The 288,358-nt window shown below is 41.6% G+C and overlaps 13 protein-coding genes across 18 annotated transcripts in view; 9 read left to right on the top strand and 4 right to left on the bottom strand.

The window, feature by feature from the left end:
• Positions 1–11,541: 11,541 nt before the first annotated feature.
• LOC124136115 (sialin-like) lies at positions 11,542–38,175 on the top strand. Its single transcript, XM_046501909.2, has 11 exons — positions 11,542–11,680; positions 27,227–27,432; positions 28,798–29,031; positions 29,641–29,728; positions 30,507–30,599; positions 32,254–32,381; positions 32,882–33,031; positions 33,485–33,617; positions 33,996–34,146; positions 36,153–36,243; positions 37,485–38,175. The coding sequence occupies exons 1-11, from the start codon at positions 11,650–11,652 to the stop codon at positions 37,671–37,673; spliced, it is 1,494 nt and encodes a 497-aa protein (XP_046357865.2). The 5' UTR covers positions 11,542–11,649; the 3' UTR covers positions 37,674–38,175.
• Positions 38,176–41,445: 3,270 nt separating this feature from the next.
• LOC124136077 (deoxyribonuclease-1-like 2) lies at positions 41,446–58,274 on the bottom strand. The gene is made up of 8 exons (XM_046501859.2): positions 58,035–58,274; positions 55,037–55,146; positions 54,450–54,527; positions 53,937–54,040; positions 52,266–52,384; positions 51,645–51,799; positions 43,054–43,144; positions 41,446–42,773 (listed from the first exon to the last, which is right to left on the bottom strand). Exons 1-8 carry the CDS (start codon positions 58,179–58,181, stop codon positions 42,720–42,722), a joined length of 858 nt encoding a protein of 285 aa, XP_046357815.2. The 5' UTR covers positions 58,182–58,274; the 3' UTR covers positions 41,446–42,719.
• Positions 58,275–62,067: 3,793 nt separating this feature from the next.
• Positions 62,068–90,541, top strand: LOC124136076. The gene is made up of 4 exons (XM_046501857.2): positions 62,068–62,183; positions 64,440–64,796; positions 88,048–88,237; positions 90,082–90,541. The coding sequence occupies exons 2-4, from the start codon at positions 64,453–64,455 to the stop codon at positions 90,190–90,192; spliced, it is 645 nt and encodes a 214-aa protein (XP_046357813.1). The 5' UTR covers positions 62,068–62,183; positions 64,440–64,452; the 3' UTR covers positions 90,193–90,541.
• A 13,711-nt stretch (positions 90,542–104,252) lies between these two features.
• LOC124136074 (transmembrane protein 43-like) lies at positions 104,253–117,145 on the bottom strand. 2 transcript variants are annotated; one of them, XM_048383112.1, is made up of 12 exons: positions 117,004–117,145; positions 115,606–115,770; positions 114,705–114,839; positions 113,505–113,599; positions 112,590–112,639; positions 111,892–111,961; positions 110,481–110,551; positions 109,396–109,520; positions 108,926–108,997; positions 107,632–107,733; positions 106,579–106,696; positions 104,253–105,194 (listed from the first exon to the last, which is right to left on the bottom strand). In XM_048383112.1, the coding sequence occupies exons 1-12, from the start codon at positions 117,016–117,018 to the stop codon at positions 104,977–104,979; spliced, it is 1,236 nt and encodes a 411-aa protein (XP_048239069.1). In that variant the 5' UTR covers positions 117,019–117,145; the 3' UTR covers positions 104,253–104,976. The 2 variants fall into 2 exon arrangements, with proteins under 2 accessions (XP_048239069.1, XP_048239070.1); XM_048383113.1 differs by lacking the exon at positions 117,004–117,145 and adding an exon at positions 116,867–116,997.
• A 3,814-nt stretch (positions 117,146–120,959) lies between these two features.
• Positions 120,960–159,058, bottom strand: LOC124136073 (exportin-T-like). Its single transcript, XM_046501852.2, has 26 exons — positions 158,642–159,058; positions 154,615–154,700; positions 151,273–151,329; positions 150,047–150,116; positions 149,226–149,444; positions 148,240–148,323; positions 147,234–147,503; positions 146,196–146,275; positions 145,404–145,599; positions 144,635–144,697; positions 144,083–144,154; positions 141,920–142,048; positions 141,405–141,473; positions 139,877–139,996; positions 139,001–139,095; positions 137,866–138,031; positions 137,138–137,280; positions 136,465–136,750; positions 135,413–135,602; positions 134,706–134,773; positions 129,767–129,815; positions 128,501–128,616; positions 127,705–127,752; positions 126,904–126,975; positions 126,240–126,293; positions 120,960–125,813 (listed from the first exon to the last, which is right to left on the bottom strand). The coding sequence occupies exons 1-26, from the start codon at positions 158,699–158,701 to the stop codon at positions 125,787–125,789; spliced, it is 2,889 nt and encodes a 962-aa protein (XP_046357808.2). The 5' UTR covers positions 158,702–159,058; the 3' UTR covers positions 120,960–125,786.
• Positions 159,059–165,155: 6,097 nt separating this feature from the next.
• LOC124136072 (60S ribosomal protein L18a-like) lies at positions 165,156–170,977 on the top strand. The gene is made up of 5 exons (XM_046501851.2): positions 165,156–165,286; positions 167,131–167,310; positions 169,189–169,318; positions 170,119–170,228; positions 170,836–170,977. Exons 1-5 carry the CDS (start codon positions 165,269–165,271, stop codon positions 170,929–170,931), a joined length of 534 nt encoding a protein of 177 aa, XP_046357807.1. The 5' UTR covers positions 165,156–165,268; the 3' UTR covers positions 170,932–170,977.
• Positions 170,978–172,184: 1,207 nt separating this feature from the next.
• Positions 172,185–198,518, bottom strand: LOC124136071 (complex I assembly factor ACAD9, mitochondrial-like). Its single transcript, XM_046501850.2, has 18 exons — positions 198,202–198,518; positions 196,212–196,305; positions 194,289–194,390; positions 193,642–193,748; positions 192,315–192,415; positions 191,070–191,220; positions 190,233–190,335; positions 189,483–189,556; positions 187,804–187,879; positions 184,832–184,902; positions 183,867–183,986; positions 182,639–182,767; positions 181,984–182,063; positions 180,300–180,423; positions 179,227–179,304; positions 176,099–176,227; positions 174,979–175,051; positions 172,185–173,563 (listed from the first exon to the last, which is right to left on the bottom strand). Exons 1-18 carry the CDS (start codon positions 198,400–198,402, stop codon positions 173,463–173,465), a joined length of 1,914 nt encoding a protein of 637 aa, XP_046357806.2. The 5' UTR covers positions 198,403–198,518; the 3' UTR covers positions 172,185–173,462.
• A 206-nt stretch (positions 198,519–198,724) lies between these two features.
• Positions 198,725–219,611, top strand: LOC124136070. Of its 2 annotated transcripts, XM_046501849.2 has the most exons (4): positions 198,725–198,788; positions 200,691–201,015; positions 214,955–215,292; positions 219,579–219,611. In XM_046501849.2, the coding sequence occupies exons 2-3, from the start codon at positions 200,691–200,693 to the stop codon at positions 215,272–215,274; spliced, it is 645 nt and encodes a 214-aa protein (XP_046357805.2). In that variant the 5' UTR covers positions 198,725–198,788; the 3' UTR covers positions 215,275–215,292; positions 219,579–219,611. The 2 variants fall into 2 exon arrangements, with proteins under 2 accessions (XP_046357805.2, XP_046357804.2); XM_046501848.2 differs by lacking the exon at positions 219,579–219,611 and having other exon boundaries at positions 214,955–218,481.
• A 6,079-nt stretch (positions 219,612–225,690) lies between these two features.
• LOC124136069 (39S ribosomal protein L46, mitochondrial-like) lies at positions 225,691–236,260 on the top strand. Its single transcript, XM_046501846.2, has 6 exons — positions 225,691–225,839; positions 227,276–227,486; positions 230,011–230,144; positions 231,813–231,955; positions 233,931–234,056; positions 235,069–236,260. Exons 1-6 carry the CDS (start codon positions 225,758–225,760, stop codon positions 235,219–235,221), a joined length of 849 nt encoding a protein of 282 aa, XP_046357802.2. The 5' UTR covers positions 225,691–225,757; the 3' UTR covers positions 235,222–236,260.
• Positions 236,261–245,100: 8,840 nt separating this feature from the next.
• LOC124127739 (E3 ubiquitin-protein ligase TRIM56-like) lies at positions 245,101–250,177 on the top strand. 2 transcript variants are annotated; one of them, XM_046491108.2, is made up of 3 exons: positions 245,101–245,382; positions 246,616–246,918; positions 247,943–250,177. In XM_046491108.2, exons 2-3 carry the CDS (start codon positions 246,627–246,629, stop codon positions 249,574–249,576), a joined length of 1,926 nt encoding a protein of 641 aa, XP_046347064.1. In that variant the 5' UTR covers positions 245,101–245,382; positions 246,616–246,626; the 3' UTR covers positions 249,577–250,177. The 2 variants fall into 2 exon arrangements, with proteins under 2 accessions (XP_046347064.1, XP_046347063.1); XM_046491107.2 differs by having other exon boundaries at positions 245,102–245,382; positions 246,627–246,918.
• A 5,458-nt stretch (positions 250,178–255,635) lies between these two features.
• LOC124127738 (RING finger protein 207-like) lies at positions 255,636–261,678 on the top strand. Of its 3 annotated transcripts, XM_048383053.1 has the most exons (4): positions 255,636–255,666; positions 255,944–256,179; positions 258,105–258,396; positions 259,792–261,678. In XM_048383053.1, exons 3-4 carry the CDS (start codon positions 258,105–258,107, stop codon positions 261,423–261,425), a joined length of 1,926 nt encoding a protein of 641 aa, XP_048239010.1. In that variant the 5' UTR covers positions 255,636–255,666; positions 255,944–256,179; the 3' UTR covers positions 261,426–261,678. The 3 variants fall into 3 exon arrangements, with proteins under 3 accessions (XP_048239010.1, XP_048239009.1, XP_048239008.1); XM_048383052.1 differs by lacking the exon at positions 255,636–255,666 and having other exon boundaries at positions 255,769–256,179; XM_048383051.1 differs by lacking the exons at positions 255,636–255,666; positions 255,944–256,179 and adding an exon at positions 256,205–256,301.
• Positions 261,679–273,907: 12,229 nt separating this feature from the next.
• LOC125372625 lies at positions 273,908–277,793 on the top strand. Its single transcript, XM_048383055.1, has 2 exons — positions 273,908–274,268; positions 275,694–277,793. Exons 1-2 carry the CDS (start codon positions 273,977–273,979, stop codon positions 277,370–277,372), a joined length of 1,971 nt encoding a protein of 656 aa, XP_048239012.1. The 5' UTR covers positions 273,908–273,976; the 3' UTR covers positions 277,373–277,793.
• An 8,639-nt stretch (positions 277,794–286,432) lies between these two features.
• The window catches only part of LOC124127737, a 10,131-nt gene continuing 8,205 nt past the window's right edge, over positions 286,433–288,358 (top strand). Inside the window, exon 1 of the mRNA XM_046491104.2 lies at positions 286,433–286,467. The gene's annotated coding sequence lies outside the window, so the exon portion shown is untranslated. The remainder of the gene's footprint in view (positions 286,468–288,358) is intronic.

Below are 288,358 nucleotides of genomic sequence, written 5' to 3'. Positions count from 1 at the left end.
TTTAGTGATAAGATGCATAATGTTATTGATAATGTCTGGGCGTGATTTTGAGTATTTCTTTTTGTTGTATCGAGCCTCAGAAATTATTAAGAAATTATTGTTTTTTATGCTTTGATTTGGTGTAATCCACATTGAATTGCCAAAAGTTCTGCTGTGTTGGAATTGGGGTAGTTTGCATTGTGAACGTTAGTCTTTTTGGTTTTGGTTATGTTACATGGGTACCTAGACTGGTTTCGGGCTTGTTTGGGGTTGTTTTTGAATTGTTTGAGTGTGGCTGGTCTTGTGTTGGGGTATTTCTAACTGTTTATATTTTGGGTTTTGATGTGCCCCAGCCGAGTAGTTGAGGCTAATTTGATCACGCCTAAGGGGGACTGGTGGTATGCCTGATAGTAGTAACATTACATCTAGGGACGTACCATTCCTTGTCCCTTGGGCTATGTTTAGGGCTTTATACTGAATTGAATCTAGTTTATTGGAGTTATTACCGGATAAAGGAGGACAGGAGCTCGAGCAGCGTAGTCCAGTTTTGCTTTTTAAGGGTTTTATAAATGTTGTGTTTGTCTTGTTTGTTAACGTCCCTGTCAGTGCCGCTGATGGCTCTCATAAGATTTATGTCATGTTGACAGGAATTGACCAGGTTAGAAATGCGGGGTGCCCATGTTAGGTGTTGGTCGAAAGTTACTCCTAGAAATTTGCTTCTTTTTGGAATGTGATTGGTTCATTACTAAGTGTTAGTTGTTTTTTTTATAAGCTAATGGTATTTTGTGTGTTGATTTTTAATCCCCACGTTGATGCCCAGTATTTAGTATCTTTAAGTAAAGGTTAGATGCTCTTTTGAGCTTGTATTAGTGATGTAGATAAGGTCCAGAAGGAAAAGTCGTCATTGAAATTTGCAGTAGATATATTTTTAAGTAAGTTTGGGAAAATCATAAAGTTGAAGAGAGTGGGGGAAATAATACTTCCTTGTGGGGTGCCATTTTCTCAATCATAAGGGTCTGATAGTGTGTTGTGTGATTTTACTGTTGTGTTTATGTCGGTTAAGAATGGGTGAATGAAATTTAGTATTCTCTCATACATGGATTTATGTTGTAATTGTTGTATTAGGCTATTGTGCCAAACCATGTCAAAAACCTTACAAAATTCTATGAAAATGGCCAATGTGTATTGTTTCTGGGCTTGAGCTGATCTAAATGTAAAATATGGTCTAAAGTTTGCCGGTTTGGAGTAAAGCTGGACATTTGGAACTTGAGCCTGTTATTAATAATGGTTTCCATGATTATCCATATGTGTGATGTTAATGAAATGGGTCGATATGAGTCAGGCTCGTTAGGGGGTTTCCCTGATTTAAGAATTGGTACCACCATTGCTGATTTCCAGGTTTGGGGGATGGTACCAGAGATCTAAATTGGGTTGTATAATTGTAATAATTTTTTTTTTTAATTTTGACAATGAGATGATTTATCATGTAGCTCGTAGCGTCCATACTTGTTGTTGTGGTTTTATTCTTCTTTTAGTGTTCTTTGTAATTCGTATTGATGGTTTGGTTGTATGGAAGATTTGTGTGTGCTGGTCTGTTCAGGTTAGTTTTTGATTGTGTTATGTAGGTATTGTGTGTGGTTGGTGGAGCTACTAGTAGCCATAAAGAGGGCAGCAATGACATTTGCTTTATCTTTATTTGTGGGTTGGTTCGGAATGCTAGGGGAGAAACTGGTTTTAGAATTTTTCCACACAATTTTGATATTTTCCTTGCAAATTTTTAAAGTACTGGCAAAAGATTCCAAATGTTTCTTTTGGGCTGTCTTTATGTGTACTTTAGGTTTATTTCTTAGATTTTTAGCATATGGGAGTTTTTTCTCGGTCTCTTTTACGTGATTGAGGGTATTTCTCTGTTTTCTTGAATTAATTATTTCTGTGATCCACCAAGGGACAGGGTTGTGTGCTGGGTTTGTTTTTGTTAACGGAATCCATTTGGATGCTGTGTCGTGTGTTGTGTTAGCTAAGTTTGTGTTGAAGGTGTCATTGTTTAGATAAAAGTCGACTAACGGGATCGGGTTGTCAGGGTCGCTGACTTGGTTGATGCATGCCATCGATCCCAATTGCGTGGATTGTCTGGTCCAGATTCGATTATTTTACAGACCGTCGTCATATAGCTGGAATATTACTGTGTTAAACAACAAACAAATAAAACATTGTTTAGATTGTGTATACTGGTTGTGTCAAGTTTATTGCATTATTTGGCGAACAGCTGCCAGTAAGCTTTTCTTAAGTTGTAATTTTCTTCGCTAGGTGTTTGGACTGATTGGATGTATTAGGGAGACTTCGAGTGATTTTGATTGGGCATCTGAATCTTAAGGGTTTAATTTTAGTATGATAAATGCTAACAATTCTGACTTTAGTGTGGGTGATGGTTGTTTTGATAGGATGTATGGGGCAGGTGTTTTGTGTGGCTGTGTGGCCTTCGGAATCCCAATAAACGCAGTATGGAGCCCATGTGCGCTCTATGGCCTCGTGTCTGCGTGATTGTGTTGTGATTGTACGAGTGACACCTGTTACATTGTGTGTGTTTTTCTTAATGGGTGAACTTTGTAGGTGGGTGCTCCTACACTCACCAGTACATCCTGATAGATGTGATCGATGAGGTCGTGAATCTCACATGGCCTATGTATAATCAACAATACAATATATTAGATACAGGAAACGCGTTTCTGAAAAAGGGCATTGGCAGACACACATCGTTGGTATTAGATCATTAAATAAAGCTTCCTTCTACTGACAGGAGGCACAGGGAGGGGGGCGCCGTGAGTCGTTGTGCAGAGTTTCGTCCCTTGGGCACACCAGAAACCTATGATTGTGGGTTTGAATCCCGGCTCGCGCCGATTATGTTTGTCAGTACTATACCCCTGCTGGTGGGTTTCACCGAAGTGGTAAACGTCTGAGACCTGCATCACATCGGGCTTTCCTCCCACATTAAGCTGATACGCCGTGATATAACTGTAATACTGTTAAAAGCGGCGTTAAACCCAACTCACTCTCTCACACTCCTTCTACTGACAATTGTTCCAAGCTTTGCTCCTTTGACGGACTGCGAACTTACTTTTGCCATTCAAAGTTATCTCCCTTCCTCTTTTTGCTCGAGGACGTAGTTTCGAAAAAGCACATTGATGGGCATTTGGAAGTTGAAAGAACATGAATACATGATACTTTATGTGGATAACAACTTCTGATAAAGGGGCAAGAAGTAGCTCTGAACGTCGCTTCACGTTGACAGAGTACAATAATTATTTAGCTGTGCATAAAGGTTGAGAGTGACAAAACGTTCTTCACAAGATTGTATCACAAGATGGGATTTTCCAACAGTCCCTTTCCCTTATACCTAATATACCTTCAAGTTTACAACATTTAAGGCTTTAGTACAGCTTTCAAAAAGGTGGGGGCAGTTGCACATTTGAGGCATCGATCATCTGATATCGTTAAATAACCATCAAATACCAAATTCCCTCCGCTGATTCAGAGTGACAAAACACTCTCCACAAGACTGTATGACAAAAGGGATGACTTCAACTTTCCCTTCATGTCGAGCAATATTCCAGCAGCCCCAGCCTTTCACAACTTTTGAGATACAATCGAGCATGCTCTTTCTACCAAGATTTCAAAGAGCGTCCTACGACTCATGATCAGATTACAATACATCATTTACAATACATTACTTACAATACACTACTTACAATGCATAACTTACAATACATTATTTACAATACATTATTTACAATATATTACTTACAAAACACTACTTACAATGCATAACTTACAATACATTATTTACAATACATTACTTACAAAACACTACTTACAATACACTATTTACAATACACTACTTACAATACAGTATTTACAATACATTACGTACAATACATTACGTACAATACAGTATTTACAATACATTACTTAAAATACATTAGTTACAATACACTTCTTACGATACATCATTTACAATACACTTCTTACAATACATCATTTACAATACACTACTTACAATACATCATTTACAATACACTAATACATTTTTTTAAATGCATTATTTACAATACTGACAATACACTACTTACAATTCATCATTTACAATACACTACTTACAATACATCATTTACAATACACTACTTACAATACATCATTTACAATACACTACTTACCATACATCATTTACAATACATTATTTAAAATGCATTACTTACCATACATCATTTACAATACATTATTTAAAATGCATTACTTACAATAGATCATTTATAGTACATTACTTACAATACATGACTTACAATACATTACTTACAATACATTACTTACAATACATTACTTACAATACGTCATTTACAATACATTACTTACAATACTTTACACACAATGCACTACTTACAATACAGTATTTACAATTCATTACTTGTGCTTGACTCTTTTGCAATCTCAAAATAGAACCTTCTTTCTTTGTTTGAAAATACTTTATTCTTCAACTTTGTACACCACTTTCCCAGATGACAAACTTCATTCCAGCCTTTGGGGTTTACATTTCACTTTTGAGATAATTTTGACTTGTACCACATCTTACCGTGACTTGTCTTTGCATGTGGTGCCACACCTATTCGCGAACACCTGGTATCATCACTGTGTGCTAGTGATTCATAAACAGATGCTCGTGATATAGTCGGAATCGTAGAGCTTTCTATTGAATATGGAAAGGGTTTTGTCGCTTTTGTTTGCAATACTTTATTTACAATACACAACTCACAAAAAAATATTTACAATACATTAGTTACAATATATTATTTGCAATATGTTATTTACAATGCATTATTTACGTTACTTTGAGTAATTCAATGAAAGCATGTGATACGCCACCCCATGAATACACAATGTGTGCAGCAGGGTCCATGTGTCTAGTAGATATATACTCTTCAAAAAAAGAAACGAAAAGCCAGATGAGTGTGAGGTAGGAAATAACATTTATACGAGGAACCGTACAAGGTATTGAGCCAAAACGTTGTGGAGAAAACACTTGGTGATTGTAGTCATCTCAGTTATCGGTACATAGGAAAAGTCCAAGGTGAAGGTCAGCTACCATCAATAACACGTATGCCCCCGTGGAATCGATAGTGGCCTGACATCTGCCCATGGAAGAGACGAGTATGCGAATCACATCCTGGGGAATGGTAGCCCACTCGGCCTGCAACGCAAAGGCCAACTGCTGCAACGTCTGGGGTTGTGGTTGACGTCGGCGTAGCCGTCTATCCAATTCATCCGACAGGTGCTTTAATGTGTTCAAATCCGGGGATCTGGAGGGGAGAACATCAACGTTGTTGTTGTGTAGACATGCTCTTGTGATCCGTTCTGTATTCGGTCGAGCGTTGTCCTGTCGGAATACACCGTTGCCGTTGGCTGCAACAAGGAGGACGTGTGGTAGGAGAATTTCGTTGATGTATCATAAGATAGCGTGACGTTCTCCCCGATGTCTGGAGACCCGTGCTCTTCCATCCCCTCGACGGAGGTGAAATCTTGATTCGTCGCTGAACCAGACATTTCTCCATCGCAGTTGAGGCCATACCCTCTGTTGACTACACCAATGCAATCGTTGTTGACGATGTTTTCGACTCAATATGACGCGTCGAACAGGACGTCTTGCTTGTAGATCTGCTGCTTTTAAACGGTTCGTATGGTCTGGTCGGAGATTCTGCGTCATTTCCTTTCTCATGGTAGATCCAGGACACTTAGAGTGTCGAACGAGGCCGAACAGTGTATGACGAGGCCGAACAGTGAATGACGAGGCCGAACAGTGTATGACGAGGCCGAACACTGTATCACGAGGCCGAACACAATATCACGAGGCCGAATACTGTATGACGAGGCCGAACACAGTATCGAGAGGCCGAACACTGTAGCACGATGCCGAACACAGTATCACGAGGCCGAACACTGTATCACGAGGCCGAACATAGTATCACGAGGCCGAACATAGTATCACGAGGCCGAACACTGTAGCACGATGCCGAACACAGTATCACGAGGCCTAACACTGTATCACGAGGCAGAACACTGTATCATGAGGCCGAGCAATGTATCACGAGGCCGAACACAGTATCATTAGGCCGAACATAGTATCACGAGGCTGAACACAGTATTACGAGGCCTAACACAGTATCACGAGGCCTAACACTGTATCACGAGGCCGAGCACTGTATCACGAGGCCGAACACTGTATCACGAGGCCGAACATAGTATCACGAGGCCGAACACAGTATCACGAGGCCGAACACAGTATCACGAGGCCGAGCACTGTATCACGAGGCCGAACATAGTATCACGAGGCCGAACACTGTTTCACGAGGCCGAACACACTATTATGAGGCCAAACACAGTATCACGAGGCCAAGCACTGTATCACGAGGCCGAACACTGTATCACGAGGCCAAGCACTGTATCACGAGGCCGAGCACTGTATCACGAGGCCGAGCACTGTATCACGAGGCCGAACACTGTATCACGAGGGCGAACACTGTATCACGAGGCAGAACACTGTATCACGAGGCCAAACACTGTATCACGAGGCTGAACACTTTATCACGAGGCCAAACACTGTATCACGAGGCAGAACACTGTATCACGAGGCCGAACACTGTATCACGAGGCCGAACACTGTATCACGAGGCCGAACACTGTATCACGAGGCCGAGCACTGTATCACAAGGCAGAACACTGTATCATGAGGCAGAACACTGTATCACGAGGGCGAACACAGTATCACGAGGCCGAACACTGTTTCACGAGGCCGAAACACAGTATCATGAGGCCGAACACTGTATCACGAGGCCGAACACTTTATCACGAGGCCGAACACTGTATCACGAGGGCGAACACTGTATCACGAGGCCAAACACTGTATCACGAGCAGAACACTGTATCACGAGGCCAAACACTGTATCACGAGGCCAAACACTGTATCACGAGGCCAAACACTGTATCACGAGGCAGAACACTGTATCACGAGGCAGAACACTGTATCACGAGGCCGGACGGCGTTGGTCGTTTAGTGTGTTTTAAACCACTTGTCTGTCTTGTCGTGGCTCGATTGTTTACGCCGTTTACGCTGGGATGCTGACTTTGGTGAAGTCCATCCGTGGTACGACCCAGAATATGTAGAGGGCGTCATGGAAAATGATAAATACCAAATTCTTTCGAATAGGCCCGTATCTAGGCCAACAAACCAGATCTTGTCGTTTTTAATAAATCCAATAAAATCCTTTCTATTATTGAATTTTCTGTCCACTTTGACACGAATGTGACAATATTCAGGAAAAACATGGAAAATATGCGGACTTCGCTTTCGAAATGTCACGCTTGTATCCCAAGTACCAAGTTGTCCGACTCCCCATTGTTCTCGGTGGGATACGATGACATGCATCAACCAAGTCAGCGAGCCTGACCACCCGATCCCGTTAGTCGCCTCTTACGACAAGCATAGTCGCCTTTTACGGCAAGCATGGGTTGCTGAAGACCTATTCTACGGCTGCGTCTTTGCTTCATGTTTTATTTTAATCTGTACATAATAATAATATTAATAGAATTATGAGCAATAAGATAAATATTGTACATATGACAGGAAGATGTACTGGTGAATATTAATGACATGACGCATTTATACAGCATTGTTTATATGTAGACTGTACAGGAAATTAGACTGTGGTCTTTTTAAAGGGATGATAAATTTATGTGTAAAAATACCTATTTTAAAGGGATGATAAATTTATGTGTAAAAATACCTATTTTAAAGGGATGATAAATTTATGTGTAAAAATACCTATCCATATTCAAGTGCATTTAAAGCTTCTCTGATAATATCCTTTTCAGTGACTGCGAGACCGCTTCCGTGGTCTTGTAGTAGAGCATCCGCCCGGAGAGCGGAAGGTCCGGGGTTCGATCCCCGGCCGCGTCATACCAAAAGACGTTAAAAGATGGTACTTGTTGTTACCCTGTCTGGCGCTCGGCATTAAGGGGCTAAAACAAGGACCGGTATTCATGTTAAACTGCGGCACGGTATCTTATGAAATACTGTGAGGGACATTCTCGCGATCTCGCATTCTCGCTATCTCGACCTTTGGAAACGAGCTAAATATGCCCAAATATGCTATGTGTTTTTGGTACATAGCACTTTTTGTCAAAAGTCGACAACGCGAGAATGCGACATTTGGACATGGTGCAAAATCTCGATATCTCGCAATCTCGACTTGTTAAATTAGGCCACAAAAACACGAAATCGCGCGAGAACGCGAGAATGCGACATTTCATTTTCTCGCGATCTCGCGTTTTAGACGCTGTCCGTGCGCATGCGTAATATCATAGGTCACGGCGCATGCGCACGTTAGTAGTCCTTTGGTCATGCTTCTTTCATGCTCTTCATTCTCCAAGTAGCATTTAGCAAAATTATGACTTGAGCTTGAAAATGCTATATAATTTACAAACACAAAGTCCTATGTGGAATAGAGTAGAGTCCTCTCCCGTTATGTGACTTTCCTATGTACTTTATATTAAAACCCTCAACACGCTCAATATAATTTAACAAAAGAAATGGTGTACCTGAATGTCCAATGATAATGAAAACATTAATGTGTCCGAAAGCTGGAAGCAAAACTATCACCGTCAGTGAGTGAGTGAGTAATATTGCTTAAAGCCGCATCAACAGTATTGCAGCTATTCGCGGCTACACTGTCAGTTACAGAAATAATCACAAGCCAGTGGGTTTCTCAATGAGGCAATTTTATACACGGCTATAATATTCATTAAAATAAAATTCTCACAGACCAATTTGTACCATTCGGCTAAAATGATATTGTCCGATGTTTGTTTTTTAAACGATACCATATTCGCAACTTTAATTAATAGATTTTCATCCGCTCCCACCTGACAACAAAACATCCTGCCTTACATTATTCTAATGCCCTCAAATTCCTAGAAGTAGAAGTATCGTTAATATGAGTGTTCCTACTTGCTTTACCTGATGAAATACTCCGTACACGTAGCCCTACTGAGCACACATGATGCATGTGAATCGCACCCGTCGACAGCAATTGTACACATATGCCTTAAGTAGGTCGATAAGAACAAAATAAAACGTTAAAAATAAAATGCCTCCCGTCTCCCATGTTTTTGAAATAAACAATCAACTGTAACTATTAATTTTTTGAGGCCTTAACATCCAAATGACAGGCATGCTTATACTGGAAAAGTACCCCCAATATCCAGCCTGAGGGACCGGCATGGCTCTGAATGAGTGACTGAGTTTAGCTTAACACCGCTTTGAACAGTATTTATATTTCAGTTATGTCCCGGCTTGTCGGTTTAAAGGGGCACTAATCTTCTTCTCGGTTGTCTAACACTGCCAGCTGGGGCTCACTATCTGCCGTGAGTCGATTTGCTCGCTGACGCAACTGAGCGTGACAAGAGACTGGGCTTCCGTCTTCATGAACACTGATTGGTTACCTGTAATCTATCAATCTCAGACAAAGGGCGCATGTTAATTAATTTCTTCAGCCTAAACAAACGGACAAAAAGAACGATGGAAGCTCATCGGATGTCGTTATTTTGAATACCCCAGATGGTTATAGTTTAATAGTTAAAAAATGGTATCCCAGCAGTGAAAGCGTTTTCGGATTTTGGATGGCGCGGATAATACGATTGCTTTCTCTTGTTTACGGTGGCCCATACGGGACATGGAGTCTGTTTTTCCATATTTTGATATTTCACTTATTATCGTAACCGTTTGCAAATTAACACGATTTGTCTTACAAATAGGTGATAAATCATGTGTAAAGAAGATATTGAATCGCTGAAAAGTGAAACGAAAATATCAAAAACTAAAATGAAAATGTCAAAAACTAAAATGAAACCACAGAAAACTATTTACACCATGGTGGAAATATTATCACCGCGGTGGAAATTGTTTCTGTGGTTTCATTTTAGTTTTTTAACATTTTCGCTTTTGTTTTGGACATTTTCATTTTAGTTTTTGACCTCTTCGTTTTTGTTTTTGACCTTTCCATGTTAATTTTTGATATTTTCGCTTCACATTTCAGCGACTCAATAGCTACTTGGAAGTACATTTTCCATGTTTCGGTTGTTTTTATACGTGATTTATAACATATTTGTATGAAAAATTGTGTTAATTTGCTGAAGGTTACGATAAAAGTAAGTGAAACATCAAAATATTGAAAAACAGACTCCATGTCCCTTATGGGCCACCGTAATTTTAGCTATAAAATAATGTAAAGCGGGATGTTTTGTAGTCAGGTTGGAGCGGATGAAAATATGATAATTAATTTTGTATTTCAAATTGGTCTGTGAAAATTTTGCTTTCATAAATATTCTAGCCGTGTATAATATTGTCTCATGGAGAAACTCACTGGCCTGTGATTATTTCTGTAACTGACAGTGTAGCCGCGAATAGCTGCAAATACTGCTGATGCGGCTTTAAGCAATATTACTCACTCACTCACTGACGGTGATAGTTTTGTTTCCAGCTTTCGGACACATTAATGTTTTCACTATTATTGGACATTTATGGACACAATTTCTTTTGTTAAATTATATTGAGCATGTTGAGGGTTTTAATATAAAGTACATAGGAAACTGTAACAACAGAGATGACTCAGACTTTGTGTATGTAAATTACAGAGCATTTTCAAGCTCAAGTCATAATTTTGATAAATGCTACTTGGAGAATGAAGAGCATGAAAGAAGCATGACCAAAGGACTACTAACTTGCGCATGCGCCTTGACCTTATGATATTACACATGCGCACGGAAAGCGTCTAAAACGCGAGAACACGAGAACGCGAGATCGCGAGAAAATGAAATGTCGCATTCTCGCGATCTCGCGAGTTCGTGTTTTTGTGGCCTAATTTTGCGAGATTTCGATTGCGAGATTTCGAGATATTGCATCATGTCCAAATGTCGCATTCTCGCGTTGTCGACTTTTAACAAAACGTGCAATGCACCATAAACACGAGAATGCGAGATCGCGAGAACGCGAGATTTCGGCAAAATCTCGCGTTCTCGAGATCTCGTATTCTCGTGTTTTGGGCATATTTAGCTCGTTTCCGAAGGTCGACATCACGAGAATGCGAGATCGCGAGAAGGTCCCTTACAGTATTCCATAGTATCTCACTGACCTAGCACTATAAATCGACCTCAGTCCGGACTGGAATGACTGGTACAAGCAGCGACACACACACACACACACACACACACACACACACACACACACACACAGAGAAACACACACACACACACACACAAACGCACACACACACACACACACACACACGCTATATATAAGTGCAATAATCTTGGACGCGACGTTAAACCCAAATTCACCTCACCTCACCGTGACTACGAAACTGTTGAAATATATTACAAGCAAGTCCTGAAGCTTGTTTATAGAATGTTTTATGGACTAAAGCAATATTGTATTCTGAACATAAACCCGTACAAATCAACAGATACGTGGAAACAATTTGAATGAGACACTCGCGTCATATTGTCTTGTTGGACGTGAGCGGCATGTGCATCCACGCAGTGTCCCGCAGTTGCTGACGACGAATTAATATGGCGGCGGATCTGGTCGAGGAACGAAAATGTGAGTTAGAATGGCTATTTTCAATTCTTTTTCTAACGTTCATTTTCATTTCTTTAATCCCAAATCGTCAGCTTTCTAAAGTGCAATACAGGTACCTGCTCACCTCTTGTTTATCACGCCCCATGTACATTCCAAATTATCATTACTACGATGTACAAAATACATGTGAAGATAATTTATGTGAAAATATTGGTAAACCTGAAATGTGTAATTCACAGATTGTACACAGATTTGATTGTATACACTAATTCTCTGTCGTCTTATGGTAGAGCATCTGCTCTCCTGGCATTGTTCTGTATTCTCACCTTGTCATCACATACAACCATCCCATACTTCACATACGTATTCAAAGTGTGGTCAGAGGCGACTAACGGGATAGCTCGATGACTTCGTTGATTCATGTCATCGTATCAAAATTGCGTAGACCGATACTCATGATGTCAGTCACTGGATTGTCTGGTCCAGACTCGATTATTTACAGACCCCCGTCATATAGCTGGAATATTACATACAGACATACATTGGGAGATTTAACGTGCGCTTTCCGACTGCAGCGTATTTCGCAGACGGGTCGGCCGGGCCATATAGTGTATTTGCCGAATGGGACAAAAATGGGGGGGTTGCAACCAGGATGGGGCTTTATTGGTTGCTTATATATTGTTTTGAAATTTGGAGATTTGGAATTTGGAATTAAGTAGATGCCTAGGGCTTTGAAGTTTTCTGAGTGGTTTGTTGGGTTTAAGATTGAGTCTAGGGTTAGTGTTTTATCTGGGGATATTGAGGGTTTTTTTGGTTCGAGGGGTTATTATATTTGGTTGAAATTTCACATGTGTAATGATACATGTATGTATGGGTTATGTCTGAATTTGCAGCACCGAACTATTAATCTTACCACTTTTACAGGTGTTATGATCGAGTAGGGTGTGACAGTGGAGCCAGTAGAATACCGAGCAGTGATTAGGTTTTTATATTTGAAAGGTCGCACACTAAACTTATGGGGAAGATGCCCCATCATATGACGTTGTTAAACACTGACATCGCCAGTTTAAGTGTGGTCGGACATCTGTGGAAACAGCTGCCATTCCTGGTCGCCCCCATTCAGCCATTGATGAGGACACTATCAATCAAGTGGAGACCGCCATTTTGACAGACCGACGTATAACTGTTCACCAATTAGCACAAGATGTCAAGATCAGTGTGGGGTCTGTGGAAAAAATCTTCCATGACAATTTGAACATGCATAAGGTGTCTGCACGATTGATTCCAAGGCTGCTCACACCTTTCCAAAAGCAGGAACGAGTCAATTGCTCAAAGGATCTTTTGGACATGTGCCAAAAAAACCAGGCAAACTTTTTTTACAGACTTATCACACAGGATGAAACATGGGTCCATCACTATGATCCTGAGACTAAAGTTCAGTCGATGCAATGGAAGCATGTGGAGTCACCACCCCAAAAGAAGGCACGTGTCCAACCCTCTGCAGGCAAGGTCATGCTCACGGTGTTTTGGGACCAGCACGGAGTAGTGATGATGGATTTCTTGGCAAAGGGTACCACAATTACAGGAGCTTACTATGCTTCACTGCTGCGGAAATTGCGGGACGCTATGAAGCTTAAGAGGCGTGGCATACTGACCAATGGTGTCCGTCTCCTGCAAGACAATGCTCCAGTTAACAACTCTCATGTTGCCCAGACAGAAGCGCGGTCCTGTTGCTATGAAATCCTTCCACATCCTCCTTACTCGACTGACCTTGCACCATCTGACTTCCACCTCTTTCCAACCATGAAGTCATTTTTTAAGGGAAAACGTTTCACAGATGATGAAACACTGATTTCTGAAGTCAAGTGCTGGTTTGAGACGCAAAATGAGGGTTTGCGATGGGGTTTGTAGTGTAGGCAATGTAAGAGTTCATATTCTGGGGTTTCTGGATTGGTGCAGTGTGGGCATGTTCCTAGTGTTTGGAGATTGGTTGTTCTTTGGTGGTTATTAAGATATGTGTGTCCTGTTTGGAGTTTAGTGATTATCCTGCCTATTCTCTTGGTTGGGTTGAGAGTTTTGGGTTTAGGTAGGGGTTTGTTGAGGACCTTTCTTAATTGACATTTTCATTTTTGAAACGTAAACGTTGAGCCATTTTTTTTAGATTTTCCTTTTAGTGATGCTTTTGATTTCTGATTTGGAGAGTGGGAGGTTAAGGCTGATTTCTGGTAGCTTAAGGGAAGATTTTGCGGCTTTGTCTGCGTGTTCGTTTCCGAATATACCTACATGGGCTGGGATCCAGATGAATTGTATTTGTTTGCCTGCCCTAGTTAGGTCGTTAGAGCTTTTAAGTATTTTGTTTATGAGTTTGGGTCAGTTTTTGGTGTTTTTATTTTTGAGAGCTTGGAGGCCGCTAAGAGAGTCTGTAAGTATTAGGATTTGTTGGTGATTTTTGGTTTGTTGGTGGTGGAGGGCTGAGGCCACGCCCATTTAGTCGGCAGTGAAGATGGATTGGTTGTTTGGGAGTCTAATTGATTGTGTATGTTTTTTTGGTTGAGATATGTGGACTCCGAAACCTGTGTGATTGGAGATCGGATCGGAAGATCCGTCTGTATATGTGACACCAATTTGGCCAGTTTTCGTGGTTGTATGCTAGTGTAGTGCTTTTAGCTGAGTTGGGGTCGGCGTGTTTGTTTAGAGTGTCGGCCAAGTTGTGTCTATTTTAGGGGTTTGTAGTTGGGGAGTGACGATTTTAGAGTTTTTAGTGTTCTGTATTAGGTTAATTAGGTTATGTTCTTTGAGATAGTTTGTTATCCTTTGGGATATTTTGGTAAGTAGGGGGTGTTTTCTAGTTAAGGCTTTGTTTTTAGGGCTGATATTGTTTTTGATCATGTTATGGATTAGTGGGTTTGATTGGGAAGCGGCCCAGAAGTTTAGTGTGAGTTGTTCCCTTCGGAGTTCTAGAGGGATTTCCCCTGTTAGCGCTTGAAGTGAGGGCCATTTTGATGCTTTTAGTGCGGATCCAGAGTGCTCCGTCGTCTACAAATTTTGATGTGTTGACTTTTTGGGATATTCCCTCAAAGAGGTCGTTAATCATTATGTTGAAGAATGTTGGGCTGAGGATGCTGCCCTGGGGTGTACCATTTTCTAGGGGACCTTGGTCCGATAGCGTCTGGTCTATATCCACTGTTATTTTGCGGTTTGATAGAAAGTCTTGGATAAAGTTGATTATTTGACCTTTTAGACCTATTGTTTTTAGTTTTTGAATTACCCCGAGGTGCCAAACCATGTCAAAAGCTTTTGAGAAATCTAAGAATATACCTGTGGTGCATTGTTTGTTTAGTTTGCCCTGTTCTAGTTGGGCGAGCTTGTCAAGAGTTGAGCGGCCAGGAGTGAAACCGCTTTGGTCAGGATTTATAATGTTATTTTGGTCTAGGTAGTGCTGGAGCCTATTTTTAGTCATTGATGCCATTACTTTGCAGAGGTTGGAGGTTAGGGAGATTGGTCGATATGAGTTGGCCTGATCTGCTGGTTTATTTGGTTTAGGTATTGGTATGACTAGAGCTTCCTTCCAGGTAGTTGGGACCTGTCCGTTTAGGTAGACTAGATTGTAGAGTTTAAGAAGAGTTTGGAGTAGTTTAGCCGGTAAATCTTTGATGATCTGTTGGGAAGTGAGGTTTAGGCCTGGCGCTGTTCCTTTTTTCCTATGGTTTTGTACGTGATTTATTTCTTCTATTGTGAAAGATGGTTTATTTCTAATTTGTCATTTTTATTTAGTTTTTCTTCGAATTTCTTGCTAAAGTTACTGTTACTGCTGACCTCTGAGAAGTGTTTAGGTAGGATGTTTGCCTTTTGGGTGGGATTGGTTGAGTTGTTTATGTGCTGGAATATTGCTGAGTGCGGCGTTAAACATCAAACAAACAATCCGATCGGGATCTAAATTCTAAATTGTCTTCTACGACGTCCGCGCGCCAAATTCCAGCTTAACCATTCACGGTAGATCATTGAGCTCTTTCATCGTGCTCTCTCGCCAAGGCCAAGGTCACCTAACACACGCTCTCACAACCACAACACGGACAACCACATTACTATACTCTCTCGTATTTGTTATTTCAGCCTCTCTCTCCCGTACACCACGCCCAGTAACTACTCTCTATTCAAACGGCTACTTTACAATTTCTATGAACTTTTCATATATCGTTAATAGTATTTCCATGAAGATTTTTGAGAGGTTTCTCGCAAGAGGCTGTGTGAATTGGTTGACTGCTTTTTCCAATCAATAGTAATAATAAGGATATTATTAATAAGTGCATTTGTCAGGCGCTGTTTTCCATCCACCATGTGGTTGCTCAAAGCGCACTTATTACTCTGGTCAATGGATCAGAGTGCACTTAAAAATCATTGTCAGCTCCCTGAGGAGTATCCAACCCAAGATGCCTATGAGACGCTTGGAGGTTAACATCCGTGTCATCCTACCAATTCACTGCTGGGTGAACAGAGGTACATTTCGAACATGTGCTTCAGTGTAGGTCAGGACCGAAGCCCTAGAAACTCACAGGACCCAAGTTGCCGAACACGGTCACCCATCCAAGGACTCTCCGCGACTAACGTGTCTTAACTTCACATAATGTGTGACCTGTGCATGAATGGATGCTCATGATATCAATCACTCGTGCAGAATATATCATTTGCAGATCGCTGACATATAGCTGGAATATTGCTAACTACAGCGTTAAACAACAAACAAACGCGTCTTACGTTTCCCAAAAGGTTCGCTCCTGTGTTGATTTCAAATAAGAGCATCACTGTATTGTCTGGTCCAGACTCGATTATTTACAGACCGCCGTCATATAGCTGGAATATTGCTGAGTGCGGCGTTAAACAATCAATCAAACAAACAAACATCAAATAAGTGCAGCATGGATGATTGCATGTCATTATACCCTAATGGCGGGACCTGTGTACATGCTCTCAGTCACTAGTGTCTCTGGTCTGGACACGATTATTACACTGCCGAGATGTTTCTCCGTTTAAATCGTAATATATCGAGGGGCAATGTCCAACAACTACACCCGATTGTCTCGAACGGAGGGGCCACTGTCTGGTGTTTCCCGCCGTGATATTGCTGGTATATTGCCAAAAGCGACTTAGAACCACACTCACTCACTCGAGCGGAGAGCTGTATTTTCATTGACCTTCCTTGTTGATTATGGAAATAATTACGTTGATACATCGCTGAATACCCGTTAACATTGAACCAAATCTGGGCTTATTCAAATTTTCATGTTTAGAGTAGCGCCCTTCAATAACTTCTATAATACATAGACTAGACTTTATTTGCTCTACCCCCATGTGTAGTCATTTGAAGTTGAAAACCTAGCTTGAAAACACACATTTTTCTTCCTTTGAAAATGTGTTTTGGGCCAACATCACATTTTTTTTCAAATCATCTAGAATGTCCATTGAACGATTTTATTTTTTTTCATTTTTTTCCACAGCATTTTCGCGAACACTTTAAAAAGAGAAAGAATAACCCCTCTCACCACAGAAATTCATTACACAGCACCCTAGCCCGTAAGCCAGCAGGAGTTATCTCCCCTTACCGGAAATGGCAGGAGTCCGCATGCATCCAAGGTGTGTGTATGTGTGTGGGGGGGGTTCTTTGGGGTTGGGTTGTTTGTGTGTGGCAATGATCATAGCGTTTTGGGAGAGTTGGGTGGCCCTGAAAAGGGCCGTTTGGAGAAGAAAGGCGAGAAAGCTTCCTCATTCACGTTGCTCTTATTCGCATTCTCGCACAAATAGTGCAAGAAAGTAGTTGCCACGTTCTTGTGTCTCACTACACCCGTCAGCTTGAAGTAGGCGCAGTGAGGGGACCACTTGAGGTGTTCCACCCAAGGAACCCAAGGCGCCTCCACCGTCGTGGGGCGCCCATCAGCCGCACGACGCAATGAAAGCAGTACACGCTATGGGAACTTTTAGTATACACGAAGCCCGCATGGGCCATCTCTTCAGCGGTCTGGCTCATCTACATCGGCCACGCCTCAAACGATGCTAGTCTTCTTTCAAAATGTTTATGGGGAGACGGTGGCGGCGGTGGCGTCCTACCATCACAAGAATCCGTACTGTCAGTCTCCAGAAGAATCCTGGGTCCACAAGCATCCGTACTATCAGTCACCATGGTCCCCTCACAAGCTTCCGTACAGCTCTTCGTCTCTGCCATTCTCGATGCGATGATATTTTTTCACGAGTAAAACTGAACTCTCTCGAGTGGGACCGGATCGAACATCTCTGCACGCTGATTGGTCCAACACGCTACGCGCTGATTGGTCCAACATGCAGCACTTTGATAGGTCCGTTCAGGGGCCTGGCCCGAGTCTTGGTTTTCCAAATCGGCCTTACCCTTGTGTTTCTTTGCCATAGGAACAGACATGTTCCATGGGAGAGAAAGCTCAACCTGCTGTTTGACCAATCAGAGTCGTGTGCGGGAGGGGGGGGGGGGGAGAGTGTGGCATGACCATCTGTCTCTGCTCTTTTTATACCATCATCGCATTACTGAAACGATCTCTTTCCAGAACATTTTCATATTCCTCATAGCAGATGAGGGTGACCTGGGTCTTGAGAGCTTGCCCAAACTTTATTTCAAACCCAACTTGCAAGTGTGTCGAGGATTGTTGATGCCTTCTTCAGGACCAAGGTCTGGTGTGGGATCCACCACCCACAAGATGTAACCTTGAGCAAAGCACTTGAGTCCCCTCACAGGTCTCAGGCCGCCACAGCTGTCCAGTGTTCTGGAACAGATTCATGTAGACTTGTTTCAAATGGGTGCTGTTGTTGCTGAAGACTCTTTTCATTTCCATGCCATGGACTTCCTTGCCATTGAGTTTAAACTTCATCATGGTGACATGGTTGTGTTTGAAGTTGTACGGATTCTTCTCTTTGCTTCCTACATAGGCACTATTGTCTACCAGCCCCAGGACCACACATTTTGGTAATTGGCCACCGATGAGCTGATCCTTGTAAAAGTCTCTACCTCCGCTCGGGATGTCATGGGCTGTGACTTGCACACGGGAAAGGGTATACTTGGCAGTCACCCCTGCGTTCAGACTGGACACATGTGTTTCTCGGACAGCAGGATCTATGTTGAGTTGATGAACATAAAATTTTGCTTTGGTCATGGCTAATTTGTAGACACCATCAGCAGCGCACATGAAGAAGAAATCATCGGGGCTTCGTTGCAATTCCAATTGCATAGGGACACCATCCAGCAAATAACGGTCTTGAAGAAACAGGTCACAGTGAAGACGCCACTTCTTTGGTGCGCACGATAAGATCATGTTAAGTTCTGACGCCAGTGTTTCTTACATCAGCATTTGCATCAGAATTAAAGTCGTCCATTTTACCAGCACTATCAATAAACCATCCAGGACATTGAAGGTGAGATGTTTTGGCTCATGCACCATAACTCAGAAGGGTTTCCAAGTAGGAAATACCTCCATCAGCGCCAAGTACCCATGGAAGGTGTGATCTCCAATTGATTGTGCCCCACCTGCAGCCGCACTTCACGAAACAGAGAATGCATCAAGTTGTTGACTGTGGATACGGGGTGATCCTCCACAGTAGTATCTGTCCCATCTTCTTGAGTCACGCGAAGACACACTCTCAGGTAACTCTGGCTCAAATCAATGTAAGCATTCATTGGATTGGAAATGTTAAACTGGTGTGGTCCTGCAACAGAGAGTGGCGCCAAGGGACTATAGCAAATCCACTGACCCTCTAGCACAGAGGTGGACACAGGGGGTATAGTGAACAGATCCAAATGGGCCATGGAACATTCGCAAGTATCTCGGCGCATTATGATGATGGATGAATGCTTCCCTTTTCTGTGCTTTATGGACGTCTGGTCAGGTTGAAAGTCTGATGACGACTGACCTTTAAACCATTTTTATTTTTATTTTACACCATTTCTGGTGGTTGGTGGTTGGGACGACTTTAAGTCTTTGAGGTGGTCTAGGCTCTTCACTTTCCCCCTTAGGCATCCATCAGGACACATGTTCCATGATGTTTCAGGCTCTCTAAGCATTTGCGTTTCACTGCAACCACATCACTCACCAACCCTGGTAGGACCTTTTACCCATCTTGAGCACCGATGTTCCAGTAAATTTAAGGAAAGGCAATGCCATATTCAAGAGACCACTGACACATTGACTATTCTGTCCTTTGTATACTTTGATGCCACTCCCACGCTGGCCGAACTGCCCTCGATAAAACTTGCGTGCCAGTGAGTGTCCCAACATGTTTCTTCTGCGTTAGTGTCAGTGTCTGAAGTTAATTGTCACGATGTCTTTCCCCATTTGAAATGGCACTGGATGCCCTGTGTCGTCCATGATATAGAGTTTAATACCATCAAAGGAACCATGATGCAGTCCAAAATAGCGAATGTGCTGAGGGCTTTTAATCACCACACTATCTTGCATCATCTTCTTTGACACAGGCACATGTATCAGCAATGGGGACATCATATTGCCCACAATTTGATCTTCGACCAGGTTGGTGTAAATGTACACGGTATCAAATCCTGACAGTCGATTAGCTTTTGTATCACCTGTGATTTCTACATAGCCACCTGCCATGGGAGTAGCACCCTCTTGCCACTGGGCCAATACACTCAAGGGAACAGTAGTCTCTGTGTAGGTTTTGTAGTCATCCCCAGTGAGGAGCGGTAGTTGAACAAATCCAAGCATTCTCGAGAGTGGACTTGGTATGATCACTTCCATGGAAGAGAGTGGTCCACACGGATGGAGTTCTACTTCTTCAGGGGCTTGGAATCGCACCTTTCCATCTTCAAGCATGTCAAATCGAAGACTATCTTAGGGATACCTGGCAGCAATGACAAATTGTCTGCCATCAGTTTGGATGCTGTCTGAGGACTCTTCTTTCAAGACACCTGTCATATGCTCCTGAATCAAACGGTTGAGGGTTTTACCAAATCTTCAGATGAATAGACTCCTTTCTCAATAGACATCTTCTTGCTTTCAAACGGATGTCACCATACTGTTTGTGGTATAGTGCTCTCCACGCTTTCATACACAAGGGATTGTTTTTCAGTGTGAGGTTCAGAGCAAACCAGTCAAAGGGTGTGGTGACGTTGTACCATGTCATTGGAACATGAATTTCACTGACTCCCACCTCCCACTGTTGACTGTCCAGATGCAGAGGATAAGGCAACTTGATTTCATACGCATTGAATGTGTTGTTTGGATAGATATCCATGGAGGCATCACTGGGCAGGGTCATGCAAAAGTTTCAAAAAAGGGGGAGACGGCAGCCATGATGATGACGTGAGCTAGGGTAGAAAATTCGGGGTGGATGAGGTATCAGGTTGAAGCCTTCTGGCAGGTGTCTTGGGTATGCCTGGTGAGGCGGCCAAGGTTGGTGGTGGAAGTATGAATCCCAAACAACTGGAGAGCAGGGCTGTCCACAACTGTTTCTCTCGGTGATCCAAGGCAAACTGAACCATGCTTATGATGATCACGCCATATATCACCATGATCTGAGCAAAAAACACGATTTCACTGTGGGGTAAAGTCATGCCAAAACATGACCAAGTTGAATGTCGGCACTGGGGATGGTATGGTGCAGCAGCAAGATGAGGTTCATCGGTACCCATAGATGCTGAGAGGCTTCTCTACAGTGGTGGCGGTGGTGGTTCTGTCATTGCTGTGTCCACCCTCTGAATGAGACTGAGTGACAGAATGCTCCTTATTTTATCTGTAAATGATCTGCAGGAATCCACAAATTAAAACTAGCAGGGTAGCCAGTCCCTTTCACCAAGACCATGTTGTTTCCCTTGATGTCTTTTCAGCACTTGATCCACGGCATACACATCATCTGTTTTCTGATGAGTTGTATGTCTTCATGGTAAAAGGTTCCTTTGAGGATTTCACCATGATCATCTTTGATCCAATACATAGGAGGTGGTCCAATGGGGCAGATAGCCTTTCTCAAAGGTGTCTTTGGTTTTGTTCAGACAAATACGAGTGCCTGGCAGTAAAAGAGAGGGGGACATGATGGTTGTACGACTTGACCAGCTTGGGTAAGAGTTTCACATAGTGTCTGGTCCCATGCTGAGTAAAGTATCGCCACATTTTATTTTTCAGAGCCCTTTGAAACCGTTCCTCCACGGCTGCTTTAGTTTCAGCATTTTGACTGGTGTAAAAATAAATGCCGTGCTTTGTCATGAGAGCCTCGAAAGGGTGGTTGAAAATTCTCTGCTTTTGTCTGTTTGCAATTGAGCAAGTAGTCGGCCTTTGGTTTGTTGCATCAGCAAGGTTTGAAAACCTTCCATCTAAGCAGAACTGCTCTTGGCCTTTAGGGGTTGACACATTAATCACGCAGCAGATATCTGAATCCTTTGTTGTCGTCTTGAAAGGCTATCATGTCACTCAAGTCTGCTTGCCACAATTCATTGACACCGCCCACACGATAGTGATCTCTTGGAAAGGAGCGTCTGGCTGGTTTGTGCAAGGTGTAGGTACTTTGGGTTTGCAACCAATGCTTGATTTGACTTTGTGATGGTTTTGGCATGGTTTTCTTCTTGCTTTTACTGGTTCTTGCATCTTGAGTGTGGATGTATGCTGCTTTCCACAAAGGTCTCCAGCCACCAAAACTTGATGGATGTTCAGGATGAAAGTAGGTTTTTTCCAACCAGGCATCCAACTGATGCCACTCGGTACATGGATGGCTTTTTATAAAGAGGGAGAGGTTTTTTTCTTATGTGGTGTTAAAGGGTATCCATAAACCTCACCGGCTGATGAATCTCTCCTGTTTGGTATCAGAGGGAGGTGGGGTCATCAACCATGGGCTTGGCATCTCATCTTCTTTTTCTTCCGCTTGTGGATCCATCTGCCGCCACTGCCTCCTTCTCTTTTTGTGACTGGGGAAAGAACTTGGGGAGGGGGAACTGGGTGTGGGGCATGTCTACCTGTGGTGCCCATCGTTGATGGTGGTGGTGGTGTCACTTTGGGTTGTTGTGGTTTGGTGGTAGTGTTTTTGTTGTTGTTGTTGTTGTTGTTGCGCTGTTTGCCCTGCAACTCTAGCATCTGTTGCAACAGTCAGTTGTATTCTTGTTCCGGCTTGTGAGAATCTGCTGTGACCTCTGCATCAACGTATCCGTCTCTTCCAAATTTTGGAGACGTTTCTTTTCCAAGAGAGGGGTGCAAAGTGACTGACGATGACGTTGTTTGGTGGCCTGTAGACTTTGCCATGTTTCTTCAGGCACTAACACCATCACACTGATCCCAACCTTCCTGGTGTCAGACTATTTATTACTTTCATCCAAACAAAGAGGCAAGGGCAGAACCAATAAGAGGAATGAACCCTCCTAATAATCCTCCTCCATGTTGAAGAATTTTACGTTTCTTGCTCAGAGGTACTTGTTATTTCATGAGCGTATTCAAGACTTTGCCATGCCGTTGCAAGTTTTGACATGGAGTCATGGTCATGGGAATATTGCCTGCATACAAGTTTACCACACATTCACAAAGGGCATGGATGAGATCGGAAGGAGCATGTTTGAGAATGGCTTTGTGCATTGCTGGAGTGGCAGCACACAAATGACACAGAGCGTGTTTCTGTTTCCTGACATCTTTCCTACATGGCGGTGTTAGCCTGAATGAGACACCTGATCTGTGCAGCATCTCTCTTTTATCAGGCAGTGGCAGGAGGGAGTTGCAACTGTTGATCTGCTTTCTTGGAGGACTTTCTTTTGGTGTTCCCATTTGCACCAACCGTATGGGTGCATCAGCTTTATATGCTTTCGTTAGATTTTCATGAGCCTTTACTTTTTGCTTAGTAGTCGTTGTTGTTGTTGTTGTTGTTGTTGTTGTTGTTGTTGTTGTAGGTCGGTGGCACCTGGTGTTACCCCGTTTGAGGAGTGGTGCTTGAAAATAATGCAACAGAATGCATATCAAGACTCCTGCAAGTGTTCCACTACCACTGTGCTGCATTAGGTAGTCAAGATGTTCATCCACAGGAATGCCTGTGGATTGACAATTTTAGGCAGGGTATCTTTATGTTTCTGCAACCACGTCTTATGTTGAGCTTTCAATGGGACTCGTCCTGCTCTCAGGTTCGGCACAACAATCACAAACCACTGCAAAAGCCGATTTCTTCCTTTGACGGCAAGGGCTGTAACATCCCTTGACAGAAAAAGGAGGGTCTCTTGTCTTTTTTTGTCTTTCACGGGGACTTCTGCTGCTGCTGCTGTTGCTTATGCTGGGCGCACTTAACTGCTCATCAGACCTCGCTGTTCTAAAACATAAACGATGTCATACACGTCACCTGGCACGTGTTCCCACGGTGCCTTGGGCCATGGACTTTCCCTCCTAAGGTTGGACATGATGTTGCTGCTTAGACAGCAGCAGGAAAAGACGTTGTGTTTCTTTTCCATAGGAAAAGACATGCTCCATGGGAGAGAAAGCACACCTGCTGCTCGACCAATCAGAGGCCCGCACAGGGCGTGTGCGGCCTCTCATTGGTCGAAAACCCTAGCTTCTCATTGGTTGCATTTCAATCCACTTTCGGATCATTGTTTTTCTTCCATGGCTTCACGGATTGAAGTGAACAGTGCATGGCACTCTCTCCAGACATGAATGTCTTCAAGCTCAAGGTAAAACAACAACAGCCAACACAACGTTAAGAACATCATACAAAATGTCTAGTCTCTGTATCCAAAGGGGACCGTGTCTACAGGCAGACCTGTGCTTGTGCTGTAGAAGATGCGAAGCTTGGTGTAGACGATGCGGTAGTCTTTTGTGGTGGCTTGGGTCAGTAACTCGTTCCCATGGTGAAGTGGCACGCATGATCAAATGAGGGTGACACACCCTGATTTTATCCCCAGACAATTAGGTATTTCATGGTGTCAAAGTTGTGGTGTTGACAGGCTCTGTAATTCAAGATGAAACCACGCAGTTTGCAGGTCGTGTTGCACGTTCCATCGGGTCTTGGGTGCATTAACTCATAGGCATAGTTTTTGGGACCCCCTGACACAAACGTCTTGATGGTGTTTCCAGCCAGCTCATCTGTTAAATCACCCAACGTATCCCCCGGTGGTGGATTGTGAAAAAATCATCAGAGATGCCTCGTACCATGCAGACAACAGGTCAGTCCACCCCGGCTACAATCACTCCGGCTACATTCCCTGGAGGAAAGGCTCATAGTTAGAGTGTCCCGGCTCCATCCCTCAGAGGAGGAAAGGTTCCCCGTCAACAGCGGACCACCAAGGCTGCTCGTCAGAGCACCTCGGCTCCAACCCCTGGAGGAGGAAAGGCTACAGAAGGTGTTATGATACATATTGTGTCGTCACCATTGGAGAAGTGGGGCGAATGGTTGACTCGTGCACCATCGAAGTGGATCGAATCATTGGCTCGTGCTGACAACGAGTTCAAGCCAAAGCCAGAACACCACAAGACACCATGCTGCAACTGTAGCTACTTTGGCCGTTGGCCGCCATGCAGCTACTTCTGAGTCTACCGGCCAAAGTATCTAGGATGAAGTTTCCGTTCTCGTTCCACTTCCCGTTCCAGTGTTGGTAGTTTTTCTTCTCAAAACGGCCATTTTCAGGGCAACCCAACTCTCCCGAAAGAAACCCTTTAATCATTGCCACACTCAAAGAACGCCAAAGAACCCAACACACACACACACACACACAGACACCCTCCTCCCCTCCCCTCCCCCGCCGCCGTCTTGGATGCATGCGCACACACGCCAACTCCCGGAACCGGAAGAGCCGCCATCTTGGAGGTGCACGCCTCCTAGAACCGGACGTTCCCTTCCGGTTGGGGGAGATAACTCCCACTCGACTTAAAGGCAAGGTGCTGTGTTACACAACTTTCTTGTTTCACAGCTGCCTTTGTATTATTTTTCCTGATAATATATGTTTTCATACAGCTAATGCAAATGACAGACTTGTTCTTGAAATATACTCACTCGCAAAAGAAACGCAAGTCGAGTGTGCAGTATACATGTTATTTATTTTCAACAGTAAAGACATGAAATACTAATAGGGCAAGATTGACAAAAATGTGACTGAAGACAGTTTAATGGATTAAAAGGCAGATGACATAATTGTTTTTTTCAAATGTTAAGGGCTTACACAGTTTCGGGTCAATACCCAAAATGTCAGTCAATACCTGGTGTGACCACCATTAGCATTGATCACTGCCACACATCTCCTGTACATTGAGTGGATCAGACGATTTGTGAAGGCCCTAGGGATCCTCCTGCACACATCCAGAGCATCTGAGCGTAGAACATCGGCAGTTTGTAAGGACTGGGCGCACATTGAGCAGACGCCTTTGAACCTCATCCCACAAGTGTTCGATGGGGTTCAGATCAGGGCTGAGGGCTGGCCACGGTAGAACACGGATGTTTTGTTGTTGCAGAAAGGCCATGGTAGCTCTGGCAACATGGGGACGAGCGTTGTCCTGCTGGAAAATGTGTTGTTGATGTTGTGCAAAAAATGGAACAACGCGGGATCTGATCACTTGGTCGATATACCGCTGAGCAGTGACGCCGTGTCCCCGACCTTGACCAACATTCCGAAAGCACATTGGCCCAAGTCTTGCATTAAGTCCAATCCCTGCCCATATCATGACGCTAGGTCCACCCCATGGATCCCTTTCCACAACGTTCCTGTCAGCGAAACGATCACCTCGACGCCGCCAAATTCTGACTCTTCCGTCTGCATGGGAGACACAAAAGCGACTTTTATCAGAGAAGATGACACGCCTCCACTCAAGATGACGCCAATTGCGATGACCCTGTGCCCACAGAAGTCGTGCTTGTCGATGCCGTGGTTGGAGAACAGGACGACGTGCTGGTCGGCGACATCTGAGGTTGTTGGGACGGAGACGTCGGATCACAGTGTCCCGGCTAATGTGTCGATTTTGTGTTCCTATGGTCTGTCGAGCACTTTCACTTGCCGTTAGGAACGGATGTCGCTGGTGTTGACGGGTAATCTGCCGATCTTGTCGAGGTGTGGTGACCCTAGGACGACCGCTCCGAGGAAGGTCATCTGTAGTCTGTGTAGCATTGTATCGATGCAGGGATGGTAAATTGTGGTTATGTTAACGTTGAAATGACGGGCAACTTCTTGGACAGACTCTCCAGCTTCCAAACGTCCGATAGCCTGGTTTCTGAATTTGAGTTAGGCGTGACATTGTTGAGCAAGGAGTGGTAGGTCCAAGAATCGGCCACAGTTTTATACCCACTACAGTTCGCGACAGTTCGTGCATTTTCGATTTCGCGAGAAATGGGTGCATGATACCCACATATTCTTTGAAATGGTTCGTTTTGGCGATTCGTTTTTTTATGTTGCGTTTTTACTCGGGGCTTCCAAAATGCAACCAAAAATATTGATAACACCATCAGGCATCACTACATGCTAAAACTCGTATCAATTTATGGTTCCGTGTTTGTTACCTATTTGCCTAAAACCACTTGTGTTTCTTTTGCGTGTGAGTATAAAATGCATATTTTCATCAATTGTTCAACGTTCTATTTATTTGACAGGTTGTCGATGTGCCATCCCCCGGAGATGGACGCTGGCCATCATGGGTTTCGGCGCCATGTTTTGGGTGTCCGCCATGCGGGACCAGCTTAGCATAGCCATCGTGTGTATGGTCAACGGAGATGTTGGGAGCTCTCCGTGGCTTAACACAACGTCATCTTCTTCAAATTCAACCTTCCCCCATGAAACGGAGGCTGTGTCTAAAGAGGTACCTTACTCTTTCATGTTGAAAACATTGCTCTGTAAAATTATCACTGTTGAGATGCCATAGAACATAATTTAAAAATGTATGTAATTTTTAAAAACCATAAGATCTACAATATCTACTTTGAAATCGTATGATGGTTGTTTTCTTGATGTGCTCTCTTTTCTCATTATTTATTTTTATCATCGAAAATTGCCCCCCAAAGGAGATATCGCTTGGGTGAGATCAAGCGATATCTACATTGTAGATATCAAAAGACACTCAGGTGAGATTCTCTGTGTCCAAATAATCACCCGTCCCTGTTTAGAATAGATCCCCAGCAACCTATGCAGGTCATACGGGGTGACTTAATGGACGGGAAGGTCAGGTCGGGTGATTTGGTTGAGAGCGTGTCATCGCTCCCCGACGGCGTGCATCGTTGCGAATATTGTCAATAATCGGATTGTCCAGTCCAGACTCAATGACGTACAGACCGAGTCCATCATAGCTGACATACTACAAAAAAACCATACTAAGATCCTTGGGACAAAGTGAATGTCCGACTAAGGTCATCGTTGTGAAGTAGACACTGACGTTTCTTATGACATTATCTTACCGATTTTGGGGGTACTATTTGCAATGAGACCACCGGTGGGGCAGGATACGTTCACCTTTTCGCGAACCTCTGGTTTGTTTGTTGTTTATTGTTTAACGCCGCACTCAGCAATATGACCGGCTATATGACGGCGATCTGTAAATAATCGAGTCTGGACCAGACAATCTAGTGACTGACATCATGAGCATCGATCCACGCAATTTGGATCGATGACATGCATCAACCAAGTCAGCGAGTCTGACCACCCGATCCCGTTAGTCGCCTCTTACGACAAGGTTTCCTAGTGATTCATCAACACGTGCTATGATAAAGTCGGAATTGTACAGTCGACTCTGCTTTCAGATCTTATGAAAATAGTTTGTTGCTTTATTTACAATCACCAGACCGAATACTACTTTCCTCAAAACTGGTTACCCGTGAAGATTCCGGGGTAGAATATGTCTTCAGCAACCCATGCAGGCCGTAAAAGGTGACTATGCTTGTCGTAAGAGGCAACTAACGGGATTGGGTGGTCAGGCTCGCTGACTTGGTTGATGCATGTCATCGATCCCAGTTGCATGGATCGATGTTCATGATATTGTCTGGATTGTCTGGTCCAGACTCGATTATTTACAGACCGCCGTCATATAGCTGAAATATTACTGAGTGCGGCGTTAAACAACAAACCAGCAAATCCAAACTGGTAGTACCAGGGACCGGCCTTGTTGCGGCACGCACGCACGTACGCACGTTCTTCCCATCATTTTGAATATCGCTGATTTTTTAAATTCCAGAGTAGCGGCTTTCCCTGGGACAAGACGGAGCAGTCGCTCATTCTCGCCATGTTCTTCGCCGGCATCTGCTCGAGCACGGTCCTGGGTATTTGGTACTTGAAGCATGACGTGATCCGGTACTACATGGGCGGCGGCCTGATGGTCTGTGCCGTGGCCACCATCATCATCCCACACAGTCTGACGCTGGAGCTCCGCCTCATCTACGCCTTGAGGCTCATCACGGGGATGGGCGCCGTACGCATTCAATATTTACTGTGAACTGATGAACGTATCGGTAACTGATTATGAGTATGATAACGTTGAATATGGCTTTCTTGTTTCACAAGAACTTGTCCAGAGATCTTGATACCGTTGTCATGCTTATTGAGTAGTAGTAGTCGTAGTAGTTGTAGTAGTGAGTGAGTCAGTATGGATTTACGCCGCTTTCAGCAATATTCCAGCAATATCACGGCGGACACCAGAAATGGGCTTCACACATTGTACCCGGGTCTTCGGCGTGACGAGCGAACGTTTTAACCATTAGGCTACCCGACCGCCCCTGTTGTAGTAGTAGAAGTAGTAGTAGTAGTAGTATCAGTAATAGTAGTAGCGTTGGTACTAGTAGTGGTAGTAGTAGTAGTAGTAGTAGTAGTAGTAGTAGTAGTAGTAGTAGTAGTAGTAGTAGTTGGACAGAGGATACAAGTGGTACCGAAGTCGACCTAATAATCAACTTTAAAGCAATATTATTGATAGAACTAAGTGCAAACAGCTACAAACAACGTCATAATGAACACCACGATGATGATGATGATGACGATGACGATAATGATGATGATGATGATGATGATGATGCGTGTGTTTCAGGCGACCATGTTTCCAGGATTACAGAGCATGTGGGGCAAGTGGGCGCCACGGAATGAACTCGCCAGGCTGTCCACCATCAGTGCTAGCGGTGAGTCAGCAGTCGCCATGTCACATCACTAGCCTCATCGCACAACTGGAGTATTATATGGAAAGTAATTGATCAAGATCACGTGAACCAATCAGATCTCATCATTCTGACACGGAGGTACGATAAGGACTTATGTATCCCGCCTGGGAGGGAAACAACTTTCTGAACGGGAGAATAAATTCCTTATATCCCGCAATGAAGAGCATAGGCTGCACTTGGATTTCTGAGTGGGAGGGGAAATCCCTTATACCCCGCTTCAAAGCAAAATGATGCACGCTTTTTCCGGGTCATTGGAAGTCACGTGACATAGCACAAGTTAACCTCGGTTAACCGAGTGATACTGCTACAACTTATTGTTTACCTACTCCGTCTGCGGCCGCCCGGAGATGGTACTTGTTGTTTACCTGCCTGGCGCTCGGCATTAAGGGATAATACCAGGACTGGTCGGCTGAGAGTCAGTATACTGTGTCTGAGTGGGGTACTCGTGTTAAACTGCGGCATGGTATCTCAGTGGGCTAGCACTGTTAATCAGCATGACTCCGGGCTAGTACAAGCAGCCACACACACATACACGTGCATGCACGTCGCTATATAAGTTCAATAATCTTGGACGCGACGTTGAACCCCATTTCACCTCACCTCATTTATTGACTTGAACTCCTTTTTGCTCGTCATATAATTTGTAAAGTGATTAACTGACCCCTAACCCTTAATATTACAGTATGGTATAGTTTGCGATAGTTTTCAGGGAGTGTTAACAAACGCAAGCGTGTTTCAGGACGCTTCCTTGGAACAGTCTTGGCTTTTTCCCTCACTGGAGTTTTATGCAACGTCATGGAGGACGGCTGGAAGCTCAGCTTTTATATATCAGGTATTAATGTGCAGTTCTGACTTGGTGTATTCTTCATATACGTTACATGGGGACCCTCATCCCTTCTCCCTTCATATCATATATATCAACGCCAGTCGATTTTAACTTTTCGACGCCGAGGCTTGCCATGGTGTTGAAAACTAAAATCGACGAGTGATGGTGTAGTTGATATCCAAAGACACGACGGTAAGATTCTAACACGCAGGGACGTTTCACTACCTCGTGTAAATGCGACTTTCCGCAATTGTAGTTCCGTATTTGCAAAATCTTAAAATTCCTTGTCAAAAAGATTTATCATACATTTGAGATATGATTATATACAAAATCGACTTCAACAACAAAAATCTTCTCGAAATCTACGAGACTTGTTAAAAGCGAACGATTACACGCTGGTCAATAAACCAAAATGGCGCTTTGCGAAACGAAGAGTCTCGATTTACGAATTAAATGAGAAATTTAAAGTTTATAACGAAATATTTTCAAGAGAATAACAAAGCTCAAGAGACAATATAAACTCGATTAATGACAATCTGTCACTATTTTGTCATGTCAGTGTGGAACTAACGTAAATAGGAAGTTAACAGTTGGTGCACAGGCGAGAAACCTACGATAAAGGGAGATAATTTAATAAAGGGAGATAATTTTAGATGAGGTAACGCTTGTAAGACCACAGTTCCGTCAAAGTGTTATGTTCACTGCAATGAAACTATCACTTTTCTCAACTTTAGAGTCTTTCACACGGAAGTATATAATAACATTGTCATCCTTACCCGCAAGGGAAGCCTGACAGAGGGTATTAAATGTTCTGTAATGCTCCTAAGAATTACAGTTTTCGTATAAATATCTTTTTCATTGGTCGCCGGTACTACTTTTTATCGTTTTCAGTCGTTCACCCAAGTGCTGATGTGCAATGAGACGTCACATATTTTTTGTTTTTGGTTCCGAAAAATTAATTGGATAAATATTCCACGTCCATTTATTCATTCATCATCCGGTTGTGGCATGCATGTTTGTGCATCAACTTGATCATTTTAAAACAATGGCTTACAGAGCCCTTGTAACTTCTCGCACTCGCCATGTTGACTGAACTGGTGTTGGTTCTAACACTACTGGTGGAGTTGAATATTTCCTCGCAATTTCGAGTTCTTTCTTGTTATTTCGATTATTGTTTCTCTTTATTTCTAGTTCATTTTAAAAAATTGAAATTTGGATTTTTTTAAATAAAATTTTGAAATGACGAGAAAATATTCGAAGTAAAGAATCAAAATTCGTAATTTCATGAAAATTATTGAAATATTCGAAGCAGCGAGAGAAAAATCACAATTTCGAGTTTTTTAGATAAACTTAAAATAACGAGAAAACAATCAAGGTAACGAGAGAAAAAAGGAGAAACTAATTGGAAGTACGAAAATGTAATGGAAACAACAGAAAAAAATCTAAACATATAAAATAATCAAATAATTGAAATAAAAAGAAATTTGGATTTAAAAACAAAATGCTACCAAATGGCACCATGGGGCTAATAGATATTTAGTAAAATATCAAATTATGAGATTTTACATTAGCAATTGCGGAAACTCTTATTCTTATAGTAGTTCTTATCCAGTAAGCATAGAGACTCCGATTCCTTGGTTGACGCAACATCCATCTTCAGGTGCGGGAGGCCTCATCTGGTTTGTGCTGTGGCAGTTGTTGACGGCGAATAACCCGGCCACAGATCCCCGTATCTCCAGTCGGGAGCGCGACTACATCGTATCCAACATCGACATCTCGTACAAGGAGGTTCGTTACAGGACAATTATATTCCAACGATCTGGTCCACATTAAAAAAAATCCATACCATCCATACGAAATGATTTAGACCCAAGTGATAACTGCATCGTGTTATAAACGATTAATAATACGAATTAATTCATTGTGAGTTCTCTCCCTTGTTGCTGTCACTTTGGAGTTGTCGCCCTTCTTATTTGCTTGGATTAAATTTGGAGTTATAAAAACGTTTAATGTTCTTAATTATTAGGTTAGGTTTTCATGTTTTTAGGTGATATACCGTTTAGCGAAGTTGGGTAGAACATTATTTAGTATTGTCTTTCAATGTAAATATAAAAAGTAGCTCCAAAGAATAAGCAAGTACTCTCGATTATTCACCGAAGCAGGTTCAACTTGGCTAAAAGGCGAAATAGAGGCGAAACTTATGTTAATGGATCACTGAAATCAATCACGACACCGTGTGTTCGCCAAACCAAACCATAATGCGTGATTCAAGGGGCTTTGCATTTCAGAATGTTGCAACCCCTTGGCGAGCAATCCTGACGTCCAAGCCTGTGATTGGCTGTCTGGTGATTCACATGGTCTCCGATTGGGTGGACTATAGTCTGACCACAAGTGGCCCCACCTACATGCATGAAGTCCTGCACGTCAATATATACGAGGTAGGTGGGTCATCTGGGCGGCAGCTTGTGGATTTGTTTGTTTTGTTTGTTCGTTGTTTAACGCCGCACACAGCAATATTCAAGCTAAAGGACGGCGGTCTGTACATTGTCGAATCTCGACTAGACAATTCAGTGACTGACATCATGCGCATCGATCCACGCCATTGGGGTCGATGACATGCATCAACCAGGTCAGCGAGTCTGACCACCCGATCCCGTGTTAGTCGCTTTTTACGACAAACATAGTCGCCTTTTACGGCAAGCATGGGTTGCTGAAGACCTATTCTACCCCGGATCTTCATGGGTCCCGAGGTATGTATTGTATTGGTAAAACTGTATATTACACATACAATTCATTATGGAAACATTTCCCGGCCTCTCCTGAACTCTCCGGGGAAGACCTGGAGCCATATATTGCATGTCGCTATAGTCGAGGGCTTTGTTGTTGTGCAGAATGGGTTGCTGTCTTCTGTCCCACACTTGGCGAGGGGATTGTCCACGGTGCTGGTCGGTATGCTGGCGGACCTGCTGGTCAAGAGAAAGGTCTTATCTATCAAGTGGACTCGGATCATCTTCCAGACACTGTGTAAGTCATTGTGAAGGACGTACCTGGGCCTGTCTATGTCTCTCCGTATGAACATTCGGGGGTCCAGTGCATAAACATCCTTGGCTGGCCACATGTGACACGCTTCACTTGATTGCCAAGGATGGCTCGAATGTGAACGTCTTATCATTGCATGAGCTCACAACCCTACGAAGCATTGTGTACGAAATGGGGATTTCAGTGCCGTTTTGAAACATAGCAACCACCGACTATTTGAACTGAGTCTAATATTTTACTTTAATAGAAATGTCCGTTGCACGTCCCTCTCACGACCCCCCCCCCCCCCCCCCCCCCCCACACACACACACACACACACTAACTCAACTAGTAAATACTCAACTATTACATGTTGGTCCCCAGCTAATGTTGGTTCCGCCGTGTTCTTGGTGTGGCTGGGGTTCGTGTCTGCCGACCAACGAAGCCTGGCCGTCTTCCTGTTCACTGCAGTACTCTGCATGCAGGCTTTTGCCGAGTCCGCTTATCAGGTCAATGAAGTTGAAATAGCTCCAAGGTAAGTGGATTTTCAAATTTGCTTGTTTGGCAGGCCTTTAAACGACCCACAGTTACCTCGCCTATCGTCCTAAACACCATAGCATAGCATTTGAAATCTCTATCTGAAATTATGAGATCTATATTCTGTGACTGTTCAACTACCGGACATATCTTGGTGAAACGTGATTGGCTTAACAATACCTTGACTGCTTTAAGCAGAGATTTCTTATTATTATGCACCCGTGAAGAACCGGGGTAGAATAGGTCTTCAGCAACCCATGCTTGTCTCCCCGTGAAGATCCGGGTTAGAATAGGTCTTCAGCAACCCATGCTTGTCCCCCGTGAAGATCCGGGGTAGAATAGGTCTGCAGCAACCCATGCTTGTCTTTACTAAACAGATAAAAGAAAATCTGTTGAGATAGTGTCGAGAGTCGTATGAAAGTATTTAAAATATCCAACACGTTGGAACCAAAAGGATACCAACGGCTGGACTCGTGTGACGCTCTTTGAAATCTTCGTGGAAAGTGAGTGAGTCTGGTATTACGCCGCTTTTAGCAACTTCCAGCAATGTCACTCCGGGGGACGCCAGAAATGGGTTTCACAAATTGTACCCATGTAGGGATTCGAACCAGGGCCTTCGGCGTGACGAGCGAACGCTTTAACCACTAGGCTACCCGACCGCCCCTCACAAGTTGTGAAATGTAGACACCAAAAGCTAGGTTTGCTGGAATATTGCTCTAGATCGACATGTAGGGAAGGTTGACTATCGGAAAGTTGAAGTCATCCCGCTTGTTATACACTCTTGTGGATAGTTTTGCATACATCTAAATATGTCACAGGCGAGGCGTCTGTACGGGTCTCTAGTTCAGAGGGGTAAATCAGTGGAAGGACATGGCTATTTGACCGCATTAGCAGATCATCTATATATCTGAAGCTTATAATAAGTTAAACTTCTTGAACAAATGACCTTGTTTTGATTTTGAAAAATTCCGATTCATATCAGATCAGCAAGAAGGTGGCTCAATTGGTGATTCCGACTTCTTGGCTAACTTTTCTATCCCTACATATAACAACGATATCATCAATGAGGAAGTCCTGCATTTCATACTCTGTTTTCTCCAACTTCAGATGACAGATTGCTTTCATTTTTTACAAATTTCCCCGAACCTTTGAAGATGAGATGAATTTATATCTATGGTCACCACGTTCAGTAAATAAAAGCGACAAACCCTCTACATATTCATAAGACATCTGAATGTTGTAACCTTGATTAAACAACTTCTGAGGAAGAGATGTATGACGTTGTTCGAAATCTTGGTAGAAAGAGCATGCTCGATTGTATCTCAAAATTTCGACACAAAGGGAAAGTTAACTCTTCGAAAGTTGAAGTCATCCGTCCACACAATCTTGTGGAGAATCTGAATCTTAAGACATAGATTTAAATATGGGATCGGGTGGTCAGGTTCGCTGACTTGGTTGATGCATGTCTTTGTATCCCAAGTGGGTAGATCGATGCTCATGATGCCAATCACTGGATTGTCTGGTCCAGACTCGATTATTTACAGACCGCCGTGACAGCTGGAATATTGCTGAGTGCGGCGTAAAACAACAAACAAGCACTTATGATTATGAAAAGGGTTTTGTCATCTTTCATTTTCATGAATCTGTGTTATTGGACTACATTTGCCATACATAAGTAGAAAAAAATGCACATTTTTTTTATAGAATTAAGAGGAATTTTGAAAAAAAAGGTAAGAATAGTTCAATGAACCGAAGCTGTTTTTAACGGCGGCTAAATGGACTCGATGATATGGGTGATAGCGTGCCCTTGTCCCCAGACCCCAGAAGATGCTCATAAGATCAATCCCTGGTTTGTCTGGTCAAGACTATTTAAAAGGCTGCCATCTCTAGCTGGAACATCGCTGAGTGCGGCGTTAAACACCAACAACAACAATATCAAGATCATCCTGTAAAAGCAGAAAGCCACAGTTTATTTGATGTCTGCAATGCGTTTGGTGATTTCAGGTACGCGGGAGTGATCACCAGCATGGGCAACAGCCTCAGTGCAGTGGCGGGAGTGCTCGCGCCCATCATAACGGGTGCCATGACGCCAAATGTTGGTAGTTTAACTTATAGAATATTTATATTTTGTGGGGATTCCTGTGAAAGAATAGATACCCAGCACTCTTGTGTGATCCAGGCGCTGACTAATAGGGCTTTGTCATCTGGTCCCGATCTACAAAGCTTCTGTGCTGCGATTGTCGTAATATTGTTTACTTAGGTAGTCGACCCGTGAAGATCCGGGGTGGAATAGGTCTTCAGCGACTAACGGGATCGGGTGGTCAGGCTCGCTGACTTGGTTTATTCATGTCATCGGCCTCAATTGCGTGGATCGATGCTCATGGTATTAATCACTGGATTGTCTGGTCCAGACCGCCGTCATATAGATGGAATATTGCTGAGTGCGGCGTTAAACAACAAACCAACCAACGACTTGGGTAGTCGGAGCCCCAAGATCGCTATATGAAATATAGGCCACTGTAGAATCGCAACCCTAAGACGTGGATCGTTTCTCTTTCTTTCAACTACTTGCGACCCGTGAAGATCCGGGGTAGAACAGGTCTTCAGCAACCCATGCTTGTCCCCCGTGAAGATCCGGGGTAGAATAGGTCTTCAGCAACCCATGCTTGTCCCCCGTGAAGATCCGGGGTAGAATAGGTCCTCAGCAACCCATGCTTGTCCCCCGTGAAGATCCGGGGTAGAAGAGGTCTTCAGCAACCCATGCTTGTCTCCCCGTGAAGATCCGGGGTAGAACAGGTCTTCAGCAACCCATGTTTGTTCCAAATGAAGATCCGGGGTAGAACAGGTCTTCAGCAACCCATGCTTGTTCCCCATGAAGATCCGGGGTAGAATAGGTCTTCAGCAACCCATGCAGGCCGTAAAAGGCGACTATGCTCGTCGAGGAGACTAACGGGATCGAGTGGTCAGGCTCGCTGACTTGGTTGATGCATGTCATTGTATCCCAATTGCGTAGATCGATGATCATGATGTCAATCACTGGATTGTCTGGTCCAGACTATTATTTACATCTGGAATATTGCTGTGTGCGGCGTTAAAAAACAAACAAATTAAATCATTTTACGGATATTAAACCACCATCACTCACTCACCCTCATCATGTTTCTTTAACAAAGTAAACCTCAAGAAACAAAACAAATACTCCCTTTTTCTAAAAGCATGTGCCATTATTATTCGGCAGATTTTTTTAAATATTACGAGTTTTAGCTGAAACAGGCGTTAATAAATCTTGGTAAACTTCCCAAGTTGGTATCCAAATTTGTATTTTGCTGATTGCAGAAAAGCCAGGAGGAGTGGCGGAACAGCTTCATGGTGATAGTGGGTCTCTGTGTGGTCAGCCTCGTGGTGTACCTGGCCTTCCTCAAGGTGACGGTCCAGCCCTGGGCCAGAGAGAAACAAAAGAAGCCCAGCGTTGCTCACGTTGTCCAGTTCGGTACAGAGCCGGACGAGACGAAACAAGACCAATAGCCCATGCCAGCTCAAGGCTTGGCATCCCCATCTCAGTCCCGACAGGTGGCGCTCATGCCTCACTACCTTGACATCTCACCGCCGTCACCGAATTAAACAATATGCATAGCGATATATGAATAATATAAGCTCTGTAGCTTTTGGTTTGCCACTTATGCCACTTATTTATTGGAATTTACTTTTAACACTTTGAACATGCACTGTGTGAATAACGCTTTATGAATAAGTCTGCATGTCGGCAAAAAGCCACTGTAACATAATCTTGCAGACTGGTAAATATATATGTATTATATTGTATGAATTTTATTTATCTATTTTAATAAATTACGTATTTCGGATAAATTATGTTTCGGAAAACATGTTATCAATGATCATAATACTATTGGGTTAATATCATAACGGTTTTTTTCGCGAATGTCATCACATGCCTATGTCAAAAAATGCTTTTCAAAAGCCAGCAGCGAAGAAACCTCGAAATGAATTTAATAAATGCTTGATCTAATGTGTGAAATCACAAAACGGTTTTTCTTATTGTTGATTGTAAGATGTGTAGTTGTGTTTGTAAGATTCGCCTGTTTGTAAATATGTAATATAGTTTAGTTTATGACTCTGTAAAAACCGTTATGTACTTCACAGAATACAGCACCGGCATCTCCAACATGTAAGCTATTGAACTGGTTGCATAACATGTATGCCCTTCGACCCGTGAAGATCCGGGGTAGAATAAGTCTTCAGCAACCCATGCTTGTCCTAAGAGGCGATAATGCTTGCCGAAAGAGGCGACTAACGGGATCGGGTGGTCAGGCTCGCTGACTTGGTTGATGCATATCATCGTATCCCAATAGAGTGGATCGATGCTGATGACATCTATTTACAGACCGCCGTCATATAACTGGGATATTGGTGAGTGCAGCGTTAAACAACATATAAACATGTTGACGGTTGCAGTATTGAGTAATACGGTGGGGGAGTTAAAACCACTTTGAGCAGTACAGTAAAGTACGGTTATAACGATCTCAAAGGGACCACAAATTTTAGTTCGTTACAACCGTAGTTCATCATAAGCATTTAAACAGCATAAATGCAACAAATGGCAGGGACTAAAACATAAGTTCGTTATATCGGTCAGTTCGTTATAAGCATGTTCGTTATTAACGTAGTCTACTGTATGTTAGTTATAGCACGGCGTATCAGACTGATGAGGGATGAAAGCCCGAAGTTGTGCATGCATTCTACCGGAAGTGAGCGAATTGCTTGGATCGATGCGCATGATATCAGTCACTGGATTGTCTGGTTCAGTCTCGATTATTCACAGACTGCTATCATATAGTTGGAATATTTGAGTGCGGCGTTAAACAAAAAAAAAGAAATGAAATTGCATGTATTCACACACGTCTTTCACTTGTGATCTCACATTTTAAGATTTTAAACATCCACAAAACGAATTACATGTGCCATTGTTGTGCTCACTGTGGGAAACTATGTTTTTCTTAAAATAAATGTTTATAATGGTGTTATTATACACAAGAGTATTTGTACCTTTCAGTATCGCTTAGAAACTGACGTGCCTTTGCATGTGTTCATGACGGATGCCGCCGGCGGGGCAGGAAACGCTCACCTTTTCGCGACAATCTGGCCTCGTCACTAGTTGATAGTTATTCATAAACACATATGCTTATGATACTGTTGCTTATACCACGTACTTATCCTAATAATAGTCCAGGATGTAATGGCTAACAAGGTGACAGACTGACCATATAGGAACGAACGTCAGTCTTATTGTATGTAGAGCCTTTAGTACCGGGACCTGTGAAGATCCGGGGTAGGATAGCTCTTCAGCAACCCATGCTTGCCGTAAAAGGCGAATAACACGGAATCGGGTGGTCAGACTCGCTGACCTGGTTGATGCATGTCATCGACCCCAATGGCTTGGATCGATGCGCATGATATCAGCCACTGAATTGTCTGGTAGACGCCGACGAAGAGTGTGACAACTTTTTCAGGTGGACCCGTTGTTATATACATGATAATAATTACATCAACAGAAGTACGATAACCATTGGCTATCGTTTGAATATAAAATGCCGCGTTCCCATTGGCTAATATATGCAATGACTCTTATGCACTTTGATTTGAATGAACATGAATAAATTTACTTTATATTATACATAAATAAATAAATAAATAAATAAATAAATAAATAAATTTGATTGATATTCATGCCTAAATAACCTATAGTGAAGCGGAGACTTGCCCTGCATGAAAGGTGGATGTCGCTGTGGGTGTCAGTCAGCAATCCTTAATTACAAATGACGGACAACGTCACAAAGGACAGACAGGCCAGGAGTGACACTATATTATATAGTAGTCTTCTCTTGTGTGACGTTCTTTATGATTATAAATTATGGAAATATGTATGAACATTGCAAATAAGCCTATTTGTGTATGATTGTTACTCCCTCGACAAAACGTTGCACCGGTAACAAGATGAAGTGAGTGAGTGAGTTATGGTTTTACGCCGCTTTTAGCAATATTCCAGCAATATCACGGCGGGGGACACCAGAAATGGGCTTCACACATTGTACCCATGTCGGGAATCGAACCCGGGTCTTCGGCGTGACGAGCTAACGCTTCAACCACTAGGCTACCCGACCGCCCAACAAGATGAAGGGAAACACACTACAATGCGTCTCTTTTCCAAGCCCTTGTATTTGGGGTTTATTCAAACGTTTAATCAGAATAAATGTTTATGTCGACAAGTTAAAAATTATCACATGAACATGTAACAAACATTTAATGATAATTCTAAGTGCTTCTTAAAAAGATCAAAGGCGCCTACTATACTTTATCCTGCGTTAAAGTGCGCTTTTTGAGTTACGTCATAATGGGCTGACGTCATGTCGCTGTACCTCCCCCGTGATCTAACGTATCCTTGGTAACATCGTTCTTACATTACTAATATTCTACAAGTTTAAAGGAACTATTTCACCGATAACCGACCCCGAGTGGTATATTTCTTATAGGATGTTGATAAAATGTACAAAGTTTTAAAAATATTTACCAAAATTTGAATAATGATGACTCCCTAAATAGAAGCCGACCCGGAAATGTCGGACAAGTCCATTTTACGAACAGGTGGGCTAAGTTTAGTATTTCCCGCATATTCTCACAATCCTAACGTCGATTACCTGTACCTTTTCTCCTAACACCGATTGTCATATCTCTCCTACTTTTGGATGCAATCGTTCGGTCACTGCGTTTGTCTGCGTAGCCTAGCAACATCTTTTGGGTGGAAAGCTTACTGGACACTTTCAACCAGTCGCTGCTTCATTAAACAAAGGCCATTTGAAGAAATATTTTGCACATTTATTCGTGATAGTTTACTACACAATACTATGTAAAAATGTCCTGATGTTTTAAATCACACCAAGACCAAAGTGAACACAAAATTTGTAAATTTTCGTGAACTTGCCTGAATTACGTTATTGAAGGTGGTTTACGTTTCATGTTAGGAACCTTTTTAAATCGTTAAATTTGTGCAAATTGATTTCAATAAATATATCCGATATCTTTATTTTAACTGATTATAGATTTTTTTTTATTGGTAAATAACAGCGCGATTTCAGTAAATTTATTATCCAAACATTCAAAAGAAAAAAAACAGTTTCGAGGTCATCATGTCAGTTGTAGAAATTTGAACATTCGGGTAAATCGAACGTGTCACGTTACAAAATTTGCAGGAATCAATTAATGACTCATAAATATCCACCAATCCTAATTTCAAGTGTTTTTATTTACGATATACGAAAACACAAATATCGTGTCATGATGCCAGAAGACGTTCGAAAATCAAACATGGCGGGCTTCGCCCGACCTCGGCATAACTTATTGCTAGTTTAATATCAACAAAGTTTACATTGCCTTCATATATATGCCTTGGCGAAAGTTGACGATCTTCTCAATCAAAGAATGTTTCATTTGTCATTTTCCGTTTTCAAGATACTAACGAGAAATTTCAAGTTGTTATGTTGTAATATTGGTTATCTCAAACCCTCAGTGAAGAAATATTGGTTATCTCAAATCCTTCCAAAACACTGGAAAGAGAGGAATGTTCGACCTATTAGAACATGAAGCTAAATTAGCCCTGAATGCGGCCAGGTAACATTTGGTAGATGATAAAACCTTGTCCCTCTTGCGCAAGGGAATACTAGCACAATGACTGGCGTGTCTCCTGTACTTTACCACAGAATAGCATGAGCTAAGATGACTTTGTGCGAACGGACCCTGAGGACAGATTTCAGACAACAAAGAGGCGTTATTCACAACTTTGCACATGTTACAATTACGTTAGCTGCCAAACGCATTGAACACTTTAACACGTGATGTTGGTGTGAGTATGTTCACGATAGAAAAATATGACTATCGTTACCTTAGGTAGCAGCATTTTATTATGGAGGATGGAATATGGGTGTGGTCAGGGGTCAAATGGGTTGGGAACCCACCTACCTTTACAATCGTAAACAATACATCGTTTGGGGAGTGATACGAAATGGAAAATCAATTAACGGTTAAATATTGAAATTAGTTACTGACAATCCGTTTGATTTTCATGACAAAAAATCTAAATAAAGCTTTTGTTGCCACGGAAGAATTAATAGAACTTAATGGTGTGAATGTCACCCGAAAATGTCGGAATCGGGAAGGAGTATTGTAACTAAGTCACCGGTTCACTCCCACTTATCATAAATGACTGGTCCCTTGAACATTTTAGACACGTTTCATGATGCACGAATAGTCCCTTGAACCGTTGAAATATATAATTGATCCCTTGTTGCTCTAGAAGAAAGTTTCATGATAAATGACTAGTCTTTTGGTTCGTAGTTGAGATATATGTCGTTAGACAATTATTTCGAAGACTGTACATATGCAGTGATGCATTCGCGAGTTGACAGGTCTTGTTCCTGAATTCTGCCTCTCCATATGTCCCATCCACACGTCCAGTGACGACGGAGTAGGTACAGGAAACTGGACAGGAATGGCGCACGACTATGGGGCACGAAGCTCTACTTCCACGGGATAGTGGTCGCTGACCCTGTTGGTCTGAAAAGTGAAGCCAAGAAATGATTTTGTACTAAGTTTGTGCGTATGGCTATTCCAAGACCTATGGCCTATCTAAAACAAACCTTACTAACAAGCGTTTGCAGTTATATACAAGAAGCAGGCGGATTATCCGCCATGTCTTAAATACAATCTTAACATACAATATGTACATGATCTTCACCTTCAGGCGCCTTAAATCCAACAATGACAAGTCTCAGGGCTGTAAATGTAACACATGCTCCACGATACCCTCAAAGATTAACAATGTTTCGGTACTTACTAATGTCGAATCAAGACCTAAATCCAGATCAAACAGGTAGACTCTTGAAGATTGTACGGCACTGATGACATCACTTCCTGTGGCCACGATCCTGTACAGACAACAATCTGTTTTTCAACGAATGCTAGAAACCATTGCCTGATTATATAGTCGTGGGGCAGTAGTACATGTTCCACTTCACTGAGAACTAGTTGTACCACATCAGTATATACTCCATCTAACCCGGTGAGACCAAGTCGTGCGACAGAAGTACATGTTCCACTACACTAGCTGGGAACTAGTTGTGCGACATCAGTATATACTCCATCACACCCAGTGAGACCAAGTCGTGCGACAGTAGTACATGTTCCACTACACTAACTGGGAACTAGTTGTGCGACATCAGTATATACTCAATCACACCCAGTGAGACCAAGTCGTGCGACAGTAGTACATGTTCCACTACACTAACTGGGAACTAGTTGTGCGACATCAGTATATACTCAATCACACCCAGTGAGACCAAGTCGTGCGACAGTAGTACATGTTCCACTACACTAATTGGGAACTAGTTGTGCGACATCAGTATATACTCCATCATACCCAGTGAGACCAAGTCATGCGACAATAGTACATGTTCCACTACACTAATTGGGAACTAGTTGTGCGACATCAGTATATACTCAATCACACCCAGTGAGACCAAGTCGTGCGACAGTAGTACATGTTCCACTACACTAATTGGGAACTAGTTGTGCGACATCAGTACATACTCTATCACACCCAGTGAGACCAAGTCATGCGACAGAAGTCAATGTTCCACTACATAAAATGAGAACTAAATACTCCTCAGTGTTTTCAATTGATAGTTTTGGTTATTCACCAACTTGCAACTAGTCAATAACTGTTTTCACGATTCGATTACATGCCCATCTTCCCGAGGCAAGAGAGTTAACTGTCTATAATAGTCCAGTTTCCACCCTTGCCGAACTAGGCTGGTATTATGGAGTTACATTTTGGTTGTACTAACGAGTCTATGCATAGTCCAATCATAATCGCGCACCGAAATTGAAATCCGGTTCGTAAACAGTCGTGCAGATTTCGGTCGATTGCAGGATTTGCAAAGCATGTGTACCGCCAACTCGTTGTCAACAGATATTTTCCAAATCTGTTCATGTTTTTAATCAAGGTGCTCACGTGATTTGATGCATTTCGCGATGTAAGACCCGTTTTATCACAAGATAGGTCTTGATTATCGATCAGATCGTCCTGACCGGGCGCCACCATTTTGTTTGAAGCAAACGCAAGTGATACGAGAGGTGGAATCTCAATGGTCCATAGGAGAGGCTCAGAAGGGACATAACTGGTAATAGCCACTGGTGACGCTACGATCGAGCCCAGTTATTCCAGCCTAGTTTGGCAAGGATGGAAACTGGACTTTTGAAGTCAGTTAACTCTCTTGCCTCGGGAAGATGGTACATGCCATACACTAAAACACACGAAATAACTGTGAGACAATATTTAATACACGTGATACAGATTTGGCAACGATGAAACCGAGTTTAATTATGGCTACCGGGGTAACGACGTGGGTGTCACTGGGTGTCACTGGGTCGTAAAACCAGTCTAGTCACGGTCTAGTGACTGGCTTCCTTCTCTCTTAATTCCCCGGCATCGTAACCGCACGGCAACCCCTGGCAAATTCGATAACTGTACACATCTGGTTGTAAATCTATAGTGGTACCACTGGATAGCTTATGTTCAGCGCTTGAATTTGATCCCTACATCTGCCGTAATAGTTAAGTCCTTAGTTTGCTATTCGGGTCTTTCAAATGTTATGAAACCATGGGTTACCCCACCAGGCTATTGCATTCCTCCGACTGACCAGAGCAGATTGTCCTCTCCGAAGTCCGCGCACACGTATGTAACCCTTCGCAACGCCATGTGTCCTTACCCCTAGGTATCGCTAGACCGTTTACGGTTCGTCTTGCTACTGGTTAGGTCAGGTCGAAACCTAGGTATCGCTAGACCGTTTACGGTTCGTCTTGCTACTGGTTAGGTCAGGTCGAAACCTAGGTATCGCTAGACCGTTTACGGTTCGTCTTGCTACTGGTTAGGTCAGGTCGAAACCTAGGTATCGTCAGAAAGAGGTTATGAGGGAGTGTTCTCTCTGGTACTGACTTACCCCTGTGGTATTGAGCTTAAACCTATTGGCTTGACTTTTATATTTCGTACCCGTTTTTCTAGTATTCCGTGGATAACCAACTTTCCAGCGATTGTCTAGTTTAGGTCAAGTACCTTTCTACTGTTGAGAGTCAAGTTACTCTTTTGGTCATGTACCCTTTTTAATGATAGTGAGTCAACACCCACCTCAAGTAGATTGTATTATCGCGAAGTTTAGAATGTCCTGCCCAGTCAAAGAGGCTGAGGCTTTAGTCTATAAAACTAGTTTGCTGTTCAGGCATTTTTCGTATATTTTATTGTTAAAGAGACTTATCTTTAGGATAGGCCCTCTGTGTTTTTCCCCGCTATTTAACCTAGCCGAGGTTATTTACCTATTAGTGTGTTGAGTCTGGCATTCTTACCAGTTTCTTGTCAAAGTGTTGTTACCTACACTCCTTTTTAACAACATCTAGTTTCTGACATGAACATGTTTCGCAGAAACAAAATGTGGATTATCTTAATACAGTGTGATGAAAAAGGAGCCCAGAGATTCCTCCCGAAACTGCAGTAATCTAGATTTGCCCACTATTATAGACTTGCTCTATTGAATATATTTGTTTCAGGGTCTGTATGACAGTCTAAATCGACCCCAAATATAGATGAACCATTAATATTTACTCCTCGGCTTAACACAATTATTAAAGATTATTAATTTGGTTGATCACGTGCAAGACTGTCGTAAACAAAAGCTGACACAGCACAGTTGGCGACACATCTGATCGTATACAATCTGGCCACGCGCGACACGTCATTTGTGTGGTACATGATCAGTGTTATTCCATGACTGGGGAGTATCTACATATAGTTCATATCTAAACTAGTTCAGAACATATTATTAGGCAAATCCAGCCGGCTAGCGGATCGAAGGGGCTGTTTGGGCGTCCAGAGGCTCCCGACCCCCCCCCCCCCCCCCCCCCCCCCCCAAAGAGTACGTGTCATGGCCAGTTGTCTTCACCAGTCACGTGCACGATGGAAATGTGTCTCGTGACCAGTGTTTTTTAGAGAAGTAATTATTGCAAATCTTTGTTTGTTGTTTGTTTGTTGTTTAACGCCACACTCAATAACGCCATACAGCAATATTCCAGCTATATGATGGCGGTCACCCGATACCGCTAGTCGCCTCTTACACACGCATAGTCGCCTTTTAAGGCAAGCATGGGTTGCTGAAGACGTATTCTAACCCGGCTCTTCACGGGTATGTACGAGGTGAGAGAGAGAGAGAGAGAGAGAGAGAGAGAGAGAGAGAGAGAGAGTTTACAATGGAGAATGGTTATAGAGACACTGAGAGTGACGATAAACGCAAGGATGGAAGAGTGAGGGAGTATGGTTTTATGCCTCTTTTATCATTATTCCTACAAAATCGGGGCGGGGTACACAGGAAATTGGCTTCACACATTATACCCTTCGGCCTGACGAGCGACCGCTTTTATCACCAGGCTCCCCGACCCCGGCCAGGATGGATGAGGTGACGGCCGCCAAGATGAGAGACGTGAGCGACAAGGGACGGGGAAAATGAGTTTGGGATGTGGTCAGGGCCTCCTCAGTGATTATACTCCTCATCCAAGGGATTCAACAAATGAGAGAGAAGATTCTAGGGGCAGCTCCATTAACTTGCTAATTTGGCACGTATCGTGCATCAAACATTAGTTATCGGATAATGTAACCCAAAGGGACCACTAGTATAAGTTCGTTATAAAGGTAGTTCGTTATTAGCATATATTTACAGCATACATACAGCAAATGGAGTAGACAAAAACAGTTCGTTATATCCGTCTGTTCGTTACAACCCTGTTCGTTATTAACGCAGTTTGCTGTAACAAGTGGCATGGATACGTAGTTGAATGATATACATGTAGAGGATATAAAAGACGCGCTTTATTGTAAAGGTGCTGTTATATTGTCAAGTGGGAATGGAATAACAGGACTACTGAGGCGATAACTATATAGATATGTGAAATGGTATGAAGTTGAAGTAAGTTGCATATTTAGGCTATTAGATAAATCTCTGAACGGCAGCAATACTGATGTGTATGTGCCTGTGCATACAATGTATATCCACGGTGAGGGATTTAACTGGTACAACATTGTCTCTGTTGAATAGATATGGCATCACTGTGTGAAGTCTGATGGAAATTCTATAAAGAGAAGCACTTGTTTTTTGTGGAGTAGTCTTTAATGCAGGGACTAAGTCCGATTATGAAGAAGACAAAGTATATTATTTAATATGTTTAGGGATAGACATTGGCGCTTGTCCTTTAGTCGTAAAGTCCTTCAAAAACTGCCCAAGAGTAAAGGTATCATAAGGACTAGCAGATATTGGCCATGTTAAGGGTTTTGCTCTGTGGTATCATCATAAGGACTAGTGGACTAATAGTGTTAGTTTCTATCGCTGATGTTGAAGGACTGGGACATGGAACCTCTACCTGGGTTTTAAAGTTGGATTATTTTAGTTCTCTACTGACAACATTGTGAACAAATTTGAAAAATATTTGCTTGGGTTGTGCTCACTATGCAACCTTGATACCATGAACGGAAGATCGGAGACTGACCGTGAATTGGGGATTATGCATTTGCTGGGTTGAATTGGCCCAGCGTAAGGACTCAATTGACTGCGTTTGCACATGCTAGCGATTTTTCTAGCCAGTCAGACGCTGAGTCACCACAACGTCCGCTCACTTTGACGCTAGAAACGTTTAGTGCTTGAGAAAATGTTAAAAGTACTGAAACAAAGCGAAACTTTAGATTTAAATTGGAGTGTATGTAATACGTTACAATAACGTAGATAAACACAGCTATCCGTTAATGTACAAGCGTCACTTAATAGATCTGTGGATTGTTGGCCTTAACGACATTGATAAAATAAAGAACTCATTGCAGAAGCATAATGTACCGCGGCAAATGACATGCACAAGAAGCCAACCGGAAGGAGGAAATACAGCAATGAATGGTTTGATCATGGATGTCAACGGCTGAAGCAAGAACATTGATAGATTCAGAAAATATAAAGATCTTGCTCTTTAAAGAATTACAATCACATTACAATAAAATATAGTACGACATGCAGACAGAAAACAAGAATCTCTTTTCATATGAGAAGCAATCTTTAGTTAGAAACATTAACCATATAAATGCCTGGTTAAATGGTTCAGTTGTACACATTATGGTGAAGATAATATTGATACTGATGGCTGGTTTAAACATGTTAGAGATGTTTCTACAGGAACTAGATATGAAGCGGGCGATTCTCCGGACGTTAGATGATGACTTGAGTAAGTGAGTATGGTTTTACGCCGCTTTTAGCAATATTCAGCAATATCACGGCCGTGGACACAAGAAATGGGCTTAACACATTGTAATTATGTCGGGAATCGAACCCGGATCTTCGGCGTGACGAGCAAACATGATACCGCCCCAAATGATGATTGTACTTATACAATTACAGAAGACATTATCGATGTGCCTGACACAGAAGCTGAAATATTAAAAAACACTGGCCATCTCAAATGCAAGAAATTTCTTGGAGTAGATGACACTGATTCTGAATTCTGTATACGCCTGATCTTGAGCCTAATTTATAATTGTTTTTTAACATGATGTTTGAGAAGGGATACTTCCTGAAAAAATGGTCGATTGGTATTTTTATCCCGCTTCACAAGAAATGCTTAAAAATATAAAATATGTACTTTTATAATTAACAAGCTACTTGTATTTATACAATTTCTGAATCTCAAGCTGGTTGTGGGCAAGGGTTTCAATAGTCGATAACATAGTGTTGTACAGAGTTGTAAACATGAAAGGTGGAAAGTGTTCTGCTATATTTGTTGATTTTGTTCAGTGTACATGGAATTTATAATGTAGTATAGATGAACATGTCAAAACGTGTGTGGGAGTTAAGTGGGTTATGTCTGGCATGTTTCAATTCAAATCTGGAGTGCGCCAAGAGTGCATATTGAATCCATTGATATTCTCTTTTGTCATAAACGATTTAGCGTTAGAACTTTATAACTGTCTCGCATTTTCAATAAAATCCAGGTGATGTACAACTTTTCCTTCAAGTATTTGCAAATGGCGTTATCATATTTTCAAACACGGGTGGGGATTTGCAAACGTAAACTGATGTATAAGAAAGTCATTGTGACAATTGGAAACTCACTGTTAAAAGAGATAAACTTATTGCTTTAATAATAGTGCAAATTGACCAACAGGCGATATGTAAACCGCTGGATCTGTTTGTTTGTTGTTTAACGCCGCACTCAGCAATAGTCCAGCAACATGACGGCGGCCTGTAATAATCGATTCAAGACCAGACGATCCAGTGATTGATATCATGCGCATCGATCCATGCAATTGGGATACGGTGAAAGTAAACACGCACTGTAAATACTGGATGTATCTCAATAATCAGCTCAAGCTGTTTTTTCATGTAAGAGAAGCTTCAGTTCAGACATAGAAGATTGTTTTGTTTTTTTTGTTTTTTTTTATGTGCAGGATATTTATTGAAGGGAAGCCTGAACACACAATTTCATAAAAATATCCTAAACAAAGTTATTAATGATCCTTAACTTTTTTTGTTCAGCATAGTAACAGATTTGGTGCAAAGAGACCTACCTATGACCAAAGTGTGCTGTATTTACAGGATTTAACTTTTTTTTATCAGTATTCTCAAAATCAAAATTGAGTTCATCTCAGTGTCTAATTAACGAATGAAGGGGGTAAACTAGACTAACATCTGGTACATATTATACAGAAAAAAAATATTTGTTAAATTATTTTAATAAAAAATTAATAATAAGGAGCCCAGAGACTCTCTTCATTTTCAGATACTAAAGAAATTAGGACTAGGGGTAAACGTGCATTCTACGGCGCTCATCTTGCTTATTAATAACCACACCAAATTCACAGTTAGCTCATCGGGTTAACAGTTTTGCATAGAAATATTCTTCTTTTTTTTTTCTTTCTTTTTTTATTTTATTGTTTTTTAGAAAGACACACACCTGTTACATAAATGGGCTTCCGCCCAGGGTAGCAGAAAGCCCATGACATAAAGCACAACTTATCAGTACATCTTGCTTTGTTGTTTTTTAGACAGGTAATCAACAGAAATTCTATGGTGCTTGGATGCTTTTCGAAAATGAGGAGCAGCTTTCAATTTAATTTTAGTTTTGTACTTAAGATTTTAATGTTTGAGACCATGTACTTTCCTAAACTGCAATATGATATATAAACAAGAGTGAATGTGTGAGTGAGAAGTATGTTATTTTCTGTATAAAAAAAAGACATAGAAGATTTTACTGGGAGTAATAAAGAACATGCAGTGTATTGGTAATATAAGTTCCAACATATTCTTTTAGATGTTGTTTTTGTAACATTAAAGTAATGTTATTATTTGGTGCTGAAGTATGTGTGTTGCAGTTCTTTGATGTAATATATAGAAAATGTTCACTTGTATGCATGTACGGAATTCCTTGGTGTAAACATTATCACATCTAGTGCAATGGTTTATGAGAAATGTGGTAGATTTCCTCTATTTATATATTCACTGCTAAAAGTAATTAAATATTGCTTGAAACTCCTTAAAATCTTCGACATACCCAAACATTGTTGTCTTATAGTGCTTTTGGAACTGTTTGGAGAGATGTGTTCCATAGGAATGAATCTTCATTTATTCTTTTGTACTGAGACTACAGGATATAAACTTGAAATCGCCGTAATTTTCATTGACTTTTTCAAAGCCATATATAATATTAGAAAATATTAAAATTTCATATATACTCTGATGTACTCTACTCCACATTAAGGAACAAATATACACCTGTGTAAAGATAGGTTAATTATACAAAATATGTCCATAGTCATATAACAAATACTGGTTACACCTTTGTACTATATGTACTGCAACACCAACTCCACAACCAACCCCACACAACAACACCACAAAGAACACCAACACCACAACACACAACAACACAACACAAAACCAACACCAACACCACACAACACCACAACAAACACAACATGACACCACAACAAACACCAACACAAACGCCTACACCACACAACAACAACGCAACCAACACCAGCCCCAACAACACAACCAACAACAACAACACAACCAACACCACACAACATCACACAACCAACACCCACACCACACAACAACATCACCACCAACAACACCACAACCAACACAAAACTTTAACACCAACAACAACGCTAACAGCACACAATACTAAAATATTTTAGCTCCACTTTCGGCGATCAGTCTCATGCTCTGCTGAAGACAAGGGCAGTATTTGATGTAATACTTTGTAACAATTCTAATCTAATAATGCAATTCTACAACATATGTATATCAGTCGGGCCTGTCACACCTGTCCTACTCATCATACCTGTCATAGGAGCAGTGGGACCTGCCGGTTGTGGTGTCTGCGTCCGAGCCAATCAGTGAGCGGTATCCAGGCTGGTGGAACACCCCTGTAACTAACTGGTGTGACACGGGGACGTATCGACAATCAGCGTTCAAGTCCCCCAGGTACAGCAAGTTCTGTGGAATATAGTATGAGTATATCAGCTGCACCCTTGCCTCGGGTTGTGATTAATACAGTTTGTATATAATGCCGACTATGCCATTGTCAGCTCTATTTCAAACGTTCGCTCGTCACGCCGAAGACCCGGGTTCGATTCCCGACATGGGTACAATGTGTGAAGCCCATTTCTGGTGTCCCCCGCCGTGATATTGCTGGAATATTGCTAAAAGCGGCGTTAAACCATACTCACTCACTCACTCACTATTTCAAACGGGACGTTAACATAAGTCGTATTGACTCCCTGAAATTTTCATTTCTTAGTCGTGTCATCTTTTAATATTAAAATATTAAGCGTGGGCTATTAATTATGAGCTTTGGACTCTGGGCGGTGTTCCTTGTAATAAGACTCGTCATTATATGGCTGAAATATTGCCGATGTGACGTTATAAATGACGTCACTGACTCACAAAGAAGATGCCTGACCTGTGTGTTCCATGTGACCTTGACCTCTGCCTCGACCTGGTCAAAGAGGTATTGTATCTCGGCAACGGCTTGTGTGGGTTTTGTGTGCAGGCCAACCAGTGCAAGCCGCCATGGACCCGCTGAAACAATAGTCATCCTTGAAAGCATTAGCTCGTTAAAGCTATTTAACATAAATTACATTTCATACCGCTGTTTGAATTAAGTCACATTAAAATAAGCAGGTCTTTTAATGTTTCAACACTATTGAGTGTGTATCTATGTCATTTTGTTATACGATATAACCACTTTTCACTTTTCATGGCATTTCAAGCACTGGTAGCTCATAACAAAATGTCCCCAACTAACACCAGCAATCATGCTCACACTCACATTCTCAGTTCACATTCATATTACTTTAGAACCAATACCTAAGCTCACATTTAATCTATTCCCAACACTTACAGTCACACATGACCCCTACAGCGATACAAGACCAACAGCTGTACGCACCTGCCCCGGGATGTTGAGCAACAAACAGAACGGCACTCACCTGCCCCGGGATGTTGAGCAACAAACAGAACGGCTCTCACCTGCCCCGGGATGTTGAGCAACAAACAGAACGACACTCACCTTGCCCCGGGATGTTGAGCAACAAACAGAACGGCACTCACCTCGCCCCGGGATGGTGAGCAACAAACAGAACGACACTCACCTTGCCCCGGGATGTTGAGCAACAAACAGAACGGCTCTCACCTCGCCCCGGGATGGTGAGCAACAAACAGAACGGTCTCACCTTGCCCCGGGATGGTGAGCAACAAACAGAACGGTCTCACCTAGCCCCGGGATGTTGAGCAACAAACAGAACGGCACTCACCTTGCCCCGGGATGTTGAGCAACAAACAGAACGGCACTCACCTTGCCCCGGGATGTTGAGCAACAAACAGAACGGCTCTCACCTAGCCCCGGGATGTTGAGCAACAAACAGAACGGCTCTCACCTTGCCCCGGGATGGTGAGCAACAAACAGAACGGCACTCACCTTTCCCCGGAATAATGAGCAACAAACAGAACGGACTCACCTAGCCCCGGGATGTTGAGCAACAAACAGAACGGCTCTCACCTAGCCCCGGAATAATGAGCAACAAACAGAACGGCTCTCACCTTGCCCCGGGATGGTGAGCAACAATCAGAACGGCTCTCACCTTGCCCCGGGATGTTGAGCAACAAACAGAACGGCACTCACCTAGCCCCGGGATGTTGAGCAACAAACAGAACGGCTCTCACCTGACCCGGAATAATGAGCAGCAAACAGAACGGCTCTCACCTTGCCCCGGGATGGTGAGCAACAATCAGAACGGCTCTCACCTTGCCCCGGGATGTTGAGCAACAAACAGAACGGCTCTCACCTTGCCCCGGGATGTTGAGCAACAAACAGAACGGCTCTCACCTTGCCCCGGGTTGTTGAGCAACAAACAGAACGGCTCTCACCTTGCCCCGGGATGTTGAGCAACAAACAGAACGGCTCTCACCTTGCCCCGGGATGTTGAGCAACAAACAGAACGGCTCTCACCTTGCCCCGGGATGTTGAGCAACAAACAGAACGGCACTCACCTTGCCCCGGGATGTTGAGCAACAAACAGAACGGCTCTCACCTTGCCCCGAGATGTTGAGCAACAAACAGAACGGTTCTCACCTAGCCCCGGGATGTTGAGCAACAAACAGAACGGCTCTCGCTCGAACACGTCTCCTCTACTCTCAGTAAACAGGTGGCTGGCCACAACGTCGACCCTGTCAGATCTGATGATCACAAACAATGGATTACGTTTCAAAATTTACAAACAATTCGTAAGTGCTTCATTGATCTATTTCCTCAAAGTAATATTACACGTGTATTCTTTATTATGGTTATTTGTTTTAATTATTCATTATCATTGATATTACAATTAACGGTTCTTTCTGAGCGCCATCTTTATCGATCAATATGCTTGTTTAACTGATATTTAGGGTAGAAACATTATTTTTAAAATTACAGACCCACCTTCCAAAAATACTACAAAAAACCTATCTTACTGATTTCTTGTCCCGACCTGGGTTGAGGAAGCAACATGGGGAAAGAATCATGATATTCTATGTCACATTAATGGTATAAGCTCCGAAAGTTCATTAGATACGAAAAACATATCTGACTTTATCAAAGAACACAAACCTGTAGAAGAAGGCGTACTGTTCTTTATATCTCGATCTCCCCAGCCTTGGACTGATCTTGAAGGAAAAACACGCGGACCTGAGAGGAAACAACCACACGCAACCAATCAGATGACGGAAAAAGTATTTTCGACCAACCAACAACTAGTATATGACGTTCAGTGTGGCGACGGTTATAATAGATACAAAGTGAGAGGCATAAGAAAGTGTACCGAAGTAGTTTTTTATGTAATTGAAAATTGAAAGAATTGTTCTTAAAATTTATTGTGTCTTTTTAACCATTACTCAGTTATGCAACTGTAATCATTTATCTGTGGCTGGGTAATATTGTCTAAAATTAAATTGGTTCAATGAAGACTGGGGTAGAAATGGGTTTGCAACCACAAGTTACCCCCATGTGCAGATAAATGCAAATTTGTTTAGATATTTTAAATTGAAAATCAAATATTTAGATAAAATCAACTGAGACATATAGTTTCTTCTGCCACTCAGGTTAATTACAAAGGTTAAAATTGTGCTTTAACTTATTTCCACTACGAATGTGTTTAAGCAGGGATGTGAACATGATGAATAAAACATGGTACTGACGGATTCGCAGCTTTGACATGTGCAGAGAGGTTACTATGCAGCTCATTGACGGCCGTGTTTGTAATGTCCCGGATTTCCTGTATGAGAATAACATCATAGCGACTGACGATCTGCAAAATATGACGGTGGCTTTTAACAGGGGATGACCTGGAAACACGAACCAGGGCACCAAAACGCGGTAGGAACAGATGCATGTGTGTTCATTGTGACTGGGCAGGAAGCTTTGTGAACTGTTTGTCAAACCTTAGAATCCCCATCTGCCATACCCAAGCTACTCGCCTGCAATTCCCGTGTGTGCGGGCCGCGCCTGTAGCAAGGATAGAACCAGTAGACAAAGTTGTACCAGGATCCGCTGATCATGGGTTCGAATCCTTGATTTCCCCTGATTATGATGTTTGGTCTGTTTCACGACAGTATGTCATGTTAGGTTTCACCAAAATATGTCTTGTTAGGTTTCACCATAGTGTGTCATGTTAGGTTTCACATCAGTTTTTCATGATAGGTTTCACCACGGTGTGTCATGTTAGGTTTCACATCAGTGTGTCATGTTAGGTTTCACCACAGTGTGTCATGTTAGGTTTCACCATAGTGAGTCATGTTAGGTTTCACCACAGTGTGTCATGTTAGGTTTCACCACGGTGTGTCACGTTAGGTTTCACCACAGTGTGTCATGTTAGGTTTCACCACAGTGTGTCATGTTAGGTTTCACCACAGTGTGTCATGTTAGGTTTCACCACGGTGTGTCATGTTAGGTTTCACCACAGTGTGTCATGTTAGGTTTCACCACAGTGTGTCATGTTAGGTTTCACCACAGTATGTCATGTTAGGTTTCACCACGGTGTGTCATGTTAGGTTTCACCACGGTGAGTCATGTTAGGTTTCACATCAGTATGTCATGTTAGGTTTCACCACAGTATGTCATGTTAGGTTTCACCACGGTGTGTCATGTTAGGTTTCACATCAGTGTGTCATGTCAGGTTTCACCACAGTATGTCATGTTAGGTTTCACCACAGTATGTCATGTTAGGTTTCACCACAGTGAGTCATGTCAGGTTTCACCACAGTATGTCATGTTAGGTTTCACCACGGTGAGTCATGTTAGGTTTCACATCAGTGTGTCATGTTAGGTTTCACCACGGTGTGTCATGTTAGGTGTCAGAGAGATGCGTCTGTAGTATAATATGCCTAATGGACTAGCGTACAGTTTAATGATGAAATAGACTGAGGCCTGTAGGGTTAGGACACAGTTGAACACATGTACAACCGGAATATGGATTAAGAAACGTTTTCAATATTATCAGCTTTTAATATATTTACCATTAACTGTTTACATTTAACCATCTTCACAAACATATGACCCGTGAAGATCCTGGGTAGAATAGTTCTTCAGCAACCCATCCTTGCCGTAAAAGACAAGTATGCTTGTCGTAAGAGGCGACTAACGGGATCGGGTGGTCAGGCTCGCTAGCTTGGTTGATACATGTAGTCGCATCCCATTGCGTGGATCGAAGCTCATGACATCAATCACTGGATTGTCTGGTCCAGGCTCGATGATTTACAGACCGCCGTCATGTATATAGCTGGAATATTGCTGAGTGTGGCGTTAAACAAAAACACCTCATAAACTTGAGAACCTTTCACACACAAATAATATTGCCTAAAGATCATCATCAATTTCACGAAATGTTGACACAAATAGCAGTAATATGATGACTATATTTTCCTTTACCAAAAAGTTTTTTTTATTTTAAATTCTCAAAGAAATGCATATACGTGGTTGCATATATTGAGGTAGTTCCATGTTATACTTACCTTGGAATATTGTTTACTAGCTCCTTGAGTTGGAATAAATATCTAGACACTACAAAATGTTGATGTCAAAGTTTCAGTTTCAAAATACGCCCTATAATTTATACTTTCAATAATTATTGTTTGATGCAAAAATAATGCTATTTCACAGCTGTTATCGCTAGCAATGCTTGCAATCGCTGACTCCAATGCCGAATTACGTGTCCTGTATGGCTATACTATGATTAGATACGGATATTGTTCACATGCCGCGGCACGTTTTACACCACCAGTGTAAACTAGGATATGGAAGACAGTCGAACCTTGTTCTCAGATGTTGTCAGGATAAACGAATGTCCGGATATCTGAATCCCTTATCAACCGACCAACTGTATAACCAGGGGATGCCATGACTCCTCATCCGTGACAAACTTATTCCGTGGAAAATATGAATTCCTTGGAAGGAATATCCGATCATCACTCCAGAAACATAACAAAGTAGACACAATCTATGGATAACAGCTTCGTTATTTACTGTAAAGGCGACATTTCGGTATAGATCCTTGTACCGTTATGAACGTATACACCTTTGTCGCCTTTACAGTATATAAAGAAGTTGTTATCTATAAAGTGTGTCTACTTTGTCATCCGTCAACTTCTAGGTAATGTCTAATAAAGAATCTACTTCAGAGATATGTTGTCTTATACATGTGTATTTCCTTATTCATTTATTGCATGGTCATAAGACCCGTGAAGATCCAGGGTAGAATAGATCTTCAGCACCCCATGTTTGCCGTAAAAGGCGACTATGCTTGTCGTAAGGGGCGACTAACTTGATCGGGTGGTCAGGCTCGCTGACTTGGTTGATGCATGTCATCGATCTCAATTGCGTGGATCGATGTGGATCCAGCGTGGATCATGTTTCATGATGTCAATCACTGAATTGCCTGGCCCAGACTCGATTATTTACAGACCGCCGTCATAGAGCTGGAATATTGCTGAGTGCAGCGTTAAACAACAAACAAACAAACAAATAAATAAACAAACAAAGCATACTCAAAAGGAACGAAATATACATGAATATAGTCTCCTTTTCAAAAACATGTAACCTATTGATATTCACGTTCAGTCTGACCTCAGTCTGAACTGATGCGGTTGACACATATTTCAACAATGCTACACCACGCCTCACTCTCCACATTTAGCTTACCTGAGTAATAATCTGGGCCACAATGGGGTCCCCCATCTTCCTTCTACCAAACGACTTAATATTGAAGGCTCCTATCCTGATCGTCCCCACCCACGGGGTGACGAGCCCCACCCCCAGAGCCAGCAAGCTGACAACGAGAAGCCCCATCTCTCAGCTTTGGGTCGTTGTTGGCCTGTCACCAGAGCTCTACATCAATCATCCCATCGCCAAGCGCGCATAAGGCTCTGTTTCTATGTATAGACAACGAAATGCCTAGCTTTCAAGCGGCTTATTTAGAACGCTTTTCATAACCTTCAGTGACGTCATCCTATTGTTTTCCAATCGGGTTAAATCTCATAAACAGGGATGTTATAAAATCCATGGGATTTTATATAAACTTCCATTTAGATTGTAACATATGAATGTTTCTCGCCAGACACATATTTTGCATTTGAACACAATGTAATGAAATGTAAAATCGAATGACAAATGTTTTCTATATATTCCCTAGGATCGAACACGAAACCTTCGAATCTGAAGACAAGTGAGTGCTCCAGCAGGCTTCAAAGGCGCTGATCAAACACAGAGCTTTTAAGAATGTCTTTATCAAGAACCGAACGCCAGCAACAGATATTTTACGCCCGTTTCCTAAGGTTCATGGAAAGAATGTTTGCACCATAAAAATGTTCATAAATGTTGTTTTAAGTTTCTTTTTTCGGTTTATAAGTTAGATACAATACTTCCCCTCGTGTTACATTCTCCCGAGGCAAGGGAGGTAACTGACTATGAAAGTCCAGTTTCCACCCTTGCCGAACTAGGCTGCTAATATGCAGTTTGATTTTGGCTGAACTAACGAGTATATGCATAGTCCAATCAAAAACGCGCAATGAAATCGAAATCCGGTTCGTAAACTGTCGTGCAGATTTCGGTCGATTGCAGGATTTGCAAATCATGTGCACCGCCAACTCGGTGTCAACAGATATATTCTAAATCTTTTCATGTTTTTAATCACGGTGCTCACGTATTCTGATGCACTTCGCGAGGTAGGATCTGTTTTATCACAATATAGATCTTGATTATCGATCAGATCGTCCTGACTCGACGCCGCCATTTTGTTTGAAGCAAATGCAAGTGATACGAGGGGTGGAATCTCATTGGTTCATGGGAGAGACATAGAAGGGACATAACTCGTAATAGCCACTGGTGGTGCTACGATCGACCCAAGGACTTCCAGCTTTGTTCGGTAAGGGTGGAAACTGGACTTTAAAAGTCGGTTAACTCTCTTGCCTCGGGAAGATGCTCGGGTTATTGTGATATTTAAAACCATTATCCCGCGACTGCGGGATTAAAATATCATAAAAACCGTCGGACGTGCTTTATTCCACAGCTAAAACTCCTTAGCTAAGTCAGATTTCAAAAACTCAAGTTTAGACCTGAGAAAAATATTAGTTTTTTATGAATACCGCCCCTGGACCCACTTGCACAAAGCGATCTTAGTGCTAAGATGATCGTAACTCCCATACTTCAACAGAGGCTTACAATAGTGTTACTGCTAAGATCGCTTTGTGCATGTGGGCCCTGGTGCTGAACCTTGATCAGCCCTGATGATTCCAACGCTGATGCGCACGGCACCATGCAACAAGAAGGGCTGCTCTGTGACGTTGAAGAAGTGGGGTGGGGTGAGAGAGGCCGGGGGGGAACGTCTACTACGGATACCAATGGCTCGGATACTGTCCGAATTGTCTGTGCACTGACGTTCACATGTGTGGCATGTCTCAGTAGCAGTCGAAGTGCATTGGCGGTGATGAATCTCTGACGTCAGGCCGGCACAACGATATTAACGATCACCAGCCTACGGTGGCCCCTAAGGGACATTTCACTTTCTGTTATTGAACCTTTTGCAAATTAACACGATTTGTCATACAAATATGTGATAAATCATGTATAAAGTATATATTGAATCGCTGAAAAGTGAAGCAAAAATGTCAAAAACTGAAATGAAAATGTCCAAAACAAAAACGAAAAGGTCAAAAACTAAATTGAAAATGTCAAAAACAAAAACGAAATGTCGAAATATTATCACCGCGGTAGAAATACTTTTCTGTATTTTCATTTTAGTTTTTGACATTTTCAGTTATGTTTTTCACATTTTCGTTTTTGTTTTGACATTGACAACTGCATGTCTGTTTACCTTACCTCTGCAGTGTTCCACATGCACCTCTAGACATCATATACTGTACAGTACATTTTACTTTTCCCAAAATATGTACTAAATGGTGTGTGTTCCTTTACTTTTTTGACGTAGTATATATTAAGTCACTTGAAAACAACCAAGTGCATAAGTTGCTTTATTTAGATTAACATTGTTATGTTCAATGTTTGACATTTCCCTGGGGGTCCCATATTTCAAACCTAGGACTCCTACAAATGAAGGCTATGGAAGCGTATTAGTGTCACAAGTCTAAAAAAAAGCATCATACCAGAGACCATATAATAGATCATACGAAGATGATAAAGAATACTGGGACTGTGGAACTAATACGGTTCCATATTAGGCTGCCAATCCCTGTGAACCCCCGAAATACATAACCCAGCTAGGTAAATCCCATAACAAGCAAACAAACAAACATATTCAATAAGGTTGCAGTGCAGGTGTCGTCATCGCGCCTGTGTGTACTAATACAATTACTTCTGTCAAGAAATCACCCTCGATTATCCAGTGCATTCTATCATATATTACGCTGGATAATCGAGGATGAAACCTAATCGACATTTGACATTATAGGACAAAATAAAAACGCAAATTTTAGTGTTAACTTCTAACTGATTTTTCTCCCTATGGAAAGGACCCGTGAAGATCCGGGGTAGAATATTCCTTCAACAACTCATGCCTGCCATAAAAGGCGACTATGCTTGTAAGAGGCGACTAACAGGATCGGTTTGTCAGGCTCGCTGACTTAGTTGATGCACGTGATTGTATCCCAATTGCGTGGATCGATGCTCATGATGTCAATCACTGGATTGTCTGGTCCAGACTCGATTATTTACTGATTGCCATCATATATCAGGAATATTGCTCAGTTCGACGTTAAACAACAAACAAAATATCTACGGAAAGAGAAGTGGTTGAAGCGTCCAGTCAATCACCATAGAAAACGGCGGTGATCAACTGACTTGTCTTTTTATCATTTTAACATACTTCTCAAAACAAATAAAACAACACCCACAAGTTAAAGGATGTACCCACAGTCATGATAGATTAACTATACTCATGTGAAGAAATGGAGTGTTCTTTAACTTTTTTTTAGTTGTATATATTCCAGCGATGGAAGCCAATATTGGGTTGCACGCGTTGAACCACGGTTAAGATTCGAACCCGTGCCCTAAGCATGACGAGCCAGTGCTCCACCCACTAGGCTACCCTACGGGCCGGTGATCTGTTGCCGATGTCGTTGTCATAGAGGTTATTCTTTTGCATAAAGAAGCTTAAGGGTTCCATTTTATTTTCTTACTTTGATTGTTAACAAAGCTCGTTCACCTATTATTTCTTAATACGTTCATTTAATTTAAAGGACACACTTTTTTCAAAACTTGATTCAATTATAACATATTTAACAAATGGTTTAAAAAGTAATTTAATAATTTAACACTTTATAAACTTAGAAATTTACTTTTCAAATAGTGTATCTCGTGATATTATCATATTAATTAAAGACTCCAAAAATAAAACCAGTTTTTATTTCTTTCCTATAACATTATTTCATTCGAATGCAGTTCGTTATTCTTCAAATTAATCTCCTGCACAAACAACACTGATTTTGATAAGCGATTTATCCTAAAAGATCCCGTTATCGCTTAAAAGGTTTTACGCAACACGCACGACAAGTATCGTTTAATTCAATGCAAAGATTGACATGTTAAATGTAAGTTGAACCGTGTCATTGACACACTGTTAGCCGCAATTAACAGCATTCTGCGCTACACATACGGGAGCGCTGTCGCGAATGTAAACACAACATGCGCTCCACCAGGTAACGTAGCGACGTTTGGTCACGTGACACCTCGACAACCGCATTGAGCGACCCGAATGGTTCTCGCTAGTTTCGCATAGATAAACCGAGCTCAATAACTGTGATTAAATCTTGGACTTGCAAAACACAAAACCTGGACGTGAGTATCCATAATTGTATCATAATTATATTACTTACATGATCAATATAATATAATTATTACTCAAACTTGTCACTGTCTACATACATACTTCCCTTCATATTCGTCTGGAATTAACTTCATATTAAAGGCGCCTTGGTGATAACAGCTTGTTGCTGTCATATATATTGGTATTATTAACTATGAAACAGAAAATGTGTGCTTTAATAAACTTGATGTGCTTCATCTTGAAACTTGGAAAAGTACACGAAAAGCTGATTAAATCACAACCTCATATTGACATTTCTATAGCAGTGGAGTGTGTAAGATTGCTCAGATTAAACCCAAGACATACGAGGAGTTCTCATGTCAGGTAGTCAGTGGTATTGTGTAGAGCGACTCGTGGGGAAAATAGCTGCGTTCTTGTGTAAGAAAGACAGGTTATGTATACAGGATCTAGGAGAGATGACTTCAGTGATAGCTAATTACACTCAAAACTGATCAACCAACAGTGATATATTGTTGACATACATATTTCACATATCCACGATGCAAACTTTCAAGATTTTGAATTTTAGATATTTTGTTAATAAAATTAATAATATCTGAAATATAATAAAACATTGAAGTGTTTTACTTATGTATAGTTTTATCAGATATTGAATGTTTGGCATACTTGATTTGAACTTTTGAATGACTGAAGAACTTTAGGAATGATTGAAAGAAATATTAAATCTGCCATTTATTGTATACCCAATTATATGTACTTTTAGAAAAGAAAAATTCAAACCTGTGAAGTAGTTCTTTATGCAAGTTGACACAATTATGAAAAGAGGTTTGTAAACTCACATACTGAATAGGACTACATGGGAAAAACAGGTTGAGAGACAATTCCTTGAGAGGTAGATCATGATTTATCAATCAAATTCCAACACAGGAGTGAATGGCTTCCACTTTCTGTCCACATGAGACAATATGTTCTTCTACGAAGATCTTCTAATATTTTCTAATATGTCTCCAGTGACAAGGTATATTTCATAATGCTAGATATGTGTAACCTGTGGGATGTTGATGATGCTGATCTGTAGACTCTTTCTATTTCTCCATCACTCAGCAGTTTGTTGGTTTATGTTGAATCAGCAATATACAACAAATATCAGAAGTAGCAATATATAGCAAATATAACAATAACAATATATAGCAAATATAACAATAGCAATATATAGCAAATATAACAATAGCAATATATGGCAAATATAACAATAGCAATATATAGCAAATATAACAGTAGCAATATATAGCAAATATAACAATAGCATTATATATCAAACATTCACTTGTAATATATAAAACATCACAAGTAGCAATATATATCAAAGTATTATCAAAGTGGGAGATTATTAATAATAATGCCCCTCAATATTAACAGTATGATATATTACAAGAAGATGTTGCAGTGTGGAGTGTACATTGTTGTGGAAACAATGTAGTACATTTATATATTAAATATGTGTTAACATCTTTATTGCTATGAAAAACATTCACTCATAGCCAAATAAACATGACAAACTAGAGGTGTGTTTAGGAACTTGCTAACACACAAGCAGCCTTGTGTAACTGAGTTGTGTTATGCCGCCTTCGGTAACGTTCAATATCCAGGCTATATCACAGTGGCCTGTGAATAACTGAGTCTGGGACAGTGAAACTGGCGGTTGACATAATGAACAATGTCCAACACTATCATGGTATTAAATAAACATCAATCAATTCACCTAAACTGGCCAACAGATCTATTTAATGACCTCTTGAGACAAGCAGTCAAGTGCAGGACACTGTCTCAAGTCACAATTGAGTTATTGAAAATACAATTATTCTAAATCATTTTTAGGAAAAAACTTAGTGACTAGATATTTCAAGTTACCTCAAAAAATGTATTATGTTTGCCATTCCTGTCAGTGTTTCTTCTTAATATATATATATCAGAATGTGAATTTCATTCAAATATGAACTTAATATGAAAATCTATTTATCATTATAAAAAGATGAAAGTGTCCTGTTCACCTTTAGGACAGCCCAACTGTTACCTCACTTGAACTGAAGTTTAACTGACTTCCTTGTCTGTCTGTCTGTCTGTCTGTTTCAAACTAATAATAATAATAATAATAATAATACATGTTTGTCTTGCAATTATGTATACATCATCACATGAAATTTAATTGACAGTAAAGTTCTTTTGAATATTTCAAACTATATTGTCAACACTTCTTTATTTTTTAGTTTCCAGGTCTCGATGGCGACCACAACAACCCTACCCCGTATAACCCCCCGGGGGACCCCTGTCTCCACCCCACCCCCCACCCCACTACCGCGGTCCTTCTCCGCCCAGTCCCACTATGGGCCCTACCCACCCCGCCACCTCACCAGCACGTTCGACTATGTGGAATTCCCAAAACGCATCAACCCTCTGTCCCCACCGCCACCGAAGCGTCGCATCAACTCTAGCTGGGAGACGACGGCCCAGCATCACCAGAATGACAAACGGAGGACGTTTATGCAGGCCCGTGAACATGAGCGGTACCACTCCGCGTGGAGCAGGCCGTTCTATGGAGAGCCGGCGGAGAAGGAAGTATACAGGTGAGTAGACTGTTGTTGTGTTGTGATGAGACCAAGTGCTTTCTTGTCTTTGTGAGGTGAGGTGAAATGGGGGCCAAGATTATTGCACTTATATAGAGATGTGATGCATGTGTGTGTGTGGAGGGGGGCTTGTACTAGTCAGGACTGATGCCGATTTATAGTGCTAGCACACTGAGATACCCTGCCGCAGTTCAACATGAATACCCCACTCTGACACATTATACTGACTCCGAGCCGACCAGTCCTTGTTTTAGCCCCTTAATGCTCTCCGCGAGACAGGGTAACAACAAGTACCATCATTTGACGTCTTTTGGTATGGCGCGGCCGGAGATCAAACCCCTGACCTTCCGCTATCCAGGTGGACCCTCTACCACTAGACCACGTAGGCGGTCTTATTTTTGTGAAAAAGAGTGAGTGAGTGAGTGAGTATGATTCTACGCCACTTTTAGCAATATTCCATCAATATCATGGCGGGAAACACCAGAAATGGGTTTCACATTTGGGAATAAGAAAGTGGGGTGGAGTGAAAATAATTCATTTCACGTTTACAAAACCCTGTGTGATTGTGGGACAGAATTGTTCCCCAGCAACCTCCGCTGGTCGTAAGAGCTGAATCACTATGGTCTGTCAATGATCAAGTCTTGGCCACACAAACCAGTGGCTGACAGCATGAGCAGCTATCCCCTCCAGGACTACACGACACTCCAGGTCTCTCATTCAATGTCCTTGACACCCTCTGCCAGTTCATCACATGTCTGTCACTGTGACTTCCAACCACCATGTTAGTTGACTTCAATGACCAGCAAGGGGGATGTGGTACCTAGTCTCACAACATGGAGACAACAATGTGTTTTAGGGACCTAGCTGGCCCCAGAATCCCAACAGGGAGACAAGCTAGTGGTATTGGGGAATGATTATGTTGTTCTTTAAGTCTTTGATCACCCCCATTAAATTAGTGAGTGAGTGAGTGAGTTGGGTTTAACGCCGCTTTTAACAATATCCAAGTTATATTGCGGCGTGTCAGCTTAATGTGGGAGGAAAGCCCGAAGTGATGCAGGTCTCAGACGTTTACCACTTCGGTGAAACCCATGAGCATGGGTATGGTGCTCACAAACCTAGAAACATAATCGGGGCGAACCGGGATTCGAACCCACAATCATAGGTTACTGGCGTGCCCAAGGGACGCAACTCTGCACAGCGAATCGCGGCACCTTAGATGACTGGGACACCCGTGGCCCCCCCATTAATTTAAATAACTACCCCCTTTCATAGGTATTGACAACTCTAAGTATGTTAAAAGTAGTTTCAGATATAAAAAATATGTTATATCAGGAAGAAATTTTAATCATTTGAACACAACAACTAGTTCTGCTATAAATCAATGGATGTCTCGTATCCCGCGGAGACCTGGGTGGTATGGAGCATATTCATTGATTATCCCCGTGCCTGAGTAGGAGCAGTTCCTGTAATGGAGCTGTGATCTCGATATCCGCTCACAGGATATAGACCCTACAGGAATTAGTGCCCTGTATACTGCCCCTACTGATCACCACCGACTCTGACATCAGGTGGCCGACCATTTGATTTTCTTGGGGTGCCGGGAGGAAAATAGTGAAAAATGAAAGGGTTGTTGCTGTGGGAGGGTGGACCTGGGTAGGCTGTCCACCCTGTCAATTGCTGGTCAATGTTTTAGTGTACGACCCTAAATTGCTCATGAATGAAAGCCACACAAATATCTTCACCATCTGTTGTAGGCAACCCACCATATTTCTCTCACGCTGCCCCAAGGCCCACCCACAGCCCACCCACAGCCCACTCACAGTCCACCCACAGCCTACTCACAGTCCACCCACAGTCCACCCACAGCCAACCCACAGTCCACCCACAGCCCACCCACAGCCCACCCACAGTCCACCCACAGCCCACCCACAGCCCACCCTCAGCCCACCCACAGCCCACCCACAGTCCACCCACAGTCCACCCACAGCCCACCAACAGCCCACCCACAGTCCACCCACAGTCCACCCACAGTCCGTCCACCCACAGCCCACCCACAGTCCACCCACAGTCCACCCACAGTCCACCCACAGTCCACCCACAGCCCATCCACAGTCCACCCACAATCCACCCACAGTCCACTCACAGTCCACTCACAGCCCACTCACAGTCCACTCACAGCCCACTCACAGTCCACCCACAGTCCACCCACAGCCCACCCACAGTCCACCCACAGTCCACCCACAGTCCGTCCACCCACAGCCCACCCACAGTCCACCCACAGTCCACCCACAGTCCACCCACAGCCCACCCACAGTCCACCCACAGTCCACCCACAGTCCACTCACAGTCCACTCACAGCCCACTCACAGTCCACTCACAGCCCACTCACAGTCCACCCACAGTCCACCCACAGCCCACTCACAGTCCACCCACAGTCCACCCACAGTCCACCCACAGCCCACCCACAGTCCACCCACAGTCCACCCACAGTCCACCCACAGCCCACCACAGCCCACTCACAGTCCACCCACAGACCACCCACAGCCCAACCACAGCCCACCACAGCCCACCCACAGTCCACCCACAGACCACCCACAGCCCAACCACAGCCCACCACAGCCCACTCACAGTCCACCCACAGACCACCCACAGACCACCCACAGCCCACTCACAGTCCACCCACAGACCACCCACAGTCCACCCACAGTCCACCCACAGCCCACACACAGCCCACCCACAGTCCACCCACAGACCACTCACAGCCCACTCACAGTCCACCCACAGTCCACCCACAGTCCACCCACAGTCCACCCACAGTCCACCCACAGCCCACCCACAGTCCACCCACAGTCCACCCACAGTCCACTCACAGTCCACTCACAGCCCACTCACAGTCCACTCACAGCCCACTCACAGTCCACCCACAGTCCACCCACAGCCCACTCACAGTCCACCCACAGTCCACCCACAGTCCACCCACAGCCCACCCACAGTCCACCCACAGTCCACCCACAGTCCACCCACAGTCCACCCACAGCCCAACCACAGCCCACCACAGCCCACTCACAGTCCACCCACAGACCACCCACAGCCCAACCACAGCCCACCACAGCCCACCCACAGTCCACCCACAGACCACCCACAGTCCACTCACAGTCCACTCACAGCCCACTCACAGTCCACTCACAGCCCACTCACAGTCCACCCACAGTCCACCCACAGCCCACTCACAGTCCACCCACAGTCCACCCACAGTCCACCCACAGCCCACCCACAGTCCACCCACAGTCCACCCACAGTCCACCCACAGTCCACCCACAGCCCAACCACAGCCCACCACAGCCCACTCACAGTCCACCCACAGACCACCCACAGCCCAACCACAGCCCACCACAGCCCACCCACAGTCCACCCACAGACCACCCACAGTCCACTCACAGTCCACTCACAGCCCACTCACAGTCCACTCACAGCCCACTCACAGTCCACCCACAGTCCACCCACAGCCCACTCACAGTCCACCCACAGTCCACCCACAGTCCACCCACAGCCCACCCACAGTCCACCCACAGTCCACCCACAGTCCACCCACAGTCCACCCACAGTCCACCCACAGCCCAACCACAGCCCACCACAGCCCACTCACAGTCCACCCACAGACCACCCACAGCCCAACCACAGCCCACCACAGCCCACCCACAGTCCACCCACAGTCCACCCACAGTCCACTCACAGTCCACTCACAGCCCACTCACAGTCCACTCACAGCCCACTCACAGTCCACCCACAGTCCACCCACAGCCCACTCACAGTCCACCCACAGTCCACCCACAGTCCACCCACAGCCCACCCACAGTCCACCCACAGTCCACCCACAGTCCACCCACAGTCCACCCACAGCCCAACCACAGCCCACCACAGCCCACTCACAGTCCACCCACAGACCACCCACAGCCCAACCACAGCCCACCACAGCCCACCCACAGTCCACCCACAGACCACCCACAGCCCAACCACAGCCCACCACAGCCCACTCACAGTCCACCCACAGACCACCCACAGACCACCCACAGCCCACTCACAGTCCACCCACAGACCACCCACAGTCCACCCACAGTCCACCCACAGCCCACACACAGCCCACCCACAGTCCACCCACAGACCACCCACAGCCCACTCACAGTCCACCCACAGTCCACCCACAGTCCACCCACAGTCCACCCACAGTCCACCCACAGTCCACCCACAGCCCACCCACAGTCCACCCACAGTCCACCCACAGTCCACTCACAGCCCACTCACAGTCCACTCACAGCCCACTCACAGTCCACCCACAGTCCACCCACAGCCCACTCACAGTCCACCCACAGTCCACCCACAGTCCACCCACAGCCCACCCACAGTCCACCCACAGTCCACCCACAGTCCACCCACAGTCCACCCACAGTCCACCCACAGCCCAACCACAGCCCACCACAGCCCACTCACAGTCCACCCACAGACCACCCACAGCCCACCACAGCCCACCACAGCCCACCCAGAGTCCACCCACAGACCACCCACAGACCACCCACAGTCCACCCACAGTCCACCCACAGACCACCCACAGACCACCCACAGCCCACTCACAGTCCACCCACAGACCACCCACAGACCACCCACAGTCCACCCACAGTCCACCCACAGTCCACCCACAGTCCACCCGATTGCCCCTAGTCCACCCGAGTTTGTTCACCAATGTGGAAGACCTCAGTGGCATGCACCATAGTGAAACTCATGAGTGGGGTTCTGGTGTGGACAAACCATGAAAGGGTCATTGTTGTGGGATTCAAACCCATGGTATGACAAAAGGAAGAAAGTCTGCACAGCAAAATGGCAGTGCTGCTACCACTGGGCCTACTGTGCCATCCTTAACATGTCGAAGCTCCTTAAATACTTCCATAACTGGATTATACACCTCTTGTATTTCAACCTATTACTTGAAGGGTTTCCATAAATATGTGAAAAGGACTCATTTCGTTTCATGTCATGAAATTAGGTTGGTTCCGTAATGCTCATCTCCCCTTTTTTAGATACAATAGTGCTATTTTTCATAATATGCAGATATAAATCTTAAGTTAACCTGCTCGTGAAGTAGTTGGTATTAGTGGCTTCATAGTTAGTTAATGCTGTTAGATAACAAGTTTGTAAAAACTACTTATATTCAGTAGTTTGGAAGAGAGTATTTTCATGAAACCGTATTTCTTACAAATTTGCTGATTTATATTTTTAAAAAGAAATATATTCATCATATTGTATTTGCTGTAGTAAGGGCTTGCTCCAGTTAGCTCCCCCTGACCAACCACTATGTATGTAGGTAATCTTTATATAAATCACCCTCTACTTTGAAAGATAATTTGCATGACAGTCCATATTTTCACGTGGATATTACAGATTGTTTTAACGGAAAACAGCAATGTAAAAGGGATGTATAACTGCCTCTTGTAACTATTATCAAAAAAGGTTTAGTTTCATCAATCAGTGTATTAAATTTTGTTCACTACTGCTTGATCTCTAAGAACAAATTTATCTCTTTGTGTAGGATTTTAATTAGATCCCTTTTGTCAATTTTCTAAGCATACGGGGTGCTTTTTATGGTAAATATGGTATTTGATTTATTGATTTATTTATTCAGCTAGTGTAACTCTTGCTTCATTTCTTAAATTTGATTTAAATGGACTTACGACCTTTAACGGTCTATGTCATGACATGTTTATTTCAGAATTTACTCGTTTCCATTAACAGGGAAGAACTTAAACGCCAAGAGAGGTAAAACTATCAATGAATTTAATAGCCTAGTGCAACTAAAGTTTAGTTCAGTATTAGTCATTTTACAATAGTGCAACTAAAATACAGTGAGTGTGATAGGAACTCATACTAGCGTAGCACAACTACCTCAGATGTAGTTACAACAAAAATAGTGTTTCAGAGGGAAACAAATTAGATCAGAATAATTAGGAAACAATATAGAGATGATATATTTTATTTTCTAACAAGCAGACACTTAGGTGAAGTAATATTACATGTGGATCAGCCAAACAGTCAGCCTTCCTCATGACAACGGATCTAAGTTTAACATAAGGCATAATAACATCAAAGTACATGCAACTGACAACAATAGTTTCTGGAGTTTTTCATTGGATGGTGAATTTAACATGCACACAAGGTATCTATTCACTGCAAAATTATTTACATGACTTTCCTGGCTGAAAAATGCAATCAGCAGCAATGTTCTGTAGATCAATGAAGAAACTTGAGTCATCTTGTCATAAGGAGTAATTAGCTGTTTGTTATATATTCTTTTTCATTTTTTATACATGTTATTAACATGAGATTATTAAATAGACATGGTCTTTAATTATCACTACAATGAAATTGCATCACAATGCTTTGCAGACCATTGTGATGTCATCGGTTACCATGACATCACCTATCTCTCTGCTTCTGAAGCTGGTTAGCAGTACTTTTTACACTCAAGACTGGTTATGACTGTTTGCAAACTCATAAAGTTGGAAACAATTGTGGTGATAAATAGAATGTTTCTTTTGATATGAAATATATCAACACCAGTTTTGAACTGTTATCAACTTTGTTGATATCTTTGATATCAAAAGACCATTGAGCGAGATTCTCTGTTATACTTCAGGGTAACTTGATAATCCACAGGTAAGGATTAGCTTCATTAGACCCATTGTGTATGCTCATGTCCTTTAACCCATGTAAGTGCCACCATTTACCATTCATTCCTGTAACACTGAGTATCTCTTTAGAATCCCAGGCTAAACACCGTCTTTGAGATTAACGTTGTCAATAGCATATAGGTTCTTGCACTTGTCTGTTTACCTGGCAGACAGTTCAACACACATATCGTAAATGTACATATATTCTTGCAAAGTATTCCAAATAAAAACCCAAACATGAGGCTGTATGTCCAGTTCAATAAACCTGTGCAAACAGTCTATGAAGAAAGACTCCCCGTGTCGCTAGCGATATTACACGTCTATACAGTATTGAACCATATTGTATAGATTCACTTGGTACAACCTTTGAGATTGAAATTCTAGTGTTAATGGCGACCCATGCTGACTTTGATAGATTTATTGCCTGAAACTGACTTGATAAAAGTGTAGATTTCAATTCAATAACTAATCTGTTGTGGTGAGAGGTCTTGGTGTTCGTGCGGCAACTAGTGTCATTTGTACACAATTTGATATACCTGTCCTGGTACAAAATAGATTATACTGCCTTGAATAGCAGGATAGACGACCGTTCCGAAATGGAAAGCGATTGATAACACTGAATACTTAACTCTTGCTTACACAATACTCAATACTTGCTTGCACAATATTCAATACTTAAAGGTGATATATTTTGTGTTTTTCATAGTTCTATTTTGTATAGGGAAATCAATATCACATATAACAGGAGATGGTATTGTGACAGATAACCTTCTAGTACCTGACAAGGCAGCTTGGTTGTATGATCCCCAGGGAGCTGAGAATGAAAATCGAGTGCATACTGATCCATTGACAAGGGTAGTAATGTCAACATACACCTTGTGTGAGGAGTTTGGCACAATATAAGTACACACATGGTTATTATAGGACATTTGTTGCATAGACGCAGCATAATACCAGCGTAGGAAGAGATTGAAAACATCTTTTACATAGCGTCACAGAGGAAATAGCATGAATAGGGTAGGGCCTGTATGAAAACCAGCTGATTGTTTCAAAATGAAGAAGACAAGGACAACTGAAGCCTGTTTTGTTGTAGCCAGGGTTATAGCACAGATCAGTTATGGTGAGTGAGAGGATGAATGGGATTAAACACCGTCGCGAGCATTATAACAGCTATGTAGTCTAACACAAGGAGTCAGGTTTAATGGTGCTTTGACCAAAGTGTCGCTGATATCACTTCATGTAAGATAAATAACGGAAAACAGTTGGTGAAACTCCATCCTCTATATCTCCAGGGTGCGCATTTTGGTAACCAACACTAACATCTGGATCCATTCCCATAGTTCTCGCGATCTCAAATTACCTGTCCTTGATTTCATTAGTGAATTTGATTTGCTCCGCTACTCAGTCTAACGGACCAATAGAATGCAAGTAACACACCAGACTCAAAGTTGGGTTGGTGATATCAAGAACAACGCAATACAAGATACCTCCCTCAACATTTGATTGGTCGGTCAAAATGTTAATGCAAATCGCAAAAATGGATCCAAGGAAATATAGAGAATGCTGAAGCTCAGAAGCCAAGGATGATAATCAAAGTTTGTTAAGAAATAAACGACAAGTGGGAGTTGTTTATCATGCAATAAAACACTGCACCCCGAGTGGTTTATTCTCTCTGCAGTGTTTTTTTGCACAATAAACAATGTCCATAAGTTGTATATTTCTTATATGAAAATGTGCAGCCTACATCTCTGGGGAACAACACTTCGTTATTAAAAACAATGTCGCCCAGTTTACAACGTCACTAAGTTGCAAGCGCATTTTTTAATCTCCAGAAATGGCGTCATGGTAGACCAATGTTTTACCTTGAGATAAACGACGCTTTGTTCTTCATTGATTTTGCTATTTATAGAGTAGCTACCTTCTGTTTGGGATTCAATACTGTGGCTCCTATCAGCTAAGGGAGGCAACTCTACACAGTACCTAATACTACTGGGCCAGCCGTGCCTCCCTACCAGATTAAAACTATATTTGATGATTGCATTGGAGATATAATTAGCATTTCCAGTGGACTTCGGAACTCTATGGACAGTTTCTTGTTTCTATTTCTACGGAAACTTAATGAAGGATTGACTGTATTTTTTTCGGTTCATTGAGATATGAATCGAAAAACCGATGTGCAAACTTTTGTAAGAATCCGCTAAAGAATACACAGTCAATGCTTATAATAAAATTTGACAACGAAAACATGTTTTATCAACAATAGTTTAATGAAAAATAGTTGTATATATCAAAGCAGACAAAAATTACGGCATTGATAAACATTCCAGGTGTAGGAATACATACTGTGGCGTGACATGAATCAGGTGATTGTTTAATTTATGCACATAACTTGACACGCCTACCAAGTCAGTAGGCAATCAACGGAGAATAGGATCAAAACAAAGTTCATTGGACCTGACTGTCAATCAAGGAAAGAGGCGAGAAGTGCAACAGTCAGACTGTCACGAACCGGAACAAATATGGAGAAGGCAGCTGTTTCAAATGACATGGTCAGTTACCGCCAGATTCAAACATCAGTTCCTGAGAGCGGGAAGACACAGTTTGAAAAATGCGGGTTAGAAATGAAACCCGAAGACATGAAAGTTTTGGCAAAAAGGCGAGCGGGAAAAAACAGCCAGGCGAGCCTGCACGTTTGCTGTTTCATTATTTCTCTGCCTTCGGGCTCAAAGGGTAGTTTGGACAATGAATATGCATGCATTCGTTACATATCCTGTGCATGATGATATCCTTTAGCAGAAAGTGAATTCCCTCAATTGTTATATTGGAATTCCCCAACATTCCGTAGTCACAAAAGTAGTCCGCCTCGTAGGCGTGGCCTAATTTTTTACATTCTTCGATAAATGAATGCAATAACACGTGACCAATTCAGCTTATCAGAATGCAGGAATTCCAATTAATACCAAAAAAAATTAATTATATAGCTATGACCACAGATGTTCAGATATATATTGGGTTACAACCAGTAATTTCCTGACAAAATGGCGTGTCAGTCATGGCTGCAGTGTTCACGTATCTTGACTGACAGTTTACCTGAAACAATCTTATGTTTGACAGGACTGTGGAGATAGTATTATGAATGGGTGTTTACAATGTCAACAGTCAGCTGATAGAAGTTGTCTCAGATAATGTTCCCTTGCTTGGCTTGGGTAACACTTAGTTCTGTCAAGGGCAGAACTGCTGTTTAAAGTGTGTCATATATAAGTTTGTTGTATAATATACGTTTGTGTATACTTTGTAAAAAATTTTTTATGTATATTTTTTAAAATAGCAAAAATGCTCTTCTTTGGCTGAAGAGACTGCCCTACATTTTTCAAAGTTGAAACAATTACTGAATATGTTGTGTTTAATTCAAATTGTGGTGTTTGAATAACTTATTGTTTGTAAAAAACAATTAAGATTAATGTCTAGACTTTTTTTTAAAGACACTTAAATGCATATAAATTCGGATATTTTTAATTCTACATGTTTTTGTACTCTATTGACCAAGAAAATCCCTTTAATTTTTTTATGATACTGTGTGTGAATGTGTATGTGTGAGTGTGTGTGTGTTGGGGGGGGGGGAGATGATATAATGATAACTATACTGGTAATCCCCCCAGCACACATGCACCTGCATGCATGTCGCTCTATGACTGAAATAAACTTGAATGCATCATTAAACCCAGTTTCACCTCACCTCACCCAGGTATGGATATCAGAGTTAATTGACTCCTGTGAGTGTCTTCTAAACATTGAGGGAGGGAGTTGAGAGCACGGGACACCTGTCAGTGTTTACCTGTAGTTATGTCATGATGCAAGGGCAAACCTCCCCGTCAGCCATGTTGCCATGTTGCCATGTTCACCTCAGTAATACTTCAGTAACAGGTGTACATGTAGTATGTTCTGTCCAGGGAGCAGAAGGTCTGTGGTTCTATCCCCGACCGCATCATACCAAAAGATGTTGAAAGATAGTACTTGTTGTTACCCTGCCTGGGCATTAATGGGGTTGAAACAAAGACTGGTCGGCTCGGAGTCAGTATACTGTGTCTGAGTGGGGTATCCATGTTGGACTGGTCGGCTCGGAGTCAGTATACTGTGTCTGAGTTGGGTAGTCATGTTAAACTGCGGCATGGTATCTCAGTGGGCTAGCACTAAAAAATATGTCAATGCATTGTTAAATTAAGATGACATCATCCTTGTTTTATGGCATCACAGCCAGTCACGTGACAATCTTACAACAATTGATTGACTTTGCTGATGTCTCCAACTCTGGTGCAACCCACATTTTTCTAAATGTCAGAGAATATGATACAAATGTTATCAAGGTGTCTCTGAGAGTTCATTTGTAAGGGAAACAATTAATAAATTTGTGACATAAATTGGATTTCATTTTGAAAGTGTCGGCCATATTTGCTTTCCTATGTTGAATTAAGAATAAAACAAGGAGGGAATCAAAATTTAATTTAGGTTTGGCCAATCGATTAAACAAAGGAAATTTGTCCACACCTTGCCAGTATTTATATAGACTGAGATGCTTGTGTATAGGAGCAGCTATTAAGGTCTGTGTAGACATACTGGTTAATCAGTGACAGTCCCAGTAGTCTAAGATACAATATTGTGATAACTTCTCCACAGGGAGTCATGGACGGTCAGTGATGTTAACAGTTGTTGTATGGAATGCATTGATCTATTTCATTGATTGTCTGCCCTTGTCAGGATGTGGGAACTGTCAGCGTGGGGTATATTGAACCTATTGACCCAAGGGGAAGGATATCGTGAAATGATTTTTAGTAAGTGTCACTGACCATAATAATATTTGGTTAATGCTGGTTGAACGGTTCATACTGATTGTTCCATGTAGACAAGTTCATACCAATGTTCTATATAGACTGGTTCATACCGAATGTTCCATGTAGACAAGTTCATACCAATGTTCTATGTAGACAAGTTCATATCAATGTTTCATGTCAACTGGTTCATACTGATTGTTCCATGTAGACTGGTTCATACTGATTGTTTCATGTAGACTGGTTCATACCAATGTTCCATGTAGACTGGTTCATACCAATGTTCTATGTAGACTGGTTCATACCGATTGTTCCATGTGGACTGGTTCATACTGATTGTTCTATGTAGACTGGTTCATACCAATGTTCCATGTAGACTGGTTCATACTGATTGTTCTATGTAGACTGGTTCATACCGATTGTTCCATGTAGACTGGTTCATACTGATTGTTCCATGTAGACTGGTTCATACTGATTGTTCTATGTAGACTGGTTCATACCAATTGTTCTATGTAGACAAGTTCATACCAATGTTCTATGTAGACTGGTTCATACTGATTGTTCCATATAGACTGGTTCATACCAATGTTCCATGTAGACTGGTTCATACCGATTGTTCTATGTAGACAAGTTCATACCAATGTTCTATGTAGACTGGTTCATACCAATTGTTCTATGTAGACAAGTTCATACCAATGTTCTATGTAGATTGGTTCATACTGATTGTTCTATGTAGACAAGTTCATACCAATGTTCCATGTAGACTGGTTCATACCAATTGTTCTATGTAGACAAGTTCATACCAATGTTCTATGTAGACTGGTTCATACCAATTGTTCTATGTAGACAAGTTCATACCAATGTTCTATGTAGACTGGTTCATACCAATTGTTCTATGTAGACAAGTTCATACCAATGTTCTATGTAGACTGGTTCATACTGATTGTTCTATGTAGACTGGTTCATACCAATGTTTCATGTAGACTGGTTCATACTGATTGTTTCATGTGGACTGGTTCATACTGATTGTTTCATGTGGACTGGTTCATACTGATTGTTCCATGTAGACAAGTTCATACTGATTGTTTCATGTGGACTGGTTCATACTGATTGTTCCATGTAGACTGGTTCATACTGATTGTTTCATGTGGACTGGTTCATACTGATTGTTCCATGTAGACAAGTTCATACTGCTTGTTTCATGTGGACTGGTTCATACTGATTGTTCCATGTAGACAAGTTCATACTGATTGTTTCATGTAGACTGGTTCATACTGATTGTTCCATGTGGACAAGTTCATACCAATGTTCTATGTAGACTGGTTCATACTGATTGTTCTATGTAGACTGGTTCATACCAATGTTTCATGTAGACTGGTTCATACTGATTGTTTCATGTGGACTGGTTCATACCAATGTTTCATGTGGACTGGTTCATACTGATTGTTCCATGTGGACAAGTTCATACCGATTGTTCTATGTAGACTGGTTCATACCAATGTTCTATGTAGACTGGTTCATACTGATTGTTCCATGTGGACAAGTTCATACCAATTGTTCTATGTAGACTGGTTCATACTGATTGTTCTATGTAGACTGGTTCATACCAATGTTCTATGTAGACTGGTTCATACTGATTGTTCTATGTAGACTGGTTCATACCAATGTTCTATGTAGACTGGTTCATACTGATTGTTCTATGTAGACTGGTTCATACTGATTGTTCTATGTAGACTGGTTCATACCAATGTTCTATGTAGACTGGTTCATACTGATTGTTCTATGTAGACTGGTTCATACCAATGTTCTATGTAGACTGGTTCATACTGATTGTTCTATGTAGACTGGTTCATACCAATGTTCTATGTAGACTGGTTCATACCAATGTTCTATGTAGACTGGTTCATACTGATTGTTCCATGTAGACTGGTTCATACCAATTGTTCTATGTAGACAAGTTCATACCAATGTTCTATGTAGACTGGTTCATACTGATTGTTCTATGTCGACTGGTTCATACCAATGTTCTATGTAGACTGGTTCATACTGATTGTTCCATGTAGACTGGTTCATACCAATGTTCTATGTAGACTGGTTCATACCGATTGTTCTATGTAGACTGGTTCATACCAATTGTTCTATGTAGACTGGTTCATACTGATTGTTCTATGTAGACTGGTTCATACCGATTGTTCTATGTAGACTGGTTCATACCGATTGTTCTATGTAGACTGGTTCATACCAATTGTTCTATGTAGACTGGTTCATACTGATTGTTCTATGTAGACTGGTTCATACCGATTGTTCTATGTAGACTGGTTCATACCGATTGTTTCATGTGGACTGGTTCATACTGATTGTTTCATGTGGACTGGTTCATACTGATTGTTTCATGTGGACTGGTTCATACCGATTGTTCTATGTAGACTGGTTCATACTGATTGTTCCATGTGGACTGGTTCATACTGATTGTTCTATGTAGACTGGTTCATACCGATTGTTTCATGTGGACTGGTTCATACCGATTGTTCTATGTAGACTGGTTCATACTGATTGTTCTATGTAGACTGGTTCATACCGATTGTTCCATGTAGACAAGTTCATACCGATTGTTCCATGTGGACTGGTTCATACTGATTGTTCCATGTAGACTGGTTCATACCAATGTTCTATGTAGACTGGTTCATACCAATTGTTCTATGTAGACAAGTTCATACTGATTGTTCTATGTAGACAAGTTCATATCAATGTTTCATGTAGACTGGTTCATACTGATTGTTCCATGTAGACTGGTTCATACCAATGTTCCATGTAGACTGGTTCATAGCAATTGTTCTCTGTAGACAAGTTTATACTGATTGTTCTATGTAGACAAGTTCATATCAATGTTTCATGTAGACTGGTTCATACTGATTGTTCTATGTAGACTGGTTCATACCAATGTTCTATGTAGACTGGTTCATACCGATTGTTCTATGTAGACTGGTTCATACCAATTGTTCTATGTAGACTGGTTCATACCAATTGTTCCATGTAGACTGGTTCATACCAATTGTTCCATGTAGACTGGTTCATACCAATGTTTCATGTAGACTGGTTCATACCAATTGTTCTATGTAGACAAGTTCATATCAATGTTTCATGTAGACTGGTTCATACTGATTGTTCTATGTAGACTGGTTCATACCAATGTTTCATGTAGACTGGTTCATACCGATTGTTCCATGTAGACAAGTTCATATCAATGTTTCATGTCAACTGGTTCATACCGATTGTTCTATGTAGACAAGTTCATATCAATGTTCTATGTAGACTGGTTCATACCGATTGTTCCATGTAGACAAGTTCATACTGATTGTTCTATGTAGACTGGTTCATACCAATGTTTCATGTAGACAAGTTCATATCAATGTTCTATGTAGACTGGTTCATACCGATTGTTCTATGTAGACAAGTTCATATCAATGTTCTATGTAGACTGGTTCATACCGATTGTTCTATGTAGACTGGTTCATACCAATTGTTCCATGTAGACTGGTTCATACCAATTGTTCCATGTAGACTGGTTCATACAAATTGTTCCATTGTTTTAATTGTTTAAATTCCATTCAAAGATGGTAGATCCATTGCAGCTGTTGGACTGTCACAAGGTTTATTGAATGACCACTCAATTCTGTCGCTCTGACTGCCCTAGATTTAAGAGTTTAAGTGACAGGAAGGAAAGAGAAATTGAGAAATATATGTACCGGTACATCAACATTGCTTGCTCAAACCTTTTTGTTTTCTTTCACATATCAGTGTACACTGTTAAGATGTATTCGTTGACATTATAAGGTAAACCTGGATTGCAACTAGCATCAAATCAATATCAACAAGTATTTGTCACAGAAGTGACGAAATGTCCCCCGCCTGTATATACACCAAAATACCAAATATGAAGACAATCCAGCGATTAGTTCTTGAGATATCGCGGCAACACCGTTTTCCAACTCCAAAAGCAGATATGCCTGCTGTGACCTTGAAAATAGGGTCAAGGTCACCAAAACCGACTGGTGTCTGCGGTGTCTGTATATACACCATAGTTCCAAATATTAAGACAATCCTGCGATTAGTTCTTGAGATATCGCGGCAACACCGTTTTCCAACTCCAAAAGCAGATTTACCTGCTGTGACCTTGAAAATGGGGTCAAGGTCACCAAAACCGACTGGTGTCTGCGGAGTCTGTATATACACCATAGTTCCAAATATGAAGACAATCCAGTGTTTAGTTCTTGAGATATCGCGGCAACACCGTTTTCCAACTCCAAAAGCAGATTTGCCTGCTGTGACCTTGAAAATAGGGTCAAGGTCACCAAAACCGACTGGTGTCTGCGGTGTCTGTATATACACCATAGTTCCAAACATGAAGACAATCCTGCGATTAGTTCTTGAGATATCGCGGCAACACCGTTTTCCAACTCCAAAAGCAGATTTACCTGCTGTGACCTTGAAAATGGGGTCAAGGTCACCAAAACCGACTGGTGTCTGCGGAGTCCGTATATACACCCTAGTACCAAATAGGAAGACAATCCAGAGATTAGTTCTTGAGATATCGCGGCAACACCGTTTTCCAACTCCAAAAGCAGATATGCCTGCTGTGACCTTGAAAATGGGGTCAAGGTCACCAAAACCGACTGGTGTCTGCGGAGTCTGTATATACACCATAGTTCCAAATATGAAGACAATCCAGTGCTAGTTCTTGAGATATCGCAGCAACAAACAGGTGGGACGTACGGACGGACGGACGGACGGACGGACGGACGGTCGTGAATACTATATCCCCCGCTTCGCGCTTCGCGCGGCGGGGGACAACAATAGAGGCATCTTTCACAATTAACAAAAGTGACATCAATTTGTTTCTAATTTCAAAAATGACATTTTGCAAAAAATTATGAATTTTCACGTGGTATGCCACATCGGCAGATCCTTGCAGAAACCGTTTCTAAATATATCTTTATGTAAGGAACTATCGCCTTGTTTTTATTTTGTATAATGGGAAATTGTCAGAGACCATTTGAGAAACATTTGCTGTTCTGTGTCGGAATAAAGAAGACAACCATTCAGACATGGGAATTTCACATGTATGCTAAAAGGTAGTCCTGCACCATGACCCTGGAATAAATCTATTTTATGAAATAACAAAATCTAGAAATGCATACAAAAGCAAGTCTAGCCAGCTCAAGCTAGCTCTATTCCACAGCATAGGGAATTTTTATTTTGTGTTTAGAGTCAAGAAGGATATTTTGTAATATAAGATTTCAGAGACTGAAATCAGCATAGGGAATTTTTTGGTTATTTTTAGAGTCAAGAAAGATATTGTGTAATATACAGAGACTAAATGTTAGTCTAGCTAAAAGGCAGAGACTAGAGGCATTGACAGGCCCCATGCACAGGCACAGAGCTATGTTCACCCTCCTGGTTCTACCGCCCCGGGGTATAGTGTTACAGAGCTATTGTCAGGGCACCCCACTAGGCCTACACTCACCCTACACATGAGTTGACCCGCTGAATATAATCAGGGCGTTTATATTATGCCCAGGTCGTAATCCTTCCTTTGAAGGACTGGGTGTATGGTTTATTATACCATGGTCTGAGACATCATGAATGGCGGCAGGCCAGTAACGTTCCTTCTGATCTGAATTGATTTCACTGACTTGTGTTTGGCCAGTACAGGAAGGGCTTATGTTTATTTATAACTTGTCTGTCAAATATAATGGAATACATGTACAATAATGGAATATAACGTTAGGAGCTATTTTGGGTTGTGTTGAATTGATTAACAGGGAGAATATGCACTGTTGGGTTGCACTTTAAATCGAGTAGGGTCAGTGACATTTCGAACAGTTATAAAATCTCTTCAAAATAGATATTTGTGAATAGTATAATTATAGCATTTTTAATGAGCTTCCCCTTTCATATCAAGTTTATGTCCCGAGTGAAATAATATTTAACTGTTCCAAACTTTAGTAAGAGAGTCAACATTATTTCACAAGAATAATAATTGATTATTAATCATCGTTGGTAACAAATATGAAACAAAACCCATTCCCATTCCATTTAGCCTAGTGGTTAAAGCGTTCGCTCGTCACACCAAAGACCTGGGTTCAATTCCCGACATGGGTACAATGTGTGAAGCCCATTTCTGGTGTCCCCCGCCTTGATATTGCTAAAAGCGGCGTAAAACCATATTCACTCACTCACTCATGTCATGTCCCAATAAAGACTAGATATTTTGACAACTTCTTTATTCTATTATGATGCTACGTTTAGGTAAAGATCCTTTTGCCATTGTCAAGCAAGAGTTCATTGATAATAGAATTGTTTTTTATTAGTACAGGTAAAAAGAATTTTTTTTTAAGAATGTTTTTACACTACTTTGCCTTCATGAGCAGAGCCTTCAATATGACATTAAAGAAAGATTTAAGTGTTTTTGTTGAAAGTGTAAATCCGGTAAACATTCTATGCCGAGTCTAAGTGACATGAAGGATTTACAACAAAGATAGTCCGGGGTCCTTCAACATTTGACAAACCTCCTTCAGTGTTAAAACATCAAGTGTTGGCTTACCTAGAAATCAACTACTGCCCCTCCAGATGTTACTGTGACAGCATACAGAGTTAAGGGCCCTTACCGAGATCCGGGAAACCAGAAACAATAGATACCCGGCTATGTATAACCTGTGCAGGTAGACAGTGGCAATCCTGCAGGCCTACACAGTACAGGGGCATGGGGAATGTAACGCCCTTGCATTTGCTTCATGAATTATTCTTACATAGCAAATAATGGCAGAGTGGGATTTTGTATTTGTATTGGGTTTTTTTAAATTATTATTTTTTGTCTTGTGGGGGCTTCATTAAATATGTTGTAATGGATCTTACATAGCCAATAATGATAGAGTGTGATTTTGTATTTGTATTGGGTTTTTTAAATTATTATTGTTTAGTTCTATATTTTGCCTTTTTTGGGTGGTGGAGGGGTGGGTGGGGTGTGTGCATGTTAATCTAAGCTTGCTCATGACTGTTTATACCTGTGACATTTCAGACCTGATTTGTCAGAAACAGAAGAGTGAGTGAGTGAGTGAAGTGTAAGGCCACTTTGAACAATATTTCAATTACATCACAGCACGGCAGCTTGATGTTGAAGCAAAGCCTGAAGTGATGCAGGTGTCAGATGTTTACCACTTTGCTGAAACTTAACAAACTTGAACCTTGCTTACAGCAGTCTGCAGAAACTACCAGTAGATGGAGCCTAACATACTGTCAGCTATTAAAGTATTGAGACCAACAATCCGTCATATCTATTCATTGATATTCCATCCACTGGCAAGGTTATGATGAAATCCTTAACAGGAGAACACATCCACAGTCCTAAAACCTTTCCCTTGTATAGAATTTTTAAATTTTGAAAACATGATTTCCTAATGCAAGAACGTTGTGTGTGATTAAACTCAGCGTATTTCAAATACTTGAAAAATTTGAAGTACATGATATACGAGTAGTAGTCCTGGTGTCTGAACACTACGAAGTGCCTTCAGTATTTATAGATATACTACTCAAAAGAACTTACAGAAAACCTGATTCCTTCTTATGACTACAGTAAATTCAATTTTGTTTCTTCTCAGCTGCTGTTGAATCGTTACTGTGTTGTAATGTCTGTTGTGATAGAACGAAGCTATCAGTGTGTGTTGGAGTGTTACTGTGTTGTAATGTCTGTTGTGATCGAACGAAGCTATCAGTGTGTGTTGAATCGTTACTGTGTTGTAATGTCTGTTGTGATAGAACGAAGCTATCAGTGTGTGTTGAATCGTTACTGTGTTGTAATGTCTGTTGTGATAGAACGAAGCTATCAGTGTGTGTTGGAGTGTTACTGTGTTGTAATGTCTGCTGTGATAGAACGAAGCTATCAGTGTGTGTTGGAGTGTTACTGTGTTGTAATGTCTGCTGTGATAGAACGAAGCTATCAGTGTGTGTTGAATCGTTACTGTGTTGTAATGTCTGTTGTGATAGAACGAAGCTATCAGTGTGTGTTGGAGTGTTACTGTGTTGTAATGTCTGCTGTGATAGAACGAAGCTATCAGTGTGTGTTGAATCGTTACTGTGTTGTAATGTCTGCTGTGATAGAACGAAGCTATCAGTGTGTGTTGGAGTGTTACTGTGTTGTAATGTCTGCTGTGATAGAACGAAGCTATCAGTGTGTGTTGAATCGTTACTGTGTTGTAATGTCTGCTGTGATAGAACGAAGCTATCAGTGTGTGTTGGAGTGTTACTGTGTTGTAATGTCTGCTGTGATAGAACGAAGCTATCAGTGTGTGTTGAATCGTTACTGTGTTGTAATGTCTGCTGTGATAGAACGAAGCTATCAGTGTGTGTTGGAGTGTTACTGTGTTGTAATGTCTGCTGTGATAGAACGAAGCTATCAGTGTGTGTTGAATCGTTACTGTGTTGTAATGTCTGCTGTGATAGAACGAAGCTATCAGTGTGTGTTGGAGTGTTACTGTGTTGTAATGTCTGCTGTGATAGAACGAAGCTATCAGTGTGTGTTGAATCGTTACTGTGTTGTAATGTCTGCTGTGATAGAACGAAGCTATCAGTGTGTGTTGGAGTGTTACTGTGTTGTAATGTCTGCTGTGATAGAACGAAGCTATCAGTGTGTGTTGAATCGTTACTGTGTTGTAATGTCTGCTGTGATAGAACGAAGCTATCAGTGTGTGTTGGAGTGTTACTGTGTTGTAATGTCTGCTGTGATAGAACGAAGCTATCAGTGTGTGTTGAATCGTTACTGTGTTGTAATGTCTGCTGTGATAGAACGAAGCTATCAGTGTGTGTTGGAGTGTTACTGTGTTGTAATGTCTGTTGTGATCGAACGAAGCTATCAGTGTGTGTTGAATCGTTACTGTGTTGTAATGTCTGCTGTGATAGAACGAAGCTATCAGTGTGTGTTGGAGTGTTACTGTGTTGTAATGTCTGCTGTGATAGAACGAAGCTATCAGTGTGTGTTGAATCGTTACTGTGTTGTAATGTCTGCTGTGATAGAACGAAGCTATCAGTGTGTGTTGGAGTGTTACTGTGTTGTAATGTCTGCTGTGATAGAACGAAGCTATCAGTGTGTGTTGAATCGTTACTGTGTTGTAATGTCTGCTGTGATAGAACGAAGCTATCAGTGTGTGTTGGAGTGTTACTGTGTTGTAATGTCTGCTGTGATAGAACGAAGCTATCAGTGTGTGTTGAATCGTTACTGTGTTGTAATGTCTGCTGTGATAGCACGAAGCTATCAGTGTGTGTTGGAGTGTTACTGTGTTGTAATGTCTGTTGTGATCGAACGAAGCTATCAGTGTGTGTTGAATCGTTACTGTGTTGTAATGTCTGCTGTGATCGAACGAAGCTATCAGTGTGTGTTGGAGTGCTGTAATGGTGCTGTGAGTTGATCCCGTCAGCGACTATAAGCAGGCGGGATCCCCCTGCTACTTCAGGGACTTAGCAACCAGGTTTCAACAACCACTGGATGTGTAGGTGCAAGTTAATAGCGAACTTTGATCTCGTACCCCAGCACTTCACATACCGGGAATACATTTACAGGTGCGGTCCTACTGAATAAATATGTTTACATATCTGTTATTGTGTTATACTGTGGATGTATATTTGTCTACAGAATAAAATCAATTTCTTTCATTATGGGGATTGTTTAGTAGCCTATTGGTAAAAGTGTTAGATCAGCTAGGTCAAAGATCTGGGTTCAACTCCAACACTGGTACAATGTGTGATACCCAGTTTGGCATCAGCTGAAATATGATAAAAAGAAATAGCCAGCAACTTCTTTGAAAACATATAGTCCCTGATAAAAAGTGAGTGAGTAAGTTTGTGAGTTGGGTTTAGCGCCACTTTGAACAGTATTCCAGTTATATCACGGTGTGTCATCATAAATGTGTGAGGAAACCCCAAAGTGATGCAGGTCTCAGACGTTTACCACTTTGGTGAAACCCACAAGCTCAGATATGGTGCTGACAAAGCTAGCAACAGAAATGGACAAATCGAGATTCGAAACCACGATCATAGGATTCTGGCATGCCCAAGGGACACAACTCTGCACATCAAATTGCAGCACATTAGACGTCTGGGCCATCCACGCCCTTCCGATATGAAGTTATTTCTAAGGTCAAATAGAAATACAGGAATCCTCAAGTCCCTTGGAGCTGAGACAGGGATAATAATGGAACGAGGGAGAATGTTTGATTAAAAATATGCACTTGGGCCTGTAAGAGAGATGACCAAGTCGTCTGAAATCACTTGTGTCAAGTTTAGGATAGACTGGTTCATACAAGCAAATAAATGTCCTAGCTAATACATAAATCATGTTTCAAGGACGTCAGGAACATATTTATGTCCCAATATTGTCGCTGGCCTGAGACTCAAAAGGCAGTGTATTGTGTGCTGTCAATGTAAGTAGGTTTAATCCCCAGCACGACAAGTCTTTGTCACAACTACTTTCAATCTTATCATCAATGGCTGGGTGTAAGTGTACCATAAATCTCCTAATGGCGTTTATCAGTAATATCTGTTCATACATCTACCAGTAATTGCTTGTATATTAATGTTGTTATCAATATTGATGTCCTATTGCTAGGATACTGTGTAATGTATGGGATAATCTATTCAAGATTATATGGTATGGATATTTCTAGAAACTTGTAACGTGACATTAAAAGTAACATAGGATTTTATTCAAATTTATGGGTATTACCTATTATAAAAGAAACATGGTGAGAGATTTGACAAATATTTGCTTTTTGCATGTCTAAATAGACATTCTCTAACATAACAGTAATTGCTATGATTGGAAAAGGAAAAAACTACTCAAACACACTCAAACACCTCAAACTTGAATATGACTTAAAATGATCTTTTTTTCTCATATGTACCTGTTTGAAAGCACACTTGGGTCTTATATTTATCCTGAAAAGTTTGAGCATTGCCTTGAAAGTCCTTAACAAGACTTTATGTATGATGACTAAACAATTCTGACATCTCCCTGAGGCAAGGGAGTTAAAACTAACTGACTATAAAAGTCCAGTTTCCACCTTTGCCGAACTAGGCTGGAATTATGGAGTTACATTTTGGCTGGACTAACAAGTCTATGCATAGTCCACTCAAAATCCTGTAACGAACTAGACGTCCGGTTCGTAAACAACATGGATTGCAACGTGCAGGTTTTGGTTGACTGCAGGATCTGCAAAACATGTGTACCACAACCTGGGTATCAACAGATATTTTCCAAATCTTTTCATGTTTTTGATCATGGTGCTCAAATGATTTGATGCTTTCACGAGGTAAGATCTGTTTTAAATCTTGATTATCAATCAGATTGTCTTGAATGGACGTCGCCATTTGGTTTGAAGCAAATGCATGTGATATGGAATCTGATTGGTCAATAGGAGGGACATAGAAGGGACATAACTCATATTAGCCACTGGTGGTGCTATGATTCAGACACAAAATTCCAACGTAGTTTGGCAAAGGTGGAAAATGGAGTCTTGTAGTCAGTTAACTCCCTTGCCTTGGGTAGACGGTTTTACAAGGGTAGGGTAAACTAGATGTTTGGTTGCAGTCACTCAAGGTGTCTCGTTCAGATGTTTCTTTTGTAATATCAAATTGATTTTGAATATTTGTTTTCAGGAAACATTTCCGTGAAGTGTTGAAGCAGCAAATGTTGGACCAGGACACTGTGAAGAAACAGACATTGGTAGATAAAGTCCGAGAGAGCGAGGCCGCTGTGCAGTACGACCGTCAGTGCCAAGAACAAGACATGGATAAATTCTCGAAGAAATTCTGCTACCTCAAGACCTTCCGAGACGCAAACAAAGATGTGAGTTCATCTTAAATACATGTGGTTATGAATATTATCATATATAATATTGATTTTGCTGTTGTGAGTTATTCCCCTTGGTGGTGCCAGGATACGAATTGTGGATTTGAATCCTAGATTCATTGTGATCATGCACCTTGGTCATGTCTGTAACGTACCTTTGTTCGTGGATTTCACCAAGTGCTACTAGACCAGAATAACTGTATGTTTCTCTTACTGGTAAATTAAGATGACATGCTGTGATATAATTGAAATACTGCTGGAAACTGCGTTACAACACTCACTCACTCACTCACTCACGCACTCACTCACTCACTCACTCACTCACTCACTCACTCACTCACTCACCAACTCACTCAGAACTCACTCAGAACTCACTCAGAACTCACTCAGAACTCAGAACTCACTCACTCAGAAAGAGCTGTTTAAAGAACAGTAAGTTCAAATTATATTTTGCATGGACATTCTGTCCATAAAGAGTAGCCTCCCTTGATGGAATAATCCCAGTGAATGCTCTGCCTGAGTATATTCAGAGAAGCAGACATTTTCATACGCCAAGGAAATTTTTCAACATAATTTGGATATTTGTTTTTATTATGATTATTTTACATGTAATACATTGTACTAATATTTTTCAGTCTATTTCTGTGAGAAAAGACAAATTCTCAATGTACTTAAATGTTTTACTTTCTGAGAAAGAGTGAGTTGGGTTTTTAACGCCATTTTTAACAGTATGCCAGTTATATTGCGGTGCGTCAGCTTAATGTGGGAGGAAAGCTTTCTGGGAAAGAAGTCCAGTTTTATTGTATAATTAGTACTGTGGAAACAAGTACCTTCTTATCCTTCTTTCTTAGTTTATAGGGTTGTAAATGAAAATAAGACAAAGTTATCTCAATTCATTGGATAAAACGGAGAAAGATATAATTCAAGAAATTCAAATAAACAAGCAACTTACATTTACCACTTGACCTTGACCTTATTCCTATAACTCAAGGGGAATACAACAAACGTTGACATTTGTATGTATGGAAAGTTGTGAAAGGCAGCTGTATATATCTGATTGTAACAGCTAGAGGACGTAGGGAGGGGAGACATATTGGTTTTGATTCTTGTCCCGTTGGGTTGCGGCAGCGTTTCCATCCTATTCCGAGCCATAACCTGAAAAATGTTCAGTTTTTTTTAAACTAGAATGGAAACAATTTTGACTTCAAACAGTTTCAAACAAGGTTAGGGTTAAAAAACGTTCAACAATTTTCTCCAAAACTGCACATATGCATTGATTATTTGCTTAACTGTTGTCTTTTGCTATTTTGAAATTTTTCCAAATTTATATTTTTCATGTTTCCATTGAAACAATTTTGACTTTGGAATTTTTCTCAAACAACTCTAGGCTTTGTTTCCGAGCCATAAATGTCAAACTAATGAATATTTTTGCATGAAACTGTACTTATGCAATGAGCAATTGCTCAACTATTGCCCTTTCATATTTTTCAATTTTGAATTATTCTAATTTGTTGTGTTTCCATGGAAACAATCTGGATTAAGAATCAAACAAGTAGTGTTTGTATCCCACCAAAATTTACACTTCATGAAAATTTTGCATGGAACCGTTATCTTTTTATGCTTTTATTTGCTAGTATTGTTTTCAGATTTGCGACACTTTTGCGGTAACAACTTGAACTCATGTGTCAAAGAAAAGGAGGGGGGGGGACTAGTTTTTGAATAAAAACTCATTCTAGTTTTTCTGAACTGTCTAACCAAGGGGGATATTATGTGTCCACCTTGATCCCAAAGAAAATACAGTTTAAACTAAATGTTCTTTCAAATGCTTTTTTACATTACAGTTAATGGAGGACAGATGGAGATCGTCAAGATTCACCCGGCATATGGAAAATCGATACGATCGGGAAGTGATGCGTTACAACCCTATAAATTGGAGTGGCACTCTAAAATGAGTCGTCAAACTTGTTATCTGGAAGCTCATTGGACATTGAACATGAATTTGGATTGGATGAAGTGACATCTGACTTTTATTCTGATGTTATTTTGACATTATTGTGTTAGGGACACTATTCCCAAGACAATGTGATATGTAGAAGTTCACTTAGCTTTGAACTGACGGTTCTGACATTTTGTTTTTCTGCAGCTGTGCCTGGTGTGTAAATTATTGGACTGACATTGTTTCAGTTTTGAAGTTTATTATTTTTCATCAGTATTGCATGAGATATGTCTAACAAATGTATTAAATTACAATCCCATAATATCTTAAGAGGTTTCATCATCCAGAGAACAGGTGGATCCAGAGAGGGGATCCAGGGGGGTTCGGGGGGATCTCCAGGGGGTCCCCGTTTTGGACCCCTCCCTTTTACTAATGCTGGATCAGCCCTTGCCAAGTACAATGATGGGCAGTCTGACCTCAGGTAGAGTTTGTACAACTTGTAGTGTACATGGCTTTGCTATGATACTATAGAGACTTTCTACCAGTACTGAGGAAAGAGTTCCCTCAAGCAAAGGAAGTCAGGCAGAATACAAGTGTGTATAGTGGTTACTATGTATTCTACTCCAAAAGAGTTAAGGAACACCCAATTTTTTTTTTATATTACTATAGTTAATCTATTCTGGCATGACAGATTAGCAGTAGACATATAAAATAAATCAGGTGGTCCTTAACTTCTTTTGAGTAGTATATATTCAAAAGAAACAAAGCAGCGATGATGTTTTTCAAAGAGAATGTACAATTAAACCTCCTTAATCCAGACTAACAAATTAACAAATTAATTCCGGATTAACAAATCATTGGTAAAGAGGAATGTCCTTGTGTGTTCACACCAGCATTCCCGGCAGTAAATGGTCCGGAAGGTGGCGTCCAAGAGGTAAGGGGTCCAGTCTAACAAGGTTGCACTGTAGTAGGGTATTTGCGATGACTAATGTCCGTATCTGTCTCTTGATATATTCATATTCACACTGGAAACCACACACAACAGTACCTTCTACTGGGATGTATATAAGTGTATATTTACTGACTACTTGCTCAATGATGATGTTAAAATAAAACTAATACAAGGGGTTTAATCCGATTATGCATGTATGTTACATTTCATAATCCTATAAATATTGTCATGGCTGATTTAGGCTTACAAAAATACAAGAATTGGTTCTCAGGCAATGACTTTTGAAAATATAGTGCAGGCGGGGTGTGTTTTTTTGGGTTGTTTTTACTTGTTCAAACTAGTATGTGACCAAATAAACAATTGATTGTGTGCCATCAACCTGGGAAAGGGCCTCTCTACATAAACAAGCATACAAACTCCTATTGCCACCATGACAATAACACAAGATGCACTTTAAAGCAGTGAGCATGTAAAGGGAAGTAACTGTGTGTCATATTGGATGGCCTTGTTTTTAAGTATTAATATTTTTTTATTTTTTTTGAAAATGGAAATAAAAATGAAACATGCAGCAGACTTTATGAAGATGAGGGCGGTGCCTGAGAACCAAGACTATTATTTTTTTTTAGCTTTAAGAACAATAAGCCAGTTTATTCCACAACTGTGGATTTAAACAGGTACTCTTACAGGTGTGTCACTATGCACACATCACAGTTAAATGTATATCACATAAAAATGTAGGAGATGCAACCTCTGAGTTTTGTTAATAAATAAATATTATATTGATTACATCAGCGTAAGACATTAGTTAATATTGCAACGTTACTAAGCTGTTTAGTTTCTTAGCGCTAAGATCACTTTTCAAGGTCACTTAATGCCTGAGATCATGGCCACTGTTCAATGAAACAATGTCAGCGCTAAGTTTATCACAACGGCCATATTTCAACATAGATGTATGATTGTTTTAGCACTAAGATCACTTTTTAGAGTTACTTAGTTGCCTCCGACCATGCCCGTTCCACAGAACGATCTTAGTGTTAGGTTTATCATAGCTACCATACTTGAACATAGATGGACAAAGATGTATGATTGTCTTAGCACAGTGATCACTTTGGGTGTATATCGAAGCTTATTAAAGAGAAACAATGGTAAGTAGACTTACGTACCAATAGCACTCTGTGATACCGGTAATTACTGGTACTAACCATATGTCCTGTATACTGGTTCTATGAAGCCTGTGCTCGTCTCCATGGTTATAGTGCCTTTCTCCTGTTTGTCTTTTAACTTGTCAGAAACTGGGTACCTGTCTCATGATATCGTTTTTGCTTGAATAACTGTACAGATTTGCAGAGGAGACACTAGGGATCTGACTGTATGAGTTTAGATGGACTCGAGATGTACGTCATGGACTTGAGGAACTGATAAGGGGGATAACTCTCACTCTTCACTTCTTGAACATGTGTTGCAGACGTGGGAGAGGAACGATACAGTGTTTAGACACGTATGATTTAGATGATGCTGAAAGAAAAAGACAGTGTCAGTTGTGTGGCATATAAGTGTTAAGTGAGGAACACGACTCCAGGTTGGCCTTGAGACACAGGTACTTGAGTCCACGTCCTCTACCAGTCAGACCCTAGGTGTACTATATCTCTGGAGTCATGTATCTCTTAGATTGATGCAGCTTTTTTGTAGAGATGAGTTCCTCATTGTGTGCAAAAAATAAGAGACTTTGTCACTTTGGTTTCGTGGAGGAATAATATATGACATTATTTATGTCTTTGAAAGAAAATCAGAACAGAGGAACTCTCTAAGACTTTCTTTCCCTTTCGACTGTTATTTCGACTTTGTTGTCATGTTAATTAGGCCATACAGAAATGTACCCTAACTGACCACTTCAATGACCCACTGGACACTTAGACATGTCCTTTCAGCAGTACAAAACCAGTTTCGGCTACACTTTAGCCTTGAATAGTTTCTTAAAAAGGAGCGATTTCGGTGTATATGGATATATTACAACGTATGATTCAAGCAGCAAAAGGTTGAAATATCATATTCCAACAAATGTTTTTATCCAGTTTTGCACACCGGATGTCTGAAAGACCCCCATATTCATACCATAGAATGTCCTCGTGCAGAGACTCCTGTGCTATGCAGTATTAGGGTATTTCTGTATAATTCTGTGTCTATGCTTTGGCCAGGGTACATTGTACCAATCATTACTCTTGGCAGGGTCATTAAGAAAGGACCCTGGTGCGGTCTGACTGAACAGAGGCTGCAGGGGTCAGTCCCGAGGGCCCTTGTCATGTTGTAACCTCGCCAAGAGTGACACCATGTTGTTTTCTAGCAGACAATACTGATCATGTGACAGGTCAATAGTGATCATGTGACAGATCACTATTGATCATGTGACAGGTCAATAGTGATCATGTGACAGGTCAATAGTGATAATGTGACAGGTCAATAGTGATCATGTGACAGGTCAATAGTGATCACATGACAGGTCAATAGTGATCATGTGACAGGTCAATAGTGATCACATGACAGATCAATAGTGATCATGTGACAGGTCAATAGTGATCATGTGACGAGTCAGTATTTGAAGTCAGTGTCAGGCAAGATTTGACCAATTGTTTTCAGGTCAGTTTCCTATTGTTAGGTCAGCACTGGATGGATTAACCAATAAATCAAAGATTATCAGTAGAGGTAAAAACAATTCTGTATTTAGAAGTCAGTGAGTGAGTTGGGTCTTAAGCTGCCCTAGCAATATTCATTTAATATTACAGGGGACACCAGAAATGGCTTCACACATTGTGCCTATGAGGTGAATCGAACCCGTGCCTTCGGCGTGAGAAGGGGGCGCATTAACTACTAGGCTACCCCACCTCCCCTGTATATAGGAAGGTACTCGGGTACTACTGTAGCTCTCTACACGCCCCTTCTTGTTAGGCTGCAGGAGAAATAGGAGTATGATCAAATGATCAAATGAGTTTGATCCAGGGTACACAGGTCATAGTCATGGCTGGCATTTATACTGGAATGTTTTAAAGGTGGAAAATATGAATGTTTTCTTAGCATGATCACTTATCTAATAGTTCGTTGTTGTTAAACCAAAGTGTCTTCAACTAAACATGGCATTTTATCTTCTTCACTGATTCAAATGATGTTTAGGCTTTGAATCATACTTGAATACAATCAGTCCTACTGATAGCAGTAGAATTATGTTTCCTTAAATTGTTTTAACTGCAACCCAAGTTGTTCACTGACAGTACCGACAACTAGTTAAGGTCGTGTAGTACTAACTGACTATTGAACTATCTGGGGTTAAAGGTTATCTGTCTTGTCAGATGAGATAATATAGAATGTTTAACTCTAATCAAAAGAATGCCTTGAGTGATTATTTAGATATTCTAAACCTGTTCAACAACCAAGGGAGATAATCAGTTTATCAATTTTGACACAAATTTGTCTTTGAACCTACCAAGGGAGATAATCCAACCAGAAAACGCAATGCAGTATTGACATTATAATCAGGTTCAAATTTTCTGGAATTGATAAGTTTACAAATTGTGGTTTTCTGCACCACAATTCTATTATTTCTCCATTGTAGTAATTTTGATGTTTCATAGACAAATGCTCAATTGCATTTCAGAAAGAATTTATTCCTGCTGCTGTGTCTGTGAAACGTAGATGCTGTAATGGCGCCTAAAGATGTGTCGGGGTTGTGTGTCTTGTTTATAGCCATGCCAGTATTAAGTTAATGGAAGCAGATCGGCTCAAGTACTGGACAATATTTGTTACCACATATTTATGTCAAGTATTAAAGCTTTCCATCACCATGACAGATCTTACTTTTTTAATTTGACCACCTCCGTGGTGTAGTGGATAGAGTGTCTGCCTGGAGAGTGGAGGTCGGTGGTTTGATCTCCTGACCATCTCCGTGGTGTAGTGGATAGAGTGTCTGCCTGGAGAGTGGAGGTCGGTGGTTTGATCTCCTGACCACCTCCGTGGTGTAGTGGATAGAGTGTCTGCCTGGAGAGTGGAGGTCGGTGGTTTGATCTCCTGACCACCTCCATTGTGTAGTGGATAGAGTGTCTGCCTGGAGAGTGGAGGTCGGTGGTGAGACCTACAGCAGCTACCCTGGTAGGGTCAGGTAATAGGGGGGTGGGAACCCGGGTAGTAAATTTGGACTCGTCCCAGCCCTACTTTGCATCCTTGGCGCATCATACCAAAAGACATTATACGATGATACTTCTTGCCTGGTGATCCGCATTAAGTCACTAAATCAAGGACTGGTCGGCTCAGAGTCAGTGCACTGTGTCTGAGTGGGGTACTCATGTTAAACTGGGCCATGGTATCTCAGTAGCACTATAAAACCGGCACAAGAACAGACTAGTACAACCAGACACACATGTTCATTCTCATAGTCCATTTATATACATCCATTTTTATGTAGATGCCTTGGCGCTCTGAGGTCACAGGGTGTATAAATTATCCGCAACATATATACCAGTCTGCATTATTTTCAATGGAGTTTTGGTTTGTTTTTGAGAGAGCGACAGCAAATCAGCTGCTCTGAATGTTTTGCTAACTCAGATTAAGGAATCTCAACACTAATCAACACTACGGCTGCAGATGACGAGGATTACCGCTTTAGGCGGCACGGTTGGATTTCCCGAGGCATGATAGTGTGGACCTCGTGATTTCTTTTGGTAAGTCGAGCATTCTCTGTTCTAGCTTCGAATGGACGCTTCATTTTGATGACCCAACATATACATGATCTGTCTGACTTCAAAGCCTGCATTATTCAAAGCCTAAATTGATGTCTCTCTAAGTTTTCCCTAATTATTTTTAATGTTAGTTTTAGACATTGAGGAATTCCCCTCAAGTAGTTCTGTATGTCTCCGCGCGATTGACAACGTAATCATGTGACATACTGACGTTCATCGGAAAATGAACGACAGTCAGCTTGGTAGTGTACACCTAGGCAAGGTCACCAGCTACTGTCAATATTAAAAATTAAAATCTGTAAGCATGTTTTGACAAATAATAAAACATTATTTAATCAATCAACAATTTATTCCAACAAACCACAGGTGATATAAACATTGCAGCATAACTATATATCAATTACTCACTCACTCAATATTACAATCACTCCAGCAAGATCAGACTCTTGACTCTGAAAGACACATGTACACACATGCACACACCAAACACACACACACACACCTCAAGCCGGAAAGCAGTTATCATAAAATGAAAACAGGGAAATCATTCTGCTGTATGTCATGGACAATTATATTGGGAGAGGGTTGGGATTTCATAATCGATCATTGTTTAAAATCATTACCTTTTTTCCAACCGATCAATCATTTATATTAATTAGTTACAAATATTATTTTTTCCAGATATTACACATCAAACTACTTGTTCTTATCATAATCTAAAAACAGTGTTTGAAATAATGGATAAAAGTTGAGGGATGCTCGTCAAAATTTCAAGTTAATAATTTAGAGTATTCCTTCATTCAAATACCATAGAACACTTCAAGAACACCCCTTTATTTGAACACTGAGAAACTTTCCTGGTTCTATTTCTTCATTTCATAATGCAGCTAAGAGATAAATACAAACATCTATCTTAGAAAAGATTTAATCACTTGTAATACATTCAAGATGGCATCTTTAATGCTGCTTGTGTATGTGCTGAAGATGTATATAGTACAATAATATATACGGTAGGTATGTATGTGCTGGGGATATTTGTACACAGATGTGTCTGTACATGGAGTGCCTTGTACAAGTAGTATGAGTTAGCTGGTGTGTCTGTACATGGAGTGCCTTGTACAAGTAGTATGAGTTAGCTGGTGTGAAACAAAGCAGTCCAGTCAGGAAGAGTCGTCCATACCCCTGGCACCGATGCATGATTTCAGGTATAAATATATATTCTTGGATTTCTGTGAAGACAAGAGGCACCAGTCCTAACTAGCTTAATACAAGTGAAAATAAAGCAGAAATATCGAAACATTTGGCACCAGAAAAAAACAACTACCTTAATATGTGAGCATATTGCCTTGGCAAACTGACAGGGACAAACATGAAAGGACAAGTTCAGCACCTGCCTGATGTGTATGTGTTTTAGAATGAAACAGTTCATAAGTAATGCTCTTGAAATGAAACCTACTCTCATTTGAGCAAACTAAAAAAAATAATTAAAAAAAGACCTAGGGTAATAAAATCTGTAAAATATCAATTGATGGAGGTTTTCAAACTTAATGATGTATCCCAAATGCCATCCATGGTGGTTTCCACGTTGAAAAGACCGTTTATCCATTAATCCGATAAAACAAATTTGTCCCCATCCAACTGAAGATAGATGGAGCCCAGTCCTATATCCCCTGCTCCACTTCTTGGCAGGGGATAATAACGAGGGCTTGATGAAGAATCATCAAGATATCAATAAAATATCAATATCGTCAAGAAAATACATAAAAAACAACACAGTTCAACAATGTTTTTCACTCTCTATGTACCCCTATCTGTGTTGTGGGTATGGTTTGATACCTCTCCTTTGTCTTGCGTGAATAATACACCCACACTTTTCTCATGTTGCTTATTCATGTAAGTGATTTGTTTCCAGGTAATTAATATCACAGTCAAGTGAGAGAGTCTGGTTTACGCCGCTTATAGCAATATTCCAGCAATATCATGGCGGGGGCATCACATATTGCACCCATGTGGAGAATCGAACCCAGGCCTTCGGCATGACAAGCAAATGCTTTAACCACTAGGCTACCCCATTGTCCCAGCAAAGTCAAGAAAGTATATAAACTTTACGGCCTGGGATACACAAACCCCAAGTCAAGTAGTCGAGCCACTGCCCGCTGGGCCACCAGGACTGTCTGAAACAAGGGGCATTGGGAAACTACCGGTATTTAGTTATGTTATGGAAATGATAACTTAAGTTTACATTTGTGATGCATTTCAGAGCTAACTTTGCTGCTTTTGGAATGTTCCTGATGTGACTGGTGACTTTAAATATTCTACTAATCTAAAACAAATTCTAACTGAATCCTCAGCACTGAACAGAATCACACTGCTGAATATTATGCATCAAACAAACAGTCCCAGAAATATCTAAACAAAAATAAAGCTCTGACACAAATACATCTACTACACCTCTAATATATTCAAATGAAGCACTTGAATATTAATAACAATCACTCAAACTAGTTAAAGTTATCTGGCAGCATATAAAAAGGAAAGGTTTTGAACTATCATCAAAAAGTAAACACATTCTATATCTTCCATATCATGTGGTCTCAAGCATTAGACTCAGGTACTGGAATGAGCAGTCCTTGTATAGCTGTAAAACTGCTGACACACTTTTCCACGTATCGTCAAGGCACAGCATGATCAGAGACCCTCTTGAAGTTGAATATATTTTTTTAACTTTACAGTCTTGCCTCTACACAGTAACTGCTCTGTTACAACCATCATGGCAGGATGCTTTTGGAGGTCCGACATTGTCTTCGTAAGCCACTACCTGAAGATTGTGGCCTTGGAAGATGTCGAAGGCGTTCATAGTTTTGGTCGTAGCCAAGCAGGTCACCTTTAAGAAGCTCCTCCTGTTCACAGCCAGACGTATCTGACTCCCGCAGTGTACACACGCCTGACAGGGCATGATACAGAACTCACTCAATAAGGTCACACACAGATGGCGCTACAATCTCTAGACGTGTTTCACACAAAACTTAAACCACCAACAGAAAATCTGAACTGGTATGTTACAATGATTCTGATTGGCTGTACATTTATGGTGACACCACTGATAACTCATCGCTTGTGTCGTCATGTGTGAGTGAGTGAATGCTGTTTCATGCTGCTCACAGCAACATTCTAGTTGTTTCGTGTCCTTTACATGAGTGAGTGAGTGAATATGGTTTTACGCCGCTTTTAGCAATATTCCAGCAATATCACGGCGGGGGACACCAGAAATGGGCTTCACACATTGTACCCATGTCGGGAATCGAACCCGGGTCTTCGGCGCGACAAGCGAACGCTTTAACCACTAGGCTACCCGACCGCCCCCCTTTACATGAGATTACCTTGATCATCACCCAACAGACTACTGTCACAGACCCGCATGCACGTGTACAACCAACAACAAGCCGACAACAGCGGTGGTACCTTAACACTACAACTTGAATGGTTTCCAACACTCGGAACCACAATATGTAAATTTCATCTGATTTAAAATATCCATATACCCGGTATTACAATTAAATTTAAAAAAGCAAATAACAGAATAATGTAAACATGTACAACAGAAACAAATAACATAAAAACTTCAATTACCATCAACAAAAACATAAAACAAACATACACCTGGAAAATTGAGTGAGTGAGTTGTGTTTAACTTCGCTTTAAACAGTATTCCAGTAATATCACGGTTTGTCAGCTTAATGTGGGAGGAAAGCCCAAAGTGATGCAGGTCTCAGATGTTTACCACTTCAGTGAAACCCACGACAAACCTAGAAACATAATCGGGGCAAACCGGGATTCGAACCCACAATCATAGGTTTCTGGCGTGCCCAAGGGATGCAACTCTGCACAGCGAATCGCGTCGCCTTAGACGACTGGGCCACCCATGCCCCCTACACCTGGAAAAAGTTAAGAAACACTTACGACATATTTCCATAATAAATAATCGTTCTTTCAAAAATCATATCCTGTATCAATTTTCTTCTTAAACACATTTAATTTCATTCACAATGTGAGATACTCATATGAGATACAGAAGCCGAAATCAGTTATCCACTGTTTTGTAAGTAAGTTTTCTAAGTGCCCTTTACACTGCTAACAGCTTCTCTATTTCTTTGAGATCAAGGTCCTATGGAGATGTGTCCAGTGGGTACATGGACATTCAGGATACAGGAAAATAGCGGAGTGGTGCGGCGCGTTTTCTAGGTGTATGTCTTGTCACTTTTGTTACACATGGAAATAACTCTCAATCACTCAGTGACAGGAAAAAAACTGCTCCCTCTCTAACTTTACCTCATCAATAAACCAGCCTTGAAAAATCCATTTTATTTCTATTTGAACAATTAAAAAAATTCAACCAAGAATGCACTTTACTTGTATAAAGAAAGAGACTAAGCCGACTGTTCATATGTAATACCAAACAACCTTTTTTTCGGTTTCTGAAAGATATTGGTGTCATGAGATTTTTTTTCTGAAAGTGCATTTATTTAAAAAAATGTCTTACTATGCAATATCATAAAAAAGGAAGTAATATTTAGGGGTTGGATGTTTATCACAGACTTATGATAATGCTCTTTAGGGGACGAATCTCTCTTTGGAATCTTGAAATAGTTCCTTTTTGTCTGTCCCTGCTCCACTGAGATTTCAGCATTGCCATAAGGGAGATAACTCCAAACACACCTCCTACAGGCCTCCATTTTAACATAAAATCAATACATTTGATAAGCATTGCTGCACCACGGTCTCACTGAAATGACATAACCTGTAATGGGATGTCCTCACATCTCTGTGTAGCAGTAGAGGGCACTAAGATCGATTTTAAAGAGATTGTGCTGCAAATTGAAAAAAAATGAAGAAAACATCGTGAAAGTTGTTGTAGGCAGAAATGACAAAGTTGCAAAACTGATGACACATTGATTATAGGCTGAAAGCAGTCTGTTTTGAATAACAGTCGAAGTTGAAGAGACCTACGTAAATACTTTGAGTTATCTGAGGTTTGACACAACAGAAAGTGATAAATAAAGATGGAATACGCAGGGACAAAGATTTTACTTCAAGACAACCATAAGTTCGACACAACGATGTTTAACTGTATATTATATCAGAGTTATATCTTATTTCTCTTCATTTGTCATTCCGAAATTCATATAAAACCTCTGGGGATAAAATATTATTGAAACAATACTTCCATCTTTTCTTTATAATATCTTATTTTAATATCCTGTAGTACTATAGTTAATAAGAGACCGCGCCAATCTATATTGAGCTGTGTAGTCTGTGTGGATAATACTGTAGCGCCGAGCTAAGCAGCCTCTGTACAAACACATCAGTTCCGTATCACAAACTCTCTATATACATGTATCAGACCTATCTAGGCTCCACGTCCCCTTCAACATTCAGATCACTCCAACATATATCACAGACTTTAATACCTGATCTTTTCTATGCAAAACAGTCTTACCAATAGGCCTTTTATTTTATATTTGGATTACAAAATATTTGTCCTGGCCCAAAATATAAAATAGGTGGTCGAAAAAGACAAGCAAAACAATTTCAACTTCCAAATGAACTTCATGTTTACAAAATGAAAAAACACCATGTAGTCAGTACACTACGACTCTTCATCAACACCAGTACTATATGGAAAAGAGAGAAGAGCGTCTACCAGTGTCTCCATAAAGATTTCGATAGCCAATTCCCGAAGTAGTTTTGGGCAACTACCGGTAACAATTTCTAAACTGCAGTGTCCTCAAAACTGCTTAGAATCATGCTGCATGACTTTTCAAACAGTTAGCCTAAAAATGTTTGGAAAAACAAGACATTTTTTTTGTGTAAACTAATGAAATCTAAAAAGCCTTCACAGACACATCACTGAGAGACTCGTGTCCAATCACAGTCCACATTCTGGTTAAAAATACATATATACACACACACACATAAATATTCAATAGGTTTTGATTCTCCCCTTTGCACAGTATGAAGTTTGGGACTAGCAGGGTTTCTGCGTAGATACTGATTTCATAACATAATGCACCCTGATTACAGGTTTTGTACAAATATTTTTTTAAATAACACAATCAAATCAGATTGAGAATGTAAGGGAGAAAGGGTAAATATATAAGCTTATAATTAACCATTCCAACAAACTAAACCAACACTTATGTTGTGTAGCACGTCCAAAACAACCGAAACTGTCCCATCACCTATCATTCTCAGAACCAAAAAGTCAATATGTTGAATATCTACTATTAGAAAGTTCAACATATTCCTAAAGTAACATACCATAGCTAGTCAGTTTTGTCCAATTTGACAATTTGAACAAAACAACATACACACATGAATTAAAAATGATTAAGTAAGCCAAAATGTGGTAAAATCAAGTCAAGTTCACCTACATTTCTAGAAAAGGAACACCGTAAAGCTCCGGGTCTACATCTAAAACAGTATACGCACAAAATAATGAAAATGTCTGTCTGTAAATATCACTGACATTTGCCTGACTAAAAATATTGAAAAATCTATTAAGGCGACATTTTTTTTATTTCTTGGTTTATGGATGAGCCCCTTTTTCAAAGTCCAGATGGTAACAAAAATAAAAATGAAAATTACCCTTTTTTTTATTACCACTGATCTTTTTGTCAAAAGGTTCAAACAAAAAAAGATTCCATTTCCTGGTCGAGCATAGAGCAAAGGGAAGTCACTCTGATATTTCTCGCTGGGATCCTTCTCTGATACCATCAAAGTTTGTCAACGCAAAGCGCAGTGGTGACCAGTTTAACTCTTTCAACACTGCTGGCCAGTACAATGGCCAAGAATCCATAAGTCACCAGACACCGCAGGGTAGACCTACTAGTCATATCATTCATTTATTAAATCTATCACATTCCACAATGTCTGAAATATGTATTCCATTTGATTTTATCATTTTTATCAATAGATTAAATAATTATTCACTAGATTCTATTTCCCGCAATGTTATTGAAAATAAAATTTTCAGACAAACTTTGACAACGTGTCCTCATCGAACATGTCAAACAGCAAAATAAAGACGTTTCAAGCAAATCTTTAAATATACTATACAAAGTAATAAAATCAACAAAAATCTATCTTAAAGTTGCCAAACTTTTTAGGACAAAATTCAAGTAAAATAATCTCTGAGGCTTTTTTTTTTTTAATGGCCTACTTCACTTTTGAAATGAGTTTGAAATCCGTAAACCAAGAAATAAAAAAAATGTCGTCTAAGGTTCATATCCAAAACAATGTAATTGGCATATGTTTCTATCACAATTTCCAAAAATCTATACGGGACCAGTGACCTTGACAAGAAAAATCCTGACCTACATCAAATGTTTCTTTCTTAATTAATGAATGTTAAGCTTTTTCCCATGTTCACATCGATAAGGACAACATATCGATGAGTCAGGGTGTTTTCCTGTTCAAAGATTGGGTCAGACCACACATCATCTTGATCTACCAGTTGTGTTAATGTGTGCCATTTGTGAACATCAGAGTAAAAATGGCGTAATGATGGAGTGGAGTGTAAGCTCTGATGGAGCTTGAAACTGTGGAGTTTAGGACAATATAGTTTGAGTAATTGTCGACTAACAAGAAAATCATATTGTGTAACAAAATATATTTTTGTTGTTGATTCATACAATTCTCTTGAAGGAATGTAAATTCTCACTGACTTACCGTAAATCATGAAAATAATGAAATCACAGAATTACTGCACAACATGCAAGTGTCTAATTTTTGCATTAATAAAGTGACACTGGAAATATTTGAGTGTATTATCATGCCCGGTTCGCTGCACATCCTGGAAACAATTATTATGACATACCATACTTGCCATAATACGTGCTCGGACGCTTAGAAGCAATACATAGGGGGACAGTTATCAAAAACACACCCAAAGAGATAAATAATCTTTGTATTTCTTCCAGGACTGAAAAAACTTAGTTCAAATGTTGATGAGCTTAAAACCCTTCTGATAATTGAATACACAATGCCATTTAGAATGTGGTCAAATGTAACAAATGTTATATTTGGGATAACACTTTCTTAGTAAAGTACAGATTCTCATACTTTTTGGGGGTTGAGTCCCGTCTGGGATTTGAACCCACACTTGCCAGAGTGAGGCACCTAATCGCCAGCACACAAAGTCTGAGTGGGTTAGATCACTGACTTTGTGTGCTGGCGATTAGGTGCCTCACTCTGGCAAGTGTGGGTTCAAATCCCAGACGGAACTCAACCCCCAAAATGTATGAGAATCTGTACTTTACTAAGAAAGAGTTATCCCAAACATAACATTTGCAGGGTTAGAAATTGGCACTGGTCCTATAGTCCTTGCCAAACTGCCCAATAGTTAAGGTATCCTAAGGACTAGTAGATATTTGCCATTTTTAAGGATTTTGCTATATATTATCATTATAAGGACTAGTGGACCAAAAATGTTAGTTTCTACCCCTGCATTTGTTACATTTTCTGATAATTAGTCACCAGGCAATCTATAAAATTTATTATATTCCTCATCGTAATTAAATCCAACTACAAAATGCATATAAAGACTCTCAATTCACACACCCCTTTTACACTTCTTCTGTACACAAATCTGTATTACATACACACAAGTAAATATGCACTGTTAATTCAAGTTTGGTCTTATTAGGGGGCGGAAAAACAGATGAGTTTTAGTCTGATCTAAAGGTTGGTCAGGGGGCAGTTATTGGTGCAGGGTGCTTAATACAGCAAATACAGTACATAGCAAGCACCCTGTTAACAATAAGGATCATCACAAACTGCTACTGCCCCATCCTATACCATGAGGTTCGAAGTCTATTAGTAAATTCTTGTTGAAGTTTTCCTATTATTAACATACAGTAGTATCTTCAAAGGAAGCGCTCCTCGCATTTCTTTCATGGCACATCATAGGCCAGTGTTGGCACTAGCAGTAATTTGGTGATGTATTAGTTTCATGATTTATGGTATTCACAATATAGACCATACTTCCACATGTTTCCAACCTGTTTGCAGTCATCACAAGCCATTAACACTAAAATACTCTTCATGATATACCGTTGCTTCATCTTCAAGCCCTCGTGTCCCGGGAATAGTTCGACCCCCTGGGTGACAGTTTAGACAGAAAGAGCGGCGCCACGGCCAGCGCCAGTATGGTGAGACCCAGCCAGGGTCTGTACGTGATCCAGCCCAGGGCAATCACAGTCAGAGAGAGGCTGATAGAGAGGGCGAGGTTCATCGTCGTTACTCCCATAGCAACCAGTTCTCGGACAATTGGCAACCAGTCAACTGTAAGATACAACATATTATTTACAGAAAACTACATGAATTTGGATATTCATGATATTTGTATACATATCCTTACACATTGTATCCATATAAAGGACTCAGGGCCACCGACGAAGCACTGATGAGAAGATAGTGAAAGTTTCAGGGACAGATAACTCCTGGTAACCAAGGGTAGGGGGCTTCAGGGAGGAAGTGACACGCTTAGGGTTCTGTGTTATAGAATTGCAGTCCAGAAGAAACTTTCAATGTGTTGTGTCAGGGGTGAGTGAGAATTGTTTTACGCCTTTAGCAATATTCTAGCAATATCGGGACGCCAGAAATGGGCTTCACACATCCCCATGTGGGGAATCGAACTCGGGTCTTAGGCGTGACGAGTAAACGCTTTAACCACTAGGCTACACGACCGCCCAAGTAATGAACTGTGAGTGAGTGAGTGAGTGAGTGAGTGAGTGAGTGAGTGAGTACAGTATTCCAGTTGGATAAGTCAGGATAAGAAATAATCAACAATGTCTGGATTGGAAGACATGACATGACAGTCTTGATGCTGTACTGGTCAAACGTAAGGGTCATAGGGTCAACTTGCAAAATCTGGGTTATGACCAGGACTTTGGACTTTGGAACACAGTAAGACACCAAGACTCATGTTGAAGTCAGGACTGAGGTGACATGGTGTTTTGTGTCACACGTTCAGGATTATTTCACTCTTAATACAACATGCTTGCACATTGATATGTGGGTGCGAATGTGTGCGGCTTCGTTTACTAGTTTGGACTAATGCTAGTGTGAGAGCCACTAAGATGACACAGTTTAACATAGCTACCCCACCCAGACTCAGTATACTGACTCCAAGCCGACCAGTCCTTGTTTTAGTCCCTTAATGTTGAGCACCAGAAAGGAAGTACCATCACAGTCTTTTGGTACGATGTGGCTGGGATGCCAACCACCAATGAGGTGGTCTGCTATTTGGGGACACTGTGTTGAAGTGCTAAGAACAAACTGGTTTTGCGATCAGGTTTGGTGTTGGTTTTATGTAACATAAACATAGTATTTAAGTGTTTACCCAAACCAATGGTGTGTTCCGCGTTTGATATGTTCAGTTGAGATATGTTGTAATCACTCGACTTTCAGCCAGGAGAGCTAAAGAAATTCACATTAAAACATTTCCCTTGAATTCTATCACACAACAAGATTCCACTGTGGATACAATTCGTTGCCGTGACAACATTTAATGAGATAACCATTTAGACGTCAGTTTCAAGAACATCACAGCATCACTCCCATTCTCTTTCACATCAGCAACACTCGACCTGACAACACATGCAACTGGACGTATACTTAATGTTTCAAACAGGAAGCCGTATCTGTGATGATTTCCCTGACTCACCTATGGTAGTGATGATACTTGTGATGCAGCCAAACGCTACAAACATGAGCAGCCAACCACCGAATCTTAACGCCCACGTGAATATTGCATTCTGGGCCTGTTCCTTGCCAAATATTTCCTGAAAAAAAACAACATTATCCGTCAAAATATGCTATAAAACTTCTGTCTCCTTCATGGCAGCAAAACTATGAAGAACTGACAAATTTGTAGTTTGACAGCAGAATTAACTACTTGTGTAAAAACTGACTAACACTTTGTCAGCAAGCTTAAGGTACAAGTAAAAGGACAATCACTTCAAAAGTAAACACATTGACTCATTTCATAACCTGTAATCAATGAAATTAATTCTTTACATATCTTCAGTCTTCCAGTTAGCCACTGGACTGATGCCCGAGTCTAGCAAAATCATTTAAGTCTAGTTTGCTGAAAGTAGTTCATATGTTAAAAATAATTTTTACAGAAAAAATCTCTGAAAGACTATGTCAGGCTTGACGACAAACATATTTTTAGCACAGGTTATATGCTGTCAAGTCAATAGGGATGGGTATTGGATGTTTAAAGTGTACCACAATATTTGACAATGCACAAGGCCGTATTGCGATATATATCACAATATATTGCATAATTCAAAATATTGAATTCAGAAGCAATTTGAAACATCAATGCAGGAACTGAAGTTCATCAGTGGAACAAAACAAGATGCTGGAACAGCATAATGTTTACTCATTCAATCAATACGCAAGGATGCACGCTCTGGGGCAGTGAGGACTTGGTGTTACACCACTCCCACAGAAGAACTCCAGAATGCGAACTTGCATTTTGGAATTACGGAAACATTTTGAAGGTACATGTATTTGCCAAGTGTATAACATTAGCACATGACAATAATCGCTATTTGAAATTACCCGATATGCAGAGTATCATTAAAAAATTATATTGTGATAACGTATCATGCAAAGAATGAACCTCAATTTACCGATATACCGGTAATACCGTGCACCCTTACAACTCAATTTACTACATTTCCAGGATAAATCCGATGACGGTTGTTACCTTGGGGCTCATGTCCCCGAAGTACAGCAGCTCAATCTGGTCTCCAGCCTCGGTCTGATACGGCAGCAGCCTCTCGTTGATCTGCCGAGCCACCACACTCACCTGAGATCGATGTAAAAATAAACAACTGTTCAGCATATACTCATGCATATGTTTTGATATAAAATACACCTAGCTTGACGAGACTGGTCGGTGTCTGGTTAGAAAATGTTCCTAGTTATATGTCCAGGAATAATCAGCTTCCCTGACTCCGCAACAACCTCGAAGACTGGGAGATGAGTTACACTGCATGTCAATCAAAACCTGAGAATCTTCCAAGCTACATCAACAATTATTTCTGCTCTCAGGGATCTACCTAGACCTATGTACTTTTGAGACCTGGGCATTCTCAGGCTTATAGTTTTGGGGTCCAAGGAATAAATGTTTTTGTAGTACCAGGATGACAATTGTTTATTTCTTGACATCTACAGACTGGCGACATTCATCTTCCCGAGACAAGGAAGTTAATAGACTGTAATAGTCCAGTTTCAACCTTTGCCGAACTACGCTGCAATTTCGTGGCTCGATTGTAGCACCACCAGTGGCTATTACGAGTTATGTCCCTTCTATGTGCCTCCTATTGACCAATAAGATTCCACCTCTCATATCATTTGCATTTGCTTAAAACAAAATGGAGGTGCCCAGTCAAGAAGATCTGATCGATAGTCAAGATCTATATTGAACTAAAACACTTTGATTAAAAGCATGAAAAGATTTGGAAAATATCTATCAACACACAGTTGCTGGTACACATGCTTTGCAAATCCTGCAGTTGATTGAAATCTGCACACTGAAATCCATGTTGTTTCTGAACCAGATCAATTTCGTTGCACGATTTTGATTGGACTATGCCTAGACTCGTTAGTCCAGCCCAAACTCCGGAGTTCCAGCCAAGTTCAGCTTGGGTGGAACTGGACTTTTACACTCAGTTGACTCCCTTGCCTCGGGAAGATGGGTGACATGTGACACTCTTGACTTTCAGGAACAGCCTCATAACATTGCACACGCAATAAAGCCATGTCATAAGGCATGGTGATTTCCTCATTTGACTGGTTAACGAATATTGAAAACTTTGAGACTTTTGACTAGTTCTTATCAGAATAGAAATGTCAGTTTAATTCAAAGTGCATACTATAATTTGACAGTACACAATAATTTCTGTTGAGTCAAACCCTGCCTATACAATCCTCAGTTAAAAGCTTTTTGTGAAGTGTGTGTGGAACGGAGGACATAACACACTGAGACTGATCCTTACCCTGGCTGCTGGTCCTAGGGCGGAGTCCTGGCTTAAACCTGAATACTCAAACTTCACCCGTATATCGCCCACCTGAAATAATAATAATAATAATAATAATAATAATAATAATAACAACAACAACATTTGTTTTAGCTTACCTGGATATGTAGTCAATAGACAACAAAAGTAACCATCAGGATATATCTGTCCCACCCATCCCGATATATCTGACTCCCCTAGAAGATCTGCCCCCCCCCCCCCCCACAAGTATATCTGCCACCCCAGTATATCTGAATATCTGACCCCCAGTATAACTGACTCTCCCATCTCAGTATATCTGACCCCCCAGTATACCAACCTCCATCCCCTGTATTTCTGCCTCCCCCAGTAGAGTAGTATATCTGACCACACCGGTGATCTGCCCCCCCCCACACACACACACACACCAGTATTCTGCCTCCCCCGATACTCTGTCTCCCAATCTGTACCTGGGGCATGGCGGGGTTGAAGCTGTGGTAGAGTGCCCCCATGTACAACTTGATGCTGGGGTCCTGGGGCTGGCCGATGTAGGTGGGAGTCAGCTGTTTGAAGTCTGTCACCTTCTCTATCAAACCTGCACAGGAAACAAATCTCATTTGTTAAAAGTTGAACTCAAATACAAAGACACCATGTCCTTCCCATACAAGTACAAGTATTGTCCTGTATGACATAAGTGCCTGATACGATAATGTGTCATGGCACTAGTATTCTGAAGCACCAGTTACGCTGTTGAACTGACACAGGACAGCCATACATGTGACCCGCCAGGAGAAAAGGAGTCTTGTGGAAGCTAGGATACAACTGTGCTGGGACATCATAAAGAAAGACGCTTCACGTCAACTTACTTCCGGAAAAATCACCATGTATGAGGACTGTACAATAGTTATTTTTCTCTTCTTAGTTCTCAATGTAATAAAAACATTATTTCAAAACATTAAAGCGTACACGTCTACTTTCGATTAATCAGTCACAATATATAAATTATTACAAGAACAATTATAATTTCAAGACTGAAAATGAGATTTTGCAGAAAATTATCCAAATGTTTGATGTCATGTATCTCTGCAATATGAATTGTTGCTTGTGAATTGTATTTTTATGTTTTTAAAATACTGTTGTTTTAAAATATATGAAGTAATCAAAATGTGATTTTTCACCCTTAGGTCCCTTATTTCATGGTGGGTCACATATATCTCTTAAACAGACACGAAGAAGAAGCTAAAAGCCAAGCGGGTGAATACTGCTGACATATTGGCAATTTTCAGTTATTCATGGCTATAACAGTTATAAAATATGTCATCACTGATGTTTCAATACATATATACATGTATAACTCTATGGTAGCTCAGGGCGGTCGGGTAGTCTAGTAGTTAAAGCGTTCGCTCGTCACGCTGAAAACCTGGGTTCGATTACCGACATGGGTACAATGTGTGAAGCCAATTTCTGGTGTCCTCCGCCGTGATATAGCTGGAATATTGCTAAAAGCAGAGTAAAATCAAACTCCCTCACTCACTCACTCACTATGGTAGCTCACCATTTGAGAGGGAAAAACTTCCAACCAAAACTCTGTCTGCAACATGTGTGACAGACGATACTGAAAGAGACCTAGATGAAAACAAAAAAAAACAAATTTGGGATACAATAACATAATTGCATTTAATATTAAATTATACACGGGATATTATGGATGCTGGAACAAATGTACTGTGAAACCAAAATATATTCTTTGGCTTTAAATATTCTCTCTCAAACACAAGTCCAAGGCACCCCACCCCCTCTGATAATAACCACATATCAGCAATGCCCTGTGGACTAAACAGGTCAAAATTAGAGGATTATCATTTATATAGCTATGCCGATTTAGATTTATTATGTTATATGGCAATGTACTTTATCATCCCAAACTGGCTCCCACAGGAGATATCGCTTTGTTGAGAGCAAGCGATATCTACAATGTAGATATCACTGCAATGAAATAGCATCACAATGCTTTGAAGGACCATTGTGACATCATTGGTTACCATGATGTCACAATTAGATGACATCACTAATGGCTCTGCTACTGAAGCTGTTAGCAGTGCTTTTTACACTTACATACTGCTTATTACCGTATACAAATTGAAAAAGTTGGAAGTATGATGTTGGATAATAAATAGAATCTCACCCTTGTGTCTTTTGATATTAAATATATCAACAATCGTCGATAAAAGTTTAAAACTCCTCGGTAAGCCTCAGTTTTAAAAAGATGAAAACGATGACCTTCACCTTCGTTTAAATTTGACCAACATATTTTCAAAGGAGGAACTCATCCTAGAGATGCATTAACCTTTTCTGAGAAAGTGTAACCACAAATTTCTCAGTGAATTTGTCCACCTATTAACCTTAATATTGACCTTCTCATTGCATGTTCCAAAATAATTCCCAAGTCTACGTGGAAGAAGTCCATTGCTAGATAACCTTTCATGTCAATGATCTTAGCACTATATTTAAGAGAAAATATCATATAACTATCACTGACAATTACCTCAAAGGAAATTAGCAAAATCTAAATATTTTTTACATTTGTATACTTATCCTGCATTAGTCCTTAATGCATTCACTGCTTACCTTACAACAAAAGATGGGACAGCGTAACGGCGATAGTCCTGTGGAAGAAATAAAATACTGTTGTTCTTGGTCCCACTTTTCTTGACTCCCTCTGCTGTCCTGTGACCTTGATGACCTGAGGTCACCTCTTCACATCACTGCCTGTCGTGCTACAGGCAGACGTGTACTAGCGGAGCTCTCGTTTTGGATTAAGTTAGACCTTCAGTTTTTGGTATACAATTCTTTTGGCGTAAGGTAAGCAGTGAATGCATAAAAAAGTAATGCAGGATAAGTAAAAAAATTTTGACCTTTGACACGGGGCTGCTTAAAACCGATATCACCTGGGTTTTTTTACTCACGTTGGATTCTGATGTCCGACTGAACTGTCAAATGATGAGCTCTTAATTAGTTCTGTCCTCCACTCTAAATCTGAAACGATATTTTCACAAACTGATACAACATGCTTGTAGTAAAAGTATTCAAACAGGTCAGGTACTCTCACAACAAGGGGCCCAGTCGTCTAAGGTGCCCCGATTCGCTGTGCAGAGTTGCATCCCTTGGGCACACCAGAAACCTATGATTGTGGGTTCGAATCCTGGTTCGCCCCGATTGTGTTTCTAGGTTTGTCAGCACCATACCCGTGCTCGTGCCTTTCACCGAAGTGGTAATCATCCGAGACCTGCATCACTTCGGGCTTTCCTTCTACATTAAGATGACACTTCGTGATATAACTGGAATACTGTTAAAAACGGTGTTAAACCCAACTCACTCACTCTCACAACATGACATAATCACAAACAGCAAGGAGATGATGTATGTCAGCACTGTATGACTGAAACAATCTAACTGCAGCTGATGCGGAAAGACCTGGCTAGGCACGTCGCCTTCATTCAGTAACCATGGTAACCAGCTGGTCATCAGGGCACGTAGACTTGGCTTGCGATCAAGCTGTCACCATGACAGATACTTGATTATGTGTTTGACAGTAGCCATTAAGCGTGTCCTTCGTCATGTGATCATAGAATGGAGTGGAAAATGCAGTACTGTCGCCACTTACCGTAAGAATATGTTGTTTCCACCCTTGTATCGCCGCCTTCATTGTATTCTCTGAAACAAACATACAGTTGAAATCATTCTGAAATTATATGATCCATAACATAATAATCTGTGGCTGTCAAACAGTAGGTGAGGTGAAAAGGGGTTCAAGATTATTGCACTTACATAGCGACGCGCATGTGTGTGTGTGGCTGCTTGTACTAGTCCAGATACCTGTGAAGATACCTGTGAAGATTCCCGCGTAGAATAGATCTTCAGCAACCCATGCTTGCCGTAAAAGGTGACTATGCTTGTCGTAAAAGGCGACTAACGGGATCGGGTGGTCAGGCTCGCTGACTTGGTTGATGCATGTCATTGATCCCAATTGCGTGGATCGATGCTCATGATATTAATCACTGGATTGTCTGGTCCAGACTTGACTATTTACACACCTCCGTCATATAGATGGAATATTGCTGAGTGTGGCGTTAAACGACAAACCAACCAACCAATCAACTAGTCCAGACTCAGGGTTAGAAACTAACAGTTTTCGTCCACTAGTCCTTATAATGATAACATATGTCAAAACCCTTAAAAAGGGCACATTTCTACTCGTCCTTATGATACCTTTACCACTGGACAGTTTGGCAAGAACTACAGGACAAGTACCAATTTCTAACACTGAGACTAATGTCAGTTTTATAGTGCTAGCCCAGGGAGATACCTACCGTAGTTTAACATGAATACCCCACTCAGATACAGTATACTGACTGAGTCAACCAGTCCTTGTTTTAGCCCCTTAACGTCGTCACACATGTTCCAAATGTAACGAGTGTTGGGTGCTTGAAACATATTCTACTGTTCTACTGTTTTCTACACGAGCGTGTTGTGCTGGAAACCTGTTCTACTCCACACAGGGTCTTGGTTGATGAAATACCTTCTGGACTCATGCTCCACCCACTGGTACATCTCCACACTGCGGCGGAGTTTGACAGCTGGCACCGAGATATGATACACTGGGTCGTACAGCATCTGTAACCATGGCAACAACATTAACAGCTGGGAAGACATGCACAATATAATAGCATGTCAAATATCAACTGTACATCACGCTTGTCGTCGTTCGTAGGAAACAGCATGAATAACGTGATAAGGGCAGAATGGTTACTGTGTTTTAAACTGACGCTTCAGTTGATAATATTTCTTCTCCAGCATCTTTAACTACAAAACAGTGCAGGTTAATCAGGGGTAAAATGTGCTTGTTTCATTAATGGAGGCATGTTGTGTCAACATTTTGGGTGTGTCTTTGGCGAGTCAGTGCCATGTCTGCTGTGTCTTTGGCAAGTCAGTGCCATGTCTGCTGTGTCTTTGGCGAGTCAGTGACGTGTCTGCTGTGTCTTTGGTGAGTCAGTGACATATCTGGTGTGACTTTGGTGAGTCAGTGACGTGTCTGCTGTGTCTTTGGTGAGTCAGTGACATATCTGGTGTGTCTTGGGTGAGTCAGTGACGTGTCTGCTGTGTCTTTGGTGAGTCAGTGACATGTCTGGTGTGTCTTTGGCGAGTCAGTGACGTGTCTGCTGTCTTTGGTGAGTCAGTGACATGTCTGGTGTGACTTTGGTGAGTCAGTGACATGTCTGGTGTGTCTTTGGCGAGTCAGTGACATGTCTGCTGTGTCTTTGGTGAGTCAGTGACGTGTCTGGTGTGTCTTTGGTGAGTCAGTGATGTGTCTGCTGTGTCTTTGGTGAGTCAGTGACATGTCTGGTGTGTCTTTGGCGAGTCAGTGACGTGTCTGCTGTCTTTGGTGAGTCAGTGACATGTCTGGTGTGACTTTGGTGAGTCAGTGACATGTCTGGTGTGTCTTTGGCGAGTCAGTGACATGTCTGCTGTGTCTTTGGTGAGTCAGTGACGTGTCTGGTGTGTCTTTGGTGAGTCAGTGACATGTCTGGTGTGTCTTTGGCGAGTCAGTGACGTGTCTGCTGTGTCTTTGGCGAGTCAGTGACGTGTCTGCTGTGTCTTTGGCGAGTCAGTGACGTGTCTGCTGTGTCTTGGGTGAGTCAGTGACGTGTCTGCTGTGTCTTTGGTGAGTCAGTGATGTGTCTGACGTCTCTGGGTGAGTCTCTGATATGTCTGGACATACCTTGTGTGTCTGTAGATGTCCCTGGAGGTGAACAAGTTTGCCATTGTTGCCCTCAAAAGCCACATCCGTTGTCTGAAGGGGCACAACAATGCTGAGGCCTTCTTCCAGAGATCGGGCCGTCTGCACGGCTCGGCCCTGCAGTAGACATGGAATTAAGTGGACAACAGTTCGAGAGGTACATCCGATTGTGTCATTGACCTTTACTGCAAAGGTCAAATGGACAGACAACCACAGAAGTCTCCACAAGCATTAGAAGTACAGCAGATTGAAGTGTGCACAATGGCACAACTAGCAATTCTTTGAAAACACCCAATGCTAAGAAGCCTGATAACTATGATAAACATGGATGATTACATCACTCTATTGAGTACACATTTTGAGATTTCGACACAAAAAATGAAACGTTTTATATGTATATAACGGTTCTAAATATAGGCTTGACTCTGAAAGTAACTTAGCTCGTAATTTGGTTTCGGAAATTAGCTCCATTGTACACATGCAGAAAAAGCTTCATTGGATATTTACGCATGCTGTATTTATATATTTGAGTTTTTCATTTAATGCATGCTTTTCTGCGCGCAAGTTATTTCAAAGTAATTGGGTTTTGATATTTTTGGTGGGTATTTTATGCAAATATGCAGCTTATCTGTAGCTCTGAACTAAGACCAAAAATGTCCATGGTTTCTTGTATTTAATACACATTTATTCAAACAACAGCAAAGAAGGGGAATATAACCAGTAACTATTATCAGAAGGGTTTGAGTTTCAGCTTTTGGACTAAGGTTGTTCATTACCACTCAATCTCTGAAAGCAAATTTAGCTTGTGTATTGTATTATAAGTACGACAAATACGGTATGTGTCAGATCTACAAGATTTGAGTGATTTTGTATCGATACATACCTCATTCCAGAACAAAAGCCATGATGCTACAAAGATGAGGATGAAACCAACAATAATCCCCACTAAACTATTCCCGATCCTCTCACAGAAGTTGGGATTCCTTCGATACGTTGTTGATGTGTGGCTGTTTCCTGGCATGTTGTGCATCCCTGGAGCATCTGGGTACTGGAAACAACATGAAACAACAGTATAAAACAACATGAAACAACAGTATAAAACAACATGCTTACAGTCACCCCTGTGTGTATTCCAGGGTAGATTTGTTCTAAAACATTATGAGCTACGTAGAGAAGGAGCAGCCTCGATTGAGAAAGTGTTGCTTTAATCTAAGCTGCATCAGCAATATTTGATCAGTATCACAGCGACCTGCAAAATAACAGAGCTAGCTAATTGATCAACAGTTACTGTTGTTGGTACACCATCGGCCAGGTCACACACGATCCTCATTAGTCAAGGGTTTTACCTTGACATACAAAAGTGGGATTCCAGGGGACCCTCAATAATTAATTTTAAGGGTCCTTGCAGCAATATGCATGTCCTGAAATGTAATGAAATGGTGTAGTGTACTGTACATTTTGCAGCGTCCATTCTCCACATTTCTTGTGCATACTGGATGCATATTTGTCCGTTGTATAAAACCCTGTCAGTACAACAGTTGTTTCCTCCTATAAGCCTTGGGAACTCGCCTCTTGGGACTTAATTTGCCTTGTGCACACACCCCTGTGTCTAGATTAATCAATAACACAAAACGGTCAAATATCCACTATCATGTACATCTTTAACGATAAATGGGAGAGTAAATTTTGAATCGTAAGTTTGATAGATCTAGAAATGTCAAAGCAACATCACAAGGGCCAGTGTAGAAATGTCAAAGCAACATCACAAGGGCCAGTGAAGAAATGTCAAAGCAACATCACAAGGGCCAGTGTTGTGCTTAATACATCAATGAGGGACCAGTATCCTAGATGTCGGACAGTAAACTCGATAAAAGCAGAACAGAAGTTATCACTTCCCTGTGATGGAGATCTTATAGGATCTACTGTAACATGTTGCCTACCTCGTAACATCACATAAGAAGACGTCTGCACGTCTATGTGATTGTACTTACAACTACTGACGATCCTCAAACCAAGGGCCCCTGGCTCAAGACGGTAAGAACAATATCAGGACATATAAATTTCCATGGTGACCCCATCCCGTTATAATTCATAAATACTGACACTACGGACTTGTGTCGAACATATTTGTGAACTCTGCCTACCATCTTTTCAGCTTTCGCTTTGCAGTCCCGAGTCCAAATTTGTCAAAACTAAATAGCATCAATTTAAGGTCTGTGAACCGGATGTGAGCTGGGTCGTGAATACCCTCCGGCAGGACACGAGCAGTGTCTAAACTTACATATTGTCTGTACATGCTACGCTGTCCGTCTCACTTCACTTGTCTCCACGTCCAGGAAGCAGTCATCAAAAGTCCTCGGTCAAGGCTTCCCCAGTCGCCGTGAAACGACTTGATGCTTAAAATAGACATTTACCTACCAGGCGAGCTGTGATTGGTTAACATTAGTACCGGAAATGCGCCATAAGGGGAATTCCCTATTTGCGTTTTTTCCCGCAGGAAGAAGGATTTGCGAGGCTCTGCGATGACGTTTGATCATCTCCAAATGACTCAGTTTAACTACAACAAAACTGTCATCCGTAGGAATTGTTTCATGTAATTAGAACAGAATGAAAAAAAATCGAGGTCACAAATGTCCACGTGATAAAGCGATGTCGTTCGTATGCAAGGAAGGTCGGGGTAGAGCGCATCTTTAAACTATTTCTTTTGATTTTTAGGGCCTTGGTTACAAGTATGAATGACATATGTCCTTATGGACTTTCTTTATAAAGGCTCTCTTTATATACAATTTTATCCAGCTAAATTCATGTGGTGACTATGTAATTTAAGAGAAAGAGTAATTGTTCCAAACAAATGACATCAACATCACTTTGGGGAATAACACACCGGCTGCTCACTGTGTCCGTCCATTGTCTAGTCAGTGTCGATTATCAAAGATAGGTTCACCAGTTATATCTTAAAACATTTATAGTATCTATATAACCACCTGGCGTACGACTACATTCTCTCAGAGACCACATAATATGGTCTCTGATTTTCTGAACCACTTTAGTTTAACGTTTGAAAAATGAACGTTGTGCGAAAATTGCGGTCTAACAATGCAATTACGAAGATTAAAATTAATATTAAATGACAGAAAAAAGGCTAAACTGACGGGTAAAAGAAAGTATACACCCATGTTTGACGGTGGCTAACGATGAAACAATAAGGAAATGACTATTCGATGGAGATTTTATGATACGGGTATCGTAGGCTATATTATAAAATTTCAATGAGTATCCCACAATAACAGGTGACGTTCATATGTTTTTACCTTGTTTAGAAGACATTGTCATTCAAAAGCTAGCCGAGCAGACGACACATCAAGGGACGTAACTCCAATTTCTTACCACCAGGCTTATATCGGTCGCCCATTCAAAATTCATTGCCAAGCCATATCAGCCTGTCATGGGAGTGTAATATGGGGGTGGTTATTACATCCCCTGTGATATGACCTCCTCTATGTCGGCTGTAACACATGCAAAGTGGCATATCATTGAAAGGTGTGTGTGTTATAATGCACTGGTAGCGAAAAACTACAGGACCCATGAGTGAGTGAGTAAGTTAAAATTTAACGTCACATCGGCAATTTTTTAGCCATTACAGGACCCATGAGGTCTACAAGGACATATATGGGGTATATATGTCAGTCTGCAGTCACTGAAAACACAACAGATTCAAGTCATTTTGCCAATCTCATTATGATCAAATCTAAGTTCTCGCTGCCGCAAAACAAAGTTTAGCCATAGCGAGACCTAAGATATAATTTTAATGAGATTGGTCATTTTGCATACATGGAATTAACATGATGAAACTCAGTCAATTCCCTATTGGCTTCAAGACACGCTCTTACACTACATTTTGCAGGGTTCGTTAGGCGTCGGAATACGTCATTCTGTATTTGGCGATATTCTCCCCGGACACAACTCAGGACGCAATACATCGTCCATGTAGCCTTGTGCTGTGTGATCAACCGATTTCATTCTGAATGAGAATAGTCGTGTTTGTAACAGGTGTATTAATGTTGATGATTTGATTTGTTCTTTCTGTGGGTTTTGACATATGTCCTGTGTGAAAAATTGACGTTTATTAAAACATTAAATTCAGAAATATTTAGTGAATTTTCTTATGTTTCACATTCCTAAAAAAGAAACGTTTGAATGTTGGGAGTGGGAAGAAACACGTTTACTGCACATACGGACATTTGACGAGTGAGGACATTTTGTGAATAAGAACAGCGAACACGTTTCCTATGTGAAAAACCACAAGGAAAAGAACATAGGTTGAGGTTATGAGAACTCAATGTCTCGTTTGTCCTCCAATGCGTCGACTATTTCCTGGTATCTCCTGCCCAGGACATAATCACAAGTTAGGGAACGTTAGCCCACTCGCACTGTCGTGCATGTACAAGCCGTTGCAGTTTCTGTGGTCTGCGATTCATGTCTTTCCATAAGCCTTCCACTGGGTGAACAGGGGGGACTGTGCATTGTGGTTGGTTCCATATGAATGCTGCTTTTACATGGCTGTGTGCAGTCCAGCACGGTCACGTTGAGACATTACGTTAGCTTGGTTCATAATTGAACGGCTGTAGGACTGAATCACAAAAGCACTGGGCCGTTAAGTTGCAATGCACTTGCATCAGGGTTGTTCTACCAAGAGATCATCACCCACATCATTACACTGCCATCGTCAAATCTGTCAACATCCAGTAAGAAGTTGGCGGGAAAATGTTCATAAACAAATCGGTACACTCTGGCTCTACCACAGCTCGATGCATCATACATGGCTGAACCAACGTTATTCTTGCATTGTTAGACCACCAAGCTCTAAGACTTGCCCTAACGGAGGTGGTTCCATACTGGTATAAGATCTTTAGCAATCCTGAAAGTGCTGCTGTTCTAGAGGATGCTCACCAGTGCCATAAATGATGTGCTCCATGAATCGGTCTCGGCAGCAGTTGTAACCCGGTGCAGTCATGTGACGTATCATGCTCATGGCACCGACACCAAAGTCTAGAGATGGTGCTCCTGGACACATTGAACAACCTGGCTACAGCCAACTGAGATTCTCCTGCTTCTAATCGTCCAACAACGCTCGTCTTCAGCTAGTTCGGCAAGACTTGGCAGTTGAACAGTTGCGAACAGACGTTTTGGAAACCAAGATCCCTCCCCTGGACCTGATGTGGTGTCATCTTTCTGAATTGGTAAGTGTAGGTTATGCATTTGGTCATTTGGAAGGAGCTTTCATTGGCCTCGCATCATGGTGGGGTTACAACTCTCAACAACAGAGCGCATTTTGTGTATTGACCGTTTGGCCACAAACTTTCGAAACTAATTGACCTGTGGTACCACTATCCACCACTGACCACACATTTAAGACACATTGTTTCAGAAACCTCAAGGATCAAGATCCAAACATACCAACCAAAGACTTGGTCAGTCTGCAGTCTGGTGAGCAGGCGGTGGTGAAAGACACTATAATAACCAGCATGTCTGAGTAATGTCAGGGACAACAAACGTTGGTGGTCTGAAAATCCTTTTCTGTAAAGTGTTCCATCCTCAAAAGGCCAAAGGTTTGTATACACCATCTTCTTCCAAGATGGAGTAACAAGGTGTATACAAACTGAAACATTGACAATAGGTTTTAGATTAATGGACTTTCCTTGCATATCTAATCAGATATAAGGTCTTTGAATGGCATTTATAAGTGATACACATGAGGAAGAGAATTTATGGATGTCAAAATCTTTATTATGGGAAAACAAGTTTCAGAGTATATACTTACTTCTTCATCCGGTGAATGAATGTAAAGAGGCAGAGAGCATATATATGTACATGTAAGGACAACAAAAGTAATAAGATAACAAAAGGTGGAAACTAACGCCTCATTGCATTCATTCACCTGATGAAGGACTAAGCATATACTCCGAATGTTGAGTTTCCTCATAATAAAGAAGTTGACATCCAAAATTTCTCTTCCTTAATCTGACATATTCTTGATAATGGGATCATGTGTTCCATTGAGGTATACGGCTACAAGTAAAAATAAGTGACAAAACCCTTTCCATATTTATAAGACATCTTTGCCAACAGCAGAGTAGACTGTACGATTCCGACTACACCATGAGCATGTGTAAATCTAAAGATAGTACAGAGTACTGCACTGGTGGTTACAAGATCACAAACAACAGAAAAATAGGGGATGGTTAGAATGAAATGACTTTATTATTGTGAAAATATACAAAATGGGAATATATGAGTCATGAATACAGAATTTCCATTGATATTCAATTACAAATGTTAGGCATTACATGCTAAGGTGGATCAAGAATGGTTCATAAACCTTGTGGGAACATTTTAAATTTGGAAATTTCAAATTTAATTAGTTTAGATTACAAACTTGTTCAACCACTGATATTCTGCCTATTCGCCCAATGGAGTCAGTTTCAGCAGATAATGGAGACTGGTTATTCTCTGGCTCGTTGACCTTTTAATTTTCAAATATCAAACATTTGAATGACGTATACTGAACATTGTACAACCAGATGACATATATGTTCCTTGTTTTCACAATAGCACCAGCATCGCGAGCATTACCGTTGTAAGGAACCGACCATTTGGTATTCGGTGTGGGGAGAGGAGAAAGAATTTTATATCACCAAAAAACAAATTGTTAAAATAATTACAGTTGCATGATGTTTTTCCCTTCAAATAAATTCAGGCTCATAGTTCAGGCCCCTCCCGAATATCGAACGGTTGGCCCCTGATCAGTTTACACTGTCCGACATGTAGCTGTGTCATTCAACAAACATATCAATCAACGTCAGTATTTACATAATTGTTTGTCATCATATATGAATCGATTTCTCTTCATTCACAAAAACAAAGTGTAACAGTTTATACACATTTTACAAGTTTTCTTTACAGACAGGAGTAATCCTAACCAATTTCATTGGTATCAAAGAATTTGTACAAGTATTTTCAGAACCTCACTAGCCTACCTACAGTCACATTAGTCTTAGCCTTGTTCACGAATATATCGTCCATTTTCTCTCGGAGCACAGGGATCCTGTACATTTGTACAGAGAGTACTGCAGAGATTTAATCAAACAGCAAGCTGTGTTTCTGTTAAATGAAGGTGACTAGTATAAAGTTGCTAAAGCCGAAAGTTTGGCACACGCATAAACAGCAGATGCAGGCAGCTTGAAGAACATTTATGTATATCTAGGTGACGGTGAGCATCTCAATATTGCTATATACAAACAAATGTACAGGGTAAAAAACACTCACTCACTCACTCACACACACACCCACACTTATTGTACATACTTGCTCAGGCCTGACATGCTAAAACATAGTGCCCAGTCCACATATAACTTAAAACTTATCAACAGAACGTAATAGCAAAAATAAATAACATACTCCAGTTTCATTTACAAAGCATTCACACCAATGAAGGAAAGAGTGTCTCAATCTCTTCCTAGAGCCATCAGTTCCTTCAAAGCAGACCGATGCAAAAATATACACTTATATTATGAAATAGATTTGAAGCAATGTTTCAATGTGACTTACAATTGCAACCTAACAACCTCCTTCATAGCTCTACCCATCTCTTCTTATGTGACAAAATACATATTATGAATAGATTTGAAGTAAAGTTTCAATGTGACTTACAATGCAACCTACAACCTTCTTCATAGCTCTACCAATCTCTTCTAATCGCTTCTTATGTCACAAAAATCATATTATGAACAGATTTGAAGCAGTGCAACTACATTTTGGATTGCAACATAACGTTTTTGACAGAATACAAACTTCATGAAAGATTGTTGATTATTTGTTGGATGCATAGTATGGTCAAAAGTGAGAAATGAGTTATTCCTTTAGAAGAGATGAGTGAAAATCAAGGGATTAATTACCGAGTTCGGTCAAACAGTGTCAGGAGGGAGTGTCATAATCTCAATGCCTTGACGTTGTTAAATAATCTTTTTCCAGAGGGAAAATATCAGACAAATTAATTTGTTGGGGAGGAACATGTCCCGAAATGCTGACTCAGGCAATTCTTCCATCGTCATCCCTCACACAGTAGCAGGCACTCTGATATGAACAAGCCCTGAGAGAAGTAACTGCCCTAGTGGACCCTAGTAGACTGATGCATTTACACTGACAGGATGTAGTGTGTGGTGCGACTGACCATTTAATAAATACCCTTGTCCTCTTTACCACCATAACTTGCAAGTCTGGATATTTCAATGCAGTCATATTTTCCAGCAAACAATGAATAAGTATCCTGGTTCCATGAAATACATCAAGAGCTTGCTTTTACACCCTGAACATTTGAATGTGGGTCTATCGCAACCTTACATTTAGAAGAGGCATTTTGATTGGTTGTTGTAGAAAAATCCTTTGCCATGTTGGTGCTAGAGGAGTGAGATAGTGATGTGACCTCCACGAAGCTGTAGTGCACATGGCTTTTAGGGAGCGGTATATCTACTGTTTGTTTGTTGTTTAACGCCACACTCAGCAATATTCCAGCTATATGACGGCGGTCTGTAAATAATCAAGTCTGGACAGACAATCCAGTGATTGACATCATGAGCATCGATCCACACAATTGGGATACGATGACATGCGCCAACCAAGTCAGCGAGCCTGACCACAATCCCGTTAGTCCCTTCTTACGACAAGCATAGTCACCTAGCAGTATATCTAATGGAGATATGACACACTAGACAACATAACAAAGGTTTTGTGCCATTTTCACACCTAAATCCAAAAGCCAAACATTCACCACATTAATAACTCTGTAGATTTAGATAAAGGAAATGTCATATATACCGTGTCCCAAATTTGTGAAAACGTAAGTGACCCATATCGTGTAGCTCAAAGGTTAAACTCAATCAATGTCCACACACAACTAACACGTCTAATTGCAGTATCACTTTACATACAGTCTCCAATCGCCTCTCATTTCTGTGGTTTTAACATGCAATCTGTGTTCAAACTTTTATTGACGTGGTAATTTTCATTACAAGGTCGGTTTCCTTCTGGCCATGAGCACGATAGTGATCACTAACCTCCCCAAGCATTCAGCACCTATTCACTCATTGCACAGCTTAATGAAGAGGTATATGGAGTAACTACCAGTTCAGTATCAGCACACATGTGAAACCTTTCAATGGGTATCGCAGAACACACAGTTGTCATCTAATGTTTCGTTCTTATCACACATCTGTGGTTAGAGAACATACAAATAACAATTAAGCCATAAGCAAATAAGCACAAATGATGAACCAATTAATACTCGAAGCTCAATTTAAAATATTGTTCTTCAGACTGTGTCAAAATGTCAACAGGTGAAACATAAATAACAAATGTAAGGATGGTTAATTTCCTTCAAACTCTATGTTGAACCACTCCCCTCTGATAAGTACACCCTGACCAAGGTCTGGCCCAGTGTTAAGTAATCTTCACAGGCACCCACCCCAAAATAGACCAGACAATTCATCAGTCCATGTTCTCGTGTGCATATTTATAGATGTGTTCACAGTAAACACAGCAGTATGGAAGGGGATGTATCTCCTTCCAACTATTACCAAACACATTTGAGTTTCATAAAAGTTAAACTTAGTTTGTTCACAACTGATTTGTTTCCAACAGCCAATTTCACAGGTGAAAGTTTTTAAAGCCCTTTTGTCAATTTTTGAAGCGCCCGGGGAGGTTTGTTACAGCGAATACGTTATCCATAAAACAAGAAAGTACCGTAACCGTGACAAATGCTCTGAAGAGAGGCTACCTAGGCACCTCCACTTCAGACAGGACAAGACCATGTTGTAACATTCCAAAGAATATATTAATTCTATGGCCCATGGTAGATGTTTCTTGGTCACTTGGATATTCCCAGAGGACAGAAATATTTATTTTTTTCTGGACTGGAAAACAAAGCTAATGATCCATCCTTCAATAAAGCAGTGATTTAATAAAGTGAAGATTAGAAATTTTTAATCATCACAGGTAAAAAGACGGACATCCTGTATCGTACATTACATACCTGAGTGTTCCCATCTTATTAGGTTAACTAGTTTTATGAAGCCATGCACTAGTCTTTTGAATACTTAACAAGTCTGGCGATGAACCTTGATAATCTGGTGATGGCATGTACTAGTCTCTGAAAAGCCTTAATTTGCATTGTCTTGAATATATCCCAGACTGACCATCCAATATCAACCATAATGACCAACTTAAAGAAAGATACAGTGTCAGGAATGTCCTCAACAGAGATCCGCTGCCCATCTGAAGCGGGGTAACGTTAACAATGTAGAATGGTTGACGATTGTCATCTTTGAGAATCTCCGATGCGGGTTTTCGCTTTGACTCTTCATAGCTTCACACATTCATTACATTCATCACGTAACACTAATAAACTGCTTTTCAGAAAGACAATGTGGCATTTCAATTTCCAAAGTAATAGTGTACATGCAATTAGGTCCCTGCCTTGTACCCGCAAAGACTGTTTCAATGTAACAACCAATCAGAAACCTTGTATCACTGTGTAATGGATTATTAAACACTATGTGACTTGAAAGCATGGTTCTTATTGGTTAGCATAGTCTCACTGTAGAATGCCTCATGTCACCGGTGAATCAACAATTTGCTCTACTTCATGTTTTATGCATGTAAATAATTTGTGAAAAAAAGCAGCACAAGAATCGTAATAAGTCAAGAGGACACGCATTTTAGCGTAATTTTGGGCTCAAAATCATAGCTATTATGCCCAAATTGTAATGGTTGGTATCTCTGCCTTCATCAAGGAACAACATGGCCGTCAACGCACCACACAAGCGGGATTTGGTTTTATTCGATCTCTCAGCTCCTCTCTGTCAGTCGCTGGTCAGAAGACCTGCTGTTTTCTGTACACTGAGCAAGGTGTATGGAGCTTGTAGTGTCTCCATCAAGAGTTTAAAGCTTGTATACAATTACAAAGTTTGTCTGCTAGGATGTCCTATCTACGTCAACTCTGTGCAACTGTCAGGACTTTGCCTTGAGGAAGAAAGTCTGAAACAAACAAATTAAACTTGTGAACTGCTGATCGCAGATTTGTCACTGCATTTGGTGTGAAGTAGTTATTGTGACCAGAATGTTTTCTTTGTTTGTTGCTTTCACCGTGCTCAACAATATTCCAGCTACCCCGGTATATGATTATCATTATATATAAATAATTGCATCTGGCCCAAACAATCCAGTGATTGACATCATGAGCATCGATCCATACAATTGGGATGCGATGACATGCATCACCCAAGTCAGCGAGTCTGACCACCAGATCCCGTTAGTCTTGTAACCATTTTATTCTATCATAATCAGACTGTGTGATAAGCATTGGTGCTGGCATCAATTTCGCTCTGGGATACCCGTAGTTAAATTGCATTTTGAAATTAACATATTTATCTCCTAACTTGAGTAATGTGTTTTATTGCTTACTTTTAAATAGTTTCTAAAGGTTTTCTGGTCGGCTCTCAGGGCTTGACAAAATTCCTGCAACAAACAAAATATCAGAAAATATATATATTTTTTTAATATCAATGTCCGGCCTCCCAAAACTAGCAGAGACTCTTCTTATGCCTGCTTCTTAATACTGAAATCTGATAGAACAGTATATACTGTGTCACATAGAGGAATGATCTTCTCTCACCTGGTGGAGATACAACATTTGATAGTTTTCTAGTTGGTTTAAGACGCAGTTTGCAATATTTCAGCTCTATCAAGGCATCTTTAAATATTTGAGTGAGGTACTAAGATAAGCAACCAAGTCACCGTGTCAGACCACCAGAGTGATGTTCAACGTTTACCACTTCGGTGAAACCCACAATATATATATATGGTGCTGACAAGGATCATAATCAGGGTAAATCTGGGATCGTATGATCCTGGCACATCTAAGGAGAGTAACTCTGCACAGCGAACGGAGGCTCAGACAACCGGACCAGATGTGCCCCCCTACTATACTGAGTGAGTGAGTGAGGGGTTTTATGCCGCTTGTAGTAACAATCCAGCAATATAACAGCGGGGGAACCAGAAATGGGAATCACATATTGCAAGCATGTGTGAAGCCTGAAAGTTTTAACCGCTTGACTATTTGCTTTACCTGTGTGAGTTCGGGGCTGACGCTGAGCGTGGGGAAGTACTCCGACTGCAGGTAGTTCAGGGACTCCTCCCCCTGTGCAACAAAACAACATGGCTGTCACTTCATGGGAGTACGACTTCAGTGGACCCAGGCCTAGTTCCACAAATCTTATCTACGATAGTCGTAAGCCTATGTTAAAGTATGGGAGTTACAATCATCTTAGCTCTAAGATCGCTTTGTGGAACGGGGCCCTGGCCATTACAATTTGATTACCTGGCAGGGTTCACAACTAGTCCGAAGCCAGAGTCTACGAAAAGTTGTTCTACTAAGCTCAGCTAAGAAGGGTCCATATAAGAATTCAACAATCCTCAGGAAATGACAAAAAGGCTCAAGAATCTTTAGACAAGCAGATTCAAAGACACAGTCCGTTATAACTTTACTGGGACATATGGAGTATTTTTTATCCCATTCTGAAAATAAATCTATTGTGGTCAACTTTGAAATGATGTCCATTGTATCCTGACAATGATAAATACAGAAACGCAGCGATAGAAACTAACATTTTTAGTCCACTAGTCCTTACAATGATAACATATAGCAAAACACTTAAAAATGGCAAATTTCTACTAGTCCTCATGATACCTTAACTATTTGGCAGTTTGGCAAGCACTACAGGACTCTGGAAACGGTTTTACCAAATAATATTCTAATAATAAACAATATAATCTTCAAAAGTGTTAAAAGATAACATTATGTTTTACAATGAAAAATTGCTAATAAATCCAGTCAGGTGAGAAGGCCGTAGGTTATTACTGAACCTACCCTCTTGTCAAAGATGCTTTTCAAGCACATGGCACATTCCCCCAGAGCCTGAAACAGCAGCAACATGAGTGAGTGAGTGAGTGAGTGAGTGATAGTAACAGGATAACTAACAGGGAGTGATTTGTTTGTTTGTTTTTTGTTTAACGCCGCACTCAGCAATATTCCAGCTACATGACGGCGGTCTGTAAATAATCGAGTCTGGAAAAGACAATCCAGTGATTGATATCATGAGCATCGATCCACGCAATTGAGATGCGATGACATGCATCAACCAAGTCAGCGAGCCTGACTACCCGATCCCATTAGTTGCCTCTTACGACAAGCATAGTTTGTCAGCACCAAACCCTGCATCACTTGGGGCTTTCCTCCCTCTCTAAGCTATAACTGATATATAATTTGGTGCTGACAAACCCAGTAATATATTAAAACAAACTGAGTTTCGAATCTACCATCATACTGTCTACCATGCCTAAGGGACGCAACTCTGCACAATGAATTGCAGCACCTCAGAAGGCCGGGCCTCTGGTACAGCCGGTCAGACACACATACCTTTATCAAACTAAATCAGACACACATACCTTTATCAAACTACATCATGTGTGATCTTTTCACTATTCAATCAGTGGTTTCAATGCTCTGGTTTAACTTTAAATGAACACATATACTAATATCTTGAACACATATACAACTTTCTGCATTAACTAAGGCTTGAAAGTTATCAAGTATTTCTAGTCAGTTTTAAAATACAGATACCACTGACATAAGGTATATATTAAATGGGGTACTGGAAACTCACCAGTGCGGTTTGACCATCTGTGAGGTCAAAGGTTGGTTTAAGAGGCGCCAGGAAACATGCTGGGATAATACTCTTATACAGGAAGTCAAGGAATCCCACAATGCCATTGTTTCCACCTGGAACAGAAGCACATATTTATGATAATGGCTGCATGTTAAGGAGGCAAGGAATTGGCTGGATGAGAAAACCATGGCACCAACAGCTACACCCCTCGCAGGGAACAGTCATAATCAGGATTGTATCCAGGATAATATTGTTCGTTCTTTAATAATGACGCACAAAGCAATATTCCAGTTATATGACAACAGTCTGTAAATAATCCAGTGATCGACATCATGAGCATCAATCTTTGCAACTGGGAACGATGACATGCAGCAACCACAGCCTCCTCTTACGACAGGCATGAGTTGCTTAAAACCAATTCCCGGATCTTCATGGGTCCTAGGATCATTAATTAAGTGCCTATGATTGGTTGGTTGTATTGTGATAACTTGATTTTTTTGTTTGTTGTTTTATGCCGCACTCAGCAATATTCCAGCTATATGAAGGCGGCCTGTAAATAATTGAGTCTGGACCAGACAATCCAGTGATTAATATCATGAGCATCAATCCATGCAATTGGGATCGATGACATGCATCCACTACGTCTGCGATCCTGACCACCCGATCCCATTAGTCGCCTCTTACGACAAGCATAGTCGCCTTTTACGGCAAGCATGGGTTGCTGAAGACCTATTCTACCCCGGATCTTCACGGGTCCCCATGATTGTCACATTGTGAAAAAACATATATTCTTCAAAATTGGGACTTTTTGCAAGGTTGTGTTCTTACATTCAGACATTCTAATAATGAATTCAATGCAATAATGGCAACCAAGTCACTTACAGAACACTGCAAATTAATGATACCCTAAATAGCAATTTATTTAATTCATATTCGGAAGTTTTTACCAACTTTTCCTGCAGGCTTGGGGCCAAACTTTCAGGCTCTGAGAATAGCCAGTGCTTGAGGCACTGTCTTGTTTCAGAGATAAACACATAAGTGTTTGAAGATTTTCGCGGTGAGTAAGAACTGGTGCCCAGCACCATATGCTTGTCAACTTATAGCATCAGGGACTTGGTTGATGGTGTGATCATAATGCCTGCACTGATCGTTGCTCTAATATCAATCGCTGGTTGGCTGGACTTATTACAAGCCATCACTGTACATACAATATTGCTTAATGCAGTGTAAAACAACAAATGAAACTGAAGTATGACCACTCACCCCAGGCATCGATGAGTTTCTTCAAGATGTTGAAGCACAACTTCTGGCTCTGAAATTGAACAGAGGACAAATATGAATGATGATCAACATCCATGTAACACTGTAACATCATTACACGGAGTATCTCCATTACATTAGTGTCGACAATGTCAGTAATGTCAGTAATGTCGGTAATGTCAGTTATGTTGGTAATGTCAGTAATGTCAGTAATGTCAGTAATGTCGGTAATGTCAGTTATGTTGGTAATGTCGGTAATGTCAGTAATGTCAGTAATGTTGGTAATGTTGGTAATGTCGGTATTGTCAGTAATGTCAATAATGTTGGTAATGTTGGTAATGTTAGTAATGTTGGTAATGTCAGTTATGTTGGTAATGTCAGTAATATTGGTAATGTCAGTAATGTCGGTAATGTCAGTTATGTTGGTAATGTCGGTAATGTCAGTAATGTCGGTAATGTCAGTAATGTCGGTAATGTCAGTAACGTCAGTAATGTCAGTTATGGTGGTAATGTCAGTAATGTCGGTATTGTCAGTAATGTCAATAATGTTGGTAATGTTAGTAATGTCGGTAATGTCAGTTATGTTGGTAATGTCAGTAATGTCAGTAATGTCAGTAATGTCGGTAATGTCAGTTATGTTGGTAATGTCGGTAATGTCAGTAATGTCGGTAATGTCAGTAATGTCGGTAATGTCAGTAACGTCAGTTATGTTGGTAATGTCAGTAATGTCGGTATTGTCAGTAATGTCAATAATGTTGGTAATGTTAGTAATGTCGGTAATGTCAGTTATGTTGGTAATGTCAGTAATGTCAGTAATGTCAGTAATGTCGGTAATGTCAGTTATGTTGGTAATGTCGGTAATGTCAGTAATGTCAGTAATGTCGGTAATGTCAGTAACGTCAGTAATGTCAGTTATGTTAGTAATGTCAGTAATGTCGGTATTGTCAGTAATGTCAATAATGTTGGTAATGTCAGTAATGTCGGTAATGTCAGTAATGTCAGTTATGTTGGTAATGTCAGTAATGTTGGTGTTGTCAGTAATGTCAATAATGTTGGTAATGTCAGTAATGTCGGTAATGTCAATAATGTTGGTAATGTCGGTAATGTCAGTAATGTCGGTATTGTCGGTAATGTCAGTAATGTCGGTAATATCGGTAATGTCAGTAATGTCGGTAATGTCAGTAACGTCAGTAATGTCAGTTATGTTGGTAATGTCAGTAATGTCGGTATTGTCAGTAATGTCAATAATGTTGGTAATGTCAGTAATGTCGGTAATGTCAGTAATGTCGGTAATGTCAGTAATGTCAGTTATGTTGGTAATGTCAGTAATGTCGGTGTTGTCAGTAATGTCCATAATGTTGGTAATGTTAGTAATGTCGGTAATGTCAGTAATGTCAGTAATGTCAATAATGGTGGTTAATGTCGGTAATGTCAGTAATGTCGGTATTGTCGGTAATGTCAGTAATGTCAGTAATGTCGGTATTGTCAGTGATGTTGGTAATGTTGGTAATGTCGGTAATGTCGGTATTGTCAGTAATGTCAGTAATGTCAGTAATGTCAGTAATGTCAACATTCAAAGCATTACAGCCCTCATAGTTTCACTCTTGTCACTATTGCTCAACCCCATTGCACAATTATATAATTACAGTAAACTACCTTTATAATCAACACACTTATAACGGACTGATGGATATAACAAACATATTTTTGGTCTCGGCCATTTGCTGTTTATATGCTTGTAACGAACTACTGTTATACTGAACTAAATTCAGTCGTCCCTTTGAGTTCGTTATAACCTTAGTTTACTGTATGTTAAAACTAAAGTTTGATTTCATCCTTGGTAGCCATTTGTTTCACAAAGTGATCATAGCACTATGACTGTCTATATTAACATATACAGCTTTGTCAAACTGAACCTTGTTTACGAATGTTATTATTGTAGTCGACAAAGGAAACATGTAAACCATTGGTAACCATGGTAACAAGGTAACCATTGGTAACTAAGGTTTCAGATTCCTGTCATATGCAATATAATTGTTACTGAACTGAAATTAGCTGAAATATTGTTCCAGTGAGTTGAATCCAACTCACTCACTCACTCACTCACTCACTCACTCACTCACTCATTCACTCACTCTCACTCAGCAATAAAACATGATGAGATGTTGATGTTTATCATTGTTACTAAGCACTGTCATGTGAAAACCTTCAGTTGATCCTCTTTGTACAACTGTCACTGTCATGTGATACTATAAGTCTGGAAGTCTTCAGGAAGTGCTTGATGAAAACCTTCAAATTAAACCTATTTGTACGACTGTCACTGTCTGTTGTTTCAATCACCAGGTACACATCAGTGTAGTCCGGTGAGTGTCAGCCAGTGTTAATATTGCAACAGGCGACACCAACAGAACACACGATTCTAGTGGTAATTTGATGTTGCTTTCTATCAATCCGTGCATGGTGTTTGTAAATCACATCAATAAACTTCACGAACCATATCTCGTCCAAACATATTTGCATGTGTTTAGTATTAGACACTTGCTAGCGTACAGCTCCAACACTCTGTAGTAACACCCTGACCCCTTCTGTATGAAAGCATCACTGTCATGTGATACTATAGGTCTGGAAGTCTTCAGGAAACACTTGATAAAACCCCTCAAATTGATTATCTTTGTACGACTGTCACTGTGTTGTGATACTAAAGGTCAGGATGTCTTCAGGAAACACTTGATGAAAACCTTCAAGTTGATCTCCTTTGTACAACTGCCATGTGATACTATAGGTCTGGAAGTCTTCAGGAAGTGCTTGATGTACAACTTCAAGTAGATCCTCTTTGTACGACTGTCACTGTCTGTTGTTTCAATCACCAGGTACACATCAGTGTAGTCCGGTGAGTGTCAGCCAGTGTTAATATTGCAACAGGCGACACCAACAGAACACATGGTTCTAGTGGTAATTTGATGTTGCTTTCTATCAATCCGTGCATGGTGTTTGTAAATCACATCAATAAACTTCACGAACCATATCTCGTCCAAACATATTTGCATGTGTTTAGTATTAGACACTTGCTAGCGTACGGCTCCAACACTCTGTAGTAACACCCTGACCCCTTCTGTATGAAAGCATCACTGTCATGTGATACTATAGGTCTGGAAGTCTTCAGGAAACACTTGATGAAAACCTTCAAGTTGATCTCCTTTGTACAACTGCCATGTGATACTATAGGTCTGGAAGTCTTCAGGAAGTGCTTGATGTACAACTTCAAGTAGATCCTCTTTGTACGACTGTCACTGTCTGTTGTTTCAATCACCAGGTACACATCAGTGTAGTCCAGTGAGTGTCAGCCAGTGTTAATATTGCAACAGGCGACACCAACAGAACACACGGTTCTAGTGGTAATTTGATGTTGCTTATAATCAAACAATTAAAATGGTGACACACTTCAATACACTGAAGAGGCTAATCTTACTAGTTACAGAACAGTGTTCGGCAATCAGACAGACAATCACTAACACAAACAACACAACTATCAGTGAAGTAAACAATAATGCTATTCAGTATTTTTCAACATCCCAAATCATCAAAAGGCACCAGTTCACTACTAGACTGGACTGCATACCAAGTTTCATCAAGAAATATTCAACGGTTTAGGTTTCTGCTCCTGAGAGGAGCACTAACCTCATTTTCAGCAAACGCCTACTTGTCATCATGAAAACAATTATTTCTTTTTCAAATATACCTCTGAAATCATCAAAAGGCACCAGTTCACCAAAGACTGATCTGTATAGCAAATGTCAACAAGAAATATTCAATGGTTTTGGAGTTCTGCTCTAGAAACGGAAAACAGACAGACAGACATGCTGATCGCAATATCTCCCAATTGTTCCAACAGGGGGTTAAAAAAAGACAGTGAACTACAGTAAAATGTCAATAGAGCAGTGTAATACAAATGTAAATGTGTATTGGGCTGATAATAATTTTTAAACTAAATATTGCTCTTTCTTGCTACAATTTGTGAAAAAAATTAATAATGTATTCGACGTATTTGACATTCTATTTTATTAAGACTCAAAGAAAACCTTCACTTCAGATGAGTTTCTCGGTAAAGAAAGCTGTTTAGCTGTCTGGAATTGTAATAATGCATAATATGTATTTATTATGTTCTGCACATAACTTTCTGTGCTTTTAGATTTGCAGGTGCGGAGTATTAGACACTCGCTAATTTATGGCTCCGATACTTTTAATAACACCCTCATCTCATGTGTAAGAAAGTCATAGTGTCACTGTTATGTGATACAAAAGGTCTGGAAGTCTTCAGGAAGTGCTTGATGTACACCTTCAAGTTGATCCTATTTGTACGAGTGTCACTGTCTGTTGTTTCAATCACCAGGTACACATCAGTGTAGTCCGGTGTGTGTCAGATAGTGTTAATATTGCAACAGGCGACACCAACAGAACACACGGTTCTAGTGGTAATTTGATGCTGCTTTCAATCAATATGTTAACATGGTCACAACTGTCAACATACTGCAAGATCCATCAGAAAAAAAGTTTTGAAATAAATTAATCCTTTCCATACTCATCACCACTAGAGAAACATATACTTCAAGCGACAGAGAGAAGGGGAAGGAGAAGGAAGGAGAGAGAAGGGAGGGAGGGAGGGAGGGAGGTAGGAAAGAACAGTTACAGCAGTGTTTTAGTGGTATCACGGTGTAGGGCGACATGACAGAAAGGTGCTGTAAACCAAGGATCATAATCAGTGTGAAATCTGGTTTTCAAACTGGATCCTGGCATACCCAAGGGAAGTAATGCTGCACAGTGAACTCCAGCCCTTGTGCCTGACCACCCATGCCCCACATATCCTTCAAACAAATGTCAACAGACCACTGTCACACAACTACAGCTGGCCAAGATTGTCTAACTGTGAACCCCGGTCACTCACCTGGGGATCCGGCATCTCCACGGCACCCTGGACGACGGACATCAACACCTGGTTCAGGTTCTGCATGTCTGCAACAACAATGCCACGTTGTTAATTGACTGAAGTCATTGTATCGCTATGAACATATTTAATATGGGCAACGTCATGCATGGGGGCATGACAGTACAGGCTCTGTAAGTCAATCCTTGGAATGTGACAGTAGTATAGGAGATGGGGGCATGACAATCTCATTAAAATCAGATCTTAGTTCTCGCTGCCGCTAAATAAAGATCTGAGGACATCCCCTTGCTGGTGACATCAGAACCGACCTTGCCCAAACTTTGACAGACCAACGGAATGACCAATCAGAAGGCAGCTTTCTCGTGCTTTACGGCACAAATTTCAAATTGGCGACAACGCTTCGAAACATATTTTGACAAATTCTCGATTACAAATTTGAAACCTGAACAAAAAACATTCTGGACTGGCTAATAGATGGTCTAGATTGTAAGGATTCATTCGTTAAACCCGTAACTATCGTTCAGAATACCCCATGTTAAAGTTTTCGAGATTGCATGATTAGAAATCACATTCCGACTGTCACTTTCATAATATGGTAAGCGACGCACTGATTTGTGGGATGAAAGGTCGTTCTGCATGACCCCTAATGGGATGTCTTCAGATCTTTGTTAAGTGGTAGCGGTCCGTGTGGACTGCTGTGATCATACCTTGAGCTTTGAGGACTTCCAGTGCATCATGGGTAACGATGGTGGACAGGAACTGGAAGTAGCCTCGCTGCAGCAGCTTCCTCTCCTCCCTCACCTCCTGGTCTCGCTCGTCAGCCGGCGACGACAGGACCTGGAAGATCGTCGTCACCAACGGCATGAACACCTCGCTCAGGAACGGCCCAATGGCGGACTGGAACAACATCAGTAACTGCATTATAAAGCTGTAATAAATATTTTTATATTTTATTTGTAGTTTAACGCATCTCTCAGCAATACTCCAGCTACACGATGGCGGCCTGTAAACAACCAAGCCTGGACCAATTGATTAGATCAGACATTGATCCATGCCATCGGGAAGGATAACACGCAGTCAACATGCCACCGTATCTGCCCCCCCCGATACATTAAATCACTACTTATGACCAGCATAGGCTGTTGTGGACCTATTCCAAACCATAATACCCACAGGGAGATCCGATTCAAGCAAGAGGTGGACACTTGCCCAAATGTTTCCAAACAATGTAGACAATTGACTACAGCAGGAACACAAGAACACAGGAACATGGGAACATGGGAACACCAATCCCACATCCATAATAGGCCTGTTGGGGTCACAAGAACATTCCACGCCGTCGGGGTATGATGACATGATCTCAACCAAATTACCAAGTCACTCCACTCAATCCATTTGCTCGCATTTTCAGCGATTGAAGCTAACAGTTTTAGTCCACTAGTCCTTATGATGATAACAGAGTGAAACCCTTAATAATGGCAAATTTCTACTTGTCCTTATGATACCTGGGTGCCGTTGTACAAAGCGATCTTAGCGCTAAAGTGATCGTAACTCCCATACCTTAACATAGACTTACGACAGTCGTAGCGCTACGGTTGTTTTGTACAACGACACCCTGAACTATTGGCCAGTTTGACAAGGACTATCGGACTAGTGCAAATTTCTTATGCTGCTTTTACAACTAACATAGGGGACATATTCTAACGTGGGATCCTCACGATAATGTTTCACTGTTTGTCCCCTACTGTTGAAGACCCACCTTGAACTTCATGATGAGCTGGTTCATGAGTGGAATGAAGTCGTACATCTCCTTGGCCTCGGGCTGCTTCAGCAGGTGCTCCAGGGTGACGGGGATGAAGGGGAGGATCTCGTCCTCCAGGCACACCACCATGCGGTGCAGGTACTGCCGCACCCCCATGTGGATCAGCTGTCGGTGCACCGGCGTGTTCAGCGCACTCAGGAACAGCTTCAGCAGCTCTGTGAATGCAGCGACGCACCCGCTCTGCTTCATCGTCTGTTGGCTGGAGAAACCCTTGCTGGCACGACTGGAAGAGAAAGAGTCGGTTGAATAAACGTGTAAAAACCTGCTTTGAACAGTATTTCAGATAAAGAATTTTGTCAGCTTAATGTGGGAGAAAAGTCTGCAATGACATCCTTCATAGATGTTTCCATGGCAACCCATAAGCACAGGTATGGTGCTTACACACATTGAACCATAATCAGAGAGAATCAAGGGACACAACTCTGCACAGCAAATTGTGATAGGGTTTCAACTAGGAAGTGCGGTTGGTCAAATCTATTTATTTAGGCTCATTCTTTTCATGGAAAGAAATTGTATGACTAAAAACATTCTGTCTGTCACAAAAATCCATGCACTACCAAATATTACATGCTCTATCACTAGGTAGCCTGGAGGTGTTTTTCAATCTCACCTTGCCAATGACATGGCGCTGGAGATACACCTGGCGTACAACAGTCGCCGGGGTTCATCCGTCTCAGTGTACAGCTTTGTCAGTAACTCCTCAAATTTGTTCGCAATCGGTGCCAGGAGATTTTTCATCAGCACTTGCTTTTTCTTAAAAAAAAACAAGAAACATGTTTCATTCATCTCTTGTGCAATTCCTTAAGCCCAACATAACCATGAGGCATGTACATAAATATCTGGCGGTATTGCATAAATATCTGGTGGTATTGCATAAATATCTGGCGGTATTGCATAAATATCTGGTGGTATTGCATAAATATCTTGCAGAACTGCATAAATAACTGGCATCATTGCATAAATATCTGGTGGTATTGCATAAATATCTGGAGGTATTGCATAAATATCTGGTGTCATTGCATAAATATCTGGTGGCATTGCATAAATATCTGGTGGCATTGCATAAATATCAGGCGGTATTGCATAATTATCAGTGAGGCATAAAAGAAAGGGCTTCTGACTGTACACAGGGACTTTCCTGACTTTGAGATATATTTTCATTTCCTCAATTTATCATCACACATTCATTAACCATATAAATATAAATGCCAACATTTGGAAACCCCTCTTGACAGTGGCCTAGTTAATGCATTTATCTGAAACCATGATCACACACAAAAACAATTACAAAAACTAGTTCCCACTGGTCATGTGACATGCAAAGCATGTTACACTGACCTCTGGTGGCAGGGTGCTGGAGACGACGAGGATCCCCGCCGACTCATACATGAACAGCTGGTCATCATCTGACAGGAGGTGCAGGTAGCCGTTGTCTGGGGTGTTGAGGACAAGGAGGTCCTGGAGCCTCTTGAGGACGTCCTCCAGGTACGGCTGCATGTGGCTCCTGGAGGACACAAGGCACAACAGTCAACATCTCTGGAGGACACAACAAGGCACAACAGTCAACATCTTGGAAGGCACAACAAGGCACAACAGTCAACATCTCGGAGGACACAACTAGGCACAACAGTCAACATCTCGGAGGACACAAGAAGGCACAACAGTCAACATCTCTGGAGGACACAACAAGGCACAACAGTCAACATCTCTATGGACACAACAAAGCACAACAGTCAACATCTCTGGAGGACACAACAAGGCACAACAGTCAACATCTATGGAGGACACAACAAGGCACAACAGTCAACATCTCTGGAGGACACAAAAAGGCACAACAGTCAACATCTATGGAGGACACAACAAGGCACAACAGTCAACATCTCTGGAGGACACAACAAGGCACAACAGTCAACATCTCTGGAGGACACAACAAGGCACAACAGTCAACATCTCGGAGGACACAACAAGGCACAACAGTCAACATCTCGGAGGACACAACAAGGCACAACAGTCAACATCTCGGAGGACACAACTGATGTGTCGATATGATTCAGTCATGTCAATACTATACAGAGATCATGTCGATATGATTCACTGATGTGTCGATATGATACAGTCATGTCAATATTATTCAAAGATCATGTCAATATGATTCACTGATGTGTCGATATGATTCAGTCATTTCAATATTATTCAAAGATCATGTCGATATGATTTACTGATGTGTTAATACGATTCAGTCATGTCAATATAATTCAGTGATGATGTCAATATGATTTACTGATGTGTCAATATGATTCAGTCATGTCAATATTATTCAGAGATCATGTCAATATGATTCACTGATGTGTTGATGTATCATCAATCCTCTTGAAAATTCTGAATGATATTTCTTGGAATAAGTAGAGTAAACTCCATACAAAAAAGTATCTACAAAAATGTCTGTCATCACATAGATGGATGTCCAACTTACTTCAATCCCTTGATGTATCTTGAAAACAAGTAGGAGGTGCGACTGCGGACTTTCGCCGACTGGTTGCGGAACCCCCGCTCATCTAAAAACGCCATCTGAAATCAACCACCACATGTATGAGACATCTAGGGACGTGTTAGAAAAAAAGGGGTCCTTTGGGTCCCAGATAGTGTTTGAGACCCGTGAAGATCCGGGGTAGAATATGTCTTCAGGAACCCGTGCTTGCCGTAAAAGGTGACTATGCTTGTCGTAAGAGACGATTTACGGGATCGGGTAGTCAGGCTCGCTGACTTGGTTGATACAGCTCATCGTATCCCAATTGCGTGGATCGATGCTCATGATGTCAATCACTGGATTGTCTGGTCCAGACTCAATTATTTACAGACTGCCGTCATATAGCTGGTACATTGCTGAGTGCGGCGTTACACAACAAATAAACAAACAAATAAAAGAAAGGAAGATAGTGTTTGAATCTAGGGCCCCTTTTAATTTAGAAATTTGAATGGTTTTTTCATAAAGAAACACAGAAAGTTTGCATGGGGCATGGGGGACTATATGATTTATGCACATATTATTATGGCAAATATCACAAAAGTGACCCTTGACGTAAGGAAATCCAAGGAAAATTCCTAACTATTAACATTTGAATCATGATAAGGATGCCCTCGACTTGTAACACATGTCAATTGTGTCAAAATTATGCACATACATTGCAGGAGAGAAACACCTAGTGAATCTAGATCAGGGCAACCAAGCAATCGTAGTGCTAAGACAGCTGTTACTCCAACACTTAGTAACTTAGGATAATGTAGCACAAGTCGACTTGTGAAAAGTTCAATGGTAGAATGGATTTCGGCAGTAGATTGCTCAACTCACCAGAACCTCTGGGATCTGATCTGGTTCACAGCTGAAGAACTTGTCGTATCGGACGATGGTCTCAAAGAACTGGAGTTGTACCATGACATGTCCACTGCAGCTCACACGGCTGGTGATCAACTGGGGACACAAATGACAGTAGGCTACAGGAGACACAAATGACAGTAGGCTACTGGAGACACAAATGACAGTAGGCTACTGGAGACACAAATGACAGTAGGCTACAGGAGACACAAAGGACAGTAGGCTACATGAGACACAAATGACAGTAGGCTACTGGAGACACAAATGACAGTAGGCTACTGGAGACACAAATGACAGTAGGCTACATGAGACACAAATGACAGTAGGCTACTGGAGACACAAATGACAGTAGGCTACATGAGACACAAAGGACAGTAGGCTACTGGAGACACAAAGGACAGTAGGCTACTTGAGAAACACAAATTTGACTGATGCTGATTTTATAGTGCTAAGCCCACTGAGATACCATGCCGCAGTTTAACATGAATACCCCACACAGACACAGTATACTGACTCCGAGCCAACCAGTCCTTGTTTTATCCCCTTAATGCCCAGCAACAGGCATGGTAACGACATGTACCAACTTTTAACTTCTTTTGGTATGACGCGACCAGGGATTGAACCCCAGACCTTCCACTCTCTGGGTGGATGTCTACCACAAGACTATAGAGGCGGTCTGATATTAAAGAACTGGGTGTTGTTAACTTCTTTAGAGTAGTTTATAACTAATATAAGGAAGATAGATGTTGACAAGTATTCATTGATGTGCCCAACTATGTAACACACCATCTTTATCTGACATTTCTATAGCAACAGGCGACACCAACACAGCAAAAGGCCATATCAGTAATTTGATGCTGCTTGGCACAATCCAAACAAGAAGACTCTTTAAGTCATGCTAGGGTGTGCATGTTAGGGATTTAACGATTCAACGATACCTATGATATAATTGATACTAAGGTACAGACGATACTTGAATCGTCAGTTTGTGAGATCGTGATACGCTATAAATGGAACAGAAACAGAGTTTCCTCCCGTAATGGCAGAAGTAGCATGGCGCAACTTGATAGGACAGCGGAACACGAGTATGTGGTGATAGAGGACAGGCTTGCTTTTAACTATTACATTTAATAACCATCCCTCCATATAAAACTGTTTTGTTCTTGTTTTATTTGGTTAACAATTTATTTTTTTTGAGATAATAATTAGTACATGAATGAATCCAGAGGTTTTAGATTTAAATTTCAGTGATTTCATCCTTGCTTACTATTTGTTGGTGTATTGTAATACGTATTGTATCACAAGGCACCAGGCGATACTCAGCTCTAGTGCATGTGTGTGTTTATTGTTTAACACTGCAAATGGTAGCCTCTCAAGAGGTTAGTCTTTACCAAACAGGTGCATGTCAGAAGACCCAGCGATCAAAAAGGAGTGAGTGATTGAGTTAAAATTTAACATCACATTGGTAATATTAATTATTTAGAGATCAATAAAGCCAACTTACCAGTCTCATCATTTCCTGCAGGGCAGAAGCTTTGGCGAGGTTGCCACTGAAGTGTTGTCCTTGAGAAGCCTGGAGACAAGATGACATGCGAGAGTTAACATGCAGTGGATCATTCATTGCATTATTTGCATGATACAATGAGAAACAAGCATGAAATACTCATATCCCTCACCATTATGACATCTCCGTTTGTGTGGAGCAATACCACCATTTTCAGTCTAAGTCAAAGTCTTTGCCATGGAAAATTGATAAATAATCTTTTAAAAAATTCCAAATTATCAAAAGTCACCAGTTCACCACTAGACCTATCTATTATCTATGTGCAAGCTTGGTTAAGGTATCTCTCATGGATCGGAGACAATCAAGACGGATGGACAGCACCCATTCCAAGGATAATAATGCCTGAAATTTATGATCTTTCTATCTTCATTTTCACTATCAATCATTAATTGATAATCGATCCTTCTACTGTGTAATCCAGGTAATTGATTCAGGGCCAGGAATCCTCCACTGACCGGCACAGCCTCCCCGAGCATGTAGAGCAAGTTGATGGCCATCTCAACGTCCTTCAACTCCATGGCCTCCCACTGCGGCAGCGTCCGCGTCACGATGTTGTGCACCGTCACAATCACCAGCTCCGAGTCCTGCAGGGAGATAACAGTTGTGTATTCCACACATCGTCCCATGGCAACCGAAGTAGAACAAACTATCAAAGTGAAACTGAGCAAAACACTATTTTTTTATTTATTTGTTTGTTGTTTAATGCCGCAGTCAGCAATATTCCAGCTATATGACGGCGGTCTGTAGATAGTTGAGTCTGGACCAGACAATCCAGTGTTTGATATCATGAGCATCGATCTACAATATTGGGATATGATGACATTCATCAACCAAGTCAGCGAGCCTGACCTGATCCCGTTAGTTATTTACATTTTTTCATCTTTCTGTAAAATGAAATTGGGAGTCTTCAGGAAGTGCTTGATGTACACCTTCAAGTTGATCCTCTTTGTACGACTGTCACTGTCTGTTGTTTCCAGCACCAGGTACACATCAGTGTAGTCCGGTGTGTGTCAGCCAGTGTTAATATTGCAACAGGCGACACCAACAGAACACACGGTTCTAGAGGTAATTTGATGTTGCTTATAATCAAACAATTAAAATGGTGACACACTTCAATACACTGAAGAGGCTAATCTGACGAGTTACAGAACAGTGTTCGGCAATCAGACAATGCAGTAATAACTTCACAGACAATCACTAACACAAACAACACAACTATCAGTGAAGTAAACAATAATGCTATTCAGTATTTTTCAACATCCCAAATCATCAAAAGGCACCAGTTCACTACTAGACCGGACTGCATAGCAAGTTTCATCAAGAAATATTCAACGGTTTAGGTTTCTGTTCCTGAAAGGACCACTACCCTCATTTTCAGTAAACGCCAATTTGTCGTCATGAAAACAATTATTTCTTTTTCAAATATACATCTGATATCATCAAAAGGCACCAGTTCACCAAAGACTGATCTGTATAGCAAATGTCAACAAGAAATATTCAATGGTTTTGGAGTTCTGCTCTAGAAACGGAAAACAGACAGACAGACATGCTGATCGCAATATCTCCCAATTGTTCCAACAGGGGGTTAAAAAAAGACAGTGAACTACAGTAAAATGTCAATAGAGCAGTGTAATACAAATGTAAATGTGTATTGGGCTGATAATAATTTTTAAACTAAATATTGCTCTTTCTTGCTACAATTTGTGAAAAAAATTAATAATGTATTCGACGTATTTGACATTCTATTTTATTAAGACTCAAAGAAAACCTTCACTTCAGATGAGTTTCTCGGTAAAGAAAGCTGTTTAGCTGTCTGGAATTGTAATTGTAATGATTTGCAGGTGCGGAGTATTAGACACTCGCTAATTTATGGCTCCGATACTTTTAATAACACCCTCATCTCATGTGTAAGAAAGTAATAGTGTCATTGTTATGTGATACAAAAGGTCTGGAAGTCTTCAGGAAGTGCTTGATGTACACCTTCAAGTTGATCCTCTTTGTACGAGTGTCACTGTCTGTTGTTTCCAGCACCAGGTACACATCAGTGTAGCCCGGTGTGTGTCAGCCAGTGTTAATATTGCAACAGGCGACACCAACAGAACACACAGTTCTAGTGGTAATTTGATGCTGCTTCTATCAAACAATTTTCTGGGTTTCACTTTTTTTTAGCAACAATGCAATACTCTAAATAAGGGCAGGATCAATGTATGTAAGGCTAAAAACATAACAGATATGAAAGAAATAAAATTAGAAAGTGTCTTCAAAATATACATCCGAATCACACAACACGGGAGGCTAAAATTGATATTTATGGGGATTCACACACTACACATCTTCCCAAGGCAAGGGAGTTCTATTTTTGCTCGACTAACGAGTCTACACATAGTCCAATCAATATCGCGCAACGAAATCAACATCTGGTTCGTAAACTGCCGTACAGATTTCGGTTGATTTGAGGATTTGCAAAACATGTGTACCGACGACTTAGGACCAACAATCGTGTCCAAATCTTTTCATGTTTTTAATCAAGGTGCTCACGTGATTTGCTGCACTTGGCGAAGTAAGACTGATTGATTGCAGCCCTTGACACCTACATGCTTGTTATGGGAAAGACTCACCAGTTGGGCCATGTTGTTGAAGATGACCTTGAGCTGTTTCCGATACTCCTGAAACATGGCCTCATCTTCTCCCTGTGTCACATGACAAACACACAGATTAGACAAACACACAAACTTTAAAGAGATCAAGTTTTAAATTAATGGCTGCCGACAGGGTCAATTACGAGGTACAGCCAATATTCAAGTGGAAAATCTGACAACTCCACAGTTGCCGAACGGTAAAACTGCTATAAATGTGATCACCTCAGGATCAGAAAAAAACTGAGTTATTGTCAACCAATTATCCTCCAAAAAAATGAACTTGAAGAACGAAATATATCCCGAGTGAGATATTTTAGTGTTATCCTGTCTACCCCACAAGGTCGCACTGGTCTACGCATGCGAAGTAGCAATCTCACGGAACCCCTGAATCTTGTGACTGCATGGTAGAATTCAAGACTCGAGTTTCAACGTGTATGTGGAGAACATCCTGAACACTCATGACTCTCCAGGTTAACCTGTGACCTGTAATGATTTCAATGAATGTTCAAAAGAATATTAAATCTCACTTACCTCTTGGTCGAAATTATAAGAATCGTCATACTTCATTTTCTTGACTATTGTGTAAAGGAGACCCTGCGAAATAAATGAAATCAAAGTCAACAACACAACAATGTACAGTACAAAGATGTTAATATTAATAAACAACTATGATATCATTGACAATTAGCAATATTCCTGCAATATCACGGCGGGGGACACCAGAAATGGGCTTCACACATGGTACCCATGTCGGGAATCGAACCCGGGTCTTCGGCGTGACGAGCGAACGCTTTAACCACTAGGCTACCCGACCGCCCGACAATTATCAGACATTTTGTCAGGCCATAATATATGAACTGTTAGCATGATGAGATTGTCATCCCTGACAGCTGAACACCCCGCCCTGCTTCACAACAGTGTATTGTCCCCAAGCATGAACACGACGTACAGACGCAGAAACTCAGGAAATCATAGTGTTTGTTTGTTGTTTAAATCCATACTAACCAATATTCCAGATATATGGTGGCCATCTGTAATAAATCGAGGCTGGACCAGACAATCCAATGATTGACATCATGAGCATCGATCTAAGTAATTGTGTTACGATGACATGCATCAACCAAGTCAGCGAGTCTGACCACCTGATCCTGTTAGTCGCCTTTTGGGCAAGCATGGGTTGCTGAATACCTATTCTACCCCGGATCTTCACGGATCTTAGCACAAGAAAATTTGGTAGCCTATAGTTGATGAAGTACAGATAGATGTGAAGACACAGCAGCGTTGTATACGCTAGTCCTACCTCCATATTCTCCCTCTGTTTTGGCGAGAGGGGAGCTATTTGTTTCAACAAGTTGATGTATTCTTGTGAAAAGTTGGCAACAGCTCCGGACACATCGTCATCTTCATCACCAAGGAAACGCAGCATGTACGGCACTTTGGTCTCCAGAGCTTGTAGTGTGTTATTTGCGTTTTGTGTATCGCCACTCTTAGCTAATCTGCAATAGCAATGGGCATAGTGACAATCAAAGGTTTGTTTTTCGGTAACCATTGATCAAACGAAGTGGTGAAAGCTCAATGAGATTCAGGCTTGCGATATTGCCACTTGGTGAAACCCACAAGTATGGGTATTGTGTTGACAAAACAAGAAACATAATCAGGACATCTTAGATTTGAACCCAAGCTCACTGGAATCTGGCATGCCAAAGGGAAGTAACTCTGGAGCCTCTCAAAACCAGCCAGGAGTCAAGAGACAAGAAGTCAAAAGTAAATGTTGTTTGTTGAGTGAGTGAGTTTGGTTTTAGCAATATTCCAGCAATATCATGGCAGGGAACACCAGAAATAGGCTTCACACATTGTACCCATGTCGGGAATCGAACGCGGGTCTTCGGCGTGACGAACGAATGCTTTAACCACTGGGCTACCGCACTGCCCCATCACAACAGTAAGCACATGACGGCCACACCATTACTGTATCCAGACCAGATGAATCTATGGTAGTAGGAATAACAATCAACGTCATCGGAGTACGATATCTAACAATCATTTCATGAAACTGATGCACGAGATATCATTTGACATAGTGGCTACTTACTTCTGCCATGATGTCAACAGCGCAATGCCGGCACCGTTGATCAACTTGGACAGCTTGGCCAGGAAGTCCCCTTCTTCATCCTGGGAAAAAGACAAAGAGCATTGTGTAATTGGTTTTGTCTAAACTGTTTGTTTCGTTTGTTTGTTTGATGTTTGCCACCGCACTCAGCAATATTACAGTTATATGATGGTAGTTTGTAAATAATCAAGTGTGGACCAGACAATCCAGTGATTCATATAAGCATCGATCCATGCAACTGGCATGCGATGACATGCATCAACCAAGTCAGTCGATTTTTACAGCAAGCATGGGTTGTTGAAGACCTATTCTAACCTGGATCTTCACAGGTCTTGTCTAAACAGAAAAAGTAAGCTACAATATCAAAACATGGGATTGAGAAACCATCATAATACCAAGTATCGCCGACACTGGGGTTGGAACCCACAATAATGTCTTTCTGGGTGCCCAAGGGACACAACTCTGCAAAGCAAATTGCCGCACCTTAGATGACTGGGCCACCCATGCCACCAGTCACCAATATTCCAGGAATATATCACAACAGTCTGTTGAGTCTGGACCAGGCAAACCAGCATCTGAAAGTATGAGCAACGATACACACTATCCTCGTTCGGAAGCCATGTTGCATCCACTGACTTTTGGAAGTGAATTTGTTGTTGTTGTTGTTGTTGTTGTTGTTGTTCAACGCCTCACTCAGAAAACTTAAAGCTATATCACAGCAGCCTGTAAATAATCAAGTCTGGTCCAGACAATCCAATGATTGATACTGTGAGTAATCATCTACAGCATCAATCAAGTTGACGATTCTGACCATCCGATCCTATTTGGTCGACTCTCACAACCAGCTTAGGATTCTGAGGATCTATTCTCACCCGGAATCCTCATGGGGGGGGGATTCTTTCTTGACAGTATGTCTTAACGTGTAAAGCATGGTTATAGCAGCACATACTTAACGTGTAAAGCATGGTTATAGCAGCACATATGTTGTTTGGATCCTGTGACTCTAACTGCAAGCCTTACCTCCGGTGGGTTGAGCACACCAGCGTTGTCTAGAAACGCCATGAAAGACTCCACCAGTTTAGTTTTGCTGACAGGATCCATCCCCTTGCTGATGATCTCGTGAACACAGTCGCACGCGCTCTCCCTCACCAAGGTCAAGGACAGGAACCGCAACAATGCAGATACCACCTTGTCATTGGCTATGAGGCTGATGTCAATCCAAGACACAAATTTCCCCACAACGTCCAGACAGGTACAGGTTATTTCAGGTTTGCTGGTTTCATACCCCGTCTGAAAATAAGACATTTATTATCCTTTAGTATTAGGCCATTATAGATTTTTATCCCCTTCCAATCCCGCTACCCAACACGCTGCCTCATCTCGTCTTATTTCCACAACTACTTACAGACAAAATATATCACCTACAGCCTCATATTTTTAAATTTGGATGAAAATTTAATAAAACAATGAAATGTTCTTAAATCACCAAGCACAGTCCAAGTGTCAAACAGTTGGTTCTGAGTGAGTGAGTGAGTGAGTGAGTGAGTGAGTGAGTGAGTGAGTGAGTGAGTGAGTCTTACGATGCTTTCAGCAATATTCCAGCAATATTCCAGCAATATCACGGCGGGGGACACCAGAAATGGGCTTCATGACCACTTTAACCACTAGGCTACCCTACCGCCCCTGCCAGCTTTGGGAGGAAAGCCAAAATAGGTGCAGGTGTTAGATGTTCTCCTTGTTCGTCAAGTCCTCAAGCACAACAACCTGCTTGTTTCTTCATTGTTTAACACCGCACTGAGCAATATCCCAGCTATATGACAGTGTCCTGTAAATAATCGAATCTGGGCCAGACAATCCAGTTATTGATGGCAAGAGCATCAATCATAATCGCCAAGGTACGATGACATGCATCAACCAAATCACCTAGCATGACCACCCAATCCATCCAGTCACCTCTTATGACAAGGGTAGGTTGCTGTGGACCAATTCTAACCAAGAATCTGTGCAGAGTTGATATTTTCCTCACCATGATCTGGTACCACGACTCAGCCAGCTGTGCCACGCAATGGTCCCGCATCGTGTCTTTAATCACTGTGTTCCGCTGAGTCTCCTGTAAAACAAACATTCATCATGTTACAACTCTAGTCATAGTCGCTATGGAGAAAAATGGAGGTGAAATTGGGTTTAACTTCGCGTCCAAGATTATTGCACTTATATAGCGACGTGCATGCACGTGTGTGTGTGGGGGGGGCTGCTTGTACTAGTCCGGACTGATGCCGATTTATAGTGCTAGCACACTGAGATACCATGCCGCAGTTTAACATGAATACCCCACTCAGACACAGTATACTAACTCCAAGCCGACCAGTCCTTGTTTTAGCCCCTTAATGCCGAGCGCCAGACAGGGTAACAACAGGTTACCTTCCCCTCTCCAGGTGGACGCTCTACAACTAGACCACGGAGGCGGTCCAGAACTAATGTTGTCATCAATGGTCCATTTGTGACTGTGGCTGTCCTACCATCATTTAATTTCCAGACACGACTCGATTATTCTGCTTCAAAGTAGAGCAGAACACTGTAAATCATTTTTTTTAAAACTGAGGTTGATTTCAGTTTGTACAGGAAATGTCCAACAACTTTCAGACCTACCACGACCAGCTTCAAACTTTTGAGTCTCAGTTTAATGAAGTAGATTGTAGTCTCATTATATCAACCATTAAATTAGCAGCTGAGCTTACTTGACCAAGCCAAACTGGATGAGACACAGGCTACTAACAAGTGGCTAAATTCGCAGACTGCTTAAGACTTTAAGCCAAAGATTGGCTGAAATAGAGCCAGGCCAAGCGATGCTAAATAATAGTGACATGATGAGTATTGATCCACACCATCATGACACGACTTACAATCTCACATTATAATCGTCATTTAGTATGCTTTGTCCCTTGTTACAACAAGCAAAAGGTGCTTGGGATCTGTTGTGAGCCCAAAGATACATTTCATGAGTTTTCTCACCTGTGGTGTGTGGACAATCTCCCGGTCCACCACCTCACTGTCGATGGCCAGGAGTATCCTCAGGAACATGTCAACAGCGAGGTGGCCCAGGGACAGAGTGGACAGCAGGTCCGCAAAGAACGTCTGCCACCGGTGGGGATAGTCCACAATGAAAGCAAGGGAGACAATCTGGGCCACTTTGTTGCGCAGAAAGTTCTTGCCCTGGCTTGCTTCATTTCCCTGAAACAAAGCAAAAGAATGTGTGTCATTCCCTGTCCTTGTATGCCACACAACATGGGATATTCACAGTGTCAGACTTGATGTGTGGAGATGTTTTCGAATGAACAAGGGATTGGGCCTGATATTGACACATGTTAAGCTTTATAAGTAATAGAAAACAAAAGTAAACATGAGATCCTCCATGCAAATGTGCAAAGTTTTAAAAGAATTCCGCAATAGGTATTGCATAGTTTAAAAAGCGGTCGTTCATGTTGAGTTTGTTTGTTTGTTGTTTAACGCCGCACTCAGCAATATTCCAGCTATATGACGGCGGTCTGTAAATAACTGAGTCTGGACCAGACAATCCAGTGATTGATATCATGAGCATTGATCTAAGCAATTGGGATACGATGACATGCATCAACCAAGTCAGCGAGTCTGACCACCGATCCTGTTAGTCGCCTCTTACGACAAGCATGGGTTGCTGAAGACCTATTCTACCCCGGATCTTCAAGGGTCGTTTTGTGTTGAGAAACTGATCGAAAGAAGGTCATTTTAGTATCATACAGGCTTCATTTCCCTCCCAAAATGTTCACTTAAATGCATTGGCAATGTTTCCTTACCTCCATTTGCAAACAGGCGTTGATGAAAGACTTGACATTGTTGTGGTCTTCTGGCGTGGACTGTGCATAACTGTAAGTAGAACAAAATGGGCATCAAATTCTAATACTCCATTCTGAAGGTGCTGAAACAATACATATATCAGGGATGCAACTTAACTTGCAACACTTACTAGCCTGAATAGTGGTAGCATAGAAGGAAACACAAAAGGCCCCTTTCTCTGGATATATTAATTTATGGCACCAACTCAGTCTTGCTAAGTATCTCTTTGACAAGCTAAGTTCAGTAGTTTCTGAAAAACCATGTCTCCATTGCAGACACTATGCACTTTGAAAATAACATGGATCAGGGACCGTCACTGTGTATGCTCAAAATCTAAAAACATCTAACAAGGGAAGTAACTCTGGAAAAAATAATTTACGGGACCAATTATCGAACTCTGTCATGACAAGTATCTCATAGATCAGCAGCTAACTGTCGTTCACGTAACTTTAGTAGTTTCTGAGAAAACCATTTCACACAGTATGCAACAAGTTGAAAAAGCACGGAGAAAGGGCCATAACTCTGCAAAAATTAATTTAAGACACCAATTTTCAAACACATTCAAGATCATGACCAGTAAGATCAGTGTGTAAAATTTCAGTTCTCTAACTTAAATAGTTTTTGAAAAAATTTGTCCACTTTGAAAAGCGGATGGAAGGACGGACAGATGGACAAAGTCTGTTCCTGGATATCCCCTGCCCCACTTTTTGTAGGGATAATAACCATACACTTTACATCTGTCAACCATTGACAAAATCACCTCAACCAATGTTTATCATGGTTTCAGCGAAGAATAAAAAAAAAATTAAAACTGCCATGCTTTTGAAAATATCAGTTCTAATAATAAGGTTCATGTGATTTTAACGTCAACTCTGTAAGTCACTGCATGACGCTGTATGTGTGATATTTGTTTGTTGTTTAAATTCTGCACACAGTAATATCCCAGGTATATGACGGCAGCCTGTACATAATCTGGTCTGGACCAGACAATCCAGTGATTGACACCATTAAACAATGATCCATGTCGTAGGAGTACAATGACAGCTGTCAACCAAGTCACCAAGCCTGACCACCCCCATCCATTTGGTCCCCGCTTTCGACCAGCATAGGTTGCTGGGGACCAATTCTAACCGGAATCCCCATGGGATTAATATGTGTGAAGTACACCTAGACCTACAGTACACACCTGTTCTTCAAATAGTGCTCCACAACTTGTAAACAAAAGAACTTCACATGGTCGTTGCTGAAAAGAAAGATTAAAACCATGCAAATGTAAAGTGATTACTACATACATGGACATTGACAAAAAGCAACATATCATAGTCAGTAACTCTCATGAATAACATTATTCATGATAATTCTGCATTATCAGGATTATTTGATGCTTCTTCTACCAAAGTTATTGGCAATAGTTGCCAGTCTCCTGACAATCTACGAATCAAGCAAAACATGTCACACGTGGGTTTCTGTTGGCCAAAGCCAATAGTTACGCTATCTCTACAAGCTGACATACCTGTGGTACCTGCCACTCGTTACACTGTTGTCTCTACAAGCTGCCATACCTGTGGTACCTGCCACTAGTTACACTGTCTCTACAAGCTGACTTACCTGTGGTACCTGCCACTAGTTACACTGTTGTCTCTACAAGCTGACTTACCTGTGGTACCTGCCACTAGTTACACTGTTGTCTCTACAAGCTGACTTACCTGTGGTACCTGCCACTCGTTACACTGTTGTCTCTACAAGCTGACTTACCTGTGGTACCTGCCACTCGTTACACTGTTGTCTCTACAAGCTGACTTACCTGTGGTACCTGCCACTCGTTACACTGTTGTCTCTACAAGCTGACTTACCTGTGGTACTTGCCACTAGTTACACTGTCTCTACAAGCTGACTTACCTGTGGTACCTGCCACTAGTTACACTGTTGTCTCTACAAGCTGACTTACCTGTGGTACCTGCCACACGTTACACTGTTGTATCTACAAGCTGACATACCTGCCACTCGTTACACTGTTGTATCTACAAGCTGACATACCTGTGGTACCTGCCACTAGTTACACTGTTGTCTCTACAAGCTGACTTACCTGTGAAACCTGCCACTCGTTCCACTGCTGTCTCTACAAGCTGACATACCTGTGGTACCTGCCACTAGTTACACTGTCTCTACAAGCTGACATACCTGTGGTACCTGCCACTAGTTACACTGTTGTCTCTACAAGCTGACATACCTGTGGTACCTGCCACTCATTACACTGTCTCTACAAGCTGACTTACCTGTGGTACCTGCCACTAGTTACACTGTTGTCTCTACAAGCTGACTTACCTGTGGTACCTGCCACTAGTTACACTGTTGTCTCTACAAGCTGACTTACCTGTGGTACCTGCCACTCATTACACCGTTGTCTCTACAAGCTGACTTACCTGTGGTACCTGCCACTAGTTACACTGTCTCTACAAGCTGACATACCTGTGGTACCTGCCACTAGTTACACTGTTGTCTCTACAAACTGACATACCTGTGGTACCTGCCACTAGTTACACTGTCTCTACAAGCTGACATACCTGTGGTACCTGCCACTAGTTACACTGTCTCTACAAGCTGACATACCTGTGGTACCTGCCACTAGTTACACTGTCTCTACAAGCTGACATACCTGTGGTACCTGCCACTAGTTACGCTGTCTCTACAAGCTGACTTACCTGTGGTACCTGCCACTAGTTACACTGTTGTCTCTACAAACTGACATACCTGTGGTACCTGCCACTCGTTACACTGTTGTCTCTACAAGCTGACTTACCTGTGGTACCTGCCACTAGTTACACTGTTGTCTCTACAAGCTGACATACCTGTGGTACCTGCCACTAGTTACACTGTTGTCTCTACAAGCTGACATACCTGTGGTACCTGCCACTAGTTACACTGTTGTCTCTACAAGCTGACATACCTGTGGTACCTGCCACTAGTTACGCTGTCTCTACAAGCTGACTTACCTGTGGTACCTGCCACTAGTTACACTGTTGTCTCTACAAACTGACATACCTGTGGTACCTGCCACTCGTTACACTGTTGTCTCTACAAGCTGACTTACCTGTGGTACCTGCCACTAGTTACACTGTTGTCTCTACAAGCTGACTTACCTGTGGTACCTGCCACTAGTTACACTGTTGTCTCTACAAGCTGACTTACCTGTGGTACCTGCCACTCATTACACTGTTGTCTCTACAAGCTGACTTACCTGTGGTACCTGCCACACGTTACACTGTTGTATCTACAAGCTGACATACCTGCCACTCGTTACACTGTTGTATCTACAAGCTGACATACCTGTGGTACCTGCCACTAGTTACACTGTTGTCTCTACAAGCTGACTTACCTGTGAAACCTGCCACTCGTTCCACTGCTGTCTCTACAAGCTGACATACCTGTGGTACCTGCCACTAGTTACACTGTCTCTACAAGCTGACATACCTGTGGTACCTGCCACTAGTTACACTGTTGTCTCTACAAGCTGACATACCTGTGGTACCTGCCACTCATTACACTGTCTCTACAAGCTGACTTACCTGTGGTACCTGCCACTAGTTACACTGTTGTCTCTACAAGCTGACTTACCTGTGGTACCTGCCACTAGTTACACTGTTGTCTCTACAAGCTGACTTACCTGTGGTACCTGCCACTCATTACACCGTTGTCTCTACAAGCTGACTTACCTGTGGTACCTGCCACTAGTTACACTGTCTCTACAAGCTGACATACCTGTGGTACCTGCCACTAGTTACACTGTTGTCTCTACAAACTGACATACCTGTGGTACCTGCCACTAGTTACACTGTCTCTACAAGCTGACATACCTGTGGTACCTGCCACTAGTTACACTGTCTCTACAAGCTGACATACCTGTGGTACCTGCCACTAGTTACACTGTCTCTACAAGCTGACATACCTGTGGTACCTGCCACTAGTTACGCTGTCTCTACAAGCTGACTTACCTGTGGTACCTGCCACTAGTTACACTGTTGTCTCTACAAACTGACATACCTGTGGTACCTGCCACTCGTTACACTGTTGTCTCTACAAGCTGACTTACCTGTGGTACCTGCCACTAGTTACACTGTTGTCTCTACAAGCTGACATACCTGTGGTACCTGCCACTAGTTACACTGTTGTCTCTACAAGCTGACATACCTGTGGTACCTGCCACTAGTTACACTGTTGTCTCTACAAGCTGACATACCTGTGGTACCTGCCACTAGTTACGCTGTCTCTACAAGCTGACTTACCTGTGGTACCTGCCACTAGTTACACTGTTGTCTCTACAAACTGACATACCTGTGGTACCTGCCACTCGTTACACTGTTGTCTCTACAAGCTGACTTACCTGTGGTACCTGCCACTAGTTACACTGTTGTCTCTACAAGCTGACTTACCTGTGGTACCTGCCACTAGTTACACTGTTGTCTCTACAAGCTGACTTACCTGTGGTACCTGCCACTCATTACACTGTTGTCTCTACAAGCTGACTTACCTGTGGTACCTGCCACTCGTCAGGGCTTGTGCACAGATCTTCCATCCATTCGGCTGCTGCTTCAGCTCCTCAAAATACTGCAGGGCCTGATGACACGAGACAGACGAATGTAAATATCACTAGCCTCAGCCAGTTTGTATAAAGATGTACTCAGGGCCTACGAGTAGTGGTGTTCTGATTCATTGAAACAATCGAAGACTGATTGGAAGCAATCTATTTTGTGTATTTTATGCAAATACAGTAAACTATGTTTATAACGAACACGCTTATAATGAGTGAGTGAGTTTGGTTTTACACTGCTTTTAGCAATATTCCAGCAATATCACGGCTGGGGACACCAGAAATGGGCTTCACACATTGTACCCATGTCGGGAATCGAACCCGGGTTTTCAGCTTGATGAGCGAATGCTTTAACCACTAGGCTACCTGACCGCCCCCGCTTATTATGAACTGAGTGATATAAGGAATTGTTTTTTATGTCCCGGCCATTTGCTGTATATATGCTGAAAATATGCTAATGACGAACTTAGGTTATAACGAACTAAAATTAGCAGTCCCTTTGTGTTCGTTATAACTGTAGTACCTGGGTATACTGTATGCACTTATCTGGAAAACAGTTCCTTACAGGCACAAGATAACATCATAAAGTACTCATGGAAATGAAAAAAACCCTGTTTTGCTTGATTTAATAATCGACACAAAGCATTGCGTAGATGTAAATACTAAATAACAAAACAACTGGAAAAAGTACTAGTCTGGATTTGCTAGTTTTATCTCAGTGCTCAATACAGAATGTACTTTACAGGAGGTAATTTGTAGGCACTTTCAACATTCAAAAATAAAACTAAGTCCAAATTGACATGGCAGAAACTGGCTATAGCATTATGCAAATTAGCCTGGAAAAAAGTTATCAAAACAACAATAGAAATAACAGCTATGTTTATGTACATAATAATAATGACATGTAAGTTGTTGTTTGAGAAGGGAATGTGTTACTTTTACGTTCTGATATTTTGACGATGATTCACAATCCCACAATGCCACTGACAAATCACTAACCACTGACAAATAACATGCACGTGGGTTTCCAGCACCTGTTTTCACCTGTCGTCAAGGTGTCATAGGTCATGGACATTCACCTTGATCTACTAACACCTGGTTATGCTCAGTTTCACAACAGTCTGTTTTGTTCATATTTTTACACACTTTTACGTACTAATTGAGCTGTTTGAATATTTTTATATTTTGTATATTAACTGCATTTATTTAAAATCTGAGATAAAAAAAACAGGGTTTTTTTCATTTCCGTGAGTACTTTAGTAATTATGAAAAATACAAATTCCAATTTTACATATTCATGATATTGTCAACAGGTGACTAAATAGATCTGGAAGTCTTAAGGAAACACTTGATGAACACCTTCAAGTTGATCCTCTTTGTACGACTGTCACTGTCTGTTGTTTCAATCACCAGGTACACATCAGTGTAGTCCGGTGTGTGTCAGCCAGTGTTCATATTGCAACAGGCGACACCAACAGAACACACGGTTCTAGTGGTAATTTGATGTTGCTTATAATCAAACAATTTCACACAGGGTCCAATCTGACTTGAGAGTAATTATATAACTCAACAGTGTTCTGCTATCAGACAATCCAATATTAACTTCACAGACTTCATTTCTAATCATGAACACAAACAAAACTGTAATAATTGCAATCTGTGACCATCGTTCAGCACAAAAATGTAACAAGCCCCACCCATCCTATTATCGGCCAATCAGGAAACAGTAAGTTGGCGTGGCTTAATATTTTTCAAACAAACAGAACAAATAATACACTTGGTATGTCAATCAAATGCCACAGAATCACTTGCAATTTACTTCTTTATTTTACAGATAATCACATCTGTACTTCACATGTTAATAAACAAAACTTTATGTGCTAATAGATTTGCATGTGCTGAATATTAGACACCAGCTAGTTTATGGATCCGATACCTGTAGTAACACCCTGACCTCATGTGTAAACATACAGCTTTGGTTATTTGCACACGTCCTGTAGTGCTTGCCAAACTCCCCAATAGTGAGGGTATCATAAGGGCTAGTAGAAATTTGCCATTATTTAAGGTTTTTACTATATGTTATCATTATAAGGACTAGTGGACTACAACTGTTACTTTTTATCACTCAAGTGTCACTGTCATGTGATACAAAAGGTCTGGAAGTCTTCAGGAAGTGCTTGATGAAAACCTTCAAGTTGATCCTCTTTGTACGACTGTCACTGTCTGCTGTTTCAATCACCAGGTACACATCAGTGTAGTCCGGTGTGTGTCAGCCAGTGTTCATATTGCAACAGGCGACACCAACAGAACACACGGTTCTAGTGGTAATTTGATGTTGCTTTCTATCAATCAGTGCATGTTGTTTGCACATCACATCAATAAACTTTACAAACTATATTTAGTTCAAACATATTTTTGTCCATTTTTCCATATGAGAATGATTGAGCTGGAGTTTCTTGCAACTTGTCTTCCTCCCTTGAGCTCTTTTCATAAGCGATATTAGCGCTTATCTAGCATGGTACCACTATCACAAGTCTATGTTAATGCATGGGAGTTTCACAAGTCATCATGGTGATGGCAATCAGTTTTTAAAAGTTCTTAGATTGTACAGAAGTAAAAGGAAGGAAAGTTTCCATTTCTGTACATTGCTCTCTGAATTATTTAAAGAATCTTACTCCAGGAATATATGTATGTGTGTGTGTGTGTGCGTGCGTGTGTGTGTGTGTGTGTGTGAAGGTGAAACATAATCTGATGATGAGTTCAGCAGGCTGAAGGCAGCCAGTTATATTTTACATGTGTAAATATCAGCATTATAGTAACTTAGCGACGTTATCACTATGTACATAGCCTTGATGTTTTCTAGAAGACTGAAAAGGGGTACAAACACATTTTACATAATCACCATGGGGCTGGGGTGAATTCCTAGACACCACCAACTCGTAGACACACTTTACAGTGAACCTATAGACAAACCGAGAGTGAATTCGTACACATGGTTTTTTTCATATTGGAATTCAACAATTAGTGAATTTCTTAAGCAGGTTCTTTTGTGAATAAAGTGTTAAATAAAAAATATGGAATTAATTAGTATTTCTTTAGCAGAATCCTTTATAAATACTATTATAAATTAATAATCTTGTAAGTATATATGCAAGTTAAGAAGGACAAGAGGATCATTCAGTAAGCATGGTAAGTGGGGAGTTTTCTTTTGATAGGAATTGCAGGATCAATTCCCCAATTGTATCTGTTTTGTCTGCAAGTTCACTGTGAATCTTGTCTACGAGTTGGGAGTGTCTACAAATTCTCCATGGCTATGAATTTGTTTGGTTACTAATTCACCTACAGCCTACACCATGTACACCATGTTCAATTTTAAGGGTCTAAATTTATCATAAATCTTATCTAGATAACAGATTGATTTCAAATGAGAACTCAATCGTGAAAGGTTTACGGTAATCCTTGTAGCATTTGATTTGATCTGGGGAAGAATCCATACAGGCCTAGTACTGTGACAGTGTGGTCATTGGTGGTGACAATACTTCTACTATGTTCAGAAGATGGCTTCTGGAATCTTAAAGGTACCTAGAAACATCTCTCAATGCCATGTTAATCATATTGTTTTAAAATTATTGTCTTGGTATGAAATATGTTGAAATAAATACATGGCAGAAGTGCATATGGCATCCTATTGATTTCTATCTAATCCATGTCAAAATGTCTAAAGAACACAAACATCTTTTACTAATTCGTAATCTTGTGTCTACTCTGCAAGTGAAAGTGTAGATTACCATTAAATTTTCAGAGAATTTAAATAAATAAAAAAAACATATGCGTCATATTTTTTTCTCAACAACGTGCCTATAAGAATTGAAAAATGATTTGATGACGACGATCCCGACAACCTGCCACGGATATTGTGGGAGACACACGCACTTCTCAACTTAGTATAGTTCTTCACATAACTTACCCTATTTTGGGCAAGACAGTTGCCTTGAGAGCCCAACCCCTGGAGGGCCAGTTCGTCCATACTTGTCTCTTCCTTAGAGCACGGGTTAAAATTGTGTAATGTTAATATTCACTAAAATAAACGTGGATATACAGACGTTGTTTACATCTTAACTTCGGCTATCTTCTGGATAACCACGCCATAAGCGTGACCCGCTTCCTAAACGATCACATATGCTGTGTTTCCTGGGTTATCTCTTAAAATGATAAAGTCTCAAGTAGACAGTGTGGGTCAGCTGTTAATGTGACGTAAGTGTTCGAAACTACCCATGCTTATTACTGCTCATTGCAATCACTGCATTGCATCGGAACTGATCCACGTTTCATCATTGGCCCATGCGTCAGCCTCCATGTTTTTGGATAGGGGTTTGTGTAAAAACACACGAAAGACCCTACTGCGGAAATGGATTCGTCAGAAGAAATCCCCACATTGTTATCACGTTTTAACCCATTTGATGTGATCACCATTTCCGGTTGTTTCCTGAATATTATATTTTAAAGGGCCTTTCCCGTTTGAAAATAATTTTAAGGTTTATAAAATATAAATTTAACAGGGAACTGAAATGATGAAATATTGAAATCAGTGGTAAAATAAGGCCGTGGAGGGTCTGTTTCATTTGTATTCTCCCTTTCAGCAGTGTGATAGTACCATACAGCTTGAGTGCGGCGTAAAACAACATGTTAACTTGAACACACAATGCCATTTAGAAAGTGGTCAAGTGTAACAAATGTTATATTTGGGATAACACTTTCTTAGTAAAGTACAGATTCTCGTACTATTTTTGGATTGAGTCCGGTCCGGGATTCGAACCCACACTGCCAGAGTCAGAGTGAGGCACCTAATCGCCAGCATACATTATCTTATTATATCAGGGAGTCAATGTATCTTTGTATAGCCTCCCTGCTTATACATAGCCATGTTGGTTAACTTTTGGTGAACTTCAATCGGTCACGGACTCAAAACATTAGACCTAGCCTATGCCACTCCCCTTAGTATGTATTTTACCAAAAGATTAGTGTTTAAGTGTGTCATGGTAGAGTTAGGAGATAAACACAATGTATTTGTAATGCAGAGTTATGCTGCGCTTTGAATGTCATGTGCATTAAACATTTAAACCCAACTTTGCGCACTTGGTTCCAAATTCAATTTAGTACTGCCATGGCAAATATACAGTTAACATACATGAAACCACAGTAGTGTTTTAGCTAAATTAGACCACTGTGAACTTCAAGTTTCTGTATAATTGAAGAATTATTTTAGATCACAGTTACATTACCATTTTTGTTTTGTTCGTTTGTTTGTTTTCTGGTTTAATGGTGCACTCAGCAGTATTCCAGCTCTATGACGGACCTGTACATAACAGGATCTGGCACAGGTAAACCAGTGGTTGATATTGTGAGCAACCGTTCACGCAATCGGGGTACGATGACACACTTTATCAACAAGTCGCCGAGCCGGACCACCTGATCCATTTTGGCGCCTCTCCTGACCAGCATATATAGAGGTGTCCCCGGTTGTTGGGGATCTGCTCTAACCCACAATCACCATGAGTTCCTTCGTGCGTGTGTGTATGTTGTTTATTGATAACAGAAAAGTTATGATTCGATTTTGTGTAGATTTCAAAGATTATTGGTGGACTGCATAACGAACATTATCTGAAATAGGAACGTGATGAAAGTAGCTTGTAGCTGGTATGATATTTGAGCTGTTGGACCTGTCATTGAGAACACACATTGAAAAGAGATTTAGAAAAAAATCTGATTATTATTTAAACGGTTAATATACTATATGTCATTTTACTTTTCGCTAATGACCTAGTACTTCGATCTGATTCATCCGATAAACTACAGAAAGTTTTCTAAAGTTTGCACTGACAAGTATCAATACAGCTTCCCGAGGCAAAGGAGTTAACTGAGTGTAAATGTAAAATTTCTGTTTATAGTCAGTTAACTCCCTTGCCTCGGGAAGATGGTACCAATAATGAAAAGACTGATGCCGTTATTTTGGGGTCTAGAATGTCATTGGTGCAGATTGAAGTGGTCATTGGAGGAACATGACATGCAAGTGTCAGACAGCTATTTTGGAACTGTCTTCTACCAAAAGTCTTGTTTTAAGCATTGTCTGGAATCTCTTGTAAGGAAGTGTCGCAGGGAGCATATCACATTCTTTCTTTTGATCAATTGCATTCAGATATGGCTTCAAATTTCAGCTGCAACACGTTAAGCTATTTTGGAACCAAAAGTCTATATTGTCCGTAATCTCTTGTAAGGAAGGGTCACAGGGAGCATACCATACTCTTTCCTCTAATCTATTACAGTCAGATTTGGCTTCAAATGTCAGGTGCAACGATTTAAGCAATTAAAGAACCAGTCGTTTTATTACATCTCCCCGAGGCAAGGGAGTTAACTGACTGTAAATGTAAAAATCCTGTTTATAGTAAGTTAACTCCCTTGCCTCGAGAAAATGTGTTCTTATAACTGCGAGGTGTATTATAGAGTACAGAATCAATTTTGCTGAAGCAAAATACGGTAGATCTGTTAACACTTGATAAAAATACAGGTGAAACATTGCAAACATATATTAGTTCTGTTTTAGGAAACACAAAACGTGGTGTGCAGAGCTGAGCTGGGATTGTTTCCCTATCTTTACAGTAGGGGGCACGGGTGGCCCAGTCGTCTAGGGCGCCGCGATTCGCTGTGCAGAGTTGCGTCCCTTGGGCACGCCAGAAACCTATGGTTGTGGGTTCGAATCCCGGTTCGCCCCGATTATGTTTCTAGGTTTGTCAGCACCATACCCGTGCTCGTGGGTTTCACCGAAGTGGTAAACGTCTGAGACCTGCATCACTTCGGGCTTTCCTCCCACATTAAGCTGACACGCCGTGATATAACTGGAATACTGTTAAAAAGCGGCGTTTAACCCAGCTCACTCACTATCTTTACAGTCGTTCACAGAAATGTGAAATTTTACTGGCATATTACCATGAATATTGTTTAAAAAATGCTTTCAATTAAAGTGTTAATATGCCCCAAAAACCACATGGGCGGTATCAAACTCTCTCGTTTCTTGGATAAGCTTGAGTTAACTTCCAACTCAGTATTAAATACATCAGCTGAGAAATTAACTCAGATCTTATGATATAAAGAAGATATAAAAATTAGGTTAGATTAGAATAAAGCTATGCTTGTCGTAAGAGGCAACTCAATGGATCGGACTTTGTGACCTGGTTGATGCAAGTCATCATATCCCAACTGCGTAGATTGATGTTCCGGATGGCATTCGTTTGATTGTCTGGTCCAGACTTGATTATTTACAGATCACAGAGTGTGGCGTTAAACAACACACAAACAATCCAAATCATACAGTAACACTGTGACAAACATGCACATACATATGTGTGCCTGTCTCATCTCGGAGTGTCAGTACCTCTCGTCATACCGACTCCGTAGTCTGGTGGATAGAGCGTCTGCCCGTAGAGCGGAAGGTCGGTGGTTCGATCCCCGGCCGCTTGTTGTAACCCTGCAAGGCACTCGGCTTTATTAAAGGGAATAAAACGAGGACTGGTTGGCTCAGAGTCATGAAACTGTGTTGATGGCATAGAATTTCAGTGGGCTAGCACTGTAAACCCGGCATAAGTCTGTACTGGAAAAAGCAAACACACGCACGCACGCACGCACGCACGCACACACGCACACACAGAGGCGTAGCTATATAAGTGCAATAAGTTTAAACGCGATTTAAACCCCATTTCAACTCACCTATATATCGGATCAGACCCGGGTTCCGTCGAGATGAGCGAACTGCTTAACCACTGTGCTACCCGGGAATCTCCAACATACATGTTGAAGCATGTCTCAGTACGGGAATATATGAACTTTGTGTGCACTGCTTTACATCACATGAAATTTCTCTTGACGGAAGTTGACCTCATGTATAGTCAAGAATGAGGCAGAAGTCCCCATGGACCATAGTCTCTCCTAGAAACATTCACCCACATTTCACTCTCACAACCTTCTCGGCTCCGTCAGTATGAATCCGCTTTTCAGCTGTGACATTAAGAGAGACTTGGTCCTTTAATACTCCTGGGTATCTTGTAAAATTATTTGTAGTAACCTTACATATAAGACTATTTCGGGGACATGTTTAAGCCTATATGGACCCCAGTTAAGGTGGTCAAGCTTTAAAGGACTATAGCTCGTACGGTAAGTGAGTGAGTGAGTTGGGTTTAACGCCGCTTTTAACAGTATTCCAGTTATATCACGGCGTGTCAGCTTAATGTGGGAGGAAAGTCCGAAGTGATGCAGGTCTTAGACGTTTACCACTTCGGTGAAACCAACGAGCACGGGTATGGTGCTGACAAACCTAGAAACATAATCGGGGCGAACCGGGATTCGAACACACAATCATAGGTTTCTGGCGTGTCCAAGGGACGCAACTCTGCACAGCGTATTGCGGCGCCTAAGACGACTGGACCACCCGTGCCCCCGCTCGTGTTGTGGAACTCAGTGATCCACTGGTATCATTGTCACCGCTATTTTACTTTTTACACCCTCATATTCCCAAATACTGATTTGTTTTACCTATAGGGTGGAACGCTTTGACTTTTAACGAAGCTGAAAGCTGCTTTTTATACATAGGTTGTACTGTTTAAGACAGACGCATGGCCGCTTTTAATTTTACTGGGCGAGGTGAAATGACGCACGCATTTTCATGCAATCAACATAATTGACTTTCTACAAGGCTTTATTCCAAGCTGAAAGACCCGTGAAGATCCGGGGGTAGACCAGGTCTTCAGCAACCCATGCTTGTCCCCCGTGAAGATCCGGGGGTAGACGGTCTTCAGCAACCCATGCTTGTCCCCCGTGAAGATACGGGATAGAATAGGTCTTCAGCAACCCATGCTTGTCCTCCGTGAAGATACGGGATAGAATAGGTCTTCAGCAACCCATGCTTGTCCTCCGTGAAGAAACGGGATAGAATAGGTCTTGAGCAACCCATGCTTGTCCTCCGTGAAGATACGGGATAGAATAGGTCTTCAGCAACCCATGCTTGTCCCCCGTGAAGGTCCGGGTCCAGTTAAAACGTTACTGTGCTTTTTCTCTATATATATCAATACGTTTTTAGTAACCACCAATTAAGAAATGTACGGAAGTCCTTTTAGGGCCATTTGTTTTTTTTATTTCTTTCGATATTATCTTGAAATTTCAAGATACTAAGTTGAAATTTCAAGATACTAAGTTGAAATTTCATGAAACTAAGGTGACATTTCAAGATACTCAGTTGAAATTTCAAGATACAGAAGTTCAAATTTCAAGATATTAAGTTGATATTTCCAGATTATTCCCTTCAAACGTATTCTTACATCTTAGGTTGTTAACTTATTTTCTTGAAATTTCAACTTAGTATCTTGAAATTTCAACTTCTGTATCTTGAAAATTCAACTTCTGTATCTTGAAATTTCAAGATAGTATCGGGAAAAAAATTAAAAAACAAATTGCCCTAAAGGGCTTCCGTAGAAATGTAAATGTTGCGTCATAATAAGTTATTTGTGAGAAGTCAGGCAATGCTGACAACTTGTTTGTTGTTAACAGTTAAAGTTCGTCAGAAAATGTTTATCTGCTGCTTATCACAACATATCATGCATATAAAACCTCTCACCACTTGCTTGTAGTCACTCCCGCTTTACAGCTCATCGAAACTTCGCTATATCCAAAAGAAGCAGAAGTTCTTATTCACAAAGTTGTACATTTTCTTATTTACTCGCCAACTTCTAAAATGCCAATCATACAGTAAGTTGTTGTTCGACAGAGCAAGTGTGTATTCTGCGTTTGTCGATTGTTTAGATCGTGCATACACTTGGTCTAATAGACTGAAGAATGTTTTTAGGAACAACCAATCAAGAAATGTAAATCTGGATTTTGATAGGTGTGGCAAATATGTTTGTTTCTCTTTTGCTTGCATTCCAAAATGTACCTATATCGAATCTACTATTGACTAGGGCAGTGGGGTAGCCTAGTGGTTAAAGCGTTCGCTCGTCACTCCGAAGACCGGGTTCGATTGCCCACGTGGGTGCAATGTGTGAAGCCCATTTTTGGTGACCCCCTCTGTGATATTGCTGGAATATTCCTAAAAGCGGCGCAAAACCATACTCACTCACTCACTACTATTGACTTTATTGTTCTTGAACAGTCCCCTTGAAAATATTTTGTTATGATGTTTTTCGTTGTTCCAAGTTCACATAAAAAAATGAGGCACAAAAAATCGTCATTGGAATTGAATATCACAAGGGCCCGTTCCATAAAGCGATCATAGCGCTACGATTGTCATAACGCTATCTGACACTAACTGTACGATGTAGAACGAGGTTTCAGTTCGTTAAAAAAGCCTGGTGCACTTTTGGAAAAACCAAGGTATATTCTCAACTACACGAGATGTACGTTATAAATGTGAAAATAATTTGAATTTCTTATTTCTAACATAAAACAAAAGAAATGTAATGATAGATTTCGAACTATATGTGAAAATTACAATGTATCTCATCATTAATTCCGGTGAGTCACGTGACCAACCCTTTTCCTCGTGGTAGCAAACATGAAGGCTCGTGGTGAGGTGCGTGCCTGATTTATACCTTAAAAACAAACTAATTAAGGTCCAAATAAATATTTGAATGTGGTCATAAAGGTTACTACATAGTTATATGCATGTCTAATGTAGGCACACTGTCTTATTCTACGCGTATTTGGTAATATGGAACCTGATTTTGGTATCGGAGAGCAGTGTGTGGGAAAAATAATGGCGGACGGTACACACGTGCTGGCGTCTACCGTAGTCCTACAGGAAAAATGTTTACAAGATGTTTCACTCAACACTGATTATGATAGAGGCAATGGATATGAACTGTCGTGGCAATAAGATCGGTAGCTGGTGGTTAAATTGTTAAATAGTTTTTTCCTCCAGTGTAACCTGTCTAATGCAAATTGAATTGGCAGGGTTGATGCTTGGTTAAAGGTGTTATTAAAGTAGTTATCTTATCCATGTTAACTTCAAGGATAATGCTCAGCCACCAAGTTTAGGTATTCAGTTCAAAGAAAACTATTTGGATTCATAAATAATTAGTAAATTGCAATAATTGAGTGTCAAGTATATTTCCAGTAAGGTTACCTATTAGCACTAACTCGAATTCCAAGTGGACAGGTTCCATATGGAATTAATATTTCAGTGCAAAAGCAACTGCAACCAGTCGCCTTCCCTAACTTAAACCTATTGTTTTGGAAGTGAATCTTGGGTGCGACAGATCATGTCGGCAGTGTGATCATGTTTATTAGGTAGGCCATCATTTTGCCTGTCTGCGACTTGGCCATTAATCTAAAGTCTTACAACGTTTTGTTTGGTCTTATAAGCTCAGCTATTAAAAGTTCACATTATAACACTAAATTGTAAAAAAGTGGAGCTCAGAGCAAAGTCGGGCCAGTTGATATCCAAGATTTAGTTACCACCTGTTTTGCATTTATTTGTACTATGCATACTGTCCATTAAAGGAGTGTATATTGATGAAAAGTCTATGGATTCAAAGGAACTCAAAACAACAATTGAGGATGTCAAATATCGCTTCAAGGATGTGGATGTGGATGTTTCCTGTACTCATTTTTGTCCTTGTTGTGAGATCAGGGTTTACAATGATCAGCCTGCCTTATTATGTACACTGTCCCAAGATATATGGGATTTTAAGTTGCAGTGATGGAATTTCTTCAGATGTTTGCTATGTTTTGTTTTTTTGTCATCTGCAATAAAATGTTTAAGACTACTGCCATCGTTCATTTATAAAAATCAAGAATCTGGAAGTGTTTGATGAACTTAACATGTTCCTACTATAAACTAATAGCACTAACTCGAATTCCAAGTGGACAGGTTCCGTGTGGAATTAATATTTCAGTGCAAAAGCAACTGCAACCAGTCGCCTTCCCTAACTTAAACCTATTGTTTTGGAAGTGAATCTTGGGTGCTACATAAATCATTAAAATGCAGAAGTAGTGTTAGGGAAACTTTTCTAGTAAGTTGTGAAAATTAAATTTTGTGAGGCATGAAGAAAGAAAACTTACAATAAGTGTTACAGACACTATGAATTAAGCATGTTAAGTCACAATTAAGCAATTTATTTTGTAATAGTGACTTGTTTTTTACTAAGCTATAACTATGGAGAAAACATTCACAAGTTGCAGAATTAAATGTAGGATAATTTATGGGTTTGACCAAGGTGGCTGATTTTTGCATCACTTCACAGCTTCACCATGTTCAGGCTTACCTCCTGCATTAACCACAATATGGCTGCAATATGGCCCATGTGATGTTTAACTCACTCCTCCAGCATCATCCTAAAAGTCTGTGGTATAAGGGAAATGCTGTTAAAAGCGGCATTAAGCAAAACTGACTATTTCCTCATTTCTTTTTGACAGCTCAGAGAATTCAAGGTAATGGGGAGGGGAATCCCCAACCCCAAGAACCGGTCCCCTGCAATCTACAAGATGAGGATATTTGCTCCCGATGCAGCTACAGCCAAGTCCCGGTTCTGGTACTTTGTCAGTTTCCTCAAGTCTCTGAAGAAGGCTAATGGAGAAATCATCCTCTGTTCTGAGGTATGTTTTTAGTCTGTTGAATGGGTGGTTGGGCAGCCTAATGGTTCAATCATTGCTCTTTATGCCAGAGCACTGGTTAGGATTTCCCACATTCCCTTCGTCGGGTTCTCCCTTGCTGAGTTATTGCTAGAATTATGATAAAAGTACCATATTTTGCTGAGTGTAGTGCACATTTTACCCCCACAAATAACACAGCTGTGTAAAGGGTGTGCACATTATACGTGACACAATCATGATAATGAGTTTTGATGTCTTCCTAGTTGTTCCATATGTAAAATGTGGAAGGGGGTGTGCATTATACTCAGAAAATATGGTATTGTTGAACCTATTACCATGTCCCGAACCCCCATTATCTTTTGCTTTAGCTGGTTTGTTTTCCTGGATTTACTTTGGAATTATCACTTGTAGTCGCATGACATAGGGCTGTAATAAATTTACGGACTTCTCAGTTTAATTTGCATTGTTTCTGAAACTAGTACAGTGGTATTTAATTCTTGAATAATGATTCTGTTGTGTACATCAGTGCAATCAGTGGGAGAAATTGAATTATCACAAACACTTGAGTTAACCACAGCTTAAGAAGATTGACAAAATAAGTTAAAGAGTTTCACCAGTCCCACACTGGAGGTCAAGTTGAGTGGCCCTGGGGTGACATTGTTTCTGACAAGATAGGAACGGTGAGGTGCCTCGACTCTTTCACTCTAAACATGCACTGTTGTTGTATGGATGGGGAGATGAGGCCAGATAGATAGCACTTGGTCCCTCAGCCTCTTCACATCTGGAGAGGTAGAACAAGTAGAGCTGCTCACATTTGTAGCATTCCGCTACTGGGGTATACACGTATATAGCATTAAAATTATGATGAGTCCTTGAGTCCGAGATAAAAACTGTTATAGTCCTCTAGTCCTTATAACAACAACATAGCAAAACCCTTTAAATCGGCAAATTTCCACAAGTGCTTATGATACCATTACTATTGGGCAGTTCAGGATACTAGAAATAGTTTAAAATTTGTAACTGGCCATTCTTGCACGAGGGTATGTTTGTGAAAACTCTTCCACTGGCGCTGTCTTACCCAAAGACCAGGCGATATCATCTAAAACATGATCGTTTGTAATCGGAAATTTGTATATTATGGAGAAAAAATCCCAAGTTGAATTCAGAACCAACTGCACAGGATAAATCGATGCAGACCAACTTTCTGCAGCTGAATTTGCAATGCTGTGGCTACTTGATGTCAGTTGTACATTAGAAGACTAGATGGCAGTGTTGTATCTGTTTCCCGTTGCCATGGTTACTCGTATTGACCCCCAAGAGGAACCACTGGTGAAAAAGGTCTGTTCTGCGGCCGAACCTGAGGTCACATAGCGACTGAGTTACCCAGGAGAACTCCGAAAATTTTAGAACTCTTCTCACCCCTAAGGGGTCTTTCCTGCACTCTTAGACTAAACCATGGCTTCCATAGGCATTATTTCACAGAATGGTCACCAGTTGTGTCATTCTACTGAGATGATCAGGATATACCTTTCTTTGAGTTAACCATTCACACGCCCTCACACACCCCTCCCCCATATATTTTCTCATCAAAATTACATGATTCACGATCAGTGTTCAATTGAAAAAAATTAAATGTACACTGAAAAGGGGTGAAATTTTGACTAGCCGAACAGGCCATCTACTTTACATTTCAGCAAGCCTTGCATTATTTTAACTAGCCACAGGCCTATGGGCCCAGCAGTTAAATCGACCCTTGTGTCTTGGCTGCTGCTGATTCAGTTATTTAAAGGCTGCCTCGGGAGATGGCAGGAACATGGTTTGCTGTCTCGTTAAGCATTATTCCCACACTCACTATTCATGTTGACCCTTGTTGTTCATCAGGTGTTTGAGAAGAAGCCCACCAGCATCAAGAACTTTGGCATCTGGCTGCGATACACATCCCGTAGTGGCACCCATAACATGTACAGGGAGTACCGGGATCTCACAGCAGCAAAGGCTGTCACCCAGTGTTGTGAGTACTTGCTCATTTGGCACACTATCAACATGAGCTACATACAGTCAAAACTAGGGATGTCATCGTATATCACCATGTCAGTGTATGGTTGGGATTTATCTTGGATTACAAACTAAGTGCCTTTGGAAGACAAATTGGGGGAAAAGTGTTATTGTGCTCAATATTGGGATTTTTTTAGTTTATATTTAACATTGCATTCTGTACATAATGTTAAGTTAAGCCTCTTCTTCCTTTTTGGTCCTGTTATCAGAGAAATAGAAGTCAAGTCGACCAAGTCAACACATTACTTATAAACTATACTTACATTTACATGAAAATGGCCCCGTGAAGATCCGGGGTAGAATAGGTCTTCATCAACCCATGCTTGCCGTAAAAGGCGACTATGCTTGTCGTAAGAGGCGACTAATGGGATCGGGTGTCAGGCTCGCTGACTTGGTGGATGCATGTCATCGTATCCCAATTGTGTGGATCAATGCTCATGTTTTCAATCACTGGATTGTCTGGTCCAGACTCCATTACTTACAGACCGCCGTCATATAGCTGGAATATTGCGTTAAGCGTTACATGAAAACGGAACTTTAATTCACCATTGTTCTAAATAAAGCATGAGTGTGAATGTATCCTTGTCATGGAATGTTAAGAATTAAATATTTAGGGGGTCCCTAGATTCAAACACTGCAGCAGCAGACCCTGAGGGCCCCAGAAACACCCTTTTAACCACTGTTCAGGGAGTCTATTTCTACAATACATGGCAAAGAGGGTGCAGCATCCTGTCAACGTGACACTTTGTTTTTCAGACTGTGACATGGGTGCCCGTCACAGAGCAAGGGCATCGTCCATTCAGATCATCCGTGTGGAGATCATCCCCGCTAACAAGTGCAGGAGGGCGAACATCCAGCAGTTCCATGTACGTGTTACCATGGTGACAGTCGTCAAAGACCATATGTTGCATATACATGCACACTATTTAGTCCAGACTTAATTCTTTACAGACAGCCGTCGTATAGCTGGAATATTGCTGAGTGTGGCATTAAACAACACAATATTTACTCCTTGTTGGGATTCTGGTTAGAATAGTTCCCCAGCAACCTATGCTTGTCATAGGAGACGACCAAATGGATTTGGTAGTAAGGCTCCGTGACTTGGTTCATGCATGTCATTGTAACCGACTGCATGGATCGCTTCTCGCAATAGCAATCACTGGATTGTCTGGTCCAAATTTCGATTATTTCCCGGCAACCAGTTACACCTGGAATATTGCTGAGTGTGGTCTTGAGCAACAAACAAAACTGTAGAAAAGGCGATTTGCTGAAACTGGATTCACAATTAAGTTTGTCTTGGAATGACCTCCAGATTATATATGGAAGCATTATTCACAACCTGGCAACATTTCTAGATGACAACTCTGTCAGGATTACTCAGAAAGGGAATACTACCAGCCTTTTTAACTTCCAGATTATAAGTAAGCTAGAATATGTAATGAGATGTTAATAACTGATTATTTCTGTTTTCAGAACAGTCAGATCTGTTTCCCCCTGCCCCACCGCGTGGACAGGAAGCTGCACGCCCCCCGATTCACCACACGCAGACCTACCACCACTTTCAACTAGGTGGCCCATATTGTGTACAGCGTCAAATAAATAACAAGGGGAAATACCTCAGCTGTTGTCATCTTTGCAAAAAAAATTTCAGGAATATGTGGAAGATATGTTGTGAATGTGTGTGGGAAGTGCACTTTGTATCAGTAATTTGTGTTCATGACTTGAGCATTTACCAGGGGTGATGGGCCCGTGAAGATCTGGGGTAGAATAGGTCTTCAGCATCCCATGCTTCCCGTAAAAGGCGACTGATCAGGCTTGCTGACTTGGTTGATGCATGTCATTGATCCCACTTCTGTGGATCGATGCTCATGATGTCGAACACTGGATTGTCTGGTCCAGACTCGGTTATTTACAGACAGCCGTCGTATAGCTGGAATATTGCTGAGTGCAGCGTTAAAACAAACAAATAAACAACCAGGGTTGATATGCAGATTTGAAGTTTGCGCAGCAAAGTATGCTCTCTGATTAGCTTGAGTCACTGTCAGTTCTCACCCAAACTTGAGGGTATGTGTATGAACCTTGTTTATTTAGCACCATTCCCATGCTTGTAGTTTTCACCAACTAAATTTTTGAAACCAAATTAGGGATCACAGGAGATGTATAATACCTGCTAGGAATTACTCCTGGTTGAGCAAAAGCAAAACTGATGTGGAAAAGAAATACGCAAGCATGTTGTCACCCTTGCATGATGAGAATTGTCACTAATTTCAAGACAATGTGACAGTGAATGAACTAAGATTCCTTCTTGATTTAACAGCATTTGAGACCTGTTCTTGGGTGTATAAATAGCACAACATGACGTGGCTGTGTGATGCTGTCATCATCCTGCCACGACTGGTCCACCTTGCAGGATTAAAGTTAAAGGACTGTCCCAGTACGTTTGGACTGGTCGCCAGTTTGAATTTCAACAGGCAGCTGCCTCTGGACTAGTGGTAGAGGTCCGCCTGAAGAGCGGAAGGTCCTGGGTTCGATCCCCGGCCGTGTGTCCTCACCTCCAACAGGACAGTGCCTGCTCACACATGGAACAACCAGTTACTGTCTTGGCTAGCAAAAGCCTTGAGCTCAAATATCATCTGTGGTATGAGTGGTCATAGTGCTGTGACTATATAGCAATCATAGTCATGACCATAGTTCCTGCGATCCCGTGTTTTTCCCCCCAGATCTTTTGGCAAGATCTATGACCTTTGGCTTTCTTACACGGAGCTTGCCGTGCAACGCTCCTCCAGATGTTGGACTTGTACATCAATACTCCCAATACAACATGTATAGCAATGATTTATTTACATCTTCTTTTTATAAATCCAGCAAATTGTACAATATATTCAATAATATGAATCAATGGCAGCATGTTTTATAGAATTCCTGATTAATACAATGTCTATGTGTTGTCATAGACAAATATTCAGGACATCAAAATTTATCTAATTAGGATATTATATGAAAATACCTAGGCACCCATAATTAAATACACATGCACACAATATACACTCGCCTCTAACAACAGGTACTTGGAATAAATACAATTATTACATACCATTCAAAAGAAAGTTGAACCCCAGATTCTTTAATATGAATACAGTTAGTCTGTCATGAGATGACAAATATGACTAGTCATATGAAATAATTATGTGTTCTTAACTTTTTTTGAGTGGTATGTAATAGTTATAACTGAATGTCATGGCAACACACATTAACAATAGTTATGAAAGAATTGGGTGGATCTTTTTTTACCTTCTTTTGAATAGTATCTTTTCTCCAACATCTATTGATATACAGGACAGAAAAATACTCACAAATTCAAAATAAATACTGAAAGACAACTGATCAACTTGATAATTATGTAAATTGATCACATACTGAATGGAATAGCATTCACGTTTCTGCTCTGGTTCAATGAGTTCTCAAGTAAAGTAAAAATGTATAATGAAAATACGTCTGACATCAAATGGTGAACTGATTCAACCAATGCAACTGTTCACTACAGACACACTATTACAACCAGTGAACCATAGAAACACTGGCGCATTCTTCATTATCCATCAGGTGACCGTACATGATTAGGACAAAGTTAATGCAGTGAAAAACAAAAAATGGCAATATTTTGATCGTGTGGCTGTACTTTTTGTCTTGCTGACAATTATTCCATTTTGCAAACACTTTGCCAACAGTCTCATGGGAGGCGATACCTCAAAAGAAGGTCTAATTTTGTCACGCACATTTACTTGCTCCATTGGCAACAGTTGTGATTGACATAAAATAATTAGCAGAAAGATAGATATCTATCCATGTGTCTGTAGCTCACAGTCGGTGACAACTTCTGTATTTGAATAACCCTGAAATTAGATTCAATTCTAGCCTCAACAACCCATTGACCCTGTGCCTCACTCGAAGGACAAGTAGTTTTGTGTCATTGATGATGATGTACATTACTTTATGTGACAACAGAACCTGAGAAAATTAGATTAAAGAAACTCTTTTTCCAAGTTGAAACAGTGGCAAGGATGGTGTATGACGCTATCCAAGAAGAGTTGTCTCCCTTCCTACCAATTTCTCTGCAGGGGGTGTTCTGCAGCATATCCACCATGCTTGAAGATCGTCTCTGCAATCTGGCGATAGTTGGCATCCATGTTTTCCACAGGACCTGAAACACGTTTGGTTGCAGGGCATACTTTAGTAAGCAGTTGTAAGGAAGACATCTGTAGAAATATTTTGTAACAACCACACTCAGCAATATTCCAGCAATATGATAGAAGTCTGTAAATAATGGAGTCTGGACCAGACAATCCAGTGATAGACAGCATGAGCAACGATCTACAGACTTGGGATACAATGACATGCATCAACCAAGTCAGCGAGCCTCATCCAATCCCGATTCTAACCACAGATCTCCATGATGAACTTTGTTATTGTCATACTGAGAGAGTGACTTGGAGGTAACACTTTTCCCCCAATATAACTACGTTTATAACGAACACGCTCATAATGAACTGACGGATATAAATAACGTTTATAACGAACACGCTCATAATGAACTGACGGATATAAATAAATGTTTTGATCCTGTCCCTTTGCTGTATATATGCTTATAACAAACTTTAACTACGGTCATAACAAACTAAAATTAGTGGTCCCTGTGAGTGTTATAACCGTAGTTCAGTGTATATACATCTGTGATTGTCCAGTGTATTATATCTCCATTCCATTAATGATAAACACCCTGGGCCCTGTTCCACAAAGCAATGTTGTGCTACAATTGGTGCAGGTTATTGTTAAAGTATGGGAGTTGCGTGCGATCGTTTTCGCGCTAAGATCACTTTGTGTTACCTAGGCTTCATTTTGAAACCAGTGATAATAGAAGCCCAGTCAAGTTACTCCCACTAGCAGTTAGATGCAATAGCAGTTGTAACGTCACTTCTGAAACACAGGTATTTATCTAAATAGAGTGGAGATGTATTACATTGCATAATAGGGGATGACTTCTGTACAAGCAAAGCCTAGGGTGACTTAAGTTATGGGCAACTGTTATGGTGCAGACAGACCAACGCTCAAATCTGGGAATCAAACCCAAGTAATAGTCACAAGGGCCAGTGACAACTTAGACACAACTATCCATTGAGATATTTCACCAATACTTTACCCTCATGCATGGAATGAGTGAGTATTTCACATTGCACCCATGAGGGGAATCAAACCTGGGTTTTCGGCATGATGAGCGAACGCTTTAACCACTAGGCTACCCTACCGCCCCTAATGCTTTGACATGTTGTCATGTAGAGAATATTGCTTGATGAAAAGTCTCAAGGAAAAAACGAAATCCATGATGTGCATCTTGGTAGTATCGGTAGCCTCAGCTAACGAAGGAGTCACATGTTGATGGTTCTAGAGGTCCATATGCTCTCTGATAGTCTAGTGGTTAAAGCATTGGCTTGTCCCATTGCAGGCCTGGTTCAATTCTCCCTGTGGTACAATAAATGAATCCGATCCTTGTCGCTCACTCAGGAAATGGATCAGGAAATGGATTTGGATGACAAATTTTAAGTTAATATAAACACAAACCCATTGATAGTTCCTTCAGTTTCTCGTCTATCCTCACGTAGGCCTCATTGCAGAATGTCTTTGCCAGAATAAGCTGAAAATACAAACAAGTACAATTCATACAATTCATACAATCATCAATCATTTGTCAGTACTGAGTCTAATGGTGGTTTGTTTGTTTAACGCCACACTCAGCAATATTCCAGCTAAATGACTGCGGTCTGTAAATAATCGAGTCTTGACCAGACAATCCAATGATTGACAGCATATGAGCATTGATCCACTATCCCGTTAGTCGCCTCTTATGTCAAGCATAGTCGCTTTTATTTCAAGCATTGGTTGCTGTTGTTCCATTATTTCGATGAGTATATAATGTGAAAAGTTAATTGACAATATTAACATGTATTGTACATGATAGGAAGCATTTAATGTGTCACTGATATCAAATCTTTGTTTCCAAATCCCTTTAAAGATAACAAGGGCATCTTTTGAACAAGCAACATTTCAGCGCAAGTATTTCAACAACGTGTATGTTGATACCTTGTTATTGCTAAATGTAATTAAAATACCAAGACAAATTCTACAAACTGAGAAGTACCAGAATATTACAATGAACCTACATACCAACACATAACTGGTATTATGTTGGGAGTACTTTATGATGGCTATTAATTGCTTGTGACAACATTAACTAATCAGTCAGATATACCCTCCAACAGTTCCTTTTTCAAATACCAACATTACAAAAAACTCACAAGGAAAATACATTTCCCTACAGTGTTACAAATTGGCACTAGTCCTACAGTGCTTGCCAAATTGCCCAATAGTTAAGGTATCCTAAGGACTAGCAGAAATTTGCCATTTTTAAGTGTTTTGCTATATGTTATCATTGTAAGGACTAGTGGGTTAAAACTGTTAGTTTCTATCGCTGCCCTACATCGCAAGTAAATGTATACCACTCTACAGGAAGCAGTCATCACTTCCAGAGGAGGGTAGCACTCAGGCCACGTGTTCATCTCATCTCATTTCAGGATTCAGGACAGAGTAGGACACTGCATACTGTCAGAGCAGGACGTTGAATCTAGTGACATTACAGTCAGCAAGATAAACTATCTAGACTGTTATACTACCCAGCGCTCACCTCATGGTCTGAATTGCGGAGGCCTATACAGTAGGACCTCGATGACCGTCCGATACATGCCGTCATGGCGTACAGGTCGATGGCAACGTCAGCAAGACGCTTTAGCTCCATCTGCTCATGAATAACTTTCTGAAAAGAGAAGCATGGAAGTTCTGCATATCTAATACTTACAGTACCAACACAGCACACGAGTGACTATTCATGCACAGTCAGCATTATTCATGCAATCAGCATCTTGCAGTCTGCATTATTCATGCAATCAGTATTATTCATGCAGTCAGTATTATTCATGCACAGTCAGCATTATTCATGCAGTCAGTATTATTCATGCAGTCAGTATTATTCATGCAGTAAGTATTATTCATGCACAGTCAGCATTATTCGTGCAGTCAGTATTATTCATGCAGTCAGCATAATTCATGCACAGTCAGCATTATTCACACAGTCAGCATTATTCATGCAGTCAGTATTATTCATGCAGTCAGTATTATTCATGGAGTCAGCATTTTTCATGCAGTCAGTATTATTTATGTAGTCAGTATTATTCATGCACAGTCAGCATTATTCATGCAGTCAGTATTATTCATGTAGTCAGCATTATTCATGCACAGTCAGCATTATTCACGCAGTCAGCATTATTCACGCAGTCAGTATTATTCATGCATTCAGCATTATTCATGCAGTCAGCGTTATTCATGCACAGTCAGCATTATTCACGCAGTCAGCATTATTCATGCACAGTCAGTATTATTCATGCAGTCAGCATTATTCATGCATAGTCAGTATTATTTATGTAGTCAGTATTATTCATGCACAGTCAGCATTATTCATGCAGTCAGTATTATTCATGTAGTCAGCATTATTCATGCACAGTCAGCATTATTCACGCAGTCAGTATTATTCATGCATTCAGCATTATTCATGCAGTCAGCATTATTCATGCACAGTCAGCATTATTCACGCAGTCAGCATTATTCATGCACAGTCAGTATTATTCATGCAGTCAGCATTATTCATGCATAGTCAGCAGTATTCATGCACTGAGCATTATTCATGCAGTCAGCATTATTCATGCACAGTCAGTATTATTCATGCAGTCAGCATTATTCATGCATAGTCAGCATCATGCAGTCAGTCAGCATTATTCATGCAGTCAGTCAGCATTATTCACACAATCAGCATTATTCATGCAGTCAGCATTATTCATGCAGTCAGCATATTTCATGCAGTCAGCATTATCCACCACCATCAGCATTATTCATGCAGTCAGCATTATTCATGCACAATCAGCATTATCCACCACCATCAGCATTATTCATGCAGTCAGCATTATTCATGCATTCAGCATTATGCATGCAATCAGCATTATTCATGCAATCAGCATTATTCATGCATTCAGCATTATTCATGCACTCAGCATTATTCAAGCACAGTCAGCATTATTCATGCAGTCAGCATTATTCATGCATTAAGCATTATTCACGCACAATCAGCATTATTCATGCAGTCAACATTATTCATGCACAATCAACTTTATTCAAGCACAGTCAGCATTATTCATGCAATCAGCATTATTCATGCAGTCAGCATTAGTCATGCATTCAGCATTATTCATGCAGCCAACATTATGCATGCATTCAGCATTATTCATGCAATCAGCATTATTCATGCAATCAGCATTATTCATGCAGTCAGCATTAGTCATGCATTCAGCATTATTCATGCACAGTCAGCATTATTCATGCACAGTCAGCATTATTCATGCACAATCAGCATTATTCATGCAGTCAGCATTATTCATGCACAATCAGCATTATTCATGCATTCAGCATTATTCATGCATTCAGCATTATTCATGCATTCAGCATTATTCATGCAGTCAGCATTATTCATGCACAATCAGCATTATTCATGCAATCAGCATTATTCATGCATTCAGCATTATTCATGCACTCAGCATTATTCAAGCACAGTCAGCATTATTCATGCATTCAGCATTATTCATGCATTAATCATTATTCACGCACAATCAGCATTATTCATGCAGTCAGCATTATTCATGCACAATCAACTTTATTCAAGCACAGTCAGCATTATTCATGCAATCAGCATTATTCATGCAGTCAGCATTAGTCATGCATTCAGCATTATTCATGCAGTCAACATTATGCATGCATTCAGCATTATTCATGCAATCAGCATTATTCATGCAGTCAGCATTATTCAAGCACAGTCAGCATTATTCATGCAATCAGCATTATTCATGCAGTCAGCATTATTCATGCACAGTCAGCATTGACCAAGTAGGAGTAGTATGATGTAGGTCACTGATTCCAGTGGAATCAATACACAGCCGTGTAGGCATACCATCAGATGGAGAAGTGAGAGTGGATAACCCCGTGAACTGGAGTCATATCCTACAATAGGACCACCATGAATGTCTTGTCACTTTGATTATTTACACAAATTTGATATGTTTCAATACTGTTAAACAACTGAGGCTATCTTTGAGCCTATCTTTTGTAATCAATGAGTTACTGTAACATGCCAATCTAATTAAAATCAGATCTTCTACTTTGATGAGAAACCTCTAGAGATCTGGCAAACCCTCCTCTGGGTGTCATGGCAAGTGAACCATGAGCCAACTTTGACCACCCAATAAAAACAAAGGATGCATGGATTCTTGACCCAATCAAACATCAGCATTTTAAAATGATTCATTTCTGTATCACCTTGTTTTGAATTTGTGATCCTATCAAAGAAAACCTTCACAAAAATATTCATTTGATACCAAACCCTTTTTCGTGTAGATGCCATTTGACCTCTGAAAGGACAGGGTGCATAAAATATCCACAACATAATATAGCACTGCTTTTAGTATCTCCATTTGGAACTACCCATTTATGTTCGATCAGAAATACAGAAATCAGATAAGCTGCTCCAAATGCTTCACTTGCTTTTGTCAAGTACTAAGAAGACTCCACACTGATTGGCTGGCTACAATTGACATTCCACAGGTTTGCAAGATCTTGACAAAGGTTTTCATTTGGATTAACTGTTTAACAGATCTTATTTTCATGAAATCATGATACATAAATCATGATACATAAATCATGATTGTAACTTACATTTCCATGTTTGGTGAGAACACCTTCCACGGCTTTCTGGAATCGAAGAACTCCTCTCTCCAGCAGCGCAGAGGAATCCTGAAATTAGGATACATGACGGTTCAAAAAGATAACGTACCACAACATCCTATTCCATGTGTTCCTATACATCCATTGAAGAGCAGGACAGTGAGGCCTGGTTACCATGCTATAGTGAGTGAGTTGGTCTAATTCCGTTCTGAACAGTCTTTCAGTTACATTCCAGTATGTAAGCCTAGTGCTGTAGGAAAGTCCAAAGGCAAGTGGTTCATCGGGATGAAACACAAGAGCCGAGTATGGTGCTGATAAACAAGGGTCACAACTGAACCCACGACAGTTCTTGCCTGTCTCCTACACACACAGTATATGATAGTGCCAGGTGGAGTGATATAGGGTTCAAGAAGATTGCACTAATATAGCTGTGCATGCATGTGTAGGTGTGGCTGCTTGTACTAGTCTGGACCTATTCCAGTCTTATAGTGCTAGCCCATGTTTAACATGGATATCCAACTCACAGTGACCGCCTCTGTGGTTTAGTGGTAGAGCGTTCGCCTAGAGAGTTGAAGGCTCGGGGTTCTATCCCCGGCCGCGTCATACCAAAAGACGGTAAAAGATGGTACTTGTTGTTACCCTGTCTGGTGCTTGGAATTAAGGGGATAAAACAAGGACTGGTCGGCTCGGAGTCAGTATACTGTGTCTGAGTGGGGTATTCATGTTAAACTGTGGCATGGTATCTCAGTGAGCTAGCACTATAAATTGGCATCAGTCTGCACTAGTACAAGCAGCCACACACACACACATGTGCATGCATGTCCCTATATAAGGGCAATAATCTTGGATACGATGTTAAACCCCAATTCACCACCACCACCACCACCCCCCAACTCACAGTACACTGACTCCGAGCCGACCAGTCCTTGTTTTATCCTCTTAATTGCACCAGGCACCAATTGGGTACTAAGTACCATCTTTTAACGTCTTTTGGCATGAGGTGGCCAGGGATTGAAACCCCAACCTTCCGCTCTGTCGTAATGAGTGAGTTATACAACAGTTACCTTGAGACTGGGATGCACCTCTTCATTGAGGCGGAGTGACAGCTTGGGGTTGTCGGAGCTCTTCAGTCGGCCGACAGCAGTGGAGAACACCAGCCCAGGGTTGGCCATCGGGTTACGTAGTTTCCTGTCATGAAGGAAACAAGGATGCTGGGTAACTGCGATAGGATGGATATTGTGTGTTACAGTTCCGATTCCCACGATGACTTGGTATGATTAAGTTTCAGTTCTTCACTCCACGATGGAGAGACTTTGCTTTTTGTTTGACTCTTTGAGTTTATTCCTCAGGTACCAAATCATATCCCATGAATGCGAACAAGAAAGCAAAACTAGACCTGATGGCTGCTTTAGCCATGGATCCCCCACCCTCACACGTTCAATCAACTCAACAGCCCATCAACCCTCCCCACCCAAACCACCATCAACCAATTCAGCTATCCCCACCCTCACCTCACACCAACAATCCCCACCCTCACACCAACAATCCCCACCCTCACCTCACACCAACAATCCCCACCCTCACACCCTCCACCTCACACCAACAATCCCTACCCTCACACCCTCCACCTCACACCAACAATCCCCATCCTCACACCAACAATCCCCACCCTCACACCTCCACCTCACACCAACAATCCCCACCCTCACCTCACACCAACAATCCCCACCCTCACACCCTCCACCTCACACCAACAATCCCTACCCTCACACCCTCACCTCACACCAACAATCCCCATCCTCACACCAACAATCCCCACCCTCACACCTCCACCTCACACCAACAATCCCCACCCTCACACCTCCACCTCACACCAACAATCCCCACCCTCACCTCACACCAACAATCCCTACCCTCACACCCTCACCTCACACCAACAATCCCCATCCTCACACCAACAATCCCCACCCTCACACCTCCACCTCACACCAACAATCCCCACCCCCACACCTCCACCTCACACCAACAATGCCCACCCTCACACCTCCACCTCACACCAACAATCCCCACCCTCACACCTCCACCTCACACCAACAATCCCCACCCTCACACCTCCACCTCACACCAACAATCCCCACCCTCACACCTCCACCTCACACCAACAATCCCTACCCTCACACCCTCACCTCACACCAACAATCCCCATCCTCACACCAACAATCCCCACCCTCACACCTCCACCTCACACCAACAATCCCCACCCTCACCTCACACCAACAATCCCTACCCTCACACCCTCCACCTCACACCAACAATCCCCACCCTCACACCCTCCACCTCACACCAACAATCCCCAACTTCACCTCACACCAACAATCCCCACCCTCACCTCACACCAACAATCCCCATCCTCACAACCCCACCTCACACCAAAAATCCCCATCCTCACCTCACACCAACAATCCCCATCCTCACACCCTCCACCTCACACCAACAATCCCCAACTTCACCTCACACCAACAATCCCCACCCTCACCTCACACCAACAATCCCCATCCTCACAACTTCACCTCACACCAACAATCCCCATCCTCACAACCCCACCTCACACCAAAAATCCCAACCCTCTCCTCACACCAACAATCCCCACCCTCACACCCTCACACCACCACCTCACACCAACAATCCCCACCCCAACAATCCTCACACCCCCACCCCCAGGGTGTGACAGATTACTGTGTTACCTACTTGACCAACTCCTTCAGCTCTTTCCCAGCATGTTGTATTCCCTGCAGGGCTATAAACAGTCGCAGGATCTCGTTCGTACCCTAAAATATTCACAAAATAATTTACAAGCAATCAGAAATTACATATTATTTTCCTTAGTGACTGAATGATGACAATTCCTGAGCCTTTGCAAAGACCTAAAACACTTTGCACAATAACAATAACAGAAATAACAATAATAACAATAATAACAATAATAATCCATTTACATGGTGTTTTTTCTATGCTGCATATCATGCCCACAGCACATTATCAACCCGGTCAACGGATCAGTGTGGACTCGAATTTCATTCTCAGCTCCCCACCATTACCGATGAACTAGAGTAATATGAAAGAATCGAGCAGTCCTTAACTTTTGTTTAGAAGTACAGGCTATTCCTTATTATATGCTGCCATGTAAAGACTGTCAACCTACAGTCCTAGGGATGTAGTAAACCCAACAAACACTGTTTTCATATGTTGTCCATGACACCAAAATGCATGGCAGTTTTCAAGTTACCAGTAATTACTGAACATCTACTCCCCTCACTCTAACACTTGAGGGTGACATTCCTGATAGATGATGTTCTTAATTCACATTATGCAGACTTGGTAAAACGATGCCATTAATTTGTACCTCGAATATGAGTAGAATCCTGGCATCTCGGAGGAACCTCTCGTAGGGGTAGTCTTTCATGTAGCCAAGGCCGCCCAGGGTCTGCAGGCACTCGCTGACACAGCTCCAACAGCCCTCAGAGCTGAACACCTGCAACAGCAACAGCGACAAGTGACTGCGGCACCGTCTCACAGAACACTGGCTGAATGCCTTGCATCAACAGCAAGTCAACTTCTGAGTGAGTGAGTGAGTGGGTATGGTTTTACGCTGCTTTTAGCCATATTCCAGCAATATCAAGGTGGACTTGAGTCAGCTGAACTACCATTTGCGGCTGGTGTAGTCATTAAGCACATTTGGAAATGAAAAACCATCTGAAGCTCAGTATGTTGGATTGATAGATGGATGGATGATCAACTGATGGACAGATGGGTGGATGAATGGATGGCAGAAGGATGATCCTCACACTGACTTAGGTGAAGTAGGTTAATTAAGATAGATGCCAACAATTTCTTGAATGCTAGAATTGAGAAACTGCCGACAAAATATACTGACTGAGTGAGTGAGTGAGTGAGTGAGTGAGTGAGTGAGTGAGTGAGTGAGTGAGTGAGTGAGTGAGTGAGTGAGTGAGTGAGTGAGTGAGTGAGTGAGTGAGTCAGTATGGTTTTTATGCCATTTTTAGCAATATTCCGGCAAAATCACAGCGAGGGACACCAGAAATGGGCTTCACACATTGTACCCATGCCGGGAATCGAACCAGGGTCTTCAGCGTGACGTGCGCACACTTTAACCACTAGGCTTCCCGACCGCCCCAAATTCACTTTGAAATAGGAACATGAACATATTGTGAACTGTACACATACAAATTGAAAATAGATGCAAATAATTTACATTTCAAGCCAAAGTTGTAGATTGCATGTAAGATATAACCTAAATTTCTATTCTGGTTAAGCAATACACTCAAGTCTGACTCTGAGTGTGGGTAGTTGATTGATGTCAATCCATCCTCATTAATAATAGGCTAAAGTCTTCTTGTTAAGTGCAACGATAGACCGCAAGTAAAGTTCTTTAAGTTTAAGTCAAACATGCCCTACATGTCAACAACCTTGGACCCCTCAAACATAATACTGGAGTTGCCATGGATTAAAACAGATAGATCCAAGTAAATCCCTGTGTACAAGAACCAATTTATTCTAAACAGTTGTTCAGCTTCGGAACCTCCTTTAACATGACCCCTGACACAGTGGCTGACCTTCACCATAGCCGCCTCCACGGAACAGTCAGGTTGGTCGTACTGGTCGATGATGCCAGCCGTCAGGTACGCCATGCTCTCCATAGCATACACGGTCACAGCCATCTTGGCAAACTTCTCCTGGAAAATGAGAACAAATAGCTCAGGTAATACTGTGTTGTACTGCATCAGCATGGTACTGTGTTATACTAAGTTGTACTGCATCAGCATGGTACTGTGTTGTACTGTGTTGAACTGTGTTGTACTGTGTTATACTGTGTTATACTGCATGGTTCTGTGTAATGATGCATGGTACTGTGTTGCACTGTGTTATACTGTGTTGTACTGTGTTATACTGTGTCATACTGCATGGTTCTGTGTTATGATGCATGGTACTGTGTTGTACTGTGTTGTACTGTGTTATACTGTGTTATACTGCATGGTTCTGTGTTATGATGCATGGTACTGTGTTGCACTGTGTTATACTGTGTTGTACTGTGTTATACTGTGTCATACTGCATGGTTCTGTGTTATGATGCATGGTACTGTGTTATACTGTGTTATACTGTGTCATACTGCATGGTTCTGTGTTATGATGCATGGTACTGTGTTATACTGTGTTATACTGTGTCATACTGCATGGTTCTGTGTTATGATGCATGGTACTGTGTTATACTGTGTTGTACTGTGTTATACTGCATTGTTCTGTGTTATAATGCATGACAAAATGTGATATCACTGCAGGAATACTCATGAGGCATGGCATTTTAGTCTCCATCTAGCCATTAAGATGCAAATAACCCAAAGGTTCTAACCCAAGTCCTGATGAAACATGTTAGCAAACCCACCTGTGACAAAATTTCCAAAGTAATCACACCCTCTTATATAATTGTATCTGTGAGTAATCTGTTATTCAGTTTTGTAACAGAACTGTGACATATGTCATTATGTTGGCTCCCGAGAGGCAGCAGCTGTGGATGTAGTACCTGAATCAAGCCAAACTCGGCCAGCTTCCGACCGAACTGCGACCTGGTGGCTGCATGCTCAGCTGTCCATCCTGTTGGAGACGAGTCAGTGAACATTGCTTTATACAACAGTCAGTGAATATTGTTTTATGCAACAGTCAGTGAATATTGTTTTTATGCCAGAGTCAGTGAATATTGTTTTTATGCCAGAGTCAGTGAATATTGTTTTACGCCAGTCAGTGAACATTGCTTTATACAACAGTCAGTGAATATTGTTTTATACAACAGTCAGTGAATATTGTTTTATACAACAGTCAGTGAATATTGTTTTATGCAACAGTCAGTGAATATTGTTTTATGCCACAGTCAGTGAACATTGCTTTATACAACAGTCAGTGAATATTGTTTTATACAACAGTCAGTGAATATTGTTTTATACAACAGTCAGTGAATATTGTTTTATGCAACAGTAAGTGAATATTGTTTTATGCCACAGTCAGTGAATATTGTTTTATGCAACAGTCAGTGAATATTGTTTTATACAACAGTCAGTGAATATTGTTTTATACAACAGTCAGTGAATATTGTTTTATGCAACAGTCAGTGAATATTGTTTTACGCCAGTCAGTGAACATTGCTTTATACAACAGTCAGTGAATATTGTTTTATACAACAGTCAGTGAACATTGCTTTATACAACAGTCAGTGAATATTGTTTTATGCAACAGTCAGTGAATATTGTTTTATGCCACAGTCAGTGAACATTGTTTTATGCAACAGTCAGTGAATATTGTTTTTATGCCAGAGTCAGTGAATATTGTTTTTATGCCAGAGTCAGTAAATATTGTTTTACGCCAGTCAGTGAATATTGTTTTATGCAACAGTCAGTGAATATTGTTTTATGCAACAGTCAGTGAATATTGTTTTATGCCACAGTCAGTGAACATTGTTTTATGCAACAGTCAGTGAATATTGTTTTTATGCCAGAGTCAGTGAATATTGTTTTTATGCCAGAGTCAGTGAATATTGTTTTACGCCAGTCAGTGAATATTGTTTTATGCAACAGTCAGTGAATATTGTTTTATGCAACAGTCAGTGATTATTGTTTTATGCCAGAGTCAGTGAATATTGTTTTACGCCAGTCAGTGAACATTGCTTTATACAACAGTCAGTGAATATTGTTTTATACAACAGTCAGTGAATATTGTTTTATACAACAGTCAGTGAATATTGTTTTATGCAACAGTCAGTGAATATTGTTTTATGCCATAGTCAGTGAATATTGTTTTATACAACAGTCAGTGAATATTGCTTTATACAACAGTCAGTGAATATTGTTTTATACAACAGTCAGTGAATATTGTTTATGCAACAGTCAGTGAATATTGTTTTACGCCAGTCAGTGAACATTGCTTTATACAACAGTCAGTGAATATTGTTTTATACAACAGTCAGTGAACATTGCTTTATACAACAGTCAGTGAATATTGTTTTATGCAACAGTCAGTGAATATTGTTTTATGCCACAGTCAGTGAACATTGTTTTATGCAACAGTCAGTGAATATTGTTTTTATGCCAGAGTCAGTGAATATTGTTTTTATGCCAGAGTCAGTGAATATTGTTTTACGCCAGTCAGTGAATATTGTTTTATGCAACAGTAAGTGAATATTGTTTTATGCAACAGTCAGTGAATATTGTTTTACGCCAGTCAGTGAATATTGTTTTATGCCACAGTCAGTGAATATTGTTTTATGCCACAGTCAGTGAACATTGTATTATACCACAGTCAAGGAATATTGTTTTATGCAAGCAAGTGAATATTGTTTTATGCCATAGTCAGTGAATATTGTTTTATGCCATAGTCAGTGAATATTGTTTTTATGCCAGAGTCAGTGAATATTGTTTTTATGCCAGAGTCAGTGAATATTGTTTTACGCCAGTCAGTGAATATTGTTTTATGCAACAGTCAGTGAATATTGTTTTATGCAACAGTCAGTGATTATTGTTTTATGCCAGAGTCAGTGAATATTGTTTTACGCCAGTCAGTGAACATTGCTTTATACAACAGTCAGTGAATATTGTTTTATACAACAGTCAGTGAATATTGTTTTATACAACAGTCAGTGAATATTGTTTTATGCAACAGTCAGTGAATATTGTTTTATGCCATAGTCAGTGAATATTGTTTTATACAACAGTCAGTGAATATTGCTTTATACAACAGTCAGTGAATATTGTTTTATACAACAGTCAGTGAATATTGTTTATGCAACAGTCAGTGAATATTGTTTTACGCCAGTCAGTGAACATTGCTTTATACAACAGTCAGTGAATATTGTTTTATACAACAGTCAGTGAACATTGCTTTATACAACAGTCAGTGAATATTGTTTTATGCAACAGTCAGTGAATATTGTTTTATGCCACAGTCAGTGAACATTGTTTTATGCAACAGTCAGTGAATATTGTTTTTATGCCAGAGTCAGTGAATATTGTTTTTATGCCAGAGTCAGTGAATATTGTTTTACGCCAGTCAGTGAATATTGTTTTATGCAACAGTAAGTGAATATTGTTTTATGCAACAGTCAGTGAATATTGTTTTACGCCAGTCAGTGAATATTGTTTTATGCCACAGTCAGTGAATATTGTTTTATGCCACAGTCAGTGAACATTGTATTATACCACAGTCAAGGAATATTGTTTTATGCAAGCAAGTGAATATTGTTTTATGCCATAGTCAGTGAATATTGTTTTATGCCATAGTCAGTGAATATTGTTTTATGCCATAGTCAGTGAATATTGTTTTCTGCCAGTCAATGAATATTGTTTTATGCCAAATTTCTTTTGGTAATTAATATATTGTTACTATCTTGGGTCCAATCTGTTGGGTATAAAGTAAATCCAGATCTTAGTGCTTGTTAATGCTACACACTGATCTGAGAGCAAAACAACTGACTCCAACATTGAGAAATGAGTGTAAATGATATATCACCGATAACTTTCTTGAGTATCCCAGCTCCGGAGCTGCCCATGCTGAATCTGCCGCTGTTGAGGATGTTCATAGCCATCTAAAACACAGGCGACACGGTGGTGTTAATGAGAGATTAAGGAATGGTAAGGAAAGAGCCAAATAGAGCACCTCTAAAAACTAGATGTGTAACGAAAGGTGAGGTCGTTATACAATCCGTATCCCGCTTCTATGGGTGCAATACGATTCATATCACAATACAGTACTTATATTTTATAAGTTGACATTCTTTCTTTTTGCAGGTGAATCACAGCTTTGTATCATTTTTTATTTAATTTACGAGATTGAAAATGGGATATGGTAGGGTAGAAACATATAGGCGAGAGGGCACTGGGAATGCTATGCTATTCATAGCCAACCGGGAGATACCAGAGAGTCTGTGTATGCTGGTTGTTGAACAGTTTGTTATCATTCACCCGTCTTTACACCATTATATCTTGTAATGTAATGTAATGTATACAGGGGTTATAGGTATTGTATAGTGGGCCGGTATCAGGATACAATACTGTATCGCCGTGTCCTTACACCATGATTAGAATTCAGAACCACAACTTCTTGTGAGGATGATCCTTGCATTATGATGTGAGAACAAGTCGGACCTGCACCAACAACCTATGAATTGTTAGCCCCACAAGCTAACCAACTGAGCTAGGTCCAATCTGTAAAAGTGCAAATTTACCTGGTTATGCCTTCGATACTTTGACAAATAGTCCAGCAATATGACACCAGAAATGGGCTTCACACATTAAACCTCTGTGAGGAATTGAACCCAAGCATTCGGCATGACAATTAATTGCATTTATCAAAGGCTACCCCCTTTTGAGTGCTGGGACAATATAGGAGTTATGTCCTGGTGTGTCAGCCCAAGGTGGTGCTGGGGGGAGTTGTACACAAACATGGGTTTGGTGCTGACACAACCAGGACCATATTCAAGCGGGCATTTGAACCAATGTCAATTGTGGTGCCTTAGGTGACCACCTGGTCACTTGTGCCCCCAAGTATTTTGTTTGTTTGTTGTTAAGCACCACACTCAGCAATATTCCAGCTATATGAAGGCGGTCTGTAAATAATCAAGTCTGGACCAGACAATCCAGTCATTGATATGTGCATTGATTTACGCAATTGGGATACAATGACATGCATGTTCCAAGACAGCAAACCTGACCACCCGATCCCGTTGGTCGCCTCTTACGACAAGCATATTCTCAAGTTAGGCAAAGCATGGGTCACTGAAGACCTATTGTACCCCGGATCTTCACGGGGGCAGCATGGGTTGCTGAAGACCTGTTCTACCCCGGATCTTCACGGGGCGTGTAACTAAGTAACACAGAAATAAGTATTTCAATCTCGGGTCACCCTTAACCTTTTACTTTGACCAAAGGGTTATGACAAGGACCCCTTGACTAGCTTAGAATGTTTGCAGCACTCAAAAGGTAGACCTAGCAGCATCTCCATGTGTCACACCCTACCACCGTCCCCTGTTCGATGGAAATGGACTCGTCCGTTGCATGCAGAACACCTTGTTTAGCAGAAATGATCATTTAATTGAAACAAAATGCAGCTGATAGTGAAAGGATTATCTCATAATTACTGAAGTCACATTTCCAAATATTATTGTCATCCATTTAACTTGAAACACTCGCCTTGAATCCGCCTCCCACTTCACCGATCACATTCTCCACTGGAACTGGGGTGTTGTCAAAGTGAACTTCACATGCTGAAAATAGGTAAGTTTTGTTTGCTGGTCGCTTTGTGTAACAGGGCCTTGAACAACAGAGTGATCTTAGTGCTAAGATGATCGTAACTCCCGTACTTTAGCATAGGATTAAGAGAGTTACAGCTCCAAGACTGCATTGAGGAATGGGCCCAGCAACAAACAGAGATCTTAGCCCTGCTACTGTCATAGATACCAGTTGTAATGTACAAGCCTTTTGTATATTTCGGTCAGTAGACAGTGAGATGAATCATATTGTACATGTTGTATGTGACACAGCATACAACCGTAAAGATAAATGTTACTGCTACATGAATTAACATATATCACCACTGATCTTACTGACTGTTTGTTTAATGTGCAAAAACAAAATGTGAACAAGTTCTAAATCACCTGTTTCGATTTGGCAACGTAATAGTTCGTGTGACATCAACCATATTTGTGAGTCTTTTCCATGAAACTACTTCTTGTAGGATAATGGCTTAAATCTGCCTTGTATGGCTACAAAATTGCATCTAGTCCATCTAAATGCATTGAGAGAGACTGCGAGAGAGAGATTGCCGGTTCGATCCGAGAGATTGTAGGGCTAGGAGTGCTGGGAACTGGGCACAGGAAGTCAGATGTGAGTGAGCAATACTTTAACATTGCTGGAACTATCAGGAGCAGTGGTCACACCTACTGTTTGATCCCCGGATTCCAAGCTTGTCCTCGGGCTTGCCGCTTGTAATGCCACCAAACCCTCTCTCCACAATGAAGGCAGTCACTTTGTCTGTCTTCTCACCCTGACAGAATGGAGAAATGTACACAGATGTCAATGCTTGGCATCAGTTATTGTTATCAGGGTCCTGTTCTACAAAGTGATCTAAGTCCATGTAAAAACATGTGAGTTACAATCGTCTTAGCACAAAGATAGCTCTGTGGAACATGACCCAGGACAATAGAGTGAGTGAGTGAGTATGGTTTTACGCAGCTTTTAGCAATATTCCAGCAATATCGAGGCGGGGGACACCAGAAATGGGCTTCACACATTGTACCCATGTCGGGAATTGAACCCGGGTCTTCGGCGTGACAATCGAATGCTCTAACCACTAGGCTTCCTGACCACCCCCAGGACAATAGAAGACAAATGTGCTATAAAATTTGGTACAAAGAAAATTCTTATTGGCTTAATTTGAATAATTGAAAGACGTCCTTCACATGTACTTACTCAAGTGCAGTTATGATAGGAATGGTGCTGGCAAACCTAGAATCATAATCAGGGCAAAGCGTGAATCTGTCTCATTTTATAGGTTCCTGGTGTGTCCAAGGGACACAACTCTGCACAGAGAATTGCATCGCCTGGTTCAACTGGGCCACCCATGTCCCCCACCTTCAGTATGAACTGATACTCATGTGTCATTGTCAAGACCCTGTTTGTATTTTACTTGCAACTGACTGACTGATTGCACGGGAGTCATGGTAATCTCCCCTTGTAGAGAAAACCCTTTGGAGGTCAACTGAAAGGTAAAACACTCACATGACTATCTGTGACTTCGGTCTTCGCAAACACAGTAAAGATGTCAGCAATTCCTCCATTAGAGATCCAGATCTTACTGCCGGTGAGGTGAAAGAATCTGCCGTCATCAGACAGAATGGCGCGGGACTGGATGGATGCTGCGTCACTGCCACTGGAGGGAGAAGATGTAACCATGGCAACTACTTTCTAGTGAAACACAGCTTTGTAGCCAAGCAAAAGATACAAACCACTGACTTTAATTTGATATTGACATACAATGATGAAAACTGTGGGGGTCCCAGTGTAGTTGAGTTTGTTTGCAATATCGGCAGCCTTTAGCTTAAGGACCCCTAAATCTTACATTCAGCTTTATATTGCAATAACACCCTGTATCTTTATGTTGAAACACTGCATGTATAGTGCATTTGTCAACAAGGACTATTCCCACATGGAATTAATTCCATCAGGAACAATATTGCATCATGGAACAAAGTCACTTGTAAAAACTGTTCCATGGGAATAATTCCACAAAAGAAAAAAAAGTACAATGAACAATTTCATTCCAGGAATAGACACTTTTTGACAAACTGTCCCGCTAATGAAATCACCAACTAAGACCACAATAAATTGCTTATTAGATTTCCATCCACTTAAAAAAGAGGGAGGCATTCTTTGTTCTACATATTATTTTTTTAAACATGTTAAAAGAAACTTCTCAGATGTGACTCACAAGAAGCATGGACGTTTGGCCATCGAGACTGGCCGATGGCAGAATATACCAAGAGAAGACAGACTTTGTCAACTTTGTGATTCACTCTCGGTTGGAGATGAGTTTCACTATCTTTTCAGATGCGAAGCTCTACTCCAACAAAGAATTCAGTATATTCCAAAAAAATACTACTTGTGGCCAAATATTTTTAAACTCTGTAGAACTGTTTCACCCAAAAGGCTAAAAGATATAAGGAATTTGTCCAGATATATAGTATGTCTATGTAAGTTAATAAGAAAGAACCGTTGACCCTGTCACTACTTGTCATGTTGATATCTTTTTGCATTTTCATATGTATGTATATATACAGAGAGAGAGAGAGAGAGAGAGAGAGAGAGAGAGAGAGAGAGAGAGAGAGAGAGAGAGAGAGAGAGAGAGAGAGAGAGAGAGAGGTGGTGGTGGTTTCTTTGACAAATAAACTGATTCTGAATCCGGTAGATCAGTGAAACAATGTAATCATCAATTTATCATGGCAAGTGTTCTCATCACGCCACTACCTGGAGGGTTCCGTGAGGCAGAAGGCTGCTACGTGTTCTCCAGTTGCCAGCCGAGGGAGGTACTTCTGTTTCTGCTGCTCGGTACCAGCAATCAAGATTCCCTGCAAGTATCACACATCTCTCACATACCTCATCTCCAACTTTTCACCTGACATCTAGCAGTATGGCAGTGGGAGACACTAAACTGGCCCTTGTGAACCTGACGCATATTGCTGCAATACTTTAATCTAGGAGTCATGTCATGTCAGGGAGCCCTTCACTCAACTCTGCAACAGGGGTGTGGTGAAGTGGGGCTTAACATAGCATTCATGATTATAGCACTCATACAGCAATGTGCATTCACGTTTGTGTGGGTGCTTGTACTAGTCCGGACTAATGCCAGTCTTCTCATATATATTTTATAGTGCTAGCCCACAGAGATACCATGCAGCAGTTCAACATGGATATCTCACCCAGAGACAGTAAACTGACTCCGAGCCGACAAGTGCTTCGCGTTGTTAGGATGGTATGTTTTATTATAGCGGTAGGTAATTTAAAATGGATTGTAATGGCAAACACTTACTAACCTATTATATATATGTCATATGCAAAATGTTTTTTCTTGTTCTTTGTTCAACTTTTATGACACATCAATTAGGGTTGATCGATGCTGAAGTGAAGTGAATCAATACCCCACTCAGACACAGTATACTGACTCCGAGCCGACCAGCCCTTGTTTTAGGCCCTTAATGCCAACCCCAGACAGGGCAACAACAAGTACCATCTTTTAACGTATGATGTGGATGGGGATCGAACCCCAGACCTTCTGCTCTCCAGGACTCTCTACCACTAGACCACAGAGGTGGTCTGATCGATGCTGATTTTCTTGACTGAGTTTGGTAAACAAAGTACCTGTCATCAGCAACTCAAGGGCGGGCAACTCCATATTATCGTGGTATGGCTATTTTGTGGTGTGATACGCATGGATTATGTGGTTTACATCACTTCCTGCTGTGGATTATGCATATTAAGTATGTATACGACATAGGTTGGGTCAAGGGTCTTCGGCTAAACAAATGGGTTCTTGTCTAATCAATTTCGAATGAAGGTAGAAGTAATTCCACTTCAAAAACTTAAAAAAGTTAACGTGTACACTTATGAGTAGCCGTTACAGACCGCAACAAGTCATGTATTCGATCAAGCGATGAAAAATGCTTTCTGTGTCTGCACAAGTAAACAGTCGGGGTGTGGATTACGAGATTTACGATACCGCGATAATAAGGAGCCCATGATAATATAGAGTCATACTATACATGGGACCATCCTACATGACAGTGTGTTGTGTTACCTTGAGACCAATAGACTGGTGGGCGGCCAGTGTTACAGCGATGCCGCCATCTTGTGATGTTATCTCCGCTATTCTGGCATATTTGGTAGCATTGAGTCCAAGTCCACCTGAGGGCAAAAGCAGTGGTAACAACTCAGGTTCAACCCAACGACACGTCAATGATGACATACAGTGATGGCTTTGACATTTTAGATCACATGTCAGTGAAACTAAATACAGTCTTACTTACAACGTATGCACCGTGTTAGAGCTGAATTAGTGGTGTTCCACAGATTAATTGCCATGTTACACAATGATTAAGATTTAGGACCAAGGAAGTAACTCAAATTTGGAAGGCCTTCCTATAAGAAAATGTTTGTTTGTTTGTTTCACACAGCAATATTCCAGCTTTATGATGGCGGTCTGTGAATAATTGAGTCTGGACCAGACAATCCAGTGATTGATATCAACTGCATTGATCCATGCAAGTGGGATACGATGACATGCATCAACCAAGTCAGCGAGTCTAACCACCCGATCCCATCCCGTTAGTCACCTCTTGCAACAAGCATAGTCTCCTTTAAAGGCAAGCATGGGTTGCTGAAGACCTATTCTACCCTGGATCTTCATGTGGACTACTGCGGCTACAGCTGCTTGTGGCTTCTTACCATATTCTTGTGGAATCTGCTGACCGAACAGACCGAGGTCCTTCAGTTGCTGCATGGTGTCGTCAGGGATTTCCGCATTTGTATCGATGGCTTTTGAATCAACTGGAACAACCATCTCTCTTAGTCAAGATTGACTCTACACAACATATATTCCCAAACACTAGAAACATGTACAATGACATACAAACACATCAGGGAATTTAACAAAACTATTGAACTGATGACGGGTTCATCATGACAACTACTAGAGGTGTAACAATATGGCTATACAGTATTGTATCACGATATGAGGCCCGTGATACAATGCCTCGATTTACGACCCCTGTATCATGATACATACGAAACATTTCATTACAAGTATATTGGTGTAAAAACATGTGAACAATAACAGAAACTGTTCAAACACCAGCTTACACAGATTCTCTAGTATTTCATCCTTGGACAAAGATAGTATAACATTCAAAGTGCCCTCTAGCCAATATATTTCTGCCCTATATCATCCCATCTTTGATCTCTGAAATCAGTTGTGACTGACCTGCAAAAACAAATAATATCAAAGTACTGTATGGGGATACGAATCGTATTGCATCCATAGTATGGGGATATGTATCGCATCGTGACCCCACCGTATTGTTACACCTCTATCAAATACTTGTCTTGCTCGTTCCACAAAAGTTGAAAATACTGTTTACTAATTAAATGAGGAAAGCGTGCCTTTGCACAGGGTTTTCACGCTACGCACAAATGTGCATCCAATATGCACAAATGTTGAGAGTGGATGCAGAAAAAGAATATACTGCATCCAGAGGATGCATAATTATATTCATTGTACCTACATTGCCCTATTTCATCCATCCATCAAGACCACTGTCCACTTGATCATTGACTCATTCCAGGCTCTGCAGTAATTATCAAGACGTACAGTACACTACACATTTTCAGTACTTTTCAGGACCTCATATTGTTGCAAGGACCCTTGATGTTAATTGTTGGGGTCCCCTGGACTCCCAATGTTGAATGTCAAGGTAGAACCCTGCCTAGAACCCTGCCCTGCAAGACACAATCTCATTAAAATCAGATCTTTGTACTGAACAAAGATCTGAGGACATCCCATTAGGGGTCACGTCAGAACGACATTTCATCCGACCAATCAGAGCGTCTCTTACCAGATCATGAAAGTGACAGTCGGAATGTGTTTTCTAATAATGCAACTACGAAATATTAAACACGGGGTATTCTGAACGACAGTTACGGGTTTTATGGTGATATCCATACAATCTAGGCCATCTATAAGCCATTCCAGTGCGTTCTTCTTATCAGTTTTAATTTTTTTAATTGAGAACACATCAAAATATGTTTTGAAGCATAGTCACCAGTTTGAAACTAGTGTCGTGAAGCTCGAGAAAGCTGCCTTCTGATTGGCTAATGTCGATTTCTTGTCAGTCATTTCATTGGTCGGTCAAAATTCGCGAAAGGTCGTTCTGACGTGACCTGTAATGGGATGTCCTCAGATTTTTGTTAAGCGGTAGCGAGAACTAAGATCTGATTTTAATGAGATTGTGCAAGACATTTCCTGACCTATTTTTTTCCATGAAGAGTGCATTGTAGATATCCAATATATCTGACATTGCATTTCTAAAATCAGTTTCTGTTGTATCAGGTTGTATAACACATATTACCACATTTCTAAGATCAGTTCTGTTGTATAACACATATTACCACATTTCTAAAATCAGTTCTTGTTGTATAACACATATAACCACATTTCTAAGATCAGTCCCTGTTGTATAACACATATAACCACATTTCTAAAATCAGTTCCTGTTGTATAACACATATAACCACATTTCTAAGATCAGTTCCTGTTGTATAATACATATGACCACACAATCAGTTGATAATCATGAAAGCTACGACCATTACCTCCTTCGTCAAAAAATCTCTCGATGGGTTGTAGCATCTGATTGAGGTCATCCCATTCCTCCTTATCGGCTATTTCGGGATAAACCAACACGTCCTGAAACAACAGCAGATGTCTCCCTTTCATTGTCAGTAGCAACTGGTTCAGACACTTCCCCGGATCAAAGCCTAGCAAGTCAAACATCAGAGTTTGACACCATTGGTCATATCCAACTAGTTTGACTCATTTTGGACTTGTGATTCTGTAAACTAATTACACTGTGGAAGACAATAACTACACCCTTTAGATTTTCACAGACTTCAGACTGATGTGTATAGACCCTCTAGATTTTCACTGACCCCAGACATGCTAATGGACATGTCCCTGAATCATGAGTGTTATAGTTCAATCATGTCAATAGCAACAACACCTACCATGCTTTATGCTGAAGTTAGCTTCCATTACAATAATTATAATATAAGGACTTAATTCCTCTCATAAATATCATATTGCTGATACATGATGGGTAACCGGATAGTCCTTTAGCCATTGAACAGTATCTAAGAATAAGTCAACGTTATAATATTGTCTTGAATGGGAGTTACCATGGTTACAGTAAGAACAGATGAAGACATCCACAAAACAATACCTGTAAAGGTCTACTTGTCCGAATTAGTCCATTGACATTATTTTCAGTAGAACTTTGTGTTAAAGTGCAAGTATCATGCAAAATAGTAATAGGTTTTTCGTGCATCATGATGTACCTACCTAGTATGATGTACAATACGATGCCCTCCCCCCCCCCCCCCCCCAAAAAAAAACTGTTTGAAAACGTAAAGATTACGCTGTTGCGCTATTAAAAATATGTATTTTGTGATCTGTATTTGTAACAACCCAAACTAATCTTAAAAGTACCAATGAGGAGGTGCGGCTTAATTAGCAAGGCGGTGTAGGCCTGCAAGCTGATTAGGTATTATTACGAGCTGAGTACAGAATATAGGCGATCGTTTCATTAGTTGTGGGGAGACCTAGCTGTGTTGGACATATATAATAGTAGAGTATGGATAGTCTCAATCCGTGCCGTTCTATAGACATCGATTGATCTTTGTAGGCAGTTTGTGCTAATTAACCGGAACGGTATTTGTCTCAAATACACTCACTCATCTCACGACAACATGTCACTGCAGAAGGCCCACTGACTTGGTTGATGCATGTCATTGTGTCACAATGCGCAGATTGGTGCTCATGATGTCAGTCATTGGATTGTTTGGTCCAAACTTCGATTATTTAAAGACCGCTGTCATATAGCTGGAATATTGCTGAGTGCAGCATGAAACCATCTACCATCGGACGAGTGGGTTCACAGGGAGTATGTACTGTGCACTAGAGTGAGTGAGTTGGGTTTAACGCCGCTTTTAACAGTATTCCAGTTATATCACGGCGTGTCAGCTTAATGTGGGAGGAAAGCCCGAAGTGATGCAGGTCTCAGACGTTTACCACTTCGGTGAAACCCACGAGCATGGGTACGGTGCTGACAAACCTAGAAACATAATCGGGGTGAACCGGGATTCGAACCCACAGCCATAGGTTTCTGGCGTGCCCAAGGGACGCAACTCTGCACAGCGAATCGCGGCGCCTTTGACGACTGGGCCACCCGTGCCCCCCTGTGCACTAGAGATAGTAACAACACTGTAAAGACCTTTTAATCTATGTTGGTCCAAAGGCTGAACAACAACCCGGTCACTAGCAGGATACAATCTCAGCACCTGGCGCATGCCAACTCCTGTAGTTATATAAACCTAGGATCGAGTTCTAGTCGGTTTCATTTTATCCCAAGTTATGGCGTCTATAGTTGCCGATATGGTGTCCTACAGTCGAGACATGACCCAAAGTTTTTGACTTGACCGTTGGACCTCATAGTTATATCGCGGCTCTCGCAAGGGTATAATCCGGGTTTTTTTCTATTCAGATTATCAAAGCATTCTATTATTAGTGAATAACTGAACTACTTACTTTATCAAATTTTCCAAGAAATAAGTTCTTCGCAAAGGGAATGTTCACTGAAGGTTTGGATGTGACGATTTCAGTATTGGAATCTTTAGCAGAAGCTTCCAGCGAATCTTGTTTTTGTACTGGGCTGCTCGATGCCGGTGCTACGAACACTCTGTAAGCAACACCTGATCGTCTTGAAAGATGTCTGAGCGTTGAAATCATGTTTGTAAAATATTGCAAAAATACTGGCCAAGATTTGGAGGCTGTCTGCAACTAAGCGCAGTTCTTTCAGGGTCGAAGTCTAACTTGTTCTCCTGTTTTGAAAACCACGAAATGCGCTGTTTGGGAGGTGTTATTATACTGTAATGAGTCAATGACATATTGATTAAACGTTACTAACATACAAAACGTTGGCGTAAGGATTACATGGCATTCCATTAATGAAAAATGTCCAGTTCAATTTCCATATTTTGTTTTACTATCAATCAGGTGATTCATGACTCATTTTCATTGTGTATTATATATAATAACCGCTCCCATAGCACCTGCCTTCCGGTTTCTTCAGCTGACCCAGCTGTGTATGTTACCTTGGATTGAACGTTTGAAAGGTAAGCTTGTGAAAGACAAGGAGGCGTAGATATGTAAATATCGGGCCCATATTTATCCAACTGTTGTATATCAATTCATAGACGATCAGTCACATATTGTCGAAGAACCCGACATAATTAGCGAGGAACAACCGGATAACCTTACAGCAAACACAAACCTGCTTCTTGTAAGGAAATATATAAATATACATATCTGCCCCAGATGTACGTTATATTGATTGTGACTCAGAGATAAGGCGAGGTAGTTCCAACATGTGTTTGCCAGTCAGGGACCTGTGATTCATCAGCTGTCATGATCAATAACGATAGTTTTCTGTATGTTCTGACCTACGGGTGTTGTCATGGTCAAAGATATATTGGGAAGATATTTTAGTATTTTTATGATATGTGATATTGATATGTGTCAAACACAGTAATGATTGTGAACGTACTTGTTTTTCTGCAAATGTCAGTTCGCTTAACCATTTTAACATGTTTAGTCAGCTGACAAACTCTATTGCTGATCTATTTAGATCCCTTCACATAACACCCGGATCCTAACTTCCACTCTAAGAATATATACATTAGGTAGATAAATATGCCTACCTTTAGAATACAGTACCACAAACATTTCAAACATGTCATAGTACCCTTTGACATAATTTGTGATAATTTGTTGCCAGATACACCGGCGAAACAATGCCCTGTGGCGTCACGGGTCATCAAGTGTGCATAAGCTCCTCTCAGTGATCTGTCATATCTACATACTAGTTCACTGAGTAAGCTCAGCGAGGTTGAGAGTTTTCAATATTCATTCACTAAATATAGCCTGCGGTGGCGCATGTTATCATGTTTATAACAGGCACCAGTTTATGAAGGCATTTATATGTCCAATATACATATTTTTTGTTTTTTTCTAAACTCATGTTGATGAATGGATTGTAAATGGGAACTAATATGGATATTTTATTTTTTTGATTTGATAGTTTTCATTATTATGCTCAGGAATGCAGATTATTAGGTATTTATATGAGGACTTTGCACATGCGTAAGCATGTTTTTATTGTTTTTACTTTCATTTGCATTTATTCTTCGAGTGATCGAGTGACAAGGATGAAGTTGTTTGATGTCAAAGTTTTGGCTACAGGAAACTTAACTGTCATGGATTTTCCACCTAAGCCACTTTCACTAACTATGACTACGCTTTGTTTGTAATGATTGAAAATCTGACTATCACTTGTATAGTCAGAAGTCATGCTTATACCTTCCTAGTTCCTTACTATGATCCACGTTATCCTTACAATATTCCCTCCCACACAATTCTGTGACAAAATCAACCATTGAATTATTAACATAGTCATTCATGAGCATGATGAGTACTCGTGAATTCAACGTCTGACGCTAGGAGCTGTTCCCGCCATATTGGCTCATTCCTTACCACTCAGTATCTTGTAGATTATGAAATGGCATCAAGATCACTCGTGAGTTTCCGTAGACTAAAGTCACAAGACCCCATGTCTACTCGTAACCTTCGTAAGTGTCCATCACCTCTCGACCCTTTCCGTTCAGTTCCGTAACGTCTAGGCATGGCTTGGTAAATTTGCACTAGGTTTCACAATGTGGAGATAGCTCAGTTGGCTAGCTGTTCGGCTAACAATCAGAAGGTCACGAGTTTGAGTTTGATAGATTCTCACAAAAACTGGTTACTTGTCTTTGAGACACGGGGCCTACGGCAGAGATCATTCTCACAAGAAGTTGTGGTACTGTGTTCCAAAGGTGCTCCGATAAATAATGAATGAAGAAATATGAAATGTGTGTATGGTCTGAATATTAACCTTGTACAGTAATCATGTAGCAGAACTATATTTTAACTTTCTACTGTTCTATGTGACGTGTGTTTATCATGTGTATGTTTCTTCACAGATGGCAACTCAGCAGAGAGGCAGACTTCCTCCAGAGGATGAGAAACGTTTACAGTTGAACTATGAACTCCTTAAAAGTGAACTTGATGGAAAAGATTTAGTTGATAAGATGTTTCAGAGTGGTATTTTCTCTGTAGATGACATGGAAGAAGTAAGAAATGCCATGCCAAATATACGAAGTAGGAGGATTGAAGTCTTTCTGACTAAATTATTCAACTCAGGTCGCAATGGTTATACAGTGTTTTTGGATGCGATTAAAGATGCTGGATACAGACATGTTGCGGAAACTCTCGTCAACACTGTTCTCGTTTCTGAAGCTGCGGAAGGTAATAATGAAAATTATATTTATATTAAATGAAAGAGTTTAGGCCATTGTTGCCTTTCTCTTAAACTGTTTGATATTTTATCCTTACCCATGATATTCAGTCAATCACACAGAGTTCACGTTTACTGGTAATTACCAGTTTTTTTACTGTTAAATTATGCTTTGACCGGTAATTCATGTGACTGCCAGACCCTGGGGACCGGCAAATAAAGTACCTTAAAAAACATTGTTGATATTCATATAAGTATATTTTTCGAACAAAGTTAGCTTATCTGTTACTATCAGGGTTTCCCCTTGTCTAATTTAAGTGTAAGGAATTAACATTTCGTTTTGCTTCAAGGTTAAATACATATTTGTAGCAACTTAATCTCAAAATATTCACACAAAAAAGAGGGAAAATTGTGACTGAAATTCGTGTTCAAAATTTGAAGCACTGGTGGAAGAGAGGAGCTGTATGGCTGACTGTGCTCGACAGGGAGTTTCAAGGTCTTTTCACTACCCATTTCCCCACCCCCAAAACATTCTCAGTGAATTTATTTTTAAAAACAACAACTACAGATTTGCTCAGTTATTATTCCTTATGAGGGGGGCATGGGTGGCCAAGTTGTCTGAGGCGCCGTGATTTGCTGTGCAGAGTTGCGCCCCTTGGACACGCCAGAAACCTATGATTGTAGGTGACATGCCGTGATATAACTGGAATAATGTTAAAAGCGGCGTTAAACTCAATTGAGTTTTAGCTCACCTGACTGAAAGTCAAGTGTGATTATGGTATGGTCTACTTGTCAGGCATCCATTGGCAGCTTCTCAAAACCACTGGACCAGGGAAGCTGAAACTTCACATGCTGTTTAAGCTATTACTCTAACTCAGTCAATTTTGTTCCAAATATCAGAAATTTGATACATGTATTCTGATAGTAGTGGTCTTAACATATATATGATGTATGTTCCATTTCTGCAATATTTGCTTTAAGACTATATTAACTTCTTACATGTCTTAAGGCCAACCATTTTTGTTGAATATATGATGAAAATTGGTTCATGTGTAGTTAACATGGTTAGATTTGGGATTCAATGTGCATATTTTGTTTTTCGGATTATATATGCTGCTGCTACTGCTATTATTATTAGGCCTCCAAGCCAAAATGCTGTAGATCCCTATTGTAATCGTGCGATTTATTATTATTATTATTATTTATATTTTTTAACTTATCCTGCATTACTCCGTATTGCATTTACTGCTGTCTTTGACAGAGAGACGAACTGTGTGAGATCCAGCTGCTGAAGAAAGTTGTCCCAACCAGCCCAGGAGGCAGCGCCCTCTCACAGTCGGCACGTGACTCGGAAGTCATGACGTCACACCAAAAGACATAACTGCTTTGTCACCTCCACGGACGGACGTACTTTGTATCCCTTGTGGAAATTAAAGCTTATTATATGTTTTTTATATTTTGCGTGTTTCTACATTCATTATATGCTGCTACATTGTTATCTGTTATGGGCCGTGACCTTAGGGTCTTCCCATTCGTAAATTGTAACGTTTATCGCTCGTCTGTGGCTCACGTCACAGTAATTTACGGGCGCAATGTTGTTCCCGCCATTTTGTTTTCTTTCCCGCCATTTTGGCCATTCACCACGTGGCCACGTAATGTCGTGTTCTGCGTTTTGAATTCTCTCTTTGGCTTGGGTAATACATTACATTTATGTATGTTGTTTTGGTGTGCTTAAAGCCTTGCCTTTTCGCTACCTCTCAGCGTAATTGTTTCTTCTCATAAACTTCAATATAATACGAAGTTTTTGAGTTACATTATGTCTCCCATACTTTGTGATTGGCCACATGGTTATGTGTTTGCTTAAAGCTATGCTTTTTCGCTACCTTTTAGCGTCATTGTTTGATCTCATAAACTTCATTGAAATACAAAGTTTCTGAATCACATTATGCTTCCCATACTCTGTGATTGGCCACATGGTTATGTGTTTGCTTAAAGCTATGCTTTTTCGCTACCTTTTAGCGTCATTGTTTGATCTCATAAACTTCATTGAAATACAAAGTTTCTGAATCACATTATGCTTCCCGCACTTTGTGGCTTTGCCACATAGTTATTTCTCTTTCTGATTAAATCCTCCTTGGGGCACTTATTGCATTTTCCTTGCTCAAGAAAATCTACATGACATAGTTGTAACCATTTTCCTTAATAAAAAATGTTACCACACAAAAAACTTCGTTTTTGTATGATATACGACCACCCTTACGGGGCCTCACCCCCAACGGCGCCTCACGCCAGGGGGAGCAACTCTCACCCAAATCACTTTCCTTATGTCATCTGTAAGAGACAGACGTGTTGATTTTTCACACAAGACAAAATAAGAGAAATCTATCGTTCGACAAGAACCATGGCTGACCAAACTGTATGTATGGTACATTTCTTTCATTGCAAAGGCGTAATACCTCGCATTGTGAAGTTATAGAGTTGTAATAATACGCCACGTGCACGGTACCTTTGAATTCAAATGGCCGTAATGGCGTCCATATTGTAGTTCCACGGGCTGATACATGTAACACCAAGGCCATTAAGAAACGGCTTGGGGTTTTGTTATATCATACAGCATTGGTCTACAATTTTTTCCTTTACAAAACCCAAGGTGGTGTGTTAATTCATAAACTACACTTACCTTTTTTACGGGTTTTACACCTTAGCGTGTAACACGCCCCTTTGGTGTTATAATTATACTACGACATTGGCTATTAGTATCGCGTTACAAATCGCATTCTACATTACGCCTTTGCTTCTAGTTTCACAATTTATGCACGTATCTTTCCGATCTTTAAATCGCACTGATACACGTTGATACCCTTCCCGCCCACCTCAGAAATTACGGTCTTGTTTACAAGACCTTCAAACTGTGTACTGGTTGTTCTAAGACAGGCACGAACGCTGCCTAATATGTCTGGCGGAGGACATTGCCTTTACCCCCCGGGGCCCCCAAAAAGAGACAAGTTGACTTGTTCCACTTTAAAGAGGTCTATTAAAGGCGGGGGTAGATATCAGATCTACTAAGACATCCCCCCCCCCCTCCCCATCTAAAAAGGGTAAAAAAGCTGCCGAGATTGTCTCCCCCGCTCCCTCTCGAGGGTCCCCGTAGTAAGCACTGCACCCTCTCCTGCACTGTCTTTGGCAGACTTTTCTGCGTTACTTAAGTCGCAGATGGCGTCGATGATGGAGGAGGTAAAGTCTCAGCTCCGAGAGGAGATGCGGACCGAGCCTTCCCCGTTGTCGGCGCCGGACGCGGCTTCGAGACCTTGTGATATGCCCGGCGTCGGCCGAGGCAGGCCACTTGGTCTTGGGGACGATCTCAGACCCGGCTTCGGCGCCGTCTCGAGGTCGCTCCCCAGCGGAGGGGTGGCGGGCGCCGGCCCGTGCACTACCGACGCACAATTTTTCCCTAGCGGAGCCAGACGCCTCTTCTGAGGCCGAGGCTTTCACTAGTGGATTCGTAGCCCGGAGCCAGGGGGGTTCCCTTGGTCTCGGGGACGATCCGAGACCGAGCTTCGGCTCCGGCTCGAGGTCGCTCCCAAGCGTAGTGGTGGCGGGCAACGGCCCGTGCACTACCGACGCACAATTTTCCCTAGCGGAGCCAGACGCCTCTTCCGAGGCTGAGGCTTCCACTAGTGGATACCTAGCCCGGGTCCAGGTTGGTTCCCTTTGTCTCGGGGACGATCCGAGACCGAGCTTCGGCTCCGGCTCGAGGTCGCTCCCAAGCGTAGTGGTGGCGGGCAACGGCCCGTGCACTACCGACGCACAATTTTCCCTAGCGGAGCCAGACGCCTCTTCCGAGGCCAAGGCTTTCACTAGTGGATACCTAGCCCAGTGCCAGGTGGGTTCCCTTGAACCTCCGTCACCTCGGCACCGGGACTTGGCCTCGGCCTCGTGCCGGGTGCAGAGACACGTGCGGGACAGGATTGTCCAGGTACTGCCTCAGGTGGCTGCGCCCATGCCAGAGTCTGAGACACCCAACTTGACTAAGGTCAAGCAGGGCCGGCGGTTGCCCCCCCTTTCCCGTGTGCGGTGCGGAGTTGAAGGCTGCTTACATATGCTTCGAGGAGCAATATCATAATGCATGCCAACAGCTCCGTGTGTCCGTACACTTCGCGTATCTGTCGGCTGTACAGAGGGAGTCAGCGGGAGAGGGGCCGGCCGACTCTTCAGAGTTGGCCGCACAACTAACGGAAGTTCAGTTATCTTGCGCGGGACGCTATTCGTAGCTGTGCCTCGCAGATGATGTGCGCTGTTATCGGCATGCGCAGGCGGTGCATGTCGGTATGTAAATACTCGACTTACACACGCCAAGACCTACTTGCTTTGCCGTATAAGAGGGTGCCACCCTCTTCCCTGGGGCTCAGCAGGTGGTCCGAGAGGCTGCTCAATTGTATACTTCCATCAAAGACTCATAAGGCCTTGTTGGAGGTACCAAGCGTTAAAACCGCGTAAGCGGGCCTCTCCAATTGTCCCCTCCTACGCTAACGCACGGGTCAGACGTCCACACCTGCTTGGAATCTGTCCCAGGGGGCTCCCCCTCGACACTCCCGTTCCGTCTCTCACAGTTCAAACAGACGCATCACTCTCTGGCTTGGGAGGCGTTCTGAATGATCACACTGCCTAGGGACTATGGTCCCAGCAGGAGATCAAACTGCATATCAATGTGCTAGAACTGAGAGCGGTCAGGTTGGTGTTCCAACGCTTCCCGGATCTGCTTCGTGGCCAAGTGGTTCGTCTAGAGATGGACAACCAAACGGCGATGACTTACATCCGGAAGCAGGGGGGAACGGCGTCTCCGTCGCTTCGACGAAAGACGTGGCAGTTCCTACTATAGTGCGACTCTCACGATATCAGGGTGTTACCTGTTTATCTCCCGGGGGTGGACAACGTCCGTGCGGACGCTCTGTCTTGCCGGATCCTCGCTCCTCACGAGTGGAGGCTCGACCCGGGGATATTCGGGATTTTCTCCCTGTTATACAGGTCGTTACAGGTGGATCTGTTTGCGTCTGGGTTAAATAACCAGACACCAATGTTCTGCTTCCGAGTCCACGACCCGAGGTCGGACGCCTTTCAGCTAGATTGGACGGACAGTTCTGTGGGCATTCTCCCCAGTACCTCTGATTTCCAAGGTCCTGTCTCAGCTAGGCACTCAGCCTGCGCGACTAATTGTGCTCCTGGCACCTCTTTAGTCGGCGCCGAGTGGGTTTCCAGTAATACTCAGGTTTCTGGCTCAGCCTCCTGTTATATTACCTTTACGACCGGACCTCCTATCCCAGAACGGGGCCCTCCACCCGAATCTCAGGATTCAATGGGTGGCTTGGCCACTGTCAGGAATCGCCTCCAGAAGAGCGGTATTCCTGCACGAGTTGCAAACACAATACTGGCTTCGCGGAGGGATTCGACAAACGTTCAGTACGATAGATAGGCCTGCTATGCGCCCTGGTGTGTCGATAGAGGGATTGCAGATCTTTTTTCTGCAGATCTCGTATCCGTGCTTGAGTTTCTCCAGTCGCGACTAGATGACGGCCTGGCCGCATCAACAGTCCGAGGGTACTCTACAGCTATCGCAGCTTTTCACGTCCCTGTCGACGGGGCACTTCTGGGTGCACACCCATTAGTGCAGCGCTTTTTAGCAGGTGTGGACAGGATCCGACCGCCAGTCCGGCAGATCAGTCCCCCTTGGGACTTGTCAATCATTCTCGATTGGCTTTCCGGTCCTTCCTTTCGGGATCTGTCGTCTCTCTCTCTTCAGCTGTTGAGCTGGGAGACGGCGTTCCTTGTGGTGGTAACGTCCGGCAGACGGGTAGGCGACATTCGTGTTATGTCAGCCGATCCCAAAATAACTGTCTTCCATGGGGTCGATAAATATCACCGGGACAGTCAGTTTTCGTCTACCGGACTATTACCGTCCTAGGGTCGCACACGATTCCACGTGAACGGCTCCTATTGAGCTACCTGCTCTTTCACAGCCTTCCTCGTCGGGGACCACTGCAAGACATGCTCATGTCTTGGATGTCCGCACGACTCTCAAGGCCTATATCAGCAGAAATATGGGTGTCTGTAAGGATAACCAACTATTTTGCTGTTACTGCGGTAGGAAGGTTGGCTCACCTGCGAGTAAACAATCTATCTCGAGGTGGATAGTTTCAACCATTTGTACAGCGTATACGCTTACAGGCAGGGACCCCCCTACCAGGTTGAAGGCTCATTAGGTTAGAGCAGTGGCTGCCTCAAAAGCGTACGCCGCGGCTCTGCCCATTGAGCAGATCTGCTCCGCGGCTATTTGGAGCCAGCCGAGCACGATTCATCAAACCTTACCAACTCGACAAACACTCAAGCGAGCGTACTCGGCTTGGTCAGTCAGTTCTCCGAACTGGGCAAAGTTCTAATCTCTAGCTGATTGAGCATTCGAGATTTTAGACAGTCTTCCGGTTATACTGCTCAGTAATGGTCCGGATTTTATCTTCTGCGGTCGATAAATATCAGTCCTTACTACTCGATAATACTCGTATTTTGCGCACGCACTCCTTCGATCCTCGGGGACCCTCTGGCCTAGCTCAGCGCTGGTTATGGTCTCTCGTGATCTACGCCCTTATATCACTTGTTCAAAAAAAGTGTGGGGGGGTGGGAGGTGTTTCGAGTTCTCAACTTATGACAAGCCGCAAAAACAGGCTTTATCATAATAAATGGTCGACCACGCCCTGTCTCTAGCCCCCGCCTTTCGACGGTGGTGCCTCATGATAAGGTTGGTTCCATTTATTGAACTCAATATTTTATTCTGTTGAATAATCAAATACGATGTATTTATTTACGCCTGTTGCTGACGGATGCCACTTCCTAGATTATCTTTGGGAGTCTGTCTTGATGCAATAAGTGCCCCAAGGAGGATTTAATCAGAAAGAGAATTTTACAAACCTGTAGAGGTTATGAATTCTCTGATGAAATCCTCCTTGGGGCACGGCCACCCACCTCCCCACATTCCGTCATCATTTGACATATGGAAAGTGATTTGGGTGAGAGTTGCTCCCCCTGGCGTGAGGCGCCGTTGGGGGTGAGGCCCCGTAAGGGTGGTCGTATATCATACAAAAACGAAGTTTTTTGTGTGGTAACATTTTTTATTAAGGAAAATGGTTACAACTATGTCATTTAGATTTTCTTGAGCAAGGAAAATGCAATAAGTGCCCCAAGGAGGATTTCATCAGAGAATTCATAACCTCTACAGGTTTGTAAAAGTTTTGCTTAAATTCCAGATTTTCTGCCTCGCTGCACTTGTTGCCGCGGGAACAAATCTGGTCGGGGCCGCCCCTTTCTGCCGTGATTGTACGACGCCCTGTACTTTCACAAGGCAGTGCCGATGTTGCAGTCATTCGTCGCTGTGATCCTTCAGCTCATGCAAGTATCCAGGACACACCTCGCTCAACGTGCTCGTCGACCCCCACCTACGTTGACGGCAGCAGCGCTCAGCGGAGCTTCATGGCGGCTACCAACGTAGAGTCTGCCTCCCCTGGCACGACATACGACCGTTCACGGTCTCCAACACCGTCAACGCTGATGCCTCCGGCGCCTCTGATGTCCCGGCGCTCTCGGCGCTCCCCGCGCCTCCGATGTCCCGGCGCCTCTGATGTCTCGGCGCCTCCCTGGCACGACATACGACCGTTCACGGTCTCCAACACCATCAACGCTGATGTCTCCGGCGCCCCCGGCGCCTCTGATGTCCCGGCGCTCCCGGCGCTCTCGGTGCTCCCGGCGCCTCCGATGACTCGGCGCCTCTGATGTCTCGGCGCCTCCCTGGCACGACATACGACCGTTCACGGTCTCCACGGCGCCTCTGATGTCCCGGCGCTCCTGGCGCCTCTGATGTTCCGGCGCCTCTGATGTCCCGGCGCCTCCGATGACTCGGCGCTTCTGATGTCTCGGCGCCTCCCTGGCACGACATACGACCGTTCACGGTCTCCAACACCGTCAACGCTGATGTCTCCGGCGCCTCCGATGGCTCGGCGCCCCCGGCGCCTCTGATGTCCCGGCGCCTCCGGCGCCTCTGATGTCCCGGCGCTCTCGGTGCTCCTGGCCCTCCCGGCGCCTCCGGCGCCTCTGATGTCCCGGCGCTCCCGGCGCCTCCGATGACTCGGCGCCTCTGATGTCTCGGCGCCTCCCTGGCACGACATACGGCTGTTCACGGTCTCCAACACCGTCAACGCTGGTGTCTCCGGCGCCTCCGATGTCTCGGCGCCTCCGGCGCCTCTGATGTCCCGGCGCTCCCGGCGCCTCCGATGACTCGGCGCCTCCAATGTCCTGGCGCTCCCGGCGCCTCAGATGACTCGGCGCCTCTGATGTCTTGGCGCCTCTGGCGCCTCTGATGACTCAGCACTCCCGGCGCCTCCGATGTCTCGGCGCCTCAGGCACCTCTGATGTCTCCGCGCTCCGGCGCCTCCGCATCCTCTGATGTCTTCGGCGCTCAACAAGCTTCAGATCAACAAGCTTTATCAAGCTCAGATCAACGAGCCGACCATCCGATCTTCTACTGCGGCTTAAGGGGCACCATCGGCAATCGCCTCCCCGGCGCCACTGCCCTCTTCTCTTGCTGCCGTCTCATAACTCGTCACACGGAGAAGCATGGTGAAACAACTGTCGCCACTCCTGTCGCTACTCTCCCGTCGGTCTTCGGGATCATGACTATCGTTCTACTTCCTGGGTGGAATCATTTCAACCAATAGACAGTTGGTCTGATTCAACTTGCCCCCTGAGACGTTATCCATAATCCCGTCGTTTAAAGCGGTATGATTCCGGAGAGATGACCTGCGGGTTTCCATCGAAACAGAGCGTCATGTGAACAGCGTCTGTATCAGATTCGACGACGACATCCACTTACAAAGAGTTTACTTCGTCGACATCGCCGACATCAACGCTGTTCTACCCTAGCGCCAGCGTTCCTGAAAGAGACTCTTCCTCGGCGCTCCCCGGGTTTTCCACAACGTGCATGGGGTTCCGTGTTTTATCGCAAAACTCGGGTACACCACTTGCGCGTCTCTCACACAGTTCATTGAGGATTGTCTGTGTGTGGAGTTTGCACCTCAGTTCCGTCTCCAAGGCGGTTTTCTCGGCTACTGCGCAGAGTGATTTACATGTCACGTGTCAAGTACTCGGACTGTCAACAACTCCGACCGGATTTAGGTCAACTTACCATGGCAAGGGGTGCCATGTATTTCTACAGATTGGTTTCCATGTCTACCTGTACGCTTGGTGATACCACTCAACCAGGCGCCTGTCGCAGTCCATCCATGCACGGATGTTGGAAACAATAGACCTCCTCTACCAACACGGCTGTCACGAGGAACCTTGTTTCATTAACCCTTCGCTATAAGAACGATAGCGCCTATAGGCGTTCAAGGGATGGAAAAGATCGCCTTCCTTCGTCCGGTTTGATCTTTTCGACTACGACACCTTCCTATCTTCCGCCTTGACTACCGGACACAGTGTCGATTTGATACTTAAAGTCCCTCGGCCGTCCCACTGACCCCTGTTGCATACCTGCCTCGTATCGTGTTGTCGTCCTCCATCGTCACCTCGATATAAGAACAGGAGTACTTATACGCCGCTTCAGGGATGAAAACGATCTCATTACTTCGTGCAATGGCCATATTGCCTCGGCTTCCTACTACCCGGTTACGTCGATGCCCCGGCGGTCGATTGTGAAGCTGGTTTACTTCGTCTACTTGAGGTTGGCTCGCAGGCGATCACACCTTTTTCCGAATCGTACCGACGGTACGCAATCGCAGACCCCTGTTGCTGACTACCTCCCCTGCCACCTTGTCAGTGGCTAGTGGCCCACACCAGCCCACATTGTGACCACCTGTGATCCAGAGATCAACACCATTGGCACAGCAACAGCCTCTAGATAAAGGCTTATCCAGGACGTCACTTGCTGACAGTGCATTCTCGGTCACGCCCTGTTGATCGTGTCCACTGACAACGTCACCGTAGTGTGGTGTTTGCGGACCCAGAGTACACGCCCCTCTCCCGGCGCTACAAACTCAACCGGCGCCCCCGAGAATCACCATCTTCGGCGTTCCAGGCGCCTCAAGCTCTCCGACGCCTCACGCTTTCCGGCGCCTCGGGCCAGATTATGTCAAACGGTCGACACCCCAACCCTAGATCTGTTTGCCTCATATCTGAATGTGGCCAGCTGTCGTCTTCCATTCCACCTGTGCCGGATACGACCGCTGTGGCAGTCGAAGCCTTCCATCGTTCCTGAGAAGGATTACGCGCGTACGCTTTTCCGACTCCGGTTCTCCCTCCCACGGTTCTTCAGAGATCCAGGCCACTCGACCCCTGCCATTGACTTTGGTCTCGCCTTATTGGTCAGCCAGAAGTTGGGTTATCGACCTCCGAAACATAGCCAGAGACAACCCCTGGAACTTCCGGTGTGGTCCAACCTTCTGCTCCATCCACACGGTCTGTTGCCACACCCTCATACCCGCATGTTATCGTCTGCACGCCTGACACACATGCAGAAAGCCAAGGGCTATTCGGCTAGAGCGACCAAGGCTAATGCTTCAGCCCACCGTCCATCTACAGGGGGACTGTATGCTGATAAATGATGCTTGTTCCAGGCATTTTGTTCTGACAAACACCAGGATCCGATGACAGCGTCACCACAGATCCTGGATCACTTCCTACTGTACTTGCGTAGCACCCGTCGGTTGAAGGGCTTACCACCCCCACATACCTGGTCGCCATCTACTCCGTTCTGGCCATCCCGGACGATCGGAGAAAGACGAAAATTCCCGACCTACGGGCCTGGCTGCGCTCATTCAGTCTTGAAGACCTGAAGGCCAAGTTCGGACCGCCTGCGTTGGATCTGAATGTGGTCTTCAATGCCCTTCGAACCACTCCCCTCGTCTTCCTTCTACGACCTTAAGTAGAAGACGGGTGTTTCTACTGGTTTTGACTACTGCCGCTCGAGTCCATGTACAGCACGCCCTCGACGTCTCCCGTGCCCGGTTCGAATGCGGTACCCAGGGCGCCGTTCATCATGGACCGCTGTGGCAGTCGAAGCCTTCCATCGTTCCTGAGAAGGATTACGCGCGTACGCTTTTCCGACTCCGGTTCTCCCTCCCACGGTTCTTCAGAGATCCAGGCCACTCGACCCCTGCCATTGACTTTGGTCTCGCCTTATTGGTCAGCCAGAAGTTGGGTTATCGACCTCCGAAACATAGCCAGAGACAACCCCTGGAACTTCCGGTGTGGTCCAACCTTCTGCTCCATCCACACGGTCTGTTGCCACACCCTCATACCCGCATGTTATCGTCTGCACGCCTGACACACATGCAGAAAGCCAAGGGCTATTCGGCTAGAGCAACCAAGGCTAATGCTTCAGCCCACCGTCCATCTACAGGGGGACTGTATGCTGATAAATGATGCTTGTTCCAGGCATTTTGTTCTGACAAACACCAGGATCCGATGACAGCGTCACCACAGATCCTGGATCACTTCCTACTGTACTTGCGTAGCACCCGTCGGTTGAAGGGCTTACCACCCCCACATACCTGGTCGCCATCTACTCCGTTCTGGCCATCCCGGACGATCGGAGAAAGACGAAAATTCCCGACCTACGGGCCTGGCTGCGCTCATTCAGTCTTGAAGACCTGAAGGCCAAGTTCGGACCGCCTGCGTTGGATCTGAATGTGGTCTTCAACGCCCTTCGAACCACTCCCCTCGTCTTCCTTCTACGACCTTAAGTAGAAGACGGGTGTTTCTACTGGTTTTGACTACTGCCGCTCGAGTCCATGTACAGCACGCCCTCGACGTCTCCCGTGCCCGGTTCGAATGCGGTACCCAGGGCGCCGTTCATCATGGACCGTACTGGTACGTCAGCGTAAAGACTCAACTCCCAGGACAGCCTGATAGATCATTCCTTGTCCCCTCCCCCCTCGTCCAGTGTGGGTGCCGAGAATGAGGATGAGCGTCATTATGCCCAGTAAGGGCACTGAAGGTTATTCTACGATCTAAAGACTCCGGGCGGTCATCCTTAAAGCTTATGAGCCGCCGGATTGGACCCTCCCCCCAAAGGCTATCACCTGAAATAAAATGAGATCAGGGCGATCGTATTTACACTGGTTCTTCACGGTATACTGTTCCATCCAGTCGTTCAGGGAAGCCTGTTCGTGGCGATCGGACACTGCCTTCACCAACCACTACTTCCGTGATGTAGCCTTGAAAGTTGTCGCCGGCGTTCACAGTTTTGGTCCCTGGTTGTAGCCCAACAGGTCATCTATCTCCGACGCCACTGATTCTCCGATACCCTGAGCGGGGCCCGTCGACCTCTCTGGTGTTTATCACCCCAGACGAGACGGCTCTCTTGCGTTCCGCATTTGCTCTTAGGTCAGTTTTAGTTTTGGGTTACCCGACTCATTCTATTGCTGTCACCTGTCCGGGTTTTACTTTTTGCATCAACTCTCGTTTCCTGACGACAGGAATGGTAGTTGATGTGGACACCGGCGCCGACGCCAACGCCGCTGCTTCTCTGATACCTGAGCGGTGCCCGTCGACCTCACCGGTGTTCCTTGCCTCCAGCCTAGAGGGCTCTCCTGCGTTTCACATTCGCTCTTGGGATTGGTCGTAGATTTTGCCGCCGACGCCGCTGATTCTTCGATTCCCTGAGCGGGGCCCGTCGAACTCTCTGGTGTTTATCGCCTCAGATTAGAGGGCTCTACTGCGTTTCGCTTTCGCTCTTCGGTAAGTTATATATTTTGGCTACACGCCTCATTGTATTTCGGTTACCTATTCGGGCGTTTCGTTTTTGCATCGACTCTTGTTTCCTGAAGACAGGAATGGTCGGAGATGTTCCGGTCATCACTTGTATGCGGTGCGGATTCATCGGACCTTGACGAGGGTTTAATATGGTTCACATCTGCAGGTATGCCCACCGGCCGTGCCGTCTGATAAAGATGCAATACGGAGTAATGCAGGATAAGTTAAAAAATTTAGTAAAATCTAAATATTTTTTACATTTGTATACTTATCCTGCATTACGAAGTCTAAGTGCCCTCCCTTTCGCTACGCTACCTCCCCACGAAGTTTCAGATGTTATGTTTAAAGCAGTTATGTCTTTTGGTGTGACGTCATGACTTCCGGGTCACGTGCCGACTGTGAGAGGGCGCTGCCTCCTGGGCTGGTTGGGACAACTTTCTTCAGCAGCTGGATCTCACACAGTTCGTCTCTCTGTCAAAGACAGCAGTAAATGCAATACGGAGTAATGCAGGATAAGTATACAAATGTAAAAAATATTTAGATTTTACTAATATTTATTATTCCGCTGATTTTTGTACCAGAACTAGAAATATAATAACTGCTTGTCCGATTACTTTCAAACCTTGCATGTATCTGCTGCTTTAGTTCCTTGACATTTTTTGTTCTTTGACTTTGGTCATTGGTCAAGTGGTTTGGCAGCCATATTGGATTCAAGGTTTTCACAGGGTTTTTTGGGTACCTGTCTTCAAATCCTATCTCCTTTGGATCCTCAGCATGAAATGCTTTCAAACTTTCTGAGAATTGTCTCAAACTCATCAAACTCTTTTAGCCCTTTTTGGATATCTTTCTTAGTGACGGCCCTATTGGATTTTGATTTTGATGATTTTTTTTCACTGAAATTTTACTTTAAAGATCATATCTTGTAAGATTCTCCACAGAAACTATTGAAAGTTTACATAAAGTTAGTTGGACATATGTGACTCATCTTTTGTTCTTGGTTGCATACTAAAAGTAACACTTATATTATTATGATGATGATGATGATGATGATGTAATAATTATATATGCTATTATTACTTTAATGTTGTCCAGATTCTTACTGACTGACAAATAGAAGTTTAATACTTGAATGATATTGTTTGTGTGTTGTTTCAGCGGACTGGTTTGAAAGTGTTTCCGGTGACCGCAGGACGGACAAAATCCAGGAGAAAGAGTTAAGCAGGATGGTGCAGGCTTTTGGCAATGGATGGGAATTCATCGCCACAGAACTTAATTTGTCCAAAGCCCAAATTGAACAGGCCAAATTATCTGCCCCGACACCTTACATGCAGATGTTTAATGTGTTTTTGAAGTGGAAACAGCGCGAGGCAGGGCGAGCCACCTTCCAGGCATTTGTGAAGGCACTGCGGGCCTGCGAGGACAAATGCACTATAGACTGGGACATTGTCAAGCATGTAGTGCTAAACTCACACTGACACATGACACAAGAGTGCATCCTTGGTAATGCAGGGTATTGTATTTCTATTCTGTTATGATTAACACCCTGCAAATACCTGGACCTTGGTGGATCCTCTAGTATGCAGGACCCTATTCCACAAAGACATCTTAGCGTTGAGACGACAGTAACCCCTGATATATTAACTTTGATCTATGATAGTTTAGCTTTGTAGATTATGCCCCAGGGAATTATATCTCGTATCACTAACATAGCACAGGATTTCTGTCACTCATGAACTTGAAATTTACAACCAATCAAAATGACTCCTCTGACTGAGAGTGTGGCATTCATCTACATTTGTTGATATATTTGAAGTAAAGTTGTTTACATCAAATTAAAAAACTGTTGGAGATACCATCAGCTGTTTAGCTGGAAGATATGTATTTAGATGAAGACCACGTGTACACATGTTCGAGATTGAACGCAACAAGACAAGAACTAATAATCGCCACTTGTTTCAATCATGAAAGAACTGTTATTAAATTGGAGAGCTAGTTTTAGTATTTTAGAACAAAGCTATTTAGAAAATGGGTCCAGGTTACTAATCCTATTGGAATAGAGATATTATACCATGTACAATCAAGCATATTTTGCTTAGCGTGCTTCAGCAGCCAACTGAACTGTTATACGCAGGCAGACTAACATGCAGTCCCTGAAATAACGTTCTACATATGGTCAAACATAAATCACTCTACAAGTAAATGCACAAGTATTATAGGAACCCCCAAGTCGCTTGATTTCAGCTGAGGAGGAGAAGTGTATATGCTGCTTGAGCTGAGAATGGTATGAGATTTTATGAAATTTATGCTCCAGGAGAGACAAAGATGCAGGCTTAAACAGGAGTGAAGTTTGGTCAGTACACTATGCATACAGAACTTCTCAAAGTACGCTGTTTTTAGAAGAAATGTCACATTTTATATGTATGCTTTTTAAGATGTTTAGATCTCTAAGAAAGATCACCCACTACACCAAAGTCATCAGTGTCAAACTGCATTCTCGTCTACCTGGGGAGTGAGTGTACAATGAATGATTGGTTAAAGGTGTATCATGTTTATAAGATGTCAGTCAGATTCCTGTTTTCCACTTTGATACTTGTACAAATGACCCCCTTTATATTTTTTATGCATGTAGCTTATGTTATGCTCTGTTTTAAAAATGATCCATGTTGTACTTGTGTTTTGCAGATGCTTCATACTTACCATGGCTATTGTTTCATAGTTGTGAAGTGATTATCCATATGAATTAACTGTGATATTTTTGCACGAATGACTGACTTGCATCATACTCTATAAGCTTGAAGTTAGACTTATGTTTTACCCGGGAGCAGTGAGACATGACCTTGACCCCTGATGCCTGCTTATTTCACTTTTGTACCTATGCCCATATATGGATCCCAGTGCTGCAACTTTGTGTTAGAACTTCTTGGACTTTAAGTGGTGACGCTGTAGCCTATCTGTCTTTAGCAATAGTGACAACAGTGCCTTCGTAGACAACCTACACATATAATATTGATTTACATTGCCAAATGAGGGCATGGGTGGGCAAGTCATCTGCAATTTGCTGTACAGAGTTGTCAGAAACCTATGATCGTGGGTTCGAATCCCATAATACCAAGATCGCCCTGATTATGTTTCTAGGTTTGTCAACACCATACCAGTGCTTGTGGGTTTCACCTATTTGGTAACGGTCCGAGACCTGCATCACTTCGGGCATTCTTCCCACAATAACCTGACATGCCGTGATACAGAATTCTGATCAAAGCGGCTTTAAACCCAATTCACTCACTCACTCACTCACTGCAAAACATTGTGCAGCAACAGACCTTCACATTTTCAGAGCAAGTCAGTAGATGATTATTAATGATTATTAACAAAATGATTAACATGATTAACAAAATGTCATTGTACTATTGGCCTCGTGGCCACATATACGAAATAGATCTGTCTGTCTGTCTGTCTTTAAATGATTATAGATGATTAGAGACTGGCTCTGATTATTCGATGAAGGTAATGTAAATTATAGAAGACTCTTGTCCAATCACAGATTGCGGTTTGATACATTGCAGAGAGTGCATCGTTTTAACAGATTGTGATGCATGTTTCAAGCAGCATATTTAGTAGGATTAGAATACTTGAGCCATAATATCATCCATCTCATGAACTCTGTCAAATATTATTCTATACTTTGTCTATTTTATCATCTGGAGTGAGAATCAGTTGATTCCAAGACTACATGCATTATATTGGACACCAGAAAACTTGCTCAGTCAGAAAAATTTTGTTGACGCAATTATCAACATCCTCCTCATCATCATTATAAGTTAAAGTGTATGTTACTAATGGATAGTTGTTTGTTGATGAGGTCACGTATACAGTCAAGTCCCGTTAATCCGACATGGTTGGTTGCATATGATTATGTCGGATTAACGAGTATGTTGGATAAACAAAATTAAGTTGTATCAGCGTTCGTGTATGTGTTTGATAAATCCTGTTGAATGATATAAACAGGTTTGTCGAGTAATCTTGTACAATGACTTACTAAGTTCACATATGTCTATGTGACTTTTTAAATTTTAAGTGAAAAGTTTTCCTGTGTAATTTCTTGGTTTGACTTTGTTGTAGTATAACTTTGTCATGAATTCTGGAATAAATCAGATCAATTGTCATCAAGAATAATATGGACGTAGCATGTTTCCTTTTTACTCGTTTACAGCAACTTTTATTCATGATATTCTGATGGGAAGGAATAAGGCAATAAATATAGGGAAATAAGCGTCACTGTCAGCATGGTCAGTACTGCTAAAATAGCGCACATACAAATTCAACACTTGTCAGAATCAAATGTTGAGATGTGTTTGTGTGCATTGTTTCCAACGAGTTTTTGGTAGACAAAACCAGAACCCATGATAGCATATCATTTTAGTCTAAAACTAATGGTCCCCTTATTCATTTCCATCAGTGTGTATACAGTTAGCACTTGTGTATTTCCATATTTCCTGTGCACCTTACATTCCATCATCAGATGATGTAGAGACTGGTATGGTCAGACGAAATTAACCAAGAAACCACCCAATCCACTTAACCATCTCTCAGGACAAGGGTCACTGGGGTTTTTTTCTGACTTGGAATCCCCTGTGAGTATTTTTTACTGAAAATATGCTGTAAATAAACCTGATAAAAGAACATCTCTTATTTGTCATATATGTAGTAATGGATCATTACAACCCGTGAAGATCCAGGGTAGAATAGGTCTTCAGCAACCCATGCTTGCTGTATATTGGATTATGCTTGTCATAACAGGCGACTAGTAGGATCGGGTGGGATTGATTGATGCATGTCATCCGTTTTTGTGTAGAACGATCCTCATGATGTCAAATACTGGATTGTCTGGTCCAGACTCGATTATTTACAGACCATCGTCATATAGCTGGAATATTGCTGAGTGCGGCATTAAACAACAAACAAACAAAGTATGTCATTACAAAACTATCAAACAGGCATCCATCTTCTTTGACATTGTAAGGAGTGTTAAGCGAAGAACTTTATCAGCTTTTTGCAAAAGGGTTGTATTTTGTGATTTAATAATTCATGTTCAGTAATTGTGTAATTTTGTTGTGTATATCACCAAATGAGTAACTCATAGTGTTGCTGAACATTTACCTGTATACCCAATTGTCTATAACATTTGTGAATAGTACTCTTCAAAACGGGATGAACACCCCATCTCCGGACCCAATGTTGACCACCATCTTCCCGAGGCAAGAGAGTTAACTGAATATAAAAGTCCAGTTTCCACCCTTGCCGAACTAGGCTGGTATTATCATGATTATGGAGTTACATTTAGCCTGGACTAACAAGTCTATGCATAGTCCAATCAAAATCTAGCAACGAAATCGAAATCCGGTTCAGAAACTGTTGTGCAGATTTCGGTCGATTGCAGGATTTGCAAAGTATGTGCAACGCAAACTCGCCAACAGATATTTTCCAAACCTTTTCATGTTTTTAATCAAGGTGCTTGCAGGATTTGATGCACTTCGCAATGTAAGACCTGTTTTATCACAATATAGATCTTAATTATTGATCAGATCGTCTTGACTAGGTGCTGCCATTTTGTTTAAAACCAATGCAAGTGATGGAATTGGATTGGTCCATAGGAGAGGCTTAGAAGGGACATAACTCATAATAACCATTGGTAGCGCTACAATCAAGCCCAGAAATTCCAGTCTAGTTCAGCAAGGGTGGAAACTGGACTTTTAAAGTCAGTTAACTCTCTTGCCTCGGGAGGGGCGGTCGGGTAGCCTAGTGGTTAAAGCGTCCCTCGTCACGCCGAAGACCCGAGTTCGATTCCCGACATGGGTACAATGTGTGAAGCCCATTTCTGGTGTCCCCCGCCGTGATATTGCTGGAATATTGCTAAAAGCAACGTAAAACCAAACTCACACACTCACTCTTGCCTCGGGAAGATACCATGGGACAACTGTCAGCTTTGACAATCATCAGTTTTGCATACACGATATTGTTGAAGCAATATGTAGAGTAGCTCCGGGATATGCCCCACCAGACATAGCGCACCATTTGTGGGATGTAATCTGAGTGCTGATTAATCTCGGAACTGACTAGTTTCCCTAGGACTGAAACCAGCCCATGGCTCGATGCGTTGGTTAAAAGTAAAAGGTACACTGCAAAACATGTATGTGTTTAGAATTGATGTAGGAATGGTGTGTAATCAAACGCATGGAGCACTGACCGTGAGCTGTGACGAGGCTGATTGTGTATCATCCTGTACAAATATTCTCCCTCTCTTGACCATTGGTTTGTCTGGTCCCAGCTTTACATCGTGCCAACTTCATCCATTATCCTGCTCAGTCATCTCAGTTGCCTCAAATCGGCGTGCAGAGTTGCATTTCGTAACCTTGTTCCTGGGTTTGAATCCTGGTTCAACCTGGTTGTTTCTGGGTTTGTCAGCACAATACCTGTGTTCATGGGTTTCACCAAAGGGGTAAACATGCAAGATCTGCATCATATTTCAGGCTTACTTTTCACTACTGTTCAAACCCAACTCACTCACTCACTCTCAAGATGCAATAACCTGGTAATATATGACACTGACTGGCTGACAAGTTGAGTTCGTGGACAAGTGTGAGTTTTCACACAGATTCACTAGCCATGTTGGTTTGTGCGTGTGTGTATGATGAGATTGTCACTGTTTTAGTAGTGTGTATCTGTAGGACGACTCGGGAAACAATGGGGAGTCGAACCAAATCTTGAGTATATTGAGGTACCTTTATGTATGTAATGAGATTGGTATGTATATATATTTGCTTTAAGCTTGTGGTGTGATGAGAGAAGGCCTCACCAACTATGCTGGCTCAGTAAGAAGCGACCAAACCAGCTCTTCTTATTGCGTCTGTTTATTGAGATGAGAACAACTCACTCACAAGCCAGGATAAAGGCTTTTTGGAAAAGGGAGGTGCCAGTCCCATATGAATTATGCTAAAATTACCAAAACTATGCAGCTAAAATTGCACATTTCTGCGGTTAAAAAATAACCATTTCCCCCTCAATAAGGCTTAAAAAAATAAAAGAATTGGTTCTTGGGCAATGACTTTTGAAAATATAGTGCAGGCGGGCATTGTTTTCTTTATTGGGGCTTGTTCAAACTAGTATGTAACCAAATAAACAGTTGTGAACCATCAACCTGGGAAAGGGCAAATCTTTCTGCAATAGAGGAATCGCAGACTTCTGGTACTGATCTAACATAAACACTGATAAAACATGTTAAATGAATACAAATTAACTTACAAAACAATTTGGATTTGGTATTTGGTATTATTATTGAAAACATATAACCAAATGATTTAGTTTTAGTTTTTTATCAGTTCATATGTTTATCATGCTTCAAACAGTGGGAGGGGTGAACACTCGTGGATCCTACATCCGCAGATGCAGGCGTGAAGCTTCAATCAACTTGATTCAGTAAAATCTGGTGTTGTAATTCTGGATGTAAGTACTGCAGCTGAAATTCCACATACATCAGTGTGATAAGACAAGCAGGTATGTTTGGTTTATTGCCGCACTGAACTGTATTTCGGCTAGATCACAGCATGTTTCCAAGTCACACAACTGGTTACCTGTTTAGACTTCAGTGAAACCAAGGAGCTTTGGGATGGTGCTGAACTGCATCACTGGATCCTGGTAAGGGGACACAACTCAAGGTTATTCAACACCAAGCGCCGGCCGTAAAACCATACTCACACAGTACCCGAACATGTCCTATGAGCCAACAAATGAGGAGCAAAGGTGGTTTACAAAGTGCATCACTGGATCTATAGCTGTCCATTTCACTTGTCCATGATAACATACCATAGTCTGTTGCTCATCATCTAATTTGTAAGTTAACAACTACTACAATAATCATCAGTATTGACTGACTGACTGACTGACTGACTGACTGAATAACAGGGTGTATGGCTTAGCCTAAATAATTGCAGGCCTCATAATTATTCAGGAATAACAAGAGTTTGACACTAACGTGGCTATATCCCCCGCCCCTGTTGCAGAATTTATGACATAATTAAATTTAAACAAACACTAACCTTTTTTAACCGATAAATATAATAAACTAAAACCCAGCTCATCTGCTCATCTTATTCCAACACATGTTCATGACACTACCAGCTTGCTGCTTTCTTTCTTCAACTGAAATAAGGAATTGTACAGACAGACCAAAATTGTTTATTGTAGTCTTTTATTTCATATTTTTGCACTTAATTACTCATCACATTCACACATCCTGAGCAAATGCAGGTATAAAATGTAATCAATATAAAATAAAACACATCTATAAAAATATATATATTTGCTGTAAGCATGTTAAGATCCATTGTAGCTACATCACGATGGTGGAAATATAATGAACAGAACTAAACCCACTCCTGTATGAATGGAGCTACATTGACAGTACTAGACGTTACTAAAACATTTGAGACCCATTTCTCTTTTAAGTGCTTTATATAAGACTATTAGCAGTTGTATAACAAAGAGGATAAAAAAGACACTGGATTTTCCTTAGCCACAATTTATCCAAGGAAGGTACTTCTTACAAGACATTATTTTTGAAACAGAAAGATTATATAAGAAAGTTTTATCTGAATGATTCATTATGAGGGTTCTAGATATATTTGGTTTTGGTACTTGTATGCAAAAATGGATGAATATCTTGATCTCGAATTCTAGTTCTAGTAGAAATGGTAGAAATGTGTATCTTTGATTATGTCTATGGTCACATTTCATCAACATCAGTTCAACAATCCTCTTCAACAATCAATCCTCATCAACAATCAATCCTCATCAACAATCCTCTTTAACAATCAATCCTCTTCAACAATCCTCATCAACAATCCTCTTTAACAATCAATCCTCTTTAACAATCAATCCTCATCAACAATCCTCATCAACAATCCTTGTCAATAATCCACTCAAAACATGGTGGCCACTGGGTTCATATCAGACCCCGGTCATGGAATCAAGACATAATACTCTGGATACTCAAGAATCACCTGACCTTGGTTCCAGTGACAGTTTGATACAAGAAGGCTGGAACTGGCACTGATACACTGGGCCACCCATTACCATACTTGACCAACACAAACTGACCAGTACCTCTGTCTTTTTCCAGTAACAGCGCTGGTTCATTGAACACCATGCCTGCATCTGGAGATGATCTAAGTAATCTAATTCCTGATGTGAAGTCACAGCAAGACGATGCGTAGAATGGGATTCAAACTGGGACTCCAAGTCACTTGCTGCTGACTGTCGGGATGCTGACATCTCTACTCTGCTACTGGGGTGGACTCATCTTTGCGAGGCAAGGGAGTTAACCAACCAAAAAGTCCAGTTGCCCCCCTTGCCAAACTAGGCTGGTACTCCGGAGTTACATTTTGGATGGACTAACGAGTCCATGCATAGTCCAATCAAAATCGAATAACGATCTAGTTTGTAAACAATATGGATTTCAACGTGCAGATTTCGGTCGGCTGCAGGATTTTCAGGATCGACAGATATTTTGAAAATCTTTTATTGTTTTTAATTAACGTGCTCATGTGAGTTGATGCACCTCACGGGGTAAGTGATATGAGAGGTGAAATCTGACTGGTCAATAGGAGGGACGTAGATGGGACCTAACTTGTTAAATCACCACTGGTGGCGCTACGATCGAACCTGGAAATTCCTGCCTGGTTCGGAAAGGGTAGAAACTGGACTTTTAAAGTCAGTTAACTCCCTTGCCTCGGGGAGATGGGGTGGGCAAAGCATTTTGGAAACATGCCATAAGCTAGGTTAGAAGGTCCTGGTGAATCGTGATCGAAGGACTTGTTGTTTCCTCTTCAATCTAGTAAATATGCCACACAGGCCACATGTTGAATACCCCTTGAAAAGTATTGGTCCTGGTACATGTATAACTATTGCCGACATATGATTTTCTAATTCCTCCTTCAGTTAAGGTATGACACTTGAACAACTGAATTGCATGAATAACAAAGGTCACTGAGATGTCCCAGCAATTGGCAAATTTGAGCTCATATTCTCAAAGTAACCATAGTAACAAAACATTTCTCAACAAAGCTCAGCTGCCTCAACATCAGACGATGAAACTGGTGACTGTAAATCTTGCAGTAACTTATCTGCTATAAATTCCTGCTGTGTGGTACGCAATGCAGTTAAAAACTTTTCAAAAGCATCGGGACCTCTTCTTACGAGTAAGTTAAAGAATTCGGTAAGTTTCTGTCTTGCTATTGTTTTACTGTCAATCAAATCCAGCATGTCTTGGGAAAGTACCTTCTCCTGAAACAGATAGTCTGTCACACCTGTATGTATGATAACTCGTTCCAACAAATATAACCAGTTTCTTCGTATCACTTCCCGATGAGCCTCTTCCATTATGACAAACCTGTTAATGAAAAACAGTCATTTAAGAGTAATCAAAGCCAAAGTTTCTACAAGGGCACAATAACGTGATTGAAACATCTCATCCAAATATTTTGAAACCAATACTAATGGGTTGCAGTAATTTTGTAACCCAAATGAATTCGTACCCTTAGAAGTTTCGTACCCCAAGAAAATTTGTGACCCTAAAGCTTAGAAACTTTGTAACCCTATTTTGTATTTCTAAATATTTGTTCATAAGACAGTACTATTGTTGGATTATAGTTTTCCAACCATACTTTTCAGACGGCCGTGCAATTTCTCTCGCTATAACGAGTTGTGTGATGTCACAGTCCATTCATCACATAGGGAATTTTAGGACAAAACAGAAGCAGTTGAGATTTTATAAAACAAATTTATCACCACGAATCAATGCACTCACATTTATAAAGTCAGCCATTCATTCTGTATAACATTCCCGACAAAGTACATACACATACAACAATCACCAACACACAATCAAACCCATGGTAGTAAAACAACAACCAATATCCCAATTCTGTTGATCGAGGATCAATCCCTTCATAGTCTGGTCCAGACGTTTATTATTTGATTGTTTTAATTTCCATCCATCAAGGAGACCAGAAGTAATTGTCAACTGAAACAAGTGTTAATCTTATTGTTAATTATTATTAATTTTTTTTGTTGTTGTCTAAGTTAATATTTTATATAGCTTACTTCATTGCTTGTAGCATAGTGTTATGAATTTACTTTCGATTTGGGTACGAAATTTCTTATTTCTATTTTCTAGAGGTGTGAATTCATTTGGGTTACAAATTTACATACACCCCTAAGCATAAGTACCCAATTGGCGGCCCTGATTTATCACAAAGTGCCTTAGGCGCTCACTTGTGGTATGTCAAACCTCTTGATGCAATTATTTCAATTTCAAAAAGTTACTTTGGTTGCCATAAAAATAAAATAATAAAATCGACAATTACGAGTTTCTGGGTATGACAAAGTCTAGACCTGGTGCATTATAACATCTTTCACTTATTTCTTATTTGGACATCAAATCCTGACTTTTATTCTATTTTGTCAAACCAAAGACGTATCTATCTATCTATCTATCTATCTAATACTCTATGTCTACAAATCTACAAATCTGAACTTCTCAACACGGACGTACGGTACCCATTTTCACACATGTTGGATCTAATAATAACTTGCTAGACTTACTTCCAAACAGCGCTGAGAGATGGAATAACGTGTTGTCACACAGTACCAGTGAAACCAATCGAAACCGAAAGGAGATCTAAGTCATATCTTATTTCTATCGACAGTGGATAAGCTGGGCTCTGTCTATTCATATCATAATTACGAAAGTTGACGAAGCGCAGAAGGAATCGTGAAACAGGTTTAGTTGTAAGCTCCTGTCCAGCGCGTGACACCTTCGTTACACTCTTGGTAACATAGCTCCGCGAACGGACTATCGCTGTGAGGAGCTTGGTTTAGTCGGACGTAGGGGAAGTAACTCTCATGACAATCTCTGTCAGCATGGCTGCAAGTTGTTCGAGGTTTGCGGTACTGCATTCACTTTTTCGAAGAAACCGGCTTCAAGGTGAATTAGAAATGTATTTTTGCACGAGTTGCCTATTGGTTCTTTAGGTCAACATTAGCGCCTGAAATCATAAGCATGTTTCAGATGTTTCTACGCGTATTTCCATGATCGTCATAACATTGATTGGACATGTGAAGATCCAGGGTAGAATAGGTCTAAAGCAACCCATGCTTGTCCCCTGTGAAGATCCGGGGTAGAATTGGGTCTTCAGCAACCAATGCTTGTCCCCCTGTGAAGATCCGGGGTACAACAGGTCTTCCCCAACCCATGCTTGCCGTAAAAGGTAGTTTTGGAAAAATATACAGTGCAATTAAATGCATCTAGGAGCATGATAAAAGTGCAAAGGTAATTATTGAGAGGTCAGTGGTTTTTGAAGCACTAATGTACTGAAAATAAGTACACTCCCCAAACCATGCTAATGCATGTCAGAACTGTGAGGATTCTCGTAGAATAGGTCTGCAGCAACCTATGCTTGCCGTAAAAGACGACTATGCTTGTCGTGAGAGGCAACTTATGGGTTTGGTTGGTCAGGCTCGCTGACTTGGTTGATGCATGTCATCACATTCCAATTGCGTTGATCGATGCTCATGATGTCAATCACTGGATTGTCTGGTCCAGACTCTATTATTTACAGAATATATAGCTGGAATATTGCCGAGTCCAGTTTTGAACAACTAATAAACCATGCAAACTGGAATGATTCAGTTATCTTTTGTACGAAGCATTTAAAGTGCAATGCAGATTTGGATCAGGAATCTATCAGGCAATTTGGGCAAAACTAAATTTTTAAACTTATCCAATCTCACACTATGCATTTCTTCTTTCTTCTTCGATACTATGTGGAAACGTGCTTGAACCATGTTTCCAGCTTCTAAAACAGAAAACCTCACCTGAACACAACCCAGCATGCCCCAAGTTACTGACTAGTAACTGGGTGAGTTACATGCTCCGTGCATGGTAACCTTACACGGTAACACTACACGAGCTGATGACATGTGTCTCTCTGTCAGCTCATCCTCCTTGTAGAGCGATCAGGCTAGAGGAACTGTGATGTGGGGATGGTCGGATGGGCATATCGCTTGTGAGATACAATAAGTATATAAATATGCAATTTAGAATAAAATTTCCAAATTATTAAACTTATCCTATCTTACACTATTCATTTTATCCCAGGATTGGACGTCGGGCTGCAGATACCCGAGCCTGTATTGACTACAACAGTGAGACAAACATGAGGAAGATGGAGATAAACAGTGCAATAATAAAATATTTAAAACACTGCCAAGTGTCGTAAAGACATGAACTCATAAGCGTGAAAACCCACCATCAACTGATGATACTATCCCGATATGTAAATCAGGGAACGTTTCCAGGAAATTAATTCTTCCCATGTGATTCTGAAACTTCAGAGAATTTTTTGTATCTTTTACTTTTAGGTTTTCATTGTCTGAAACGTTGGGCGAGCAGCTCCGAGGCAGGCCAGTCATTGAAGCAATGGCAGCTGATGAGTGCCGTGTGTGTGGAGCGACCCCCAGTCATTACACAACACAAGACCAAGATGGAGGAAAAGTTTGGGGAGCTTCTCAACAAGATGGAGTTTGAGAACAGTCTCTTGTCAAGTCATGAGTTGCGACACAGGAACGATGTGTAAGATACAAATGAACTTGATGATGCATGTGATGGGATTTGAACCACGGTCCTTCTGATTCGAAGTTGGACACTGTTATGTCTTTACGGCATATTCATACATGGTCTAAGGGAGATAACTCCCAGGAGCCTAATTCTTTGGGTAACTCTTTAGCTAGTGGAGAGTAGAGAAGAGATCTTCCAATATGTCTGCCTTCATGTCGACCATGTGCTTATAGCCAGCAGTGAACATAAGCCCACTACACTTCTGATTCCATTTGACATCAGACGCCTTGTCCACATGACCACATTTCTGGTGTCCCCCACCATGATATTGCTTGAATATTGCTAAAAGCGGTGTAAAACCATACTCACTCACTCATTCACATGACCATAGACTGCCTCTGTGGTCTAGTGGTAGAGTGTCCGCCCGGAGAGCGGAAGGTCCGGGGTTCGATCCCCAGCCGCATCATACCAAAAGACGTTAAAAGATGGTACCTGTTGTTACCCTGTCTGGCGCTTGGCGGCATGGTATCTCAGTGGGCTAGCACTATAAATCGGCATCAGTCCGGACGAGTACAAGCAGCCACACACACACACATACACGTACATGCACGTCGCTATATAAGTGCAATAATCTTGGATGCGATGTTAAACCCCATTTCACCTCACATGACCATAGAGGTTAATTCCATCAGCAAGCTGACATGGTATGGATGTCATCTGTGTGATGGCTCCACGCCTGCTACACTAGATGACAAGATGCAGACCTTATAGGGCTGTTGGATTATCTGTAGGTTGTGAACATATGCTTGCCATCATCTGCAGCACTATACCATCTTCCCCAGGTAAGGGACTTAATTGACTATAAAAGTCCAGTTTCCACCCTTGCCAAACTAGTCTAAACATTTCTGAGCTCGATCGTAGCGCCACCACTGGTTATGATAAGTTATGTTCCTTCTACGTCCCTTCTACTGACCAAACAGATTCCACCGCTCATATCACTTGTATTTGGTCCAAACAAAATGGCGACACCCAGTCAAGATGATCTGATCGCTAATCAAGATCTATATTGTGATAAAACTGGTCTTACTTTGCAAAGTGCAACAAATCTTTGAGCACTTTGATTAAAAACAGGAAAAGATTTGGAAATGTCTTTTGATGCAGAGCTGGTGGTACACATGTTTTGCACATCCTGCAATCATTTAAAATCTGCATGGCAGTTTACGAACCGGATGTCGATTTCGTTATGTGATTGACGAGTTAAGTGAGAAAGTTACAGTTTTTAACAAAACATTTTCGAGAGAATAACAAATGGCAAGAAGTGATATTAACACCATAAATGACCATCTGTCATTATATTGTCATGTCAATGTGGAAGTTACATAAAAAATCTGTCAATAGTTTTTGTCCAGGCTAGACACTTACAATAAAGGGAGGCAATTTAAGGGGAGGTAACTGTTGTATGACAATAGTTCTGTCATAGTGTTATGTGCACTGCAGTGAAATATCAAGTGTTATGTTCACTGCAACGCAAATATCACTTTTCTCAACTTCAGAAAACTTTTTCACACTGAAGTATATAATAAAATGTTTAGAACGTTGACATATTTCCTGCATTGTTGATAGTGTTCTTTCAAACAATGAACCTTTGTAATGTTAAGTGAAGGTCAAGAGCTCTCTATGTTTTCAGGTTAAGTGAAGTCTGTAGGTTAAGTGAAGTTTGTAGGTTAAGTGAAGGTCAAGTGCCATCTGTGTTTTCAGGTTAAGTGAAGTCTGTAGGTTAAGTGAAGGTCAAGTGCAGTCTGTGTTTTCAGATTAAGTGAAGTCTGTAGGTTAAGTGAAGGTCAAGTGCAGTCTGTGTTTTAAGGTTAAGTGAAGTCTGTAGGTTAAGGGAAGGTCAAGTGCAGTCTGTGTTTTCAGGTTAAGTGAAGTCTGTAGGTTAAGTGAAGTCTATAGGTTAAGTGAAGGTCAAGTGCCATCTGTTTTCAGGTTAAGTGAAGTCTGTAGGTTAAGTGAAGGTCAAGTGCAGTCTGTGTTTTCAGGTTAAGTGAAGTCTGTAGGTTAAGTGAAGGTCAAGTGCCATCTGTTTTCAGGTTAAGTGAAGTTTGTAGGTTAAGTGAAGGTCAAGTGCCATCTGTTTTCAGGTTAAGTGAAGTCTGTAGGTTAAGTGAAGGTCAAGTGCCATCTGTTTTCAGGTTAAGTGAAGTCTGTAGGTTAAGTGAAGGTCAAGTGCCATCTGTTTTCAGGTTAAGTGAAGTCTGTAGGTTAAGTGAAGGTCAAGTGCAGTCTGTGTTTTCAGGTTAAGTGAAGTCTGTAGGTTAAGTGAAGTCTGTAGGTTAAGTGAAGTCTGGAGGTTAAGTGAAGGTCAAGTGCTATCTGTTTTCAGGGTAAGTGAAGTCTGTAGGTTAAGTGAAGGTCAAGTGCAGTCTGTTTTCAGGTTAAGTGAAGTCTGTAGGTTAAGTTAAAGGTCAAGTGCCATCTGTTTTCAAGTTAAGTGAAGTCTGATGCTAAAGTGAAGGTCAAGTGCCATCTGTGTTTTCAGGTTGCGAGAAGCACGACGCAAGGAGGATGACTTTGAAGAGACGGAGGTCGAGGCGGTCACACAGACAGCTCTTGACCTGGAGGACATGTGGGAGATGGAAGCTAAACAGTTCACTCCAGCCGACCGAGTCACCGGTCAGTGCGTCTCTTGCTGAACATCTGAGCAGCATATTGAAGAGCAGAAAGTTTTGTGATCAACTGAAAATCAGTGATTTCAATGCTATAGGCTGCCATGGAGATGAGATCACTATCCTGAAAAAAATCACATAGTCTGTCTTTTTCATCCTTTCTGGGAGTTGGTGTCTTGACCCATAGGGCTTTCCTCCCACATTAAGCTGACACGCCGTGATGTAACTGGAATACTGTTAAAAGCAACTTTAAACCTAACTCACTCACTCACTCACTCACCTATAGCTATTTGAATTGGGTTAAGATGCCTGAGACAGCTCATGTTTTCTCATCGTGCACAGGACATGTGATCCTGTTGTCTTACATGTCTGAGGTATGACATTTCCCAGTGTAGAGTTGTGTCCCTTTGATAATACGATCATGGGTTTGAGTCCTTGCTTCTGGGTTTCACAAAAGTTGTAAGCATAACTGGCTAAAATCTGAAACATTGATTTGTTTCTTTTTGAATTTCAACAAAGAGTTAAAGACTGTTGTGTTCAATATCTTTTTTGAAAGTTAAATGAGAATTTAGAAGTTAGATTTTTACTCAACTATAAAGTCAACTTTCGCAATTGAAACGTATTTGCTTCATGTACACCAAAGACACCAAAGACACCAAAGAAGATATTTAACATTATTAAGAATTTAAGAATTACAATTTATATGAAAAATATTTCAGTTGATGATACCTGATGTTTCAGTTGACTATGCCACATGTTTCAGTTGACGGTACCTGATTTTTCAGTTGATGATACCTGATGATTCAGTTGATGATACCTGATGTTTCAGTTGATACCTGATGTTTCAGTTGTCGATACCTGATGTTTCAGTTGATACCTGATGTTTCAGTTGATGATACCTGATGTTTCAGTTGATGATACCTGATGATTCAGTTGTCGATACCTGATGTTTCAGTTGATACCTGATGTTTCAGTTGTCGATACCTGATGTTTCAGTTGATACCTGATGTTTCAGTTGATGATACCTGATGTTTCAGTTGATGATACCTGATGATTCAGTTGTCGATACCTGATGTTTCAGTTGACGGTACCTGATGTTTCAGTTGATGATACCTGATGATTCAGTTGTCGATACCTGATGTTTCAGTTGACGGTACCTGATGTTTCAGTTGACAATACCTGATGTTTCAGTTGTCGATACCTGATGTTTCAGTTGACGGTACCTGATGTTTCAGTTGACAATACCTGATGTTTCAGTTGTCGATACCTGATGTTTCAGTTGACGGTACCTGATGTTTCAGTTGATGATACCTGATGATTCAGTTGATGATACCTGATGATTCAGTTGACGATACCTGATGTTTCAGTTGACGGTACCTGATGTTTCAGTTGATGATACCTGATGATTCAGTTGTTGATACCTGATGTTTCAGTTGACTGTACCTGATGTTTCAGTTGACGGTACCTGATGTTTCAGTTGATGATACCTGATGATTCAGTTGTCGATACCTGATGTTTCAGTTGACGGTACCTGATGTTTCAGTTGACAATACCTGATGTTTCAGTTGATGATACCTGATGTTTCAGTTGTTGATAACTGATGATTAAGTTAACGAAACCTGATGTTTCAGTTAACGGTACCTGATGTTTCAGTTGACAATACCTGATGTTTCAGATGCAGACAAGTCTGGAGACAAGAAGTCCACTGACAGGAAGTTGGCCGAGAAGCTGGTTCTTCTGGTGAAGCAGAAAGTCGGGGACAAGCCGCTGTGGGTATTCCCCCAGGGAAGGTGGTCGGAGGGGGAGTCTATGAGAGAGGTGGGTCACAATCGGTATCATAAAGCAACAAAAGCCTTGGGTATTAAAGTCCACAGTACTGACATAGTCTGAGGCCTATCTGAAATGATATTGCACAGTCTTAGCTGCTGTGCCTACCCCTTCAGATGTCCGTGCACTTGCCAAGCTACATCACTAAACTCTCTCAGACTTGCTGGGTAGGCCCGCCCCTGTGTTATCAAGTCGGTTATTCACCGAGCAAACGCACCATGGTATGACGAACATGTGCACCAGGCAGAGTGCAAAAGTGGAAAGCAGAGAGGAAATGGAGCAAGACACATCTTGAAGTTCATAGGCAAACTTACTGCCAAGCTAGACACAACAAGCTTAAGGTCATCTGTCAGGCATTCTCTGTCTGCCTTGGGCGGTCTGGTAGCCTAGTGGTTAAAGTGTTTGCTCGTCACGCTGAAGATGGGGGTTCGATTCCCAACATTGGTACAATGTGTGAAGCCCATTTCTGGTGTCCCCGCTGTGATATTCCTGGAATATTCCTAAAAGCAGCATAAAACCATACTCACTCACTCACTCACTGTCTGCCTATCAAGCATTGAGGGAAGTAAATATAACACACGTGAGAGGCATAGATTTATTGACAAGCTGCTCGACAAGAAATCAGAAGCTAAAATGCCATTAAGCCTGGCCAAAAAGACCGATAATCAGAATTATCATCGATGGGAAGACATATTAATGATTATCGATATAGAGATTGTGTCATCGATAATATCTCACACAAACAATTGTGATAAAATAAAGTTTAAATTTACCAAAAGAGACTTGTTATTGTCAATTATGTCAATTGCCAAAGAAGGAAAGCAACTTTTTTTGTTATGAATCTAATGTCCACAAAGTAATCCATGCATAAATGTGTCACCACTCACCAGCGGCATGAAGAGTGTTGATTTCTTTCGGACTTTTTTTTTACCTATTTGCTCAAAGTAACTTCTCTGATATTTATCGATAATTGATCGATATTTAGTTAGCGATTATGGATCTCTATGATCTATATCAATAGGCAGCCCCAACAACTTGTGTTGTATGCTGCTTATAAATCTATCACTGTGTTACCTTATATTGCATCAGGTTCCTACAACCTCGGGTAAACCTAGTAACCAGGTCATCTCCCAAACTTAGGTTTTGAAATGAGTCACTTCTAAACATGCTTTCAGGTTTTTCAATTGATGTTTTATAAACTGTCGTCTTGATGTGAACACAGTATTCATTTTTGATTGGTTAAAAGTCACATTTATTTTTACATGAAAACCAAAAAGTTTAAAACCCCTTGGAAAACCTTTTATCGACTTGATATATCTTTTATATCAAAACACCCGTAGGTGAGATTCTCTCTATATATCCTCAATACTACTCCAGTACCTAACTGTGAAACCCTGTCTTAAGTCAAGGGACAGAAAACAGGAGGGTGTCTGGAGGTGGGTTTGTTCCTTTGACTAATCTGGTTTCATTGTAAAACAGTTTTTTTGTGATATAACAAAATTTGGTTGCAATCATACAACATTCATGATAATTTTTTGTTTTTATGGGAAAAATAATATTTTTGATTTACCGTATTGGACGTAATAAGTGCCCCGCTCTAATAAGCGCCCACGGCGATATTTGCTAATATATTGGCTAGTGAACAAGCCCAATTAGCACCCCTTCCGATTGATCAATGAACGCAAGACTTATTTACAAGCGTATAATACACACTCGTGTGTTATATGCACCCTTAATTATGGGCAATTAAATTCTGGAAAAATATATCTGTCGTATATAAACATTTCAGGCTGTCAGCATAAACCACGAAATTTATCTTTCAACTCTGTTTTTACACCAAAATAATATTCTTATAAGAACCCCCTATTTGTAATTTTGAGAGCGCCCTGGGCGCTTATTACGTGGATTACGGTATTATCACTGATTCTATCCCCATCACACATGCAATGGATAATTGTTTGAACAGACTGCGGAGAGAGTCCTGGGTGTCCATTGTGGGGAGGAGTTATCTGCCCAGTTTGTCGGGAACGCCCCCTGTGGTGTACACACGTACGTCTTCAGGTCAAGCCCTGAGACAGACACGGGAGTAAAGGTAGGCCTGGATGTGGATGATTCACCCTCTTAACATGACATTATTCTTCAATTAAGATGAGACATTAATTATTTCGTTTTTATGTTTTGAGCCTTACCCTAATAGAAGTCTTGCCCTTGTAGAGGCCTTACCTTTATTGAAGCCTTGCCTTTGTAGAGGCCTTACCATATAGAAGCCTTACCCTTATAGAAGTCTTACCCTTGTAGAAGCCTTACCGTTATAGAAGCCTTACCCTTATAGAGGCCTTACCCTTATAGAGGCCTTACCCTTATAGAAGCCTTACTGTTATAGAAGCCTGGCCCTTATAGAAGCCTTACCCTCATAGAGGCCTTACCCTTATAGAAGCCTTACCGTTATAGAGGCCTGACTCTCATAGAGGCCTTACCCCTTTAGAGGCCTTACCCCTATAGCAGCCTTGCCCTTACACCCTTTTAGAAGGTATGCCCTTATAGAAGCCTTGCACTTATAGAAGCCTTACCCTTATTATATGTATGAATGCTTTACCCTTAAAGAGGCCTGACCCTTATAGAAGCCTTGACCTTAATGCGTCTAATTGAGACAAACAGCAAACATACTGTGTTTTCGGTGTAAAACTAGGTCACTGTAAATTGAACCATGCTAATTTGAGTCTGCAACTGGACATAGAGCGTGATGTTTCAAACATTAAACTTCGAACGGTTAAATCTAACTATACTCAAATTGGAATACAAGATGTTATTTTATGAGATGGTTGGTGAATGAACATGATTTGTCCTGTTAACTGTGCCATCCAATGTCTGTGTAATGTCTTCACTTCCAGGGGTGGTCGGGTAGCCTAGCGGTTAAAGCGTTCGCTCGTCACGCCGAGGACCCGGGTTCGATTCCCGACATGGGTACAATGTGTGAAGCCCATTTCTGGTGTCCCCTGCCGTGATATTGCTGGAATATTGCTAAAAGCGGCATAAAACCATACTCACTCACTCACTCAAACCATACTCACTCACTCACTCACTCGCTCACTCTTTTGTTTCAGCTGTTTTTCTTCAAGGCTGCGTACAAGACAGGTGGTGTAAGGGTAGATCAGGGCAATGCTGAAGACTTTCTGTGGGTGACAAAGAGGGAACTGAAGGACTACTTGCACCCATCATATTACAGCAGTGTTAAGTCTTTCATACTTGAGATATGAATGTGTGTTAGCTGTATGTGTGTGTGTGTGTGTCATCTACCTGGTGGTCACACATTAGGTTTAACAGTATATATGGTTCTCAACTTCTCAGACATGAGACTCAAGGTGAAGGATCCCACTTCTGATCGGAATCAAACAAGGAACATTCTGTCACACCGGAAGATCACTCTTTCAACTCTTGGTTTACAAAAAAAAAATTCAAAAAGAATTAAGAGCAACAAACAAATTTGAAACATGTTTAAGTATTTGTTTGCCGAGTGAAATAAAAAAAGTACTGAAAATGATGATTTTACCTAATGACTAGTCAAAGTCTTATCAGTGCTTCCATATTTTATAATCTATTTAATTAGCAAAATTGAGGGAAATTAAAATTTCTTTCCTTCTCAATATCTTTAAGATCAGATCTTTTACTCTGATGAAGTAACTTTCTCCATAGAAGGTTGTGTCAGGTGAACACTTAATGACCTTGACCCCCCTGGCTAAAATGAAAGCAGTGTGGGCTCTTGAGAGAATCAGATGTCAGCTTTCTATGATGATGAGGTTCATTTCATGGTCATCTCAGTTCAGATATTTCAACAAGTAACCCATGTTGGACACAAATGCTTGTCCTCCCTTTATGGTGTAGAAGCCAGGCCGCTCAGAGACGACAGGGTGTATGACATATCCACAACATAATGGGACGTCCTTTGTTATGTACATTTGGGTAAGTTCGTTATATAGATACTGAAATTAGATATGTTGGTCTGAATTTAGCAGTCTCGGCGCTCACTGGCTGATCAGAACAACTGAACCGACATCAAGTTGAGGTGTCCTCAGATTTGATTTTTATGAGATTATTTCCTTGCGAAACAATGGGGTCAATGGATCGGTAAACAAGCAATTAAGAAGAACCCTATTTAATCTTAGCATGATAAGAGAGAGTTAGAGAGAGAGAATGAAGACTCCGAACATTTTTTATTGGTTCCTCTCTGTGTGTCATCATGATTTAACTGTGAACATTGGCATTTGTGTTGTACTGTAAATAAAGAATACAACAATAGTACAACCTTGGACTTGTATTTATCACATGAACCTTCAGACAACAGCCGACTTGTGGAGGATGTGGAAACTGGGTTCCGACAGGGCTGTAACAAAACACTTTCTTGGGATGCAGTTTGTCTCTGTAGTTACAGGGAAATGATATATCACACGATAACTATTCAGCTGTGAAGTCATGCCACAACTACCTGAAGCACAATGAAACAACGGACATGCAGAACAGCCTTCGTGGGTCAGGCCTTAAGAGTCAGACAACCAGTCAGTTTTTTACAGTCAACTTTTCAACATCGTCAACTACGACGTCAGTGGCGTGAAGCATGCACATTGTTGCCGAATTATTAGTATGGGGTGACATGTATGGAGATTAGATATTATTTCAGCTAGTTACAAAACCACATTTTTTTTTTTTAAAACTATGTGCTTGAATTTTTAAAAAAGAAAAAACACCTTGCAACAATGTACATGTGAGGGGCTTGATACCCCCTTTCTATAAGATTAAAACAATGGCTCTCTTTAGATCTATGAGGATATATGCGAAATGTACAAAGGCATTAAGGAAACTGTCAAATACTCCAAGACAATACTCCAAGACAATACTCCAGGACAATATTCCAGGACAATACACCAAATACTCCTAAATGATGTGGTCATTGGAGATCATGTCTGTTCCAGCAGCCTTGCCACGCTTTTCAGATGTACAAGCAACTACACCTCTTTCGCAGTTGTGGTTGCAAACGTTTCAGGGTTTTGTGTTGAGAATGGATGCATCATCTACTGAGGCCACCAAAGTAGTCCCCCCCCCCAAGATGAGACAATGTACCCTAGATCATGCAGGGTTGATACACCATCAAGTCAAATATCCAGTCCTGCTCATGGGAGTCTCGGATTTTCGTTTAGAGTTAATAATTCTCCAGAAGCAAAACTGTCTTGCTTGACCACTGTATAAGGGTCTATACCGAAACGTAGCCTTTACAGTATTAAAGAAGTTGTTATCCATATATTGTGTCTACTTTGTAATTCTCCAGAAGACAGTTTGGTCAACTTCAGCCAACTGCTCTGTTTCTTCGAGTGTTCTCAAGCGATGTTCCTCAATGTGCTGTAAGATATTTTACTGTAATCCTCAGGTTGAAGCTTCAGCAAAGCTTGAGTCTTAAAGCTAAACTGTATTGGTCTCTGATTGCGTACACTGAGGGAGTCGTCATCTAGGATGTCGCAAGACAACATTAGATCCTATTTGTCCAGTGGCACAATGACATGATCAATGAGAAAAGTGTGAGTCCGTCTGAGGGAACAAGAACTGGACGCTGCTTTGCATATCTGAGAAAGAGTGATAGCATGTAGACTTTGAGTGAAATTAGGTTCAGGTACCTCTGCTTTTTTAGAGTCTGCTGTTTAACTCTCCGATAAATATTTCAGTTCCTCTAATACTCTTCATCTAGATTACACAGTTTATCAATATAATCAGTGAACGGAGATTGTTTCGTGATTGAAGATACACTTGAAAAATGTAGATACAAGTCTATCGTCTGTCAAGGTAATAACAATAACAAACTTATCCAATCTTCGTTGCTAAAGTATGACAACGCCGCCGTTGCCTACAATACTACATGGGGGTGTTTTGAGGTCATCGTCGCAAATGCCATACGCAGATCAATTTTGTATTGATATAATCCAGAAAGTCCAGATCAAAGAACAAATGCTCACTTCATACTCCTGTGCATTTCGCAAGGAATGTCCCCATCCAAAAGGATCTTGTTTAGTAATGAAATTGCCACCAGGACATCAGCAGTCACCAGCCCATGGTCAGCATACATGCCAATGTCCACTCCCAATGACGAGTCTCATCTTACTATAAACACACAGCTGAACTCTAGCTTCATGGTGCTGATTAGCCTTGCTCCAAGTCTGTACTGAATGATACATCTGTGGATGTATAGTCATTTTATCCTTATATTGGACAAGTCTAGATCAGCTGACAGTACACCGGTCTTTTGAAGGGCCAACTTCGTATTATTTCAATAATCTTGGAATTTAAGCAAACCATCATTGCCTCAGAGACTTGTGCGAGTCTAGATGCTGATCTGCCTCGTGAAAGGGAATCATCTTTATGTTGGAACTCGGGAAGTACAAAACATATGAAGTGACGTCACATGTAACCAATATATGCTAAAATGGTCAGACATTAATTCAACTCGTGTGTTTCTTACAATTCGTAATTTTCTACCTTCTATCATCAAAGTGTGATGACATCTGACGTTCGTCAGTGCAATTCTATAGACAGGTATACAGTGTATAAGCAATAGATAAATCAACCACATAATTCACCTCTTGCTACGATGCAAGGAGAAAAAGACAGCCATAGACTTGGGCTGCAAGTTTATTTCTTTGTTGACTGCGTTTGGTACATTTAAGTAGGTAGTGTTTTTCGCTCGTCACGCTGAAGACCCGGGCTCGACTGGGTACAATGCATGAAGCCCATTTCTGGTGTCCCCCGCCGTGATATTGCTGGAATATTGCTAAAAGTGGCGTAAAACCACACTCACTCATTCACTCCTAGTCTCTGATGTAATGTAGTCGGTGGTTTGGGGATGAATGGATTAGAAGGATTGACTCTACAACCCATATTTCACTGTTTTATACGACTACTGGCTCGATTAATGTTTACAACAATTTGCAAACAAGAGCTAGAGGTATATCCTGGTTAAACTGGTAGAATGGGGCTAGTCCGAGTGTTTATAGTCCCTGCAGTTTTTCATTGTACGATAAACAAGGACCACGAGTGTTTTATTTCTTACATGTGATATCAGCATTATGTGCAGCCTCTAAGGATGTCAGTGAAGTGTACATTTAAAAAAATATTTACCCGTATGTAAATAAATAAGGATAAATCACGGAATACAATCCGAACTCGGCAATATCGGACAAGTCCATTTTATGAACAGGTGGGTTAAGTTTGGTATTTCCCGGTTATTCTCACAATTTTCTGTACCTTTTTCCCAAATACCGTTTGTCATATCTGTCCCACTTTGGATGCGATCGCTGGGTCATTGCATTTGTCTACGTTGTACAGCTACATCTATGAAAACAACTCACTAGACACTTCCCTTTAAAAAAATAACGTCGTCCAATTTACGACGTCATCAAGTTGCGAGTGCATGTTCGAATGTCCAGAAATGACGTCATGATAGAACAATGTTTTATCGAAAAATAAACCACACTTTGTTCTTCTTTATTCTCCTTGCAGTGTTTTATTTGTACGATGAACAACACTCGTTTATTTCTAAAATAATTATATATGTCCGAAACTAGTATTGTTGTATCAGCCATGGTCCATGCATTTTTCTTCTTCTTCACTTGATTTGCCAAACAATCCAACATTCGTTTTGTCCCTGTTAATCCTTAGGTTACGTTTCACATTAAAGGGGAAGTGTACACGCAAAAATCACTTTCTTTCTTTTTCTAAACAAAACGCAATTTTAGAATTAATTAGTATCTGTGTTTGAAAATATACACTCATTTTTTTCACAGTGAACGTAGGAAGCTCACAATAGTGTGAAAATGATATGCCGTTATGAGGCCTTCGTTTTTCGAGCTAAACAGGCCTGAGTTATCCCCCTTAGATTATGACGTAATTGGTGCCAATTCAACTGGGTCCCTGTCTATTCTCAACGCAAAAGATATCAAGTACCAGTTTGCGGTAAAACAACATGGCCTACGACACACTCCGGCGCAGTGGTGACTCAGCATAACACTATGCTGGCTGGCATCTGAGACGCTAGAATCACACACCTAGACCTACACCACGTGAAGCGGCTCTAACAAAGCATGATGACGTCATAATGTTATCAATTGGCACCAATGACGTCATATTGCAAGGGGCATAAGCCATGGTGTTTTTATTGTGGAAATAGAACACTTGGTAAATGTGAAAAATATAAATCGTTTTAATGCGAAAAATATGTTAATTAATTGTGATATTTTTATATTTTTGTTTATGACACTTCTATGTTAACACTTTTAATGTGGAAAAAGTACACGAAAAATAGGTTCATTTCCGTGTGAACTTGCCCTTTAAATACTCTCAGACCATCAAGTAACGCTTTTCATAGTGTTGTCATAAGCAAACAACAAATGACAAATATTCAAATGTTATAGTATTACCATCAGGTTTGAAATAATATTGAGAGATCATTGAGGAATATATTAAACAATGTTGAAGATAAAATGCACCCTTGTATTCCCCAATGTTGAATTTAAAGGATTTTGAAAAACCCTTGGCAGTCTTAACACAGAAATATCAGTTTATAGTTATTATTATATAAGTGGCTGTAAATAGTGCGTGCGAGCGAGCGTGCGTGCGTCCGTGCGTGCATGTACTATCTTCTCTTCTCCTGGACTTGCTATGAGTGAGTGAGTGAGTTGGGTTTTAACGCCGCTTTTAACAGTATTCCAGTTATATCACGGCGTGTCAGCGGGAGGAAAGCTCGAAGTGATGCAGGTCTTAGACGTTTACCACTTCGGTGAAACCCACGAGCACGGGTATGGTGCTGACAAACCTAGAAACATAATTGGGGCGAACCGGGATTCGAACCCACAATCATAGGTTTCTGGCCAAGCTCCTCACAGCGATAGTACGTTCCCGGAGCTCTCTATACCGAGAGTGTAACGAAGGTGTCACGCGCTGGGAAGGAGCTTGGTTTCTGGCGTGCCAAGGGACGCAATTCTGCACAACGAATCGCGGCGCCTAAGACGACTGGGCCACCCCTGCCCCCGGACTTGCTATGAACTGTTTTGAACAAAACATAATTTCATCTGCAAGTACTGGTTTATTAAATTGTTTGTAAGCCTTTGGGGATCAGCATAAACAGATCCTTCTGAGATAAAATTCTAAGTTTGATTAATAGTTTTCAGGTTTCTGTTTTGATAGAGTTTCCAGTTCTAGTTTATTTTGTTTATGCACATTGTTTCCGTCTGAATAACTTTTTGTATTCTCTCTTTTGTCAATAATGCTGTTTTTTTACTGAAATAGTGTGTACTTTATTGACCTCGTAATATAAAGGTATGAAAATAGACATATAAAGTGAAACGTGAAATTTGGTTGAGATATAATGCTAAACGTATTTGTGGTAGCAATAATAGATTAAGAATGTTTACATAAAGTTATTAAAGTATCGTTTATCTTTGTATGATGTTATATATTTCCTACACCCTATCTCTCATCCTGTAGAGCTACTCACGCTGGTCACATGCAGTGTGCCTGCTGTCACGGGTCGACATACCAGTATGTGGCTTAATACACCTGTCTATTTCAGGGAAAGGGGCCAAATGAGGTACAGTCAAGTCCCGTTAATCCGACATTGTTGGTTGCATATGATTATGTCGGATTAACGAGTATGTCGGATAAACGAGATTAGGTATTATCAACGTTCGTGATCGAAAATTGGACAACTACACGATAGTAACGATTCAAACATGTTGTAATAAAAAAGGGAAAAAGGAAATATTCATATTGCTGTGTTACATTGTTCGCGGAATATGTTTTCTAATCATGCAACCTCTAAAGTTTAACACAAAACACAAAGTTTATCTCTGCAGCTTATTAAATATGCAGCTACTCGCCGACTCGTCTCGCATCAAAACACGGGGCTATGTACTCGCGGGCAGATGACCACGGAGTACGCTGATCGCTGTGTTAGTCAGTTGGCCAGGGGTGAAAAACAAGAATTTCGTTCCCACATTTTCCTGTATACCTTAAACCTTTTCTATTGCATAAAGGAGGTATCTGTACACAATTTTCATTGGGTAGTAACCTTGCAAGTGTGTGCAGGAATTTTCAGGGGGTCAAAATTGCATAAATTGAAGGAAAAATGCATAATTTGACAAAATTGGCTGTAACATTTTTATTAAGTCATTAAACTATCCAAATTATGTCTTTGATTACAGGTAATATGTTCGGTTATCTGAATTTGGCAAACATTTTGTTTCATTTAACTGTTATTCTAATTCTCAGTGGAAACATTGGTAAAAATCATGGTTTTTTACTTCATTTTCAAATCTTGTGAGTAGGTAAAACACTAATTCCATTGAATTGTGACAATAAAACCATTATAACTGGGTATTAAAATCTGCCTTAACCATTGTACTATCCTATACAAAAAACAAAATGAAAATATATTACATAGGGGTTGAGATATTGTATACAATGTTACCCCACCCCCAAAAAAACAATTTTGACAAAAATTGCTTATTGAGATATGGTGGTAGATGATGTTGCTGTAGTGGATGAGTGGGATAATTGCAACAATGCTTAAAAACACCAAAATAGTAAACTCATAAAGAAAAATGATGTTTCAAGTTTTTCTGTGTGCATTTATGGTGGCCATCTTGAATTTCAAGATGGCCGCCATTTTGACCTATTTTCACTGATTTAATCGGTTCCCATCATGTCGGATAAAGCCGATTGTCTTATCTTTCGAACAGCATAACCCTGCCCTGCCTATGGCCAGTGCCTGTCACGGCCCATTGGAGTAGGAGTGTATTCTGACCAGATGACCACCAGCTAGCCACATATTCAAATGTCAAGCAAACGCAAGCTATTGGCAATGGAAGCATGTGGAACTTCTCTTCCGAATGATTCGATTCATGTAGATTTTCAGTGTATGGTACCTTTTATAGATGGACTTCTTTCCCATGGGTATGTTATCATAGTACTATGGGTATGTTATCCTATTCCAATGGGTATGAAAGAGGCGACTAAGGGGATCGGGTGGTCAGGCTCGCTGACTTGGTTCGTTGTCGTTGGATAAGCCCTGGGATGTTGAGAGATTTCAATATTTGTTTGTGAAACTTCTTCCCGCAGTACATTGACACGCGCTTTGGTCTTACACAATGTGTGATACAGCTGTATGTTTATTAAACCGATGATCTCTTCAACGGGTGATCTGGCAAGTAATAAAGATCAGTACGCACTCCTGAGGTCAACCTTTGCGAGGAAACTGCCTGGGGTGATCAACTTTTAGTGTCCCTCAAGTCGGCAAGACAACATCTGCAACACAGATATCAACTTAGCCAGACCTCCTGCACAGGATCAGGTGGTGAGGCTCGCTGACTTGGTTGATGCATGTCATCGTATCCTAATTGTGTAAATCGATGCTAATGAAACAATCTGGCTTGTATGGTCCAGACTCGATTATGTACTTTTTCATATTGAAACCCAACATCCTCATCTCAGAAACAACTTAACCAGAGGTCCTGCACATTCTTTGGCAGAACTGGACACAATCAAGAAGGCGTCCATGTTGGCCGTAACCCCCACGTGATACCGCACTTTCGTTAGGCAACACACAGCCGAACTGAAGGTTTGAAATATCTTAGGGCTCTTTGCTGCAGCAAAAGGTAGCTTTTTATGCTACAAGTATAGGTAGTACAGCACTACTCTGATCATGGTTACTTGGGTGCAGTCGTATTGATCTGAACCACCCTTGAAATCAACCTTTGCGAGGAAACTACCTGGGTGATCCACTTTTTACCCTCCCTTAAGTCCAAGTATGAGCACTCACACTTTACCATGTAATAATTCATATCTTTTCCCGCGGAAACTCTCATCGTGGATAAGTCTTATCTTGCTGTCAGTCTTCGGAATAGCACCAAACACACTAGCAACTCTAGGTTTAGATGTGGCAATCCCATAACTCCCTAACATTAATTCTTCCTTTATCTGCAGTTCTGTTTGCTTCCGGTTTAAACATGCCGACCTATGATTCTTAGTTTCTCTGTACTCCTGTCATACACCAGTTTACTTCCCCATACATATTTCTATGCAAGGTGGCTGACATCTAGGATGTATTTCAGACAGTCCAGTATTCCAGATATATCCACTCCTTTGTCAGTAATCATCTTTCAAGACGCCTATACTGGCGTATGTCCACATCTCTAATGTGGAGTTATCACCGTCCCCTTTTGAACTACCAAGGTCAAGTTTATACCATCCCCGGAATCGAGAAGCTTCGCCTCCAGGTCTTGTTCTTCAACGATTCTAGCCACTCATAATTTTCAGCTTTCTAACGTTAGCCTTACCTTGGATAGCTCAAGTCTTTTCTTGGTAAGGCAATTTTGGCAGCGATTTTCGCCGGGAGGCTACTGGCTACAAATCATCATCAATCGCACTCTTCCTCAACGCATCCATGATTTCAGGCATCTTTGTCCCTGCCGCCTTCTCTCTGATTTTGTTTCAGCTCCCCTGACATCCTAGGGTCCTTTTCATATTCCGCGGCCAAATTACTTGTAAAATGGATAATGTTTGTTTGTTTGCTGTTTAACGCCGCACTCAGCAATATTCCAGCTATATGACGGCGGTCTGTAAATAATCGAGTCTGGACTAGGCAATCCAGTGATTGACATTATGAGCATCGATCCACGCAATGTGGATACGATGACATGCATCATCAAAGTCACCGAGCCTGACCACCCGATCCCGTTAGTCGCCTACGGCAAGCATGGGTTTCTGAACACCTATTCTACAAAAAAAACCGGATATTGAGTGAGTATGGTTTTACACTGCTTTTTGTAATATTCCATCAATATCATAGCGGGGGACACCAGAAATGATTTTTGTTTGTTTGTTGTTTAACGCCGCACTCTGCAATATTCCAGCTATATGACGGCGGTCTGTAAATAAGCGTCACACATTATACCCATGTTGGGAATCTTTGACGTGACGAGCGAACGCTTTTACCACCAGACTACCCCACCGCCCTAAAACGGAAAGACTTTATGGTCTAAGGGGGACAACTCGTCCCTGCGTTACAATACATTCTCTCGAAAACTACACCATGTAGAAGTTCACGTTTGATTGAAATAACAGAAGAGATTGCACACATTATTTCAGATAAATGCCTCATGGTCAAACTGTAAAAAGAATCTCTTGCATCCTGGAGTGTTGGCTTGATGGTACAGATCTGAAGAGAGTCGTACAAAGTTGCTTCTAATGAGATACAAGTACATACCTGCACAAACCAGATCACGTGATCTACCTAACACGACAGGAGACGAGCGGGTAGTAGTTATTCCAGGAACCAGGAAGAGAGGCGACTTCAGAGAAGAGAGCTCCACGATGTAATAGAGGTATGTCACATATTTAGACGACATTGCACATACACACGTGTAGATTTTACATTATATGACAGTACATGGTTGTTTTACCTATGTTTTACTCTATACACGTCAGGGCAGAGGTTTGACTTTAACACAGAAAGTAGACTTGACATATCCAGCAAGTGTCCACCATGATTACATCCATATATGGTCTGGAAGGTAATTTAAGATACGGACGTTTACTACAATATCTGAAAAACTATCGGACCTACTGCAGTCAAAGTTGGTAAGAGATTATTAAACAGTCATACATAACTGGATATTACATTTAAAGACAATCGGTGCATGAATAACACATCTGTTCAGCTATCACTATATTTAATCAACAACCAGACCTGTTCGTCACGGGTGGAACGAGCATTCATTGTAACAGCCATCTGCATAATGCTACCCCTGCGTCGCAGGGCCATATGACACAGTTGAACCAATCAACTCAACTCGAAAGGGTAGACGGGAATCACGCACGTTGAGAAGCCAAACGCTAACACCGAATTCAGGCTACACACTCGATATTACTGTTATCAAAATCAATTAACACGGTCGTTTCCAGTTATCTATTCACATAATTTTCACCACTGTTTTGCCTTAGATGGAATGCGCTTCGTCAGATACTGGTTTTTCTTTGGCGTTGTCGATTTTTATTAAATCTTAATGTAGTACTTGTATCCCCAAACACGCCAATATTTATAGCACGTGTCTACTCGCCGTCTTGACCTGGTAAGGTCACGTGAGAAAGTTGTGGGTGACAGGCAACCAGGAAGTAAAGTATTGAAGTACGTGCAGTACTCGAGGGAGGTTTGGTGTGTGTTTCAAACCTGATTTATCTTTCACTACAAGAAGCTGAAACATCAACCTGTGTTTATGGAAATGGGTCCATGGCTTAAACGACAGTTGTTCTTGTTTCGGTTTGAAATTAGTCTACTCTTAGATTGTTGAATTAAGATCGTTGTATGGAACTAATTTTAATATCCATGTGCATTAATTCTGTGTCATGTGTTTGAAAAACATGGCATACATTCCACCCAGTCTCTCCACATCATGTTCCACAGATATACATGCAATAGGCGCCGTACTGTCACGTAAACTCCTGTTTCACTGTCTTGTAATGATGCCACGTCTTTGGACGTTGGGGATGATGCATTCATGTACATGTTGTATGATGCTGTCTATAACATGTGCCGATATACTTCACGAAACTATCAGTTTGGCTTCAGATGGCGACCGCGAAGAAGCTGACAGAGAACCACCTCACCTGTGTCATCTGTACAGAGGTGTTCACAGACCCAGCCACACTTCAGTGTCATCATACATTCTGTAAGTCCTGTCTGCTGAAATATATCAACACACAGCCGGAAGCAGTACAAGCCGGGTCCATCCAATGTCCCTCCTGTAGACAACAGACGAGTGTGACCAACCCTGAAAGTCCAGTAGAGGAGTGGGTCAGTCAGCTGAAACCAAGCCACGTCATACAGGGGCTGATGGACGACTTTGGACACTGGACAAAGGGTAATCAGCTTAGTATTGCACTGCCTGACTAATATACCCTTTTAAAAGATATGTAAACAACCACACACGTGTGTATAGATGAGCATTCACTCACAGAATTGCTTATTATGACTTCATGTTAATCGATTTTGATGCAGGATAAATATTTCACTCTTGCAAAGGCAAATAAATTATTTTCCGTTTGCAACAAAGAGCTTCAGATGAACCTAATTACCTATTGCCATAATTTTATGAAATCAACATGAATTTCATGTCCTACCCCTACCACGTCGTCATTCCTTTTTGTTATACCATTGTCAGTTATTAATACAATTTGTATGACAAGCTAGCATATAAATGTCACAATTTGTGTCTGCTTATCCTGAATAGGGACTACAATACATGCCACAGCTAGTACGGAATGTGTTGAAAGAACTGTGGGGTTGATCTTTATCGCCCTTCACTGTGACATGCCACAGTTAGGACAGGGATGTGTTAACAGAACTGTGGGGTTGATCTTAGTCGCCCTCCACTGTGACATGCCACAGCTCGGACGGGTTGTGTTGACAGAACTGTGGGGTTGATCTTTGTCTCCCTCCACGGTGACATGCCACAGCTAGGACGGGATGTGTTGACAGAACTGTGGGGTTGATCTTAGTTACAGGTAATCCTACTGGCTGTGCCATGGCCCTACATTGTTACAAAGCATGTTAAATGAAAAAGTTTATGTTCAGTTCAGACTCCCATCTATAAAGACGCTATAACGCCCGCAGTTTCTAATATGCATCTGTTATTGTATATCTAGTCAGCAAATAATAATCTTGTGGTTATGATTACCTCTAGGTCATGATTGACTAGGGAGTGCTACATTGTGAGACAGCATCATTGTTTCATTACAACCTGTGTCATATGATATGTTCATCTCCAGAAAGGGCGTGGCCGTTTGTGACAAAACTAATGTGTTACATGTTATTATTTCTTTAGATAATGTGTGATTCTTATCATGCTTTTTGACAAATGGAATTAAGCACACTTGTTTTTGTAGGTGTGGAAGAACACTTGTGCAGTGTTTGTACAAAACAAGGAAAGACAACTCCCGCTACTTCTTGGTGCTCTGTCTGCGATGTTGTGTACTGTGACGGATGTCTCCAGTTGCACAACATGATGCCAGGGTTGTGTGACCATGAAGCCGCTCACTTGTCTGATCACACCAAAACAAAGGTCAAGCGTCGCTTCATGTGTCAAGTCCACAGAGATGAAAAGGTGAAGTTGTTCTGTAAGGACTGCAAGCAGGCAATATGCACGATATGCTGCAGTATAAAACACAGGGCATGTAAGGATGTTGATACACTAGAGAGTATGACCCCTCTTGTGAAGGAACAACTGACAAGCAAAATAGAGCAGCTCAGAATCAACATGGCGGCTTCTAATAATAACATAACATCTAGAAAATCTACAATTCAAGATGTGAAGTGTAATTCACAAACCCTCAAAGATCAAGTTATAAAGACACGGGAAACAGTGATGCGTGCTATTTTAAGAAAAGAGAAGCAACTCCTTGGAGACATCGACAAAGCTACTGATGAACAATTACATGCGTTACAAGCAGATATAAAATCCCAGGAGATCGAGCTACAGATGTACCAGCAGCAGTATGAGTTCACAGCCAATGCTGTGACGTCCAACTGTGAGGTGGACATGTATGCCGCCTATGAGTCGGTGGATGAGACGTCTACAGACAACAGAGACACGGACAACAGGCCAGCACCAAGATGGGTTGTATTGACACACGACCTGGACAAGCTGAGTAAAGCAGTTGATGAGCTACAGCTGGGGGAGGTTCAAGTCGTCCATAGAGTGAGTGACCCCGGGTCTTCTCCTGTTCTACATCACACCATTGACTGCAAGGAAGATGGGGACAGGAAGGATCCTTGGTCGGCTGACGTCACAGTGTTGACTGTTGATGGCATCAAAGTGACAGTTGTGACAGATTACAATAACGTGAGACTCAAAACATATTACACATCAAACTTCAAATCCTTTCATAATCAGCTCCTGCTTTCTAGCGAGCCTTGGCAAATGGCCAAGTTAAGTGAGAGTCAGATAGCGGTCATTGTTACAGGCAGTAAGGAAATAGTTACAGTGAATGTTACCCCAGATCCTATATTACTGTCAACTATCAAAACAAGCAAGCAGTACTGGGCTCTAGCCTCTCTGAGTCCTTCACAGCTGGCGGCAGGTACATGGAGACCGTCTCACTCTGTGGACATACTGGACATGACAGGGAGGATACTGAGGTCTATCAACACGGGGGTGATAGGGAGTCCAGGCCACATCCACGTCACCAGGAACAACAACTTGATAGTCAGTGAAAGAAGAGGAAAATCCCTTGTATGTGTGACCAGTGAAGGAGCCGCTGTTTTCACCTACACTCCCACAGGAGACAGAGCTCTGACATACCCTTGGGGTATCGCAACAACCAGCACAGGAGATATCCTGCTTGTAGACAGAGGCTCCCACAAGGTGATTCAGCTGACAGAGTCGGGGCAGTTTGTCAGAGATGTCCTCACACAACAGGATGGTATGGAATATCCTTATGGTGTCTTTCTTGATGCTGACGGCCTGCTGTATGTTACGTCTGACAGATGTGTAAAGGTTTTCAATTTCTGCAAGCGCTGAATGTAGAAATAGAGATAACTTTGATCTCCAAACACAGTTGAATATTTCAAAAGTTGACTCCTGCTTTAGGTCGAGATCGGATCCAGTTCATCCCTAACACACGTAATTCACCATGTCATTGATTAAATATAGGACGACCTAACACCAATAGAAGTCTGACCTGAAAGAAGTACTTCTCAAGTACATTTGTGAAAGGAACGCACAATGACAGCACTGAATGAGGACAACACTACACGAGAGATCACGTGACACAGCCAGATGATATTGGACAGTATCGTTGTTTCATTTTGTTCATGGAACAGTAATGTTGTGTTGTGTAGTGTACTATATATCTGAAGTGTGTTGACATGGAGTAACCTGTTCACATAGTTGCGCATGCTATCGGTGTTAAGATTATCAGTTCGACAACCAATCTCATAATGTTTCAAACCCGCACTTAACTCTTATAAAATACCACTAGCGTTCGGTGATCTACAGCGGATATAATAATGTGTGGATGCTGTGAGAACTGGTTGAGTTCTGTAAATGTACTGATTTGTATCAGTTATTTCTACTATCTGTAGTGTTGAGTAGAGTATAGTAGTAAAAACATTCAACTCAATTCGGACAATACACTCTCTATCAATCATATCCCAGACACATAGGAGATAAGGAAATATAAATGCCGTAGTGATGGAAAACAATGCTATACACCCATGCAGGTGAAATTGTATTCACGGTTTACAAGGGACAGGGTGTGGTTTGACAGGTGATCAAAGCGACACAACTCTGTGCAAAAATATGTATCTCTTTATGCTCTTAATATGCTCTTCCAGAGCCTGGGAATATCCATAAATCTATAATTTGTCCTGAGGCCCCTCACTAACTCATTCACTAATGGCTACAGTAATGTAGGCCTATCACTCACACATTCACTAATGGCTACAGTGATGTAGGCCCCTCACTCACTCACTCACTAATGACTACAGTAATGAAGGCCTCTCCCTCACTAATGGCTACAGAAATGTAGGCCCCTTACTCACTCGCTAATGGCTACCGTAATGTAGGCCCCTCACTCACACAGTAATTGCTACAGTGATGTAGTCCCCTCACTCACTCACTCACTTATGGCTACAGCAATGTAGGCCCCTCACTCACTCAGTAATTGCTACAGTGATGTAGTCCCCTCACTCACTCATTTACTAATTGCTACAGTTATGTAGGTCCCTCACTCACTCACTAATGGCTACAGTAATGTAGGCCCCTCACTCACTCACTAATGGCTACAGTACTGTAGGCCCCTCACTCACTCACTAATGGCTACAGTAATGTAGGCCTCTCACTCACTCACAAATGGCTACAGTAATGTTCGCTTCCTTACTCACTCACTAATGACTACAGTAATGTAGGCCCCTCACTCACTCATTCACTAATGGCTACAGTGATGTAGGCCCCTCACTCACTCATTCACTAATGGCTACAGTAATGTAGGCCCCTCACTCGCCCACTCACTAATGGCTACAGTGATGTAGGCCCCTCACTCACTCACTAATGGCTACAGTGATGTAGGCCCCTCACTCACTAACTAATGGCTACAGTAATGTAGGCCCCTCACTCACCCACTCACTAATGGCTACAGTGATGTAGGCCCCTCACTCACTCACTAATGGCTACAATAATGTAGGCCCCTCACTCACTCATTCACTAATGGCTACAGTAATGTAGGCCCCTCACTCACTCACTCACTAATGGCTAAAGTGATGTAGGCCCCTCACTCACTCAGTAATGGCTACAGTGATGTAGGCCCCTCACTCACTCATTCACTAATGGCTACAGTAATGTAGGCCCCTCACTCGCCCACTCACTAATGGCTACAGTGACGTAGGCCCCTCACTCACTCATTCACTAATGGCTACAGTGATGTAGGCCCCTCACTCACTCATTCACTAATGGCTACAGTAATGTAGGCCCCTCACTCACCCACTCACTAATAGCTACAGTGATGTACGCCCCTCACTCACTCATTCACTAATGGCTACAGTGATGTAGGCCCCTCACTCACTCATTCACTAATGGCTACAGTGATGTAGGCCCCTCACTCACTCACTCACTAATGGCTACAGTAATGTAGGCCCCTTACTCACTCACTCACTAATGGCTACAGTGATGTAGACCCCTTACTCACTCACTCACTAATAGCTACAGTAATGTAGGCCCCTCACTCACCCACTCACTAATGGCTACACTGATGTAGGCCCCCTCACTCACTCACTAATGGCTACAGTGATGTACGCCCCTCACTCACTCATTCACTAATGGCTACAGTGATGTAGGCCCCTCACTCACTCACTAATGGCTACAGTGATGTAGGCCCCTTACTCACTCACTCACTAATAGCTACAGTGATGTAGACCCCTTACTCACTCACTCACTAATAGCTACAGTGATGTAGGCCCCTCACTCACTCACTAATGGCTACAGTAATGTAGGCCCCTCACTCACTCACTCACTAATGGCTACAGTGATGTAGACCCCTTACTCACTCACTCACTAATAGCTACAGTGATGTAGGCCCCTCACTCACTCACTAATGGCTACAGTGATGTAGTCCCCTTACTCACTCACTCACTAATAGCTACAGTGATGTAGACCCCTTACTCACTCACTCACTAATGGCTACAGTGATGTAGACCCCTTACTCACTCACTCACTAATAGCTACAGTAATGTAGGCCCCTCACTCACCCACTCACTAATGGCTACAGTGATGTAGGCCCCCTCACTCACTCACTAATGGCTACAGTGATGTACGCCCCTCACTCACTCATTCACTAATGGCTACAGTGATGTAGGCCCCTCACTCATTCACTAATGGCTACAGTGATGTAGGCCCCTCACTCACTCACTAATGGCTACAGTGATGTAGGCCACTCACTCACCCACTCACTAATAGCTACAGTGATGTACGCCCCTCACTCACCCACTCACTAATGGCTACAGTGATGTAGGCCACTCACTCACCCACTCACTAATGGCTACAGTGATGTAGGCCCCTCACTCACTCACTAATGGCTACAGTAATGTAGGCCCCTCACTCACCAACTCACTAATGGCTACAGTGATGTAGGCCCCTCACTCACTCACTAATGGCTACAGTAATGTAGGCCCCTCATTCACTCATTCACTAATGGCTACAGTGATGTAGGCCACTTTCTCACCCACTCACTAATGGCTACAGTGATGTAGGCCCCTCACTCACTCACTCACTAATGGCTACAGTGGTATAGGCCCCTCACTCACTCACTAATGACTACAGTAATGTAGGCCCCTCACTCACTCACTCACTAATGGCTACAGTAGTATAGGCCCCTCAGTCACTCACTCACTCACAAATGGCTACAATAATGTAGGCCCCTCACTCACTCACTCAGTAATGGCTACAGTAATGTAGGCCCCTCACTCACTCACTCACTAATGGCTACCGTAATGTAGGCCCCTCACTCACTCACTAATGACTACAGTAACGTAGGCCTCTCACTCACTAATGGCTACAGTAATGTAGGCCCCTCACACACTCACTAATGACTACAGTAATGTAGGCCCCTCACTCACTAATGGCGACAGTAATGTAGGCCCTCACTCACTGATGGCTATAGTAATGTAGGCCACTCACTCGCTAATGGCTACAGTAATGTAGGACTTCTTGACTCCTACCTTTCACAGTACCGTTATTATTAAGTTTGTGTTTTACTGAAGGGCTGATCCATCATTTTTCTGTTTCATAGAATTGGATTCGTTGTAGGACAACGTCTAAAAATTCATGTTGCAAGTTGACATATCTTGTCAGTGTGGTTAAAATATCCATTTTCACAAGAGCAGGCGAATCAAGTTGGAACTGCATGGAAACAAGACCCACATTGTTTCACTTTGAGTTGCCTCGTGGCGTAGTACGTACGAAACGGGGAAGCACAATACCTTAGGTGGTCCACACAAGGCCAGTATATCTCCCTGGGTGTTGGTATATTGTGGCATAAATAGGGTGTTGCCCTTTCTTTAGCTGTACTACGGAAAACACAACACGGACATGCTCATATGCAAAATGACTTGATGGCATTATCGAGTCTGAACAAGACAGTCCAGTGATTGACATCATGAACATCTATCTACTCAACTTGGATAAGACGTCATGCGGACCTTGTTACTGTAACATGAACACATGCAGCTAATAATACAACAAGTGTGTGATAAGCAACATAACGCCTTGTCTTATGACATTTTTATTGGAGTTGTAAATCATATTTTACAGGAAAGGGACGTGAGTGACGTATTGACAGGTCATACTTTCAGAAAGGCGGGAGCTAGTTGGGTGTTTAAAATAGGGTTTACCGGGCGGCAGATCCAAGATGTTAGATTCAGGAGGAGTAATGTATATCGTCGTTATATTCAAAGGTGTAGCAAACGCAAGCTATTGGCAATGGAAGCATTTGGAGCTTCTCTGCCGAAGGATTAGATTCCTGTTAATATTCGGTGTATGGTACCTTTTATAGATGAGCTTCTTTCCTATGGTATGTTATCATATTACTATGGGTATGTTATCATATTCCAATGGGTATGAAAGAGGCGACTAAGGGGATCGGGTGGTCAGGGTCGCTGACTTGGTTCGTTGTCGTTGAATAAGCCCTGGGATGTTGAGAGAATTCAACATTTGTTAGTGAAACTTCTTCCCGCAGTACATTACCACGGGCTTTGGTCTTACTCAATGTGTGATACAGCTGTGTGTTTATTAAACCGATTATCTCTTCAACGGTTGATCTGGCAAGTAATAAAGATCAGTACGCACTCATGAGGTCAACCTTTGCGAGGAAACTGCCTGGGGTGATCAACTATTAGTGACCCTCAAGTCGGCAAGACAACATCTGCAACACAGAAATCAACTAAGCCAGAGCTCCTGCACATTCTTCGACTGAACTGTACACAATCAGTCTCTATGTGGGCTATAAACCCTCACGTTATGCCGCACTTTCGTTAGGCAACACACTGCCGAACTGAAGGTTTGAAATATCTTAGGGCTCTTTGCTGCAGCAAAAGGTAGCTTTTTATGCTACAAGTAGAGGTAGTACAGCACTACTCTGATCATGGTTACTTGGGTGCAGTCGTATTGATCTGAACCACCCTTGAAATCAACCTTTGCGAGGAAACTACCTTGGTGATCCACTTTTTACCGTCCCTTAAGTCCAAGTATGAGCACTCACACTTTACCATGTAATAATTCATATCTTTTCCCGCGGAAACTCTCATCGTGGAGTGAGTCTTATCATGTTGTCAGTCTTCGGGGTAGCACCAAACACACTAGCAACTCTAGGTTTAGATGTGGCAATCCCATAACTCCCTAACATTAATTCTTCCTTTATCTGCAGTTCTGTTTGCTTCTGGTTTAAACATGCCGACCTATGATTCTTAGTTTCTCTGTACTGTCATAGACCAGTATATCTCCCCATACGTATTTCGATGCAAGGTGACTTACATCTAGGATGTATTTCAGACAGTTCAGTATTCCAGATATATCCACTCCTTTGTCAGTAATCATCTTTCAAGACGCCTATACTGGCGTATGTCCACATCTCTAATGTGAAGTTATCACCGTCCCCTTTTGAACTACCAAGGTCAAGTTTATACCATCCCCGGAATCGAGAAACTTCGCCTCCAGGTCTTGTTCTCTAACGATTCTAGCCACTCATAATCTCTCTGCTTTCTAACGTTTGCCTTACCTTGGATAGCACAAGTCAACACGGAGAGTCCTTTTCATATTCCGCAGCCATATTACTTGTAAAACGGATATTGTTTGTTTGTTTGTTGTTTACCGCCGCACTCAGCAATATTCCAGCTATATGACGGCTGTCTGTAATTAATCGAGTTTGGACCAGACAATCTAGTGATTGACATCATGTGCATCGATCCATGCAATTGGGATTAATGACATTCATCAACCAAGTCAGCGAGCCTGACCACCCGATCCCGTTAGTCGCCTCTTACGACAAGCATACTAGGCTTTTACGGCAAGAATGGGATGCTGAAGACCTATTCTACAAAAACAACAACGGATATTGAGTGAGTGAGTATGGTTTTAGGCTGCTCATAATGTAATAATCCTTCAATATCTGGCGGGGGGATGTTGGGAATCACTAGACTACCCCACCGCCATAAAACGTAAAGACCCCCTAAGGGTCATAAGAGACAACTTTGAAAAGTCAAACCAAGCTCAATATGCAATATTATGGTGTAAGGGGGACAACTCCTCCCGCTGTTACAATACATTGTCTCGAAAATCACACCTAGTATCAGGTCACATTTGATTGAAATAACAAAAGAGATTGCACACATGTTTTCAGATAAATGCCTAATGGTCAAACTGTGAAAAGAATCTCTTTCATCCTGGAGTGTTGGCTTGATGGTACAGATCTGAAGAGAGTCGCACAAAGTTGCTTCTAATGAGATACAAGTACATACCTGCACAAACCAGATCACGTGATCTACCTAACACGACAGGCGACGAGCGGGTTGTAGTTATTCCAGGAATCAGGAAGAGAGGCGACTTCAGAGAAGAGAGCTCCACGTTGTAATAGAGGTATGTCACATATTTAGACGCCATTGCACATACACACGTATAGATTTTACATTATATGACAGTACATGGTTGTGTTACCTATGTTTTACTCTATACACGCAAGGGCAGAGGACTTTAACACAGTGAGTAGACTTGACATTGACATATCCAGCAGGTGTCCACCATGATTACATCCATAAATAGTCTGGAAGGTAATTTAAGATACGGACGTTTACTACAATGTCTGAAAAAATATTGGACCTACTGCAGTCAAAGTTGGTATGAGATTATTAAACATTCATACATAACTGGATATTACATTTAAAGACAATCGGTGCATGAATAAAAAACCTGTCTGTTTAGCTATCACTATATTTCATCAACAACCAGACCTGTTCGTCACGGGTGGAACGAGCATTCATTGTAACAGCCATCTGCATAATGCTACCCCTGCGTCACAGGGCCATATGATATGCACGGGAATCACGCATGTTGAGAAGCCCAACGCTAACACCGTATTCGGATGTGCGTGATTCCCGTGCACCCTTTCGAGTTGAGTTGATTGGTTCAACTGTGGAACACGGAGCTGGGCAGACAGATTATCGTCTGCCTTTTTAACACAAGCAGTAATAACTTATAACGAAAGTGGAAATGAGCTTTAACGTCCATCCATATGGTTCTGTACAATGTCAGTTAGCAGCTGAATCGTCATCGCTGATGAAAGGCAACACACGCAAGGTTACTGTTATCAAAATCAATTAACACGGAGCTGGGCAGACAGATTTTCGACTGCTTTTATCTGAGGTCGTGGTACCAGTAGTTACCGGTTATAACGAAAGTAGGAATTAGCTGAAACGTCTGCTGGTGTCCACCCACCTACCCCGCACATTAGCATACTCGGGTCATTTGATTTGCTGACTAAGTGAAGATTGCGTTTTATGTACATTAACATGCGTGCTGGAAACACCACATGAACGATAGGTAAGTTCTTCGGGTCGGGGGAGGTGTTGTGGCGATAACAAGGTTGGATCAGAGTTATGTCCCTTTAAGCATCATCGGCTTGCATGTATGTTTAATATCAGTCATATGACAGTATATGCCTGTATGATTTTGTCTGTTGTGTGTGTGTGTGTGATTTGTGTATTTGAGTCTGCGGGCGTGCGTGTGTGTGGACAATCCGTATCCGGTCATGAAGACAATGAAGACTTTAAGCTTTTACTCACCCATGAAGTAAACGTTTGTTGCCTAACGTTGCACAGCAGAAGCGAACACCTGGTGTCGACACTGATTTCCAGTTATCTATTCACATAATTTTCACCACTGTCTACTCGCCGTCTTGACCTGGTAAGGTCACGTGAGGGGTGTGGGGTGACGGGCAACCAGGGAGTAAAGTATTGAAGTACGTGCAGTACTCGGGGGAGGTGTGGTGTGTGTTTCAAACCTGATTTACCTTTCACTACAAGAAGCTGAAACATCAACCTGTGTTTATGGAAATGTGTCCATGGCTTAAACGACTGTTGTTCTTGTTTCGGTTTGAAATAAGTCTAGATTGTTGAATTAAGATCGTTGTTTGAAACTAATTTTAATATCCATGTGCATTAATTCTTATGTCATGTGTTTGAAAAACATGGCATACATTCCACCCAGTCTCTCCACTTCATGGAATGTACATATTCATTACTTAGGGGAAAACGTGAAATGGTATCATGATACTGTGTGGTATTTGAGGTTCAGGGCAACTTACGTAAAACATAAGAGTCATGATGTTCCACAGATAAACATGCAATGGGGCGACGTGTTGTCACGTAAACTCCTGACTCATTGTCTTGTACATGTAATGATGTCACGTCTTGGGACGTTGGGGATGATGCATTCATGTACATGTTGTATGATTCTGTCTATAACATGTGCATATATACTTCACTAAACTATCGGTTTTACTTCAGATGGCGACCGCTAAGAATCTGACAGAGAACCACCTCACCTGTGTCATCTGTTCTGAGGTGTTCACAGACCCTGCAACACTTCAGTGCCATCATACATTCTGCAAGTCCTGTCTGCTGAAATACACCTACACACAGCCGGAAGCAGTACAAGCCGGGTCCATCCCATGTCCCTCCTGTAGAAAACTGACGAATGTGACCAACCCTGACAGTCCAGTAGAGGAGTGGGTCAGTCAGCTGAAACCAAGCCACGTCATACAGGGGCTGATGGATGACTTTGGACCCGACACAAAGGGTAATCAGCTTATTATTGTTCTTTCTGACTGATATACCCTTTTAAAAGGTATGTAAACAACCACACACGTGTACATATACAAGTATTCACGCACAGGATTGCTTATTTTGACTTCATGTTAATAGATTTTGATGCAGGATACACATTTCTGCAAAGGCAAATAAATTACATTCCGTTTGCAATAAAGAGTTTCCGATGAACCAAAATACCTATCACGATAATTTTATGAAATCAACATAAATTTCATGTCCAGTTATTAATACAATCTGTATGACAAGCTAGCATATAAATGTCACAATTTGTGTCTCCTTATCCTGAATAGGGACTACAATACATGCCACAGCTAGGACGGGATGTGTTGACAGAACTGTGAGGTTGATCTTAGTCGCCCTCCACTTTGACATGCCACAGCTAGGACAGGGATGTGTTGACAGAACTGTGGGGTTGATCTTTGTCGCCCTCCACTGTGTCATGCGACAGGTAGCTCAGGGATGTGTTGACAGAACTGTGGAGTTGATCTTAGTTGCCCTCCACTTTGACATGCCACAGCTAGCACAGGGGTGTGTTGACAGAACTGTAGGGTTGATCTCAGTCGCCCTCCACTGTGACATGCCACAGATAGGACAGGGATGTGTTGACAGAACTGTGGGGTTGATCTTAGTCGCCCTCCACTGTGACATACCACAGCTGGGACGGGATGTGTTGACAGAAGTGTTGGGTTAATCTTTGTCTCCCTCCACTGTGACATGCCACAGGTAGCTCAGGGATGTGTTGACAGAAGTGTGGAGTTGATCTTAGTCGCCCTCCACTGTGACATACCACAGCCAGCACAGGGATGTGTTGACAGAACTGTGGAGTTGATCCCAGTCGCCCTCCAGTGTGACATGCCACAGGTAGCATAGGGATATGTTGACAGAACTGTGGTGTTGATCTTTGTCTCCCTCCACGGTGACATGCCACAGCTAGCACAGGGATGTGTTGACAGAACTGTGGGGTTGATTTTTAGTTACAGGTAATCCTACTGGTTGTGCCATGGCCCTACATTGTTACAAAGCATGTTAAATGAAAACGTTTATGTTAACTCGTCTGTTAGTTAAGGCTCCCATCTATAAAGACGCTGTAACGCCCTCAGTTCCTAATATGCATCTGTTATTGCATATCTAGTCACCAAATAATAATCTTGTGTGTTATGATTACCTGTAGCTCATGATTGACAACATTGTGAGACAGCATCATTGTTTCGTTACAACCTGTTTCATAGGATATGTTCACCTCCAGAAAGGGCGTGGCCGTTTAGGACAAAACTTATGTGTTACATGTTTCTATTTCTTTAGATGATGTGCGATTTTTGTCATGTTTCTGACAAATGAAATAAAACACACTTGTTTGTTTTAGCTGTGGAGGAAAACTTGTGCAGTGTTTGTACAAAACAAGGAAAGACAACTCCCGCCACTTCTTGGTGCTCTGTCTGCGATGTTGTGTACTGTGAAGGATGTCTCCAGTTGCACAACATGATGCCAGTGTTGTGTGACCATGAAGTAGCTCACTTGTCTGATCACACCAAAACAAAGGCAAAGCGGCGCTTCATGTGTCAAGTCCACAGAGACAAACCGATAGAGTTGTTCTGTAAAGACTGCAAGCGGGCAATATGCACGATATGCTGCAGTATAAAACACAGGGCATGTAAGGATGTTGATACAATAGAGAGCACCACCCCTCTTGTGAAGGAACAACTGACAAACAAAATAGAGCAGCTCAGAATCAACATGGCGGCTACTAATAATAACATAACCCGGAGAAAATCTACAATTCAAGATGTGAAGAGTAATTCACAGGACGTTAAAGATCAAGTCATGAAGACACGGGAAACAGTGATGCGTGCTATTTTAAGAAAAGAGAAGCAACTCCTTGATGCCATCGACAAAGCTTCTGGTGAACAATTACATGAGTTACAAGCAGATATAAAATCCCAGGAGATCGAGCTACAGATGTACCAGCAGCAGTATGAGTTCACAGCCAATGCTGTGACGTCCAACTGTGAGATGGACATGTATGCCGTCTATGAGTCGATGGGTGAGACGTCTACAGACAACAGAGACACGGACACCAGACCAGCAGCAGGAAGGGTTATATTCACACACGACCTGGACAAGCTGAGTAAAGCAGTTGATGAGCTACAGCTGGGGGAGGTTGAAGTTGTCCATGATGTGAGTGACCTTGAGTCTTCTCCTGTTCTACATCACACCATTGACTGCAAGGAAGATGGGGACGTGAAGGATTCTTCGGTGCGTGACGTCACAGTGTTGACTGTTGATGGCATCAAAGTTGTGGTAGTTGCAGATTACAATAACAAGAGACTCAAAACATATTACACATCAAACTTCAAATGTTTTCATAATCAGCTCCTGCTTTCTAGTGAGCCTTGGCAAATAGCCAAGTTAAGTGAGAGTCAGATAGCGGTCAGTGTTCGAGACAGTCAGGAAATAGTTACAGTGAATGTTACCCCAGGCCCTGTATTGCTGTCAACTATCAAAACAAGAAAGAAGTACTGGGCTCTAGCCTGTCTGAGTCCTTCACAGCTGGCGGCAGGTACATGGGGACAGTCTCACTCTGTGGACATACTCGACATGGCAGGGAGGATACTGAGGTCTATCAACACGGGGGTGATAGGGACTCCAGACTACATCCACGTCACCAGAAACAACAACTTGCTAGTCAGTGAAGCTGCAGTAAAATCCCTTGTATGTGTGACCAGTGAAGGGGACGCTGTTTTCACCTACACTCCAACAGGAGTCAGAGCTCTGACATGTCCTCGGGGTGTCACAACAACCAGCACAGGAGATATCCTGCTTGTAGACAAATACTCCCGCAAGGTGATTCAGCTGACAGAGTCGGGGCAGTTTGTCAGAGATGTCCTCACACAACAGGATGGTCTTAAATGTCCTCGTGGTGTCTGTCTTGATGCTGACGGCCTGCTGTATGTTACGTCTGACAGATATGTAAAAGTATTCAAATTCTGCAAGCGCTGAATGTAGAAATAGAAATAACTTTGATCTCCATACACAGTTGAATATTTCGAAAGTTGCTTTAGGTCAAGATCGGATCCAGTTCTTCCCTTACACACGTAGTTCATCACGTCATTGATTAAATAAAGGTCGACCTAGCACCAGTAGAAGTCTGCCCTGATAGAAGTACTTCTCAAGTAGACCTAGCACCAGTAGTAATCTGACCTGATAGAAGTACTTCTCAAGTAGACCTAGCACCAGTAGTAGTCGGACCTGATAGAAGTACTTCTCAAGTAGACCTAGCACCAGTAGAAGTCTGCCCTGATAGAAGTACTTCTCAATTAGACCTAGCACCAGTAGTAGTCTGACCTGATAGAAGAACTTCTCAAGTAGACCTAACACCAGTAGAAGTCTGACCTGATAGAAGTACTTCTCAAGTAGACCTAGCACCAGTAGTAGTCTGACCTGATAGAAGTACTTCTCAAGTAGACCTAGCACCAGTAGTAGTCTGACCTGATAGAAGTACTTCTCAAGTAGACCTAGCACCAGTAGAAGTCTGACCTGATAGAAGTACTTCTCAATTAGACCTAGCACCAGTAGAAGTCTGACCTGATAGAAGTACTTCTCAAGTACATTTGTGAAAGGAAGGCACAATGACAGCACTGAATGAGGACAACACTACACGAGAGATCACGTGACCTAGACAGATGATATTGGACAGTATTGTTGTTATATGTTGTTTATAGAACAGTAATGTTGTGTTGTGTAGTGTACTGTACTATACATCTGACGTGTGTTGTTATGGAGTAACCTGTTCACATAATTGTACATGCCATCGGTCTTTAGGTTATCAGTTCGACAACCCATCTCCTAATGTTTTAAAGGGGCGCTTAACTCTGATAAAACACCTCTAGCGTTCGGTGATCTACAGCGGATATAATAATGTGTGGATGCTGTGAGAACTGGTTGAGTTCTGTAAATGTACTAATTTGTATCAGTTATTCCTACAATCTGGGGTATTGAGTAGAGTATAATAGTAACAACATTCAACTCAATTCGGACAATACGCTCCCCATCAGTCATATCCCAGACACACAGGAGATAAGGAAATCTTTGCCGTAGCGATGTTCAAGGAAAACAATGCTATACACCCATGCAGGTGAATTTGTATTCATGGTTTACAAGGGACAGGGTGTGGTTTGACAGGTGATCAAAGGGACACAACTCTGTGCAAAAATATGTATCTCTTTATGCTCTTAATATGCTCTTCAGGAGCCTGGGAATATCCATAAATCTATAATTTGTCCTGAGGTTTTACAAAAGCAATTATTTGCTCACTGGACATGTTTGATCTTCTGAACAAAATGCGTTGTAAAAAGTTATTGTTCGGCTGCTGCTTTCATACTTTCACTTTCACGAGTTTGGAGTTAAAAGCACACACAACAAAATGCAAGCAAGAGTATGTCATCAACTTATATTTTTCATTTAATCTTCATATTTCTAATAACATGACATGTTATAGGTATGGTGATAGTAATGTTTTCACACTATGCATGAGTGACATATTTCCTCCATCATTGTGTATTCCAATAGTTCGTGATACATTTTAATTGCTAAACGTGTGGAGATCTGTATATAATAGTCAAATGCACAGTAAAACATTTTCAAGGGTAGAAGTTGCAAATGATTTGTCATTTCACACTTTTTGACTTGTTGTCAATCATGTTGTTAGATTGACAGGTGGCGATAGATTAATTGATAGAGATATTAATATCACTTCTGTGGCTAATTTTATTGATTGGATGATTTGCCTTGATCTATATCCGTATGTCATTTCTATTAATAAAACTACTTTACTACTTTACAGATGCTTTTATCAAAGCTCTAAGGTTTATTCATGTTTTAGTCATTCAGTGTACCAACAAATAGGCCTCATTCCATGCCACTTGCCAGCCTACGACATCGGCATCGATGTGACAAAGTCAGAAGTCGCCAAGATTGCCTTATTATGCATGGCACTTTCTCCTTCCTGGGTAATGAGTTGTATGATATTAACAAGCAACTGTATGGATCTTTACCCAACTGTGACAGCATCTGTATCCACAATTTTGCTTATATCTTCATCAAAGTATACTTAAAGAGGTCGCCATCTATTTAGTTGCTTGTTTGATTTCATCAAAGTCAACCCTGTCAATCCAAAAAACATCCTATGATGTGTCCGAAGAAAAGTAGATATGCATGATTCAGGAGTGGTCGTTGATTGTGTGAGTGAGTTGCCTACATTACTGTAGTCATTAGTGAGTGAGTGAGTGAGTGAGTGAGTGAGTGAGTGAGTGAGTGAGTGAGTGAGGGGCCAACACTACTGTAGTCATGAGTGAGTGAGTGAGGGGCCAACACTATTGTAGTCGTGTGAGTGAGTGAGTGAGTGAGTGAGTGGGCCTACATTACTGTAGCCATTAGGGTGAGTGGGTGGGTGAGTTGGTGAGTGAGTGAGTGAGTGAGTGCGTGCGTGCGTGCGTGCCTGCGTGAGCCTACATTACTGTAGCCATTAGTGAGTGAGTGTGAAAGGTATTGACCACCTGAGGTATTATGCTATCCCGTTTCGTACTACGCCACGAGGCAACTCAAAGTGAAACAAGGTGGGTCTTGTTCAATGGAGTTCCAAGTTGATCCGCCTGTTCTTGTGAAAATGGATATTTTAACCACACTGACAAGAAAATGTTAACTTGCAACATGAATATTTAGATGTTGTCCTATAACGAATTCAATTCTATGAAACAGAAAAATGATGGATCAGCTCTTCAGTAAAACACAAACTTAAATTATCCTTTGATAACGGTACCTGTGAAAGGTATGAGTCAAGAAGTCCATTTGTGACATCAACTACAAATGTACATCTTGATTGCCACACTGTTAGTGTTACCATTGTCGGCTCCTTCTTGTTACGTCCAGGCCAATCACTAGACCTTCACGGTAATTGGCTTCTCTCCTGTATTAGTGAGTGAGTGTTAGTGTTACCATTGTCGGCTCCTTGTTACGTCCAGGCCAATCACTAGACCTACACTGTAATTGGCTTCTCTCCTGTATTAGTGAGTGAGTGTTAGTGTTACCATTGTCGGCTCCTTCTTGTTACGTCTAGGCCAATCACTAGACCTTCACTGTAATTGGCTTCTCTCCTGTATTAGTGAGTGAGTGTTAGTGTTACCATTGTCGGCTCCTTCTTGTTACGTCCAGGCCAATCACTATACCTTCACTGTAATTGGCTTCTCTCCTGTATTAGGGAGTGAGTGTTAGTGTTACCATTGTCGGCTCCTTCTTGTTACGTCCAGGCCAATCACTAGACCTTCACTGTAATTGGCTTCTCTCCTGTATTAGTGAGTGAGTGTTAGTGTTACCATTGTCGGCTCCTTCTTGTTACGTCTAGGCCAATCACTAGACCTTCACTGTAATTGGCTTCTCTCCTGTAAACATCATTGGCGTCGTCATTATATTGTTATTTGTGTACATTTATCCCACCTTGTGTAAACGTATCGTCATGTATATATATTAACTCCATGTAGTTACTCAGCACACCAACTTCAGTAAAAAATTCCAAGATAAACTTAAAACAGAAAACAAACCCACAAAAGAACCAAACAATAACAATCTAGAAATAAATCAACCCTACACAATGGAGGAGCTCCTCTACGTAATCCAAAACAGGAAAAAGGGCACAGCCCCAGGATTAGACCTAACTTCTTACCAAATAATTAAAAAACTCCCCCTAAAACTACTCCAGGCACTACTCAAACTATACAATCTCATCTACCTAAACGGACAGGTTCCTACTCCCTGGAAACAGGCCCTAGTCATACCAATCCCTAAACCTAATAAACCAGCTAATCAAGCTAACTCATATAGACCAATATCCCTAACTTCAAACTTATGTAAAGTAATGGAATCAATGGCTAAAAATAGATTACAACATTACTTAACCCAAAATAACATCATAAACCCAGATCAAAGCGGTTTCACTCCTGGCCGCTCAACCCTAGATAACCTTGCCCGACTAGAACAAGATATTAAGACAGGACAACTAAATAAACAATATACCACAGGCATCTTCTTAGACTTCTCTAAAGCCTTCGACATGGTATGGCACGATGGGCTAATACAAAAACTTAAAAAAATAGGACTCAAAGGTCAGATAATAAACTACATCCAGGACTTCCTAAACAATCGTAAAATAACCGTGGGTATAGACCAAACTCTATCGGACCAATGTCCCCTAGAAAATGGTACTCCACAGGGCAGTATCCTCAGCCCCACCCTCTTCAATATAATGATAAACGATCTATTCGAGGGCCTATCCCCTAAAGTAAACACATCAAAATTCGCGGATGATGGAGCCATCTGGATCCGCACTAAAAGCATGAACATGGTCCAAAATTTACTCCAAAAATCTCTTAATAAAATACAACAATGGGCTGACAAATGGGGCTTCTCCCTTAACTCAGAAAAAACAACAGGAATAGTATTCAAACATAAAAACATGAAACCCGCCTCCCCAATCCTCCAGCTAAACAATCAAACAATCAAATTTCAAAAACAAACCAAATTCTTAGGACTTATTTTCGATGAACATCTCACCTGGGATGCTCACATCCAAAACCTAACAACTAAATGCAGTAAAGACCTAAACACCCTAAGATGCCTAACTGGCTCTAACTGGGGAGCATCCAAAGATACCCTCCTCTCTCTCTACATATCACTAATTAGATCAAAACTAGACTACGGCTGCGCCATATACAACACCCTAAACAACTCTCTATCTAAAAAACTTGACTCAATACAATATCAGGCTCTCAAACTAATTACACGCACCCAACATGGCACCTCCTTCACCTCACTTCAGGCCTTAACAGGAGAAATGCCACTAAGTCTACGCAGGGAACAGCTAAGCTTAAATTTCTGGGCCGCGTCCCAATCAAACCCTCTCATCCAAAACTTAATAAACCAAAACATCAGCCCCAAAAACCAAGCTCTAGCTCGTAAACACCCCTTACTTACCCCAATATCCCAAAGAATAACAAACTACCTAAATGAACACCAAATTAAAAATCTTAAACAAAACTGCAAACAATCAAATATCTTCACCCCTAAACTTAAAATACCCAAAATAGACACAACACTAGCTAGCCAAATAAATAAACAAACCGACCCAAACATAGCTAAAACTACCACACTAGCATACATACACGAAAATTGGCCAAATTGGTGTCACATTTACACGGACGGATCCTCAGATCCGACCTCCAAACACACAGGTTTCGGAGTCCATACCACACAACCAACTAAAACCACACAATCCTTCCGACTCCCAAACAACCAATCAATATTCACGGCAGAACTAATGGGCATGGCCTCAGCCCTCCATAATCAAGAATCCAAAAACCACAAAAAAATCCTAATACTTACCGACTCCCTAAGTGGACTGCAAGCCCTCCAAAACAAAAATACCAAAAACCGTCCTAAATTAATAAATCAAATACTTAAAAGCTCCAACGACCTAACTAAGGCAGGCAAACAAATAACCTTCTTGTGGATACCCGCCCACGTAGGAATATACGGTAATGAAAACGCCGATAAAGCAGCTAAACTATCCCTCAAAATCCCAGAAATAAGCTTAAACTTACCCATCTCAAAATCAGAAATTAAAAGTGTAAACAAGCAAAAAATCACAAAAAAATGGCATAACCTATATCTAAACTCAAATAGCCAAATCAAAAAAGTGCTAAGCAAACCACTAACCAAACCAAAAATTCTCCATCCATCCAAAAAAATCGACAGAGTAATCACTAAACTCCAAACAGGACACACCAACCTAAATAACCACCTAAAAAATTTAAAAAAACACACTACAGGTAACTGCCCACATTGCAAACAACCAGAAACCCCAGAACACGCACTCATCCACTGCACACACTACCTAACACATCGAACCGCATTACAAACCACCCTCAATCTAAACAAGGCTCTAACTCTAGAAGCAATACTAAACCCACAAAATAAACTAGAAAACTTCAAGGCCTTAGGCGTATTCTTAATAAAAACGGAACTAATAAAACGCATCTAAAAACACAATAACCTACCAAATCAAAATCACATAAACAAACAAACATCCACCATACCCAGCTCCCTTAGTTCTCCTCCCCAATCCCATCGGCATCTATTCCAAATCTCAAAATTCCCAAATTCTATATAAGCAACCCCTAAAACCCCCCTCTTGGGTTGCACAGACCACCTTCGCCCCTTTCGGAAACACATTAAATGGCCTGGCCGGGCCCGTGTGCGAAATACGCATCAGTCGGAAAGCGCACGTTAAATCTCCAAAGTAAGTAAGTAAGTAAGTAAGTAAGTTACTCAGCATTCACCTGATGAAGGGGCAAGAAGTAGCTCTGAAACGTCGTCACAAAGAATAATGTTATCCATAAAAAGTCTCCTGTGTTCGTATTCTTTCAACTTCAAACAACTTCAAAACTTCCCCGATGTCCTGGACTCCTTTAGTGCTGCACTTATTGAAGTAGCCACATTGCAGATTGGATATGTACATAGGCCTCAAGTATGTAATGCCACTTTGACCAACACCTGCACTGTTTCTTGTACAGTAAACTACGGTTATAACGAACCCAAAGGGACCACCAGTTTTAGTTCGTTATAACCGTAGTTCGTTATAAGCATATATACAGCATATATATAGCAAATGTACGGGACCCCAAAAACAGTTCGTTATATCCGCCGGTTCGTTATAAGCGTGTTCGTTATAAACGTAGATTACTGTTTGTAGATTTTGTACCAATTTACACTGGCAGTATCATGGGTCATCCAAACACCAGTCCACACATGGCTAATGCATATGAATATCTAAACCAATGACCAGAAAGCCGTTTCCCTTTGGTTTCAACTAAGTCCCTATGTATATATTTCTGTATACGACCCCCAGTGTATTATTCAAGTCTCAATGTGCCATGTGACCGGGTGTGGACAGAGTGACTCGTGCAACATACATCTGTCATTCACAGACAAACAGTCTGTACATCATTGTTTACACGTCGAATCACTTGTAAAACATTGCTTCAGAAACACTGAATTATCCTAGCTGGTTTGAAGAACAAAGCGGTGCAATATCTTCAGCTTCTGAATCCTGCTTTGTCTCTACACACCTACCTCAGCACTAAGAGGCTACGTACACGTGACATCTATATACATTTCATGAAGTGGAGTGACTGTCTTCATGACCGGATACGGATTGTCAACACACACGCACACACACGCACCCACGCACACTCAAATACACACACATCACACACACACACAACAGACAAAATCATACAGGCGTATACTGTCATGTGACTGATATTAAACATTCATGCAAGCCGATGATGCTTAAAGGGACACAACTCTGATCAAATCGTGTACATCGCCATAACTGGATATTACATTTAAAGACAATCGGTGCATGAATAAAAAATCTGTCTTATTTAGATATCACTATATTGTAACCGGGTTTTCTTGGCTTTATCCATTACTTTAAACAGATGACACCAAGACGGCTACGGGGTGTGAGGATTATGTTTATTTATAATCAGGATAGACACCCTTTTGTGGTGATCTATGAATACTCCCAGTGCAGTGCATAGTGAAGGTGGCAATATGGAGTTAGTCAGAGAAAGAAGGTAAAGTTTGAATTTGGCCAATCACAGGGTCGCTTGGGATGTCATTGATCAGTAGAGGGCTGGACAAAGAATGTGGTAGAGCTTGGGTTGTGATTGATCACTGAGGGCTGGACTTACAATGATGGGATAAAAACAAACACACCTCTGTTGAATATAGTTCAACAGAAATAAAACTTGAAAAAGTTTTATTTACAAACAAAGCTAAAATACAAATATATACACCTGCTACAATATTTCATCAACAACCAGACCTGTTCCACACGGTGTTAGCGTTGGGCGTCTCAACGTGCGTGGTTCCCGTGCTCCCTTTCGAGTTGAGCTGATTGGTTCAACTGTGTCATATGGCCCTGGGACGCGGGGGTAGCATTATGCAGATAGCTGTTTCAATGAATGCTCGTTCCACCCGTGACGAACAGGTCTGGTTGTTGATAAAATATAGTGATAGCTAAATAGACAGATTTTTTATTCATGCACCGATTTTCTTTAAAAGAAATATCCAGTTATGTATGACTGTTTAATAATCTCTTACCAACTTTGACTGCAGTAGGTCCGATAGTTTTTCAGACATTGTAGTAAACGTCCGTACCTTAAATTACCTTCCAAACTATATAGGGATGTAATCATGGTGGACACCTGCTGGATATCTCAATGTCTAGTCTACTTTCTGTGTTAAAATCAAACCTTTGCCCTTACGTGTATAGAGTAAAACATAGGTAACACAATCATGAACTGTCACATAATATAAAATCTATACGTGTGTATGTGCAATGGCATCTAAATATTTGACTTACCTCTATTACAACGTGGAGCTCTCTTCTCTGAAGTCGCCTGTCGCGTGAGGTAGATCACGTGATCTGGTTTGTGCAGGTATGTCCTTGTATCACATTAGAAGCAACTTTGTACGACTCTCTTCAGATCTGTACCATCAAGCCAACACTCCAGGATGCAAGAGATTCTTTTTACAGTTTGACCATTAGGCATTTATCTGAAATAATGTATGCAATCTCTTTTGTTATTATAATCAAACGTGAAATTCTACAAGGTGTAGTTTTCGAGAGAATGTATTGTAACACAGGGAGGAGTTGTCCCCCTTAGACCATAATATTGCATATTCAGCTTGGTTGCCGCTCATGACCCTTAGGAGGTTTTTCCATTTTAGGGCGGTGGGGTAGAGATAGAGATAAAAGCCTTCGCTAATCACAACAAAGACCCGGGTTCGATTCCCAACATGGGTATAATGTGTGACGCTTATTTACAGACCGCCGTCATATAGCTGGAATATTGCTGAGTGCGGCGTTAAACAACAAACAAACAAAAATCATTTCTGGTGTCCCCCGCCGTGATATTGATGGAATATTACAAAAAGCAGTGTAAAACCATACTCACTCAATATCCGGTTTTTTTGTTAGAATAGGTGTTCAGAAACCCATGCTTGCGACTAACGGGATCGGGTGGTCAGGCTCGGTGACTTGGTTGATGCATGTCATCGCATCCCAATTGCGTAGATCGGTGCTCATAATGTCAATCACTGGATAAAAGAGATATAAGAGATAAAAGCGTTCGCTCGTCATGTCAAAGATTCCCAACATGGGTATAATGTGTGACGCTTATTTACAGACCGCCGTCATATAGCTTGATTATTGCCGAGTGCGGCGTTAAACAACAAACAAACAAACAATATCCATTTTAAAAGTAATATGGCCGCAGAATATGAAAAGGACTCTCAGATGTCAGGGGAGCTGAAACAAAATCAGAGAGAAGGCGGCAGGGACAAAGATGCCTGAAATCATAGATGCGTTGAGGAAGAGTGCTATTGATGATGAGTTGTAGCCAGTAGCCTCCCGGGGAAAACCGCTGCCCAAATTGCCTATCAAAGAAAAGACTTGTGCTATCCAAGGTAAGGCAAACGTCAGAAAGCTGAAAATTATGAGTGGATAGAATCGTTAGCACAAGACCTGGAGGTGAAGTTTCTCGATTCCGGAGATGGTATAAACTTGACCTTGGTAGTTCAAAAGGGGACGGTGATAACTTCACATTAGAGATGTGGACATACGCCAGTATAGGCGTCATGAAAGATGATTACTGACAAAGGAGTGGATATATCTGGAACACTGAACTGTCTGAATGACATCCTAGATGTAAGTCGCCTTGCATTGAAATACGTATGGGGAGATATACTGGTCTATGACAGGAGTACAGAGAAACTAAGAATCATAGGTCGGCATGTTTAAACCGGAAGCAAACAGAACTGCAGATAAAGGAAGAATTAATGTTAGGGAATTATGGGATTGCCACATCTAAACCTAGAGTTGCTAGTGTGTTTGTTGCTATCCCGAAGACTGACAGCAAGATAAGACTCACTCCACGATGAGAGTTTCCGCGGGAAAAGATATGAATTATTACATGGTAAAGTGTGAGTGCTCATACTTGGACTTAAGGGACGGTAAAAAGTGGATCACCCAGGTAGTTTCCTCGCAAAGGTTGACCTCAAGGGTGGTTCAGATCAATACGACTGCACCCAAGTAACCATGATCAGAGTTGTGCTGTACTGCCTGTACTTGTAGCATAAAAAGCTACCTTTTGCTGCAGCAAAGAGCCCTAAGATATTTCAAACCTTCAGTTCGACAGTGTGTTGCCTAACGAAAGTGTGGTATAACGTGAGGCTTTATAGCCCACAAAGAGACTGATTGTGTACAGTTCAGTCGAAGAATGTGCAGGAGTTCTGGCTAAGTTGATTTCTGTGTTGCAGATGATGTCTTGCCGACTTGAGGGACACTAAAAGTTGATCACCCCAGGCAGTTTCCTCGCAAAGGTTGACCTCATAGTTGCGTACTGATCTTTATTACTTGCCAGATCAACAGTGAAGAGATCATCGGTTTAATAAAAATACACCCGAATCACACATTATGTAAGACCAAAGCGCGTGTTAATGCAGGAAGAAGTTTCACTAACAAATATTGAAATCTCTCAACATCCCAGGGTTTATTCAACGACAACGAACCAAGTCAGCGACCCTGACCACCCGATCCCCTTAGTCGCCTCTTTCATACCCATTGGAATATGATAACATACCCATAGTAATATGATAACATACCATAGGAAAGAAGCCCATCTATAAAAGGTACCATACACCGAATATTAACAGGAATCGAATCCTTCGGCAGAGAAGCTCCACATGCTTCCATTGCCAATAGCTTGCGTTTGCTACACCTTTGAATATAATGACGATATACATTACTCCTCCTGAATCTAACATCTTGGATCTGCCGCCCGGTAAACCCTTTTTAAAACACCCAACTAGCTCCCCCCTTTCTGAAAGTATGACCTGTCAATACGTCACTCACGTCCCTTTCCTGTAAAATATGATTTACAACTCCAATAAAAATGTCATAAGACAAGGCGTTATATTGCTTATCACACACTAGTTGTATTATTAGCTGCACGTGTTCATGTTACAGGAACAAGGTCCGCATGACATCTTATCCCAGTTGAGTAGATAGATGTTCATGATGTCAATCACTGGAGTGTCTTGTCCAGATTCGATTATTTACAAACCACCCTCATATAGCTGGAATATTCTGAGTGCGGCGTTAAACAGCAAACTCAAAACACACTATATTTGTTGGATGTTTTGTTATATCATCAAATCATCCTCCTCAGCCAAATTTGAGTTGTACAATGGATAATGCCATCAAGTCATTTTGCATATGAGCATGTCCGCGTTGTATTTTTCGTATTACAGCTAAAGAAAGGGCAACACCCTATTTGTGCCACAATATACCAACACCCAAGTCGGACTAAAACATTCCATGTACCCCACTTAGTTCACATAGGGAAAATATAACTGTTATTAATTCGGACCAAGTACGATACACGGGTATACATTTTCTCCTGAAATGTTTTTTAAATATTAAACAGCTCCGTGTAATACCAATTTTATGAAACTCGTGAATAGTTGTGGTATCTGACGAGGGAAAGCGAGTCAGACACCACAACTATTCACTCGTGTCATAAAATTGGTTTTACACGGGGCGAATTTAGTATTTTATTTATTACTTGCCATTTATAACGTTTTTAGAATGATACTGTCGAGTGTGAATGGGATGACACTTACACGATCCACGGCATAATACAATTGAGTTTAACAGAATAATACTTCAAACACGTCAAAAGTTGAAACCTATGAATTTAAAACCATACAACGGTCCATCTTTAGAATTCAGGGGTCCGTTCCACAAAATCATCGTAGCGTTAAGGTTATCGCAACTCACATACTTAACTTAGACCAACGACTGTCGTTGCGCTACAGTACGATCGCTTTGTTGAACGGGGCCTTGCACCTCAAAGTTTACAATCACGTCACAATACCCGATGACGTAATTTCATCGAGTGTGCATAAGCTCCTCTCAGTGATCTTTCATCTCCACACGCAATGTCGTTGAATAAGCCAAGGTTGTGAGCTTTCAATATTTTTCGTGAAACGTGTTCTGAGAGTACATAAGCACGCGTTTTGGTATTACACAATGTGCAATACAGCAGTATGTTTATTAAACCGATGATCTCTTCACGGGCAAGTAATCAACATATTCATTACTTAGGGGAAAACGTGAAATGGTATCATGATACTGTGTGGTATTTGAGGTTCAGGGCGACTTACGTAAAACATAATTAACAAGAGTCGTGATGTTCCACAGATATACATGCAATGGGGCGCCGTGTTGTCACGTAAACTCCTGTCTCACTGTCTTGTAATAATGTCACATTCTGGGACGTTGGGGATGATGCATTCATATACATGTTGTATGATTCTGTCTATAACATGTGCCTATATACTTCACTAAACTATCGGTTTGGCTTCAGATGGCGACCGCTAATAAGCTAACAGAGAACCACCTCACCTGTGTCATCTGTTCTGAGGTGTTCACAGACCCAGCCACACTTCAGTGTCATCATACATTCTGTAAGTCTTGTCTGCTGAACTACACCAAGACACAGCCGGAAGCAGTACAAGCCAGGTCCATCCCATGTCCCTCCTGTAGACAACAGACGAGTGTGACCAACCCTGACAGTCCAGTAGAGGAGTGGGTCAGTCAGCTGAAACCAAGCCACGTCATACAGGGGCTGATAGACGACTTTGGACCCGGCACAAAGGGTAATCAGCTCATTATTACTGCCTGACTAATATACCTTTTTAAAGGGTTTTTAAACAACCACACATGTGTGCATTGACGAGCATTCACTCACAGAATTGCTTATTTTTACTTCATGTTAATAGATTTTGATGCACTGCAGGATAAATATTTTTTTCTTGCAAAGGCAAATAAATTACATTCTTTTTGCGTCAAAGAGCTTCTGGTGAACTCAAATACCTATTGCCATAATTTTATGAAATCAACATGAATTTTATGACCTACCCCTACCAAGTCGTCATTCCTTTTTGTTATATAATTGTCAGTTATTAATACAATCTGTATGACAAGCTAGCATATAAATGTCACAATTTGTGTTTGCTTATCCTGATTGGGGGCTGCAATATATGCCACAGCTAGGACGGGTTGTGTTGACAGAACTGTGGGTTTGATCTTTATCGCCCTCCACTGTAACATGCCACAGCTAGCACAGGGTTGTGTTGACAGAACTGTGGGGTGGATCTTAGTCGCCCTCCACTGTGACATGCCACAGCTAGGACGGGATGTGTTGACAGAACTGTGGGGTTGATCTTAGTCGCCATCCACTGTGACATGCCACAGCTAGGACGGGATGTGTTGACAGAACTGTGGTGTGGATCCTAGTCGCCCTCCACTGTGACATGCCACAGCTAGGACGGGATGTGTTGACAGAACTGTGGGGTTGATCTTAGTCGCCCTCCACTGTGACATGCCACAGCTAGGACGGGTTGTGTTGACAGAACTGTGGGGTTGATCTTAGTCGCCCTCCACTGTGACATGCCACAGCCAGCACAGTGATGTGTTGACAGAACTGTGGGGTTGATCTTAGTCGCCCTCAACTGTGACCTTCCACAGCTATGACGGGATGTGTTGACAGAACTTTAGGGTTGATCTTAGTCGCCCTCCACTGTGACATGCCACAGCTAGCACAGGGATGTGTTGACAGAACTGTGGGGTTGATCTTTGTTGACCTCCACTGTGACATGCCACAGCTAGCACAGGGATGTGTTGACGGAACTGTGGGGTTGATCTTTGTCGCCCTCCACTGTGACATGCCACAGCTTGCACAGTGATGTGTTGACAGAACTGTGGGGTTGATCTTTGTCTCCCTCCACTGTGACATGCCACAGGTAGCTCAGGGATGTGTTGACAGAAGTGTGGAGTTGATCTTAGTCGCCCTCCATCTTGTGGTTATGATTACCTGTAGGTCATGATTGACTAGGGAGTGCTACATTGTGAGACAGCATCATTGTTTCTTTACAACCTGTGTCATATGATATGTTCATCTCCAGAAAGGGCATAGCCGTTTGTGACAAAACTAATGTGTTACATGTTATTATTTCTTTAGATGGTGTGTGATTCTTATCATGCTTTTTGACAAATGAAATTAAACACACTTGTTTTTGTAGGTGTGGAAGAACACTTGTGCAGCGTTTGTACAAAACAAGGAAAGACAACTCCAGCCATTTCTGGGTGCTCTGTCTGCGATGTTGTGTACTGTGAAGGATGTCTCCAGATGCACAACATGATGCAGGGGTTGTGTGACCATGAAGCTGCTCACTTGTCTGATCACACCAAAACAAAGGTCAAGCGTCGCTTCATGTGTCCAGTCCACAGAGATGAAAAGGTGAAGTTGTTCTGTAAAGACTGCAAGCAGGCAATATGCACGATATGCTGCAGTATAAAACACAGGGCATGTAAGGATGTTGATACAATAGAGAGTATGACTCCTCTTGTGAAGGAACAACTGATAAGCAAAATAGGGCAACTCAGAATCAACATGGCGGCTACGAATAATAACATAACCTCTAGAAAATCGACAATTCAAGATGTGAAGAGTAATTCACAAACCCTCAAAGATCAAGTCATAAAGACACGGAAAACAGTGATGCATGCTATTTTAAGAAAAGAGAAGCAACTACTTGGAGAGATCGACAAGGTTACTGATCAACAATTACATGAATTACAAGCAGATATAAAATCCCAGGAGATCGAGCTACAGATGTACCAGCAGCAGTATGAGTTCACAGCCAATGCTGTGACGTCCAACTGTGAGATGGACATGTATGCCGTCTATGATTCGGTGGGGGAGACGTCTACAGACAACAGAGACACGGACAACAGACCAGCAGCAGGAAGGGTTGTATTCACACACGACCTGGACAAGCTGAGTAAAGCAGTTGATGAGCTACAGTTGGGGGAGGTTCAAGTCGTCCATGATGTGAGTGACCCTAAGTCTTCTCCTGTTCTACATCACACCATTGATTGCAAGGAAGATGGGGACGTGAAGAATCCTTGCTTGTATGACGTCACAGTGTTGATTGTTGATGGCATGAAAGTGATGGTAGTTGCAGATAGCAGTAACAAGAGACTCAAAACATATTACACATCAAACTTCAAATCCTTTCATAATCAGCTTCTGCTTTCTAATGGTCCTTGGCAAATAGCAAAGTTAAGTGAGAGTCAGATTGCTGTCAGTGTTCCAGTCAGTCAGGAAATAGTTACAGTGAAATTTACCCCAGATCCTGTATTACTGTCAACTATCAAAACAAGCAAGGAGTACTACGCTCTGGCCTGTCTGAGTCCTTCACAGCTGGCGGTAGGTACATATAGACAGTTTCACTCTGTGGACATACTGGACATGACAGGGAGGAGACTGAGGTCTATCAACACGGGGGTGATAGATAATCCAGACTACATCCGTGTCACCAGTAGCAACAACTTGCTAGTCAGTGAAGGAATATTAAAATCCCTTGTATGTGTGACCAGTGAAGGAGACGCTGTTTTCACATACAAACCCCGAGGAAACAGAGCTTTGACATGGCTTTTGGGTATCACAACCAGCACAGGAGTCAGAGCTCTGTCATATCCTTGGGGCATCACATCAACCAGCACAGGAGACATCCTGCTTGTAGACCAATACTCCCACGGGGTGATTCAGCTGACAAAGTCGGGACAGTTTGTCAGAGATGTCCTCACACAAGAAGACGGTCTGAAAGATCCTCGTGGTGCCTGTCTTGATACTGACGGCCTGCTGTATGTTACGTCTGGGAGATATGTAAAAGTATTCAAATTCTGCCGGCGCTGAATGTGGAAATAGAGATCTTTATACACAGTTGAATCTTTCAAAAGTTGACTGCTGCTTTAGGTCCAGATCGGATCCAGTTCTTCCCTTACACACGTAGTCCATCATGTCATTGATTAAATATAGGGGACCTAGCACCAGTAGAAGTCTGACCTGAAAGAAGTACTTCTCAAGTACATTTGTGAAAGGAACGCACAATGACAGCACTGAATGAGGACAACACTACACGAGAGATCACGTGACCTAGACAGATGATATTGGACAGTATTGTTGTTATATGTTGTTCATGGAACAGTAATGTTGTGTTGTGTAGTGTACTATATATCTGACGTGTGTCGTCATAGAGAAACCTGTTCACATAATTGCGCATGCTATCAGTCTTTAGATTATCAGTTCGACAACCCATCTCCTAATGTTTTAAAGGGGCGCTCTTATAAAATACCACTAGCGTTCAGTGATCTACAGCAGATATAATAATGTGTGGATGCTGTGAGAACTGGTTGAGTTCTGTAAATGTACTAATTTGTATCAGTTATTTCCACAATCTGTGGTATTGAGAAGAGTATAATAGTAACAAGATTCAACTCAATTCGGACAATATACTCCCTCAGTCATATCCCAGACACATAGGAGATAAGGAAATCTTTGCCGTAGCGATGTTCAAGGAAAACAATGCTATACACCCATGCAGGTGAAATTGTATTCATGGTTTACAAGGGACAGGGTGTGGTTTGACAGGTGATCAAAGGGACACAACTCTGTGCAGAGATATGTATCTCTTTATGCTCTTAATATGCTCTTCAGGAGCCTGGGAATATTCATAAATCTTTAATTTGTCCTGAGGTTTTACAAAAGCAATTATTTGCTCACTGGACATGTTTGATCTTCTGAACAAAATGCGTCATAAAAAGTTATTGTTCGGCTGCTACTTTCATACAAACAAGTTTGGTGTTCTATAGCAATGACTGAAAACATATATGGGAACAGAAATCCCATGTGTAAAGTGTAAACGTTGTTTATTCTGGCGAACAGTTACTGCTTGATCGCTCACCCAAGTTAATCACGTTAATACGTGGCATCACAACTACTAAATGATTATACATATATGTTTAAATAGTCTTTACATATACTAGTATATAATCAGTTTGCCTTTATTGCATATGCAGGAAACTAGGATATCAGCTAAGTAAGGATGGATGAACAACTTCTATATTACTTCGTACCCCAACTTCTAAATGCCTCTCAAAGAAGTCATGATATCAGCTGACGATTTTGCATTTTGTCAGAAACAAGTGTGAGCAAGTAGCATTGAACCTGTCACAAGAGCGGAGTTAACAGCACACACAACAAAATGCAAGCAAGAGTGTGTCATCAACTTATATTTTTTCATTAATCTTTATATTTCTAATAACATGACATGTTATAGGTATGGAGTCAGTTATTTTTTTTTACAATAGGAATGAGTGACATATTTCATCCATCGTTGTGTAATTCAATAGTTCCCGATACACTTGTAATTGCTAAACGTGTTGAGATCTGTATATAATAGTCTAATGCACAGTCAAACATTTTTAAGGGTAGAAGTTGCAAAAGATTTGTCATTTCACACTTTTTGACTGGTTGTAAATCATGTTGTTAGATTGACAGGTGGCGATAGGTTAATTGATAGAAATACTAATATCACTTTTGTGGCTAATTTAATTGATTGGATAATTTGCCTTAATCTATATCCGTATGTCATTTTTATTAATAAAACTACTTTACTTTACTTTTCTGAGACAAGAATAGTTCAGTGTTTGAAACAGAATGTATCAATAAAAACACAGATGCTTTTATCAAAGCTCTAAGGTTTATTCATGTTTTACTCATTCAGTGTACCAACAAATAGCCCTCATACCATGCCACTTGCCAGTCTACGACACCGGCATCAATATGACAAAGTCAGAAGTCGCCAAGATTGCCTTATTATGCATGGCACTTTGTCCTTCCCGGGTAATGAGTTGTATGATATTAACAAGCAACTGTATGGATCTTTACCCAACTGTGACAGCATCTGTATCCACCATTTTGCTTATATCTTCATCAAAGTATACTTTAAGAGGTCGCCATCTATTTAGTTGCTTGTTTGATTTCATCAAAGTCAACCCTGTCAATCCAAGAACCATCCTATGATGTGTCCGAAGAAAAGTAGATATGCATGATTCAGGAGTGGCCGTTGATTGTGTGAGTGAGTTGCCTACATAACTGTAGTCATTAGTGAGTGAGTGAGTGAGTGAGTGAGTTGTCTACATTACTGTTGTCACTAGTGAGTGAGTGAGTGAGTGAGTGAGTGAGGGGCCTACATTACTGTAGCCATTAGTGAGTGAGGGGTCTACATTACTGTAGCCATTATTGAGTGAGTGAGTGAGGGGGCCTATATTACTGTAGCCATTAGTGAGTGAGGGGGCCTACATTACTGTAGCCATTAGTGAGTAAGTGAGTGAGGGGCCTACATTACTGTAGCCATAGTTAGTGAGTGAGTGAGTGAGTGAGGGGGCCTACATTACTGTAGCCATAGTTAGTGAGTGATTGGGCCTACATTACTGTAGCCATTAGTGAGTGAGTGAGTGAGTGAGTGAGTGAGGGGCCTACATTACTGTAGCCATTAGTGAGTGAGTGAGTGAGGGGCCTACATTACTGTAGCCATTAGTGAGTGAGTGAGTGAGGGGCCTACATTACTGTAGCCATTAGTGATTGAGTGAGTGAGTGAGGGGTCTACATTACTGCAGCCATTAGTGAGTGAGGGGGCCTACATTACTGTAGCCATTAGTAAGTGAGTGAGTGAGTGAGTGAGGGGCCTACATTACTGTAGCCATAGTTAGTGAGTGAGTGAGTGAGGGGGCCTACATTACTGTCGCCATATTTAGTGAGTGAGTGAGTGAGTGAGGGGGCCTACATTACTGTAGCCATAGTTAGTGAGTGAGTGAGTGATTGGGCCTTCATTACTGTAGCCATTAGTGAGTGAGTGAGTGAGTGAGGGGCCTACATTACTGTAGCCATTAGTGAGTGAGTGAGTGTCCTACACAACTGTAGCTATTAAACAGGTGCAGACTCCCGAGTGAGTGAGTGAGTGAGTATGGTTTTACGCCGCTTTTAGCAATAGTCCAGCAATATCACGGCGGGGAACACCAGAAATGGGCTTCACTCATTGTACCCATGTCGGGAATCGAACCCGGGTCTTCGGTAAGACGAGCTAACGCTTTAACCACTAGGCTACCCGACCGCCCCTCAGACTCCCGACCTTGTGTGGACCACCGGAGGTATTGTGCTATCCCGTTTCGTACATACTACACCACGAGGCAACTCAAAGTGAAACAAGGCGGGTCTTGTTTCCATGCAGTTCCAAGTTGATTCGCCTGCTCTTGTGAAAATGGATATTTTAACCACACTGAGAAGAAAATGTCAACTTGCAACATGAATATTTAGATGTTGTCCAATAACGAATTCAATTCTATGAAACAGAAAAATGATGGATCAGCTCTTCTGTAAAATACAAACTTAAATTATCCTTGATAACGGTACCTGTGAAAGGTATGAGCCAAGAAGTCCATTTGTGACATCATCAACTACAAATGTACATCTTGATTGCCACACTGTTAGTGTTACCATTGTCGACTCCTTCTTGTTACGTCCAGGCCAATCACTTGACCTTCACTGTAATTGGCTTCTCTCCTGTATTAGTGAGTGAGTGTTAGTGTTACCATTGTCGACTCCTTCTTGTTACGTCCAGGCCAATCACTAGACCTTCACTGTAATTGGCTTCTCTCCTGTATTAGTGAGTGAGTGTTAGTGTTACCATTGTCGGCTCCTTCTTGTTACGTCCAGGCCAATCACTAGACCTTCACTGTAATTGGCTTCTCTCCTGTATTAGTGAGTGAGTGTTAGTGTTACCATTGTCGGCTCCTTCTTGTTACGTCCAGGCCAATCACTAGACCTTCACTGTAATTGGCTTCTCTCCTGTATTAGTGAGTGAGTGTTAGTGTTACCATTGTCGGCTCCTTCTTGTTACGTCCAGGCCAATCACTAGACCTTCACTGTAATTGACTTCTCTCCTGTATTAGTGAGTGAGTGAGTGTTAGTGTTACCATTGTCGACTCCTTCTTGTTACGTCCAGGCCAATCACTAGACCTTCACTGTGATTGGCTTCTCTCCTGTATTAGTGAGTGAGTGTTAGTGTTACCATTGTCGGCTCCTTCTTGTTACGTCAAGGCCAATCACTAGACCTTCACTGTGATTGGCTTCTCTCCTGTATTAGTGAGTGAGTGTTAGTGTTACCATTGTCGGCTCCTTCGTGTTACGTCCAGGCCAATCACTAGACCTTCACTGTAATTGGCTTCTCTCCTGTATTAGCGAGTGAGTGTTAGTGTTACCATTGTCGGCTCCTTCTTGTTACGTCCAGGCCAATCACTAGACCTTCACTGTAATTGGCTTCTCTCCTGTATTAGTGAGTGAGTGAGTGTTAGTGTTTCCATTGTCGGCTCCGTCTTGTTACGTCCAGGCCAATCACTAGACCTTCACTGTAATTGGCTTCTCTCCTGTATTAGCGAGTGAGTGTTACTGTTACCATTGTCGGCTCCTTCTTGTTACGTCCAGGCCAATCACTAGACCTTCACTGTAATTGGCTTCTCTCCTGTATTAGTGAGTGAGTGTTAGTGTTACCATTGTCGGCTCCTAATTGTTACGTCCAGGCCAGTCACTAGACCTTCACTGTAATTGGCTTCTCTCCTGTATTAGTGAGTGAGTGTTAGTGTTACCATTGTCGGCTCCTTCTTGTTACGTCCAGGCCAATCACTAGACCTTCACTGTAATTGGCTTCTCTCCTGTATTAGTGAGTGAGTGTTAGTGTTACCATTGTCGGCTCCTTCTTGTTACGTCCAGGCCAATCACTAGACCTCCACTGTAATTGGCTTCTCTCCTGTATTAGTGAGTGAGTGTAAGTGTTACCATTGTCGGCTCCTTCTTGTTACGTCCAGGCCAATCACTAGACCTTCACTGTAATTGGCTTTTCTCCTGTAAACATCATTGGCGTCGTCATTATATTGTTATTTGTGTACATTTATCCCACCTTGTGTAAACGTATCGTCATGTATATATATTAACTCCATGTAGTTACTCAGCATTCACCCGATGAAGGGACAAGAAGTAGCTCTGAAACGTCGTCACAAAGAATAATGTTATCCATAAAAAGTCTCCTGTGTTCATATTCTTTCAACTTCAAACAACTTCAAAACTTCCCCGATGTCCTGAACTCCTTCTTTTGTGCTGCACTTATTGAAGCAGCCACATGGCAGATTGGATATGTACATAGGCCTCAAGTATGTAATGCCACTTTGACCAACGCCTGCACTGTTTCTTGTACATTAAACTACGGTTATAACGAACCCAAAGGGACCACCAGTTTTAGTTCGTTATAACCGTAGTTCGTTATAAGCATATATACAGCATATATACAGCAAATGTACGGGACCCCAAAAACAGTTCGTTATATCCACCGGTTCGTTATAAGCGTGTTCGTTATAAACGTAGTTTACTGTATGTAGATTTATGTATGTAAGTTTAGAAATGCAAAATGTCTAACCAAAGTTAGATTTAAAGACCAGCCCACACATGGCTAATACATAGGAATATGTAACCAATGACCAGAAAGCCGTTTCCCTTTGGTTTTAACTAGTCCCTATGTATATATTTCTGTATACGACCCCCAGTGTATTATTCAAGTCTCATTGTGTCATGTGACCGGGTGTGGACAGAGTGACTCGTGCAACATACATCTGTCATTCACAGACAAACAGTCTGTACAGCATTGTTTACACCCAAGGAAACTCTCGTCAAGTCACTTGTAAAACATTGCTTCAGAAACACTGAATTATCCTAGCTGGTTTGAAGAACGAAGCAGTGCAATATTTTCAGCTTCTGAATCCTGCATTGTCTCTACACACCTACCCCAGCACTAAGAGGCTACGTACACGTGACATCACAGACATATAAAAAACATTTCAGGAGAAAATGTATACTCGTATATCGTACTTGGTCCGAATTAATAACAGTTATATTTTCACTATGTGAACTAAGTGGGGTACATGGAATGTTTTAGTCTGACTTGGGTGTTGGTATATTGTGGCACAAATAGGGTGTTGCCCTTTCTTTAGCTGTAATACGGAAAACACAACACGAACATGCTCATATGCAAAATGACTTGATGGCATTATGAATTGTACAACTACAACTTTGCTGAGGATGAAGATTTGATGATATAACAAAACATCCAACAAATAAAGTGTGTTTTGTGTTTGCTGTTTAACGATGACTCAGAATATTCGAGCTATATGAGGGAAGTTTGTAAATAATCGAGTCTGGACCAGACAGTCCAGTGATTGACATCATGAACATTTATCTACTCAACTGGGATAAGATGTCATGCGGACCTTGTTACTGTAACATGAACACGTGCCGCTAAAAATACAACTAGTGTGTGATAAGCAACATAACGCCTTGTCTTATGACATTTTTATTGGAGTTGTAAATCATATTTTAAGGAAAGGGACGTGAGTGACGTATTGACAGGTCATACTTTGAGAAAGGGAGGAGCTAGTTGGGTGTTTGAAATTGGGTTTACCGGGCGGCAGATCCAAGATTTTAGATGCAGGAGGAGTAATGTATATCGTCGTTATATTCAAAGATATACCTAACGCAAGCTATTGGCAATGGAAGCATTTGGAGCTTCTCTGCCGAAGGATTAGATTCCTGTTAATATTCGGCGTTGGTACCTTTTATAGATGGGCTTCTTTCCTATGGGTATGTTATCATATTCCAATGGGTATGAAAAAGGCGACTAATGGGATCGGGTGGTCAGGCTCGCTGACTTGGTTCGTTGTTGTTGAATAAGCCCTGGGATGTTGAGAGATTTCAATATTTATTCGTGAAACTTGTTCCCGCAGTACATTAACTCGCGCTTTGGGCTTACACAATGTGTGATGCAGCTGTATGTTTATTAAACCAATGATCTCTTCAACGGGTGATCTGGCAAGTAATAAAGATCAGTACGCACTCATGAGGTCAACCTTTGCGAGGAAACTGCCTGGGGTGATCAACTTTTAGTGTCCCTCAAGTCGGCAAGACATCATCTGCAACACAGAAATCAACTTAGCCAGAGCTCCTGCACATTCTTCGACTGAACTGTACACAATCAGTCTCTATGTGGGCTATAAAGCCTCACGTTATACCACACTTTCGTTAGGCAACACACTGCCGAACTGAAGGTTTGAAATATCTTAGGGCTCTTTGCTGCAGCAAAAGGTAGCTTTTTATGCTACAAGTACAGGTAGTACAGCACAACTCTGATCATGGTTACTTGGGTGCAGTCGTATTGATCTGAACCACCCTTGAAATCAACCTTTGCGAGGAAACTACCTGGGTGATCCACTTTTTACCTTCCTTTAAGTCCAAGTATGAGCACTCACACTTTACCATGTAATAATTCATATCTTTTCCCGCGGAAACTCTCATCGTGGAGTGAGTCTTATCTTGCTGTCAGTCTTCGGGATAGCACCAAACACACTAGCAACTCTAGGTTTAGATGTGGCAATCCCATAATTCCCTAACATTAATACTTCCTTTATCTGCAGTTCTGTTTGCTTCCGGTTTAAACATGCCGACCTATGATTCTTTGTTTCTCTGTACTGTCATAGGCCAGTATACCTCCCCATACGTATTTCGATGCAAGGTAACTGACATCTAGGATGTCATTCAGACAGTTCAGTATTCCAGATATATCCACTCCTTTGTCAGTAATCATCTTTCATGACGCCTATACTGGCGTAAGTCCACATCTCTAATGTGGAGTTATCACAGTCCCCTTTTGAACTACCAAGGTCAAGTTTATACCATCCCCGGAATCGAGAAACTTCGCCTCCAGGCCTTGTGCTAACGATTCTATTCACTCATAATTTTCAGCTTTCTAACGTTTGCCTTACCTTGGATAGCACAAGTCTTTCCTTTGATAGGTAATTTGGGCAGCGATTTTCCCCGGGAGGCTACTGGCTACAAATCATCATCAATCGCACTCTTCCTCAACGCTTCTATGATTTCAGGCATCTTTGTCCCTGCCGCCTTCTCTCTGATTTTGTTTCAGCTCCCCTGACATCTTAGAGTCCTTTTCATATTCCGCGGCCAAATTACTTGTAACATGGATATTGTTTGTTTGTTTGTTATTTAACGCCGCACTCAGCAGTATTCCAGCTATATGACGGCGGTCTGTAAATAATCGAGTCTGGAAAAGACAATCCAGTGATTGACATTATGAGCATCGATCCACGCAATGTGGATACGATGACATGCATCAACAAAGTCACCGAGCCTGACCACCCGATCCCGTTAGTCGCCTACGGCAAGCATGGGTTTCTGAACACCTATTCTAAAAAAAAAAACCCGGATATTGAGTGAGTAGGTTTTACACTGCTTTTTGTAATATTCCATCAATATCACGGCGGGGGACACCAGAAATGATTTTTGTTTGTTTGTTGTTTAACGCCGCACTCTGCAATATTCCAGCTATATGACGGCGGTCTGTAAATAAGCGTCACACATTATACCCATGTTGGGAATCTTTGACGTGACGAGCGAACGCTTTTACCACCAGACTATCCCACCGCCCTAAAACGGAAAGACCTCCCAAGGGTCATGAGCGGCAACCAAGCTCAATATGGAATATCATGGTCTAAGGGGGACAACTCCTCCCTGCGTCTAATTCATTCTCTCGAAAACTACACCTTGTATCAGTTCACGTTTGATTGAAACAACAAAAGAGATTGCACACATTATTTCAGATACATGACTAATGGTCAAACAGAGAAAGAATCTCTTGCATCCTGGAGTTTTGGCTTGATTGTACAGATCTGAAGAGAGTCGCACAAAGTTGCTTCTATTGAGATACAAGTACATACCTGCACATACCAGATCTTGTGATCTATCTCACATGACAAGAGGCGGGCGGTTGTAGTTATTCCAGGAACCAGAAAGAGAGGCGACTTCAGGGAAGAGAGCTCCACGTTGTAATAGAGGTATATCACATATTTAGACGCCATTGCACATACACACGTATAGATTTTACATTATGTGACAGTACATGGTTGTGTTACCTATGTTTTAATGTATACACGCAAGGGCAGAGGTTTGACTTTAACACAGAAAGTAGACTTGACATTGACATATCCAGCAGGTGTCCACCATGATTACATCCATATAGTTCTGTACGATGTCAGTTAGCAGCTGAATCGTCATCGCTGATGAAAGGCAACACACGCAAGATTACTGTTATCAAAATCAATTAACACGGAGCTAGGCAGACAGATTTTCGACTGCTTTTATCTGAGGTCATAGTACAAGTAGTTACCGGTTATAACGAAAGGTAATTAGCTGAAACGTCTGCTGGTGTCCACCCACCTACCCGGCACATTAGCATACTCGGGTCATTTGATTTGCTGCCTAAGTGAAGATTGCGTTTTATGTACATTAACATGCGTGCTGGAAACACCACATGAACGATAGGTAAGTTCTTCGGGTCGGGGGCGGTGTTGTGGCGATGACAAGGTTGGATCAGAGTTATGTCCCTTTAAGCATCATCGGCTTGCATGTATGTTTAATATCAGTCATATGACAGTATACGCCTGTATGATTTTGTCTGTTGTGTGTGTGTGATGTGTGGTGTGTGTGTATTTGAGTGTGGGTGCGTGCGTGCGTGCGTGCGTGCGTGTGCGTGTGTGTGGACAATCCGTACCGGTCATGAAGACAACGAAGACTTTAAGTTTTTACTCACCCATGAAGTAAACGTTTGTTGCCTGACGATGCACAGCAGAAGCGAACACCTGGTGTCGACACTGATTTCCAGTTATCTATTCACATAATTTTCACCACTGTTTTTGCCTTAGATGGAATGCGCTTCGGCAGATACTGATTATTCTTTGGTGTTGTCGATTTTTATTTAATCTTAACGTAGTACTTCACAGAGGAGAGTGTGTATCCCCAAACAAGCCAATATTTAAACCACGTGTCTACTCGCCGTCTTGACCTGGTAAGGTCACGTGAAAAAGTTGCGGGGTGACGGGCAACCAGGACGTAAAGTATTGAAGTACGTGCAGTACTCGAGGGAGGTGTTGTGTGTGTTTCAAACCTGATTTACCTTTCACTACAAGAAGCTGAAACATCAACCTGTGTTTATGGAAATGGGTCCACTGTTGTTCTTGTTTCTGTTTGAAATTAGTCTACTGTAAGATTGTTGAATTAACTCCCTGGATTCGACAGGGACATATATGTCCCTCCTCTACAACCCTCACTTTGAAGTCCAATAAAATTCAAAATACATCATGCTCACTAATACACTTCACAGTTTTGAATAAGGTGGGAGATTCCCTGTTTTGTGATATCACCCACTGGCATTTAAGGCCAAGCAAAAGTACTAAAAATGACCTCTGAAAATTAGGTACTTCGTAAATGTCGCCATTTTGTACACATTACTAAATCACCACTCACCGCGTTATTTACAGCATGTTTTGAAATCTAAATTTCGGATATTTACTCCGAGAAAGGAATTTCCAAAATAGCATATTAGTGATCACGAGTATCACAATGATCATTCAAAAAAAGGCTCCGATAACCCTAGAATCGTTTAGAATGTTTTGGAAAATACGCAAAAACGAACGCCGAAGTGAACTTTCCGCCATATTGGATAGTGTTTACAAAATCACGTTTCAGGTACACCGGTTATGAGGCGCCTGTAACATCACGAATATTTCAAACTTAGCTGCGATACACACATCCTTGAATTCCTCACACATTTTAGAAATCAAATGAACAATGGTCTTTGTCACCAATACGAAGTGGCTTGATGAAATCAAGCAAAATAAGTAAGGTGTGAAAACGAACGCTGTGCTCTAAAAACTGCACTTGTTTGAA

This window comes from Haliotis rufescens, unplaced genomic scaffold (assembly GCF_023055435.1).
Source record: "Haliotis rufescens isolate VD_foot unplaced genomic scaffold, xgHalRufe1.0.p SCAF_44, whole genome shotgun sequence".
NCBI classification, from domain to species: Eukaryota; Metazoa; Mollusca; class Gastropoda; order Lepetellida; family Haliotidae; genus Haliotis; species Haliotis rufescens.
The sequence above is the reverse complement of the archived record's forward strand: the minus strand, read 5'-3'. Positions and strand labels throughout refer to the sequence as shown.

Bases quoted from the DNA above. Each gene is read 5' to 3' on its own strand.
- LOC124136115 (XM_046501909.2), top strand. From the start codon at position 11,650: ATGGCGGCGGATCTGGTCGAGGAACGAAAAT. The intron at 30,600-32,253 runs GTATTAATGTGC...ATCCATCTTCAG, and splicing joins GCTCAGCTTTTATATATCAG to GTGCGGGAGGCCTCATCTGG. The intron at 32,382-32,881 runs GTTCGTTACAGG...TTTGCATTTCAG, and splicing joins TCGACATCTCGTACAAGGAG to AATGTTGCAACCCCTTGGCG.
- LOC124136077 (XM_046501859.2), bottom strand. From the start codon at position 58,181: ATGGGGCTTCTCGTTGTCAGCTTGCTGGCTCTGGGGGTGGGGCTCGTC. The intron at 55,147-58,034 runs GTAAGCTAAATG...CATATTTTGCAG, and splicing joins TGGCCCAGATTATTACTCAG to ATCGTCAGTCGCTATGATGT. The intron at 54,528-55,036 runs GTCAGTACCATG...GTTTCCTCTCAG, and splicing joins CATGTCAAAGCTGCGAATCC to GTCCGCGTGTTTTTCCTTCA.
- LOC124136076 (XM_046501857.2), top strand. From the start codon at position 64,453: ATGGCGACCACAACAACCCTACCCCGTATAACCCCCCGGGGGACCCCT. The intron at 64,797-88,047 runs GTGAGTAGACTG...ATTTGTTTTCAG, and splicing joins GCGGAGAAGGAAGTATACAG to GAAACATTTCCGTGAAGTGT. The intron at 88,238-90,081 runs GTGAGTTCATCT...TTTACATTACAG, and splicing joins TCCGAGACGCAAACAAAGAT to TTAATGGAGGACAGATGGAG.
- LOC124136074 (XM_048383112.1), bottom strand. The intron at 111,962-112,589 runs GTAAGTGGCGAC...ATATCGTTTCAG, and splicing joins GGAAACAACATATTCTTACG to ATTTAGAGTGGAGGACAGAA. The intron at 108,998-109,395 runs GTACAGATTGGG...TTATTATTTCAG, and splicing joins TCAACCCCGCCATGCCCCAG to GTGGGCGATATACGGGTGAA.
- LOC124136073 (XM_046501852.2), bottom strand. From the start codon at position 158,701: ATGGACGAACTGGCCCTCCAGGGGTTGGGCTCTCAAGGCAACTGTCTT. The intron at 147,504-148,239 runs GTGAGGAAAATA...TCTTATTTTCAG, and splicing joins AGTCGTGGTACCAGATCATG to ACGGGGTATGAAACCAGCAA. The intron at 126,294-126,903 runs GTAAAGCAAATA...TGTTTGTTGCAG, and splicing joins TCAGCCCCGAACTCACACAG to GAATTTTGTCAAGCCCTGAG.
- LOC124136072 (XM_046501851.2), top strand. The intron at 169,319-170,118 runs GTGAGTACTTGC...TTTGTTTTTCAG, and splicing joins AAAGGCTGTCACCCAGTGTT to ACTGTGACATGGGTGCCCGT. The intron at 170,229-170,835 runs GTACGTGTTACC...TTCTGTTTTCAG, and splicing joins CGAACATCCAGCAGTTCCAT to AACAGTCAGATCTGTTTCCC.
- LOC124136071 (XM_046501850.2), bottom strand. From the start codon at position 198,402: ATGATTTCAACGCTCAGACATCTTTCAAGACGATCAGGTGTTGCTTAC. The intron at 190,336-191,069 runs GTGAGTGTTTTA...CCATTCTGTCAG, and splicing joins CCGAAGTCACAGATAGTCAT to GGTGAGAAGACAGACAAAGT. The intron at 184,903-187,803 runs GTGATATATCAT...CGTCTCCAACAG, and splicing joins GATACTCAAGAAAGTTATCG to GATGGACAGCTGAGCATGCA.
- LOC124136070 (XM_046501849.2), top strand. From the start codon at position 200,691: ATGGCAACTCAGCAGAGAGGCAGACTTCCTCCAGAGGATGAGAAACGT. The intron at 201,016-214,954 runs GTAATAATGAAA...GTGTTGTTTCAG, and splicing joins CGTTTCTGAAGCTGCGGAAG to CGGACTGGTTTGAAAGTGTT.
- LOC124136069 (XM_046501846.2), top strand. From the start codon at position 225,758: ATGACAATCTCTGTCAGCATGGCTGCAAGTTGTTCGAGGTTTGCGGTA. The intron at 227,487-230,010 runs GTAAGATACAAA...CTGTGTTTTCAG, and splicing joins TTGCGACACAGGAACGATGT to GTTGCGAGAAGCACGACGCA. The intron at 231,956-233,930 runs GTGGGTCACAAT...TTGTTTGAACAG, and splicing joins AGGGGGAGTCTATGAGAGAG to ACTGCGGAGAGAGTCCTGGG.
- LOC124127739 (XM_046491108.2), top strand. From the start codon at position 246,627: ATGGCGACCGCGAAGAAGCTGACAGAGAACCACCTCACCTGTGTCATC. The intron at 246,919-247,942 runs GTAATCAGCTTA...TTGTTTTTGTAG, and splicing joins CTTTGGACACTGGACAAAGG to GTGTGGAAGAACACTTGTGC.
- LOC124127738 (XM_048383051.1), top strand. From the start codon at position 256,245: ATGGTTGTGTTACCTATGTTTTACTCTATACACGCAAGGGCAGAGGAC. The intron at 256,302-258,104 runs GTGAGTAGACTT...GTTTTACTTCAG, and splicing joins GGGCAGAGGACTTTAACACA to ATGGCGACCGCTAAGAATCT. The intron at 258,397-259,791 runs GTAATCAGCTTA...TGTTTGTTTTAG, and splicing joins CTTTGGACCCGACACAAAGG to CTGTGGAGGAAAACTTGTGC.
- LOC125372625 (XM_048383055.1), top strand. From the start codon at position 273,977: ATGGCGACCGCTAATAAGCTAACAGAGAACCACCTCACCTGTGTCATC. The intron at 274,269-275,693 runs GTAATCAGCTCA...TTGTTTTTGTAG, and splicing joins CTTTGGACCCGGCACAAAGG to GTGTGGAAGAACACTTGTGC.